Here is a 288,358-nt window from a genome sequence, read left to right as displayed (position 1 = left end):
GCCTGGTGTGCTGTGATTCATGGGATCACAAAGAGTCGGACACGACTGAACTGAACTGAATGAGACTGGATGCCATGATCTTCGTTTTCTGAATGTTGAGCTTTAAGCCAACTGTTTAACTCTCTTTCACTTTCATCAAGAGGCTCTTTAGTTCTTCTTCACTTTCTGCCATAAGGGTGGTGTCATCTGCATATCTGAGGTTATTGATATTTCTCCTGGCAATCTTGATTCTAGCTTGTGCTTCGTCCAGCCTAGCGTTTCTCATGATGTACTCTGCATATAAGTTAAATAAGTATGGTGACAATATACACCCTTGACGTACTCCTTTTCCTATTTGGAACCAGTCTGTTGTTTCATGTTCAGTTCTAACTGTTGTTTCCTGACCTGCATACAGGTTTCTCAAAAGGCAGGTCAGGTGGTCTGGTATTCTGATCTCTTTCAGGATTTTCCACAGTTTATTGTGATCCACACAGTCAGTCTTCGGCATAGTCAATAAAGCAGAAAAAGATGTTTTTCTGGAACTCTCTTTTTCGATGACAATATCTTGCTTTTTCTATGACAATATCTATGCACAAAAACAGTCTGTCATAGAGACAGTTCCTTCTTTGGGGATTTTCAGTTCGAGCCCTCATAAAGCTGTGGGTAGAACTGTAAACTGACTGTCTTTTCTTTCCTGAGTTAGCTTACAGGGGTGTCTTTTAATAATGTCATTAGCCTTTTCAACTTTTTTCTGAAGAAAAAAGTCTGTAGGAACAGTGGGGTCTCCAGGAACAGTGTCAGTGATATTCTATTTCTAGAGCTTTTGATATCCCTTGAGTTACAGCAGCTTTAAAGGTGGAGCATTGTTGTTCTGAACTTCAGAGTTTAAGGTCCCACTTATATCATGAGAAGTCAGTACAGTAAGATTTTGCCCATTCATTAACCTTGGGCTTTAGTGGATACTGCTTTTGATGTGAAAATAGATGAGTGTCTTGAGCTTGATAATGACAGGAACAGCATTTTGTGCTTGACCCACAGCTTTTCCATCAGCCCACACTTTAGGATTTACAGTTTGTTCCATTAAAAAGAGCTGGTTCCATATTCATGGAAACAGAGGCCTGGACCTTGTTTAGTATATCCCTCCCCAGAAGTGGTGAGGGAGACTCTGGTATGATTAGAAACTCGTGAGAAAAACAGCACAGAGTCCCAGTTGCCACTTAAAGGATGACTGACATAATAATGTTTGGCTCATCCAGACAGTCCCATTGCAGTACTGGATCGGGAGGACAGCAGACCAGGGGCTTCAGTGAGCACAGAGAAAGTTGCCCCAGTGTCCTAAAGAAGTCAACTGATTGGCCCTCCACAGTTATTAATACCTGGAGTTCCTCAGGTGTAATTAGAACAGGAGGTTATGTGGGGACCCCTGGGCACCTTCAGTCCAGATTGTCTTGAGAGTCTGACCCCTGGGGCCTAGATTTCAGAGGGCAGTCTCTTCTCCAGTGTGATCCTTTGCAGACTGGACTCAGAGCTGGGGGCAGCTTAGATGCCTCAGGGAAATCCCTTTTGTGATGCCCCTCCTTTCCACAGTAATAACAAGTCCATCTCTTTTCACCTGGGTCCCTCTGGGCATTTTTCTTAGGCTGTTTCTAACAGCAGGTCTAACAGCCATTGTTGGGGCTTCAGTCTTTTGCTTGCTGCTTTTTTGCCTTGATTTTTCCTCCTCATATTCTCTACCGTAATATGCCATCTGAGCCAGCTGCAACAGTTTTTCTAAAGACGGATTTGGTCCAAACGCTTGTTTTTGTAACTGACGGCAGATATCTGGAGGTGACTGAGTGAGAAGTCTATCTTTTAAGATCATTCCTCCTTCTGCAGTTTCAAGATCAACATCATTAAACCTGTGGAGAGCCTCCCATAGTCTGTCTAGGAATTTACCAGGAGTTTCCTTCTCTTCCTGTTTTATGTCAGCCAGCTTAGCGTAAAGTCTTAGCATGTGCTCACTTGAGTCCTACAAGAATACATTCGGCAGAGTGGTTCTGTTATTGGAACCACTTGGCTCCCAGTAGGAAGGAGGGCTATTTCATATTCCTTCTTTCCCCTTGTCTCACGCTGAAGCCATTCATCTCCAAAAGTAGTAGCTTCCCCCAAAGCTAGAGCTCTCGTGTCAGGAGGCAGTGTCTGTCCCAAGACATAAATTAAATCTCTCCAAGTAAGCTCATAAAGTAAAGTGAGTCCCGTAAAGGCTTCTGTGTACATTTTGGATCCTCTAAGTAGTCTCGACTGCAGTTGGGACTATTTGAAATTCTATCGAGACTGAGGCAACCCCTCCTAGACGGGTGCCTTGATTCTCAACCTGTTCAGTTGGGAGCCCCAGGTAAAGGGGCAAAGTAAGAGAACAGGAGGCAGCTGAAGGTTTCACACTCAAATCTGCACTCTTAGGACGTAAGTCTGGCATGTCTTTCAGAGAGATAAAGAGCAACACCTATGGCACTTCTATCCATTTCACTTATTTTCTACAGAATGGGTCTAGTTGTAACACAGTAATAATTGAGATCCTTCAACAGGTCAGCAGCATTCCCTGTCTTCCAAAGGATACTGTGCCCATTCAGTATCACAGAAGAAGATCAGGTGTGTCTTTAAATTCTGGGGATTGAACTTGTCCCAGTTTGTTTAAATACATTTTAAAGAAGTGGTTCTGAAACTGCTAGCTCCCATCTGTAAGAAAAAAGCAGTATCCACAGTCGTGGCTTTTTTCCACCGGAAGCGTCCTTCCCTGCTCTAGATGGGGGTGTAGACAGACTCTCCACTGAAACTTTCCTTCCCTGGTTGAACTTAGTCCCTCCGTTACCGACGCAGGCGTCTTACTCGTTCCTCCCGTTTCTACCACCGAGGCTGGGTGGAGATGCACCAGGGGTAGACCTGATGGCATCCCCGATTGATTTAGTTCCATGCCACCAAGACCTTTGTTTGATTTGCCCTTTGCTCTGATGCCACCCAGAGCGTAACAGAGTAGCTTTCCTGGAATGTTTCCCAAGCTGGTACTACTAGGGGAAGCATCCATCTTATGTGTGCATATGTGCGTTCCTGAGTACAGTCCTGACTGCAGTAGAGGTGGTGAGTCATAAAGGGACGAACAACAACCAGGATGTCCCTCCTGAGTGTCACCACACCAGTATATGTGGTAGCAAAAGAGATGGTGGAGGGTTAGCCAGTGAAGAAAAAGTGATTTTTGTTCTTGAGCTATTAGGGCCAACCCTTCCAGTTCATTTCCACCGATTCCACAAAAGGCATATCTAAGGAGTTGAGACAAAAGCCATCAGAGAGCCTCCTCTGGTCCATTAAGAGCTATTGCTACCAAAGGAAGAGGCCCATTGCATTTCCAATCTGACTGGATCCTTCAGTTCCCATTCTGTGTACTCAAAAACCTCATGGTCAACAGCAGGGCTTCTGTCCACATAGACAGGAGACACAGCCGTGACAAAGACTCATTTTCAGGTCGCTGGCCCCTGAGGCAGGCAGCCAAGAGAGTAACCTCTAGCCTAAGAGATGTTCCTGGAGCTAGAGCTCTGCCTCACTTTCAAACATGCTCCTGTAACTTTCTGCTCCTAGCAAGGCTAGGCGCTTCCATACATGGGAAAGTACTAAGTAAAAGTACCTAGTAACAGCATGGATCACAGTTCCCCTGAAAGTCTATGATCTGACAAATTAGGTTAGTTGTAATTCCCCATGCAATTACAAAATAGTCAGAGACCAGGAAATGATGACCGGGAAAGGAAAGTTCAGTCCACATGCTTTGGCCATTTCTGGTCACTCCCCTCGCAGGGACGTTGGGTTTCTCTTGGCATTGGCAGGTCAGTATAAACTCCCAACAAAGCTCCCCTTTTGGGGGTTGCCTTCAGTCATTACAAAGTCCTTATGAAGGCACTGCACAGGACGTGTCATTCATTCACACATACACCATAGAGTTAGTAAAGTAAATCAGAAAACTTGGATACTGAGAAAGCAGAGAGGCTAGAACTCTGAGTGTTCTTACCTTGTCCTGAAGGTCCCGGACGAGCCCGCAAGATGATAGCTTACGTTGAACAGTGTCAGATTCGTGATCTCTGAAGAAGATTTAGCTTTGGGACCAGGGACCAGGCACCAGGCTTGATCATTCAAGAGCTTTTGTATAGCAGAGTTTTATTAAAGTAAGAAAAGGGATAGAGAAAACTTCTGACATAGACATCAGAAGGGGGACAGAGAATGCCCCTTAAGTGTATTTCTCAATTTCCAAATGCAACAGAAAGTTTCTAGTTACGTTTTTGTTAGTAACATCTATCTTGTGGTTAGATAAATAGTTTTATAATTTTTGAAAATAATTGAGACTTTCTGTTAGTGTATGATCAGTTTTTATAAGTGTTCACATGTGCCTGAAAAGAACATGTTTTCTATGTTTTTTTTTTCCTACGTTTTGATTATGAGATAGCCTGCCTGCCTTTCCCTTTCTTCCTCCTTTCTGCCCCTCTCTTTCCTCTGGATATGAAATTTTATGATGACATTTGTTTTCTCAGTGAATTAAATGTACTATTCCATTCTGCCTTCTGTTGTTGCTGTTAAGAATCTGGCTATCAAGTGATCACTGTTTTGCAAATAATCTGTGTCCCTCAGTCTCTGCCTATTTTTTTGTATTGTATGTCTTATCCCTACAAGGCAACCAGGGGTGGGGCTTGCCAAGCTGCAGCTGGGTCAAGGGACCTTCCTCCCTCAATGGTGGGTCCACCCCACTTGGGGGCTGGTTTTCAGGCAGACCATCATGGGCACCGGTGGAAGGCTCCTGGGGCACAGGCGGCAGGCTTGGGTGAGGGCGTCACGCTTGTAGAGCTCTAGCGGTAACACGGCATGTTGTTCTCTATCGCCAGGGACTCTTCCATGGGACCATACCACTTCACCACACAGCTGTTCTTGTCAATGAGGAACTTGGTAAAGTTCCATTTGATGGTATTTCCCAGCATGCTTCTCTCCTTGGGCTGAATTTTCATGCACTTCCACAGAGGGTGGGCATCATCCCCATTCACACAGATCTTGCTGAACTTAACCAAATTTGATGCTATAGCCATGGTGAACTCTTTGATCTCAGCATTGCTCCCTGGCTCCTGCCTCCTGAACTGGTTGCAAGGGAAGGCCAAAATCTGTAGACTACACTCTGAGCATTGGCCGTTCATTGTCAACCAGCTGAGTGTAGTTTACATCTGTCTTGCCTCTTTGCGAGGTCACACTGGTGACTATGCATACTTAGCCTGGTGCTTGTCCAGGTTAACCACGCTCCTGTCAGTGTTCTTGACTGAGAATTCCTACATGGAGTGTGCCCAGTGCCAGTTGTCACAGGACGCATACATAGTGCTGACCAGGAGCAGGCAGGGCCCCACAGAGTAGTGCCAGCTTTAGTGGGTGGCACAGACGGCTCCCAACTGTCTACTTTTAAGGTTTTCTGTTTTTATGATATTTTTTACTTTCCCATGATGATTTATTTAGGTGTAGATTTAAAAAAAAATTCCTGCTTGGAGTTTGTTGAATTTATTCAATCTGAATTTGTGTCTTTCATCTGTTCTAGAACACTTATAGCTATTATAAGCTTGAAATATTGTCTCTGCCTGTTTATTTTTTCTATCTTTTTGAGATTCTAAAGAAACATATGTTAGACCTTCTTATCCAGTAGTCTCACGTTTCTTTACCTGTTTTCCATATTTCCCCTCTATGTGCCACTTCTGTTGAAATCTCAATAGTTTTGTGCAGCATGTCTTCTGGTTTACTTGTTTTCCCTTCTATTGTGTCTAATCTGCTATTGAATCTGTCCATTAAATACTCAGTTACGAATTTATAGTTTTAATTTTTAGAAGTTTTATTTGTATCTTGTCAAAGTTTGATTTATTCCTTTCTAAAATTTCCTATTTGCTGCAGAAATTTAAAAGGATGTCTTTTATTTAAAACTAGTATACGTATTTTAAAATACATACTTTTACAATTCCAGGTCTTTTTCTGCCAGTTTGCATGAATGGTACCTTGTTTCCTTATAAGGTGGTTGTTTTACTGTACTACTCATTATTATTAAAAATTATTTGTAGCAGATTTGACTTCTCTTCTGCCAGGTGCCTAGAGGTAATTAATGATATGAAACCATGGCAAATCAAGTTCACAACTTGAGGTTTCTTAGTCTGCCCAAGAGATGTGAATCTAAACTGAAAACCATATATATGGAAGCAGATTGTGACTTCAGTTTTTTGGGGTCAGCTTTTTCTTTTCCTTTTTCCTTTTTCTTCCACTGCCCTGTGCTCCCCACGTAGCTGTTGTACTGAGTATTGCCAGGGAAGTCTTTCTAATTCACCTTTAAGCTAGAAATTCAAAAGACTAAGCTCTCAGGAAAATGTGGGGAGAGTTCCCACTTTGGGTGGCTCTAGACTTTGACTTTATTCTCCTTTCCCCACAAGGCTGCCAAAACCAAAACCCAAGTTGAATGAATCAATGAATGCTGCAGGGTTGAGTGGCTTCAGTACTCTGGTTCTGTTTTGTCTTTTCCTTAGCTTTTGGTTTTGTAGTTCCTAAACATTTTGTTGCTTTTTTGATGCTTTTAGTGACATATTTTTATATTCAGGATTTTTGTTTTCAGAGTGATTTGATCTGAATAATCTAACTCACTATTACTGGAAATGAGTTGGCCATTGATTAAAAAAAAAAAAATTGCCGAGTACCTTACTAAACTATTTTATCGTTTATAAAAGATTTTCAGTTTATTCTTTAGTTTATACAGTCGAAATACCTGCAAAGAAAGATACATATTTTCTTTTATAGTGGTATAGTAGGTAATTTGTTTTTGACAGGAATCCTTTTGGTATTTCATGATTATACATGATGATGGCATTTGATGTGTATGTGTGTTTTATCTATTTTTATATGTGTTTATATTACATATGTTTATGTCAAGTAAATATGTTAGAGTAGCATTAAGTGTGTTTATATAAATTTCATTTTCACCAAGGGCATCTAAAAGAAATATATGGTGAATTGTATGCCTTTTTGCCATCTACCTAGATGACTGTGTGATAATCCTTCTACTGTGACCTCTCATTTGGCAAGTTATATTTGTATATTACCCAGTAGTGAATCATCTTTACATATCTGTAATGATTTTTTTGACCAGTGTATTAGTTATCTGTTGCTATTTGACAAGTTACCATTAACTTAACTGCTTAAAGCAATGCACATTTTCTATTTCAGTATCTATGGTTCAGGATTCCACACATGACTTAGTGGGTCCTCTGTATCACTGCAGTGCTGCTGCTGCTAAGTTGCTTCAGTCGTATCCGACTTTGTGCAACCCCATAGATGGCAGCCCACCAGACTTCTCCATTCCTGGGATTCTCCAGGCAAGAATACTGGAGTGGGTTGCCATTTCCTTTTCCAGTATTACTGCAATAGCTGACATCTAAGCTGAGGCTTGACTGGGGAAGGATATCTTTCTAATAAGCTCATGGGGGTCCAATGTTTTTTGCAGAATTCAGTCTTTTGCAGGTTGTCAGATTAGGGGCTTCATTTTCTTGCTGGCTGGAGCCTCCTCGCAGTTTCTTGCCATGTGTTCATCTCCATAAATAGCTCCCAACATGGCAGCTTGGTTTTTCAAAGCCAGTGAGAGAAAGAGAGAGCAAGTTCTCAGCAAAACAGACATTACGGTGTCAGGTAGTGCAATGACATGTACATATTCACATGCATCCTGTTACCTTTCCTGTGTTGGTTAGAAGTCATATCTCTTACTTAAGGGGATGTGTCTGATTTTGGTCTAGACATTATGAATTGTCTGCACATAACAGGAAATGATATACATAAGATAGATGTTTATTTCTCTTTCACCTAAACACGATCTTCAGGTCAGCAGGGCCGGTATGGCAGCCCTGCTTCAGGTAGACACGGAGGGGTCTTGAGTTCGTTCTAGTCACACGAAGATTCCTGCCCCAAGGAATAACCCTTTCTTCATCATTTTAAATGACCAGATCTGCATCCCAGGGAGCAGAGTGGAAGAAGGGACATAGAAGAGGAAGCCCGTGACACTTAAGTCTTTTAAGGAAGAAGACCTGAAATCTGGCAAATGATGTTTCTGCTTATATCTTGTTGGCCAAAATGTAGTCTTTTTTACTTCATTTGCCCAGCAAAAATTTGGCTGCCGTGGAAGAATGGGAGAGCAGATCATGAGGAACCACTAGCAATCTCTACCACAACTAGTTTTAAGCTAAACAAACAAACAACCAAAAACTCCTTGCTCTGGGATGTTGTTGTTTGGTTGCTAAGTCATGTCTGACTATTGGTGACCCCACAGACTTGTAGCCCGCCAGGCTCCTCTGTCCATGGGATTTCCCAGGCAAGAATACTGGAGTGGGTTGCCGTTTTCTTCTCCAGGGGATCTTCCCTTTCTTTCCTTCTCCAGGGATTGAACTCACGTCTTCTGCATTAGCAGGCAGATTGTTTACCACTGAGCCACCAGGGAAGCCCTACTCTGGGATTGTTGTTGTTGATCAGTCATCCAGTTGTGTCTGACTCTTTGCGACCCCATGGACTGCAGCACACCAGGCCTCCCAGTCTCTCACCATCTCCCAAAGTTTGTCCAAGTTCATGTCCATTGGATTGGTGATGCCATCCAGCCATCTCATCCTCTGACACTCTCTTCTCCTTCTGCCCTCAGTCTCTCCCAGCATCAGGGACTTTTCCAATGAGTCGGCTGTTCTCATCAGATAACCAAAATACTGGAGCTTCAGCATCAGTCCTTCCACCAAGTATTCAGGTTGATTTCCCTTAAGATTGACTGGTTTGATCTCATTGCAGTCCAAGGGACTCTCAGGAGTCTTCTCCAGCACCACAGTTTGAAGGCATCAATTCTTTGGCATTCTGCCTTCTTTACAGCTCTCACAACCACACGTGACCACTGAGAAGACCATAGCATTGATTATACAGACCTTTGTCAGCAGAGTTATGTCTCTTGCTTTTCAACACACTGTCTAGGTTTGTCATAGCTTTCCTGCCAAGAAGCAATCATCTTCTGATTTCATGACTGCGGTCACCATCCGCAGTGATTTTAGACCCCAAGAAGAGGAAATCTGTGACTAATTCCACCTTTTCTCCTTCTGGACCAGATGCCATAATCTTAGTTTTTTTAATACTTAGTTTTAGACCGGCTCTTTCACTCTCTTTCACCCTCATCAAGAGACTTTAGTTCCTCTTTGCTTTCTGCCATTAGAGTGGCATCATCCCACATATCTGAGGTTTTGATGTTTCTCCCACCTGTCTTGTTTTCAGCTTGTTACTCATCCAGCCCAGCATTTCTCATATGTGCTTGGTGTAATAGGTTAAACAAACAGGGTGACAACAGACAACCCTGTCATACTGCTTTCTCAGTCTTGAACCATCAGTTATTACACACAGGGTTCTAACCGTTGCTTCTTGACCTGCATACGGGTTTCTCAGGAGACAGATAAAATGGTCTGGTATTCCCATCTCTTTAAGAACTTTTCACAGTTTGTTATGATCCACACAGTCAAAGGCTTTAGTGTAGTTGATGAAACAGAGGTAGATGTTTTTCTGGAATTCCCTTGTTTTCTCTGTGATCCAGCAGATGCTGGATATCTGGTTCTTCTTCCTTTTTTAAACCCAGTTTGGACATCTGGAAGTTCTTGGTTCACATAATGCTGAAGCCTAGCATGCAAGGTTTTAAGCGTGACCTTACTCGCATGGGAGATGAGTGTAATTTGGGATTGGGATGAGAATTGACCTTTTCCAATCCTGTGGCCACTGCTGGGTCTTCCAGATTTGCTGACATATTGAATGTAACACCTTGATGGGATCATCCTTTAGGGTTTTGAATAGTTCTACAGGAATTCCATCACACCACTCACTTTATTAATAGCAGTGCATCCTTTAGGGTTTTGAATAGTTCTACTGGAATTCCATCGCACCACTCACTTTATTAATAGCAGGCCTTTATTAAGGCCCAGTTGATTACACTTTCCAAAATGTCTGGCTCTGGGTGGCTGACCACACCATCATAGTAATCCAGTTCATTAAGATCTTTTTTGTACAGTTCTTCTGTGTATTCTTTCCATCTCTTCTTGATCTCTTCAACATTTACTAGATCTCCACCATTTCTGTCCTTTATTGTGCCCATCTTTGGGCAAAATGTTCCCTTGATAGCTCCAAGTTTCCTCAAGAGATCTGTAGTCTTTGCCCCTCTGTTGTTTTCTTATAGTTTTATGCACTGTTCATTGAAGAAGACCTTCTTGTCTCTCCATTGCTGTTCTTTGGAACTCTGCATTTAGTTGGGTGTACCTTTCCCTTTGGGCTTCCCTGATAGCTCAGTTGGTAAAGAATCTGCCTGCAATGCAGGAGACCCCAGTTTGATACCCATCGGTGATATGGATCAGGTCGGGAAGATTCTCTGGAGAAGGGATAGGCAACCCACTCCAGTATTCTTGGGCTTTCCTTGTGGCTCAGCTGGTAAAAAAGTCCGCCTGCAATGTGGGAGACCTGGATTTGATCCCTAGGTTAGGAATATACCCTGGAGAAGGGAAAGGCTACCTACTCCAGTATTCTGGCCTGGAGAATTCCATGGGATTCCATGGGGTTGCAAAGAGTTGGACACCACAGAGTGACTTTCACTCACTTTTCCCTTTCTCCCTTGCTCTTTACTTCTCTTCTTTCTTCAGCTATTTGTAAAGCCTCCTCAGATAGCCATTTTGCCTTCTTGCTTTTCTTTTTCTTTGGGATGTTTTTTTTTTTTCACTGTCTCCTGTACTGTATTATGGACCTTCATTTCATAGTTCTTCAGGCACACTGTTAAGTAGATCTAATCCCTTGAGTCTATTTGTTACCTCCACCACATATTCATAGGGGATTTGATTTAAGTAGTACCTGACTGGCTTGCTGGTTTTCCCCCTTTATTTAGTTTAAGCCTGAATTTTGCTATGAGAAGCTGATGATCTGAGCTACAGTCAGCTCCAGGTCTTGTTTTTGTTGACTATATACAGTCTCTCCATCTTCAGCTACAAAAAATATAATCAATTTGATTTTGGTATTGACCATTCAGTGATGTCCATGTGTAAAATCATCTCTTGTGTTGTTGAAAAGGAGTATTTGCTATGACCAGTGCATTCTCTTGACAGAATTTGGTTAGCTTTTGCCCTGCTTCATTTTGTTCTCCAAGGCCAGACTTGCCTGTTACTCAAGGTATCTCTTGACTTTCTACTTTTGCATGCCAATCCCCAGTGAACATCTTTTTTGGTATTAGTTCTAGGAGGTCTTCTAGGTCTTCATAGAACTAATCAAGTTCAGCTTCTTCGGCATTGGTAGTTGGGACATAGACTTGAATTACTGTGATATTGAATGGCTTGCCTTGGAAGCAAACCGAGATTGTATCCAAGTACTGATTTTGGACTTTTTTGTTGCTTATGAGGGCTACTCCATTTCTTCCATGGGATTTTTGCCCACAGTAGTAGATATAATGGTCATCTAAATTAAATTCACCCATTGCCATCCATTTTAGTTCACTGATTCCTAAGATGTAGATGTTTGTTCTTGCCATCTCCTGCTTGACCATGTCCAATTTACCTTGATTCACGGACCTAACATTTCAGATTCCTGTGCAATATGTTTCCACTTTGCTATATTCTTTGAAGGCCCAGGTGCTTCATTCATTCTGGGGCTATTGGTAGTTGTCCTCCGCTCTTCCCCTCCAGCTTATTGTACACCTTCAGACTTGGGGGACTCATCTTTCGGTGTCATAGCTTTTTGTTCTTTTATACAGTTCATGAGCTTCTCATGCCAAGTATACTGGAGTGGTTTGCCATTCCCTCTTTCAGTGGATCATGTTTTGTCAGAACTCTCCACAGTGACCTCTCCGTCTTGGGTGCCCCTACACAGCATGGCTCATAGCTTCGTTGAATTATGAAAACCCCTTCACTGTGACAACCCAGTGATCTATGAATGGGGCCCTGGGATAGTTAAGTATAAAATTATTTTTTTTCCTTTGGAGATTTGAGAAATTATTAAAAATTCAGTTTCTTTTCTGTAGAATGGGGAGGACTTGAAGAGCACAGTATGCCAGAGAGAACTGAACTAGCTTGGACCAAGTACAGTGTGGATATGAGGAAGGCTGGTTGTGGAAAAAGAGCCTGCAAGGGGCAGGTTCTTAAAGTATGTTGTCTCTATTTTATCCTGTAATGACTCTTGCTGTCGGTTCAGTTCAGTTGCTCAGTCGTGTCCAACCCTTTGCAACTGCATGGACTGAGGCATGCCAGACTTCCCTGTTCATCACCAGCTCCCAGAGCTTGCTCAGACTCACGTGCATTGAGTCGGTGATACAATCCAACCATCTCTGTTGTCCCCCTCTCCTGCCCTCAATCTTTCCCAACATCAAGGTCTTTTCCAATGAGTCAGTTCTTCGCATCAGGTGGCCAAAGTGTTGGAGTTTCAGCTTCAGTCTTTCCAGTGAATATTCGGTACTGATTGCCTTTAGGATTGACTGGTTGGATCGCCAAGCAGTTCTAGGGACTCTAGAGTCTTCTTCAGCACCACAGTTTAAAAGCATCAATTCTTCGGCACCCTGCTTTCTTTATGGTCCAACTCTCACATCCATACATGACTATTGGAAAAGCCACAGCTTTGATTAGACAGACCTTGGTTGGCAAAGTAATGTCTCTGCTTTTTAATATGCCGTCTAGGTTTGTTATAGTTTTTCTTTCAAAGACCAAGCGTCTTTTAATTTCATAGTTGCAGTCACCATCTACAGTGATTTTGGGGCCCCCCAAAATAAAAGCTGTTTCCATTGTTTCCCCATCTATTTGCCATGAAATGATGGGACCAGATGCCATGATCTTCGTGTTTTGAATGTTGAGTTTTAAGCCAGCTCTTTCACTCTCCTCTTGCACTTCATCAAGAGGCTCTTTAGCTTTCTGCCATGAGTGTGGTGTCACCTGCACACCTGAGGTTATTGATATTTCTCCCAGCAATCTTGATTCCAGCTTGTACTTCACCCAGCCCAGCATTTCACATGATGTACTCTGCATGTGCTGGGGGTAATATTATTCTGGCTTTACAGAACAGGGTAATTGCTTAAGGACTTTGAAATGGTTTATAGGAGGACTCAGATTGAAGAAAGTAGGGAAAACCACTAGACCATTCAGGAATGACCTAAATCAAATCCCTTATGATTATACAGTGGAAGTGACAAACAGATTCAAGGGGTTAGATCTGATACACAGAGTGCCTGAAGAATTATGGACAGAGGTTCGTGACATTGTATAGGAGGCAGTGATCAAGACCATTCCCAAGAAAAAGAAATGCAGAAAGGCAAAATGGTTGTCTGAAGAGGCCTTATGAATAGCTGAGAAAAGAAGCTATAGGCAAAGGAGAAAAGGAAAGATATACCCATTTGAATGCAGAGTTCTGAAGAATAGCAAGGAGAGATAAGAAAGTCTTCCTCGGTGATCAATGCAAAGAAATAGAGTAAAACAGTAGAATGGGAAAGACTATAGATCTCTTCAAGAAACTTAGAGATATCAAGGGAACACTTCTTGCAAAGATGGGCCCAATAAAGGACAGAAGTGGCATGGACCTAACAGAAGCAGAAGATATTAAGAAGAGGTGGAAAGAATACACAGAAAAACAATGCAAAAAAAGATCTTCATGACCCAAATAACCATGATGGTGTGATCACTCACCTATAGCCAGACATCCTGGAATGCAAAGTCAAGTGGGCCTTAGGAAGCATCACTATGAATAAAGCTGGTGGAGATGATGGAGTTCCAGTTGAGCTTTTTCAGATCCCAAGATGATGCTGTGAAAGTGCTGCACTCAATATGCCATCACATTTGGAAAACTCAACAGTGGCCACAAGACTGGAAAAGGTCAGTTTTTATTAAAATCCCATAAAAGGGCAGTGCCAAAGAATTTTTAAACTACCGCACAATTGCACTCATCTCACACACTAGCAAAGTAATGCTCAAAATTCTCCAAGTCAGGTTTCAGCAGTACATGAACTGTGAACTTCCAGATGTTCAAGCTGGATTTAGAAAAGGCAGAAGAACCAGAGATCAAATGGCCAACATCCGTGGCATCATATAAAAAACAATAGAGTTCCAGAAAAAACATCTACTTCTGCTTTATTGACTGTACCAAAGCCTTTGACTGTGTGGATCACAACAAACTGTGGAAAATTCTGAAAGAGATGGAAATACTAGACCACCTTACCTGCCTCCTGAGAAATCTGTATTCAGGTCAAGAAGCAACAGTTAGAACTGAATGTGCTAGAACTTTCCCAAATCGGGAAAGGAGTATGTCAAGGCTGTATCTTGTCACCCTGCTTATTTAACTTATATGCAGAGTACATCATGAGAAACGCTGGGCTGGATGAAGCACAAGCTGGAATCAAGATTGCCGGGAGAAATATCAGTAACCTCAGATGTGCAGATGATACCACTCTTATGGCAGACAGTGAAGAACTAAAGAGCCTCTTGATGGAAGTGAAAGAGGAGAGTGAAAAAGTTGGCTTAAAGCTCAACAGAAAACTAAGAACATGGCATCTGGTCTTGTCACTACATGGCAAATAGATGGGGAAACAATGGAAATACTGAGATATTTTATTTTTGGGGGCTCCAAAATCACTGAAGATGGTGATTGCAGCCATGAAATTAAAAGATGCTTGCTCCTTGGAAGAAAAGCTATGACCAACCTAGACAGCATATTAAAAAGCAGAGATATTACCACTGTAGTCCATGGGGTGACAAAGAATTGGACATGACTGAGCAACTGAACTGAACACTTTACTCCCAGAACTTGATGTTAAAGCCCATGTTCATTCTTTAGTTTGAAGAGTTAACAGATTCCCATAAAGAGAGCCATGTTTCTAAGGGTCTTGAGTGTGATACTAGTCTTTTTATTCATTAGTTATGCAAGCTCTCAACTTCGATATTTTGAAGTTGCAGGCAGTGACATGAGGATGTAATTGTTTAGTTGCTAAGTGGTGTGCGACTCTTTGAGACCCCATGGACTGCAGCATGCCAGGCTTTCCTGTCCTTCACCATCTCACAGAGCTTGATCAAACTCATGTCCATTGAGTTGGCGTTGCCATCCAACCATCTATTTTTTTGGAGGCTAATTAGTTTACAGTATTGTATTGGTTTTGCCATACATCAACATGAATCTGCCACGGGTGTACACGTGTTCCCCATCCTGAACCCCCCTTCCACCTCCTTCCCCATAACATCCCTCTGGGTCATTTCAGTGCACCAGTCGTGAGCATCCTGTATCATGCCTCAAACCTGGACTGGCGATTCGTTTCGCATATGATATTATACATGTTTCCATGCCATTCTCCCAAATCATCCTACCCTCGCCCTCTCCCACAGAGTCCATAAGAGTGTTCTATACATCTGTGTCTCTTTAGCTGCCTCGCATACAGGGTTAATCGTTACCATCTTTCTAAATTCCATATATATATGCATTCAGTTCAGTTCAGTCGCTCAGTCGTGTCTGACTGTTTGCGACCCCATGAGTCGCAGCACGCCAGGCCTCCCTGTCCATCACCAACTCCCAGAGTTGACTCAGACTCACGTCCATCGAGTCAGTGATGCCATCCAGCCATCTCATCCTCGTTGTCCCCTTCTCCTCCTGCCCCCAATCCCTCCCAGGATCAGAGTCTTTTCCAATGAGTCAACTCTTCTCATGAGGTAGCCAAAGTACTGGAGTTTCAGCTTTAGCATCATTCCTTCCAAAGAAATCCCAGGGTTGATCTCCTTCAGAATGGACTGGTTGGATCTCCTTGCAGTCCAAGGGACTCTCAAGACTCTTGTCCAGCACCACAGTTCAAAAGCATCAATTCTTCGGCGCTCAGCCTTCTTCACAGTCCAACATTCACATCCATACATGACCACTGGAAAAACCATAGCCTTGACTAGACGGACCTTCGTCGGCAAAGTAATGTCTCTGTTTTTGAATATACTATCTAGGTTGATCATAACTTTTCTTCCAAGGAGTAAGCATCTTTTAATTTCATGTCTGCAGTCACCATCTGCAGTGATTTTGGAGCCCCCCAAAATAAAGTCTGACACGGTTTCCACTGTTTCCCCATCTATTTCCCATGAAGTGATGGGACGGGATGCCATGATCTTCATTTTCTGAATGTTGAGCTTTAAGCCAACTTTTTCACTCTCCACTTTCACTTTCATCAAGAGGCTTTTGAGTTCCTCTTCACTTTCTGCCATAAGGGTGGTGTCATCTGCATATCTGAGGTTATTGATATTTCTCCTGGCAATCTTGATTCCAGCTTGTGTTTCTTCCAGTCCAGAGTTTCTCATGATGTACTCTGCATAGAAGTTAAATAAGCAGGGTGACAATATACAGCCTTGACGTACTCCTTTTCCTATTTGGAACCAGTCTGTTGTTCCATGTCCAGTTTTAACTGTTGCTTCCCGACCTGCATACAGGTTTCTCAGGAGGCAGGTCAGGTGGTCTGGTATTCCCATCTCTTTCAGAATTGTCCACAGTTTATTGTGAACCACACAGTCAAAGGCTTTGGCATAGTCAATAAAGCAGAAATAGATGTTTTTCTGGAACTCTCTTGCTTTTTCCATGATGCAGCGGATGTTGGCAATTTGATCTCTGGTTCCTCTGCCTTTTCTAAAACCAGCTTGAACATCAGGGAGTTCACGGTTCACGTATTGCTGAAGCCTGGCTTGGAGAATTTTGAGCATTACTTTACTAGCATGTGAGATGAGTACAATTGTGCGGTATTTTGAGTTAGTATAGTGTATTGGTGTTTTTCTTTGTGGCTTACTTCACTCTATAATAGGCTCCAGTTTCATCCACCTCATTAGAACTGATTCAAATGTATTCTTTTTAATGGCCGAGTAATACTCCATTGTGTATATGTACCACAGCTTTCTGATCCATTCATCTGCTGGTGGACACCTAGGTTGCTTCCATGTCCTGACTGTTGTAAACAGTGCTGCAGTGAACATTGGGATACACGTGTCTCTTTCACTTCTGGTTAATGGTGTATATGCCCAGCAGTGGGATTGCTGGGTCTTATGGCAGTTCTATTTCCAGTTTTTTAAGGAATCTCCACACAGTTCTCCATAGTGGCTGTACTAGTTTGCCTTCCCACCAACAGTGTAGGAGGGTTCCGTTCTCTCCACACCCTTTCCAGCATTTATAGTTTGTAGACTTTTGGAATAGACTTCCAAAAGTAGACTTCAGAATAGCAACCATTCTGACTGGCGTGAAATGGTACCTCATTGTGGTTTTGATTGGCATTTTTCTGATAATGAGTGATGTTGAGCATCTTTTCATGTGTTTCTAGCCATCTGTATATCTTCTTTGGAGAAATACCTGTTTAGTTCTTTGGCCCATTTTTTGATTGGGTCGTTTATTTTTCTGGAATCGAGCTGCAGGAGTTGCTTGTATATTTTTGAGGTTAATTCTCTGTCAGTTGCTTCATTTACTATTATTTTCTCCCATTCTGAAGGCTGTCTTTTCACCTTGCTTATAGTTTCCTTTGTTGTGCAGAAGCTTTTAATTTTGATTAGGTCCCATTTGTTTATTTTTGCTTTTATTTCCAATATTCTGGGAGGTGGGTCATAGAGAATCCTGCTGTGATGTATGTCAGAGTGTGTTTTGCCTATGTTCTCCTCTAGGAGTTTTATAGTTTTGGTCTTACGGTTAGATCTTTAATCCGTTTTGAGTTTATTTTTGTGTATGGTATTAGAAAGTGTTCTAGCTTCATTCTTTTACAAGTGGTTGACCAGGTTTCCCAGCACCACTTGTTAAAGAGATTGTCTTTTCTCCATTGTATATTCTTGCCTCCTTTGTCAAAGATAAGGTGTCCATCGGTGCATAGATTTATCTCTGTGCTTTCTATTTTGTTCCATTGATCTATATTTCTGTCTTTGTGCCAGTACTATACTGTCTTGATGACTGTGGCTTTGTAGTAGAGCCTGAAGTCAGGCAGGTTGATTCCTCCAGTTCCATTCTTCTTTCTCAAGATTGCTTTGGCTATTCAAGGTTTTTTGTATTTCCATACAAATTGTGAAATTATTTGTTCTAGCCCTGTGAAAAAAACCGTTGGTAGCTTGATAAGGATTACATTGAATCTGTAGATTGCTTTGGGTAGTGTACTCATTTTCACTATATTGATTCTTCTGATCCATGAACATGATATATTTCTCCATCTATTAGTGTCCTCTTTGATTTCTTCACCAGTGTTTTATCGTTTTCTACATATAGGTCTTTTATTTCTTTAGGTAGATATATTCCTAAGTATTTTATTCTTTTTGTTGCAGTGGTGAATGGAATTGTTTCCTTAATTTCTCTTTCTATTTTCTCATTATTAGTGTATAGGAATGCAAGGGATTTCTGTGTTGATTTTTTTATCCTGCCACTTTACTATATTCATTGATTAGCTCTAGTAATTTTCTGGTGGAGTCTTTAGGGGTTTTTATGTAGAGGATCATGTCATCTGCAAACAGTGAGAGTTTTACTTCTTCTTTTCCAATTTGGATTCCTTCCATCCAACCATCTTATCCTCTGTCAGCCCCTTCTCCTGACCTTGATCTTTCCCAGCATCAGGGTCTTTCCTGGTGGACCAGCTCTTCCCATCAGGTGGCCAAAGTTTTGGAGCTTCACCTTCAGTATCAGTCCTTGCAGTGAATATTCAGGGTTGATTTCCTTTAGGATTGACTGGTATGATCTTCTTGCTGCCCAAGTCAAGAGTGTTCTGTAGCACCACAGTTCAAAAGTACCAGTTCTTCAGTGCTCAGCATTCTTTATGGTCCAACTCTCACATCTGTACATGACTAGTGGAAAAGACCATAGCTTTGTCTGTATAACCCTTTGTCAGCAAAGTGATGTCTATATTTTTTAATACACTGGTGTCATAGCTTTTCTTCCAAGGAGCAAGTGTCTTTTAATTCCATGGCTGCTGTTACCATCTGCAGTGATTTTGGAGCCCAAGAAAGTAAAGTCTCTTACTGTCCATTGTTTCCCCATCTATTTCCCATGAAGTGATGGGACTGGATGTCATGATCTTAGATTTTTGAATGTTGAGTTTTAAGCCAGCTTTTTCACTCTCCTCTTTCACCTTCATCAAGAGGTTCCTTATTTCCTCTTTACTTTCTGCTATTAAAGTGGTATCATCTGCATATCTGAAGTTGTTGATATTTCTTCTGGCAATCTTGGCTGGATGAATCACAAGCTGAAATCAGTATCACTGGGGAGGTAATAGATGGGATGTATGACTGTGCCAAAGCCTTTGACTGTGTGGATCACAATGAACTGTGGAAAATTCTGAAAGAGATGGGAATACCAGACCACCTGACCTGCCTCCTGAGAAATCTGTATTCAGGTCGGGAAGCAACAGTTAAAACTGGACATGGAACAACAGACTGGTTCCAAATAGGAAAAGGAGTACGTCAAGGCTGTATATTGTCACCCTGCTTATTTAACTTCTATTCAGAGTACACCATGAGAAACTCTGGACTGGAAGAAACACAAGCTGGAATCAAGATTGCCGGGAGAAATATCAATAACCTCAGATATGCAGATGACACCACCCTTATGGCAGAAAGTGAAGAGGAACTCAAAAGCCTCTTGATGAAAGTGAAAGTGGAGAGTGAAAAAGTTGGCTTAAAGCTCAACATTCAGAAAATGAAGATCATGGCATCCCGTCCCATCACTTCATGGGAAATAGATGGGGAAACAGTGGAAATAGTGTCAGACTTTATTTTGGGGGGCTCCAAAATCACTGCAGATGGTGACTGCAGCCATGAAATTAAAAGATGCTTACTCCTTGGAAGAAAAGTTATGAGCAACCTAGATAGTATATTCAAAAGCAGAGACATTACTTTGCCAACAAAGGTCCGTCTAGTCAAGGCTATGGTTTTTCCAGTGGTCATGTATGGATGTGAATGTTGGGCTGTGAAGAAGGCTGAGTGCCGAAGAATTGATGCTTTTGAACTGTGGTATTGGAGAAGACTCTTGAGAGTCCCTTGGACTTCAAGGAGATCAGCCCTGGCATTTCTTTGGAAGGAATGATGCTAAAGCTGAAACTCCTGTACTTTGGCCACCTCATGAGAAGAGTTGACTCATTGGAAAAGACTCTGATGCTGGGAGGGATTGGGGGCAGGAGGAGAAGGGAACGACCGAGGATGAGATGGCTGGATAGCATCACTGACTCGATGGACGTGAGTCTGAGTGAACTCTGGGAGTTGGTGATGGACAGGGAGGCCTGGCATGCTGCGACTTACGGGGTCGCAAAGAGTCGGACACGACTGAGCAACTGAGCTGTGCTGATGGAAAGGTCTCTTTATTCAGGCTAGCTGGGATATCCAGCAGTCTGAGTGTAGTCAGGATGTCTGTCTGTTCCTTCCTTGCTTTCCATGGCCTGCTTATGCTTTAGTATGGCAGTCCAGTGGGCATTGGCTAGCATGAGCCTCCTTAGGAAATTCACAGCCACTCTCTTTTGCCCGTTGAAGATAAACCCTGGAAACAGCTCTGACCTACCTTTCCAGGAAGGAAGGCTGCTCAGACTGGGCAAGCATGTTTGGAAGTTTGCTGCTCTGGTTCATTTTTCAAAATACTTGAGTCCCTTCTGTGGTTTCTCTGTGGGATTTAAGCTACATTGTCAGAGATGGGGAACTTTCTCTTGTCATACTTCCTCTCTTATTTACCTCCCTTGAAGCACTTCTGAGTGTTTTATTTATTTAGTTCTGATCAATTAGACGTTTTTTCTCCCAGCTGTTCATCTGCAGGTAACATTAGTCCGTTAGTTACAAAGGAGAACCCTGAAAGACAAGGGGGCAGGCAGTAATTGAAGAATGGCAGGAAATATCGACCCTGTCCCTGCTGATGACAGCCATGCTTCACAGCTTGCACTTCCTGAGTAAAAGACTTGGGAAAGGGGAGTCTCAGAGCTTTTTCAGAAAGTTGGCTGCATCCCATTATCTCCAAATGTGTGCAAAGTGTTTAATGAACAGCACTGGGTACAAAGCTGTCATGTGGCTGTGAAGCAGAAGGATTTGCTCGTATTGGACAATTCATAATCCCTTTGTTTCAGGGAAATCTCTAAGACTGACTTCTCATACTGCCTCCCAACCCCCATTGCATACACAGCCTTGAGGTTTAAAGCTAATTTATTTCTATCTCATTTTCTTTCAGTTTTATACTGCGTTTAATCAGTTGCTTTAGTCTCACTGCCCCCTCAGCCAGGCTTGCTGGGAAAGGATTATAGCTGGGCCCTCATGCCCCAGCTTCATCTGGAGCATCTGGTCAGCGTGCCAGAACACAGAATATCTCAGAGGCTTCCTCTGCTCTTTTACTGGTAAACACAGGGTAGTTTAAGCTGTCATGGTGCCTTCTGTTAACAAAACATCCAGAATATGAGAAGAATAAAGGGGAAGCTGAAGGCTGTTAAAAACTAGCTGGAAAGTGCATGAAAACTAAAATGGAGTCCATCTGCTCAGTTCCCAGGAGTCCTCCCCAAGTTCCTTTGTGTGCTTAGGTCATTTAGATTCTTACTGCAAGGACTTGAGGGAAAAGACCATTCTATTATGGTGTCTGTTTTGGTGAGAGTTCCTGAGGGGTATCCTGAGCGATTTTCCTTCATGATGGTCACTATGGTACTTCACTCTGAGGAACTATCTTTTGACAATCCTCATCATCTTTGTGGAAAACTCTTTTGGGTGTATGTCCACACTGGGGTGAATGTTAAGATTCGAAAAGAAGCAAAGGCTAAGCAGAAGGTGGGCCAAGGAGTAAACTTGCTGGGCAGTTTTCAGACAGGAAGAGAGGACAGAAATCAGCAAACCCTGGCGCATACCTTTGCCATCTAACATGAAATGCCTGTTGCATAGATGCTCTTGCCGAAGGACTGTGGAAAATAGCTGAGTGGAGGAGCCTCCAATCCCCCTTAGTGTCTCTGTTGAAACGATTTATTCAAGACCAGAGAGCCAGCTGGCAGACAAAATGAAAAGATGAGTCAGAAACTCTATAATTTCTTTCAAGCTAAGATGTGGCCTTCAGGTAGCATTTCCTGCACAGAGGACTCAGAATACAGAGTAGCGTGTTTCTGCAAGCTTCAGATAAAGCCCCTCTCTCCAGCCCTGTAACTCACAGTAAACTGTGTGTTAGATGAGCTGCAGTTTCTGCTTTTGCAAAAGTAAGAAATTGTTCAGGGCTTATCACGCTAGATAGTGCCTTGTGGGGTGTCTTACACAAAGCGTCTGGTTTGTCCTCCCTGTCCTTCCCTCCACTTGCTTTTCCCCTCTCTCCTTTGTTGGTGTAACCTTGTCTTCAGATAGTCATAGTGACCTCTTGGGTCCCTGCATCTTTCTAACTACAGCTAATCCTGGTCCTGCATTCTTTTTTGTTTGTTTTGTTTTCTAAGTAATTTGTATTTCTCTTTGACTGTTCTGGGTCTTCGTTGCTGGATGGGCTTTCTCTAATTTCAGTGAGTGGGGCTACTCTTCATTGTGGTGTATGGGCTTCTTATTGTCATGGCTTCTCTTGTTGCAGAACACAGGCTTCAGTAGTTCTGGCACATGGGCTCAGTGGTTGCCATTCCCAGGCTCTAGAGTGCAGGCTCAGTAGTTGTGGTACATGGCTTAATTGCTCCATGACATGTAGGATCTTTGAGGACCAGGGATTTAACCTATGTCTCCTGCATTGGCAGGGAGATTCTTTACCACTGAGCCACCAGGGAAGCCCTGGTCCTGCATTCTTAAAGTCTGCACGCAAAGTCTCACTAAAACTGCCCAGCTAAGAGACATAAAAAGTAGAGACATTACTTCGCCAACAAAGGTCCATCTAGTCAAGGCTATGGTTTTTCCAGTGGTCATGTATGGATGTGAGAGTTGGACTATAAAGAAAGCTGAGCACCGAAGAATTGATGCTTTTGAACTGTGGTGTTGGAGAAGACTCCTGAGAGTCCCTTGGACTGCGAGGAGATCCAGCCGGTCCATCCTAAAGGAGATCAGTCCTGGGTGTTCATTGGAAGGACTGATGTTGAAGCCAAAACTCCAGTACTTTGGCCACCTGATGTGAAGAGCTGACTCATTGGAAAAGACCCTGCTGCTGGGAAAGATTGAGTGCAGGAGAAGGGGACGACAGAGGATGAGATGGTTGGATGGTATCACCAAGTCAATGGACATGGGTTTGGGAAAACTCTGGGAGTTGGTGATGGACAGGGAGGCCTGACGTGCTGCAGTTCATGGGCTCGCAAAGAGTTGGATACAGCTGAGCGACTGAACTGAAGAGACGTGTAAGAGTCTTGTTTTCTCCATGAAATGTAGTTAGACCTCGCTATAGTCTTTTGGCAAATGTCCAGACTAGTGTCATGAGGTGACTTAATCAAATTTAAATTTTATGTCTTCAGCTCTGATTTGGTAATATATTCACATGGTTCAAAATTCAAAGGGCACTAAAGGCCGTGGTGAACTTCCTCACACCCCATCCCTGTGCCATCCAGGTTCCCTTCCTCAAAGCAACCAAGGGTTGCCAGTTTCTTCTAGAGATATTTATGTATAGTCTAAGCAAATATACCCATATAGTGTTTTTTCATATATTTACACAAAAGGTACTTCACTGTGTATACAACTTACTTGTTTCCATTTAACAATATATCATAGACATCATTCTTTATCAGTACATAAACAGCTTCTTAGGAGGTGACTTTCATTTTAATAAATGTAGAATGACTCATTTAGAAACCTTTAAGGAAATGTGTGCGTTGACCCATGTTTAAAAATGACAGTGCTCCAATTAGACTTATTACTTAGGCACAATTTATTGTTTAAATGAAGGATGTATTTGATTGTTGTGTCTAAGAAGTGATTACTGATGGCTTTTTAGAGCCAGTATGACTCACAAAGCATCTTTGATGATAAGTTTAGAATGACTGTGTCATTAGTTCTGATTGGAAGTTTGTGCAATTCAGAATTTTAGTTTAAAACCTGTTAAGGGAGGAAAGCAGCCATAAGCTTGGTCTCCTTGGCTGCAGTGCTTCCCCTCTTTGTGCTGGGACCATTTTTTAATAATCAGGGGGCTGCACTAGGTCTGCCATGGCCACTTGGCACTTTGGATCTGGAGATGCCCAGATCTTTCTTTGCAACTATGAAAAGTAAAAATAAAAAAGCTTAGCTATTTGCATTTTCCCTGCTGAAACCTGCTGACAGTTGGGAATGCTTCGAGACCCAGGTGGCTGACTAGCTAGGCTCTAGCCCTCTTGTGGTTATGTTCTTGGTAAAGAGATGATCCAAGAAAGGTCAGGGAATGAGTTGGGGTGAGTAGAACGGCTCCATCTTGAGTGTTTGCCAGGGCAGCCACTTTAATGCTTGTGGGAGAGCCAGCCTATTTGCAGAAGACAGAAGCCACATTTTTTGCTTTGGAGGAGTGTATTGGTTTAGAATTCTCAGGGCCAACATAAGACATCCAGAGGTTCTGAACACTGAAAAGAATATGGTACCCATCTCCCCCCACCCTTAAATCACCTTCTCCCCACAAATCAGTATCTCAAAATAGAAGTAATTCCAAATTTTAAATTAAATCTGCTAGCCCCAGGAAAGATGGCTAGTTATATTTTTTACAAAAATATATCAAATTTACTTTGGCCTTTTTACCTCACATTTTTTGGGTACCCATGCTTTGCTGATGCCCAAGGACAAATTAAGTGTCTCTGTTGCATGGTCTAGCATTGAGAGTTTGTAGTTCTGCTGAGGAGCTACCCTCTTCCTAGGATTTGGATGACAAGAAATATTTCACAGTATCGATAATTTTGAAGTTTTTAAAAAGAATGTTCTTTTGTTTATTTAATATTATCTTTACCTAGACTGAACATTAGAATAGCTCTGAAATTTTCCTCCAAGAAATGCATTTTCTTCTTGAGTGCTCCATGATGAAATCAGTCTTAATTTCAGTTCAACTAGTGTGTAAAAACACACAGTGAGTGATTATTAGTCCCTGAAGGAGGCAAGACAGATGGAGCCCAGAATGGAATTGGCTTTATGATTAATTGAATCCTTGAAGAACTGAATAGAGTTAGAGCTGATCCAGCCCAATCAGCGCCTTGAGACGGCTGGTGCTGTCCCGAGCCTGAGAGAGGAAAGGGTCACAGCAACCCAGATTTATCCTCTATTAAAATGGATTGGATGTATGTACCAGACAGTTCCCATTTTTAAGCCATTGATGCAGGATAATTGGAATGGAAACAAACAAGATTAGAACTAGATTACAGGTATTTGTGCAAGTTGCCTCCTAAATCAATCAGAGTCCATGATTTGTTCTGAGGGTGCGTTATCATTAGAGTGAATCATTGAAACTCAGCGACACATCTGGAGCCGGCCAGCCAGAAGGGAAGGAGGGAGGAGGGAGCAGAAAGCTGCTTAGGATAGGGAACTGGGCACAACTGTGGAGTGCTTTTCTGTCTTTTGGGGCAGAAGTCTTCCAGAGAGAATTTTAATTTGATTTTGCTTTTTTCTTTGCAGCAGAGATGCATGAGAGTATAACTTTGAAATGACTGCCTCCTTTCCATAGTGAATAGATGAGTGTGTTCTTTTTTAAATGTTTGGACCAAACAATCACCTAGGGCAGCTTCTGCCAGTGGAGACCCTGCCATCCAGGGAGAGAGAAGGACGAATGCCTTCTAAGGTGCTATGGAGGACTGCAGCCATGTGAATCACCAAGTCCATTAGAATTGGGTGCCCTGGTGCCTTGCTGGGGGTCCTGTTCCTACAGAACATCATGTGTGGAGCTAGAGAGCTCATGTTTGCTTTCATAGATGGGCTCTACTTTCTGGGCCAAGGGCTGAGGGAGGAAGTCCAGGTTCCCTCATAGCCCTCTGCCCCACTGACTTTAGCTGTGGGCATGGGCTGGGGTGTTGGGGATCCTCGGCCCGAGGGTGACTCTCATCTAGTCCTGTACTTACATCGGTCACAGTCTCAGATCTGGAGCCGGCTAACTAACATCTGAGTAATTGTTTTACATATAAAAACAAGAGGAATAGGTACATGAGGAGCTTTCTCACCAGAGACGTGTTGCCACCATCCCTTTACTTTCTGAGCTACCTTCCAGGCACTGGTGCTCTCATCTCAGATTCCTGGCAACGTGCCAGGCTTAGGCCCATAGAAGCCTCATCTGATAGGGTAGCCTTACTCTTACCTTCAAACTGAGCTTTTTTTTCTTTTTTCCATTTTGAGCTCTTGTGAGTCAGGCTGCAGGCAACTCATTTACATGGGAGACAGTCAGAAGGCCAGCATCTTGAAGTCTGCTTTCATTTTGCCGAGGGAGGTGTTTTCCTGTTGAATTGCTAACCTGACAGGTCAGAGGGAATCATAAAGGATCTCGCTCATCCCTGGATGGAACAGAGTACAGCAGAGCACCTCTGAAGGGGGTGAAGAAACCTTCCCTGATGACAGTTCTGGCATTCTCTAAGCCTAGAGTGTACTGTCCCCAAGGGAATGAGGTGCGGTTTCTTGGTCCTGCAGCAGAGAAGGTGAAGCCACAATCCATAGTGCACACGTGGGCTGCTGTAGAGCTAAGAACTGGGCTCGCTTCTCCCCTCCCCTTATTCCCTCCCTCGTGTCCTGCTGTTACATTGGCCCTGCTAGCTGCTCTGGCTGTGGTTTCCACTGCTACCATTGTGTCAGGCACAAAGGAGTTTAATTTGCTTGTTTTGTTGGAGTTCCCTTTGTGAAGAATGGTGTCTAATCCCTGAGCTGAGAGGCATCTAATCCCCCTGTGTCTGATGCAGCCTTTGTTCCTGTCTGAGTCGTCTGCTCCCTTTCCAGCTCAGCCTCAGCTGGACCTTCTGCCTCTTACTAGCCTGGACCCCAAGAGCCAGCAGTGCTCGGCAGACTCTCCTCCTCGCTTTTGTGTGGGGGTGTGGTGATAGGAGAGGGGATGGCGATGTGCAGGGGGCTTGGCCTGGTTTCCTGGACCTGAAAGGACTCAAGTGTGTATGGGAAAAGGAGGAATTAGTGGTGCAGTGCCAGTCTTGCCTGGGACCAAGTGGTCCTTGGCATCCAGGTCTCAGTACTCATTCCTCTTTTTGTGCTTGAGCCTAGATGTGAGCTCTCATCTGCTTAGAGCATTGCTGTTCCTGGAAGCTCAGCTGCTCTATTCAGTGACAAGAGGACAGGCTCGACATTTAACCTTGCTTGTTAAAACAGGTGGAAGAGGAACTTAGCAGTGCCATCTTTGGTTCTCCACACTTTGGTTGGAATCTGTCCTCTGGGGCAGGGGGCAGATATAGCCACCTTTGCTAACCCCCCAAGGAAGCCCAGTACGACAGGAAGCTCTTACTTTAGTCTCCAGGTTGTCACACACTGCTTGTGGCTATTGTGTCCCACCTGTCTGTCCAGTGTCCAGGACTGTGGACGGGGAGAGATGTGGTCAGAGAGATGGCTGAAAGAGGCCATTCCCTGCAGAGGAAACTCATAATATGTGGTTAGGATCTGTCTCTGGGAGGGGGGATGCCTCCTAGACTTGTGTCTCACAGACTGTCTCTTTCTGCTTGGGCTTTAGTGTTACTCATGTTCAGAGTTTCTGACAGGCCTTGTCGCTCTTCTCTGAGGCCACTGTTCTCTATTATGACTGGGTAGGTGGACAAACTCTGTGGGAAAGCCTGGAACATGGGAAACCTATAAGTGTGGGATAGGTGGTGGGAGGACAGACATCTGCTTGGACACATATCTCTGTATATCTCATGTGGTATGAGGGCCCTGTCCTTGCCCTGCTCCCCTCTCTGTGTGGCACCCCAGTCTCTGGACTGCTGTGCAAATGTGATTCTTGATGACAAGCTGGAAGGGGAGGACTAAGCCAGGTAGCAGTCAGGGCTAAGGGCTTCCCACCAAGGGGGACACTTTTTGGAATAATGCCAGCTGCTGCCTCCCACCAAGGGTGAGTTGTCAAGAGGTGACTTTATCTGCTTAGTGTCCTCAAAGAAACATGCTGGGGAAATCCTACAGGAAGCACAGATACCATCTGAGGATGCTGAGGGACCCACAAGCCAGGAGCACCAAGGCCCCACTGACTTGGACAGGGACCTTAGCCAAAGCCTTTGGCCTCTCTGCACTCTTACCTGGAACTGGGGAATAGTCTCTTATGCCTCCTGGGGCCATGGAGAGTGATGAGATTATTCCAATAAAATGGCTGTGATTGTCTTGGAAGAAGAATGCTGTATCTCTGCCAGTCGTGGTGGTTATAAATAGTGACACTTGAAAATCGATAGGGCACCACTCAGAGGAGCTGCAAGTACTGCCCATGCTTGTTTGTTTTCCAGTTTATTCTCACCTTTTCCTAACGGAGGGAGGGGCAGATGCTGCCCGCGCTGCACACCTCATGGAGGATTGGGAGGATTAGCTGCGAGGTAATGAGCACAGCAGAACTGTGAACTGGGCAGAAGCATTTGGCGGCCTTGCTTATTGCCCATGGCAAACAGGCGGAGAGAGGCCAGCTCATCTGACAAATGTTTACTGAAATTCAGCTCCTGTTACTTTCCAAAGAGATGGAAAGATGAATTTGGCATTTTTACTGCCCTCAAAATGTTTAGAGTCTACATCAAGGCGTGAAGAATGTTGAGAAATAACCAGAGTAACTGCAGTATTCCAGACACTGAGCTAAGAGGTTTACGTTCATTTTGTCATTGAATTTATCCAATAGGTTACTGTTATGAATATAACTATCATTTACATTTTACACATGAGGAAATGAGACCTATGTGACCTGTTTCCCTAGGGTCACATAGCTAGACTATGTTAGAGCTAAGATGTGAACCCAGGCAGTGTGACTCAAAAGCCAAGTTTTTCACCAATGTGCCATGCCAGAGTGATGACAGATGCTGAGAGACAGACAGAGACATTGAGAAGGACAGGTACATTGAGGGACGGAGAGAGACAGAGATGGGGGAAGGGAAAAGAGAGGAGAAAAGATGGATGGAAAAATGAGGGGTTGAGAGAGGACCAGCTAGATATGTGGTGGTTTTCTTTTGTTTTCTCAGCCTGTGAGTGATAATCAGCCTTATTCTTTGCCTTTATTTCCATGTGCTGTAGATCAGATCCAACCCTAGGAGGAAAATCAGGATGTATATCAGGAAAGGGCAGTAGATAAGAAACTTGATTTTGATGGCTCGCCAATCCCAGGAAATGACCCTCATCAAACACTCCTGTCACAAAGGACTCTGCTCCCTTTGGAGGGTAGTTTGGAGTTTCTTCCCTCCTTTTTGATAGATTGAGTAATGGTGCCTCTGTAGTTGAATTCTGCATTGGAGTCCTTCACTCACTTGCCCCCTCCTCACCACAAGCTCCCTTTGGATTCTTTGAGAGTGTGAGTGCCCATCTCAGCTTGTGATCCTGAGCCCAGAATGCTTCCCAGAAGAAATCATCTGCTTATTGCTGGAGATAAGCACCCAGGGTGAATCCCTAATGCAAATATGAGGCTTCCGTGGCAGTGTTGGACCCATACCTCTGGGAGGAGAGTTTGCCTGTTGTCACCGAGCAGGGAGACCCTGTCAGTGGGGAGAGGGTCAAGCACAGTATTTTTAGCAAGTAATCCTTTATTGTTTATTCAGCCGCTTTAAAAATAGACACCACCCTTTCTTTCTAATTGGCACCATTTGTCATTCTGTCCTTGATTTTCACACACTGAACTGTTCATGAATATTTATTTACCCTTCCAGGGCAACTCCATATGTGTGTTTCTGTGTGTGTGCGCACATGTGCACACACATGCTTGCATGCACCCCACAAGCTCATTCTGCCCCTTTCTTTCCTGTCATGAAAGATGACATAGTGGGAGGCAGGGACTCCTTGAATCCCTTTCTTTGATGCCGATGAGTTCCCACACATGTGTTTCACATTCCTGCTTGTGAAGCGACGTCTCTGCCTCCCGTGATTGTCCAAACCTTTGCCAGAACTCAGCCAACCTTGAACTCCACTACCATACCTCTACCCTCCTTGCCTAGCTGGTGAAATGCTCCCCCTCAGCAGTGAAGTCCAGGATTTTCAAAGTTCTTTGATGAGGTACCCTGGCTTGAACCTTAGGCTCTTCAGATTTGTTGTTTTTGTTCTTGGCAATAGCTAGACAAGGGGCTTCCCAGGTGGTGCTAGTGGTAAAGAACCTACCTGCAAATGCAAGAGACACAGGGGACATGGGTTTGATTCCTGGGTTGTAAAGATCCCCTGAAGGAGGGCATGGCAACCCACTCCAGTAATCTTGCCTGGAGAATCCCATGAACAGAGGAGCCTGGCAGGCTACAGTTCATAGAATTGCAAAGAGTCACACATGACTGAAGCAACTTAGCATGCATGCATGCAGATGAGGGGAGCAGGGACCAATTTTCACCTCTTTTTTCCCTCAGTAAACCCTCTGCTTGTCAGCCACAGTGACAGACAAGCCCTAGCAGTTCTGAACAACAGAGGAGCCTGGAGCCTGCCTCTGGGATTTTGTGCTGGGCTGAGGACTCTGGAGAGAACCTCCCCCTTGTGGGTGAGCCCGTCAGCCTGGGATGGCCCCATTCCTGAGCCATTGTTCTGTCTGTTGGCTCTCTAGAGTGGCTGAAAAGAAAGATGACTGCCTGAGCAGTTAAATGAGGGAGCTTATTATTGGTGATATGCACATCTCGGCTATGTTGCATTTAGCATCCCTCAGTGAGCTTTCCCTTTGCTCTGATGGAAGTCTGCATTCTCTCTGTCTTAATGTTTCTCTAAACCAGAAATGATTTCAGATGTCATCTTTTCACCCCTGTCTCCTAGCAAGGACGCCATTTTTTATAGCCCATTTCACATTTAACTGCTTCTGGTCTTAAAATTCATTTATTCATTAAAAATATTTGTATTGACTATTTACCATGTGCTAGGCTACCATAGTGGGGGAATAGTGGAGAACAAGACAGTTAGGTCTTGCTTTTTAAATAGTTTACCTTTAGTCAGAAATAAATTTTTAAAAAGTAGTTAATACAACATGGGTTTGAACTGCTCAGGTCCACTTACATGCAGATTTTTTTCAGTCAGTGTGCACTGCAGTACTACATGATTTGAACCTGGTTGACTCCAAGGCTGGGTAAGCCTCTGGATGTAGAACCATGAATAACTAGGGCTGACAGTAAAGTTACATGTGGATTTTCGACTGCATAGGGGTCAGCGTCCTCACCCCCTAGTTGTTCAAGAGTCAACTGTACCTCATCACAATCAACAGCTTCTTGATGTTGCCACAAAGGACAACATCAAGACAGCCCACAGAATGGAGAAAAATTTTGTAAATCTTATATCTGATAAGGGACTTATATATAGAATACGTAAAAAAAACTCTTACAATTCAATAGTAAAAAGGATAGATAGCCCAATTTAAAAATAGGCAAAGGATCTGAATAGACAGCTGTCCAAAGAAGATATACAATGGCCAGTAAGCACACAAAAATCTATTCAACATCATTAGCCTCAAGGGAAACACAAAACCTTAATGAGGTAATACATTATACCCTCTAGAATGGTTGTTATCAGAAAAACGGATGATAATAAGTGTTGGTGAGAATATGGAGAAATAGGAATCCTTATAAACTGGTCGTGGTGATGTAAAATGATCCAGCCATTGTGGAAAACGGTCATATCAAGTTTTTCAAATAATTAAACACAGAGTTATCGTATGACCTAGCAATTCCAATCCTAGATATAGACCCAAGACCACTGAAAATATATGTCCACACAAAAGCTGGTACTTAGATGTTCACAACAGCATTATTCATAATAGCCAAAAATGGAAACAACTCAAATGGTTATTGGCTGATAGTGGATCAGTACAATGTGGTTTATTCATACATCGGAATATTATTTGAGAATAGAAGGAAATGGTGTGCTGATACATGTAACACATGGATAAAACTTAAACTATGCTGAGTGAAAGGAGCCAGTCACAAGCTGCATATCCTAGGGGCCCATTTATATAAAATGGCCAGACTGGGCAAATTATATAGCCAGAAAGTAGGTGAGAAGTTGCCTAATTCTGAGAGGGTGGGGTTTGGAGAAAATGAGAAGTGACTGCTAATAGGTGTGAGTTTTAGGGGGAGGGTGGCTGATGAAAATGCTTTAAAATTGACTCTAGTGATGGTTGCACAGCTCTGTGAATATACTGAATGGGTAACTTGTATGGTATATGAATTATATCTTAATTAAGCTATTTTAAAAAGTCAGTGTTAAGTGTTATGAAGAAAACAGGATTATGTAGAGATTTTAGATAGGTTAGTTTGGGAGACCTTTTTGAAGAGATGTCCTTCTGGCCCCAACTGAAATGTTCAGGTAAAATCAGCCCGCACATGTTAGGCTGAGATTTTTTTTAGGCAAAGGAATGTACAGTGCAAGGACCCTGAGGCAGGAGCAAGCTTGGTCTATTGGTAAAGCAGCTGGGAGGTCACTGTTGCCTGAGTTGAATGGAAGACTAAGAAGTGAGGTTGGGAAGTTAGCAGTGCATCTAGAGACCAAGGTAAGGTGTGTTTGGGTTTTATTCTAAGAGTAATAGGAAGCTACTTTAAACAGGAGAGTAACAAGATCTCATTTGCATTTTTTGAGTGGTCCTTCTGGTTGCCTTGTGGGAAGGAACTCTTCATGTCTTCAGAATTGAGAGCCTCCTATCTTTAATCTTCCACCTCTCATGGTAGGAGATTCTTCCTGGTGTCTTGTTTAAGTCATCCCTTCTCATCAGGATTCTGGGTGGTGGATCTGGTGACCATGATAATCCTTCATAACGTGGAAGGTTATTGCTTTTCAGATTAGAAAGTGGAGTCAGAAAGTTTCTATAGTTTCTCCATGGATGTGTCTACTTTCATCATGTGGTTGTCAGTTTCCAGATTTGGGACCATGGTGTTTCCTTGGTTTTCCTAGCTGGGCTGGCTTTGGCTCTAGTTCCTTGGCTCCAAATTGAGTAGGGCAAACCTTCTGCCTCTGCCAGCTAGCAGCAGACCTGCTTTCTTCCCCTGAGGTTGAGGACAGTCAGGAGGGTAAGCAACAGAAGGTGCTGTGTTGAAGCCCCACAGCCCAGTTAGGTGGGCAGGGCTGGAAAGAACTATTTTACAGCTCCAGATAGCTCTTGAGAGGCTGGTGATGTGGTGAGTTGGAACATAAGACAGGAGCAAGGTGGTCTAGATTTGAATCTGGTCTCCACTGCTCATGACAACCCACTCTAGTGTTCTTGCCTTGAGAATCCTATGAACAGAGTCGTCCATGGGGTCACAGAGTTGGGACACAACCGAACAGCTAACGCACACACATACACACTCAACTACTCATTAGGTGTCAAATGTTAGGCAAGTTATGATTACCCTCAAGCAGTTTCTTTGTCTATAAAATGGGGATAAAAATTGCAGAGAATTAAATGTGGTATCCTTGTAAAGCATGTAGAAGACTGCCTAGCAGGTAGTGATCAGAGTGGTAACTGCTATTATTATCATCTTTGTTCACCCAAATGTTAACTCAGAGTCAGCTCAGGACACTTATGTGGGCAAGGCAGTAGATGGCACATAGTCATATTAGAGCTTTGCTTGCTCTGCAAATATTTTTTTTTAATTTCATATGTATTGTCTCCTCTGATCCAAAGAAATGCATGCTCAGTGTAAGCTTTCCAAACCTTAAAGTAATATAGAATATAGAAAGTTGAAATGACATCAAAAGGACATGGATCAGTTACAGAGAACTGCCTATTGGTAGTTTATTCACTCATGCAACAAATATATATTAAATGCCTGTTATGTACATCCTCTGAGTAGCATTGTGAAGAGTAAGGGAGGTAATGTAAAAAGAGTGCCTTGCACATGCTGGACAGCCAGTAAGCACTCAAGAATGATAGCTTTATTATTGTTACTGTTACTCTGACTGGAGGCAGGGGTTTGGGCATTGTTTTAAGCAAGCTTTTTTTTTTTCCCCAGTTGGAGAGCTGGGATATATGGGTCGTAAAGTTGATTATCCTCTCTTGTATAGTGTTCTGGATCTTAGGGGCTTAGTCAGAGCTTTTGCTGGCCTGTGGCCCTGACACTGGACCCAGTTCTTCCATTGATGTATCACTTGCAGGAAACAGAACACTGTGAAATGTCTCTCTTTTTTCCTTGTTGATTGTTAGTTTCTTTTATTGCTGTATAACAAATTACTTCCAAACTTAGTTCAACCAACAGTATTCATTGATTATTTCTCACAATTTCTGTGAGTCATGAATTTTGAAATGTAGTCAAGATGTTGGCTGGGCTGCATGATCTGCTTCCAGCTCTCATGTCTGACAAGTTGGTTAGAGGTCTTAGTTCCTTTCCATGTGAGCCTCTTCACAGGGCTGTTCATGTATCCCCCATGACTCCTTTCAGAGTGAATAACAGAAAAAAAGCAAGGCAGAAGTGTCATTTCCTTTCATGATGGAGCCTCAGAACTCAGCACCATCACCTCCTCTGTCTTCTTTCTGTTACACAGATAAGCCATGTTCAGTGGCGGGGGGAAATATACAAAGGAATCCATACCAGAAGGCAAGGATTGTTGGTGACCATTTTGGAGACTGGCTACCATACCTAGAACACCAAGAATGCTTTCCTAAAAAGACCCTGGGAGGGAATCCCAGGCATCAGTCCCTTTGTAGATGCTTGTCTGTGAGGTCAGTGGTACCCACAACCCTTCCCCACGCTCCACCTGCACAGTGCTGAGCTGCCTCTTAGCTGAAGTGTTGGCATGTCAGGGGGAGGACAGTGGTTCATTTTTCAGCCTTTGATCATGATAACAGCTAGAGTGAGTGACAGAAGGCTGCTTTCTTGCAACTCCATCAGTGACTTGTGCATTAGACTCTGGATTTCTTGAGGTGGACTAACCAGTTGACCAGCCTCCTCTTACAAGCTTTCAGAGGAGGGGGACCATTTTTGGTACATTGAAATCCAGTCATTTTAAGATGAGGGTAAATGGTATTGTACTAAAAAAGGGCTATTAACATTTTCATTCCTTATAGTTTCATGTGGTTAGGAAGACTCTCCCTTATGGATTGGGAGAGGTAAGAGTTGGGTGGCAAAAGAGCTTCTTGGTTAAGAACCTGGGCTCTGGATAGGCAGGCCTCTTGACACTCTGTATCCTGGACAAGTTACTTAACCTTTTAAGTTTCAGCTTCCTCAGCCGAGAAGTGGAGACAGTACCGCTTCACTGATTCACTGTGAAGATTAAATGAAATAATGTACATGTAGTATAAACGAAGCTCCTAGCACAGAGCAAGGCACATAACAAATACAAGAGCTGTCCATAATAATATTGTTGGCATCAGTCTCATCATCATTATTATTACCCTCTTTGACCCTAAGTTAGAGGAGAGGGGCAGTGACTTACGCAGCAGCACAGAGGGACTCTGGGCCTATGGACTCCATCCCTCCTCCAGCATGTATACTTTCCAGCTTGAATGTCCTTCCACGTGATGCCTGAACCACAAATAGAAGTTTGGGCAACTCCCAATTATCTAGTGTGAATAATTCGCTCTGAGATAATCTGTGTGCCTGGCCAGCTTCTCAGATAGCTGACTGGATTATTCTCCTCTTTCAATTATTCAACAGTACAAGTAATTGAGAGCTGGCATTAGAATGTGAAGGCTGTGAGGTCATCTGTTGTTCTCAGTTGCTCAGCCCTGCCAGTGGTGATGTTTCAGAGAGGCATGAAGGCTGTAGAGAGGAGCCCAAGGCGGGGAGGACAAAAGTGGGGTCGGGTTTGAGAACGAAGGATGAGAGTCCTGGAATGACATCCCAGGGAAAGCAAAGCTGCTGACCTCAGACTGGGAGAACCAGCGAGGAATGGTTTATAAGGTGCCTTTTCTCTCACCTGGGCCAGAGGGAGGACCCCTGTTGGAGTCAAGGGTCATGCTTCCCTGAGGAACTCTTTGAATTTAAATTTGACTCTGAAATGTTTTTTTGTTGTTTTGACTGAGCCATACGTCTTCCAGGATCTTAGTTCCCTGATCAGGGATCGAACTCAGGTTGCCTGCAGTGGAAGTGCAGAGTCCTAACCACTGGACTGCCAGGGAATTCCTGACTCTGAAATGTTAGATATTCCTGGAGTCCCTTAAAATATGGTTGGCCACCCTCTTCCCTTCTGTTGGCATCAGGGGACTGCCTTAGGAAACTCAAGGAGCCAAGCCTTTCTGTAAAGTAGGGGCTCTACATTGAAATGATCCCTTCGTATAAAAAGTAAACAAAGTTTATTTACAAATTTACAGTGCACATAAATACATAATATAAAAATCAGCTTTTATCTCTGAGGGTAAGAGGAATGAGGTTTTGAGACAGAGGAACTTTTCTATTTTGCATCTTCTATGCTGTTATGAATCTTTTTTTTTTAAATTTACCATGAGCTTATATCATTTTCTAATTAAAAGGTAGAATGAAATAAAAACATGTAAGAAGTTGCTATTGGGTTTTCTGGTATGAGTTCTTTGAATTGTTGTGGTTTGTAGCCTGTAGTTGGCTTGAGTTTTGGGGTTGGACACAACAATTTGTTCAGACCTCTTCAGCCAGGTTGCCAGTGAGGCATTATTCATGAACTCCGCGTCCCAGGCTCACTTAGAGTGAGGTCAGCGGGACTTAACCAGCGCTCCTCTGCTCGTCGTCACAGCGCCTCAGTCCCGAGGTTGCCATCCTCGCTCCTGCTCTTATTATCGCCACTGTCTCCTTCCCTAAGGACCCAGGAACCATTTCCCCATCCGCCAGACCCCGGGTTACCTTGAATTTATCCATCTAGACTCCTTTTTGCTTCTGAGATGGAGAATTAAACTCTTGATCCAGATACTATTTTGATATGTGGTTTGTCCAAGATCAGTACTTTTGAAGAGAGGAGAAAGGTTAGTTGGTATTTGAACTATTTCTCTTGAGTTAAAAAAACAAAAACTTTCATTTAGTTTGTGGCTTAGGAAAAGTTGTTTGAGCTCAGTTTGGTGTTCATAGTTACTGAGGTTCACGCCAGGTCTTGACTGGTGGTTGGTTCCAGCGTGTGTTTAGGAGGAGCAGGGGCAGAGTGGAGGCAGGAGCTTTTTTGTCTTTGGGGCTCTTAACAGCAGCAATAAATTGTGATGTGTGTGGAGCAGGAGCAGAGCCAGCTCAAAGAGCCCTGGGCCATAGGTCCCATCTGCGGGCAAGCTGCTTTTCAGCCTGGCTGGAGGTTCTTACATCTGAGCCCAGCATGGCTGCATTAGGCCAAACCTTCAAACGTGGCTCCAGAGTACCAGGCATAGCCAGAGCACTTAGCTGCTCCACGTGGAAGCTGAGCTCCATTTTCCTGCGTTTCCATTTCCTGAGAAGACCTTAGTGGCAGAAAGAACTTGGTAGACACGTGTTGGCCAGCATCACTGCTTAGGGCAGGCTCCAGGTCAGTAGTGAAGTTGTTGGAATGGCTCAAGAATGTGCAGAACTTGGGAGCTGAATGAAACCTAGAGATACCTCTGCTGGATCTGGCTCCTCAAGGTCCCTGTGATATCCTGTCCCCAGCTGGCCTTAGAGCAAAAAGGCCTCCTGAATTTGTCTTACCTCTCCCCAGGGACCCTGACATAGCCCTTCTGGGCTTTTGGAGGAAGGGTATGACTTGTTTAGGCTGAAGGAGATAGGAGTTCCCAGAGTCCCTTGAGAAGGGGATAATTAACTTTGATAATTAGCCTGAGAGATGACTTAGGCTGTTGGCTGGGGCCAGATGAGGGAGTTAGAGGAGTGTGTGTTGGTCTCGAGATGAGGAATACCAGGGACTCTATTCCTTCAAGCCAGATTAAGGGGAGAACCCCAATGCAAGCACTTTGTGCTAGATGCTGAGCAAGTGGTGGCTTTTGTGTCAATGAGGGTGTGGTGGGTTTTCCCTTTTTGTACCTAAAATACCTGCTTTCTTCTCTAGGAGGTAGAAATATCCTGGAATGGAAAGCCACTCTGTGGAGCCATTGGTATGATCGGCAGTGGTTCTGGAGGGAGCCGCATACCTATTCTTAGCTCCTTATCAAACATGCTGAGCTGAAGTGTCCAGGTTTTGGGGGTCATATTCTCCATGGTTGGTGGGTGCTATGGGGAGGTTTGAGTTAGTGGGTAAAGGAAACCTCCAAGGAGTTGGTTGTCTGAAGACTTTATGCTTTAACACTGTGTGAGTTTCCTAAGTATGAGGCTGCTTGGTGTCCACATGGTCTTGTGCTTGGGCCGTGGGGACAGATCTGTAAAGATGGAACACTGTTAAAGGGCTTCCCTGGCAGTCCAGTGGTTAAGGCTCTGCAGTTCCACTGCAGAGGGCAAGGGTTTGATCCCTGGTTAGGGAACTAAGACCCTACATGCCACAGGGTACAGCTGTGGAGAGGGTACCCCTCCCTCCCCAGCCCCCACCCACAAAAAGGGGACAAACAGCAAGCCATTTGGAGCATGTAACCTATGTAACCAGACTGTTACATACCTGGCCTGACTCCCAATCTAGCTCCAAACAGCCAATTACTATCCAATATTATGGCTTGAATCCCACAGACAGAGGAGCCCAGCAGGCTACAGTCCATTGGGTCGCAAAAGTCGGACATGACTTAGCAACTACGACACCAACCATTATGGCTTGAGGTGGTATGAAACAGTCTGGTGAGCTGTGAAGGCTCTTGATTTTTATTGTTTTTGGTCTCTCAAAACATTCTTCTATCTTCCTTCTTTGGAAACCACCTTCTTTCCTTTGGGAATAAGGCTGTTAGTCTTTGTGACCCACCTCTTCTGTTCCCAGTTAGGGCTTGTCATATAACCTGGACTGGACGTTTGTAGTGCCTCTTCCGTCTGTGCAGTGACTGGCCCGGGGTTGGCATGTGACACAGGCAGGACCAATCAAAGTCCTGCCCTGGAATTCTATCCCACTTGAGAGGGAGAATTCTTTATGCTGGGATTAATGCATTTGGGGGCAACCAGTGGCTGTCAGACTCATCTTTCCATGGAGAATGCAGCTTCATCTAGAGAGAAGGCAGAGCCCAGAGATGTAGCCTGAGGGAGGGCCTGGCATGCTCCTTGAGCCCCTGGACCCAGTTGTCCTTTTACTTTCTTCATCATTCTTCATGATGTGTCCCAACAAACTAAGTTTTTATCTTAGATGACTCTGAATTCAGTTTTGATCCCTCAAAAAGAGTCCTGACTAATAGAAAATAGCTTCCAACTGATCTCTGCTTCCAAATAGGCAATATCATGTCCAGGGAAGCTGCTTCATGGCTGGGACCCCATACAGAAAACTTGCTTCATACACTTTGGGTGCTCACTTCCTGTTTCTTCCCTGAGTAGCAGCACCCTCTCCATCTGCTGCCAACCTGTGGGAGAAGGGTGGAGACCTGAGCCTGGGTCTCCCAGCCTGCCTCTTGGTGTCAGTTAATCTTGTCATCCATGCGTGTACTTTTCATCTCCTTCCTCTGCTTCTGCAGAGATAAATACAAACTGTCAGTCTTGCTTTGCAGGGGCCTTGCCAAACATGCCAGTGATGGGGAGTTGATCAGTCTACCACAGGCTCCTGTCTTCCATATGTAGAGAGGGAACCATATTCCATGGCACAGTGCTGCTTGAGGCTGCAAATCTGATTATGTCCCTCTGAAATTGGGCTGTCCTCTGGTGCCCAGCTTGAGCTGGTGCTGAATTTATTGTCCCTAAAAACATAAGGGCAGTGTTAGAGGTTCCTTGCCCACTGCTTCTTTCCCAGGCTGCTTGTGCCAGCTGCGCGGCCCTCGTGAGGCTGTTAGGTGTCTCTCTGTGGCAGATTCATTGTTCCATATTTTTATTTAATTACTTACTTTTACAGCTCTTAGAATAAATCTAATTATCCATCTGTTATGCTACATTATGCCACTGCAGTTCACGCAATTCTTTCTCATTGTATGATATTTGTTAACTTGACCTTGCCCTCTTCCAGTGTTCATGCTCCCCTGTATGGCTCTGTGCCACCTTCTCAGTGGATCCCCAGCTCATCAGTCTGTTAGGGCCCCAGCAGAACTGACCTGTGGGTGGCTCTTAGGTGAAGCAGAGATTGGTGGAGTTTGGAGTAGTTCAGAGGGAGGAGCATGGCCAAGGAGCCACCTGCAAGGCCATGCTGACCTGACTCCGGTTTGGAAGGCTGGATTGACATTAGGGTGCCAAGAAAGAAAGAAGAAGTTGTAGCCTAAGTCCCTGATCTTTAGCCCTAGTGCTGTTGTCAAGGTCAGCCAGGTGAGGTTGACCAGGAAGGAGGTGATAGTGCCCACCTGTGGACATGTCTGTGACTGCCCCACCATGCCTGGCAAGTGGTGCCTGGCATTAAGAGTCAGCTGCCTTATGACCCAGCAATCCCACTGCTGGGCATACACACCAAGGAAACCAGAACTGAAAGAGACACGTGTACCCCAATGTTCATCGCAGCACTGTATATATATAATAGCCAGGACATGGAAGCAACCTAGATGTCCATCAGCAAATGAATGGATAAGAAAGCTGTGGTACATATACACAATGGAGTATTACTCAGCCATTAAAAAGAATACATTTGAATCAGTTCTAATGAGGTGGATGAAATTGGAGCCTATTATACAGAGTGAAGTAAGCCAGAAAGAAAAACACCAATACAGTATACTAACGCATATATATGGAATTTAGAAAGATGGTAATGATAACCCTGTATGTGAGACAGCAAAAGAGACATGGATGTATAGAACAGTCTTTTGGACTCTGTGGGAGAGGGAGAGAGTGGGATGATTTGGGAAAATGGCATTGAAACATGTGTAGTATCATATAAGAAATGAATCACCAGTCCAGGTTCGATGTAGGATACAGGATGCTTAGGGCTGGTGCACTGGGATGACCCAGAGGGATGGTACGGGGGGGGCGGAGGGAGGGGGGTTCAGGATGGGGAACATGTGTACACCCGTGATGGACTCACGTTGATGTATGGCAAAACCAATACAATATTGTGAAGTAATTAGCCTCCAATTAAAATAAATAAATTTATATTAAAAAAAAGGAGCGAGTCAGGACTGATCTCAGACACAGCAGAAGTGGAAGTTACCTACTGGAAACTGATTTCAGGAACCATGTGGAAGATCCTGGCCCCCAGATTGTTTCTTTTTGTTTTTTTTTATTCTTTTCCTGCTGCCTAAAAAATTTTAATACTGTTGGGAATTAATGTCTTGATTTTTTAAATACATCCATTACCTCTCTTTGGGGACAAATATGGATACTCCCAGAAGGGGTATGCCAGGGGTCATTGAACACCTCTGCTGTGTCCCTTTTCTCAAGCAGTTGGGAAAGCATGGTGATAGGGACACACAGGGAGTTGATTTAAGAGTCAAACTGGAGGAGGAAGGGAAGAGAAGTCAAAAATTGAGAATATTAACTGGGGTCTGCCTTGTGTGAGCCCTTGCCATGGGTAAGCTGCTCATAATGGGAAGGAGGTCGTGTGTCCAACCCATCTACATACCTAGTTATAGGGCCGGACCACCCAGGCCTCAGTATCCCAGCAGGGGAGTGACACCAAGCCAGCCTTATCCTTTTAGGCAGCTGCTGCTCATTGAGTCCCGGCCATTGGGCTAGACCATCTAGAGAGTGACGTTACAGGTGAACAGGCAGCAAGGCATAGTCCATGTCCTTGAGGGTGGTGACAATTTAGTAGGGAGGTAGACTTTGACCAAGTCTGTTGAGTGAAGGGGTCCCAGGAATGCATAGCAGGGGCCCTGTGTGGGAGGTGGTCACTGAGGGCTTCTCTGAGGAAACGGTTGGAGAGGGACCTGGAGGAATAAGGACTAGCCTGATGAAGCTGGGGGCAGGGATGAGCAGTGTTTGGGGGAGGACACTCCAGGCAGAGGCAGTGGTGACTGTCGCACATTTGAGTTGAGAAATTCATTGTGGGAGGAAGTCAGTTTTTGTTTTCACATGGGCTCGTTTTCAGCGGGTTCCTGAATGGAAACACTGAGGGTGTGTCACTAATTCCTTGGGGGCACATGTGTGTGGCCAGATAGGCTTTCTGTGTGGAGACACTTGGGTCAGAGGCTCTGCATTCTACTGCCTCATCCTCCAAGGAACCCACAGCCCAGGGCTGGGCCTGCTACAGTGGTTGAGGTCTCCCCACCCCCCGCCTCTGGCCCAAGCCCATATGAAAGGCCTTCTGGATGCAGGCCCGGTTTGGAGCTCATTATAGCCTCATGGCCAGGTCCTCCGTTTTCCCTTCCAGGTTAAGACTTGGCAGGCATCAAAGACTGCCAGGAACACCCCATAGGCCTTCTCCCTTAATGATCTTGCTACCGCCCCCAGTCTGCATGGCCTTCTTAGCTAAGCTTTTCTCACCAGAGCCTCTGCTTTTCTTCATTCCAGCAAGCAAGATTCAGTGACTAATTGCTGCTATTTTTTTTCTTCAAGACTGTTGATATGGACTGTCATGTTGGGGGTGGGGAAGAGCAGGCTGCATCTGGGGGACTGGGGCCTCCTGCTCTGCCGTCATTAGACGAGGCCCATGTGGTATTGATGTCCGCACTTTGTCTTTGTTCTCGTATTTTTTGTCGTTTCGACATTTGGTTCTTTGAACATCTAACATGCCTTTTATGCTTCTCATCTCCCACGGAAGATTGTTGTATTTTGTCCCCCACCGAAGCTGTGTTTTCCTTTTGTCAGATTTCTCACTTTCTTCTTTATTGTATTTTGATCAGTGTGGCCATGTAGGTCTGGGTTTTATTGGGAGCTTTTCATCTTCTTGGCAGTGGCCCTTGGGGCCTGGGTCTTCTTGCAGAAGCTGGGCTCTGCCGCAGGCCCCTGAAGCAAGCTTCCCCTGGCCAGGGCTAGATAGAGCCCAGCCTGTCATCTCTCCAGGGACATTCCAGCGTAGTTGTTCTGAGATGTAATCAGGCATTAGCACTAGGAAGACTTGTTAAAATACAGATTTCCAGCCCCCATCCCCAAAGTTTCTGATTCACAAAGTTGGGTTGGGGCCTGAGAATTTTTACCTTACCCTTGTTCCCAGGTGATGCTGATACTGCTGGTCCAGAGACCACACTTTAAAAATCATGGTATTAGTATAATTCCTGCTTTACTTTGAGCCAGAGTGTCCAGGGTCCTATGGACGGGAGAATAGTGAGGGGCCAGATTCCTTCTCCAAACTGGTCCAGCTCTCCAGAGCTAAATGATAGCAGATGTTGGCAGTGGCAGCATAATGTCTTAAACACTTTTACAGTGCTTTCAGTCACCCTGTATTGTTTGATCCTGAAAAACAGACCCCTTGGTTAAGTAACTCAGCTTCTTGACAAATAATAGAAGTAAAGTTCATATAAGTTCAGGACTTTTTGATAGTGTGTGGTGTAGCCCCAGTGGAATCCATGTCTCTTGGCTCCTGTTCTTGAACTTTCAGGCCTCAGCCACTTATTAGCTATGTGACCTTGAGAAAAAAGCTACTTAACTTTCCCTGACTCAGCTTATTAATTTGTAAAATGGGGGTAATAATAATGTTTGCCCCATAGAGTTGTAGTGACAATTATGTGACTTAATATTTGAAAAGCATTTAATTGTTGTTAAGTGTTAGAACTCCAGAATCTATTCTCCTAATGACTCTGAGGGGCTGCCCTTATCTTTTGCATTTCTGCTGTCGCAGAGGCCTAGGAGAATGCACCACTACTCAGTAGATGGCATTATCTCAGGCAGTCAGGACGGAGCCCACTTAGTTTGGAAAGGGCCTCCTCTCTGTGGTCTGCTCTGAGGGAACGGTGGATGGCGTGTGCCTCTTGGAGTTGGGGTGGAGCGATAGCTGTGTGTGAAGTCTGAGACCAGGAACACAAAGTCATCAGTACTCTTCAGGAGCTGCTGCAGTTGAAGCTCAGCCCTGGAGTGTTAGTTTATAAGGAGGAAAGCCCAGTCTGCCCTTGCAGTGTTTTCTGTCTTCCTGACTCCTCTCTCCACCTTCTGACTGGGGCAGTCTTTAAGTAGAGGGCTGGTCCTGATGATGCTAATAGTATTCAACCTGTCGAATAGTATGTGCCAGGCACTGTTACGTTGGATACCTTGTTTAATCCTTCCAATGAAACAATCCTTACTTTACAGATGAAGAAGTTTGGGCAAAGGTAGTTTAATTACAGTTAAGCAGAAAGGAGGTCCTTGCCTGGAGAATCCCATGGATGGAGGAGCCTGGTAGGCTGCGGTCCATGGGGTCGCTAAGAGTCAGACATGACTGAGCGACTTCCCTTTCACTTTTCACTTTCATGCATTGGAGAAGGAAATGGCAACCCACTCCAGTGTTCTTGCCTGGAGAATCCCAGGGACAGGGGAGCCTGGTGGACTGCCGTCTATGGGGCCGCACAGAGTCGGACACAACTGAAGCGACTTAGCAGCAGCAGCAGCAGAAAGGAGGTCCAAGGTTCTAGTTCAGGTCATGGGCTCCAGAGCCCATGGTTTTTATAAAGTTTCGTGAAGTTACCTGCTTATATTCTACCATGATGTTTCCCTCTGGGTTGTCAGTGTCGCTCTCCTGTAGGTACCTAGCCTTGTTCTGTTCTCGGTATTCTTTGCTCCTCAGCTTAGTGTCCAGGACAATGGAAGGTTGTTTTTTTTAATTCACCTTTGTATACTCATAGAATTTAACACAAAACCTTATACAGAGGGTGACCATATGTTCTGTTTATGCCTCTTTTCCCAGTGCAGTAATTGCTAGTGCTTCTTTTCACTCTTAAAAATGTCCCAGTTTGGACAATAAATTACGTGGTCACCCTACTTGCACGTGATTGGGACAGTGGCATTTTAATAGAGGACCTTTAAGACTCAAAGAAACAAACCCCAGATGGTAAGATTTTAAGCACTTTTATTGCCCAGTGAGCAGGAGAATTTAGACGAAGGTTCTGCTCAGCACCCCACAAACATACCAAAAAGAACTATTTCTAAGACCAGAGTTGAGGCCAGTAAGGGTCACAAAGTCAATTAGATTTATTGAGACAGGAGTCCCACTGCGGCTGACATGACAGGCCAGGAAGAGAGGAAAAACTTAGGCTTTCCCACTTCTCCCAAGCAAAAATGATCCCCAGCCTAGCACTTGGCTGTCCTTAAGCCCCTTAGCCTTCCTGCAGGAAAGAGCTAACTGGGCTTGAGCTTCTCCACCATGGTGAATGAACTCAAGCCCAGTGGGAGTCTGGGCTCTTGTCCCAGTGCTTTTTTTCTGGGGTTCTGCTCATCTCTGACTCTACCCCTGTACCCTGGACGTGGGATCATACTCACCCACACCCTTGGTGTGTAAAAGTCACACTCCAGATTGTGTCCTTGCCCCATTTGCAGGCAGCTGAAGACTGCTGTGCATATGTCAGTTCACACTTGAACTGGTTTAATGTTTTTTTCCTTTAAGTTGCAATCTAAAATTCAGCCAGACAGGCTTTAATGAGCACTAAATTGTCAAGCCTTTTGTTTCCCTTGCTATTTCCCAAGCCATAGAGATTCTGTGTTTGATTCAGCAACAATTGCTGAATCTTAAACAAACCATTTACATTTTGACATTAACTATTTTATGAGTGTAACTTTTTTGTTGTCATTAGAATGCTTCTAACAGAAGGCCTTTTTAATGACTTATTAGTAAAAGAGTTTAAAGGGTCTGTGGAAGGTGATTCTTAACATTTTCTTTGAAGGAAACAAAAAAAGTAGATTTTTATCTGAATTCATTGGGTAATAAATACATGCAGACTTTTAGCCTTTCTCCTCCGAGCTGAGGCTTTTGCTCTTGCTGAGGTCATTCTAGGGTATCTTCCTGGTCAAGCCCTCCATTTTTCAGATTACAGTACACCTAATATTGAAGCCCCCTCTTGCACAGTTACTTGTCTAATAGAGTCCCTCTCTGCATGTTTCTGTCGGCTGTTAATTTTGTCTAATTAGGGGCAGGAACTATTTTCATTCTTCCTTTGGCCCCAAGATGCTTAGCTGAGGACCCTGTGCACTCTGGGCCCAGTCAAGATTTGTCGACCAGCTGACTGGACAAAGAGCCTCAGACAAATAGCATGCTCACAAACGAAACCATCCATCATTCTGTCTCTGGAAGCTCTGAGTAATTGGGGCTGTTCTCCAGTGTTTAAAGATCTCCACAGAATGGGAAGTCTTTACTTTCCTTTTAGGTCCCCATTTCAGTATCTGGTCAAACAGGCACAAAGGCTTTGGGCAAGACTAGTCCTCCCAGCTTTGTTCCTGCATCAGGGAAGCTCTGTGTCTTTCTTAATCTGGAGGAGCCCTGGTGAGCCTTGAGCCTGGCCAGGGAGTCTGCAGACCCACTCCATCCGGTTTCTTCCTCTGTTACAGAGGAGAAAGTGGATAGAAGTGGCTGGGGCACATGGTCCCACAGTCGCTCGAGCCATGAGATTGGCTGTATGAGATAGAGCTGGACCAGGAGGCCATGTTGATCCACCTCCATGGAAAGCCAGGAGGAGCCTTGCCTCTCTTGAGGCTGTTCTTGCCTCTTGGAGCTGGAACTAATTGTTCACAAAGATCTTTCCAAATACCAATAATGCAAAATACTTGGGTGGTTCACCATATTGTTCACCATATTTAAACTGTCAGAAACCTTAAATATCTAAGCAGAACCTCAGCAAACAAAGGATATTTTGGGGACTTGTTATGTATGTTGCACAGCAGAGAGATTTGTAGTCTATACGACTTCCAAATCCTGGAAATGAAGCATTTCAGTGTTGTCATTTTCTGCTATAGACCATCCCACGATCGTTGCCTTTCCTTTTACTATCGAGAGATGGCTCATTCATAAACATTTCTGCAGTTGTGTGGCAAAAGCAAGATAGGCTTTGCTTAATTCCATTGGCTCTGATTGAGGAGATGAGGCGGTTGGGAGGGAAGGTGAGTGATTTCCCAGCACATGTCTCAGAACTCTTGAGAGCGGAATTTAAGTGAGTAAGAAAGTTCTTCCTGAGCCACTAAAGGCCTGTTGAGAAGGTGTATTGCCTGCACCTTGGAACAAGGATGGCCAGTGGTCTTTCTGGGGTGCTCATACCATGCCAGACCAACTTGTCAGCTCTTGTCAGCCTTTAGCACTTAGGGGAGCTGGTATAGACCCATCTCACACCCACTCTGGGTTCTCTGATAGACTTGATAAATCTCACTGTGAAAACTTCCCATATGATTAAGCCTAAATTTCATTCTGTTTAACTTTGTTGATCCCACCTTGCTTCCCTCAGACTGAGACAGTTATGGGAGACATTTGTTGAATATTTATAAGGCCACAGATAATTTCCCTTTAGCTCTCTCTCTTTCATGTTCCCTACTCTGTGGCCTCCCTTTCGGTTCAGTTCAGTCACTCAGTTGTGTTCAACTCTTTGCAACACCATGAACCACAACATGCCAGGCCTCCCTGTCCATCACCAACTCCCAAAGTCCACCCAAACCCATGTCCATTGAGTCGGTGATGCCATCCAGCCATCTCATCCTCTGTCGTCCCCTTCTCCTCCTGCAATCAATCTTTCCCAGCATCAGGGCCTTTTCAAATGAGTCAGCTCTTCACATCAGGTGGCCAAAGTATTGGAGTTTCAGCTTCAACATCAGTCCTTCCAGTGAACACCCAGGACTGATTTCCTTTAGAATGGACTGGTTGGATCTCTGTGCAGTCTAAGGGATTCTCAAGAGTCTTCTCCAACACCACAGTTCAAAAGCATCAATTCTTCGGTGCTCAGCTTTTTTTTATAGTCCAGCTCTCACATCCATACACGACTATTGGAAAAACCATAGCCTTGACTAGACAGACCTTTGTTGACAAAGTAATGTCTCTGCTTTTTAATATGCTGTCTAGGCTGGTCATAACTTTCCTTCCAAGGAGTAAGCATCTTTTAATTTCATGGCTGCAATCACCATCTTCAGTGATTTTGGAGCCCAAAAAATAAAGTCAGCGACTGTTTTCCCCATCTATTTGCCATGAAGTGATGGGACTGGATGCCATGATCTTAGTTTTCTGAATGTTGAGTTTTAAGCCAAGTTTTTCACTCTCCTCTTTCACTTTCATCAAGAGGCTCTTTAGTTCTTCTTCACTTTCTGCCATAAGGGTGGTGTCATCTGCATATCTGAGGTCGTTGATATTTCTCCCGGCAATCTTGATTCCAGCTTGTGCTTCTTCCAGTCCAGCGTTTCTCATGATGTACTCTGCATATAAGTTAAATAAGCAGGGCCTCCCTTTAGCCAGTTCTAATTAGCTTCTTTGATCCTTCCTCCCTGTCTCTCCCTCTAGCTTGTTAATTACACTTCTCCCCAATGAATTCTTCCTGTACTGGCCTTGTCTGTCTAGCCAGAGGAGCTGGGAATGAGAATCCAAGGCTCCTCAGTGGAGGTATTACCTTCTTCTTTGTCCTGTACCACAGGTAGCCCCTCCACTTCTGAGAAGCCTGAAAACCCAGGCACTTTGCCTTTCTTAGAAGAAAGGTAAGAACAGTAATTTTCATTAAAGTACAATATATTATGATTAAAACTGTTAACTTGAATGCTTGGTATTTGCCAGGAAGTGTGCTAATCTCTTTATATATTATCACACTTCATACCCACAGCAATCTCATGAGATAAATATTATTAATTCCTATTTTATAGATGAAGAAACTGAGGTCTGAAGAGGTTTATTAACATGTTGCAGCCACACAGCTTGAAAATGCTGGAACTAGAACTTGCACTTGGGTCTCTCTGACTCCAGAGCAGCTTTCACTCAGTATTTGCTTTTTGAGTTTGGGCTTTTTGATAAGACGAAAGTCCCAATCGCTGGCTCCTAGATCACCAAAACCATGCTGGGATGTCAGCTATTCAACCCTTAGTGTGGGAGAGGGTTTTTGCATTGAGATAATAAAACTTGGTGCAGAAGCAAGTTGGTGTGGTGCTATGGGTCTTTATATATCTGGACCCTTGGGAAAACCTCCTTCTGCAAAAAAACATGAATCTCATCAATTTTTAATTGCTTTATTTCTTAACTCACTTTTCTAATAGTTTTATCCCTCAGAAGGTTAAGGAAAAGGGCTTCATTGAAATGGTTTTCTGAGTGTCACGAATGATTTATTTGGTGAAGTGAAGGTGTTGGAAACTTTAGTAGAAAGTGGCCATGTTCAGAGAAACCAAGGGAAATACAGAACTCTGAGTTTGAGGGAAAGCAGATTTTAGAAGGTCCAGGGAAAAGCAGATATGTTTGGGCAAGGGCTTTGAAGGGAAGGATGACTCATAGTCTGAACAATGAAATGTGCTTAGTACAGTCACAAGTGATTACTGCAAGAAACAGAGAGGAGACACCTTATTCAGACCAATAAGGCCACTTGGGGAGTTGTTAGTGTTGAGCTTTGTCTAAAAGATGATAAAGGGGCCTGTAACCAAGAACAAACAGAACAAAAGGTGTAGCTCTCCGAGAGCACTGTCATGACTGAGGTGCTGAGAGCCCAGGCCTGCCTGAGCAGTTGGGGTTCGGAGTAAGAAATGACAGGGAGCACGTTGGGCCGCCTGCCCAGCCAGGCTCATTGCCATCCTGTTTTATGTCTTCACTTCTCTTTTAAGGAGAATGGCCCTCCTGTCAGAAAGAGTAAAGCAAACATGGTTAAGAGAACTTGAGGAAGGAGGGAGAAGAGCCACTGGCTTCTTAAAATTAATTAAGGTCTGAAAAATCAAATGAAAGCTCATGGATATCATCATGAGACTGTGCACATATGGATGTTTAAGCATCACTGAGAGAGGAGTAAGCAGACATGGTAACTGTTTTGCTTTTCAGAATAACAAGGCAAGTTTTGAGACCTCATTTATGAGCATTTCTAAAGAGAGATGATCTCTTGGAGTTAGTGTGGGTTCCATGAAAATAGACTGATATAAAGCTTCATATCCCTTCCTTCCTCCTTCTCTTCCTTCTAAGATAGTACATTCATCTTACGTGTATCACTTGATGACTTTTTAAAAGTGAATATACCCATGTAACTACCACCTGAGTCAAGAAATGGAACTTTATCAGCACCCCAGAAGACTCCCATGCTGCCTCCTAACTCTGATGTCTTTTTTAGAAAAATTTACCAGCCTAGAAGTTAAGACTCAATGTTGTAGACAAAGAGGGAACCTGCATTTCAGAAGTGTTTGTCCAAACACATAGCAAAGTGACATTTTAAATTTGGCTGTTACTAAATTTTTAATTTTATAAATAACCCACATTCATTGTTTTGTGTTTTTTTTAATCTTACCATGAAGGAACAAATATATGGTGTCAGTCCACCCATACCATTTATAACTGGCTTTTTACCTGCTCTGCTTGTATTCAGGGCCATGTTGGGGAAGCCTTGCCTCATCAGAGGGTGATAGGAACAGCCTTCAGGGATTCGACCTCGGCAGGCCCAGTGTGAGTCAGTTTTGTGATACTACTACCAAAAGCTTGGATATGGCCTCAGATATTAGGAACAGATGGCCTTGGGGCAGAGGATTAATTATTTTAAATAAAAATCATTAGTGAACTCCAGAACTAACGGATGAAAGTTTGATGAGGAACAGGTTGTCTTCATATCTCAAGGAATCTCCCTGCAAAATACATGTCAGTTTCGAAGGGACAAGTAGTATCTTTACAGTGGAGAAAGCCTGCAGGTACCACCATGATCAAGTAATCAAAGTGAACCCAGCCACTCTTGAGCCTGAATGATGTCACGTCCTGCCTTATATGAGGCACTGAGAAAGATAAGACGTTGCTTTCGTGTCACTCCTGCCAACATGCACTACCTCAGTCTAACCAGGAAAACATATCAGCTTCAGGCTGAGGGACATTCTACAACTGGCCTGTGCACTTCCAAACTGTTACCGTCAGGAAAGAAGACAAAGACCAAGGAAGGCTGCCTCACAGTTAAAGGAGATGTGGAGACATGCTTCTCAATTCATAGTGTACGGGCTGGGTTGGACCTTGAACTAAAATTATTTTCCTAATAAAGGATATTTTGGAGACAGTTGGCAAAATCTGAATATGTGTAGATCATGCACCATGTTAATTTCCTCATTTTGATTACTGTGGTTATGTTCTTAGGAAATGCACACTTGATACGTTTGGGGTAAAGGGGCTTCAGATCTCAGGAAAAATGTGTAAATATATGTAGAGAAAATGTAGTAAAATAGTACCAATTTGTGACTCTTGATGGAAGTCTTTTTTCGTTGTGCCACTTTTCTGTACAGTTTTCGATGGTATTTGAAAAATTTTATTTATTTATTGGGCTGCACCAGGTTTTAGCTGAGGCAGATGGGCTCTTTAGATGCGGCCTGTGGAATCTAGCTTCCTGACCAGGGATTGAACCCAGGCCCTCTGCACTGGGAACACGGACTCTTAACCACTGGACCACCAGAGAAATCCCTCTATAGTAGTTTTTTCGTGCCCAGTCTGAAATGATTTAGACTTCCCAGGTGGCACTAGTGGTAAAAAAAAAAAAAAGCCCAGCAGCCAGTGCAGGAGACAAGAGGTGCAGGTTTGATCCCTGGGTGGGGGAGAGCCCCTGGAGGAGCACATGGCAACCCACTCCCATATTCTTGCCTGGGGAATCCCATGGACAGAGGAGCCTGGTGGGCTACAGTCCATGGGGTCTCAAAGAGTCAGACACAACTGACCAACTTAGCATGCACATACTGCAGTGATTTAAGGCTGGGGCAGGGAATGCCCCAGGTGACTGTGAGGCAGGGCTGTGGGCTCCCAGATGTCAAGAAGATTCTTCAGTGCCCTTTCCTCTGAGCCCCCTTTTCCTCTCCCAGGGTGGGCAGGTTATCATTCTGAGTGTTTGTGTCTGGAAAGATGTTCTGGAGATGCTCCTGTGAGCTGTGTCATTGTGGTGGACTGCGGGCACCCTACACTGGCTTCTGAGACTGGCATCTGTTTGGGGACTGTATTTGAATGGGTCTTGTGACACTCCCTTCTCTTCTTCAATGTCCAGATGGAACTTCTAAGAGGCCCAGCGTGGTTCCCACCACAGTTACATGGTTTGAAGCTCATTACAGGCTTCAGTGTCTTTATTTCTCCTGGCAGCTTCATTTTCATGTGGAAGAGTTGTATGTGGTTTTTGGGTTTTTTCTAAGCTGATAACTGTCCATGTCTTGATTGATTAATGACTGCTTAACCGCATTAATCCCTAGGTGGTAGGCTAGTGTAGATCCTTAATAAGCCTGTTTTGGGAGTACACATCCTGCAAGTTCTTGTGTTCACAGGGGACCCAGGGCTACTCACTGGGGCTCAGACAGGCTGAGGCCGTCAGAGAAGGGACCTTTCTCTGAGCATACACAGCGTCATCAGGCAGGATCACAAACGATTGAACCTGAGGTTTCCCCCTCCCCACTGCACAGCATCTTCTCAGAGAGCTTTCAGAACAGTGGCAGCTTTGTCTTCTGTTATTAAGACGGAGTAATGATTGTCCTACCTAGAAATACTGCAGGGACTCGTGAGAGAGAACATACCCTCTGTTTCCCCAGCATGCTGTGAACAGGCCCCACATCTCGGTTTGGGCTGTGACTCTGGACCACACAGGCTCTACGCCAGGGGTCTCAGCTTAGTATTTCCTCAGCCACCACTGAAGCCATCAACCCAGTCCGTATTTCCTGTCCTCTCCCTTTCTGTTTTTCTCCTTTTCCACTGATTCAGACTCCCTTTTTAGCCCTTACTGTTCTGATTCACCCATGAGCATGCTGGGTGAGCAGATTCTGTGCATTTCCTGTTTCTGGGCACACGCCCCCGCTGGGAGCAGTGCCTGCTCCACCGCCCCCGTGCATCGCAGAGGACCCCCCAAGGTAGAGGGCCTGTACTTGACTTACTGCTCTGCCCTCACCATCTTGAAAGCCCTCAGTTTTGGAACAAGGGTGCCATATTCCCTTGAACATTATATAGCCGCATCCTGAGTGCCTGGGAGGGAGGAGGCACTCCCTGCCTCTAAAGCAGGCAGCGTTGTCCTGAGCCCCCATGGCCAGGCCTGGCTGCCCACCCTGAGATCAGCTCCACCACCCCCTCAACACCCCCTGACACTTGCTCAGCCTGGTTAGCTAAAACATGACCTCTGACCCTTGGCAGGTTCCCACATTGGTCACCCCAACCCAAATTGTTTGGTTTCTGCAAATGCAGTCTCTTCCGCTTCTGCAATGCCCCCTCCCCCCCCCTCGCCAAGATTTACTGAGAAGCAGCTGCTGCTGTCCCTCTGCACTCAGACAGCTGACTCGCCTGCTGATTGTGAACATCCCAGTAATCCAAGTGCTAATGGTGTTTATTCAGCCCAGCCGGCTTAGCCCTGAACAAGGTTTATTCTCATTTATCTCATGGGAGATGAGCTACGTCCTTAATATCCTTCTGTTGACTTTGAGCACACCAGCGCCACTGATGTCGCTGAGAGACATGCCAGGCCCCTGCCCTTTAACTCACTCAATGCCTCAGTTGTCAGGACACCCATCGTCCGGCGGCAAGACACCCTCACCCCCACGCCCGCCTCCAGGCTCTGTGGCTGCGGCTCAGATCCTAAGTCTGGACTGGGAGGGGCTGAGACCAGCATACATGTGCCTGGGGCCTCTGGGCCGAGGAGAAGCTGTGTTCTGGTCTGGCCGCAAAATGCGCACAGCAAGCGTGCTGTGATTGCAGTCTTCCAGTCACAGTGTATTGGCTAGCATTTTGGTGCTCACTGGCTTTTCTGTCTTTAACTCAAGGTAGTTTTAGCTCTGCCTCAGGTGAAGACTCTGAAGCAAAGGGACTCACCTAAGGCCATCAGCCATTGTTTACAGGGTTCTCGCTGAATGTTCTCTGGGCCCTGCCCCTTGCACATCCTATGGACCTCACTCTGCGCTGTTTGGGGCACTTCTTCCCCCAAAACATAGCAGAGAGCATTCAGAGTCCAGGGCTGAGCTCTCGAGAGAGATTCTCTGAGAGCAGGTTTGTGTCTGCCCTTCCAGGGCTGACTGCTCAAGAGAAGCCCTTCTCCACTGTCCCTGATGGATGGACTGAGTGACATCTAGAAATGTGAGACTGGTCTTTTCCACCCTCTGGCTGTGTTTCCTCAGCCCCTTGACTGGAAAGCACTAGAAGGCTGTTTTCAGAAGGGTTTTGTATGGAGTCTCTGGCATGTCCATGAAACCACTGAAGCCCTGAGCCCTGGGGTAGGGCCTAGAGTTACGTGGGTTCTCTCATTCAGGCTGGTCAAGGTGTAGGCCCAGGGCTGCCAAGGCCACACTCGGCTACAGGCCCACATTTGGCCGCTGGTCCTACTCTACTCACGCAGGTCTTCAGGACTCGGCTGCAGGTGGGAAAGAGTAGATTGATTGCCTCATGAAAGTGAGTCTGTCGAGGGGCAGTAGGCACGAGGCTTTCCCTTTTTCTCACTGGTGTACTTCTGTGTTTGAGCTCTGTTCTTTCCTACTCTGGATGGGCTCCCCTCCATTTAGAGGGCTTGGGACGAACCTGGCTGCTCTTGGCTGTAGGTACCCTGGCTTGCAGCACACTGTCTGCCTTGTGGAGAAGAAACTTCTGTGTCCTGACTCCAGGGTCAAAGACTGAAGGGCTCTGATGGCCCGTCCTCAGCAGCCCACTGAGGGCCTGGTGAAGGGGCAACATGATGAACCAGTGCTGGGCCACAGGCCCCTTACCCATCAGGACCACAGGGAGTGGGAGAGTCAGTCAAAGGAGGAAGGGAAGGAAGGATGTCAGAGCCTGGTGAGGAGAAAGGACGCTGGGCAGGGAGAGACACACACCGCACCACAGCGCCGGCCTGACCTGCGACTGGTGGGCTGGCCTGCCTCAGAGTGTCCCTCCAAGTCCTCTCCCACCCCTGGGTCACTGTCCTGACACAGGCCCTTCTCCTGGGCCCTCTCTTGTGTCTGTGTGCCCTGCAGGCACGTTTCCAGCTCCCCACTTTGCCTTGCAAGTGTCGAGGAAAGAGAAGCAGGAGCAAGTTCCACTTACTGGGCAGGTTATGGGTCCTGCATCTCCCCTGCTCAGTCACAGCCTGACCTGCCTTTGTGTCAGGGGTCAGCTGCACCTCTCAGCCCTGTTCTCAATGATTCTTCAGGGCAGCCTCCACTGAACGGTCTCCTAGCCTCTCTAGACGTGCTCATGTTGTTCCCTGAGCACATGCTGGTCTTCTGGTCCACAGACTGTCTTCCTCACCTGACCTCCCAGTCTCCTGCAGTCTCGCTTCTTTTGGGCAGCCCTGCTGGCTCTTCCAGACCAGACTTTCCTGTTCTTTCTCTGAAGCCCCACCGACTGTAGGTTCAGAGCCACCTGGCAGGGCCTAAAGTTACATAGCCATTCACTTATTCGCTCTGGAGCCTGTAAGTGGAATATGGTGGTGTGGTGTCTCTTGTATGTGTGGAGCCTGGCTTGCCAGTGTTGAGCAGCAGAAAAGAAGCTGAGTGTCCACGAGGATCTGTTCTGCACGTGGGGCATCTCTGAGCAATTAACTGCCTGGCCTGTGCCTTCCTCCAGATCTTCCCTGGCACAGTGCTGTGCGGCCCTTTCTACCCCACATCAGGCGTCTGTGGACAGAAATACTGGGAAGCCATGTCTCTTCTTAGCTTTGGGCATTTTTTGTTTACTCCCACTGGCTTATTCTTCCTCTGGAGGTTCCTAGGGATTTGCCCACAGAGTACGTGCCCTCCCCTTGGCCCCTGGTAGTCTGTTTTTTCACTGTTTGTGCTTTGGTTCCCTCTGGGGTTTGGGTCTTCTCTCCCCTTCTACCAGCTGAGACCTGGTGGGGGGCAGAGACCAGTCTTCTTCGTGTCTCTCCCCTCCCCTAGTACTGCCCAGGCTGGTGATAGGGAGGCATTCCAGGGCCGCTCAGGCTGGGCCTCCCTGGGGGCCCCTCTGCTCCTGAGCTGTGTTGCCTCTCTGGGTCTTGTTCTCAGCAGATCTGTAGACGAGAACGAGGCTTCGCACGCCGTCTTTGAAGGAGCTTGTCTGTGCCGCTCTGGGGGCCCACTGGGGGCGGGGCTCCTCGGTGCTGTTCCCTGAAGCTGATGCGATGTTGGGCCTCCTAGCCATCTCTTCCTTGGGAGACTGCATCTGACGTTTGTATGAATTTTCTCAGCGTGGTTGACTTCTTTTCCTAGACCCTGCCTATTGCGGGTGAGCGTTCCTCAGACACACGATGGCAGAGACAGCCCTAATTAGCTCACCCTTTGATGAAGCAGCTGCCTGTCTCAAGTTGCAGGAGCAAGGGCTAGGGGAGAGGCTCAGTGCCCACCTGCCTGTCTGGAGAGGCGCTGTCAGCCTTCCTCCCCAGCGACTCCAGCCCTCTTCTGCAGACGGCTCTTCAGACATGCGTGAAGTTGCAGTGGGAGAGGCCGGCACCCACCCTCGTGTCCTTTCTGCAGAGGAGATGCGGAGGGGTGCGGGCTCCTCCCATCTTACAGCGGGAAGACCAGCCCTGTGTGCTTGGGCTGCACTGCGCTTTGAGGCTGCCGCCTGGCAGGAGTAGAGGGTGGGCCGTCAGGCACTCACTGGGCCCTGTGACTGTACGGTCCGGCCAGGGCCTCTCCTCCGAGCCGCCTGCGCTCTCTTCTTGTCCGCCTCCCCTTTCTCTGGGTTTTGGACCAGGAGTCGTCTCTGTGATTTGTCTGTATCTTGAGCATCCTGCCTCATTCTCCCCATGCTGTGAGGGCCCCCTGCTGAGGTGGGGTTTTGGAGAAACGTGCTTTTTGGGTCTCCAGGGTACTTTTTGGCGGCCAGAGCCCGGAAGAGAGTTGGGGCCCTCTGTGTGCTTGCGTCTCACCTCGGGCCCAGCCCCTACCCCAGCCCCTTGCTGCTGGTCTCAGGCTTTCACTTGCCTGCCACCTTTCCCAAGACCTTATAAGCTGCTGGTAAGGGCATCTCAGTCTTCCTCGAGGGCCTGACTACACAGGTCCCTGCACTTGGCTCTCAATCCCTAATTCATCACCAGTTTAGTCTTAGAAAGCAAATGGTTCCCAGTGTGTCCCTGTCTGGCACACTGCCCCAGGGGAGGTCTCACCCTTCAGGCCCCCTGTCCTTTCATCCAGGAGGGCTTTGCCTGAAATGTTTGTTTGAAGCTCATCATTACTCTTTTCTCCAGCCCAGAATGGGCACTGGAGTTCCAGGGGCAGCCCTGGGTTTTGAGTGTTTCATTGCTGCCCGTTTGCTGGTTGATGCAGTTATGGTTGTCCACGTGTCAGCTCACTCCCTCCCTGTTGCCCGGGGCTTGCACCACAGCAGACCCTGTGCTGGGATGCAGGGACAGGCACAGAGTGGAGAGCACGGCAGGAGGCAGCTTGGTTGTTCCTGTGTCAGGATCTCCCCAGGACCAGAGGCTCCCTGGATCCTTTCTTTTTGACTGCCTTCCTCCCCACGCTCTGTCTGTGTGCGCCACCCAGGAGGGGAGGGGGCGGAAGAGGCCTTGCAGCTCCACACCCCGTTAGTTTCCCCAGAGCGTGATGCTTCTGGATTCCTGGAGGCAGCAGGGGAGCAGGTATGGCTGCCTCGAGGAGCGTGGAGGAAGGCTTTCCATTGGAGGGACCCTGAAGGAGCACATTTAGCGTAGTGGAATCTGAAAATGAGATTTCCGTCCCCAGATCACGCCAGCCTGTTGGCTGATGCAGAGTGGACGCTGGCCTGGGGCCCTGGGCCCTGTCGCCTGTGCCGTAGGCCACTGTACCCAGGTGGACCCACATCATTTTGTTTTGTTTGCCCAGCTAGGTCCTAGCCTGTCCAGAGGGGAAGCCCCCTTTGTTCTTCACCAGGGATGGCTGCTGTGGCAGCAGCCCCCTTACCGGGCTGGGCATGCCCCCAGGTTGATGAGTAGGTGCAAAATCATGGTTTCTTGTTCTTCCCCACAGCAACCCAAAGGTCCAGGTGGAGGCCATTGAGGGGGGAGCCCTGCAGAAACTGCTGGTGATTCTGGCCACGGAGCAGCCTCTCACTACGAAGAAGAAGGTGTGTTTCTGCCCTTTTTTCTTGTTCAGACCTCAGCACACCTGTGAAACCTAGAAGGCGAGGAGGGTCCTTCTCCAGACTGCACTCGTAACCCTTGGGGGCCTGAGTGGTCATCCCTGGGTGGTGTGGCGGGAAGGGCCTCTCTCTGAAGCAGCCAGGCAGCCTGCGAGGTGTCTGAGGCCTGGGTTCAGCTCCCAGCTTCAGCACCCCAGCTCCTGCCCTGGGCCTCCATTTGTCCACTGGGTGATGTTGAAGGTGTCTGATGTCTCTCCTCTCTCAGCCTTGGGTCCTGGGGTGCAGCTAATGCCGAGGGTGGTGGGTGGAGCCAGAGAGAAGGGGGCTGGGCTGGGACTCTTGGGGCCCCTCTGGGTGCCCGCCGCAGGGCCTGGTCGCTGTGGCCCCTCACCCATCAGGGTCTCTTTCTCCCCAGGCCCTGTTCGCCCTGTGCTCATTGTTACGACACTTCCCCTACGCCCAGCAGCAGTTCCTGAAGCTGGGGGGGCTGCAGGTGCTGAGGAGTCTGGTCCAGGAGAAGGGCATGGAGGTGCTGGCCGTGCGTGTGGTCACCCTGCTCTATGACCTGGTCACCGAGAAGGTGAGTTCCTGGGGCCCGGCCACCCCGCCCTCTGCTTTGTGTGTGCTTCTGGTTATTTGACCTCTCCCTCCCCCAGGATTTTCCCTCCGTCCCTCCATCCTCATAGCGGAGTGACCTGAGCACGTGTGCCAGCCTGGAGTTGGGCAGGGATGTGATGGAGCCCAGGACTTCTGAGATGTCAGGGTGGATGTTCTGTGGGAGGTGACTGCTGAGCTCATGCCTGAGAGCTGCACGGAGTGGGAGGGAGGAGGGCATGCTGGCAGTGGTCAGGGCCAAGAGTGCAGGCATCGGGGTCAGTATGACCGAAGGCCTGAACAGCCAAGATCAGCCCTCCATGAAACGAAAGTTCCTGTGTGGTGAAGCGTAGGGTGGGGGCGACCAGGAGCAGGTGGGGTGGAGCAGCTTGTGTCTGGAGCCACCACAGCAGCCAGGAGACCAAGGAGCCGGGCTAGAATAACGCTGAACCTGAAGATTCTGGCAACCTGAAGGTGCCTCCTCTGGTTTGGGAGCTTTGGCTCTGGGCCAGACTCAGACTAGCTGCCATCGAGGGCCCCAGGGGCTTGCTGCCTGCACGGAGACTTGGTGCCCAGCCCACTTTGGTCTTTGTGAGCTTGGAAAGTGTCTTAATTAAGGAGAGGGTAAAACCAGGCAGGCCTGATTTCTTAGTTCAGCTGCTGCAGAGAGCTCTGGCAGGGTTTTCTCTGTTGCCTCTCAGGGGCCACACTCTCCCCACAGTCCACTCGGCTCAGTGGAGCAGGGCTGGGCAGCCGCAGGGACCATGCTGGAGACAGAGGGCCCACCCCTTCCTTGCTGCGCCTCTCGGCTCTGTGCACCCCTCCCCCAGGCCTCAGGCTGGATCAGGTTGTCCCTTGCTGGTTTTCTCTCCACCTATTGGCTTTTGTTTGTGTGCACTCGGTCTCTCTGCCTCTCTTGTCCTCTCTCGTCTCTCAGGCTGTCCCTCTTCCTCTCTCTCCCCTCCTCCTCTCTCTTCCTTCACCCCTCTAAGCTGCAGAAACCTGATTTCTCAGAACAGCAGGCAGCCATGTGGTGCTCACATCCAGTTAATAAGGCCTGGGCACAGTTGACGTCCTGGGAACAGGGCAGCAAGCCTGGGGAAGGATGTGTGCATTGGTTGGCATTTCCCGGGAGAACGCTGTCACTTTCCCCTGGTGTCTTGGGTGTCTTTGCTGCCCCCGGCCCTGGCACAGGGCACTGTGACTGCGTCATCCCCGGGGAGCCGCCGCTGGCAGTCTGACCAAGGCTCTCTGAGTCAACTGGCCCAGGAGCCGGACTGGAGGCTTTGGGTGCCATGAGGATCAGGGAGGGCCTGGCATCTCTCTGCAGACAGCATGAAGTTAGCCGTCTGTCTGCAGGAGGAAGATGGTGGAGGGGTTTCAGCCGGAGCGATAGAACAGATGGCAGGCGTGCTCTACGCTTAAGGCCGTCAGGACGTCTTGTTCTGTGGTTTCTCAGAGAGCATACATGGGGGATGGGTACAGGGCTCCCAAAGGAAGAGGTGTGACAGGGTGGAGGGGTGCCAGGCTCCTTGAGGGCATCGCTTGTGTGCAGAGGTAGTGGCTGGATTTCAGAATTCCCAGGAAAGTGCGGGCCCACCTCTCAGATTGTCAGACTCCTTGGTCCTTGCCCCTTCGATCGTCTGCCAAACCCCAGGCATTTCTTCTTCTGTCCGTTGGCTCTGGGCAGACCCTCTACTAAGAAACTGTGTCCTGATATCCGGGCTCCTGCAGAGCTGGGACGCCTACCTGTGGTCATGAACCCATGTCTTCTCATGCCTCCATGGAGCTGAAGGGCCCTTCCACAAGTGTTGCCTGGGTGTCTGCCTGCCCGGTGCTGTGCCTGGCCCATAGTCCCTGCTCTCCTGGTGCTTCCAGGCAGACATTTACCAGAGACCCTCCTAGAGTGTGTGGGCCCTGGAGGCTTACGATCAGTGCCCTGACTCTTTGGGGCAGTCAGGGGAGTTGCTGAGTGAGATCTAAGGGTTGAGTCAGGTTGACTGTGGAGTTGGTGCTGGGTGAGAGGGTGCCTGGAAGTGCGAGCTGCCCCTGCACAGGCCCTCGGGGAGGGTTAGTGTGACACGTGCCAGAGTGAAGGCACCAGTGAGGAGGCGTCCAAGCGCCCGGGGGGGCAGGGCCTGCAGCGCCTGCACGTCCCAGGGAGGGGAGTCCATCTTTATTGTCAGAAATGCCCAGTGTGGAGGGTTTGGGGTGGGGCCTGGAGGGGGCAGGCTGGGCCTGGGAGGCAGGAGACTGAGAGGCACAGCGCAGAGTAGGGCCCTGGGGCAGAGAGCTGGCAGGACTGGGGCGTGTTTCACGGGTGGAGCTGGCGGGATGGGAGTAGGTTAGGAAATGACAGCCACGTCCCTCTTAGCCTTTTCTGTGTCAGAAAACTGACCCTCTCTTCTTTCCTGCTTCCCCTGCCAGCTCTGAGGAGCCCCAGAGCCATCAGGTGGTCTGCTGTGGGCCCTGAGCTTTTTCTGGGCTTTCTTCTTGCCTGCCCTGTCGCGCACGCCCCATTCTCCCCTGGAGTTAGGGCAGCGAGTCCTTCTTTCTTCCTGAGGGTGCATTTAGTGTGCCCACTGCTGCTCCTCCGTCTCCGCATACCTTCCTCTGACGAGTGAAGTGACTGGTAGACTCCTGGTGGCGTGCTGTGATCGTGCAGTGGTTAGTACTCTATGTAATGAAGTGAGGTGGTACTCTGTCAGGTCTAAGGTGTTCCCTTCCTGCCTCTGAATGCCTGCCAGGATTGGTTCCCACCACATTCTATTGGAGCTGGGTTTCTGCACATCACCAACACAGGCCATGTGTGTAACTTCCTGCCCAGACTTCCCTCGGCGTAGAGGCCAGGGATGCCCAGGGCTCTGTATGTTCTGTGCCTAGCCTGGCCCTCGTGCCCATCCACCATTAACAGCCTGCCGGGCTGCAAACATGAGACGGGCCCCAGCCTCTTGTCACAGGCCTCCCACGTGTGTGAACCCTCCACCCTCGTCCCCTCGGACAACTCCACAAGCCTCTCAAGACTCAGGGAAACACCGGCTTCCTCTCCCCGCCATGCCCGACTCCTCTGAGGGAGTGGGTCTGTGGTGGTGGTGGTGATGCTGCCGCTGGCACAGCTGCCGTTTGATGATGGTAAAACTCACTTCGTTGGTGGGCTCTGTGTGCCAGGCACTGGCTGTGTGTTCACTGTCCCATTGAGTCCTCCCAACCGTCCTGAAGGGGCTTCGGCATCTCGTCCGCATGAGGGGTGGTGACATTGAGTCCTAGGGAGGCTCAGTGCCAGCCCAAGGCCGTTTGGTCATTCAGCTGTCAGTGGTGGAGCAGGGTTTGAGCCCAGACTGTCTGCCTCCACCCCACCCTGCTACACGAAATGCATCGTGACATTGAGGACTTGCTCCGCCAGATTCCGAACTGCTTGGGGGCAGGGATCCTGTCTCCGTCTTGGTTTCTCCAGCACCTGGCACACTGCAGGGTTTTTTTTTTTGGATGAGTGGATGGATGGACAGATGGGTGGACATGTGGACGGGCTGGAGAGCATGTGTAGAGCTGTGAATCCAGCTGACCTTGCCTCCAAAGGGCCTTTGAGGCCCAAGGGTGTGGACAGAGAGGGGACAGACTCACGGGTCAGCCAAGTGCCTTCAGGCCTGAAGGGCGGAGCTGACAGCCCTCTGTCTGTTCTCTGTCCCGTGTGCCCCCACCCCCGCCCCGGCCGTGCGGACGGCAGATGTTTGCGGAGGAGGATGCCGAGCTGATGCGGGACATGTCCCCCGAGAAGCTGCAGCAGTATCGCCAGGTGCGCCTCCTGCCCAGCCTGCAGGAGCAGGGCTGGTGCGAGATCACCGCCCACCTCCTGGCACTGCCAGAGCACGACGCCCGCGAGAAGGTACTGCAGACGCTGGGCGCCCTCCTGGCCACCTGCCGGGACCGCTTCCATCGGGACACGCAGCTCCGCGGGACACTGGGCACCCTGCAGGCTGAGTACCAGGCACTGGCCGCCCTGGAGCTCCAGGAGGGTGAGGACGAGGGTTACTTCCGGGAGCTCCTGGACTCCATCAACAGCTTGCTGACGGAGCTGAGATGAGGCTGCCCCTGAAACCGGGACGCTACTTGTGAGACTGAGGGGCACCAGCTTGGGTGGGCTTCTCAGGGGGTACCAGGCAGGACGGGGGGCTTCCCCACTGGGGCCTGGGCATCATCTGGGCAGTGCTGGCTTGGCCATTAAATGGAGGTATGACGGCCAATGTCTGCTTGTGTCTGTGTGGTCTGGGCACAGCGCTTTGGTGGTCACTGGGTGACAGGCTGCTGAGGTTCCCTGGTGACGTGCTGGGTGGTCGCCTGGTAACGGGCCCTGTGGGAAGGATCCAGGCCCAGCTGGACCCAGCTCTCTCCCACCAGTGGTTCTGTGACTTTGGGGTGACACTTAGCTTCCCTGAGACTGTTTTCTCCTCTGTCAAAGGGGAATGCCATTAAACACGAGAAGACACACAGAAAGCACCGCACCAGTGTCCAGCACTCGCGCTCACCCCTCCTCACCCAGCTGTGGAGGGCACTCTGCCCCCTCTGTCCCGTGCCTGCATGTTAGTTTCAAGGCTGGTGGCAGAAGCTTGAGGGCATCTCCACACACAGGGGTGCTGTGTCAGCCCAGGCAGCTGATGGGTGAGGCTGGGTCCTGGGTGGTGGGACTGGGGGCGCTTGGTGCACTCTGTTGGCCTTTGGGTTGAGGTGTCACTCTGGAAGAGGAATAATCTCTCCACACCTGGTAGTGGGAGCCCAGGCTGGGCCCACCTGACGGAGCAAAGGGGCCTCTCCGTACCCTTGCCTCTCTTCTGTGTCCATGTGCTCTGCACTGAGCCGGAGGTGGCAGCCTTGGAGGCAGGGGCAGCTGAGCCTGACAAGCCGCAGCCCCCACCCCAGAGAGGCTTAGCGTCAGTCTGGGAGCCTGCTGCAGGTTGCCACAGCAACCCCTGCTCTGGGCTTTCCTGATTTGGATTCTGGTGCGTTTGTTTTTCAGCTTTTCCCAATGCACCAGAGGCTCACTCCTGCTGCTTAGGCCGCCCCTCCCAGCCTCTGTGTAGAACTCTCCCCACCCTGGCCTTGCGTGTAGAAATCTCAGTTTCGCTGAGCTGAGGGCAAACCGAGGCCCAGAGGAACCCGGGGCAGGTCAGTGGCCTCAGCCCTGCTCCTGCCCACGGAGAGCCTGGGAAGGCTGCTGCAGCAGAGCGTTCTCCAGGGGGGCAGGAGGGGGCCAGGGTCTGTGGAGTTGGAGTAGGATGCCTCGGGGCCCAGGCGTCACGGGAATCGGTCCACCGAGTTGGATACCTGCTGGCTTAGGCGTCATGGGGCACAGAGCAGAGTCCTCCGAGTTGGATGCCTGCTGGCTCGCAGCCTCTAAACCTGTCAGTAGCCTGTACATTTCACAGATGAGGAAATCCTGGCTAGGGAGGCTGAATGAGCTGCCTGAGGTCAGAGAGGCAGTGAGGGGCAGAGCTGGAGTTTGCTGGGTGGAACACGCTTTGAAAAGTTTGAATGTTTGTCTTAGAAGAAGATCATTTTAATCTGACAGGCAGTGGTGGGAGGGCCAGGAGAGACGGCCGAGCAGGCCAGGTCCAGAAAGGTGCTGGGACTCGAGAGTGAGTGAGGGGAGGCAGACAGTGCCAGGTGACTGAGGCCACAGCCGGGTGATGGCACTGCATCTGCCGTCTGCTTCACATACACAACACAAGGCATCAGCAGGCGTGAAGCTTGCCCTGCAGGCTGCCTTCTCAGTGGCCTCATCTGGGTCGTCTGGGACCTCTGCCTTCTTGGTCCTTAGTCTCGGGTGGATTCTGGTTCCACCATCCAGTTCATCGGTGACTGTTGTCTGCAGGTCTAGGAAGAGGCTCTGGGACTTAGCCAAGGAGCACAACCTGGGCTGTGTAACATGATGTCTGGCAGTGAATGCTGAAAACTGTAAAGAAAAACAAAGCCCAGAATGGGGGATGAGGAGTGTCAGGGAAGGCCTCTCTGAGGAGGTGCAGTGTGAAGAGAAGGAAGTGAGGCGGTGAGCCCTGTGGGATCTGGGGAAGTGCTTGGTATATTAAGGAAATAGCAGAGGCAGGAACATGGCCGGGGTTGGAAGAAAAGCAAGATTCAGTGGAAGAGGGGATAGTAAGCACCATGAGGAGGGCGGACCCTGGCAGCTCTGGTGAGGACTGGGGCTGCTTCTTTGTGATGGGGGCCATTCGAGACTCGTGAGTGGAGAACAGACCTGACGTGGCTGACATTTTAACAGGACCATGCCCGTTGGTGTGGTGAGAACAGATGACACGGGAGCAAGGGTGGGAGCAGGTAGCCGGCGCAGGGTCTGGTGTAGAATCCAGGTGAGAGCTGATGTGGTGTGAACCAGGGTGATGATGGAGAAGGTGAGGTGACGTGGTCAGACTCCACATGTGTTTTAAAGGTCGCTGTGAGAGGACTTGCTGGCTGACTGCATGTGGTGTGTGAGGGAAAAGAGTCAAGGATGAAGCCTCACCTCAGGACTTCAGTAAAGTTGAAGCTGCAGCAGCAACTGGACAGCCATGTTTTAGAAAAGGAACCTTGACCTATAACTGTTGTCTTACCCAAAATTTAACTCAAAACCAAATATAGACCTAAATGAAAAATTGTAAAACTTTTAGAAGAAAATATTTATGACTTTAGTTTTTAGCTATACCACCAGAAGCACAATTCATAATGTTAAAAACTGATAGATTGAACTATATCAAAATTAGAAACTTGTTCTATGAAATAAAAATAAAGACAAGCCAAAAACAGGGAGAAAATATATACTTGGCAAAAAGGATTTGTATCCAGAATCAATGTCAAAAAAAAAAATACTTAACAGAGGATTTTGCATCCAGAATATATGAAGAATTTCCAAAGCAAGAAAACAGTCAACCCAATTTCAAAAATAAAGATTTGCAAAGACATCACCAAAGTGGATATAGAAATGACAAACAGGTGACAAAAATGCCAGTGAGACAGCATCCCATTCTTTTTCCTAGGTATTTACCCAAGATAAAAATCTTTGTTTATACAAAAATTTGTACTTGAACATTTATATCAACTTTTTTGTAAAAACAAAACTGGAATAAGGTAAAATGTCCCTTACCTGGGGGTGGATGGACCAACATGGTAATAATCCACGTTGTGCTCTGCTCCGCGTGGAAGGACAGACAACTATGCCCACAGCACACGCGTGCGTCTCAGATGCATGCTGCTGACTCAAAAGAAGCCAGGCTCAGAAGGCTGTATACTGTTGCTTTATTTATGGGACATTCTGGAAAAGGCAGAACTACAGGGAAAGCGTTTGTTCAGGACTTAGGGGACATATCAACAACAGTGGGGTGACAGAGTGGAATCTTGGGGAGCATGTTGGAAATGTTCTGTGTCTCAGTTGTGGTTACACAACCACTACGTGTGTCAAAATTCAGAAACACCCCAGAAAGTGAATTTTACTCTGTGTAAATTACAGCGAAAAAATTGTAATAAATACTTCCCTGGTGGCTCAGATGGGAAAGAATCTGCCTGCAATGCAGGAGACCTGGGTTCAATCCCTGGGTTGGGAAGATCCCCTGGAGGAGGAAATGGTAACCCAGTCCAGTATTCTTGCCGGAATAATCCCTTGAACAGAGGAGCCTGGTGGACACATGGGATCACAAAGAGTTGGACACAGCTGAGCAACTAACACTTTCAAATACTCAAACGTTTCCTTTCCTAGCATTTGGCTGTTATCTGTGCTTCTGAGATTACTTAACGTCTCCCGCATCTGATGGTGGGCACACTAACTGTGTACTCGAACTTCTTTTCCTAGCACCACCAGCAGCACACCTCGTGGGTGGCCGGAAATCTGATGTGGTGGGAGTATTTGCACCAGGGAAGTCGGGAAATGTTACAAATCAAGGCTTAATTTATTGTTTTGTTGATTGTCTAGACTTAAAGAGGGTGATGAAGAAGACATTAATGCCGATTAAGCTTTGTTTGTCATCTATATTTAGCACACAAAAAATGAGGATTGTCTTACAGTATTTGACAGATGTTTTCTGATTCAGCAAAGTCATCATTCACTGACAAGTGAAATTCCCACACTTATTTTTGTTCTTTCACTTCCTTACTCCTTAAGGTAAACAAAAATATCAACCAACATTCATGTCAGAACTAGACTCATTTGTCAGTTTCAACCATAGGTTGGCTATGGATGCAAGATTTGAGCAAAAATCAAAGAAGGCCTCAGTGGAATTTAAGCTGTGTGGAATCGAGTAAAGAATGTCGCATATTTCGTTAATTGTGAGTTGTGTACTGTAATTCCTTCATAGGAGTAAAATGTGTAACAAAATACATGGATATATATGCAACCTCTCCCCATCCCACCCTGAAAACCTGGTCGCTACACATGATTCATCAAGCAGAAGAGAAGCAAGGTCAGTGGCCTGGACCAGCTGAGTGTTAGAGACCAAGATGGGGAGCATGTTAAGGGGACTCAAGCAAGGTGAGTGAGGGTGTGATGGTGGACATCTGGAGCAAGTGTGCAAGGAGGGGGCGTGGCCGCCAGCACGGAGAGGAGGAGAGGAGGAGGGCTGGACCGAGCAGGGAGAGTGACGGTGGGCACTGGAGACAGTCCCAACGTTCCCTTGAGGAGCTCTGGCTCAAGGGAGGGAGAGGTGGACCCAGAAAAGGTTTTTGTCTCCTTGTTTTAAACTCTGGGGTCTATGACGTGTTTTTGTGTGCTGATGAGAACCACTGAGGGAAGGCAGACTTGGTCAGGCAGGAAATGAGGGTGTGAGAATTGAGGGCTAGAATGCTTTGGACTGGGATCCAGTGATCAGTCATGGGGTGGCCTCACCCAGGAGCCTGGAGAATCCCCACACACTGACATGCAGTCCTGAGGACCTATGCAGGAACGGGCAGGTGCGGTGGGAGTCTGAGGGCGTCTCTGGGGAGAAGAGCCTGCCCTCTGGGGCACCTGGGGATGTTAGAGGGACTGACTGAGTGGCTGGAAGGAGGGGCTGGGCAACTCGTGAGCTGTGTGACTTGGGTGAGGGAGTTGGTCCCCACTCCTGTGGTTTGAGGGGCAGTAATAGCGACACGTCACGGGCGGCAAACGAACAACAGGGGGATGTGGGTGAAGGCCTACACGGGCCCTGGGTGTGCCCAACATGCGGCAGCTCCTGCTCTTTCTTCAGTGGGGGGGCAGTCCTTGCCTGGGTGGAGACTGGACGCTGTGAGCATTAAGGCTGCAGAGGTGAGGGGCCTAGCGGTCATGGGAGGCACTGCCCTATGGTTAGCAGGGCAGTGGGGAGAGCAGTGGGGCTCTGCCCAGCCTGTGTGAGGTGGCCAGAGCAGGGTTGCAGGGCAGCTGGGCCCAGAATGCCAGGCTGAGGCACCGAGGGGAGAAGCTGGCCTGAGGTGTCACCCAGGGAGGTGACACTGAGGGTCACGGCTGCCCTGGCTGAGAAGCAAGAAGCCTCGGGATGTGAGGGGAGACAGCCCTTAGCGGTGGCCAAGGGGCAGGAACAGCCCACTCACTGACACGGTGAGGCTGGTCTCCCCCAAGCTCAGCCCATGGTCTGTGAGGAGGGTGGAGCACTCAGGACCGCTGGGCAAGACCTCTGGTGCCGCCTCTGTGATCTGCTTTCTGCCTCCCAGTATCTTCTGATGGACTGGTTTAAATAAGCAGTGAATCATTCTAACAGTTGAACTATTTCTCAAGCACATGCCAGGGCCTTTGAGAGGTTATGGAGTCACCAAGACCACTGCCTTTTCCCCAAAGAATGCCAGACAGCCCTGTGTGAGCTGGCACTGTGACGCCATGTGCTGGGGGCAACAGGGCCAAGGCCTGGTGAGAAGGGGGTGGTCATGGGTGACTTGCCCGTCGTGGCCAAGGGGAGATTTTAGGTGCTATAGCAATGAACACTTTACTAAAGTTAATTTTAATGTGTATTAGAAAAACTGTAGCACATCAAACATTTCATAGCTATTGCTTGAGGAGGCGAAGCTCAGTAGAACTTTCATCTTTTGGTAACGTGTGTGCTATTAATGTTGGGATGGCGAGGGTGATGCCTGGGACATGCACGTAATGGGCTCATGGGGGCAGCATGTGGGCATCCTAGGAATCGCCTCCAGCAGACAGTGTGGGTGCAGAGAGCATGGTCAGTCCAGATACTCCCAGGGCAGGCATGGGGTCCCTGAGGGCTGTGTGCAGAGGACTGACTCTTGAGAAATATTTTTGGAAGTTTCTTTTACCACTTGGTGGAGAGTGGGTAATGGATGCTGGGGGCTGAGGGAGGGGGCCGTCCAGACCAGGGTGGGCTCAGCCTCTGAGAGAAGTGGATGGGCTGAGCAGACAGGTGGACTGGATGGTCTAGCTGGCGCTTGGGTGCGGGGCTGTAGGTCAAGGCAACAAAAGCCACGAGTGTCCCGAGTCAGCATGGATTCTGAGTCAGCCAGGAGGAGGGGCCAAGTGAAGGCAGGTCAGCGTCTGTGGGCCCGGTCCCATGAGTGGTCCCCAGGGTACCTGTTCACTGTGTCCTGGGCCTTGGCGAGTGGACTCCTATCCCTGTGAAGCAGGGAGGCAGAGAATCAGGGGAGGTCTTTCTGATAGACTTTTGACAAGACACCTGAAGGAGATCTTGAGAAGGAATGGGGGGGTGGTCTCTGGGAAGAGCAGAACCGGAAGTGGGAAAGGGCAGGTGCAAAGAATGGGGAGAGGAAAGACCAGAGACACAAGCGGCCACACTCGTCAATTAGGACTCCGGCTTCTAGGGCATGGAAGCCACTGAAGGTTGAGCTAGGAAAATGAGATGCTCTGGCTTGTCTCTGAGGGGTTACTGTGAGCCGTGGAAACAGGGTGATTGGGGACACCTGGTGGGGGTTGGGGGGGCAGTGCGGGGAAGGAGGCTACTGCAGTGGTCCACATGCAGACGCCCGTGGGAGCCACCTCCTGGCCTGTGCCCCTGTGTTGTCCCCTCCCACCGTGGACCAAGGGTGGTTCGTGTCACCAACATAACACTGAAGGCATCGCATATTGCTTTGGGGATCAGGTTTTTAAAACATGCCGTAGCTTCCATCTGGTTGCCATCCTCTCAGCTTGCTCACTCTGGTGGGGGCGTGAGCCCCTCTGCGGGAAAGAAGGCCCACCTGGCACAGACCGCAGCCTCCCACCCCTGCCCTGTGAAGGAGCCTGGAAGTGGGTCCTCTGCTCACAAGCCTCCAGAGACACAGCCTCACAAGAGACCCAAGCGTCAGAACCTTCCACTCGGCTGCTCCTGGATTCCTGATCTTCAGAAGCTGTGAGTGATGCTTGCTGTCTTGGCTGCTGAGTTTTCGGGGCAGTTTGTTACATGCTAAGAAGCTAATGCAGTGATGAGATCTTAGACCAGGTGACGGCAAACAGAACTGGTGAGAAGTAGCTGGCCCCAGCATACATTTCAAAGGGAAGAATCTGTGTGAAATATGCATAAAGACATCCAAGTGGAGAGTTTAGGAGACCGCCAGTTATAGAAGTCTAGTTCTAGGTAAAGTTGGCATTTGGATGGTATTTAAAGCCAGAAATCTGGCTAAGATCAGGAGTAAGCAGAACCAGAGAGAAGAGGCTGAGGACTGAGCCCTGGGACAGACAGTGCAACTTGGACCAGCTAGGAAAAGGAGGAGGGGCACCCCGTGAGGAACAGGAAACCAGAGTGAGGTGCTTCGGAGGCCAAGGGAGGGGCTGTGGGCGGGGAGGGCCTGTGCACCTTGGCCACTGACGGTGCGGAGAGGAAGATGGGCGTGCAGAGCTGACTGGAATGGCGGGAATTGAGGAGGGGGAGGTAGGACAACACACTAGGGAATGGGGACATAGGCTGGGAAAGGACAGCAGGTTTAGGAGGTCTGTAAGGCAGCCATCATCATGGTACAGTTACAAACCAGGGGGATGATTCAGGAGGGGAGGGGTGACATCCAGGGAGATGTCAAGGATGCCTCTGAGGTTCTGAGCTGCACCCTGAAGTGCAGACGTGTGAATTCCCATGGTGGGTGTGGCCCTGAGCCCAGTCTGCTCCCTCCCTGGGCCAGTACCATCCAGGAAAGAGGGCCAACGGGAGGCCAGAGCATGGCAGATGCTGGGGGCAAATCCAGGAGATGTCTGATGTAAAACTCCACTCTATGGGAAGGCAAAGAAAAGGACTCTGGCCCCTTAGACTTGGTTTCATAGTGGTCTTTATTGGGAAAAGTTAGTGTAAAAAACATTCCAATTCATAAAATTTAAATAAAGTAAAATTATACCTTGTAGTTATAGTAATCACAAATAAGGTAGTCTAAATTATTGCCTAAGCAAACACTATTTTGTCAGGCTTCTCTCCTAAGCCCAAGGCAGGAAGCACTGCAGTTATTAGAAGTGAACCCAATGATGAATTTGCATTTGAAGCTGAAGGAAGTTAAAAGAACATGTTCTGATTATGGCATCACAACATTCTAGCCTGAAAAAAAGCAACTTTATTAATGTCCCACAGCAGAGTACATTAGTAATTGTAACCATGCATTAAAATCCTTTCATGTTATAAAGAGACTAATCTGTTTTCTTCGTGATAATTAGTTTTGTGTGGTCTGTCCCTTTAAAGACCTGTCTGGGAATGTTCCTTTCTCCAAGGTCTCCTAAGACGCCCGGGATGCTTGCTCCGGGTCGTCTTTGGTCATTTACTACCAGCCAAGTGGCCAGAACCGGGGGAAGCCCCTCCCTGAACCAAGGTGCAGGCAGATCCCCTCTCCCAAACCTACTGCTGCCACCACTAGGAGGACAGGCCTCTCAACTTGGTCAACAGTGTCACTAACATGTTCATGTAGGAGTCTCTTTGGTTATGGAATTTTTACTTTTAATTATTTAGGAGTATAAAAAATATAGCTAGATATATGCCCCTGAATTCTATGACTTAAACACAAGTACGTCCTTGCAAAATTCACTAGGTTGGCCAGGTCTCAAGAATCTATTTCCCTATGGGATCTAGCATCAGTGTTCTATTTAGCAAATATATGTGAGTGAAGAACGGTGAGGGATCTTTAGGAGGGTCTGGGCAGCCTTAGATGCTGTCCATAGCTTTGAACTCACTGAGGGCCTGCACGGGGTTCACGTGCTTCTTCTGAGACGCTCTTTTAATCTTGGTCTGCGTCTCATCCTGCTTCTCTCTCTTCACCAAGGGCTTTTTCTCAGGTGCCTTCATCTTCCACGACACAGCAGGGAGGTTGAGGGATGCCATCCCCTGGGACTTCTGGTATTTGGTGGAGGCCACGTACGACGCCTTCACTGTCTGCACCACCGCATTCATCAGGTTCTTTGCGGCTTGGATCAGGGACATGGCGCTGTCCACCTGTGAGGCACAGACAGGAGGTGAGGAGCACGGGCCAGGGTCTGGGGTGGGAGGTCCAGCCAGCCTGTCAGTCCCCGACAGGGAGTCCCCACTCTCCCCGGGCCGGAAGCAGCCCTTGTTCCTGATCAGCTCTCCCAGCAGCTAGGTGCTCTCATCCAAACACCCTGAAAATGCCTGTATTTCAGATCTTCTGAAGGGAGGAGTAATAAAAACATAAGGTACCATTACCTTACCTGCCCTACCCCTCAACAGTTTTCACTCAAACAAGGCGGGGGACGATCTGCAGAACAAGCACTGTGAACAGCCACAGGCATGGGGTGGGAGGCTTAAGTCAGCCACCTCGACAGAGAGCCCCATGCTTTCAGTAATGACCCAGGGGGCTCCCCTCACATTTAAAGAAGATGGATAACTGTCCCCAGAGACAGGGGCATTTGATGTTGGAGCAGGTAAGCAAATGTATACGTATGTCCAACATTCAAAGTTCTTTGAAAGGAAATCGTGTGGGGTTTAGCAGACGCCACAGGGCTTCCACGGGGGGAGGTGTCCTTGTTTCCCTAGGGTGACAGGTCCAGAACTGTGTGATGTGACCTGGGAAACAGCAAGGGGACAGAGCATACTAGGGCTCCTTGAGGGTGGAGGGGGGTTTGAGAAAGGCTGTACGTCTCTGCAATCTCTGAACAGGCTCACTTTCTCTCTAGAGGAAAGAAAGGAGGATAAAAATACTCTTTCCCACAGAAGCAAAAGGGAAGAGGCCAGCACAGTAAGGGCTCCTAGCTGTCACCAACCGTGTAGCCCTCAGCCTCCGAGAGGGAACTTGGGGCCCTCCCCCAGCATGTCCTCCCCGCTGACAGGCAAGACTCACCCCGGAGACGACCAGCTCCCCACCGAGGTTCTGCACCTCGGCCTTGACTTTGCTGCAGATGTTGAGCTGGTGGCAGTAGAGGGCGATGCGCTGAAGGTAGGCCAGCAGGTCCTGTTTGCAGGCTGAGTCTGGGCACTGGCGAGAGAGCAGACTTGGCACCAAGCACTCTGAGCCCAAACACACCCACTCCTGGGGCTATTCCGACAGGCCCAGTCAGTGCCCCAACTTCCACACTCGGTGCTGCAGCGAGGGTGAGAGAGGGTTATCCAAGTACCCGGGCTGTCACCACCCTCAGCGACTCTGCTGGGGTCCCTGCCTCTGGAGAAAAGTGACAGTGCCATGAGCTAGAGCAAAGGGCTGTCTGCTCAGAGGGACCAGATCTGCTCAGTTGTGAGCACACTGTAAACACCTGATTAAAGGAGAGTCATTTTAGGCAAAGATGGAGAACAAGTGAATCAGCCAAAGCAAGCAGAGCACCTCTCAGGTGTTGACGCAAACACCTCCCCCTTCTGTGAGGCTAGGGTTTTCTGTTCTCAGCAGCTCCTGAAGCATGGCAGAGCCAGACCTCATTTGCATTTTAAGATGGTTGTGTAAGAAGACTGTGTTAGGAGCTGTGTGGAGGGCGGAGCAGGGAGTCAGTGAGGAAAGGCCACAGTCTTGTGGGCACAGGCTGTGCACGATGGGCTGAGTGGGGCCTGCTAGAGGAAGAGGCCAGACGGCACTCACATTCGTGTGGCCAGCAGATGCACTGGGGCTGAGTGCCAGGTTATACGTGAAAGAGGGGCATCAAGGAGGGCTTCCCAGTCTTTGGCTTTGGCACTGTCACTCTCCTGCAGCCCTGATGCAGGCTGAGCATGTGGACACTTGAGGGAAAGCAGTGGGAAGGCTTTGTGACTATAGCTGAAAATAACTTGTAAACTTTCCTGGAGGTTTACACATTTTTTTTCAACACATCAGTAGAGAAAAGGGATGAAGGCTGGGTGGCTGGGAACATAGACGTCTGTCCCCACTTGGGCACATCATGCTTCCAAAGCACCAGACAAAAGAGCTCCTGATTCTTACATGAAATACACCCACAAAAGGCTCTTACACACTTAGTTTCAGTATATTATTGGGGCTTGCAGAATTAGCTCCTACCCAGAGCTATCCTAAAGAGATCCGAAGAGCTAAGAGTAAAGGCTGGTTTTAGCTGTCAATCAAGGCAAGATTTTAGGACATACACACCTGCTCCAGAGATGTGCTGTAATGCAAACTGGGCCTGTCTTACAAAACTTGTCAAAGAAACAGGAATTCAGAAATCCTTAAAACTCTATGCTGATGTTAATCAAGAGTTTGAGACTGGGAAAGTGCTGTAGCTCATGAAAAAACCCTGTAAACACCCGTGGGCTGCCCAAGCCCAGCATGAACTTTAAGGCCCGTGGGGCAGGTCTGTTACTTACATGGTCTGCGATGGTGCGGCCGAGCTTATCCATCCTGGAGCCTGCCTCAGCAATTTTCTTGGCGGCACTGATCACATCGGATGTGTTTTTGAGTGGTCCTTTACCTCTGAAAAAAGGGAACAAGGATGAGTGTAACGAAAGCCCTCGTAGGTGGAGGTTCACCGCAAAGTATGCACGGAGCAGCACATCCGGCCCGCGTGAGGTGGCCTGCGGGGCGCTGCTCACCGGGTGAAGTCCGTCATCTCCATCATGATCATGCACATCTGCTTGGCCAGCACGATGATGTCGTTGCCACTGTCGTCCCACTTGGACACCTCAGCATCCAGCTTGCTCTTTTCTTCCTGAAAACTGGCCACCTGTTCCGCAATCTTTGCTTTCTGCTCCTGGGGAAGCTGAGCCATGATCGCCTGAAATCAGAAGCACAGAAAGCTCTTACATAAAGAGAATATGAAGTTCTCACGGTACATTCACCAAGAATATTTCCACCAAGCAGTCTATGACATAGGTAGGATAATGCTTTAATAGGCCTCATTTTGCCTGAAGAGCCATTTATTCTCATTTTGTGAAGTTTATAGCTTCCCGACCCACTTTCAAGAATAACAGGGTATGAGGGGTTGAAGGCTAATGTACAAGCTTCGTGATCACACCTGCACAGGGACAAAACCTGCTTAATTCTTTAAAAGTTTCATCCTCTAAAGTCAGAAAAATAAATCACATTATATTAGAGGTGGAATCTGATTTTTTAAAAAAAGATACAAATGAACTTATTTACAAAACAGAAACAGACTTACAGATTTTGAAAACTTAGGGTTGATTACCAAAGGGGAAACGTGATGGGGGTGTGGCTGAATCAGGAGCTTGGCATGAACGCACAGTATTTTATACATAAAACCAAGGGTCTGCTGTATAGCACAGCGAATGCTACTCAATATTCTGTGATAACCTATGAAAGAATCTAAAAAAATGCATATGTGTATAACTGAATCACTTTACTGTACACCTGAAGTTAACATAACATTGTAAATCAACTATACTCCGATAAAATTATTTTGAAGAAAAATAAACTTCCTTTAACCTTAAAAAAAAAAAAAAAGTCATCCTCTGCCTCCTGTCATGGGGATGAGGGAGGGGCTAATGCATGCAGGCCTTTCCCTGGTGGCAGTATATACATCGCCAGCTTTCCAAGATGACCCAGAAGTAGTCTTAAAATGCAAGTTTTAAAGAAAGCAGAAGAGAACCTGCTGCAGAGCACACTTCTTCTCAGGCACTCAAGACGGCACTCACACCTGAACCTGCGGCACCTGGAGGCCCGCTGCCCTCCTCAAGCCCCAGACTCGGGCCTAGGGCTCCTCTCCACTCAGCTCCCCAAGTGCTAGGACCCAGTGGGGCTTAAAGCAGAGATGAACCCGCTGTTCAAAACGACTTCTAAGGGGTGAAAAAAGACTCCTTAGTAATATTTCTTGGCATCCTCCCAAAAACATAAATGCAATTGATTGAAGATTTAACGATTCAAATGAATGCAATGGCTCTGATTTTCTTGAATGTACCACTGTTATTTTTTTTCCCCATGAATAATTAAATAGTTCATGCCCATGGTATCATTGAGATAGGCAAAGACAGCAATCTTTTTTGAGTTTCACTGTCCTATTAACAAACATTGCATTGACTGGAGCATAGCGCTTTCCTGACTCGGGGCTCTTCACAAGCCAAAGCCTCGGTGCAGCTGAGGGGCCCATGTCCCTGCCCTGCTCTAGCTGAGGAGACATTCTGGATGGACCTACAATGGACTGGCAGGTGCCACACTTAGGGTAAGGTTCCACTGCCAGAGAAAACGAGAAGGAAAATGGGGTTCTCAATAATGAGAGAGTTTTTCTGGAAAAGAAAAAGCTAAGAACAGGGAGAGACAGGGAGGTCTGCAGGACAAGTTAAACCTGGTCCTTACCCGGGCACTCTGGCCAGCTATTAGCTGGTCGTCTTCTGTCTGGACACTTGTCCTGCTTCTGACATCAAAGTCTTCCGTCTCAAAGTCAGAGTCATCCAGCTCCTCAGGGGTCTGCCACCAAGACAGAAATGACAAGTCAAACACAACCCTGGGCCGCCAGCAGCCCCGAGCCCCTGGGCCCATAGCCCCAGGGTCTGATGTAAAGACATCCAGAATTTTCTGTAGTATTCCAAACAGCCATGAGAAATCAAGTTAAAATTGCTCAATATTTGAACCCTGCTTCACTGATGCATGTGCCAAGCAGTCCGTTCAACAAACAGCGAGCAAAGGCACCACACCAGCATTCCCAAAGGACCTAGAGGGTTTCAGTTTCTACCGAAGAGTCAAGACTCTGCTTGACAAAAGGTTTTCACTTCATATACTTCTCCAACACCTGCATCTTAAGACAAATGTGAGAGTTGTTCTGGGTGGAAAACGTACTGTAGTAAAAATAGCAGTTTCATACATTAAACAGATTCTTATAACTTTGCCATTTTTTTATGGAAAGAAGAAAATTAACTGAATTAATACTGGGATTTCTCTTAGGTTAGCAAAGGTTGATCTGAGGAGTAAAAACAGGCAGTGTATTTTTATGTACTTTTATTAAAGGAAGAGAGAAGATGGCAGATAAAGTCTGAGTAAATACCAAAGGAACTGATAATTTTTTTGCTTTAATTATGAAATAAAAATTCTTATTTTGTACACCCTCCAGCCTCTCGTGATTAGCTGCTGACTTAAAACATAATGTAATCTTCTGGAAATTATCAGCAACAGGGCAGCAGGCAGAACAGCTGGGGTTGGCTCTTGGCCCAGCCGGCCAGCCTGTGACAAGAGGGCAGTGAGGCAAGTCCCTCATCTGCACCAGGACCTAATCCAACCACAGCCTGAGGGCTTCCTGTGAGGAAGCATCCGGACTGCCCAGAGTATGTTGGGTTTGTACACGTGTGAAGGCGGGGCCTGCCCTCCGTGTGGAGGTGAGGACAGTGAGGGGTCACTTGAGGCACCAGTGAGTTACATGTCAGTGCAACACCTGGAGTCCAGCTGCTTGTTGGCCATTGTGATTCTGGAGTCTCAGACACTTGAGCCTTGTAGTGAGAGGTGCCTCTTAACAGCATCTCTACTTGCCCACCTTCCTCCATAGCCCATCACAGACCCAAGAACTGTTCTTACCAGGGAAACCAAATTATCTTCTATCTGTTCATTCACTTGTTGAATCTCTGTGTGCCAAGCAAGCAGTTCTGAGCCCTTAAGGTACAGAATGACAGAGACAAACATCCCTAATCTCACAGATACAAGACTGCAGGCACCCAAGGATGTGAACAGCGAGACTGGGAAGCAGCTGCATGAGTCCAGGTGAGAGGTGCTGGTGCCCTAGACCAGGGCAGGAACCATGTTCAGAATCCCTATTTATTACGAAGGTAGGGCAACAGGATCTGCGGATAAATCAGATTCAGTGTATAAGGCAAAAAGTGGAATCAAAGGTGAATCTGAAGTTTGGGCCTAAGCAAGTGAAGACAGACGTCGAGTGCAGAGATGCGGAGCTCACTTTGGGGATGACAAGCTTGAGGCAGACAAGCGAGGGGCAGCAAGCAGGGTGGCTAGAGGAGTGGACCACGGGAGTCAGCCTCTCACTGGTTTCCTCTCATCTTTATGCTCCAAGCGAATGAACACAGTCAGAAAAGAGACAGGTGAGAAACTATGCTACAGGGTGTACCCGTGGTCCCGGGCTGTGAAGATGGAGGAGGAGGGACCAGCGAGTTTTCTTCCGATGGGAGAAATTAAGGCATGTTTGTCTGCTGGGGGAAAAGTGCTGGAGGAACAGGGAACGAGACCCAGTGCAGGGAACAGGCTCAGCCAGGAGCAGATGTTCAAACCACCTCAGGATCCTCGGGAACGATGGATCCCTGGTGGCTCAGAGGGTGAAGCGTCTGCCTGAAATGTGAGAGACCCGGGTTTGATCCCTGGGTCGGGCAGATCCCCTGGAGAAGAAAATTGCAACCCACTCCAGTATTCTTGCCTGGAAAATCCCATGGATGGAGAAGGAGCCTGGCGGGCTACAGCCCATAGGGTTGCAGAGTCGGACGTGACTGAGTGACTTCACTTTCACTTTTTTAGGATCCTCAGTGAAACGGTTACCAGGGCCAGACAGGTAGGATGGGGCACAGGTGGGGAAAGGGGAGGCAAGCAGGAAGGTAGGAAGTGTTCCCAGACTGTGTAGCACCGGCAGTCCCCTGACATCCTGGGTCCAGTGACCCCAGTCAGATGACTGTACTTTTATGCACCATGTTCAGCAGAAGACAGAATTTCACTAGGGCTGTATTTTGAAAGGCAAATAAGGGGAGTAAAAGGGTGCAGAAGAGATTGTACTGATGAAACAGAAGCTGGAATAGGAGTGAGGCAAGGACCCGAGAGGCTGAGGGAGGGTTGCAAGTGGGGAGGACCAACCTGATGAGATCCTGATGGACTCAAAGCATTGCTGGGAGTCACAGAACCAAAGGGAGCAGCTGACCGAAGGGATGATGGGGATGCTGGTTATGACAAGGACCAGGCAAAAGTAGGCAAAAGAGGCTAAGTACAAGGCATCAAGAAACCAAGAGGCCCTGGATTGGAAGGATGGTTCCTGAATTAAATCAAGACAAAAAGGAGGAACTAAACCAAGGCTGCTGCAGACCTACCCGTCCTTGCTCCCTGAGCCCTCCCAGGTGACCACACCCAGGTTCCATCTCACCACACCTTCCAGGGCCTCTCCTACTTACGATCCCACACAGCAGTAAGCACACAAGAAACAGCTACTACATGCCAGGCCCTGACCTGAGCACGTTATCTCCAGTTCATCCCATCAAGCTATCAACACCATCATCTGCATCTTAGAGAGATGCAGGAACTTGCTGAGAGTCTCAGATGTGAGGAGGAATCCTGCTTCCACAGAACAGGCCCTAGATGTGCAGGTATCCTGGGGTGTGTGCAGTGCCAGCTCATTTAAAACCCCAAAGGCATTAACCTCAGACACTCAGCAACTCATGATTATTAATGTATCTTCTATTCTCTGTCCGCATGCAAAGAACTTTGGAAAAACAGGGCTGCGTTTTGCCACCACTGGTGCGCTTGACCCAGGGACCCCTTCGCACCTCTGGGGGCCAGGCCTCCCTGAGCATGGGCTGCTCTCCAGCACAGCAGCAGGGGTGAACAAAGCAACAGGCTCCCCTAGATCCCCTCCCAACCCCCAGTATGTGCAGGTGACCCGGGCCTGCAGGAACAGCCAGCAGCCAGCCATACAGTCCTTGAGCCATTCTTGTTGCTCCTTACCCCTGAGAGAAGTGCAGTAATGCCCAAGTGTTTCTACGTTGCATACAGAATGTATCCAGCCTGATGCAACTACCTTAGGAATGGCTTCTGTTTCCAGCTGAGGGGATAAAAAGGGGGACAGAACCCTGTCCGCCTTGGGCGGTCGGACTAGCAAACCATGAAGGTGTAACGGAAGCTCCCCGACAAGACTAGATTGTCAGCAGAGGCCAGCAGCCGTCTACTCAGCAGGCCTGCCTTCCAAATGCTGGCTCTGTGGCTATGGCAAGGCTGGCCCGAGCCTGGGGGTGACCCCGGGAGAGCTTGGCACAGGTCCTGCTCTCTGCTTCCAGAGCAACACATTCATGTTCAAAACAGCGTGTGAGGCATCAGCTGCTATGTGAGTCCCAGCCTAAGACACGGGATGATCACAGAGGAGGTGGTGGTTTCTCAAAACCCTACTATTCATGCCCAGGGGACCCCAGACACTGCCTCAGATGGTGAGAACTGCCGCTGGCTCAGAGAGGACGGGTCAAATGGGGCCCAGAGCAGGTGGCACTTCCCTTCAGCCACAGTGAGAGGGCTCGACACTTGGCCCTAGAGATCAGGAGCATCACCAAGGGCTGCACAGCCCCTCATCCTTCCCCTCAACACCCTGGGGCTCTAGTACCCTGCCTGCCTGCCACCCCTCTGGGGTGAGGAGTGCTCCATGTAAAGAACAGTTTCAACCTGAATAAAGGAAATATTCCCTTCTCTGAAATTCACTGAGGAGCCTTTATTTTCTGTCACTGCCCTTTAACTCAAGAGGAAGCCTCAATTCATACTAGGTCCCCTTTTCTCAGCCCAAGTTTGGGCTCTAACTTACAACTAAAAGTCATTTTAAACAACGTAATTAAACGTATCTCTTCCTAACAGCCCTTAGATTCATGGTTTTAATATACTGCCAACACATCTGTTGAGTTCCAGAATGATGCATTGCTCAAGTTTAGCAAATGATAAGAAGGAAGCTGTTAAAACATCTGAAATGCAGTTACTCACCCTTATCATCAACACCGCTTTCCTGATGTCCCGGATGCCATCGTACACCAGGCGGGAGGCATCGATAAACTCGTTTTCATCCATGGGCTGGGCAGGGTCTGAGCTAAGGGCTTCCACAGCCGCTTCCACTTGCTCAGTAAAACGTGGCATGACTGCGGAGAAGAGAGATGATAACATCACCACCAGCCCTCCTAAATCCCTCAGTCAGATGCAGAGAGGCAGAGTGTATGATGAAGAGCCTCTGCTTCTACCTATGTGAGAGGTATTTATGGTTCAAATAAATTAAATGCCATATTTTACAAAGACTTGAATCCTCTTCTTTGTCTCTGGCCAGATTCTGCAACACAGGATTTAGATGGCTGAGAATTTGAATTGGGATTAACTAGAAGCCTTACTAGAATGGGACTCTCCTTAATTTAGTATGTTCACTAACTAGAGATATAACTCAGAAGTTCAGAGTTCAGAACGACTCCCATTACTACCTGTGGGACACAAGTAAGGGAAACGTGTTTGTGTGGTCTTACTGTGGCTGACCAATGACTCATAAATCCGATGTACCTTCCAGAACTCTTGTCCGAAAACCAAACTGAGCCCCAGTGTCCTACTTCCTAACCACAGGGCCATCTGTGTGTGAGGAGCACAGGTGAGGGAGGGGTCCCGCACCTGTGTTGGAGAGCAGCTTGGTTGCTTCCAGCACCTTCTCTGTGTAGACTCCTGGTTCATAGTTGTCCATCTCTGAGGTGACGACATGAATGACCCGGGCAGCCCGGCCTCGAATTGCACCAGCTGTGCGGTCCAGCCCATCCACATCTTTCTCTTGGAGAGCAATGACACATTTGTTCACGTCTTCCAAAATGTGATTCTCTGAGGAACGAACAAAAACAGCTGAATGAGGGAGGAGGCCTCCCACCAGAAGTGGACGATTTTAAGCTGGCATCTGTCACTCATCCAGTGCTCACTGCGTGCCAGCTACAGTGCCAAAAGCTTTGCACATCATGCACTCAAGAGACCAGACTACCCAGGGATCAACTGCTTGGAAACTGGACCCGCAATCACCCCAAGAATAACCATCTTTATTCCAGGTTTAGAAGAGACAGGCAAAGAAGCCCATCTTTCAGAATCCTTGATAATTTCTCTTTCCCTTAAACAATTTCACTGATTTTATATCCCAGAGTCTAAATTAGAAGACAGGGCTCACTATTCCCAGTCCCTTGCCCCTTGCTCCAGGAGATGCCAGTGGTATTCAGACAAACGACCAAGACATCAGGACAACTCTGGAACATGAGAAGGGCCTGGAAGGCAGGCAAAAGCCTCGTGGAGTTGGATTTGGAAGATCTACCAGAACTGTTTTTCCTCAAAGACAAAGCTTGACCCTGGGTATTGGGAACCCCAGAATGAGGAGTTCACGTTAACCTCATCTATAATAGCGAAGTAGGAGCAACCAAAATGTCCCAGAACAGAGTAATAAATTATGGGCACTGGGCAGCCACTGAAATGGATGAAGATCTGCAGGGGCTGACCCAGAATGGGAAAGGGAATGTTCTCACCACCAGGAACTGTGCAGTCCACCAGCAGAAAGCCCTCATGATAGGGCTGCCCACAACACCTGGGGCCGGTGGGTAAGCAACACAGTCTCCAGGTCATTGTCTGGCTATTTTCTTCCTGCTCAGAAAGCAGCTTTCCTTAAGACACACAAGAAATCTGAGAAGCAGTGTCTGTTAAAGACATGCTCCCTTTCTTAAACCAAGACAGTTCATGCACTGGTTTTTCTGGAAGAGTCAGGACAATTAGAGCAAATGTAATCTGTTTAAGAAACACATCTGGGGACTCCCCTGGTGGCTCAGTGGTAAAGAATCTGCCTGCCAATGCAGAAGACACAGGATCAGCCCCTGATCTGGAGGACCCCACATGCCACGGAGCAAGTAGGCCCATGTGCCTCAGCTACTGAAGGCTGAGAGCCCACATGCCACAACAGAAGCCCCCCGCTTTCTGCAACTAGAGAAAAGCAGGTGCAGCAATGAAGACCCAGCAGAGCCATACATAAATAAAATTATAACTAATAAAGACCGAGAAACACAGTTGACCATTTCTTTCCCATCCTGGTTACCTTATGCTTTTGACTTGTCATTATCTAGGACTGGTTCTGATTTAATTCCCTTCTAAAAGTTATTACCCTTCCCTCATAGCCTCTGCTGACACAGTCATGTTACATAACACAATGTCTAGAAGAGTGATTACAATAGCTTTACCTCCTAAGATACCTCAAACAAGCAAGTGGACATGATGCTGTTTCCTCTTATCTCAAGGGGAGCCAGAGGCACGTGCAAGTACTTAGTAGCTCCAGTAAACAACAGAGCCACCACAATGCCCTGCCTGTGGGCTTCCAAATACCCAGCAGGCTCCAGGAACAGGGCCCTCCATTCTGAAGTTCCCTGGAGATGGCAGGCATGGCTTACACCTACAAAATTAAACCTACTCTTACCATGTGATACAGCAATTTCATTCCGTGGAATTTTTGCAATGGAGCTAAAGACATAAGTCCACACAAAGACCTGCACACAGATATCTACAGCAGCTTTACTCATAACTGCCAGAACTAGGACACAATCGAGGTGTTCCTCAGTAGGCGACCTGAAATACTGTGGTACATCCAGACTGTGAAATATTATTCTGCACTTAAAAAAAAATGTGCTATCAAGTTATGAAAAGACATGAAGGAACCTCAGGAGTTGCCAGGTTTTGGAGCAGGAAAGAGTGAATACGTAGAGGACAGAAGATTTTTAGGGCAATGAAAACACTCTGTATGATGCTATAATGATGGCTACATTTGTACACTACCAAGAGTGAACAGTGTTACTGTAGGTTCATCAATTGTAACGAATGTGCTACTATGATGGGGGATGTAGGTAACAAGGAGGCTGTGCATGTGTGGGGACAAAAAGATAGAAAAATCTTTGTACCTTCTTAATTTGGCTTCCTCTCAAATTGCTCTAAAAGTCTTTTTAAAAACTTTTTAAAAAATCATCCATTAAAATAAATATCTTCCCAAGGAGCCAAAATATAGCACTGAGAAAAGGGGGGGGAGGGGAGAACTAATTACCACAAGACAGCTAACAAGACCATAATTCAGCATCTTGCTCCTTGGAAGGAAAGCTATGACAAACCTAGACAGCATATTAAAATGCAGAGACATCACTCTGCTAACAAAGTAGTCAAAACTTTGGTTTTTCCAGTAGTCACATATGGATGTGAGAGTTGGACTAGAAAGAAGGCTTAGCACCAAAGAATTGATGCTTTTGAACCGTGGTGCTGGAAAAGACTAATGAGTCCCTTGGACTGAAATGAAATCAAATAATCAATCCTAAAGGAAATCAACCCTCAATATTCATTGGAAAGAATAATGCTGAAGCTGAAGTTCCAATACTTTCACCACCTGGTGCGAAGACCTGACTCACTGGAAAAGACCCTGATGCTAGGAAAGGCTGAAGGCAAAAGGAGAAGAAGGGGGCAGCAGAGGATGACATGGCTGGACAGCATCACTGACCAAATGGATATGAATTTCAGCAACTTCAGGAGACAATGAAGGCCAGGGAAGCCTAGTGCACGGCAGTCCATGGGGTCAAAAAGATTCAGACATGACTTACTGACTGAAAAATAACAACAAATTCAAACATTAAGAGACTTGTTTGAGTTTATACCACTGTACTATTAAAAGATATAATGTACTGAACTTTTCACATAAACCAATTTCAGGGGTAATAAATGAACACACTGGTCACAGCAAACATCTCCTTCCAGCAATACAACAGATGACTCTACACATGGAAATCACCAGTCTGTCGTTACTGAAATCAGACGGATTACATTCCCTGCAGTTGAAGATGGAGAAGCTCTATACAGTCAGCAAAAATACGACAGGGAGCGGACTGTGCCTCAGATCATGAACTCCTTATTGTCAAGTTCAGACTTAAATTGAAGAACACAGGAAAAACCACGAGTCCATTCAGGTATGACCTAAATCAAATCCCTTATGATTATACAATGGAGGTGACAAATAAATTCAATGGATTAGATCAACAGACTGCCAGAAGAACTATGGACGGAGGTTCATAACATTGTACAGGAGATGGTGATCAAAACCAGCCCCAAGAAAAACAAACGCAAAAAGGCAAAATGGTTGTCTGAGGAGGCCTTAGAAACAGCTGAGAAAAGAAGAGAAGCAAAAGGCAAAGGAGAAAAGGAAAGGTATACCCATTCGAATGCAGAGTTCCAAGGAATAGCAAGGAGAGCTAAGAAAGCCTTCCTAAGGGAACAATGCAAAGAAATAGAGGAAAACAATAGAATGGGAAAGACTAGAGATCTCTTCAAGAAAATTACAGACGCCAAGGGAACATTTCATGCAAAGATGGGCTCGTTAAAGGACAGAAATGGTATGGACCTAACATAAGCAGAAGAGATTAAAAAAAGGGGCAAGAATACACAGAAGAACTGTACAAAAAAGATCTTAATGACCCAGATAAGCACAATGGTGTGATCACTCACCTAGAGCCAGATATCTTGGAGTGCAAAGTCAAGTGGGCCTTAGGAAGCATCATTACAAACAAAGCTAGTGGAGGTGATGGAATTCCAGTTGAGCTGTTTCAAATCTTAAAAGATGATGCTGTGAAAGTGCTGCACTCAATATGCCAGCAAATTTGGAAAACTCAACAGTGGCCACAGGACTGGAAAAGGTCAGTTTTTGTTCCAATCCCAAAGAAAGGCAATGCCAAAGAATGCTCAAACTACTGCACAGTTACGCTCATGTCACATGCTAGTAAAGTAATGCTCAATATTCTCCAAGCCAGGTTTCAACAGTACGTGAACCAAGAACCTCCAGATGTATAAGCTGGATTTATAAAAGGCAGACGAACCAGAGATCAAATGGCCAACATCTGTTGGATCATAGAAAAAACATCTACTTCTGCTTTATTGACTATGCTAAAGCCTTGGACTGTGCGGATTACAACAAACCATAGAAAATTCTGGCTGGACATGAAACAACAGACTAGTTCCAAATTGGGAAGAGAGTACATCAAGGCTGTATATTGTCACCCTGCTTCAGTTCAGTTCAGTTCAATCACTCAGTCGTGTCCGACTCTTTGCGACCCCATGAATTGCAGCACGCCAGGCCTCCCTGTCCATCACCCAACTCCCGGAGTTTACCCAAACTCATGTCCTTCGAGTCGGTGATGCCATCCAGCCATCTCATCCTCTGTTGTCCCCTTTTCCTCCTGCCCCCAACGCGTCAACTCTTCGCATGAGGTGGCCAAAAGTATTGGAGTTTCAGCTTTAGCATCATTCCTTCCAAAGAACACCCAGGGCTGATCTCCTTTAGAATGGACTGGTTGGATCTCCTTGCAGTCCAAGGGACTCTCAAGAGTCTTCTCCAACACCACAGTTCAAAAGCATCAATTCTTCAGCACTCAGCTTTCTTCACAGTCCAACTCTCACATCCATACATGACCACTGGAAAAACCATAGCCTTGACTAGACGTACCTTTGTTGGCAAAGTAATGTCTCTGCTTTTGAATATGCTATCTAGGTTGGTCATAACTTTTCTTCCAAGGAGTAAGCGTCTTTTAATTTCATGGCTGCAATCACCATCTGCAGTGATTTTGGAGCCCCCCCAAAATAAAGTCTGACACTGTTTCCCCATCTATTTGCCATGAAGTGATGGGACCAGATGCCATGATCTTCGTTTTCTGAATGTTGAGCTTTAAGCCAATTTTTTCACTCTCCTCTTTCACTTTCATCAAGAGGCTTTTTAGTTCCTCTTCACTTTCTGCCATAAGAGTGGTGTCATCTGCCTATCTGAGGTTATTGATATTTCTCCTGGCAATCTTGATTCCAGCTTGTGCTTCTTCCAGCCCAGCTTACTTATGTACAGAGTACATCATGAGAAATGTCTGGCTGGATGAAGTACAAATTGGAATGAAGATTGCTGGGAGGAATATCAATAACCTTGGATATGCAGATGACACCACCCCTATGGCAGAAAGGAAAAAAGAACTAAAGAGCCTCTTGATGAAGGTAAATGCAGAGAGTGAAAAAGCTGGCTTAAAGCTCAACATTCAAAAAAACGAAGATCATGGCATCTAGTCCTATCACTTCATGGCAAATAGATAAGGAAACAATGCAGTGAGAGACTTTATTTTCTTGGGCTCCAAAATCACTGCAGATGGTGACTGCAGCCACGAAATTAAAAGATGCTTGCTCCTTGGAAGAAAAGCTATGACCAACCTAGACAAAACATTAAAAAGCAGAGACATTACTTCGCTGACAAAGGTCCATACAGTCAATGCTACCGTTTTTCCAGTAGTCCTGGACGGTATGAGAGTTGGACCATAAAGAAGGCTGAGTGCTGAAGAACTGATGCTTTTGACTGTGGTGTGGAGAAGACTTGAGAGTCCCTTGGACTGCAAAGAGATCCAACCAGTCAATCCTAAAGGAAATCAGTCCTGAATATTCATAGGAAGAACTGATGGTGAAGCTCCAATAATTTGGCTGCCTGACTCACTGAAAAAGACCCAGATACTGAGAAAGATTGAAGGCAGGTGGAGAAGGGGACAACAGAGGATGAGATGGCTGGATAACATAACTGACTCAATGAACATGAGTTCAATGTACATGAATTTGAGCAAGGTCCAGGAGATCATGAAGGACAGGAAAGCCTGGCATGCTGCAGTCCGTGGGTCACAAAGAGTCAAACATGACTGAGCAACAACAATGAACCAATCATAAGAATAAAGGGATTTAGAGCTCATGTTTAGATCATAAAAATCTTTTACATACTTATTACATCAATATGTATATAAATAATATCTACATATTACTTAAACTAAGCAGACTGGTACTGAGCCTGCCTACCATACTAGGCCCTAGGTTAAAAATTTCTACTTTTACTGAATCTAACCCAACATCTGGAGAAGGGGAAGAGAAGGAATAAAAAAGAAATGATGTTGCTAATTAAACTATGAACCAAAGTTTTCCTATATCACTCACTTTCAAGACTCATCCCAGTTTCAGGATTATTATTACTCGGGGTGGGAAAGCACCTTTTGGAATCACTAAAGCACAGCATTTTTTTTTATTCATTAAACACAGTGGCCCAGACTTCACCAAGGATTTATTAACCTTCATCTTGGCAAGTAGTTTTTAAAAATCAATTTATATTTTCTTGAATTTATACAGGTTTTCTTCCAGACAAACCCAAACCAGGGAAGGGCGTGCCATTCTTCAGCCACTCAAGGAAGGCTTCTATTTCAGGAAGCTGACTAAAGTAACATTTTCTACCCTCAATGAGAAAGCCCCAGCCAGCTGAGTCCACTATGTACCCAGGACACAACCAACCTGCTCTCTATACTTGAGCCCTAAGGGAGAAGTGAGTTCCCACTGGACATACATGCAAACATAGGAGGGTTGGAGGTAGCCACACTAACTTAAGCCATAAGTTACTTTAACAGAATTTCTAAGGAAACTTCATTTTGAGCAGACACACCAATCTGGATCCCATTAAAAACTCTGATGGTTCAATATAGTCTTTATCTGTAGATGCTTCAAACAGGGAAACACACACACAAACATAACACTCTTATCTCCAAGGGATCATATTATGGACATTAATATATCTGGTTTTCATTTGAAAATCTTTCTAGGACTGCCTCTGCATATCTACCGCAGCCATGTCAATGGCTGTGCTGTGCCCTACTGAACAGACGGAAGGGCCATCATTTGCTTATCTAGTCTTCTCTTAGGCGTTTTGGTTGAAGTGAACATACCTGCACAGGTATTCTGGCAAACATCTGTGTAACCATCCTCAGGAAAATTTCTAGCAATGGGATTACTAAGTCAAAAAGCAAATGTATATAAAGTAGATTTATGATGCCTAATTGCCCTCTGGGAATCAAGCCAAATGGTATTCTCCAAAAAGCCTGTATGAACTTACACTCAGTCCACAATGTCTAACAGGGCCCATTCTGCCCTCCCCTTGCTCTGGATATCTTTATCAGTGCAGCCTTATGCATACACAAGAAATGATAATATTAATACTCTATATAGAGAAAGTACTCCAGTATGATGAGAAGAGCCTGAGTGCCTGACATTTAACTCACTCTGTAGTAACCAATTTTTTTTTAATCACTATTAATTATTGTGGAAACCAGGCACAGAAGTATTGAGTGACTTATTCAATCTAGGATGCATGGGAGTCCGAGATCAAATGTCACCACCACTTCCCTACCTTATCTTCAGTCCTGCAGTTTTGCAAATAAACAAACAACAACAACAAGAAAAACTAGGTACAAAAATCCTTTTATTTAGACCAATCAAACCAAATTACTTTGGCATAGTGACAATGAAGCAGAGTACAAATTACTACTCTTATTTGTTGCCCCAAAGTATCTAATGCATTATATTGTTTCCAAGAGCACTTGGTTAAGAAAAAACAATAAACCCAATTATAACCACTCTAACCAACCACTTGCAACCTAAAAAAAGAGAAGGGAGGGGGTAGGGTACAGAAATCAAAACTTGCAGATGAAAGCAGAGTAAACAAATGAGAAAGTAAATTGCATTTCCACGGAAAACATTTATCAAATACAATTCAAATGAAATTCAAACAGTCTTTATCGCTTTGATAAATTTCAAACCACTGTCCTTAAGGAATCAGCCCATATAAATATATTCATGGTTTACTGAATGTGGTGTAGCATCCTAAATCACCTCCAATATTTACAAGGCAACATTCTGAATAGAACAGCTTAGGGAAAATGAGTGCCCCTCCCTCTTCCCCAGAAGTGGCCTGCATGTCCCTCTCTATTTGCAAGAGCCACTGGCTCACATCTGATACACAGTGACTCAAGTTCCCCCTGCCCTGCAGCCTCATGAAACACTGGCATCAGGGTCCTGGTGGCTTTACCAAGTTATACACAATATGACCATTATTTTTTAAGCTGCAAAACTTGGGATATAACTTATAATAAGCACAAGGGAACTTCTGGAACCAATGGGACAGAATATGCAGAAATAATGGAGCTAAAACAGCAGAGGGTCCTTTCAGTCCTATCCCCTAAGTAACTTATGCTTGGAAGGGCTCTCATGAGTAGACAGGGCTGCAGCAAACACACAGGCCCCATAGATTCCAAGAGGGACTGATGGAAAAGTCATTACTGGAAATATTTCTCCAAACCTATCCCACTGCCAAAGGGCCACAAAACCCCAGGACATGGGAAAGCACTAACACACCAAGGAGTCAAGTCGCATTCTTACTTTTCATTAGGTCAAATTTCATGAAGTGCACCAACCTTAAGCCAGAGCCTGTGCCGGGCAGTTATGCCCACTTTACTGAGGAACTACTGAGCACCACTGTGCCTCTGGGCAATGTGAAATGGCAGAGAGGGCAGACCTTGGCTTCTGCTAGAAAGACTGCTAAAAAGCACACAGCTGCTACAGATGGCACCTGCTGTCCAACCTCTCAAGGGGGGGCACCTCTCAAAAGGCTGTGAGCTGGGGACCACTGGGTGCTTGCCCACTAGAAAATGGGATTCCTCTCAACAAAAGCCAGTCTGATGGGTGAGATGGGGGGATATCTCTAATCTGCCACATAAATAGTGCTAAAGCTGCAATGGATGAGGTTAGTGTATAAGGGTATAAAGGAATCTAAATGCCAAAACTTAACTGATCAATCCAGTAGCACTCTACACAGGCATCTGCCTGTCTCTTCCTTTCAAACCAAGCCCCTGAAAAGCACACCATGACAACCAGAGGAATTTTGAGTAATAGCCTTACCCTGTTAATTAATTAATTACCTGGCACTACTAAGCAAGACTGTGACAAAACCTTAGAGAAACACACTAATGAGGGTCTCTGAAATTCAGATGCTCTGAAAGCACCACCACCTCCTGACTGAGACGACTATTCTGTGTGTTTATCTGCTAAATGGAAACAGTCTGAACTCCTTTCCATCAAGTCAACCCTTCTATTTTCCCATATTTGCATAATAATTAAACATACTCACCAGACAAAAGTTACGTTAGAAAATCTGATTCCTCTTTACTGTTCTTCTGTTTTATGTCATATACCCTAAAAATAATGCCTGGATCCCACTAAATGCCACTGCAAAATCCCTTTTGTTTTCTGATCTGAAGAATGCTGCATGAGGGACATCTGATTCTATTATATTTTATTCTGCTGTAAGAGGACTAGAAATCCCTTGAGACCAAGCCTTACTTGGTAAGTAAGTTTAGGAATGTAATATCTATCTCCAGAGGGGGGCTTTGCATTTAGATTCCAGAATTTGTTGTTTGCTTAAAAGTGTGCTGTGAAGGTGAAATGTTTTTCTCTAAACCTATGAAAAAGAATAATTCAGTATTTCATTGGGAAAACAACAGAAGGCCAAGATTTCCCAAAAAAGCAATTGCTGCATTTTTGGCACCTGCAAAAATGTGCTTGCAAATAGGTTTTTTGTTTTAAAGTACCAGCACCTGCGATTTGGCAATCCTGCAGCAGCATGGTTCACCCCCTTGTTTTGCAGTTTACAGACTCCCTGCCCCCCACTCTTTCAAGCAGAGCCAATGCTCCAGTCCCAAGGAGAGTGAGCAGAGACGGGGGAACATTGGTATGCAGAACACAGTGTCACCTTATATAGGTCACTGCTGGAGGACTGCGCTGTGCATGTACTTAAGTACCGCTTCTGTTTCAAGCCCCATTGCCGCTCACATCTCCCACGTTCCAGACTGTGGTTCCCTGGGGTGACAGGTAGTTTCAGCCCTACAAGGACCAGCCGCTGATTGCCCACAGCCACTGGCCTCACGAAGCCTGGCACCTCCAGAGAGCAAGCAGCATGGCCAAGGGCAGCAGAGGCCTGTTAAATGGAGAATGCATTTATACTTGCTCAACTCTAAGGAGATGGATTGAAATTTATCTCTGTGTGATAAACAGGGAATTGCAGTTGACAGACATTTTCTATATGAATGCAATTTACTATGTCATTACCAGTTTATGTTTATATAATGAAATCAACTGTTTTTGTGAGGTGAATTACCCAGATTTATTTTTTGCAAGTTCATAATTAAATGGTACTTAAATATTTCCTCTCTGTTTTCTGTCTGTGCATCATGCAGACAGAGTCTTTCGAAAGTAGGCAGTTAAACTACGCTCATTTCTGAGGAAGAGAGAGAGATGCTTTCCAAGAGGAACAATTTTTACAAAAGAAATTGAAGCTGATGATGCTGGGAATCCTGTCTCCTAAGTCTCACAGGCTCCTAACAAACCACCACAGTCCAGTAGGTCAGTGCTTTATCTACACACAACAGCAGCAAGAGGGGTGGATGCTATGGAGTTGTATAGGTCACAGCTGCAAAATCTTACTCCACACAGAGAACAACTTCCTCCAGGCAGTTTCCTGATTCACACCTCTGAGATTGAGACCAGCCCACCACAAGCAGAACAACTCCAACCCCATGTCCCACTGCTTTGGAGTCATTGGTAGCTGTTTTTTTTTATTAAAATGAAAACCAGCATAGTATTATTGCTAGAATAATTTACCTGCCCAGACTTGGGGGTGTTTGGATTGTCCATTATTGTAACATAGGGGAAAGTAATTATGCACATCCTCACATACTTCTCTGGGGAATCAGCTCATTACCTGAGACAGCCAAGAAGTCATCAATGGAAGTAATGTCATCGACAGCATCTGTGAGAACTCGGACTTGTTTCTCCCACTGTTCTTTAAAAAGATCCATGTTCTCTTGGGCCAGTTTACTCTGTGGTTTTGCTGCTAATGCCAATGCAGCATTGATAACCTGTGAAGACATTAAAGTTCACTGTATACTCTTTCAGAGTCAAGAAAATAAAATAAGCCAGACACTTTGGTTGTTGGAGTGGCTACGGTTTTGTCTCCTGTGCATTTCATGAGGACACAGGATACCACATGCCCCACTTAAACAGTTACAAAGATGGAAACAGAGAAGTATTAAACAAAAGGCTTTACATATGAATGGAGAAGCAATTCATCAGAAATACAGTACTGGAAATACTGGAACTATGGGCAGTAACAAACACAAATTATCTCTAATCTCCCCACTCTGTGACAGCAACTCTTCACAATTTCTGACATTTATATTCCAGGCTTTTTCTCCTCACATACACATGTACACGTGCCAAGTCAAAAATTCACAATTAGAATTATATGCTAATAAGACTGACTACACTGCTTCCGTATCATTAAATGTATGGTAAAACACTGGCTGTTTACAGATGCCTCTGATAGGTGCACATCACTGCTCCAACTGTAGGGTGCCTGTGTCTGTTCCAGCCACCCATCACTCTTAGTCTTGAGATGAACTTTGGCATTTTAGGCTCTTGGTACGTTCTCAAACTACGTATGTGAAAAATGTTTTTCTGAGGCATACTGTACTTGACATACAACTTCAAAGAAAGTATAATATTTATTAGGTTTTAAAGTTATTTCTTCTAAATAATAAAGTCATTTCTTTTTTAAAAACACACACACACAACAAAAAACAGCTTTACTGAGATATAGTTTATATGCCAAACAATTCACCCATTTAAACTGTAATATGCAGAGATTTTTGGTATATTCAGTTTTGTAATCATTACCACAATCATTTTTAGAACACTTCTATCACTCCAACAAGAAACCCCATATCCACTAGCAGTCCCTCCCTATTTCCCCTAATCCTATCTTCCAGCAACCACTAACTTAACTTAGTGATTTTTAAAAATTTATCTATTTTGGTAAATTTTTATGAATTACCTATTCTGACTTTTCCTATAAATGGAATCGTATTAATATGTACATTTTTGGAACTAGCTTCTTTCACTTAACATGTTTCCAAGATTCATACATACTAAAAAATTTATCAGTACTTCACCCTTTTTATTGACAAATAATATGCCATTATATGAATTTATCACATTTTCTTTATTCAATTATCAGCTGACAGACATCTGAATTCTACTTTTTGGTCATTATGAATAATACTATGAATATTTACATATGTGTTTCATTTATTTTCACTGGTTTTTTATATATAACTAGGAATGGAATTGCTGGGTCATATGGTTAACTTTATGAGGAACTGCCTATCTTCCAAAGCAGTTGAACCATTTTACATTTCCACCAGCATATATGTGAGTTTCAATTTCCTCATATCTTTAACACTTGTTTTCCCTTTCTCCCTATTCCATTTTTCAAATAACAGCTGTCCAGTGGGTGTGAAGTGATCTCTCACTGTGGTTTTGATCTCCATTTCCCTGATGGCTCATGATATTGTCTGTTAACGTACTTATTGACCCCTAGTGTCTTTGGAGAAATACCTTTTAGATCCTTTGATATATTCACTGAGTGAATAAATAATGAAAGTAGTTTGAAAAAGAGCTGAGAGAGTCATTAGGAAGATCTCTAGGTACAGGTGCTTATAGGTTATTGGAAATAAATGTATTCATAGTAATGCAACTTTGAAGGCAAGCAAGGACAGGGGAAACTGGTGGTGATGGAGCTGAGATCTGCGAGATAGGACAGTAGCTATCACAGAGTCATTTGGGCATCGTACCTGAGAGCAGGAGTTTAGGATCGTGTTTTTTTCAGTGCTACAGAAACCACATGTCTTCAGGTCATGTCTGTAATTCCCAATATACTGGAGGGGTATCCAAGAGTGAGGTTATCAAAGTGCCCCTCAAAGATTGTAATCAAAAAACTAAAGAAGAATCAGACCCATTTGACTGGTGTAACTAATTCCTCTTCCCTCCCAGCTAACTGGAAGGGATAAATTACAGAAACTATCAATTATAGACTGTAGGTTTTGAGGACTAGGCCAACCCAGTTACTATTAATAGCCCACTAGTTTCGAAAGTGAATGGGTCTGAACAATAAATTATTTGTCAAAAGTATCCTAGCTTTCCCATGTGTTATACCATGGTCTTCCCTATTTTCATCATTTCCAGGCTTGTTCTTTGACCACTTTTCCTTCTTCCCTTTGTTTCCTACTGGGTGATTCAAGATTGTGGACTACTCTTCATTAATTAACTCATTAATTCACTAATGTTATCAATGAATCAGAGTGGAGCTAGACCTTGTAAGAATACCTGGTTGAAGAAAATGTTTCTTAAGAGGGCCAAGTAAACACCAGCAGGGAATTAACTATATGTTTTAAATACTAAGATAATTTTCCCTTCAGTTCAGTCGCTCAGTCGTGTTCGACTCTTTGCGACCCCATGAATGGCAGCACGCCAGGCCTCTCTGCCCATCACCGGCTCCCGGAGTTCACTCAGACTAAATTGCTCCCTTTGTTCTGTAATCTTTCCTCATACAGTGTAATGGAGGAAAAGCACCTTGTCTAAGGTGAACTTTCTTGTTTTGATTAAAAAACTGTGGGACACAATAAATTAAATACTATTTTCTGATGCATTGGGACTAGAAAGATACTTAAAATAATACTCTGAATAATCATCCAACATGGCACTTAGTAGGGAAAACTCTAGAATCATTTACTTTAAAAATCGAGATGTTACTTCCCAATACCTATTGTCATCATTAGTTAATTAATAATGGTCTTTCTAGCTAATGAAATAAAGTGGGAAATGGAAATAAGAAAAGGCTGTTTAGAAAATAGACAATAAAATTACTTTTCAATGTAGAACATCTCTGTTTATCTAGAAAACTGAAGTAAGCCAACTGAAAAACCTCTTAGAATTAATAAGAGTTCATTAAGGTAGCTAGAGACAATGTAAATATATAAAAATGAGTAACATTTCTATATACCAGAAAACAGGACATAAAATGAAGGGAGTATTAGCTCTTCATGAAAACAATTAATAGGAAATATGTGGAATTAAATCTGTAAAGAAACCTAAAGGACAGAGATATCAAAAGTAACTTTTTCTGAGTACATTATAAAAAAAAACTTGAATAAACAGAAACACAGTCCATGTTTAGGAGTCACAGGACTGACCTATTTATTCACCAATTAATCTGGAATAGTTAATGGCTGAGAGCAGGAATATATACATGGGATAGAGATCAAGAGTAATGAAGAGTTAAAATGTAATACAAAGCTAAAGTAATTGAAAAGAAAAATCTAAAAACACAGCCTATCATAAAGCAGAAGTCAATATATGACAAAAGAGACATCACAAATCAGTGATGGGGGATGGTCCATTTTTACATTTGATGGGCTATTTGGAAAAAAATAGTCAAAGTCTGAACTTCATACTTATATTTATATGCAAAATAAGATCATTCCCAAACAGATAATGAGTTAAATTAAAAATGATATGGCTAAAAGAATGTGTTTAATTATGTACTTACTGAACAAATAAATATTTCTTATGTTTTAGAATAGTTAAGTTTCCATGCTTCCACTGCAGAGGGCACAGATTTAATCCCTGGTCAGGGAACTTAGATCTCACATGCTGTGTACCAACCCTGGCCCCACCAAAAAAAAAGAAACTTCTCTGCTTACATTTGTATTTAAGTACACATGACAGATGAAGTATATACTGTCTGACAAATCAGTAAGGAGAACATTAAAATACTGGTATAAAATGGAGGTGAGACATGAACAGCCTACCTAAAGTGACCTATTAAGAAACAAATAGAGGGAAATAATTACTCTCACTTCTAAATTAATGTGAGTCACTATCTTTGCTCATTAAATTTGCAAAGAGCCACAAACTAGGCACTACCACCATATATCAATGGCAACTTTTTAAATGCTACTGTAGGCTAAGACCTCCAGTACAACACTGAACAGGACATTCTTGTCTGGTTCTGATCCTAGGGGGCTTAAGTACTTAAGAGTTTCATGATTGAATACGATGCTATCATGCTGAGGAAATTTCCTTCTAATCCTAGTTTACAAAGTGTCTTTAATCAGGTCTGGATGTTAGATTCTGTCAAATAGTTTTCCTGTTTCATTCCCACAATTCTGGCTACTTCTTCTGCGTCTTTTGCTGTTATCTTCCACTAACACTGGAGTTCCAAGGCTTGATCCTATGCTGTTCTATACCTTCTCCCACCTGTGAGCAAAATCTAGTTTCATGATTTTACATACCACCCATCTGCCAAATACTCCCACATCTCCATCCCAGACCACTCATTCTAGCCCCCAACTCACTTCCTAACTACATACCCAATGCTCTACTCAGATGTCTCAGGTATTTCAAAATAAACATGTCCAAAATAAAACTCATGATTTCCTGCTCCCAACCATGGTGAATGCATCTCACTTTAAAATACCTATCACTCAACTTCAAGAGGACTCACAGTGTTGGGGACAGCAAGAGAACTAGATTTCCTTAGTCCAATCAGTATCTTCCTCTCCTCCAGTCTGGACTCTAAAAGAGTAATCATTCCATATCTTCTCCTCAAACCTGTCACACTTCTGAGAGCATCATCACTCTCAGCTTATAGCTCTGCTTCCTATTTAAATGAAAAGATGAATACGATCAAAAGAGAATGTCTGTGAATCTTATCACTGCATCTACCCATTTACCTGCATTTATGGCACATGCTCTGTCTCACCTCTTTTTAACTGTGAATGTTCCTATCTATGCTCTTATCTCAGAACAATCTTGCCACTTATCCACAGGATCTCACTTCCTCTCCTCTACTGCCGGACAATATCCTAGTAATTCTCTCCGCTCTAGTCTTTATTATCGATATTTCCCTTCTACTGGATTATTTCCATCAGCTGAAGGTTAAAAAAAGCTCCCAACTAAAAATAAAAAGCAAAAGTCCCTCTCAACTCCACATGTACGACATGCTACCACACCATGTCTCCATTATCCTTACATTTAATTTGAAAGAGCTATCAATTTGCTGTATCAATCCATCTCTCTTCTCTTGAATCCACTTTGGTGGATCTCCTAAATTCCACCGAAGCTTCTTTGTCCAAGATCATCTGTGATCTCTGTATGTGCTCAATCCAAGGATCAATTCTCAGGCCACATTCTATAGCCATCTGACCTGAACAATGACTCTTTCCTAGGAACACTTTCCCCGCTTGTCTTCCCAGACAGAGTGAGCTTCTGGTGCTCTTCTGATCAATAATACTTCCTGAATCTCCTTTGCTGGATACTGCTCACCTCCCCAAACTCTAAATATCAGGGAACCCCAGTTTTATTTCCCAGACCTTTTTATTCTGGGGTTACGCATTCCACTAGTGAACTTATCAAGGCTCATGACTTTAAGCACCACATATGTGTTAAAGAATCCCACATTTATACATTTTATCCAGACCTCTTCCCTAAACTTGACTTTATTGCTTGCATGTCTAACAGGCACCACAAAATTAACATGAACGATAGCTCCATCTTTCTGGTTACTAGGATCAAAACCTGGAATTTTTCCTGACTCTTCTCTTTCCTCACTTCACTAATCCTTCAGTAAATTCCACCTTCAAAATATATTTGGACTCTATAATCAGTGCTTACCACCTCCACTGTACTCTTGCCTCTGTTTCGGTCTCCTATGCTGCTGTAACATATTATCACTAAACTAGTTGTCCTTAAAAACAACACAAATGTGTTATCTTACAGCTCTGAAAGGCAGAAGTCTACAGTGGGTCTTATAGAGCTAAAATCAAAAGTGTTAGCAGAGTGTTCATTCCAGAGGCTCGAGGGGAACATCCAGTCCTTGTCTTTCCTAGTCTTTAGAGGTTACCCACTTGCCTTGGCTTGTGGCTACTTCACTCCAACTCCTGCTTCCATGATCACATCTCCTTCTCTGATGCCACCACCACTGCTTTCCTCATATAAGGACCCTTGAGATTATATTAGGGACCTTCTGGATAATCTAGGTTAATCTAACCATTTTAAGATCCTTAGTTTATTTACCTCTGCCAAGTCCCTTCTGCCATACAAGGCAATATATTCACAGGTTTTAGTAATTAGGATATTGGGGGTGGGGACAGCACATTATTCTGCTTACCACAGCTTTCTAGGGGGTCTCTCTAACTTTCCTCAAAGAAGTTAGAGAGACCTTGGTAAAATCAAAGTTATATCACATCAGTTCTCTACTCAAAATCCATCAATGGCTTCCCATGTGACTCAAAGTAAAAGAACCAAATGCTTTACCGTGGCCATGTAAAGGCTCTACACTGTTCACACTCCTGTTAGATACTTCACCCTTCTTCCTCAAAGTCTCTCTATTTGCTGTTCCCTCTTCCTGGACTGCGCTCCCCTCAGACACTGTCCCTGGCTTGTTCTATCATCTCCTTTCTGGGCTTTGCTTCTACATCACTCTCTCAGTGAGGTCTTTATTGATCATCCCAATCACGCGATTTAACATACACACCAACATTGTGTATGTGTGTCTATGCTCAGTCCTGTCCGAGTCTCTGTGACCCCATGGACTGTAGCTCCTGCCAGGCTCCTCTGTCCATGGGATTTCCCAAGCAAGAATATTGGAGTAGGCTGTCATTTCCTACTCCAGGGGATCTTCTCCACGCTGGGATTGAACCCAATCCTTGTGTCTCCTGCACTGGCAGGCAGATTCTTTACCACTGAGCAATCTGAGAAGCTACACACCAACATTACAATGATTTAAAAGCTTCAAATTTAAGAAACTAGAAAAAGGGGAAAATAAACCCAAAGCAAGTAGAAGGAAAAAAAAATAGAGTAGCAATTGATAAAATACAAATTACCAAAAGTCAGTCAAGAATAAACAGCTAAACGTTTAAACAAGTAATCTGAATATCATTATATCTATTAAAGAAATAATGTCTTATTGTTTAAATAATAGTTTAAACAATTTAGTTTAAAATCTTCCCATATAGAAAATTCCAGGTCAGTCAGCTTCATTGATAAATTCTCCCCAAACATTTAAAGAACTAACACCAATTACACAGGCTTTTCAAGAAAATGGGAGAGGGAAACCTCTTACAGTATGGAAAACAGACTTTACAACAAAACAAAACAACAGACCAGTATCAATATATAAGGCTTACAAGGAGACTAGAGAGTTTCTGGGGCCCTGTTACCTGCAGACCTCCATGGGAGGGGTTAAGGGAGGAAACAGACACAGAAAATGCTGTGAGAAAACTTTAGTCAGAAGCATCTCCTTTGAGCTCTTCTGTGCAACTGCTGTGTAAAAATGTTAGAGAAAATCAGAAGCGGAATAACACATGAATGAGAGCTTGATGCCACAGGTTTCCCTGGCTGGTTTCCTTTAGCTCATCTAAGAGCTATATATTTTCATTAACTATACAGACCAGGCCTGTCTGAGTTTATGCTTATTTGATAGGGACTGAACAACAAAAAATGCTTATCAAGCCTGTTAGCCACAAAAATGATCAGAATTCCCACAGCACAATGGGAGAAGTAATAGTATGAAAGATAAATCTAAGGAGGCAGAAGAAAAAAAAACATAAGAACATTCCTTCTTTCTCAATTCAGTTAGCGAGAAATCCACCCCTTCCCACAAAAAAGGAAAAAAAAAATGTAGATAAAGCAGCTGCTTCAAAGACTTGATTCTCCCTTGCTTAAATTTCCAAGAAAGGCCATGCATTAAACCCAGCCATATGAAATATTAAACTGCCAGATTTGTATTAACTGAAATGTACAATGCTCATTCTTACATAATGAACTATGAAAAATAAAATATTAAGTGAGATCATCTCCAAAATGCCATTCTCGGATTTTAAAGACTCAACTGTCAGAAACCTGCTGTTGCCAGGGTTTTTCCACTTTGTTTTGACCAGCATTGGATGAACTGAAAAATGAAAATCTTTTAAGCAGCTACTACGGAATAAGACTTGAAGACAATCATGAGTGAGATGATGTGGGGAATCAGGTCCTTTTCCAGAAGTTTGATTTTTTTTTTCCTGATAAGAGCATGTGAGACTGGTGCTATCTGCTCAGATGGAGGTAGGACCCTGTTCTGGAGAACAGAGTGAAATACTGCAGACACAAAGCAGAAGGCAATGCAGAGAGTGCTGACCTACTTTCCTCCCTACTCATGACAACAGAAAATCACCAAAAAATGTGGGTGCTTTTCTCCCCCAAGCAACAAAATAATTCCACCTTCAGGTTACTTCGTCTGAACTCAACTTTAATACCACAAACATTTGGAGTTAAAATCGCTTAACTCCTAAAAAGTTAGTACTTTAGAACAGAATTTCCCATTTCCAAAAGTTAATCTGCTATTGGGTGAACGGAAAGATGGGGAAGAAAACTGCTCTACAGATTCCATCTGGGATCTCTCCCCTCCAGAAAGGAACAATAAGATCTAGAAGCCAACCCATACTACAGGTGGGGGTCACAGAAAAGCCCCCAACAGAGGGGCCAGGACTGGCTGAATGCAGCAGTGTGAGTATGAAACATAAAGAGAGACTGGAAAAACCCAACACATATTCTATACTGTGGATGGATGCTGACAGAAACATACACTTTAATATTGTCTACATGCTACAGCATATTAAACACCGTGTTAAAATACTGGTGAATTAACTAACTAGTTTATTCAAGTTGATTAGCTTGCCTCAGTTCAGTTCAGTTCAGTCGCTCAGTCGTGTCCAACTCTTTGCGACCCCATGAATCGCAGCACGCCAGGCCTCCCTGTCCATCACCAACTCCTGGAGTTCACGCAAACTAACGTCCATCAAGTTGGTGATGCCATCCAGCCATCTCATCCTCTGTCATCCCCTTTTCCTCCTGCCCCCAATCCTTCCAAGCATCAGAGTCTTTTCCAGTGAGTCAGCTCTTTGTATGAGGTGGCCAAAGTATTGGAGTTTCAGCTTTAGCATCATTCCTTCCAAAGAACACCCAGGGCTGATCTCCTTTAGAATGGACTGGTTGGGTCTCCTTGCAGTCCAAGGGACTCTCAAGAGTCTTCTCCAACACCACACTTCAAAGGCATCAATTCTTCAGTGCCCAGCTTTCTTCACAGTCCAACTCTCACATCCATACATGACCACTAGAAAAACCACAGCCTTGACTAGACGGACCTTTGTTGGCAAAGTAATGTCTCTGCTTTTGAATATACTATCTAGGTTGGTCATAACTTTTCTTCCAATGAGTGTCTTTTAATTTCATGGCTGTAGTCACCATCTGCAGTGATTTTGGAGCCCCCCAAAATAAAGTCTGACACTGTTTCCACTGTTTCCCCATCTATTTCCCATGAAGTGATGGGACCAGATGCCATGATCTTTGTTTTCTGAATGTTGAGCTTTAAGCCAACTTTTTCACTCTCCTCTTTCACTTTCATCAAGAGGCCTTTTAGTTCCTCTTCACTTTCTGCCGTAAGGTTGGTGTCATCTGCATATCGGAGGTTACTGATATTTCTCCCGGCAATCTTGATTCCAGCTTGTGCTTCTTCAGTGTTTCTCATGATGTACTCTGCATAGAAGTTAAATAAGCAAGGTGACAATATACAGCCTTGACGTACTCCTTTTCCTATTTGGAACCAGTCTGTTGGTTCCATGTCCAGTTGTAACTGTTGCTTCCTGACCTGCATATAGGTTTCTCAAGAGACAGGTCACGTGGTCTGGTATTCCCTTCTCTTTCAGAATTTTCCACAGTTTATTGTGATCCACACAGTCAAACGCTTTGGCATAGTCAAGAAAGCAGAAATAGATGTTTTACTGGAACTCTCTTGCTTTTTCCATGATCCAGCGCATGTTGGCAATTTGATCTCTGGTTCCTCTGCCTTTTCTAAAACCAGCTTGAATATCTGGAAGTTCATGATTCATGTATTGCTGAAGCCTGACTTGGAGAATTTTGAGCATTACTTTACTAGCATGTGAGATGAGTGCAATTATGTGGTAGTTTGAGCATTCTTTGGCATTGCCTTTCTTTGGAATTGGAATGAAAACTGACCTTTTCCAGTCCTGTGGCCACTGCTGAGTTTTCCAAACTTGCTGGCATATTGAGTGCAGCACTTTCACAGCATCATCTTTCAGAATTTGAAATAGCTCAACTTTGATTCCATCACCTCACTAGCTTTGTTCGTAGTGATGCTTTCTAAGGCCCACTTGACTTCACATTCGAGGATGTCTGGCTCTAGGTGAGTGATCACACCATCGTGATTATCTTGATCGTGAAGATCTTTTTTCTACAGTTCTTCTGTGTATTCTTGCCACCTCTTCTTGATATCTTCTGCTTCTGTTAGGTCCATACCATTTCTGTCCTTTATCGAGCCCATCTTTGCATGAAATGTTCCCTTGGTATCTCTACTTTTCTTGAAGAGATCTCTAGTCCTTCCCATTCTGTTGTTTGCCTCTATTTCCTTGCACTGATCGCTGAGGAAGGCTTTCTTATCTCTTCTTGCTATTCTTTGGAACTCTGCATTCAGATGCTCCTATCTTTCCTTTTCTCCTTTGCTTTCCACTTCTCTTCTTTTCACAGCTATTTATAAGGCCTCCCCAGACAGCCATTTTGCTTTTTTACACATGGACATCACCAGATGGTCAACACTGAAATCAGACTGATTATATTCTTTGCAGCCAAAGATGGAGAAGCTCTATACAGTCAGCAAAAACAAGACCGGGAGCTGACTGTGGCTCAGATCATGAGCTCCTTATTGCCAAATGCAGACTTAAATTGAAGAAAAGTAGGGAAAACCACTAGACCACTCAGGTACGACCTAAATCAAATCCCTTATGATTTTACAGTGGAAGTGAGAAATAGAATTAAGGGACTAGATCTGATAGATAGAGTGCCTGATGAACTGTGGACTGAGGTTCGTGACATTGTACAGGAGATTAGCTTGCCTGGGGTTTATCAAACAAGCCAGTGATGCCTGACATCACTGCCCATACCAGGCTGAAGAGAGGAACAGCCATTAGCCACCTTAAAGGAGAGGTCCTTCAAGTATGAAACACATAGGCCATGGTAGGTGAGATGCAGCTCCTAGAAATTTGTTTTATCCTCCTCAAAGAATTTCAAAATTTTAGTTACCAATCCTTTAGAATTGGGAATTATCAAAAACTTGAATTGCTGACTTCTCTTTACAAATAATGAAAGAATCTAGCAATAATGGGCTGGAATGGAGTCACAGTTACCTCATTTAGAAATGGCACCTGCTATCCAGTTTGTCATTACCATGCCTGCAATGTCTGCTGTATTTGTTGTCACTGAATTTGCCCAGCCCTGTTTGCGAGCCAGGATAGGAAGCAGCCTAGGAAGGAATCTGGGAGGATAATCACATCAAATTAACACCTTTTTATCGAGGAAATATACCTAATGGCAACTAATGGCACTCCAGTACTCTTGCCTGAAAAATTCCATGGATGGAGGAACCTGGTAGGCTACAGTCCATGGGGTTGCAAAGAGTCAGACATGACTGAGTGAATTCACTTTCTTTTCTTTCTATACCTAATACCAGGAATCATCTGGATATTATCCTGAGGTCTGTTCTAGTAGGAGAAATGAACTACAAAAAAGAGGGAGAAAAGGTGCTTTCTGATTCAACATAAAGCCTGGGCAACAAGTCCTAGCCAAACGTGACTTATGCACACCATCACTCTCATTAGAATCTACTAGACTCTCTTTTTCAAGGCTTTAAGTTCATTTATATAAATACTCTTAGTAGGTGTGATCAGCGTATGTTACCATCTGTTTCAGCCGATATGAGAAAGCACTGTCGCTGTTCAAGCATTTCAAAATCAAATGAAGAACCAAAGGCATTAAAAATAAAGCACTGATAGGGTAATATGGCAAGCCTGAGAAAAGAATGCCAAATCTTTAAAATCTGCTCTAAATTTATTTCATACAACTTGATCATCCATGAGCTTTCTGGACGTGATTAAATTCAATGTGCTTATTATCTGTACAGCTACTGACTGGCCAGTAGCAGACTTAATGACTGGGTTAAAGCTGAAGAAACGTTGATCAGATCATGTGGATCCATAGCTGACGCAACACACTAACACCCAGAGGAAGCAACTTTCATTTGCAAACTAACCCACATGGTTGAGAATGAGAAAAAATGCTCTAATTAACCTGCGTACCAGTCAGGATCCCAGATTAATCATCAGTCTTCACTTATTTTGTTCAGGAATCATGCATATGAAAGAGCCAAAGTAATGGTTACAGTGTATCTTAAAGCTGGTGGAGGCATAACAGAAACTTCATTCCTATGATCTCTTATACTCCAGATCCCTTGGTTTATTCCTCTTTATTTGTGGTCAATGTCATTTGGCAGGACATTTAGAAAGAGGTTTAATATAAATCTTCAGAGTATGCCCATGACCATTCTCTGCCTCAGAAACTGGAGAAGCAACCTCTTCACCAAAACAGCGCTGACACTACTCAGAAAGCCCTCTGAGGGGCACGGAGTAGCAAGCCACACAAACAGGATCAGCACACCTCACGGGAGAGAGCCGCTCATCTAACATTTAACAAAACAAGCATTCTTCTGCGTGCTTCAGATTCTTTCTAAAGCCCCAGATGCTTAACCTAGCCTAATCACCAGCCTTACAATATGCCATTAGAAATGGAGAAAAGTTCTCAAGTTTTACCAGTAGCTGGCTGAAATACATTATTAATATCTGTATCATAAGGGCACTTCAGGACAAAGCAGATTAAGGCTTCTAGTTCTTGAATCTCATGCCCTCAAACAAGATCCAAACACTGGGCATAAAGATGGAGTGTGGGTGGGCAGCAGTTATCCTTTCAGGCTCATGGGGTTAACAATCCTGATGCCAGGACTAACACATGTTGCAGGTGGCCCTCTCTTAGAAAGGCTCTCAGGAATGGCCACTGCCTGCCCTCCATTTGCCAGCAGTGAAAAAGGCTATACATTTCAAATGAAGGGCAAGGAGACAGTAACACATGACGCCTTAAGGAAATATCACTGGAAGTTAAACATACATTTCTCTACATGGACTGTGGATCAGTATTTTGTCCTCAAGGCTTCTATCTGAGATCCTAAAAATGAAACTAATAAAATAAAATTCATTTCCACTTTAATAACCCAAATCCAATTTGGTGATAGCTTAAACACTGCTGGTTGTACTTTACCTGAGGACAGAGGGCTTCTAGCTGGCTTGCAGACATTCGAACAAGCTTTACACCTTCTTCATTGTTTGAGATGGAACAAGCCAAGTTGGCCACCTAGAAGAAAAGATAAAAAAGATCTTTGAAGATTCTTCTCTTTTGACTGCAGAGGAAAACAAATGTACATCTACCCCATCCCTGACCTTTAGAGAACAAATGAAAAGAGCACCAAAGGTGTTTTATTTCTCACAGACTGATTACCTGCTTATGAGGACAAATTTTTCAGCTCTGTGCTAAGGAAATTAAACAGACTCCTAACACATGTCACACTGTAAGTTGGTGGCAGAACCCTGAAAGATCCTAGGGCTCGTAACTCACCAGTTTTCCATGGGCTCTAACCTGCCTGACCAGTAACCTCAGAACAAGGATCTGCTGGTGTGGGCAGTGATGTGAGGAAAGCTAAGGAACCGAGGCACTAGAGAGTCACTGGTACCCTCAACTACAATAAAAATGTATTCTGCAGCTATTCCTGAAGGAAGGAAATTGAAATTCTAAGTTGCTGTTCTCATTTGACAGGTGAATGGATACTTAAAAGTCAAGATGAGTTTTATCTGAACGCAAGGCTACTTTTCAAATAAAAAAAGAATAGCATTAACACATTGAGATGGACGTAAGGCCATCCTCATAAGAAATGGAAAAAGAAAGAGAGATGATATCCCATAGTTAATAACAAAACTGTCCTTCAACTGGTTTCTTAAAAGCACTGACAGCTGGACTCTCCTGAATGATGCTACTTCATTTGAACTAAAATCTTTACCTTCCCATCCAACTGCCTCAATGACACTACTCGTGTAGCCAGAGACAATCTTTCCAAGTTGTGTCATATTTCTTCTGCTGAAGCTCTGGCTGTGCTGAGAATGTTGCTCTGTAGTGGCTGCTAGGGCCATAATCACTTATCCACGTTTCTAAATAAACCGGTTTGCCAGTTCTGTTAGCAATACCAAGGACCAACTGAATACATGGTGCTAAGAGATACCTTCTCCCTAGTTGCAAACTGAGTTATGAATGATAGATGCATAGGCAATTGAGTATCAGAAGCATAGTCTGAGAACTTAAAATGCCAGAGTAAACAAGGGCAATTGCAATAACCCTTGATTTTCACTGCCCCACCCAAGTTAAACACATAAAGGCACAAGAAAAATTATATACCATTACTGTTGTTTGCAGTGTTACAGTTCGGGATTATCAGCTTTCTGTAAGACTGCTAACTATCATAACTAGAATCCTGCAATGCTTAATCGTAAGGAGACACAAAAGAACATGCAATTTAAACACAAAAATGTATGGAAAAAGAAAATTAACTCAGATTTTAATGTGTAGGGGCCTTCAAAATCACATAAAGTAGTAACATTTACACTCCCTGAAGGTTCCAATTCCACTTTCCAGTGTCAACTGGACCTGAGGAAAGAGGCACTTCTATTCATGACGACAACCTACAGAGCTGATTGTTGATTTCTATTTGTTTGGTTTAAAGTGCTGCAAAATATGACATGAAACTTTTACAAACATTATTCCTCAAATATACATTTTATGGTACTCTACTGAAGGAGGAAGCTTTAATTAGAAGTGTTTGTGAAACCATAGCTTCTATTGCTTCACTGCCTTAAGAAGGCATTTTGAAACCAAATATAAAATTGGAGGCTGACGACTGAATTAGCAATTTGGGACTAACAAAGACGCCTGGTCCCGCCCCATGCCCAACATTTTAGGAGGCCAGTCAAATGTTAGATTCAGGAAGGTCTGTCACTGTTTCTGCCTTCAGCTCTCTGGCCACCACACAATTTCATATTCTCCCAATTTTATAAATCTGTAAAACTCAGAAAAAAATATGTAAGTTAAGAAACAAAAAGAGTACAATAAGTATTATCTAAAGCTGAAATGGCTGAATTCTGTATACCATCATTCCTGTTTTCCGACACAAATCCTAACAAAACAAAAGTTATGGAAGACTTATTCTTTATTCTTTATTTTAAAAACATTAAAGTGTTTCTGATGTACCGTTGAAGCAATGTTCTACAAGAGTACACTGCCTGTTTCAGGAGGCCACCCCGCCTGCCCTGGGAGGAGGAAGCAGGCGCCTGTCACTGACAGTCTTCTCCAGACGAATGAGCTTCAATTCACCCTCCAGGGACAGAGCTACTCACTTCTAACCATGACAAATGTGCAAATGCAACAGCTCAACCACAGCTCTCTTCGAAGCTAAATTCATATACTAGCGCCAGGCTTGACTGCCATGAAAGCTGGGTATAATGGAAGGGGCTTCCTAAATAATTTCTTTGTGGGGCTCTAGAAATTTGGATAGCAGCTAACTAGACTGAAGAAGTTTCTAAAGTTTGAATTAAAAACACTCAAAGCAGCTGACTTCCATAGAGAACCCAACAGAGCTGAGACTTTGGAGAGTGATGAGTCTCTAATTTGCTCTGGGAATAAACGGTCTTATATCTTTGCAACCACAGTAACTTCATGTATTAATAATTTAAATGTCTTTGATTCCCGCTAATCTAAGAGGTAGGCTAAGATTGACACTATGACTCCCACCTTTGAAATTGTGACGCTGCTTCTGCACTACCTCTGCCTATTCCATTCAAGTGTGGACCTTGTAGACAAGCACATTTCAGAAAACTTTCAACTACCCAAAAAAACAGCCCTGGGCTTTTGCTGGTTTTAGTAATAATCTGTGCTGTATGGAAAAAAGTATCACAGCCAGGCTGTGTAAAATCAACAAATATGACATCTGTACGTGACAGAAAAGACAACTTTTAGACACTGAAGAAAGCTCCAGAACTTTATTCAAATAAAAGTTATTAAGCAAAGTTATAAGGCAGAAAAACTATATCATTATGACAGATTTTCCTGTTATACATGTGTTGATGACTTTAAATAAATTTAAAATTTAAGTCAAACACAAGTTGCTTCCCACTGCCCCTTAAAACTGGAACCTTCACGGGAAGAAAAGAAGAGATTTCTTTTTGTTCTTAGTAATAAATTAATGACCTACTCTCATAGTAGTCTATACCTGTTGTGGAGGTGAAACAAGTGAGAAGAACTGTGAAACAGGAAGCTTTTAAGTCTAAGTAATGACCCCACAACCTGAGTAGCAGGTCATAAAGTTGAAGCTCAAAACCTCCATCACTTGCTACATGGTTTTAGGTCTAGCTACCACCTGAGATTTCTTCTTTTAAAATGGTTAAGCTATCTGTACTCTCAAAAAAAATCCAAAGTAATAATAAAATCAACTTTTCTAAACTTGTCATATAGGAAGAGAGAAGTCCCAATTGCACATCACATAAATATCAGAACCACACAAGAAGTTTTTAACAATCATTTCCAAACCCACAGAAGTAATGATGATGGAACAGAGGTTAAGCTTCTAACTTTCCAATTTCCAGGAAAGGGTCTTTTGACAGTCTTATTAGGAGGAATAAGATAGCTTACCCAAAAGTGAAGCACACATGGGTGACAGAAAAGTTCCAAACTGGACTATGATGATGACTGCACAGTTACGTAAAATTAGTAAAAACAACTGAATTGTACACTTTAAATGGGTAAATTTTATGGTCTATAAATTATACCTCAATCATGTATTAGTATCTATAAGCAACTGCCAGAAGTAAATATAAATGGAAATTTTTGGTGATAGAAGGTAATCTAAACCCAGGCCTCAAAGAACTCCCACATGTGAATACCAGAAATGTGAACCCACCAAATTCAGCTGGTAAAGAATCCGCCTGCAATGAGGGAGACCTGGGTTCAATCCCTGGGTTGGGAAGATCTCCTGAAGAAGGGAAATGCGACCCACTGCAGTATTCTTGTCTGCAGAATTCCACAGAATGTATAGTCTACCGAGTGGGAAGAGTCAGACATGACTGAACAACTTTTACTTTCACTTTCATACAAGGAAATAGGGATCTTGGGCAAAAGTAAGCAAAAGAACGGTGTAATCAGATCCATGACTGCAAATAATCAAATGATCAAAAGTGGAGTATTAAAAAATGTTTTTTTACATTAACAAATAACAAAGTATACAAAATATAGAAAAGGAAAAACACACTCAAAAATAACTAGGCAGATTTGAGAAGAAAAAGAAAATAGAAAATAATGACTACCATTTCTAGAAATTTAAAATAATACTGACAAGACACTGCTGAAAAGAGAATTATTAATCTGGAACGTCAAACTGAAGAAATCATTCAGGAAAGCCAAGACATTTTCATGACACAGAATTCATAAATTAAGAGACATGCAAGATAAATTCAGACTGTCTACTATTTAACTGTGAGGATTTCAGGAGGGAATACAGGGAGAATGGGGAAGAGGCCATACTCAAAGAGGTAGGTGATGATGAAACAATTTTCAGATTTGGGAAGACAGATTCTAAGCAGAGTAAATAAAGAAGAAATCTACACTCTGATACACTGAAGTAAAGCTTTAGAACAAAGCCAAGATGATTTTAAAAACAGCCAGAAAGTAAAAACAAATTATCTACAAAGAAAGCTCAGTGAGACTGCCTGTTGCTTTCTGAACAGCAACAATGGAAGCCAGAGACAGGGTAATAATATCTTCAAATCCCTGAAGAGGCCAGTGGAGCAGAAATCCTCCTAGGATTATACGTCCAATAAACTACTGTACTTTTTCAAGAATTAAGGCAAAATAAAAAATTAAGACAAAATGAAACCAAAAACAATCTCAGAGCACTTATTCCAGACAGATCTTTCCTGCCTCAACTAAAGGCGTTTCATACAAAGATGCTTCAGGGAAAAGGAAACAATCCCGTAAGGTTTAATGTCCAAGAAGAAATGAAAAGCAATGAAAATAGGGTATCGAGTAAAATTTATGCAAAGTTGAAATAAGTTATTAAAGAAACACCAATGGTGTCTAACTCATGGGGTTAAAAATTAGAGAAATGAAATACTGTACAAGAATATTTAAGTCAGAGAATAACTACAGTTAAAGCATTCTAAGATTCTCATATTGTTTCAGAAGGAGAAAAAGATACTGACTAACCTCAACCTCTGAGTTAAACATACATGCTTAAAAATATCTAGAGTTGCTACTAGTAAAACACAGTGTATGATTTCCAAACAAGAAGAGGGGGTGAAAAAATAGGAAGAAGTGGGAGGACTCAACCAATCCAAAAGAGAAAAATAAGAGTCAGAAATAGAGGAGGGATGAAAGCAGTGGGTTAAAAGGAAAGAGAATAAAAATGCAGTGATAAGAATGAATCCACATGTCATGCCACACTTCAGTGAACAAAACTCCGTAATGAACAACAGCAACAACAAAAAACCCTGCGAACCTGAGTAACAATAACTAAACTTATGCTATTTACAGGACACATTTAAAGCACAAAGAAACAGAAGGGTTGAACATTATTTTTAAAAAGAAAGCAAGCTACACTGGGGTGATCAGGAGAAAGCACTGAACTCACAGTTCCTTAGTTACCCTAATATTTTCATAGGGAGGCTGAAGGACAAGTGCTGGGTTAGCCCCTCAACAAAGAACAGATGGCTGGACTCAACTTGGCGTCAATTGAATGTTATGACCTTGCCTTTTTAGAGGGAATGTACAAGGAGGGGGAAAAATGCATGGTACCTGCCACTACATTTATTACTAAAATATTGAGGGCCCTATCTATTAACTCATTCACTGTCCCTTATGTGAAAGTGCCACATTAGGATTTTTTTTTTTTTGCATTTTTCCAATAGACTTATTTCCCATGAAAGTGGGTATACTTCCTCCATTCTAAAGACAAAAACTAGACAACCAATTGTGTTTCTTCCTTTCCTCCATGCTACCAGGAAGTGCAATGCCACAACGAAACACAAGCATGGCAATTATACACTTCTCATCTGCATCATGATTTTCAACATCTGCCTTATATTATGTTTTTGTTCAAAATGAGCCATACCAAATCAAATTTTAAGTAGAGGCAGGATATAAATATAAGGATCTCCAGTAACAGGATTAGAAACTGTGAATTTACTAAAACATCATAAACTATTTTAGACAGTTTTGTTATTTGATACTTTTAAAAAGCTTTTCATGTATAGATAACCACTCAGATGAAACTGTCATCATTTCCATTTACGTGTTACTATATGGACCACTTGAACAAGTTCCCTATTTCTGTCTAATCTCCTGAATAATCAGTCAGTAAAGCTAGGAATGGTGCTTGTCTAAACACTAGTCCATCAACAGGATTACACTCTTTTCTGAAGCAGAGCGCTTCCTTAATCGTTCCTACAAAGGCTCTAAGAGAAAAGATTCTCAATGCTTCTTAAGAACAAAATGCATCCATCACCTTCACCTGACCGTCCCAAAATTTGAGTAGGTGGTTAAATTGAGCCAAAAAAGCTTGTTTCGGGTTAAGGTGTTAAAATAGTACATGCAAGACACTTTTGTCTTACACACCCCATTATCTGAAATTGCACACCCTTGAAAATGTGAGAAAATCAAGTTCAATATGCTTAGGAAGTTCTTCCTAATTTCAAGGTCAGCATTCTCCCCCAAGAATACTTCACTGCTTTCATGCAAACATCTTACAGTACTAGAAAATTGAAGCTTCATTTGATTTGCCATTTGCAAGAATTTCAGCCTACAGTATTGTACAGAGATACTGAGAAAATATCCAAGATATCACAGGTAGATTGTATAAGATCATTGTTTAATTCAAATGCTCCTTACAGAGGCTTCGTCAAGGTTACTTTCCTGCGTATTTTCAGTACACCTTAGAAAAAAAGTTACAATGCAGATCACTCAATTTGCAGTTAAAATACACATTTCAAGCCAATAAACCCATACCCTATGAAGTCCCAGAAAATGGGAAATACTTGGACCTGGGGTGGGGGGTGGGGTGCACTGGGGGAGTGGCATAGCAAATAATGATAATCCAGTTCAAAATTGTACCAATTATACTTACTTTTTGGCTCTTAATTCACAAGACAATGAATGAAATACTATCTTATTATAGCAAGTTCATTATAATAAGAAGCCTGTTTTAATACAATGTCTGGGACTGAGGGGAAAGGGATACTAAATGATAAGTTTTTATAGGCAAGATTTCATGAACTGTATTTTTCCTATTTCACTCTCAATTTGTGAAACTGAAAAAGGACCCACAAGACAGCAAAATTAAAAAAGGAAAACTGATTCCTCTTTAGTTATTATGCTGCTCACAGCAAAGGACGTAGGCAAAGAATGAGGCAATTAAAAATGATACATGGATGTTGCACTAATGACAAAAAGGTTAATATTTCTGACAGAAAACAAAATTTTCACCTCAATACACTAAACTGACAAGCAACATAAAGAAATCATTAACTTGATATGGGAGAAAATCAGGTAGAAAAGGTGTTACTGTTATTATGAAACATAGCTATGCCCTTTCATAAACAGATGAAAGGCAAGCCCTCAGTGCTATGTTCCAGAACAGAAGAAAACAGTGGCGAGAAGGGTCACCAGCTCATTAATACTGACCCTTAGCTCCTGCTCCCCTACTCACTGGCCTTGAGACACACAACCTCTATGTACCCTTCACCATGTGTGGAGCTAACAGATCCCACTGACAACTGTAGTGAGGCGTCAGAGGTCTTAGTCAGACCCTGAGAAAATAAGAGCAGTCACACAGCAAACACTGTTATTAGCTTTTTCCAGTAAAATCACAGTCATTTAATAAAGATCTGGTAGGCAGCAGGCACCACACAACCTTCCAACACTATGCCCACACAGAGGGGCTGGAGAAATTCACTTCTGCTCCTAAAATCTTAACAGTCAGTATATGATTTTTATTCTTCAAACTAATCTCACACTGGATCATTGAAAAAGCAAGAGAGTTCCAGAAAAACATCTATTTCTGCTTTACTTACTATGCCAAAGCCTTTGACTGTGTGGATCACAATAAACTGGAAAATTCTGAAAGAGATGGAAATACCAGACTACCTGACCTGCCTCTTGAGAAACCTGTATGCAGGTCAGGAAGCAACAGTTAGAACTGGACATAGAACAACAGACTGGTTCCAAATAGGAAAAGGAGTACGTCAAGGCTGTATATTGTCACCCTGCTTATTTAACTTCTATGCAGAGTACATCATGAGAAACGCTGGGCTGGAAGAAGCACAAGCTGGAATCAAGATTGCTGGGAGAAATATCAATAACCTCCAATGTGCATGCAGATGACACCACCCTTATGGCAGAAAGTGAAGAGGAGCTAAAAAGCCTCTTGATGAAAGTGAAAGAGGACAGTGGAAAAGTTGGCTTAAAGCTCAACATTCAGAAAACGAAGATCATGGCATCTGGTCCCATCACTTCATGGGAAATAGACGGGGAAACAGTGGAAACAGTGTCAGACTTTATTTTGGGGGGGCTCCAGAATCACTGCAGATGGTGATTGCAGCCATGAAATTAAAAGACACTTATTTCTTGGAAGAAAAGTTATGACCAACGTGGATAGCATATTCAAAAGCAGAGACATTACTTTGCCTACAAAGGTCCATCTAATCAAGGCTGTGGTTTTTCTAGTGGTCATGTATGGATGTGAGAGTTGGACTGTGAAGAAAGCTGGGCGCCAAAGAATGGATGCTTTTGAACTGTGGTGTTGGAGAAGACTCTTGAGAGTCCCTTGGACTGCAAGGAGATCCAACCAATCCATTCTGAAGGAGATCAGCCCTGGGTGTTCTTTGGAAGGAATGATGCTAAAGCTGAAACTCCAGTACTTTGGCCATATCATGCAAAGAGTTGATTCACTGGAAAAGACTCTGATGCTGGGAGGGATTGGGGGCAGGAGGAGAAGGGGATGACAGAGGATGAGATGGCTGGATGACATCACCGACTCGATGACGTGAGTCTGAGTGAACTCTGGGAGTTGGTGATGGACAGGGAGGCCTGGCGTGCTGCAATTCATGGGGTCGCAAAGAGTCGGACAGGACTGAGCGACTGAACTGAACTGAATCTCATATTTTCAAAATGTGGTGTACAGAGAAGGTACCATAAAAGGTTCCCATTTCTCAGTGAATGCTATCCCTAATACTACTCAGAAACCATGAATACACATTCATAGCAACTTTACATGACATCCCAAATTAAGGCATAACCTTTTTACATTATTTTATTGGGGGGACAAAAATTAAGGAATCTGTAACTGACTGAGCAGTAAACTATATACAAAGAATTGTACAATCAACACAATGATTTCTAGTGGCAATCTGAAAGGTTCTATCCTATGCCTTGTCTCAGACAGTATTTTATAACCATCAGATTAGATAAAAGGAGAAAAGATATGCTTATTTTTAAAAAAAGAAACGACAAGTTTGGAAGGTGTTGTCAATAATACTAACAGTAAAGCCAGCATCAGTCCTGACAGATAGAACACTAGAGTGAATCTAAGAAGTTTATTCTGGATGACTGTCAAAACAGAGAGTCAAAAAAAACTCAACTGCCCCCACAATGACCAGAACTGAGAAGATGGACCTGAGCAGCAGCACCTCTGAAGGCAAACCCTGGAGCTGGCTAACTGTGAGGTCACTGCCCAATGGCAGCTTTGGCAGTCTGACTCCATCCATCCACCCACCTGTGGAGCAAGTGTTTGACAAGGGCTGGCACTTTAGTAGAGAGCATTCAGAGAAGAGGCAGAATGAAGAGAGCCTCTCAAAGGCCTGAGGAAATCATCCAGACTAGTGCTGTCCAACAGAAATACAATGTGAGCCACATTAAGAGGTGAGATTAGAAAAAATAATATTTAAACTCAAAATAATACATTTTAACATGTAATCAATTAAAAAGTTAATGATATCTTTTAAGTACATTCTTTTTCCATGTCATATCTTTGAAATCAGGTATATATTTTACACTTATAGCTCCTTTCAATTCACTTGTGCGCAACAATAAAAAGATGGACAGTGTAGTTCCAGAGAAGACGACTGCGGCCCCCCATTCCTACAACCAGAGAGTCCACCAGTGGAATGTGATGCCTCTGGAAAAAGGGAGTCTCCCACTGCTGAAGGAGTCTAAGAAAGGTTAAGTGTCAATGCATGGGTATTAAACAGAAAGGGATTTACACACCAGAGGGACCATCAATACTTCTATGAGAAAGGACCTCTTACTTCACAGAGAAGAGATGAACTCAAGCAGAAAACTAGGCTCCATAAGGGCAAACATCCAGCGAAAAGTAAAACAATGCAAGGAACACCAGGTAAGACAACTGGTAAATCACCAGGTAATTGGCCACAAACAGGATCAGCATAAAGCTGCAGCACACAAATCTGCCCTGTCTCACTTATTCTATGTGGTGTTTATGGCTGGGTAGCAAGCTAGCTGAAAACCATATACTCCATGTACCTTCAAGATGGGGGGGGGTGTTGTGTGTGTACAAACACACACGGTGTGGTCTTTGCACTGGATTACTTCTGAATTCTTAGGAGATTTTAGGACTGTCTTTGCTACTCATCACTTATGCTAATGAGACAACTCGAGGTGAGCCACTACATATGTTAGACTAATGAGACAACTCAGGAAGAGGAGGCCAATGTCAACCATGCGATTAGAGGACTGAGGCTTGCAGGAAAAACCTAGATATAGGGGAGGAAGGGATTCTATCAATCACACCTACAAAATAAAATCTCAATAAAATGTTTGGACACTGAAACTCAGTGGAGCTTCCCGGCTGAACCATCGATGTGCCAGGAGGGTGATCCATTGAGAGAAAACAGGAAACACTGTCTCTGAGGCTTTCCCATCCTTCACCCTCTGTGTCTCTCCATCTGGACGGTCCTGATTTGCATCCTTTACGTTAAAATGGGAGTCATAAGGACAACACTCTCCTGGGTTTTATGAGCTGTTCTATCAAATTATTGAACCTGAAGTGGGCCAAAGGAATCCTCCAAATTTGTAGCTGGCTGATCCGAAGATTGGGTGGACAGGGGACCCCCAAACTTGCAACTGGCATTTGTAATGAGGGCAGTCTTGTGAACAGAGAGTGAGTTGGGGGTCCGAAGTACAGGTGGGATAGGGACCCCCTAATTTGCAGCTGGTATCTACAATGAGCGCAATCTTACTGGGCTTTATGCCCTTTACCTGTGGAGTCTATCCTAATTCCAAGTAGTCAGTGGCAGAACTGTATTATTTTAGAACAAAAGAATCTGGCAGAATTCTCAGTGGCTGCAGAATCTGAGCTCTTCCTTTCCTGCCAGAGGCCTATCAACACCAGCCCTTCCCAACTTTCATTTAGCACTCTCACTTCCTCCAAACCCTCAGGAAAAAACAGCAAATGGCCCTATAACCAAAGCTGGCTGCAGACATTTATTCCACTCAAGATGGGAAATTAATAGAAAGAAAGGAAGATGGCAGGAGATTAACAAAACAATCACAATGAAGTATTTTACCTTTGCTTAAAACAAGTCTCTCACTAATTCAATGTTTCATTATAATACAAAAATACTAGTGTGGGGAGGAGAAGGCCTGTCATTGAAGAATCAAGTTACTCTTTGAATCAGGAATATGAGGCTTCTATAAGAAACACTTTAAAAATTCATTTTGTTTTTATGCATAATGCAATTATTTATCTTAGTACCTCTATTACCATAAGGTAATTTAAATGTTTGCAGAATGGTACTATAAGGCCTTTGGTTACGCCTCAAGCAATGAAAAGCCATGTGTCTTTTAATATACATATATTATTATGTGTGGGGGATGATGGGAGTGGAGGTCACTGAGAGGGGAGAGAGGTGAGAAAAAAGTCAGAAGTGAGCTGTGACAGGGAATATCAAACTCTGAACACTATTGGGCGCCTGGTTAGTACAGAATGAAATAAAAAGTATGAGCAAGGACAAAGTTCCTAGAGTAAGGTCTGCAAAACCACCAGGTCCACCTAGTACTTCTTCCTGGGCATGAGGCTGTACACTACACCAGAGAGCCCGAGTGGCACAGCCTTCATTGTAAGAGGGATGTAAGTTACTTAACCTCCCTAAGTCTCAGTTTCCTTACCTGAAAAATGAGGAATGTACACTGTATTTGCATATACTGCATCCATACATGGTACACAGTAGGTGCTCAGCAAGTGTCAGTTCTGCTGGATGGAGAGGATGAGGATTGTACAGCAAGTCCTTAAAAAGTGACCTTCCTCCAGGTGAAGAACAGACCAGGACTGCCCTGAAGGTTCAGCCTGCCACACCCTTTCAGATGCCCTTTCCCATGCCACTACAGTAGCCTTTTACCCTAGGCTGTGGGCTGGCAACATCCTTACTTCCTATCTCACGGGCACACTTTCTGAGATGCAGGCTACTTACGGGAGGTTGGCTTCCTGAAGACAATCTTTGTATATTTGGAGGTTATATCTCATGCAGTCATACAACTATGTGAAAAGATTATGCTTAATGGAGACACAAACTGCAAGCCTTTGGACCAAATGCCAGAATCATTAACTTGAATAGAAGACTGACCTACATATTTTGTAGATAATTAATTCAGTTAAGATAATGATCAATGTTCAAAGAAAACTAGATGTAAAATTAGTAACATGTTTAATGTAATAACTGATGCTTTCCTTAGACTATTTCACAGTATTAACCTGGCCTAATATCACTATAAATCCAAGTGTACAAGAAACACATTTTACATAAAAGGCTCATTTTCTGTTGTTACATAATGACCAACTTACCAAATGGTCTTTAGAGTATCTCTTCCAAATATTAGGTATTTTACATTCGGGTTACAAAATTAAATAACTTGCCATATACTTACTATGTGTCAAATTTTTGAAATATAGTAATAACTAATCAATTAAACAGTAATATAATTTCAGTAATCAAAAGGTAGGAGCAAGCCTAACTTATCTGGAAACTAAATAGGAACTTACTCTTTCTTCTTGTCACCTTAACAAACCAATACTAACATACAGATTTCTACTATTCAAACATATCTAATTAGCGGCATGTTAGGACTGTTTCTTTCTTTAGGGCCAGGAGGTGGCGGCTGCGTCGCATGGCTTGTGGGGCCTTAGTTCCCAACCAGGGATTGAACCTGTGCCGTTGGCAGTGAAGTGTAAAGTGTTAACCACTGAAAGGCCAGGGAGTTCCCAATTTCTTTAGATTTAAAAAAGGGTGATGGAGTGGAGGCTGTTCTCAGGCAAAGGGTTAAGCACTTGACACACATCATCTCTTAAATCTCAAAATAATATCTAGATAGGCATCATTAGTATATTCTCATTTTATGGATAAGAAATGGAATTCATAGGGATTCAGTAACTTGCCAAGATGCAAGCCCAGGCGATATGACTTCTAAACTCCAGCTTCTAGCCACTCTTTTCTACAGTGTCTTCTGAGATTAAGCATGTCATGATCTATCTGTATCTGCATTAACACTAAGTGGAAATGTTAAGATTCCAGGAATAGGGACTATTTTTATTTAATCAGGTACATAATTAACATAAACTTAGCAAAATGGTAGTTTGGGATAGATGTTTAAGTAATTATGAAAAAGACTTTTGTCTTACACATATTATAAATAGCATGAGTCCCTAAATTCTTCAGCTGATTCAATAATATGGTTAAAAATCACCACACTCCACCAAGTTACCCATAGTTAATAAAACGCCTAACACTTACCTCAATTAATTTGTTGGCATGTTCACGGAAAACTTGGGCATATTCTTTAACTTCTTTCTCATTTCCATTCTTCGCAGCCTCAATCAATACTAAAAGTGGAACGTTGGTTTCCAGAAATGAATCTGAAACATGGTCCATGACAGCTTTGCGGAGCTAATAATTAAATTGTAAAAATTTGATTTTGTTTCTACCAAAAAGCTAGATTGCTTTCTTCTCTTGCACTTTTAAATCTAATGGAAATTCATGACAGTTTGGCTGCACTTATATGAGAACCCCTCATGTAAGCCATGCAGTTATATAATCTGCAACACAGGAAACACAACTGCAGAGATAATAGCTTATGCTACAGTTAAAGCATTTCAGCAACAAAAGCTCAGTTTTCAAAATAAAACCCCTTTTTGTTGGGAATTACAAAACTAAAGCTTCTATCTTAAAGGAGTAATAAAAAACAAAACTAAACAGATACGAGTTCTAGGTTGAATTAACACATAGCCTCGGAATATAATTGGCCTAATTGGCTAAATAAAAATGAGAAGGGAGAGGGTGTTAGCACTTTCTGAACAAGGTTAGCACACTATGAACCTTAAAACTGAAAAGTTACCTTTATAACCATGTGTGATATTACTTTACCAAAAGGATGATGGGTAGCTGCATTCTATCTTTAATTCTGCTTTATATCAGACATGAACAATAAAATATTTCTCCACTAAGTCTGGAAATTGTTTGTATTACAATTACAACTTCTTTTTAAGTCTTAATGTTGCTTTACAAATTCAATCCTATTTTTTTTTAAAGACTAATACTCAATTTTCTCCCAAATGTTAATGAGATTCTTTAACATCAAATGAAGAGAAAGATGTCTGTACTTACAAACTCCGAAAACTCAGAGCCCCAAATAACTCTATACTCAGCATATCTGTACTAGAAACACATCTTCGCCAAGAGTCAAAATCAGAAAGGGGCAAGTCAAATACGTAATTTCAATTTCTATCTCTACTGTTTGTAAGTTAATATCACAAGTTCCTTCAAGGTATTTTCTGAGTCCCCAAGTCATTTTAAGTTAATTTTCTCACCTGAGTATCATTTTTATAGCATAATTTATTCAGTCCATTCCAGTGGGACTGTATTACTCCAGGTCCCCAAGAGATTTTAGTAGCCATTTAATAGAAGCTTATTAGCAACAAAACAGTCAAATTTCCTGTGAAAAGTCATCCTTTAATTCAAGAAAGCATATGGGTCCAGTATTTATTGGAATTTTAACCAAAATAACAAATCCAAGAACTTGGGAAAGCAATCAGCACTTCTCTCAGCTTACCTGCCTACGCAGGTCCCTGGTCTTCTTGGTCATTTTATCTATTGCAGAATTGAGTGCATCACTTCTTTCTTTACGTCCAGCCTGGAAACCAAGGAAAGAGATGCACATTGCAGTAATTTATAAGAAAATTTAATGGCAGTCAATAACTAAGTTCAAATCAATTGAAAAATCAATTTTTTAAGCCCAAGTTGGGATATACATTGGGGTGAGGAGAGCACCATGTGGCTTTGTTCATAAAACCCTAATTTTACAACTCTTAGGCTCCATATTATTTCATGATGGAAACTGAGGGAGTTTTGCCAAAACAAGAGAAGCCAAAAGGCAAGACTTTCGCTTAAAGTTCTGCTAGAAAAATTAAATGTATATTTTAATTCAAGGTTCAGCATACAACAATTTCATTAATGAACCAGTTCTCCTTGAACTGAAGGCAAGAAAAGGTAATATCTGATTTTGATGAACTCTTAAGATATGAGCAATGTCAAAATGTGAAAGACAGCATCTGGCACAAAATGTGAAACAATAAGTTTTAAAACGGAGATGTATCATGATGGATAGGAGTTAATAATGTATTTTATGCAGCTCAAATAGAAGAGTGCTTTGTAAGACTACTTCAGTTAATACTATATATCATATAGGCCAAATAAGAATGCTTTGTAAGATTACCTAATAAGTCTAGGCTAAGCTTAATGCAACTGTATTGCATAGAAAAGAACATACTGGCCACTCTGAGAGAGTATAATGCTATATAAATCAGCATTTCTTAAGAGGGCAGGGGGCTGAGTGGACATCTGCTTGGGGAACATTCTAAGCAAAACTGATGGTAGTTGAAAGAAAAGGGACAAAGGTAGTCATCCCAGGTAGAGCTGGCTAGCCATGTGCTTAGAAATACCTTCTAAGACATCAGGTTAAACTATGAAATATATTAAAAGCTTTTCCTTACAAAATGCCCAGTCAACAAATGTGGCTCATTCTGTAAAGCATGTAGTAATTACAGAAGAGATACAAATGGACAAAGGAACTTAACCCAGTGTTCCTCTAGCGATAGGTGCCCTCAAGGCATTCTGATATAGATATACCATCTACCTAAGTCAGTATAGCAGATGAAGAGCCAAGATGTAGTTATACACTTTCTGAGTGCCTTTTAACATTTGTTACTCAATTTCTCTCTTATCCCCCATCTGTTGAATGTGGACAATGATACTTGTCCCTCTGTCTCCATCTCTGGACTATTAGGAAAAAAGAGAAGGAATATTTAAGGATATAGGTTATGTAGCAAAAGAGAGGAGGAGACAAAACATTAAAAGTTGAAATACAACCAATACATTGATATGGTCCCTATCAAATCTAGTCAGGGTCACATTCCAAATCTTTTCTCTACCTGTACTGTCAATAAAATTAAGTAATTCACTGGTATTAATGGGTTTAAGAAAAAAATCTCAACAAAAACTGAGAAGGTATGAGAATTTCTTCTACCTTTAGGAATGAACTGTGATTTATTCATGGGGATCAGTCAGAAAAGAACTTGACAAGCATAATTAGTTACTGACAACCTCAAAGATCAAAATATAAGGATCTAAGGCAAAGGTGGCTAAAATTAAAAACACACACACACACACACAAAAACTCATAATTAATGCTTAAATCAGGAAAATCTCAGCACATTTCTTAGAAACTCAAGCACTCACTTAGAAGTAAACCTAGTACAATCTGTCATTATACCTAGCTATGTTTTGGGTGGGGGGGTGTTTCTAACAGATCATTTATTTCAGAAAACATGTTATCTGAAACTCAAAGGTTGAGTTCAATGACCTCATGAGCACCTAATTACTTGCAACCATTGAATGTCAGAAATGTCCTCAATTTGGGTAGAAGGATTTACTTAGAAAGTTATATAAAAGCAAATTGTTAAACTTGACTTTTGAGGGAATTACATTCACACAGCAAAATTCACTTTAAGATGCAACACACAACACGAATCTGTTAATCCTTTGTCATACTATCCTAAAAATTAATTTGTCTTTCTTGTTACTTTAGGAAATAGAGACTTATGCCTCATTCATTGGGGTGGAGCGCGCCGCAGTTCAGAAGCAGTTATTTACTGACGTTTTTAGGTTATGCTAGATAGATCATCTTTTAAATCAAAGCATCCTTTTAAAAAGAAAAAAAAAAAACAAAGAACCAGTCCAAACAGCAAGTTTATAGTTACAATCATTTAAAATATAATAGAGGTGAGTACACACATTTACAAACTTAAGCCTGATGAACCTGTAAAATAACATCTTCTCTTTGAGATTAAAGCTGTTATGATCTTTTGTTTCTAGTTTTGGCTAGACCAAAGTAAAGTTGCCCAGTGAATTTAAGTAAATTCTTGGCTCCCACCTAACTGAGAGACTATCCCAGTAAGTAGAGAGACCACCTAGGCTCACTCAGTTTTGGTATGTATGCCCCTGCTAAGCAGTGACAAAGGCATTCTAAGAAAAAGATAAGCCATGTTTGGGTTTCAACATAAATCTCCTCAACAAGTAAATATCAGATGAAAGGCAAAGGTTATTAGCTGTGACTGCCTCTAAGCAACTCGGTTTTGGTTGAGACTGTAAAAGGGCTTTCAAAACCCATTTTCAAGAGAAGCATGAGGAAGCCACATCACCTTCCTCCTGCTTCTATTTATTTCAGTTCAGTTCAGTTCAGTTCAGTTGCTCAATCGTGTCCAACTCTTTGCGACCCCATGAATCGCAGCACACCAGGCCTCCCTGTTCACCACCAACTCACAGAGTTCACTCAGACTCATGTCCATTGAGTCAGTGATGCCATCCAGCCATCTCATCCTCGGTCGTCCCCTTCTCCTCCTGCCCCCAATCCCTCCCAGCATCAGAATCTTTCCCAATGAGTCAACTCTTCGCATGAGGTGGCCAAAGTACTAGAGTTTCAGCTTTAGCATCATTCCTTCCAAAGAAATCCCAGGGTTGATCTCCTTCAGAATGGACTGATTGGATCTCCTTGCAGTCCAAGGGACTCTCAAGAGTCTTCTCCAACACCACAGTTCAAAAGCATCCATTCTTCAAGCTCAGCCTTCTTCACAGTCCTACTCTCACATCCGTACATGACCACTGGAAAAACCACAGCCTTGACTAGATGGACCTTAGTCGGCAAAGTAATGTCTCTGCTTTTGAATATGCTATCCACGTTGGTCATAACTTTTCTTCCAAGGAGTCAGCGTCTTTTAATTTCATGGCTGCAATCACCATCTGCAGTGATTTTGGAGCCCCCAAAAATAAAGTCTGACACTGTTTCCACTGTTTCCCCATCTATTTCCCATGAAGTGATGGGACCGGATGCCATGATCTTCGTTTTCTGAATGTTGAGCTTTAAGTCAACTTTTTCACTCTCCTCTTTCACTTTCATCAAGAGGCTTTTTAGCTCCTCTTCACTTTCTGCCATAAGGGTGGTGTCATCTGCATATCTGAGGTGATTGATATTTTCTCCTAGCAATCTTGATTCCAGCTTGTGTTTCTTCCAGTCCAGCGTTTCTCATGATGTACTCTGCATATAAGTTAAATAAGCAGGGTGACAATATACAGCCTTGAAGTACTCCTTTTCCTATTTGGAACCAGTCTGTTGTTCCGTGTCCAGTTCTAACTGCTGCTTCCTGACCTGCATACAGGTTTTTCAAGAGGCAAGTCAGGTGGTCTGGTATTCCCATCTCTTTCAGAATTTTCCACAGTTCATTGTGATCCACACAGTCAAAGGCTTTGGCATAGCCAATAAAGCAGAAATTATTTAGTGAGTACTTTGCATCCACGGGAGCAGGCAGGACTAGTGGTAATTCTTTCTCAGAAGGTTTCTAATCTGAGATAAAATAATTCAGAGCAACTCCTAATTCAGCAAGACCCTGTATTGTGCTAGGTCTGACAGGAATTCTGAATGACATTAACAGTGGGTCAGAGCAGTACGTAAAAGTCATACAGGAAGTTACATTTAAGTTTGGCACTGATTTTTTTTTTAAGTATTAAGAACTAGAATTTCCTGGTGGATTTTTCCCATTTTGGTGGTGACTTCTGAGTGAACAAACTTTTTTTCTTCCAAAGAACTGTCTCCTGCCTCAGAAACAATAAGCATTCTCTTCAAACAAATCTACAACTCTCAACCATTCAAGATGATACTGAAATAGGAAACAGAACAGGCTCTATCTTGAAAGCAGGACTCCATCTTGGGCTGGACTATGGACTTTGAGCTATATGCCCAGTATCTATCAAAAGACTAACCAACTGGAAAACCAGGCCCCAGGAAGGAAGATCCCCAGGGCTCTCCATCACCTAAAAGAATACCCTAATTATATGTGTAACCGAATAGAATCATACATTCTATTATGCTTATTGGGGTATAACCACAAGCCTATCGATAATTGTCCACTGTTAACTACCTAGGCTTAAGGCATGAATCATGGCTTAACTTTGATTGTATCTTTCTTTTTCCTTTGTTCAGACTAGTTTCAGGGAACCGTATACACTTGGGGTATATAGTGAGTGTTAGTCGCTCAGTTGTGCCCGACTCTTTGCGACCCCATGGACTGCAGCCACCAGGCTCCTCTGTCCATGAGATTTTTCAGGCAAGGATACTGGAGTGGGTTGCCATTTCCTTCTCCAGGGGATCTTCCCAACCCAGAGATCGAACCCAGGTCTCCCGAATTGCAGGCAGATTCTTTACCAACTGAGCTACAAGGGGTAAAGTTTTCAAAAAGACTAGTCAGGGTCCTTGGCTAAGAGGAGACTCTGCCTTGGGCCCACTGGTGTAATAAACTGCACTCCACTATCTGCACTGTCCTGAGTGAGTTTGTTTCCCGGAACGCGTGGCTACAACAATACCAGGTGTCAGCACTGTGTCTGGCACATAGGTCCACCAATTCCTTGCCCATACCCTACCATCTCTTCATTCCCTAACTTCCTTCTAACTCTTCCCAGTTGGAAAGGGATGAAATAGTCCCTCGCACTGCAGGTGGCATCTCAAAGCACATTATTCCCTAGCCGCGATGTGACAAAAGTTCCCAGGTAAACGCCAAAAAAACAACAGCACAAAATAAACACAGTGCTTCCAGGGAAAAACACAAAGTGAAGACTTCCACAATACTTCCAGGGTGAAAAGTACACTAATTTGAAGATTCTGCATGGTCCATTCGGGGCTCTTCTGTGAGAGGCTTCCTTCTCCTAATTCTGCACCCTGAACCTGCCAGAGCCGAGCCACTCCCATCACTTCACTGCCTCTGGTCACTCAAGATATGATCCCTCCACACACAGTTAAATTCTTCAGATATGCCAAGCTCTCTATCACCTACCTGGAATACTCTTCCCATCCGTCTTCTAACTCTTACCCATCCTTTAGATGAGGTATCACATTTCCTTGTAGAAGTTCCCTGTGGCCACCTCCAACCCTAAGTTTCATTTACGTATCCCTCTGGGGTGCTTCCATGGCACCTCATGTTTCCCCTCATAGCCATTCTCAAATCATACCCTGGGACACCTGTTAACATGAACAAGATGAGAAACCAGTGACCACAGACGTGCTTAAAAGTCATAGGACTTAGTGTGTCATCTACATGGCAAATTATCAGTCCCTGCTTTCCTGTTATCAGTGAAAATATAAGGCTTTTCAAATAACCTCAAATACTGTCTACCAAATACTTTCTATATTTAATCTAGAGTAAGGCTGGACGAGAATAGCAGCGGAGGATAAAATCCAATTTAAGGACTATTTAAAAGGGAACGTTTAAGAACTATTTAAAAGGAAATAGGATGTTCTGATTAATTTAATAGGAAGGTCTAGTTCAATACAATGCCTCCATCAGCCATTAGAAAATTAAAATTTAAACACAAGAACCATGACATTTCACAAGATTCAAGTCAGAATGGGCATCTGAAGCCTCTTTCCCCCAATGACAATGAGAGAGAGAAAAGAACAGAGCAGCACTGTTACCTGCAGGTACAAAAGGGGGAAATGAGGTCTGCCATCCACTATACTGCCATCAGGTAAAGCCAGGGATAAGGAATTTTAGAAAGGAAGTGTTACCAAGATGCTGCTGGAAGACTTCAGAGAAGAACAGGGGATCTGATATTAAAGAAATTCTCAAGAAAAATATTTTGAAAACCCAGGGAGACTTGAGTTCAGTCAGTATCCTCACACGTACTAAGTCGCTTCAGTCATTCCAACTCTCTGTAACCCTATGGACCATAGCCTGCCAGGCTCCTTTGTCCATGGGACTCTCCAGGCAAGAATACTGGAATGGGTTGCCATGCCCTCCTCCAGGGAATCTTCCTCACCCAGGGACAGAGCCTGAGTCTCTCATGTCTCCTGCACTGGCAGGCAGGTTCTTTACCACTAGCGCCATCTGGGAAGCCCTATACCTTCATAAGTAGGACTAAGAGGTTTGCTGTGGGATGGGCAACACATTATCATACAATATACATTTGGTGGATAACAGAAGAAGCAATTTGACCCTTCTTGTTTTACCTCACCTACACATGGCTGACAGGCTTTGTATCAACTGAATGTGTGACAAGAGTTGAGGCAAAGATTAAGTAACTTAATATTAGAATATAATGGTCAAATACATACTATAACCTTGCTTTCTTTCTCTCGCCCCTCAAAGAAGGCATGAGCTTAGAAATGAGACTTACTGATTCATCTGAGTATTGGTGTTGGAGAAGACTCTTGAGAGTCCCTTGGACTGCAAGGAGATCCAACCAGTCCATACTGAGTGCAGCACTTTCATAGCATCATCTTTCAGGATTTGAAACAGCTCAACTGGAATTCCATCACCTCCACTAGCTTTGTTCATAGTGATGCTTTCTAAGGCCCACTTGACTTCACATTCCAAGATGTCTGGCTCTAGATTAGTGAGCACATCATCATGATTATCTGGGTCGTGAAGATCTTTTTCGTACAGTTCTTCCGTGTATTCTTGCCACCTCTTATTAATATCTTCTGCTTCTGTTAGGTCCATACCATTTCCGTCCTTTATCAAGCCCATCTTTGCATGAAATGTTCCCTTGGTATCTCTAATTTTCTTGAAGAGATCTCTAGTCTTTCCCATTCTGTTCTTTTCCTCTATTTCTTTGCACTGATCGCAAATAGGTATACAAATTAAATATACAAAGGTCATTTAAAAAGGCCTTAATTTTTGAAGCTACTAATAATCCAAGAAAAAATAAAATGACTCAAATGTAAAGATATTTCAGAAGGATTTTCCCTTTAAAAACTGTAGGATCTTTTTTAAAATTTATTTTTAATTGAAGGATAACTGTTTTACAATATTGTGCTGGTCTCTGCCATACCATCAACATGAATCAGCCAGAGGCATACATATGTCCCATCCTTCTTGAAGCTCCTTCCCACCTCCTACTCCATCCCACCCCTCTAGGTTGTCACAGAGCACCAGTTTGAGATCCTTGAGCCACAGAGCAAATCCCACTGGCTCTCTATTTTACATATTGTAGTGTATATGTTTTCCTGCTCCCCTCTCCATTCATCCCACCCTGTCCTGCCCGTGTCCACAAGCCTGTTCTCTATGTCTGTGTCTCCACTGCGGCCCTGTACAGAAGGATTTTTAAAAGCTCAGTTAATTGGTAAAATCAGGTTAAGATTTGTGATAAATCAGGAAACATTTTTGGTTTCTGCATTGATTTAAAAATAAATAACCTTCTGAAGGATCTGATCTTTTTCTCTGCTAAAGGTTAATAGGGAATCTCTGTTTACTGAAGATACAACAAATTTCATGTTCACCAACTTGTACTGGACCGTTATCGTAATATGGCAAGTGTGTGCTTTAATATTAAGAAAGATTATCACCTGTTTCACCATTCATTAAAATTAAGCATATATGGCAACTATCATAAAACCTTTAAAAGACAAATGACTAACTGGAGGAGATATTTGTAAAACATGTCAGAAACAAAATTAGCTTCTTTAAATAAGCAAATAATCCCTGCAAATCTTTAAAGAAATGACCAACTGTAGGAGTGGGAAATGGAATGACCAAATGAAATACACAATCCACAGAAAAGAACAAAAACAACAGCATGCCGACATCCAAAATGATGCTCAGTCTCACTCATAACACATCAAAGAGAGCATTTTTCACCTAACAGATCCACAATTTTAAAGTCTGCTTTATGGTGTTAAGGTGAGGGGAGGGTTAGTATACATTTACAGATTACTGGGGGAAGTATAAATGGTTTAAAATTCTTTGGAAGGTAATGTGGCAATGTCTATCAATTTTAAATATATACCCCCTACAACCCAACAATTTTTTGTTAGGAACTTACCTTATATATAAACTTGCCTAAGTATCCAAAGATATTAAAAGAATATTTATTTTACACTGTGTCAAAAGCCTCAAAAAAACTACATGTCCACTATAGTATAGCCATACAAGGGTAAAGCTATGAAGCTATTAGGTACACGTGTATGCTCACACACAGGGAAAAATTATGAAGCCATTAGATAGACACCCCCCCTCACTTTCAAAAGCGCAAAAAAAAAAAAAACAGGAAAAGAATCAGCTCCCATGGGAGCTAAAGCCTTAGCAACATGGGGTCAATATATCAACAGCAGCTATAATGTTGACACGCTGCTATAAGCCATTCCTAATAAGAAGTGATCTTGTTCTCTTTGGGCCGAATTTTTGTTATTGGATTTCTCTGCATTGACAATATCGCATGTTCAAATACTTTGCTTGCCTTTAAGCACGTTGCCATCTCTCTATCCCAGAGCACACTAAGAGGGAGGAACGGCATTTCCAAGCTTCAACAACCAAGACTGCATATAGCTGATATACTGCAAATTTACCCTCTTAAATCTAGCCAATTGGGTCAAAGAGCCCACTAAAATTGAAAGAGATTCTTCTAAATATGAATGGGCATCTCAACTCTTAATCCTATCCTGTGCAAATGGTTTCGTATAGCCTGTGGCCATCTATGTAGGCAGGAGGAAACATATCTAAATAGAAAGTTACTCTAAATGCAGCAAGGGAGAAGCAGCAGGAAAGACAAATCCAAACTTGGCTCTATTTCAGAATAAAAAATGAAGCCTACCACATACAGAGGATGGGAGAAACATGAACACAATGAAGCCACGGGCAGGCGAGAGTAAGAAATGTGTGTGTGTTCAGTCGCTCAGTTGGGTCCGTCTCTCTGTGATCCGATCGACAGTAGCCCACCAGGCTCCCTTGTTCATGGGATTTCCCAGGCAAGAATACTGGAGTAGGTCGCCATTTCCCCCTCCAGAGGATCTTCGAGATCCAGGGATCAAACCTTCAAGTCTTCTGTATTGGCAGGCACATTCTTTACCACTGAGCCACCTGGGAATCTCCAAGGGCTTGGTAATATAAATTTCAATCAGTCTATGTACTTATCAAGACTTCAGGACAGCTCTGTTTGGTTTGGGTTGGTCTGATGTCTGCAATAGGTAAAATAAAAGATCTTTGTGGTTTAAAAGCACCTCAGCTCAAACTTCTATGGAAGATTTTCCCTTAGCTAAGATTTATCACCCCAAGATTTACTACTGGATTTTCTAGCTCTGGGCACAGAACACAATGTTAGCACACGACACTAGTTCTGCCATCCCGCCAACAGCAACAATTGCCCAAAAACACATGCCTCCAAAACTAGGAGAAATCCCACATTTTGAAAGTCACAGCATCAAAAGGAACACAGCTCATCATCATTAGTGTAACCATCATTCCTTCCTACTGCTTTCTCAGTCATGTTTAATGAAAGTAACAAAAGAACTTTTAAAATATCACAATCAATGAAAGGCAAGGACGGGGTCAAACTGTGGATTCTGCAGGCCTAATGTAGACAGTCTACTTCTTAAAAGGCTTTTGGAAGGAAAGATTCTCAGCAACAGAGATACTTATTAACACTCAACAGTGGTCCTCTGTGTTTTCACCAAAAATCTAAGAGCCTAGAATTTTCAATGTTCTCAGATTCTCTGGCTCTAGATAATCAATTAACTACTCTTTAGCCCATGTCTAACATGACAGATTGGTAAGGCCATCAATCCTTACATATTCTATCTGCCTCTGTCAGACAGATTCTGTTTGTAGGGAAGATAACAAGCTGATGTTTAGTGCCAAACCCCAGTAATTTCTTAAACAGCAAATCACGGACTTTCCCTGAGGCCCAGTCGTTAAGAATCTCCCTTTCAATGTATGGAATGCAGGTTTGAAGGAGAAACCAAGATCCCAAATGCCACGGGGCAACTAAGCCTACACAGCACCAACTACTAAGCCTGTGCACTCTAGAGGCTGTGCTCCACAAGAGAAGGCTATGCACTGGAACAAAGACCTAGCACAGCCAAAAATAAAGAGTAAATAAAAAACTTAATAGTCAATCTTTGCCTCTAAATACATGTTTAAAAACAGTGAACTCTAGGATTTATCATAATTTTCTCTCATCCTCGTTCCCCCCCATCTCTCAAAAAAGGCTAGTATTGAACTCACTGAAATAAAGATACTGATACCAGCATCATTAGGCCCAACTGTGGTTGCCAACTAAGAATCCTAAAAGGTTCTTGGGAAAGGATATACTCAGACCCACAAATCTTATATCTTTTTGCAACTTTTTGATAATTGCGAAGAGACCTCCAAAGAACCATGACCGAGACTGGTAGCCAGAAGATTTTCTTTAACCGAGCTCCTCTGGGATATGAAAATTTTGGGAGTCAGGCATGATTGGTTAAGAAACACCTGATTTGAAAATTTCACGTCATACATCTGCTTTTCCAAAGAGGTAAATATTTATTCCTGATTAGCAATATATGTTAAAAGCAAACTTTCATGAAGAGTAATGCAGATAAATATTAACACCTGAACCCTGCCACATGACTCATTTAATTTGCTTAAAACCATTCACACAGAGGACAGACAGGCTAGATTTTACTCGTCCTTTGCCTTGTCACGAACAACAATAACAGTGAATATTGAAACAGATGATATCAAGAGTACTTTCCAGAGGTTGTACTGCCACTTTAATTAAGTCAAAGGCATATGTATGCAGAATAAAGCCGTTGTGAAATGAAACCAAGAAAAGGTTTAATTCAGAAAGAACATGGGTTTCTTTTTAGTTCCTTTAGCTAACGAGAGATAAAGATCAAAAAATGATACAAATCTCCATCAATAGGAACAGTGTACTCCAACCCATTTTAAGACAAACTTCACGTCTTCTTTGATTCCAAAGCCTAAACTTTTTGAACACAAAGAGAAGTCAAGTGGGCAAGACGGCTAGTGACCTAGACAGATCGTGCTCTCTGGGTACTGTGGTATAGCAGGCATTACTGCCCACTTCTTCAGGTGTATCAAAAAATACTCTCGATTGCACTGGTGCTTTTCTGAACAATTTTCCTTGCCTACAAATCTGTTATAATAGTATTAGGATAATGTAATTTAAGGGTTTTTCATCTGTTAGTGTACTGTAAGTAGGCCAAGTAGACTACAAGGGCAGAAAGGAACCAAGAGTTCAAGGGGAAGGAAATGCTTTTCCCTCTAAATTTTCACATATAACTCATTCCTAATCATGGTTGCTCTAATCCAATTGATTTTAACACTTTTCTCCACATGGAACTAAAGTGGTTACTTTAGGGGAGAAATTAATCCAGCTCCTCCTGCCTTGCAAAGGCTTTTTTTCATCAGAGGGTGACTAACTTCAGTAAGAGCATTTACAGTATCCCCAGGGCTTCTTTTCCTTAAAAAAAGAAAAAAAAAAAAATTGAGAGACCACCCTTATCAGACACCCCTCATTGGAAGCTCTGCAAACAAGTTCTGTTCCTTTATAGAATGGTCACTCTGAAACCTAGGGTCACAGACCCTCTAAGAATTTGATTAAACTTTATTGACAGAAAAATGCACAAGCAACAAAACTCTACGGGCCAATTATGGACTCGGGTTAAGAGCTTCCAGCCTACAGAGAGACAGACTGTGGAAAGGATCCAGGTCAGTGGAGGAATGGCATCCTGAATTCTAAACGAGGACCTCTCCCTCTCTTCCTTAACCAGGAAACAGGAAAACTGGGAACAATAGTTCCTGAGTATAAGGGGTTCCACTAGTGGGCAACGCTGGCCTGGGGACTTCTCTCTGGCCTGCAGAAACTGAGAACTGCCCTGCTGGTAGGGTCTTTCTTTCCCCTCTCCTTTCAGAGGTGTCAGACATGCCCCATGGGTTTTTAGACTCTATCAAACCTAAGGAGTACTTCTGTCATCTTCTCTCTCCCTTTACACATCCCAGGCATTTTCCTCAATAAAATTCTTATACCTCTAATCCTATCCTGGGGTCTGTTAGAAGGAGGAGCCAAACTACACACCTGCAATTGCTGCTGTCTCCACAGAGACCGGAGGAAAGCACCCTGGAGTCTTCAGTCCTCATTCTGGCACTGCATTCCAACACAGACACAACACCCCTTGAGAAAATAACTTCTTACACACACCCAGTGTGATAAAGCCCCTGGAAGCCAACAGAGTGATGGTGTTCTGGTTTCACAGATTTCATCGGGTAGTTTTCAGATTTCTGCCTTCAAGTCTGAGACAAGACCTACTGAGGATAAGTATGAGAGAAATGGTATGGGAGAAATGGCCAAGAAGGCCAAATCAGTAATGTCAGGTGTACAAGAGGCCTTACCTTCATCAGGCCTGAAACTATGACCCTAACTCACACTAGAAATAACTTTCATGTTTATACAGTAGTAAACATGGAGCTGTATGTTCATAACCAAATTCTGAAAAGTGATACTATTCCGGCAGGAGAAGGTAGTGTTAGGTCAAGTAGAAACAGCCAAAGCAAAAATCCTATTCCAAAGTATGTGACCTTTTGTATTCCCTAGAGAGAGTCTAACAACAGTTAGTTATGAGACTCAGTTCTTAAGTGTGCCAACAGGCGCTGTTGAGCATGCAAATGCTCTATTGTTTGAGGGCCACAATACCCCAACCCAGATCAGTAGATGCTTTTAGCTTTAGGAGTTAAGTGAAATTCTGAGGTATATACAAGCGACCATGTCAGAATATAGCCATACTGTACCACTTGTCCTAAATTATTTCTGTTCCACTGTTAACACTTAGAGCATGCAATATTAAATTATATCAACCTATCCTTTTCTCCTACCAAGACATCCAAAGATTTCTGGATTATTATTTTTCAGTTAGTATTGTGATGAAACACTATTATATAAAATAAGACAGAGAAAGAGAAATCATTTTAATTAGCTTTCTCTTAAAATTCTCAAAGAGCAAAATAACCAAATTCTTTGTTTTCCAACTTTTTCCCCCCTTTATTCTTGGTTTATAACGCTAAACTCTTAATGGCAAAGAAGCAAAGCCCACTGAACTAGTTTACCAACACATCTGAAGCAAATCATAGTCGTAACTTCTATTTTAACCAAGCATGACAACCAGGTGATTAAGTAGCTTTCCAAACTACCAGAGCAGCAGACACTCGCATAGAATGCTGTTAAATCAGCACTTCATAAATCGTGCAGGCTCCTGCCCATTTAGATGCTCTCTCTATGCAGAATAGGCAGTCTAATGCTGGCTCTTCCAAGCATTATAAAATAGTCACTCTGCTAACCCAACTCACTGTTCAGATGGATCTTCTTGAATACAGCCTTTATTACAACCTCACTGCTGCTTCCTACACTGAAGGAATACCATGTTTTCAGGTCAGGAGTTCTTCTTTCTCGCTTTATTATAATCGGGGGTCTTACAACGACCCCGATATTGTTACAAAGCACGCTGCTTTATAGCAGTAAAGCTTCTGGAAAACCCAAACAAAAGACACGTCACCCGGTGACGTCAGCCTATATACAGTTCTGTGTGGTCGCAGCACATAAGCAAATCCATTCTTGTGCCGTTTCTCGGAAAAGCTTTTCAGTAAATGCACTCATGCTGCTCCAGGAGCTCTTCTCTGCAACAAGCCGCCCATCTGCCATCAACAAGTTAAGACCGAGAGAACTAACGGCTGCGGAAAGGAGAGGCTGAAGCTTTGATTAACCAGCTGAGCAGTTACAGGAGGGCGAAATTAATAACATATTCAAAACTGATTTAGGGGATCAGAGTGGTCAAAGAAAATGAAACCAATGCTTTCGAATGGAATATCCTAAGGAAAAACAACTCGCCCTGGTGGATTTCAATTTTACTCGGAAAGCCTGGGACACAGAAAACAGGAAACTGGTCAAAGGCTCCTGCATGTTAGAGCCTTTTACAGACTCACTGCGTTGAGTCTGACAACCGAGACTGAATGCAGCCTCCAATGTGCTCAGAAGAATGGGTAAGTCCATGTATTTAATGTGTCTTGTACAGTCAGCAAGGAGTCACGCTTTTAAAATAAGCCATTGAATTCACATTTTATGAGAGAAATTACTTGTCACATTTTTGGATTTTGAGGTTTAGGTAAAATATATACTGCTGATGACAGGATGTGTTGTATCTCCTTTCTTAATGGTTTAAGTTTTGTTCTAGTCATACTAACAAGGCTAGTTTTCCTACAGCAAATGAAAAAATAAGTTATATGTAGTGAAATCTTTTGCCATAATGTTGTTGTTGTTGTTTTTTAAAAGCCCGTATGCTCTGCTGAAAAATATTCTATCTTCTTGTTTTCCTTAAATTATATTCTGCAGGCTTACATTTCAAGTGGCCATTAGGGGCCCCTATGCTAGCAGCAATATATGCAATGAGTATGGTTTTAAAAATGCTGCCTGCGCTGGGTATGGCGTGTCCACCCAAATGCCGCTGTGAGAAGCTGCTCTTCTACTGCGACTCTCAGGGCTTTCACTCAGTGCCAAACACCACAGACAAGGGCTCTCTGGGCCTGTCCCTGAGGCACAATCACATCACAGAGCTCGAAAGGGATCAATTTGCCAGCTTCAGTCAACTCACCTGGCTCCACTTAGACCACAATCAAATATCAACAGTAAAAGAAGATGCTTTTCAAGGACTATATAAACTTAAGGAATTAATCTTGAGCTCCAACAAAATATTTTATTTGCCAAACACAACTTTTACCCAACTGATTAACCTGCAAAATTTGGACCTGTCTTTTAATCAGCTGTCATCTCTGCACCCAGAGCTCTTCTATGGCCTCCGGAAGCTGCAGACCTTGCATTTACGGTCCAACTCCCTGCGGACTATCCCAGTACGCCTGTTCTGGGACTGTCGTAGTCTGGAGTTTCTGGATTTGAGCACAAACCGTTTGCGAAGTTTGGCTCGCAATGGATTTGCGGGATTAATCAAACTGAGAGAGCTTCATCTAGAGCACAACCAGCTGACGAAGATTAATTTTGCTCATTTCCTACGGCTAAGCAGTCTGCACACGCTCTTCTTACAATGGAACAAAATTAGCAACTTGACATGTGGGATGGAGTGGACCTGGGGCACTTTAGAAAAACTAGACTTGACTGGAAATGAAATAAAAGCCATCGATCTGACAGTATTTGAAACGATGCCTAATCTTAAAATACTCCTCATGGATAACAACAAGTTAAACAGCCTTGATTCCAAGATCTTAAACTCCCTTAGGTCCCTCACAACCGTTGGCCTCTCTGGCAATCTGTGGGAATGCAGCCCTCGAATATGTGCTTTGGCCTCCTGGCTGGGCAGTTTCCAAGGTCGGTGGGAGCATTCCATCCTATGCCACAGCCCTGACCACACCCAGGGAGAGGATATACTAGACGCAGTCCATGGATTTCAGCTCTGCTGGAATTTATCAACCACCGTCACTGCCATGGCTACAACTTATAAAGATCCAACCACTGAATATACAAAAAGAATAAGCTCATCAAGTTACCATGTGGGAGACAAAGAAATCCCAACTACTGCAGGCATAGCAGTTACTACTGAGGAACACTTCCCAGAACCAGACAATGCCATCTTCACTCAGCGGGTAATTACAGGAACAATGGCTTTATTGTTTTCTTTCTTTTTTATTATTTTTATAGTGTTCATCTCCAGGAAGTGCTGCCCTCCCACTTTAAGAAGAATTAGGCAGTGCTCAATGATTCAGAACCACAGGCAGCTCCGATCCCAAACACGACTCCATATGTCAAACATGTCAGACCAAGGACCATATAATGAATATGAACCTACCCATGAAGGACCCTTCATCATCATTAATGGTTATGGACAGTGCAAGTGTCAGCAGCTGCCATACAAAGAATGTGAAGTATAATATCTACCCATCATCAAAAATTACATCAGATAAGTAACCTATTTTACATAGTAGGGGCTAAATACATATCTAATTTTTACCAATGGTGACATTAAGCCTAATTTTTCCAAACCAAGTGGAGACAGGTTTCTGACGTGTTGAAGTATTTTTAATTTTTTTTAATGAAACCATATTTTAAGTGTTAAATGAAGCAATGCTCACATTAATTTGCACTCTTGTGGGAAAGTCTAAAAATGCTTACTTCAAAATAAGACATTTCATGTATGTAATTATAAACTATTGTGTGTAAACATTTACACTAAGGTCTCCATATGCTATTTTTTTCTACTGAAAACAGTTTGGAAAGACGCTACTGAGCAGAAAGAGATATGGATCAATACTTGTTTGATCATTGCTCTCCACCCCAAGTACCACAACTGGCTTGCTGCTTAAAAGGAGACTTAGCAAAGTTCTCTTGTATGATAATTTGGTATTTACTTAAACCTACAGTTTAATGCCAGTGTGGGGAGTAGAATTTTATGTATGCTGAAGACTGGTCAATATTAAACACTCTTCTTCCAGAGTTTTTGCCTGGGTTAGTAGGTATTATCAAAGTCCATATCATGAAATTAGAACCCTTTATGTAATTCTAATAAGCTGAGTGACTCTTTAATATATATAAACAATGAATCCAAGTGATTGTGAAAAGGTCTCATTACAATGAAATCAATTCTAAATAATGACACTGACTTCGTATCATATCTCTAGTTTGACTTATAATGGACATGTTGATTTTTGTGGCATTAGATAATTATTTTAAACTAGTGTTAAATTATCACTTTACTAATTGGTTTACTAAATCCTATACTTACATTTATATGTGAAAAAAGATTTAGAAATTATTTTGGAGAGAAAAAGAGATAAACTGAGTCAATTCAACAATCTTATGACCAGCTTCTCACTCTAGTCTGAAAGCACACACACAAATACACCCTCACTCCCTGTCTCTCTCTCCCCCTCCTCTCCCCTCCCGGTCCCTCTCCCCTCCCGGTCCCCCTCCCCTCAACTGTCATGATCAAAGATGCCTTGACAAAGGGGTTTAAACCTCTCTCCTCTGCCTTTCCTTGATCTTCAAGCCTCAAAAATTCAAATTAAAAACAACTGGCTAGCAACATGCATAACACTGATTCTTGTTAGAATATATTTTAAAAGAACTATTTTTAAAAAGTACTTTCTAAGTATTACATGCTAAATTTTGACCTTTTAATGGATATCAATTCTTACTGTTTAAGAGCAGGTCCTTCTAAGTAAAGGGAACACAGATTTGAAGCAAACCTTCTCACGGCAGAACACTCCACATGCCTATGCAGCCACACAGTGGTAACTCGAAGGAGGTGAGGGGATGAGGGAAAGGCAGCATTCTGAAATCTGACTCTCCCTGAAACAGGTTAGCAAAGTTAAAAGGAAGCAAAGCAAATGGGCAACTATACATGATCTGAATCAAATAGGGCAAAGGCCCAGGGACCTGCAGCTGGAAAGGGGTGAGGGGGGAGATTCTGTTATTAATATAAATGTTCAGCAATTTAAAAATGATAATGATATCACATTTCTCGTGTAGAAAAGAGCCACAAGTATTTTGTTTATTCAATTATGATTTCCCCAGAGAGACTATGACGTATTTATGATTTAGATATGTTACCAATTCATACAGAATTTTTCCATAAATGAGGTTCCACGTATGTACTAGCAAAAACCATGAAATTAGACAACTGACTTGATTTTTAGAAGATGAAAACTGACATTTGCTGATGAAGGAAAAAAAGGCATAAATTCTTAGAGAAATCATTACCATAAAAAAAAGTTATCCTTTACTTCATTCAAGGCGTATTTCTTCCCAGGATGGAACTGAAACATGTTAAGACTATAGTTTAACCCATGAGATTTAATACTGAAAGATGTCTATCTACATTTCAAAGAAAATGTGTCTCAGTAAAAAGCAGACAAGATCACAAATTATAGTAAAAATGTGCTCTCTACAATTTCTAAGGTGGGCAGATTCGTTTGGTAAAGTCTCAGTCCACCTCAGCAGATCTTGAGCAGTGAGCATTTCATCTCTTAATAAAACTAGACCCTAGGCCTGCCTGGGCAAGGACAGAAGCCGATTTCCCGGCAGAGAGCACAGCTCACACTTAAAGCCCCTGTAACAAATGAGAGCTCCACAAGCTAAAATTTACCAACCCATTTATCAGGATAATCATGGCCATTTGTAAGGGAACAGCTTTGTCACAATACAATTGTGTCTTAGACATACAAGATTCCACTAACTCTGGCGGATAGCAGAGTAGTTTCCAGCATTTCAACCACAACCCAAAATTAATTGAAACTGTGAGCAGAAGGGTGAGAAATATTGGCTGGGAATCCCCACATTAATTCTAAAGATTACACTAGTAAAATGGACCATCAGTCGGCAAAATCTTTAATGTACACAGGAAAGTAAATTGGAAAATCATGCCATTCAGTAATTCAGGGGAACAGCATAGCCAAGGCCACCAAGGCATACTTTTCAGTTGAAAAATAACAGATTTTTTTGGCCCTTCATCTTTTGGGCAATGCTCTCTGAGAAAAGTGAATAACAGTGCCAAACAGCGCTTTCCTTTTCCATTTAAAGAGCAAACTTCCCTTTTCAAATGCCTATAGAAGGCAAGATTCCTTTTAATTTTGGTCTATTTGTGTTTCTGTATCAGCAGAGGTTTGAAGATGAGACTGTTAGTTATATGTGCTCTCTTTACCAACTGGTTCGGGTGGAAGAGCATCACAACTACACTGCAGATGCTGGCAATATAATGTTAGGCCTTTTGTTTTTTACTGTCTTATTCTCTTCAACTCCCCCATCCCCCCTTTTTCATTTTCAAGATTTGAAGAAAATGACCACTTGAAAACCAGAAAAATAAATCTCTGGGAAAAGGAAGCTAACAAAGGGTCTGATACTGTACCCACCTAGTAACCAATAGCTAATTTGGAATTATTTATATTCATTTCTGTAGCTTGCCAGGATTTCAATCACCTTTCTGAAATTAGCGTGAGTTGATAAATTTACAAATGCATACAACTCAGAGAATACCCACTGCCAACAACAAACAGCAAAAATACTAATTTTTAAGCCAAAAATCTGCACTAACACATGTAATTTCTTAATGTGGCTAAGTTAATTTCCGTACCAATTCAATGAATGGAACTGACTAAACTTCCCAACTCTACTAATTATTAAAATCCATCTGCTTATTCTAATGCTAGTCACCAAGATCTAGACTCTTTCCAATAAAAATGAGCCCTACCTATGTAGCACTAGGTCTTAATTCTAAATTCAAAACAAGCATACCATTTTCTTTAGGCATACCTCCTCTACACAACGGTGGGGGGTTGGAGACTATAAATGCCCTGTTCTCTCTAGAGTATGGATATCAATATGAAATTTTGAAATATTATTTTTACATGATCATTTTCCTAATAAAGCAATACAGTGACAGATCTGACTCAAAAATCTGTTTGGGGACATGCTTTTCATACCTTACAGGGTTAAACTGCTTCAACTAGAAAAAGATAAGAGATGAAGATAGATAATTAAATATTTCTGTTTCTAACCTAGGGCAAACACATAGTACTTAATTTAAGGTCAAAATAAACAGTAAAAGCTATTTAAGCTTTCATATCGCTATTGCAAACATTTTGGAAATGTCTGCTACTCCTGCAATTAACCTGTTCCTCCTTGGTAATTTTTAAAAGCCTAATCTATGGAATGTTTGATGAACCTTCCGACCAACACTGAAACTGGAAACTAAAAGTACAGTCCACACATATTGTGTTCAGTCACCCTAAGAGCCATTGTTTGTGGGAGTGGTAGGGGGATGGGGTAGGGTGGGAGGTGGTCAAGTGGGTTGGGGGGGAAGGGAGAAGAAAATACTATTATACTGGGGAAGGGGGTAACCAAGTGCAGTGTACAGGGAAGTTTTGTTATTAAAATTGTGTATACTGTAAAAAGTGAATGTCTATTTTTTCCTGAAGCTTTTCCTTGGGAACCTATCAATTTTGACATGTGAAACTTGAAAAATCATTTATGACAGATACAGAAACCTTAAATGAACAGTTGTTTTGTACCATGTTCTCTATAATGCCAAATGTGCCAGTTGGAAATAGGGCAGCTAATCATCACCTGTCTTCATTCAAAGACAGAAAAAAAACTAGGCTAAGAAGTAAAGCGGGGGAGGGGGGCTGGCAAAAAACCACCCAGCTGATAAACAGCAGTCATACAATAAGAAGGTGCTCTATCACAAGCCTTTGCTACTGGACAAACAGCTGTCTATGGGGCTCACCGGGCCCAAGGCTGGCCACCATCTCCCACCCCTCTAACATTTGTGTTCTGCCACAGCCTTGGGAACCTCAAAAATGTACTCAATTGCCTATACCCAGCAAACAGCAATTTGGCCTCTACCTCAGGGATCTGTTAGTACACATCCTAGCAGTACCTTGCACACCACTCCTGGAAGGGAAGTCCACAGGTGCTGACCATGCTGAGGTCTCTAGGATCCCTACATGATCCACCCTGTCCCAGACAGCAGGTCAGTAAGTATGGATAGGGGAAAGGAAGGGAATATTTTTAACCAAACTCTCCTTGCTTGGCATAAACATCCTGAGGACAGGGCACTTTGCCTGGGCATCACTGGGGGCAGAAGCTAAGCTGGCCTTGAGAACTGACTGCCACAGGTCGCCATACCTGCCAGAATGACCTTAACAGCTCTCCAGACCAGCAGTACAGCAAGACCAGAGAGGCAGGAACAAACATCCAGGGATGAGGAGATCAGAGGGGCTAAGAGAGTTCTTACACCAAGAACCTCAGCAGTAATTAGAGCAGAGGCAGGAAGCACAATACAAAATTTGACTGTCAAACTAACTCACTAGAGGGCACAGGTGATTGTGGTTTAAAGTTACACAAAAGAAATGATATCCTATCCTTTCTGGAGTTAAAAGCAGAGGTTATTAACATGATTCTCGTACATTTTAATCTTGAAAATCCCATGTAAAGCTACATCTGATTTCTTTATCAGTTATTTTAATTAGTTTTGCCTGTATGCCACAGCATTCTCAGGTTCCCACTCAGATTTATAATAGAATTCTTCAAGGTCTGTTTAAAGAGATTTTTTCCTTTCTTTAAATATATCTAACCAGCTGGGTACTCTGGTCTCCCTTAGAGAGACAAAATCTACTACAAATTGTCTTTTACAAAGAAAGAAAAGGAAAAAGAGGTGAAAATCACAGCTATTCCCAGCATCTCCCCGTAGCATGAGTTCCTCATCACTAGACAATGTTTTGGGAACAGTCTTAGAGACAGATGCTGAACCTCCCTGAAGCCCTATCTGAAGGAGACATTAAAGAGCAAGATATCTCCAAAGGCAAGTACAATGAAACATGCTATCCTGTACAGCCCACAAACTGAATATACCATCCTTTTATACACAGAGGACCAAGAGCAAAAGTAGCCCAGGCCTCCTGGCTAGAAACCCCACATGACGGAGCACCTATGAACCACCACCACCAACTATGAAGGCTGGGGCCAATGGCTACACCACCACAAAAGAGAAAAGGCTCTTTCCTCATTCGGGAACCAGATTTTAAAACTGCAGCCCCAGGGACAATTTCCAAAGACTTTTCACAGCTTCCATGAAGAGACTTCACCAAGAAACACAGTGAAGAGAAGCAAAAATGTCATAACTTGACTGAATATCGATTCACAATTGTGCTCAGTGCACAAAAACTCCACCTTTATGCCCTAGTATTTCTACCAAACACACATACATACACACACAATCTCCAGTTTGCATTTTCTGGAAAACCCTAAGATAAAAACTCTATAGCCATTTATATATGTCATTATCATGAGAACCAAAAATGTTCCCCTGGCCTTGCTGCCAAATATTACACATAGAAGGCAACTGCTCAGCACCTCAAAATCTCTGAAAGCAATGTGTTTATTATTTACACAGGGCACACATACAGAATGGTTGAAATACCGATGTAAAAAGATCAAAGGCAGGGGTCGAGGATGTTTCATAGGATGCCAAGAATTTCTTGAAACTATATTGTGAATATTGTGTATGAATCTAGAAATTTTACCAGATCCTAAACTGTTTTGGTTAACTCACCCAAAAAGCCCTAACAGAGTATTCTAGTATACACTAGTTTGGCTTTGATCTTCCTGGTAGCCAGGGGAAAGAACAAAATCAACAGCTTTCATCTGATAAAGGAAGCACATCAGTTTATTTGGGGAGAATGATACAAATGCAAAAGTCTGAATTGCCTTTAAAAATGAGCCAGCTGTAGGAACAATAAGGAAACATGTCAGTACCTCCAAGGAGCTTTTACAGAATAGGTAAAAAGTTGATGTTTTTCACATCAACTCTTGAAAAAACTATGGAAAAGCAGGCTACGCACGCATGATGCATGCTCTGTGGTATGATCTAGCCTTTGTGGTGACCCAAGGCAAGAGCCTATAAAGTCAGCAAGAATGATATGTATCCAACCTGGAAGTACAGTTTGCATTTCCTCCTTATAATATCCCTGGAACCCAAGCTAGAGTGTTCATCACACAGGGACATCCAGTAACTTCCTAACCTACCATTACATTATAAATCTTCCAGGCTAGGAGTACAATTTAAAAATCTTTCACTACATCATGAATGAAGAGAAGCACATTTCATGCATCTCTAGTTATGTTGATGATAACCATAAAGAATGATTTGGATAAGAATCTATAAGATGATTACCAATTTCCTAAGAAAGAACACACTTAAAAAGATAAAGCATTCAGTAGTGTGAATAGCTGTCAGAAATTTAACTGTCTTTAAAATTTAAAACTCATTCTATCATTAGCAAAACCTTCTACCTTCAACAAGAGCAAACAGACACCTGTGATTAGAGACCTGCTCCACACTTGGGCCTGTCACGCTGGACAAGTTCATCAACTTTACTGTGCCTTGGGTCTCTAACTCCTAAGATGGAATTAATAGCAGTAACAAGCAAAAGGGAATTTAACACATGCAAAGTCCTGAGAAGAGGCTGGCACACAGTAAATATTTAACAAATATTTGCTATTTTTAATAACAATATGTGAGAACTAGATGTAACAGATCCATCTTTAATCCCATTAAAGACATATTAGGCTCCGGAGTTGCTCCCAGAAACTCTCTCCTTTCCAGTATTACTTTCTACACTGTTAACATATGGTATCCAAAATGAAGACTGATAATTAGCAATAGCTTTTAATAAGCCAACAACCTGGATACACTTCTTATACCTAATACTAATATAAAACTGACCACATTATCTCAGTCAAATAATCTGCTTTATATAAATGTACTATTAGACAAAGCATTACTCTGATTTGGCTTTATGAATCAAGGCTAAATTTAAAGATTTAGAATTCCTAATTCCTAAAGTCCTTCTGAGTAAGGCACTTAAAAATCAAGTAATTATATAGGCCAACACATATTATCCATTATCATAAACAGATACTATTTTTCAAAAGAAATATACAATAATCTCATTGATAGCCTCTGACAATTTTATTTTAGGACAAAATACATAACTGAGGATTAAGGATCACTATTATGTTGGGGTTTTTCTGCTTAGGAAAAAACATACTTCAAGTCTACGTTTAATTTAGGAACCAGCCCATCCAATTGTGGAGGATTTGGGTCCTAGGCAGATCTGCCAGAACTACTGAGATCTGATCAAGTGAAGTATGAGAATTTTAAGACAAAGATAACCTATCAGTCAAAGAGAATACGTTTCATGATTGCTGGACGGTGATCCTCCATATTACCAAAATCTCTATTAAATATAAAACTTGCATGGAATTAACCTCTCAGAATGAAGACCTACATTTGGTCATATCAAAGCCTATAGATCATGTGGCCCAGATTTTTCAATTCAAGAACTTCTTTCTTGATATTCTCTTTTCAAGATCATTATCTGGTTTATCCAACAAGGCAAACTGCTATATCTGCTCCTTTATCCATAACTTTTATGCACTTTCCCACATCTCTTGACCCTAATTGCTCTCTTTCCTCTTTTACAACCACATTCCACTTCTCTTCATGCTTTCCAAAACTTGAAAGGTAAGCTACTCTATTAACAGGAAAAAGTTCGACTGTTATATACCCATTGCTAAGCAACCTCTTTTAAGGAAATGGCCATAATTTCAAAGATACTCCTTGACTCCACAAAACCAAATGCCTATCAGCTGCAAATGAATCTATACAGCTTGGGAAATACTATTAGAAACACAAGTACACATCTTGAGTTGTCTTCTTAGTCTACCCCTCCCTTTGTACAGATTCAAGTATCAAATAATATTATTCACCATTCTTATACTGTCAAAAGAGAAGAAATATGAGCCATTTAAGAATAGTGACTTTTTTGCTCTTAATAAATAGCACTCACTCCAGGTCTATGACCAAATAAAATCCCTAACACTCCTCACATATTTAATGTTAATAGTTATTTTGCTGGGTTTATGTAGGGGGTGGGAAATGCACCCTAGGGGATAAAGGACACAGGTATAGAGAACATGGTTCTAAAAATTTCAGAAGTATAGAGTTCTCAAGATCATAGGTGGTAGTCTTTACTTCCTTCATCTGTGCTCTAAATTTTCATATACATTTTGTCAGAATTTCATTGAATTGACAACAAAAACACTGACCTTTCACGTGAACGTATTTTCTGCCATAGCTTTTGCTCCAAATAGAAAGACAAGAGCATTAAGCGCTTCATGCTAGGAATGTCACCCATGGCACACACTAAGAAACTGGGTCCAGAAATAACCCTGCCAATGCTACCTTCTCTCTGATTAATCTCCCTAACTCCCCCCTGAAATTCAAAAGGGAAAATGGCAGTAAGAAATAAGGAAAAAGAATATACCACCTTTAGCACACTTCTACAGGCATTCTGGGACAGTGCCAGGTCATCACATCTTCCTCGTGTCTCCTGACAATCCCTTCAGGCCAGTAGGTGCAAAACTGCTCTCTGACATTTACCATCAACTTCCAACAAATACAGCCCATTTTGTTATTGTGGTAAAACTGCTAGTCTAAGATTTATCTACTCTTCTACATGAAAACCTAATAGCAGATGGTCAGGAATTTTCTTGCTTTTGATGCAGCATTCCTAAAGTGTGAAAAGACATTATAGTGCATAAGCAACACCATCATCTATTCATCCAGTTTGTGCTCACTTAGAATTACACATGAGATGAATTACAGGTAGAAGTCGAAGAGTCAACTTGTAAAAGGGTTTATCTAAAGTGGGCTTGACCTTCCCAGCAAAGACATCACCCTAAGTTATTACAAAAACAATTAAGCAAATATAGTTGTTAAAAATACAAACCTTCTGGCTTCCCAAAATAATAATCAGTATTTTTAAGATCATGCCTTATAAACCTTTTACATCAATTTTCAAACACACATACACACTCCTCAATTTAAATTGAAGAGAGGATGGGGGAGGGGCCTAGGGATTAGATAAAACCTATGAAAGGCTATATTCTTTAGTCTAATTTATGAATTAGCATTTAAACTAATTGAATTCCAAGACCTAATATCAACTGGGAGTAAGAACACTATAGATGGCATACATTGAGAAGGGGAGGAGTGAAAAAGATTAAGATTCTGTTTTCCACATGTTAAAAGCTGAAATTCAAGTAGTGGATGATAAATTTAGAATAAAGATCAAGGCTGGCTGGAAACATAAATTTTGAAATCATCCATGAATAGAGGAATTTTTAAGTCATAAGACTGAATGACTTCAAGGGACTGAGAGATGGAGATGGGATTCATAAAACCACACTCTTCTCCTACATCAACCTGAGAAAACTTTAAACAGTTATCTATCAAATAACAGTCAACCAAAAAAGAACGGGATGCAAGTGCAGCACCCTCCTCTCAACATCAAAATCACATGAGCAAATCACATTCTATTGGAAAACTAACAGGAATAAGGCCAACTTAATTCATGAAAATGAGCTGAAACACTGCATATCAAAGGAATTGGTACTATTAAGGATCCACATTACCTTAGGAAGGGAGAATGGTTACTACAACAGTAAATCCACCATTAGTCACACCTCTAAGTATGTTCTGAAACAGATGATCCTGCCCTCAATGAGGTCTGTGTAATAAACCAAAGATACAGTAAGAGAACATGGAACAATCAGAAAAGCAGGTTTCAATATGGGGGGAAATGTATGACTCATTTACTTGAAATACAAGGCAAGTATTCAATAAAATGATAATCATATAATGTTCTCTTATCTTCATAGAGGACTGGGTTACAAAGTGTGTGCATTTATCAAAACCTATCGAATATTTAAAATTTGTACATTTTACTATATAAAATTCATCATAAAAAATTAAACTGAGATGCATGCTGTAACATTTATAGATGAAATATGCCAAGTATCTGCAACTGACTTTGAAATGAATCAAAACAATAATAAGATGGACTTTCCTGGTGGTCCAGTTGTTAAGAATCTGGCAATGCAAGGGACACAGGTTCAATGCTTGCTCCGGGAAGATTTCACATACCTGTGGACAACTAAGCTCATGCGCGGAAACTACTGAGTCCACGCACCACAACTACTGAAGCCCTCGTAGCCTAGAACCTATGCTCTGCAGCAAGGTAAGCCACTGCAATGAGAACCAAGTGCACTGCAACTAGAGAAAGCCTGAGTGCAAAAATGCAGACCCAGCACAGTCCCCCACCCAAAAACACTCAAAAGTAAATAAAACACTAAGATGATGGACACAGGAATTGGTAAATGTGATGAAGCAAATATCAAAAAATCAATCACAGAATCTACAAAATAGGTGTGTGTAAATATGCATGTTCAATTGAAAAATTCTTTCCAGTTCTATATATGTATGAAATTTTTCATAATAAAACTTGGGGAGGAAAGGGAATATATAATCACAAGTCTAATTTATGGTATAGGCCATCCAACACTATTCTTCTCAACTGGAATTATAGTGTTGCATGGTGGCTAAGAGTTTGAAGCCTAAAGCCAGGCTAAGTTCGAAGTGTGGTTGTGAACTTACTACCCGTGAGATCTTAAATAAGTCATTTAATCTCTCTGTCTTAACAGTATGAAGCTCATGTTTAGAAGATTAAATGGGAATGTGTGTAAAATACTCAGAACAATTCCTGGGGCACAGTGACCTGTATTACTAATACTACTTCGTAATATATTTAAATAATTCAACAAGTACTTCAACTTTCACTATATGAGATGCTCAGGTGATATAGGCACTTGCCCTCAGGAGTTTATAGTTTAGTCAGAGGTTAATTTCAAAAGAGACAATGAGTAACTAATAAAAGAAGCCCCCAAAATGTGAATTGGATGGTGCCACCTAGATCGCTGATGGATTTAGAAAGGTGGGGGGTGGGGGTGGGGGTGGGGTGAGGGTGGGGAGTGGTCACTGAAGAATGCAGTGGAGAAAACAGTCTTAAGCTAGGTACAAAAGTACAAGTAGGATTTAAATATGACTGGCTGTGGGGGGTGGCCAAAGCCTTTGATCTGACAAACTGATACCAGTAAGTGAGCAAAGGTAAGTCCAAACGCCAAGGGGCTTCAGGGACCAGGAAAGGTGCTCAGATTTAACATGCTCAACAAGAACAGCCACTCCAGATTTGTGGAGATGACTAGAATTATGATGGTCAAAGTGGTGATTTAGAAAAATGTATTTTAGCAATTTTTCTTGTTTTGCTGAGAAAAACAAAACCTATAATTTTAACTATCAGAGAAGGGCTGCAGGGGAAGACGGATAGAAGATTTATACGAAGGACAGACAAAGGGTAAGAACCAAAGGCCAGTTGGGAAAAAAACAAATGACTCTCTCAGAGCTTTGCTCAAGAGAAATGAGGGCAGCACAAGGGGCAAAAATGTAAGAAATCATTCCTTCACTGCTGCTGGTGCTTCTAAGTCGCTTCAGTTGTGTCCGACTCTGTGCGACCCCACAGATGGCAGCCCACCAGGCTCCTCCGTCCCTGGGATTCTCCAGGCAAGAGTAATGGAATGGGCAGCATGTACTAAATAGAGCGTCCAAGTTGCCATGTCAGTTTCAAGTTTTCATTATTAATCTCCAATCTGAAACTATTTTCTGAGAAGATACATGGTTTCTTCATGTTTTAATATTTACAACTTTCTTATCAAGTGTAAATAAGGACTCCCTCTGAGACACAGAAAAGGCAGAACCAGTTTCTACTTTTTGAAGTATGGAGCAAATCCCTTGCTTGGGTCTCCTTCACTCTAATAAAATCTATTATGCACTCTTAAATTCTCTGCAAGCTAAAATTTTAAACTTTGAGAACAATAATTTCTGATTCCCTTGTATGGTACAAATATTAAACAGAAATGCAGGAGCACAGTGTAGTGACAACCTGCTAATTTAACTCTCTCACACACTACAAAAGAATCTTATTATAAGGTTTAATTTGTTACTTTCATATATAAGAGGTTCATTAGTGGCTTCACTGTTAAATACCTCAGTGAAATTGCTACTTTTTTAAAAACTGTGGAACAGCTGCCAATATAATTTTAATAAAGCCCCAAATGTTATCTACATACTATCTTCATAACAGAAACTGAAGAGGAAAAATGACATATTTCACAACAGCAACAAGTTTCAGAATTTCAGAATCCTTTCATCTCCTATCCGAATTTAATACCATCATGTTTTTGGTTCCCTGTCTATAATCAAATACTTTCTCTTTTTTTTTTCCTCTTTCTTTACAAAGACTCAGAAACCATCATACTTTTAAGATTTCTCCAGTGTGTCAAATAAGAAAATACATTTTTATTTTTTCAGATTTTCATTACAATCAAGACTAACTGAAAAAAAAAAAAAAGAAGGAAAAATTGAAAACATATAGGGCAATTTGAGGAATCTTTTAAACACATCTGTACAAAAGAAATGGGAAAACTGCATAAGAAACTTATGTATTTTTTAGAAAGGAGAAAAAGGAGTAAAAAAAGGAGAAAAAAGAATAAATCAGTTTTTTCCTCTTTAAAAAAAGACTAGCTGATAAATTTCTCTACTTAGGCAAACCATGAAAATTATCAGATATGCAGATTTTTTTTTGTACAGACTTAAGAATTCTACAGTTAGAACCAGACAGAGAACCACAGGCTGGTTCAAAACTGCGAAAGTAGTACATCAAGGTTATATATTGTCACCTTGCTTATTTAATTTATATGCAGAGTAAGTACATCATGGGAAATTGTCAGGCTGGATGAAGCACAAGCTGGAATCAAGACTGCCAGGAGAAATATCAATCACCTCTGATATGTAGATAACACCACCCTTATGGCAGAAAGTGAAGAGGAACTAAAGAGTCTCTTGATGAAGGTGAAAGAGAAGAGTGAAAAAGCTGGCTTAAAACCCAACATTCAGAAAACTACAATCAAGGCATCCAGTCCCATCACTTCATGGCAAATAAATGGGGAAAACATGGAAACACTGACAGACTTTATTTTCTTGGGCTCCAAAATCACTGCAGCCACAAAATTAAAAGAAGCTTTCTCCTTGGAAGAAAAACTATGACAAACCTAGTTTGTCATAGTATAGTAAAAAGGAGAGACATCACTTTGCCAACAAAGGTCCATCTAGTCAAAGTTTTTCTCAGTTGTCATGTAATGAAAGTTGGACCACAAAGAAGGCTGAATGTCAAAGAATTGATGCTTTCAAACTGTGGTGCTGGAGAAGACTCCTGAGAGCTCCTTGGACAGCAAGGAGATCAAACCAGTCAATCCTAAAGGAAATCAACCCTAAATATTCATTGTAAGGACTGATGCTAAAACTCCAAGCTCCAATTCTTTGGCCACCTGATGCAAAGAGCCAACTCACTGGAAAAGACCTCGATCCTGGCAAAGATTGACGGCAAGAGGAGAAGGGGACGACAGAGGACAAGATGGTTGGATGGCATCACCAAGTCAATGGATATGAGTTTGAACAAAGTCCAGGAGACTGTGAAGGACAGGGAAGTCTGGTGTGCTGCAGTTCATGGGGTCACAAAGAGTCGGACACAACTGAATGAATGAACAACAAAGAATTCTACGTAATTTTTGACTTAAGGGACTTCGTCGGCAGTCCAGTGGTTAAGACTCCATGCTCCCACTGCAGGCAACACACAGGGATCACAAGTTTGATCTCTTATGGGGGAACTAAGATCCCAAGTGCCATGCAGCCAAATTATGTGTGTATGTGTATATAGATTATTTTCTATATATATATATATATAATTATATAATTTATATTCAGTTCAGTTCACTTGCTCAGTCGTGTCTGACTCTCTGCGACCCCATGAACCGCAGCGTGCCAGGCCTCCCTGTCCATTACCAACTCCCAGAGTCCACCCAAACCCATGTCCATCGAGTCGGTGACGCCATCCAACCATCTCATCCTCTGTCGTCCCCTTCTCCTGCCCTCAATCTTTCCCAGCATCAGGGTCTTTTCAAATGAGTCAGCCCTTTGCATCAGGTGGCCAAAGAACTGGAGTTTCAGCTTCAACATCAGTGAACACCCAGGACTGATCTCCTTTAGAATGGACTAGCTGGATCTCCTTGCAGTCCAAGGGACTCTCAAGAGTCTTCTCCAGCACCACAGTTCAAAAGCATCAATTCTTCAGCGCTCAGCTTTTATAGTCCAACTCTCACATCCATACATGACTACTGGAAAAACCACAGCCTTGACTAGACAGACCTTTGTTGACAAAGTAATGTCTCTGCTTTTTAATATGCTATCTAGGTCGGTCATGACTTTCCTTCCAAAGAGTAAGCGTCTTTTAATTTCATGGCTGCAGTCACCATCTGCAGTGATTTTGAAGCCCAGAAAAATCAACTCAGCCACTATTTCCACTGTTACCCGTCTATTTGTCATGAAGTGATGGGACCGGGTACCATGATCTTGTTTTCTGAATGCTGAGCTTTAAAGCCAACTTTTTCACTCTCCTTGCAGGTATTTTTAAATTTAACCAAAGTAGGGGAAACTGTAAATGGGGAGATCCTACCAGATATCAACTTCTGTTGCTTTCTGCAGCTCTTTTTACAAGAAAAAAAAAGGGGACATGCTTTCCCCTTCTGCTAGAGACGGAAAAAACGGAGACTGTCTCACTGTCTCACCCACCAAACACTGAACGTGTGGGACACTGAAACACCTTCAGGTGAGGGTCTGCAACTAGAACCATTGGTAAAATACAGTTCTCAACAAAGTACAAATTTTTAGGAGACAGGTGGGGGAAAATGTTTTACCCAGTATGTATTAGATTTTCTTTTTCTGGAGGATAACGCTTTACAATGTTGAGTTGGTTTCTGCCATATAACTCAAATCAGTCTTAATTATATATATAAACTATATAGAGGCTCCCTCTTGAGCCTGTATTATATTTTCTGTATTGGTATTACAGGGTTTCTACTGGAGAACCTACAATTTCCTGCATCTACAATAACTTTTATATATACAACTGGCTGGTTAGTTTGCTTGGTTAAAAGGCCAGTCATGGGTTTTGGTCATTGTAGAGATCAGATTTGCTCTTCACGCTCTGAACTCAAAACTTTTTGTCTGTGAAATTGAAAACATCTGTCAGTGGTTACAACTGGTACTCAAAACTATGGGGATATCAGTGAAAAGCATTTTCACTGAAAAGCTAAGGAGAAATCAGAGTATATGTCCCATAAAGTAAGAAATATCTCTAGATACAATATAATATATAAGCCATCCTTATCCCTTTTAAATGAATAGTATCCACACGAGACAAGAAAGAATAAGATGACATCATAACAAATTAGTCCGGGGGGGGGGGGGGGGGGGGCGGGCGGGGAGGGAAGGAACTAAGAAATGTCTATAGAAAGGCTTAGGGGGATTTTTTTTTTTTTCCCCCTAACAGGAGGACACAGTAGGTCAAATGAATCCCATCCTAAAATTCTTTACTGTCACTGTATCACAAAATGCCTATATTTTACACTACTGCAGCCAGAGAAGTTTGTCAAATTGTGCTTTCTTCCTCTTCTTCTCTCACTTAAGTTTCTCTCCAGTGATGCTTGGCAGCCTACTCATTCAGCCTTTCCTTACTTGAGAGCTTTCAAGCATTTACAGTTTTCACTTAAGTCTATGGAAGAGAGTATTTCAATAGGCACAAGTCCTCTGTGTTCAGTTGGGGAAAAACAGAAGTAAAAAGACCTATGTCAAGACAAAATAAAACAGCCTCTATTTGTCTCAAAGAGAATGCCATTATTTAGCTCATTTCTTGTCTAAGATTTTTTTTTTTTTAACTTTGGCACCTCTCTCTGATTTCAAGTCTTGTACCAACATTTTTACTTGATTAAAGAAAGAACTTCTTGCTTGAATATGTGTTAGTTACATTCAATGCTTGCATTTAAGAACTTGTATATCCGTAAGTAAACTACAGATACCCAAATTCTGCAGACGTAGGTAAAAATAAAAACAAATATTCTTAAAATTATTTACAAGTATAGAAATCCTGCAGATGTGATGTCAATGAGAATTGTGAAAGACAAGTTTACCATAGAATGTTATATAGAGGGAAATGTTCTGAAAACCTACACTAAACCAGCTCTATGATTGGGCTTCTTTCCTTTCCTGCCAAGACAAATGACTTCTAATCCCAAACAACTAAAATAGCCTGTGTGGGGGAAAAAATCTTTTTGGAAAATTATATAGAAGCTCAAAGTTAGGTAATTAACTTTGTATTCAACCATGAAATTTTTACAAAGGAATTTGTACTTGGATTATGTCTATTTATATGATACTCTCATTTAAAAATTCTTTTCCTAGAACCAGAATAAAACAATCTTTTCTCTTTTGGGGGTACTACTTCTGCATATACACACACAGCAATAGCTTATTTAATGAACAGTTATAAACGTAAGTCCAACCGGAAGAAACACTGGAGCATTTACTTCACATCAGGCAAATGAAAGATTGTGATGGATTTGTGTTGGGTCAGTTTAGCCAATTCAGAACTACACTTTCCAGAATTCCCTTCCCTGCACAGTTCCAGTTTCGCCTGTGTAGAAAGCTATGTGCATGTGTACGGGTGTATATAAATTTAAAAAAAATTATCTTTGCCTTTATAATTTCTGTATGGTACAGTTGCACCTGTTAGAAGTGACTCCTAATTTCTTATATTTTAAAAGGCAATATAGAGTCTAAAAAGCAGCTATAATTAAACTGTAGTAATCACCAGAGTCACTGGATCCTGGGAAGGAAAGTACAACGCTGTAAAAAGGAGGGGGTGCGACAGAAAATAGAAGAATGAAGACAGTGAAAAGAGGATGTACAGTGGAAAAGAGGCTGGAATCACTGCCCTGGAAAATTGCCAAGAAAGAGATGAAAGTAGCTCCCTGAACTGAGCCTGGAAGCAGGAAATGTTGATGGAGGCAGGGGTCAGGGGTGGCTATTAGCCCACAGCCCCACAGCAAGGCCCATACTCATGAGAACGCACTAAGGCACTGTGAAAAGTGTTGCAATATCTCACACACACACACTCACACCAGTACTTAAAAGGTTAATGCCAGGCCTGATAGAGGCTTCCAGAATCCTGCCCCAGTACAACAGCACGCTGACTGGGCACCACCCACATTAACCAGTTGTACCTATAATGAATATCTCCCCGACTTAAAGACAGAAACCATCCATTCCCATCATAGTTCACCTTTACCCACAAGCACTACAGCATAACTTCCCAAGATGACCAGTTGCCTTGATCAACTGGAAAACCAACTGAAGATGTGAAGTTTAGGGACCTAGAAGCCCAGGTGTCAGAGATCAAGCACAATAGTGCCCAGCAATATAAGAAGACAGGCTCAGTGAGATAGGAGCCCAGTGAAGGCAACATGGGTTCCCTTCTCCTGATTACCTATGATATACTCAACACGGAATATTTTGTGAAAGTATCCCTAAAACTGCACTCCCCAGGCATCTATCACTGGTTACATTATTGCATGTTTTCCACTGGCACAAGGCAAAGAGTACTTTTTGTTTATTAATAGTCTTTCTTCCTATAGCACAGTGTGGCAGTATTTTTACCATGGCTATAGGCAATGCACAATATCACCTAAATTGAATCTAAAAACTCCTCCTGTTATGGCTGAAGTTAAAGGTCCAATATTAGAAAGCAGAAACTACTATCAGTCACAAAAAGACTTATTAGACAGGGTTCCCCAACCCCAAGTAGTGGTTAATAGGGAAAAAAAGTCAGAGGTATTATCTTTGGAGCTCTAAAACCAGAAAGCATCATTCAATGTTTTTTCTGGACAAGAGCCAGAGTTAGGATTTAAAGATCACAGGAATTCTCAGATATGCAAAACTGAAAGAGACTATAGTGAAATGATAAAACCTTGAAAATTATTATAGTGAATGAAGACTACTATAAACCATCTGTGATGATAAAAGGTTAATAAATTATGAAGTGTAAAGTGATCTGACACTCCGAAATAAACATTTCAAAGAGAACAGTAAATGCCTATTGGCTGTACAGATAATACACTAAGATGTGCTGTCATAATAGTAATTATTTGTTAAAGAGAAGTAACCTCAATATTACACAGAACAGTCAATAATCGAGCAGCTAGCCTAAGGCTACTCAATCTGACTTGGTTGAAAAACAATTCAGACGAGAAACATGACACAATGACTACATTCCAAGCATGTGAGGTTTACAGACTTCATTACAATAAGGGACCGGAAGCTGATGCCCCAGAAGAGAAAATAAAACAGAGGCCTCAGATTAAATATCTAAGAAAGTAGCAGGAAAGCAATGACAAACAGGGGAACAGCTTTCTTAGGAGTGAAAAAAGATAGCAGAAACTTCTGACCAAAAAAGGGGGCTATGGAATGCAATTCAGTGGTCATAAGAGCAAAGAATATACTTAAGAAAACACTTCTTGGGGTGGGGTGGGGGGGAAACCCAAGCAGAAGTCAGGAGATTATATTAAAGTCTCTTTTACAATTAAGTAACGTAACTCTCAAAACAGATATCTTTAATGGTGTGTGTGTGTGTGTGTGTGTGTGTGTGTGTGTGTACTTTACTGCATCTACAGAAAACATTTCTGGAAGGAAACAAAATATAAGAAGAAAAAAATGGATGGCTAGAGAAAACAGCAATGAAAGGGGACTTCATATATACTCACTATACACTCTTTTATACTTTCAATTTTGCACTATATAAATATATTACCTATTTTAAGAATTAAAAAAACCTTTTAGTAGGTAGAAAGCAATACCGTAGTCATAAGGATCTCAGCTTAACAATAAAGACCTACATTTTTCAAAACAAACCTATGAGAGTCAGCAAATGAAACACTTTCCCACTTTCCCATATCATTTCTGAAGCAACTAACCATTAATCCGATGAGTAAGTTCACAGATAACATCTGAAGGCAACTGTTCATATCTCCTAAGTGAAGACTGATGATGTCAGCCAGCCCACATGCCTCACTTCTAAGTCAGCCCAGCTTAACTACAAAGATTTTTCCCTTCAGCCATTTTAGAACTCTAAAAAGAAATAAAGATTATAAGCATCAAAGGGTAAAGAAACCTTCTAGACTTCACATTACCTGTTCCAGTGTCTTTTTAATACTACATATGCAATACCTAAACATTGTTTTCAGTTAATTATTTAACCAGCTCTAAGGTGTGTAAGGGGGCTTCTCTGGTGGCTCAGAGGTTAAAGTACCTCCCTGCAATGCGGGAGACCTGGGTTCGATCCCTGGGTTGGGAAGATCTCCTGGAGAATGAAATGGCAACCCACTCCAGTATTCTCGCCTGGAGAATCCCATGGAGGGAGGAGTCTGGTGGGCTGCAGTCCACAGGGTTGCAAAGAGTCAGACACGACTGAAGGTGTGTAAGGAGAAGCCAATGGCACCCCACTCCAGCACTCTTGCCTGGAAAATCGCATGGACGGAGGAGCCTGGTGGGCTGCAGTCCACGGGGTCACCAAGAGTCGGACATTTACTGAGCGACTTCACTTTCACTTTTCACTTTCATGCATTGGAGAAGGAAATGGCAACCCACTCCAGTGTTCTTGCCTGGAGAATCCCAGGGACGGGGGAGCCTGGTGGGCTGCCGTCTATAGGGTCACAGAGTCGGACACGACTGAAGCGACTTAGCAGCAGCAGGGTGTGTAAATTCTCTTAAACAGTGAGCTAGTGAGTTTATTAATAAGACTAGAAAAAGTTTTATTCATAACATCATCTTCTGGTGCTAGAAAGAAGTTTCAATAAACTACAGAAAGCAAAACATGACTTGTAGAAAAACAAATGAAAGGACCTCCTGGTGGGCCAGTGATTTAAGACTCTGCGCTTCCAACTCAGACTGGACCCCTGGTCAGAGAACTAAATTCCCACATGCCGCAAGGCACAGCCAAACAAAAAGCAATAAAGAAAAGAAAAAAAAAGAGAGCAAGAAAAGAAATTATATGGATAGTCATAGTATTCAAATTTTTAGAAATCTACTTCAAATGCAGTCACCAAATAAATTCAAAATGAGCAGGAAAGAATAATCAAGAGATTTTATACAGAGATGCCTATACAAAACTCAATTCAGAGAATGAACACTGACAGTCAAGAGCCTCGCTTCTCCATGCCAGGAAACTCAGAATTATCTATAAAGAAGTGTGCCAGACCCAAGCAAAGTATACGTTTTAACAGTAAAGAGAATATATTATGAATCTGGGAATAAGGCCACCAACTTCAGGCAAGATAGTTAAAACAAATGGGAAGAAATAACCTCTGCAACAGTCAGTAGGGGTGTATTTCCTAAAAATTAATACAATCTTCAGATATTATTACCAGAATGCACATAAGAAAGAAAAGATTCTCCAAATGAATTTGACCACTGCAAAGAGAGAGGAGAGGAGAAGGTAAAGGGAGGAAGGGTAGAATTAAGCTCTTTGACTCAACAGGAGAAATGCAACTACTCTAAGAAATCACTGGAAAGCAGGAGAGGTAAAAATAAAAAGCAGAAGCCTTAAAGTATTAACCAATTAAAATTCTAAGCTTTATTAGAATAGCAGTGGTAGTCGTGGCAGTAGTAAGAATAGCAGGGGCTGTTTCACAAGCTCCCAACCAAGCTGTGTGCATAGGCACAACCATCATCCTGAACTCAGTGTTGAGACGATTGAGACTGGGGAGTGACTCTTCCTGTTCAGTGAAGCTGTCAAGAAACAGAACAACATCACTCCACTGACAATCCTTTCAATAAGAAATTTACCTTAATGCCAACAACCTATACATATCAGTAAACAGAGTTCAAAGATCTATGGATAGAAAACAAAGCTTCCAATTAGGTAGATTTCACCACCCCAGAGCAGGCCTCTAAATCCCAACAAAGCAAAAAGAATTTTAAACACACAGAGGAGACACCTGATTTCTCTGCAGAAACATAAGTAACATTAGGTGGAGCCATGGTAAAGAATGAGCCTGCCAATGCAGGAGACTCAAGAGATGCAAGTTCAATCTATGGGTGGAGAAGATCCCCTGGAGTTGGAAATGGCAACCCACTCCAGTGTTCTTGCCTGGAAAATTCCATGGCAGAGGAGCCTAGTAGATACAGTCCATGGGGTTTCAAAGAGTCAGACACAAACTGACTGAGCATGTTACACAAGCATTCCTGACAACTTCACAACTAATGAGAAATCCACTAGCCTATACAATCTTTGTCATTTTTAGCTTCTATTCAATTCCTCAGCCCCAGATAAAGAAATATCAACATCATCAGAACTAAACTCCAAGCAGCAACAACAAAACTAAGCTGCTGCTGCTGCTGCTGCTAAGTCGCTTCAGTCGTGTCCGACTCTGTGTGACCCCATACACGGCAGCCCACCAGGCTCCGCCGTCCCTGGGATTCTCCAGGCAAGAACACTGGAGTGGGTTGCCATTTCCTTCTCCAATGCATGAAAGTGAAAAGTGAAAGGGAAGTCGCTCAGTTTTGTCTGACTCTTAGCAATCCCATGGACTGCAGCCCACCAGGCTCCTCCATCCATGGGATTTTCTAGGCAAGAAAATGGACTGGGATGCCATTGCCTTCTCCGGAATTAAGAGCTAGAGCTACTCAAATAGTCCCTTTCTATAATCCATTGAAAATTTACTTGGGGCAGCAAACATATGCTCTGTCTCCCAGGACATCAGCTTAAGAGAGAGATTCCCTACTCAAAATAGTACCTATCCACACTGATCCGAGGGTGACTGTATCTACCAAAAACACATCTTTTCTTACTTTCTGCCACTGTGCCTGAAAGTCTATCATCTAGCATTCTCTCTGGGAGTCTTCTTTAAGGGGAGGAAAAAAAAAGGGAGGAGGTACAAATATCCCCAAACAAAGTGCCAATAAAAACTGGGGAAAAGAGATTATATTTGTCTATTTCAACTGACATTTTAAGTAAGAAATTATGACAGCTAAAAATGAATGTTTACAGTTTTCCCCCTTGTTTCAGAAAAAGCTTAAGAACTTCTGAAAATTCCTTCCCTCATATGAATGTTTTTGGAGCCTCTAACAGTTTGGTCTGGTAGAAAACATTGGGAAATAAAATGTACTAACTACCTAGCAGGTAAACATAAATGGAAAAACGCTGAAAAGAAGTCATTATGGTTAATTTGAACCCTTGTTAGTAACTGTAATTTTATATATATTTTATACATGAGTTATTTTAAGCTTGTATAGTTGTTGTTATTTCTATGATGGAACTGAACATACTTCTGAAGTCTAAGAATCACTGAAAGCTGGAAGAAGGCTGATAACTTCTGCCTACATGTCACCATACATAAGCCCCTTGGGTTCACCAAAGTTGACAGATTTGCAATTTAACTCCACAAGCAAACCCTACAGCAGCAACCATGCTGTTTCGTTAGGTGTAGCACAAAGATCAGAAAAAGCCAGTATGACACAAACTGAAGAGCCATATTGTTGATCTACAAGTAATAACCCACAAAGGAAAAAAAAAGTCTGTTATAGGCTAACAAAGTAATATTGCTTTAAACAAGCCACTTCACTTACAACCTCTGCTACATCTTTTTTGGGTCAAGTGGGCCAAGAACATAGCTATGAGATATATATATTTATAATTTAATGAGAACCATTATTTCTATCAAAATTCCTCCTTCAAATCCTTTATATTCCTGTGATCAAAAAAAGTTTTTACTCTAAAAAGACTATGTAATTAATACAAAAGCTGATTCCTTTTCATAGTTCTTAGAGTTCTAAGCTAATCAAATTCTAGTGATTATATGCAGAATCATCACATTAAAAAGTCCATAGTATTTAAAATGTGATAGCTTAAGGGCCATCAATATGCATATTGTACAGATCCACCACTTTTTCAGAGACAAAATAAAAAGTCACTCTGAAATGATACACGTTCAATCTGATTTCTCCGTTTTTAAAATTATTTTTGATTCAACAATTCTTTACTTGACATATTCATAATTTAGATGAAATAGCCACAGAAAATTACAGGCCATTAGTTTGTTCAACAGAAAGCCAGAAGATTAAAGAGGCCAACTTAAATACACAATGTAGGCTTTTAATGTGGTCAAAGTCATTCTGATGGCAATAATAGACACAGGCCCCACCTCAAAATGGGGAAAACAGTCTTCGCTTCACACAGGATAAACAAGTTGCATGAATCTATAGAAAATATAATTAAAAATACTCATCACATCATTAGGATACATACATGTGAAAAAGCATGTGACTATTTTAAATAGCTTTATTAAGATACGTATTTATGTATTAAGATATATGTATTTATTATAATGTATATATTAAGACATAATTTATATATAACTCACCCAGGTAAAGTATACCACTTGATGTTTTATAAAGTATATTCACAGATATATATAACCATTATCATTAGAACATTTTTACCACCTAAAAAGGAGCCCTTTAGCTATCACTCTTCCAATCGTTAGATGTGAATATTTAAGTAGCAACATTAAAGTTTCAATATCCAGGACATGGTGAGCATACTTGGTTTTAAGTTTTAATGCCCTAAATTTGTTGTCCTTTTTTTAAACGTAATTTTTAGTATTCAGTCTAAATTTGCTCCTTAAACCTCCATAATCACAATTTTATCCACTCTTCAGGTAATTCCTGTTTGTGAAAAAGGGTTTCAAGGCAATCAACTCTTTAAGTACATTCCCTCATACACATTAATGCACTACCTTTTAGCCCCCAAAACAAACAAAAATACATAAAAACAAAGCCATCAAACACATTTTAAAATGTGTCTATCCAATACTATCTACATAATAAGTAATCATCCTTATTCTATGGCACGTGCCTTTCTTGGGTTTAGAAAAGTAGAAATGGGCTCCAAATCCAACTGTGCCAAAATTAACAGGGCCTTAAAGAATGTTAGACACTCTTTTCCTCCACCCACATTAAATATACACCCCAAAAACTTGATTCACCGGATTTTCGGCTGCCAAAGAAAGTAGACTAGCTCAGTGGCTGACATTTCCTTTTGGCAGTCATTAGTCCTTAATGTGTCGCTGTCTAGAGGCTAAATGCAATGGTTTCATTCCTTTCTGCTTTAGTAGATCATTTTTGGGGGCCTGAGGAAATGTATCAAAGGCTAAAACCACTTTACAAGAATGCTGTTAATCAAAGATGTTATAATATAAAAGTAATATGATTAAAACTCCTCTCTCCATAAGCCGCTTATCACTAGAATCGGAATAGGAACTTTCTACATTGGTGCAAATTAAAGGGGAAAAGCAAACATTTCCCAACACCTCTGTCAGCGAGCCACCCACTAACAGGAGAAAAGAGGACTGCTTCTAGCAAATAAATCTTCCTTGTGAAATGGTACCTTAAGGGTTCTTCGTTCCCATCAAGCCAGGTTTGCCATCCCCTGTACAATAATTAATTGCTGATTCTATATCTATTGTTGTTTCTTCCTTCACCCACTCTTGAATGCCAATCAAGTCTTTCTGTCTTTGAATACCCTATTTGGTATAGTCTTAGACTTGCTCCAGTGTTTTATAATAAAATAATTTCATTTGTGCTTTTTCAAAAAACTTTATTGCACCAGCATTATCTCTTCTAAGTCAGATTGCCCCATTCTGGCTTTTGCCCACAAAAAGAGTGGTTAAAGGGCGGGGGTGGGGGGTGGTGGTGGATGCAACAATACAAAGAATGTTTATATTCAAACACCGTTTTTCCTAGCTGGAGGCCATGTATTTTCATAATCAACACTGAAAGCAAGGAATCTGAAACCATTATGGCCAACAAAATACTGTTAAAGCCACCTAAAATTGTGCTGAGGCAACTTCTTAATCAGTAGGAAGTCTATAGGAGGTAAGTCATGTGACGGGGGCGGGGGGGGGGGCGGAGGCAGGCCTGGCTAATTACTATCATTTATTATATTCCATTCAAAGTTTTGAACAACAAAGGCAACATCACTATTAAATTATACAATAATCAAGTATAGATAAGAAACAAAAATTTCTTACTACACATGATAGAGCTTTAAAACTATGATTCAAGGGAGGGCAATGGCTGTGATAATGCTTGAGGCAGTAGACTACGGAATGCCTAGATGATTAAGTAACAACCACTTCTGACCTTCTAAAAAAAGTTCTTGCTAACAATTTAGCTTAGAATACCGCATCATTCAATGACACTAGTTACACTCCTTTTGGAGAATCAAGGAACTCAAATCAAATACAGTGACAAAGGGTTTACTTCAAGGACAAATGCACAAGAAACCAAGCACAGCTGGGCAAACTGCCTCAGAAGCCATACAGGAAGCCTAGGATCCTCCTCCTAACTGGCTGCACCACTCTCCAGTCTCAAACGCCTGACCCAACGTTACCCTCCATGGGGCCTAACTAATTCACAGCTGCTGCCCACCCACAAATTCATTTTGCCATGACCCCTCATGACCTTGACTTTACCTAAAGGCATAAGCTCTTACTTCAGTTTTCATTTACTAACTGCATCGTTTTCTCATTATTTTTCCATACAAATTCCCAAGAGAATTAATTAGCCTAAGAACTGGGGACTGAGAAGGGGGGTAGATAGAATAAAGCAAACTCTTTTAGAGTCTGCAAGACCGACAAATGCCTTCAGAAAGGCTGTAAGACATGGCAAAGACTGTTCCCTTAAATATCTAATGTGCTGGCATCTACTCAAATAACCATAATAACAAGATATGTCTTTTAACTTTTTATTACGGTATTTTTCCAAACACCCAAAAAGATTAAGACTAGTAAAAAGAACTTCCTTATGCAGTATTACCAGCCATCAACTTTCTGCTTTCTTGTTTCATTTGTAATAGTTATGTTAGTTTTGGGGTAGGGTATTTTAAAACAAATCTACAACATCATGTCATTTCATAAGGCATTCATCATAAACCTATGTTCATCTCCGGATGGTCAAATCTTGAGGGTTAAAAGAATTGTCATTCGTCCAAATCCTCAAACTGCAAATATACAGTTACTGGCCTTTATCATCAAAACCCTAAAACTAATAAAACTTTTTTCTTTTTTTGGCTATACCTCATGGGTGGGGAAAGAAGGCAATGGCAACCCACTCCAGTACTCTTGCCTGAAAAATCCCATGGACAGAGGAGCCTGGTGCACTGAAGTCCACGGGGTCGCGAAGAGTTGGACATGACTGAGCGACTTCACTTTCACTTTTCACTTTCATGCACTGGAGAAGGAAATAGCAACCCACTCCAGTGTTCTTGCCTGGAGAATCCCAGGGACAGGGGAGCCTGGTGAATCCCAGGGACAGGGGAGCCTGGTGAATCCCAGGGACAGGGGAGCCTGGTGGACTGCCGTCTATGGGGTCGCAAAGAGTCAGACACGACTGAAGTGATTTAGCAGGAGCAGCAGCATGGGTGGGATCTTAGTTCCCTGACCAGGGATCGTGGTAGGGCAGAGTCCTAACCACTGGACACCAGAGAATTCCCAAACTACTGTAATTCTTGATTCAGAGTGGTTTTAAGAAAATAATTAATTTTGCACTGGCAGGGAAAACTAAGTCAAAAAAAAAAGTTTGATTCGTGCTCTGGAGTTTGCCAAAATGAAAGATCTACAGATAGCAAATAAGAGCTAGTCAATGGAATCCGTTTTAACAAATACTGTGATTAGAATTCCACTTTTAAATGGAAGTTTTTGGTAAATGCTACAAAGTTCAATATTGCTTTGAAACAGAATAATTCAACAAATGTCTTACTAATGATTTGAAGTCCACTTCCTAAATTAAGAAATTTTGGTAGCCTAAGATAAACCAAGTTTGAAAAGGTTTAAGGGTACAAGGGATTCCTTTATCACCAAAAAAATGACTCAGTCAAAGTATATATAAATGACCAACTTTAAAAAACTAAACAATTTTCCAGTATTTTCACCAATACAGAATCTTAAAGGCAACATAAACACATACATCTATTTCCCAGCAACAAGTGCATTTATTGTTAGGAGCTTTAAAGATTATAGTTGGGTACACTGATCAAACATCCAGAATTTTTCTTATAAAATATTTCAGGCTATGCAATGTCCATATAGAAACAAGGGCAAGTCAAAACACAGATCTTTTTATTCCTAGAAAATGAGTTTATGTGAATCTACAAAACCAATAATTCTCCTTCAAAGCAGGGAGAAATAATTCAGGATAAGTAAGTTCTGGAGTTAAATTTAAAGAACTGTTAGCAAGGAAGCCTTGAAGTAAAATGCCACACTGCATCTATAGGTACAAACCGCAATTAAAAATCCGAAGTTAGAATATCTACAACTGAAGTAAACCAGGAGGTCAATCACTTCAACCCGTCTGAAAATAATACTTGTAAGACAATTTACTGACTAGTTATTATTTTACCATAAAGCAACTCAAGTGAAATATCTTCTTTATGGTACATTTCCAAATTACACCATTACAAAAAGGTCTTATGCTGTTTTCAGAGACTGGCCAAACAAAATCTGTTCTTAGCAGTCTCTGGTTCTAAATTCTGAATATTCCACTTTAAAATAAGTAAATTATCACCTTGGAAGTATTATTTAGCAGTCATCTGATGTGAACACAGATTCAACATTAAAAAAAGAAAAGGGACATCCACTCAGAGAAGAAAAACATCACATTCCACTGATTTTTGTGATGAAGAAATACAAAAACCAAAGTAACTTTCAAGAGAGCAGGCATGAAATCACAGAAAGAAATTTCCTGGCAGCCAGGGCCACATCTGTCTCTGGCAAGGAGAGTCTGGAAACTCAATGAGTTCTTTTTAACTACCTTAGGTCCTCCAAAACAACCAATTTAAATTTAAAAAAAATTTTAAGATCATTGGACAGAAAATATTAGGGTAGAAAGTTATGATTGATAAGCTTTTAATTTAAAATTTTTGTCCTATATGGGTATTCTAGACAGACAGGCTTATTTTATTAAAAAAAAATAAAATGCCTAATTTGCTACATTTAAACAATGACACTATTTTCAATGAATCGATTTATTCTCAACATGACAACTTTGCCAAAAGTAAAAAGAATAGATGAGGAAGGAGGAACTGTATTATTAATTTTCCAAAACAATACCAATTTGCACATGTACACAGCATTTTCTAGTTTTGTGCTCACGTCAAACATGGCATCCCTTTTCCTTTCCACACTAAAATGAGGTGGGGTGGGAATAAGATCTGTCAGCTAAGATTAGATGCTTGAACTACAAGATGATGCAGACTGAGGGTGGAGACTGCTGCTTTGGCTCTCTGCTACAGACAGAGCAAGAAACCAAGGTATCACACAGAGCCAAGAAGACAGGACAGCAGCTTCAGTCACTGACTACCCAGATCCCTGTTCACCTCGTTCCAGGCTACAGTTAATTTAATGCTCTTTTCTCTCAAGGCGTTTTCGTATTTTTGCATTGCCACCATCAGTTTTCCAATCTTCTTCATTTTGCTTGGTCTTGAGTGGTTCTCTGTGCCTTCTAACAAAGTCAGGCAGAAGGGCAGCTATTAATGACTGTCTCAAAGCTGAGAAAACAGCTATGGGGGAGGCCATTGGATCAAGCTTTACCTATTCGATGTAAGTATTATTACCTACCATCCTTGGCATCACATATGAAAGGGACCACCAAAAATAGCTCTGGACTAAAAATCAGAACTCTCAATTCTAATCTTAACTATTCTTACCTGGGTATGATCAGAGCCAAGTTACCTCCAGGTTTTAGGCTGTTTTGAAAATAGGTGATTGGTTTTAGTTCTGATTAAGATGGAGTAAACACATTTCACCCCGTCTATCCCAATGAATGCAACTAAAAACCCTGGAGAGAATACACAGAGTAGCAATCTTGAGAACTGAAATGAAAAAGGGCCAAAGTCACAATTACAGTTGGCAGACAGGGCTGTATCCCTCTCAGTAACTATCAGAACAAGCAGACTCTAAATAAACAAATAAACAATCAAGGTACAGAAGCACTAAACCAACTGAATCGGTCAATGTCATCAACCTGAATCTAATTAGCATATATATTAAAGGAACACTCCAACCAACAATAGCAAAAAACAACAACCCACAGTCAAGTACAGATAGAATATCACAAAGGTAGCACTACTGGGTCATAAAACAAATCTCAATAAATAATTTAAAAAACTAAAGTCCTGCAAAATATGTTCTCTGACCATACTGAATTTGAATTAAGCTAGGAATCAGTAAAGGCTTCCTAAGTGGCACAGAGATAAAGAGTCCGCCTGTCAATGCAGGAGATAAGGATTCGATCCCTGGGTTGGGAAGATCCCCTAGAGTAGGAAATGGCAACCCACTCCAGTATTCTTGCCTGGATAATTCCATGAACAGAGGAGAATAGCGGGCTCCAGTCCACGGTGTCACAAAAAGTCAGACACAACTGTGCACACACATACACAAGAAATCAGTAACAGAAATTTGACAAGAAAATACTTGGAAACTAAACATACTGTACTTACAAACGATCCACTGGTCAAAGAGGAAAACTCAAGGAAAATTTTTAAACATTTTAAACTAAACAAAAATGAAATATGAAGACAAAGCAGGGCTTATATGGAAATGTGCCCTAAATCTTAATACTAAAAAAGAGAAAAGGTCTCAAGTCAATAACCTAATTTCCTACCTCAAGGAACTAGAAAAAGAACAAAATAAACCTAAAGGAAACAGAAGAAACAATGAAGAACAGAAATCAGTGAAATTGAAAATAACAGAGGAAGAACACACACACAATGAAACCATAAAGAGCTGGTTGTTTCAAAAGATAAACAGAATTGATAAACCTACAGCAAGACTGGCAAAGAAAATAGAGAGACTGGACACAAATTACCTACACTAGAAATGAATTAGAGAATATGGCTATAGACTCCCCACAAACACTGAAGGGATAATAAGAGACTGCTACAAACAATTTTCTCATATAAAACTTGACTAAATGGATAAAATGGACCAATTCCTTAAAAGCAACTAACTTTAAGAATTTATCTAAGAAGAAATATATAACCTAAATGATATCATATCCAATAAGAAAAACTGAGTTTGTATTTTAAAACCTTCAAAAAAATTAGTTGGCTGGACCAGATTAAAGCCTGGCAAACTTCTGTAAAGGGCCAGATAGCAAATACTGTGGGCTTTCAGGGCCATTCCATCTCTGTCACAACAACGTGACTGTGTCACTGCAGTGGGAAAGCAGCCACGGACTGCACATAAGCGAACGAGCGTGGCTACGTTCCCATTAAGTTTACAAAAACAGACGGCAGGCAAGACTTTACCTAGTAAGTTTAATTTTTCACTATGATAACTAATGTTACTTTCAAATTCTAAAATTTATAATTCTATACTTTGAAGGTCAAATATCACTGATAAATAGTTGAAGAAAAAGGATAATGCAAACACTATCACAGAGATAACTGGCCTTCCTCACCCCCCAAAATGTGATGGGTTTATTTTACTCTGATGCAAAACCAAAGATTTCTACTACCGTACAGAGATCAATATATTACCAGATCATGAAAAAGTGGTGTGGGACATGCAGGACATGATGGTCAACTCCTTTGTAACATGACACTACACCATCACTGAAGAACACACTAAAAAGAACAGTGAGGAACTGAACTGAAATGTGGACGAACGAGACAACCTCCAGGCATGCCTTTAAGCACCTCCCTTAAGATGGACTCGGTACCTGAACTTCAGTGAGGGCTGGATTACAAGAGGATTACAATTCTTTGGAAGAATAAAAAGTTCACACCTTCGAAATTTAAGGTCAAAACATAGTGGGTTCATTTCTCTTCACCTCCAGGAACAAAGCTGATGCTTTATTCAAAACCACATTAAGCTTCTAGTTCAAATCCCAGTGTGACCTTGTGCCCTCCTGCACTGAAGTTCTTTCCATCGATTAGAGCTGACAGGGTCAGTTTCACTCCTGGTCAAAGGGTCTGAGTGTAACCCAGTCCCATCAGGCTGGCATTGTTTACTTTAGCAGAGAGAGAAGTTCTACAATCCGGCTTGTACTTAGCAACAATGCCAAGGCAGGTGTTGTTACTGCCAGTTGTCTATGCGAGGTTTATTGACATTTCAGTCTTCTCATTCACCTTCTGGTAGATTGACCCTCCAAACTCAGTCCCATCATTCACAAGAGTGCAGCTGGAAGTCTGTGACCTTGTAACCCAGGGCACAATTACTCTGTGACAGTTTGGATTTGGCTGGGTCAAAACTCATCTGATAGCCAGCAAGCCAACCTTCAAAGGCCAACACAGTCCAGCCACAGATGGCTGGTCAGAAAAATCTACATCAACATTACTGCCAAAATGGAAACAATCCCATTAATACGAGGCCTTCAATTTCCCACTCTTCTTTCCTGTGTTCGGTACAAATATGGGATCAAGATCAGTTTCAACCCTTCAGCCAACTTATTCTCCCAAGTGATTTCTGTCTGTTCCACTTCTGGGTGAAGGTCAGTCCACAGATCCTGTATTTGGTCTCTAGGTTGCCTGATGCTTTCCTTTTATCAGCGCAAGCATGACCAGAAGTAGAAAATTTCACTCCACTACATGACTTGGTTCTCAGATCTATTTTGACCATGACATATCCATATCCTTTGTTGAAGACATCTTTGGCAGCCTTTCCTAGGTCACAGTAAGTTGGTGTGTTACATGTATCTCCAACCAGAGTGCCTGTTCCCACCGCCAGGGCATCACTAAAGGTCTTCTTCGGACCAACACTGTTCCTAACTGACTGTTTTGATCAAGACTTGCTACAAGTATATACTGTAGTAAACAAAGTACCCTCCTCCCTCCAACAACTCACTCTCTCAGTCAAACTAGTCCTAAATGAATCATTACCTCAAAAAAAAGAATCACATTATTAAGGTAAAGGCTAAAACTCAATCCATCTGCAGCCTGACACTGGACAGGCTTCTGGCCCTGCTCCATCATCCTAATTTCAAGAGATTGCTCCACTACTGCTCCATTAAGCCAGTGCCATCTTATCTAACATATGAACATGCATCTTTCTGTGTACAAAAGGTTAGATCTTGCCTGTTATATACTACAATTCATAATGCCAGAGTGGCATAGCTAGAAGTATCTCACACCTCTTAGAAAGCAACATAAAATACAACTAGAGACATCTTCCTCAGACTTAAGGTCTTTTAAACTTCTCATCTCACACCACAAGAAAATCATACAATTTTTGACAAATATGCTTTCCAAATTACATAAATGTCAAGAGGAAGAAGTCCTACACATGTGTGAATTTTGCATTCAATGCAACATCTATTTGTACCTAAATTCTCCAAATATGTTAGGCAGATCACAGAAAAGCTTACACTGCTGCTGCTGCTGCTGCTGCTAAGTTGCTTCAGTCGTGTCCGACTCTGTGCGACCCCATAGACGGCATCCCACCAGGCTCCCCCGTCCCTGGGATTCTCCAGGCAAGAAAACTGGAGTGGGTTGCCATTTCCTTCTCCAGTGCATGAGAAAGTGAAGTCACTCAGTCGTGTCTGACTCTTAGCGACCCCATGGACTCTAGCCCACCAGGCTCCTCCATCCATGGGATTTTCCAGCCAAGAGTACTGGAGTGGGATGCCATTGCCTTCTCCGAAGCTTAGAGTAACAAATCAATAAAATCATATAGCTACAGAACTAGGGACTAGCAATACAGGGAAAAGTCTACTGCAGGAAACCCAAGGGTTCACACAAAGATGGAAATTGTAGCGTATTTTATAACGAAACTCAGGCCCTATAGCTGCATATCACAGAACCAACTGAAACATCTATGACATCAAGCAACACCAGAGAGTCTAGCTTTGCAGGATACTCTAAAAGAGCTTTCTTTTCTTGTTTAGCTCACTTCAAGCAGCTATACAAGACCTGGGTTTACCTTATTTACTGTAAAGTATTTCGGTAATAAGTTTCATTTATAGAGCTATACAGTGAAAAATTCCATGATTATTAAAGATGATGGTATAAAATCTTATTTTCTGACTTACAAAGATGCATTATAATAAAAGTAGTAAGTGTTCAGATTTTTCGGATCACAGGGATATGAGTTCAAATCGCAGCTATATGATTACATTTCTGAGCAAGTCACAATTCAATAAGGGTTATTATGGTAGTCAAACTGTCTCTCAGCACAATGACCAGTATATAGTAAGCACTATAATAGTACAATAATCCTTAGTTCTGCTATCAAAAAAAGAAACAATAAGAACAGATAAATGTGTACATACACATACAGTCCAAATGAAGTCTGGCATGCTATATACCAAAAATGGTGATATATAATGAACAGAGCATTTTATAATCAGAAATAAAATAACCTATTCTAATTCTGAAAATTAGGAAATGTAGCCACAAAATAACGCAGTAACAAGCTCTTCGAAGAGTCCTTCCAAAGCTTGGAAGCTCTGGCTCTGCTAAAGTGGTTCCAGGAAAGCATTTGCAAAACTGAGAAGAGATCAGCATCTTAATAGATTAAGTGCTTCCCTTCACTGCAATAACAATATATCTTTGAGAGCGAACATTAACTGCACCCTTATTCATACATTCCATATCTATTATCTTAATCAGATAAAAATTTTATACCTGATATGTTAACATAATCAAACCCCTCAAATACAGGCCCAGTCCAATACAAAAAATGTCTAGTTACTTCATTACTCTTTAAAGGTCCTAAAATCACTGCCTCCAATGTTTCAGGGCAAGAACAAAGACAAATTTAACCTTAAGCAATATCATCCTCACCAGGTCTTAAGCTGTACCAATTTTATTCTGCCTAAAACTAGTTTAAAGTATAAAAAAATACAAGCCATAATAGCTACTATGTAAATTACCATCCAGACACTGAAGGAAGAAATTGATGGCTTAACTCTTTAGCTACTCCTCTTAACTGGTTGGCTATCCAGTAGTTGTAACTATCCAAGAGAAATATAAGGCAAGCAAGAAATAAAAACTACATATATAATCTAAAATTTTCAAGTAGCCATAGGTAGAAAGAAACAGGTAAAAAAATACGTTTAAGAACAAATTTTAACCCAATATATCCAAAACATTATCAATGAGATAGAGGTATTTACACCTTTTTCATTGAAGTATGTCTTGGAAATTTGGTGTATAGTCTACACTCACAGCACATCTCAATTTGGATCTGTCACATTTTAAGTGCTCAATAGCCACATATGCCTACTGGTTACCACACTGGATGGAACCAAGCTAAAGCTACTCAAGCCCAAGACATGTACTTCTTCTCACCTATTACAAATTCTAAATCTAGTAACTCAGCACATGACTGAACTGCTAGACAAGATTGCTAAGGTCCCAACCAAGTGGAATTCTGGGAATTCCCTAGTGGTGTGATTGTTAGGGCTCTGCCCTTTCATTGCAGAGGTACTAGGTTTGCTCCCTAGTGAGGGAACTAAAATCCCATAAGCTGTGCATGTGGCAAAAAAAACAAACAAAACACACCCAAATGGAATTCACTTCAAAGACTGAGGTATTTTATGTTTCAGACACTGTGTTAAGAATTTTCAGACTGGGGGGGGGGGGGGGGAAGAGTTGTTCACTTGTTTATTGAGGGGAATATGAGTATGGTAATAGAAACAAATAAGTTTGGTCCTAATAAATTCTACTACTGGGAAAAACTCAAAGCACATGACCTAACAAAGGAAGAAAGGACCACATTAAGGATTAGCATATCCCTTAGCAGAAGGAAGAGTGTGAAATAAAGAATTCAGCTGTACCAAGTATAGAGCTCTTCAGAAGGAGGTGTTTCACTGGCACTGAAATATCTTCAGAGAATATTATAACACAGAATTGGGCTCCAAAGTCAAGTACACATTTAAGAAACAAATTTGAACACATTAACTAGTAGCCGGTTTTAACCTGTTAACCAGGTTAAACCCTGGTTTAACATTTAACATTGTTAAATTTAAAATTGTTAACATTTAACAATTAACATTCAGGTTGTTTGTTTTTTCATTTTGTTCATTATTATTTTTATTATGTTAACTGCATAACATAACATTTACCATCTTAGTCAATTTTAAGCATATAGGTCACAAGTCTTAAGAACATTTATATTACTGTGTAGCCATCACCACATCCATTTCCAGAACTTTTCATTTTCCCAAACTGAAACTCTGTTCCCATTAAACAGTAACTCAACATTCCCATCTCCCCCACTGCCTGGCACTCCCACTCTCCTTTCTGTCTCTATGAATTTAACAACTCTTAGGAACCTCATGGAAGTGGGATCATAGAGGATTTGTCCTTTGTGTCTGGCTTATTTCACTCAGCAATATCCTCCAGGTCCACCCATACTGATGTCCCATTAACTTAACAGTCTGAACATTCTATGAATATCTTATGACTATGTAGAGAATATTAAGGGGGTTAAAACATTATTTTAAAATTTAGAAAACAATGCATACAAGAAAATGGACAAACTGGAAATACATATACCTAAATGTTATTAGCAATGGTGGTTCAATAATTTAATGCACATGTGTGACTTTCAATTAGGAAAAATAAACAAAGTGGCAATAACTTTTTTCAAATTCAATTACATTTCACTTTCAATCCATTCACTTTTAAACCCATCCAAGCTGTTTTTCTTTCCCTAGAATCCTCACAGGCAGAATAATCTTAGGTTGATAAACCAAGAACCAATTAAACTTAACCACAATAACCACATTTCATATCAGGGAAACCTGGGAAGTCATTTGTGAAACTACAGAGATCCACTGAACAGTCAAAAGCCCTCCACTGTCAGGCATCTGAAGTATTTCCATAATGTTAAGAAAGCAGGAGTCAAATGAATTATTTTTAACATCAATGTTTCTTAAAGCTTCAGAGTAAGTCAGCAACAGATCTAATATCACCTGTTAACTCTCCAAACTACAATGCAAGAAGCAGCATCAAGGCTGCTGACCTTCTGGCCCTTGGAGCCTTTAAAAGAGAGTTGGGCCTCCACCTTATAATCATTTACCCTCACTGCTTATTTCAGAGTATCTGATTTAATTTTTTCCAAAAATGTCATCTGTATACTGAAAAACTGAAAAATCTACCAGAAGCAAGGGTAAACCACCCATGGCCTCCTCTTCCATAACGCTCCAGAATGTGACCAATAAGAACAAGAATCTTTATTTTTTTCACTAATGTATTCCTAGCACCAAGAATATCCCAAACTGTTCACTTTATCCATTTTTCCCAAGTCAGCATGAGTTCTTACGAAGCAAGCACCTATCGAGTATCTCTTCTAGCATTACATTGGACCCTTAAAGAATATTTTTAAAACAGGCCCATCTTTAAAGAGTTTAAAACCAAGCTGCAGAAACTGCACGGATAAAGGAAATACAATTAAGCAACAATTCAAGGAACAATTGAGTGCTACTTGCTTCAAGTAGCAAGAAATAATATAGAATGGTGTAGTTTGAAATGGCCTTCAGCAAAGAGATGGGGGCGGGGGCAGGGGGGACACAAGGTGAGCCTTGAACGAAGAGCAGGTTAGATTTAATCAAGTAGGAAGGGAATTTCAAAAACATAATGAACAATGTCCTACTGAACGCGTAAGCTCAGACTGACCTGAGCAGGTAGAACAAACTGGAAATGTAGAAAGTGAATGAATAGAGCCTGGAATAAGACAATGGCAATGGAGACAAAAAAGGACAAATGTAATAAACCATTCTAGCAGTCTCTCCACCTTACCTGTTCATTGATATCTCTTGGGGAACTTTTAAAAATACTGATGCCTGGAACTGAATCTGGTAATTTTGACTTAGTTTGGGTACAATCTAGACATCATGATTTCTAAAAATTGCCCAGGGATTCTAATTTCCATCCAAAGTTAAGAATCACTGCCCTATCTTATCAACTGTACATTTTGAAAATAAAACTTTATTAAATTAAAAAAAAAAAAAAAGAATCACTGCCTCAGAGGAAACACCAGTGTAACTTAAGTGGCAACACAGGATGAAGAAGGAAGGCTCAAGAAATTACAACAAAATTTTTGAAGCATGTATCTATAAAAATTATGACATGACTGGGAGAATTCAAGAAGAGGAAAAAGTAAAAATACATGAGCCTTTCTGGATTTTTACCACTCCATCAACAAGTTCTATGTACTGAACCAGTTTTAATTAATCCAAACTGTTCCAATTCTCCATATACCATAATTGCTCATCTAATATTTTTCAAAAGAAATAATCAAAACAGTGAACCATCTTTTAAAAATCAAGGTAAAGCTCAATGCAAAGACTCACCCTCCTTGCAATTCCCACGGTATTTTAGTAAAATCTATGATGGCACTCCCAAAAAATGTACTGTAGACATGCTGTACATTTCTGAAGGGAAGGACCATTCCTCCTCTTACACAGTGTCCAGCACACTACTCTGCAGATGACACACAGTATGAACTGAGTGACAAGAAGATACTGCCAGGTAAGTTCTGACTGTCACTGGAGGTTTTTGAATGCTTCATGAATAAGGAAACCCTATCCCCAGTTGATTCTGCTTCTTGCAGATCCTTTTACCCTAAGGTTTCTTCAAATGTGCTTCACTGCCCTCCCACTTTATCCTCACTTCAATACTTCTGGACAAGACACAGCCTGATCACTGTTATGTGAGTCAATTCAAGTGAACTATTAAATATTTTTATCTTTAGGAGAAACATGCTCAGAAACTTTTTCCTAAAACGTATTTCTGAATCTTGACATAATTCCCTTCAAAAGCCCCATCATAATCCTTTAAATTCTACCCAACATCAATCACTGTTCTAGCTTTCACTTACAGAGTAAGATGTTATGTAAGATGGCTATTATGGTCCCCATATCTTCAGCATAAATGAATATTTCCCACTTTTACTTACATCCATGGCACAAAATAGAAAGTACTATTTAAAGAATCCAAGAGGTGACTAGCCCAAGACCTGACCAAACCTAAGACTGAAGGAATATTTTTTTAGACTGATTAGGAAGCTCTGGTATGGAGCAACGAGAACAGATTTACCACATACTCTCCCCTAAAAAGGCTGTTTTTAAAGTGGTTTCCCAATCATAACTATTAGACACTTTCGCATCACTTCAGCACTGCACATGATAGCAGGGAACTGATGCACATACATGCCATGAGGCCTTTGTTTCCCTCTTTAAGACTCCAATATCGTTGAGTTAGTCTTCAAATTATTCATTTTTTATATTTTCTGATTTCCAGGCTTACGTATGGGTTTTTAAATGCATCCCACATTTTCACTGTTGACTTATCAACTGCTTTTTCCATCTGATTTAACTAAGCCTCTAATCTCATTTTTCTGAGGTAGACTACATAGGATCAAAACATGGCAATGGCTTAAAAAAATTCAAAATGCTTGACTAATTTCGCAATATGGTAGAAACAAGATAAACACAGGAAGCCATTCATCTTCACCCCAGGAATTCCATCATGACCCACCATTATATGTTCACTTGTGTAAGAATATAAATGAACAAACAAGATGTATGGCAAATGAACATATGAGAAAGTACCAAAGATCTTTTCCTGAAAACTATTAAGTAGACAAAAATCACTAGTTAGAAATAATTTGCATTGTCCTTCTTCCCTTTAAAATGATTCACTATAATTTTTAATTTATTCCTTCTTTACCACAGTAAAATATTGGATATAAGATCTAAACTATAGTAACCCTAAACCAGCATTAAATAATTGAAATGGAACAGTATTAAGGAAGTAAAAAAGACATTACTGATAGAGAAAACAAGTACAGTATTTTCCACAGCCAAAAAAAAAAAGGTGTTAAATTTCACAGTATTGGTTTTTAAACACAAATCTTAAGAGTTCAAAAACACTACTCACTTCACCTAACACAACAGTTCAGTTCAGTTGCTCAGTCATGTCCGACTTTGCTCTACTTGGCAAAAACCTAGTCTTATCACACTGTATACAGTTCATTCAAGAAACTTCATCTTTTGTAAATATTTTCAATATTCCCTTTTGCTCAAAATTATATGGTCACCTAGATGTGGTAAAAGAATTTCAGGGGTGTTGAAGGTTACTATCCATGTAGACACACGCTGAAATATGTAGACAGAGGTGAAGAATACAATTTCTACAAGTTACTTTCAAATGTTTCATAGAAAAAAGGGGTGTATATATGCACACACACACATATATTTATACACACAAACATATTTATCTGTTACTTGGTGAATCTAGATAAAGGGTTTACTGTATTTCTATAAGCTTAAAATTTTTCACACTAAAAAGTTGAGGAGAAAGGGGACACACAGTAAGCTATCTATCCATTCCTTGAAAAATTTTACTCCACCCAAAAGTCAATAAGCTAAAAACACATTTGACAGTTACAGTTAAAATACCTGAGACCAAACAATTATTACAGAAAACTCTTGTTACTTCAAAGAAAGTTTTGAAAAACACCTCAGAACCAACACCTGTCAGAGAAAATTCCTCTTACTCACATTGCCCATGTACTCTGAGAGCAGGTCCTGCAAGGCCTGGCGGACAGCATTACACTCTGCCACGATTCTCTCACGCCGGTCATCACGTGTGCAGGATGAATCAGCCATCAAGGCAGCCCCACTAATGATGCTTTCCAAGCGCTCCTCCAGGGAAGGCCTAAAGCGCTCCTCACTGAAGCTCAAGGGGTCCACAATGATTTGTTTCTGTAAAGGAAGCGTTAGTGACTATTAGTGTCATCTCTATTTCCTTCAATATTCAAGAAGGTGAGGAAAATGCTGTTTAGAAACACCAATATATAACACCAAAAATTTTAATGCCTGAAACAAAGTTATACTTGGCAGATGAGGGGCATCCCACACAAGTTGGCTGATGGTGGATTACTTCTTAAAGAAGGCACTGGAAGCAATACTATCAAGCTGAAGTGGTCTGAATACGGTATGATATCTCAAATGCAAACAGAAATATGTCAGCACAAAAATCATGTTCATGCTACTTAATCTGAATATCTAAAGGTCAACATATATCGTAATAGTAAGTTACCAAATGAGAATTACAAGAAAAATAAACATCAGCACTCTTTTTCTATGTACAGAGTGTAAAACTGTCACATGATAGTAACAGACCTGTTTCACCACACACACACAAAAAAAAGCACTGACTTTTGTTGTCAAGGTTTCAGAAAAGTCATTTATAATCAGTTTCAACTGTCCTCACCTTATACATTTCAAAGTTTATAAATGATTCAGTCTCAAGTTTATTCTGCTAATTCCAAATTAAGAGACTTTATTACCTCAAAGACCTTCAGGTATTCTGTAAGAGATGACAGCAATCTGTCCCAAAAAAGCCACTCTCTAAGATACAACTGCCCCCCAAAAAATAAATTCTTCCTCTGTCTCCCCTTACTCCCCCAACTCCACTCAAATTAAGATTTACCACTGATGAATAAAGTCAGGTCACAAGTAAGCTATAGGTACAAGGTCTAACATCAACTGTCGCAGGACAGGATCTACTGGCCTTCCATAGACTTTCCACTTGATCCAATTCATCCTCACACCAATAAGTGTCTGTACAAATATTCTGCCTTTATTTTTCTTTATAGGGACTATGTTCTTATGGATTTCAATTTAAATGCTAAGTTTTTTTCCCCCTTAAAAAAGCCTGCCCTTTTCCAATAAATACACATTTCTTCTTTCTTTTTCAAAAAATCATCCGTTTCAAAACTGAACATGATTCCTTCAGTTTAATATTAACCTACATTACAGCTGACAGTTTTTCTTACCAGACTAAGTTACTGCAGTTATTTCTCTGGTCAAAACTGAATACACAATGCCTTCTTCACAATGACCAATAGGAAGGAGGAAGGAATGGTCACAGGATTTTAACAGTCACAGAACTTCAACAGACCTATAAGCATTTAGTCCAATCCCCTCCTTTTATGAATGAAGTTTCACTGTACCCTAAAGAGGTTAAGTGACCTCTAATAGATACTACTCAACTTAGGGCAAAATGTAACCCTTATTGCCTTGAATGAGGCCAGTAGCTAATACTGTCAAATTTGAAGGGGAAAAACAACAGTGCCAGTTAATTGTAAGATATATCTTAAGAATTTGCTATAAGTTCATTTAATGTTTAAGGCTCCGGGGTAAAAATTCAGTTCTAACATCATAGACTTTTGACTTAACACTGTCTTTACCCAAGCCAAAGTAAAGAGGTGAGACAAAGGAAAGAAAAATCAAGAAAAACTGTTAAAATGCACTCTATTATATTCATTCTGTACTTCAAAGCATTCCTACTTATGAAAGGATGCTTGTCACCTGAAAGGTAATTTTCTCTTATGATAATTTTTTTTTTTTAATTAACAGTTGATTCAAAAAAAAAAAAAAACTTAAAGATATCTTGAACTGCTGCCATCTACTGGAAGCCATGAGGCATTGTGGGTAGGAATTTAAAACCATAAAATGCATCCCCAAAAATTACGACTAGAGTTGACACAGGATAGTATGTGCACAGAATATATACACAGAACATATCTGGGCATCATTTATAAAAAGTGATTATATGGCATTATGCTAACAAAGTATTTTAATTCTAAATTTGCTCCCACTTGATTCAATTTTGTCTTTATTACAATTTAGTTATTGAGAAGTGTGTCTAGGCAAATAAGATTAAGATGACAGCACTTTTGCTGTAGTCATTTATGATGTGTCTATAACTCTCACTAGACTGTGAGTATCTGGAGCACACAGCCTAAGTGCACTTTGCTTCTATATCTTCCATAGGTTTACATCTCCCAGAAGGTTAAAATCTTGGTTGAAATGAATTGAATTCATATCTAAAGAATGACCTATAAGGAAACACAAGTTGCATTACAAAAATTCAGAAGTTTAACTAAAACTAAAAAAGAAAAGAGAAGGGATGGTGAAAAGGGACAGGCGGGGAGGGGGAAGAAAAGATAAATGCTTTAGGCCAAGATCAAGTTGACTGATGGTTCATAAAATTTCTTTCAATTTACACTACGAATCTAAGTCGAAATCAAGCAATCATGAAAAATCTTAATCACATTTCCCCACAAATCTGTTAACTTTGAGGGATCATCAAGAGCCTGAAGTCTCATCCCAAGTATAACTTACATCAAAGTTATTGAGGGCATATGCCAGTTCTCCTCCTCCTCCACCCGGGTGCTGAGAGGCATCATCTGATGCAGTGGCCTGGGCTGCATTAGAAATTCCTGTGACTGCCTGTTGCAGCTGCTTGTATATCAGGTCTCTGTTGGCCTTGTAGGCTGCAACGTCAGGGTGCTGTAGGCATGCCTGGGATGCAGTATAGAGGATTGGAACATTTTTCTGCAGGATTCCTCTGGCTGCAGCCATCTGATCACGATGGCCCACATCTTTCAGTTCCTACAAAAGTAACACAAGAATATGGGTTCTATTCATACAAATTTGACAGTGAATTCTACAAAGTTAGAATTTCTGCTAATTAGATGTTATTTCCATTAACAGTTTGGCTTGAAAGTTCATCACAAAGGTCACAGTATGACTTAGTAGCTGAGAGTTTAAACTTTCCCAAAACACAAAGACCTGATTTTCAATCTCCAGCTCTAGTTTTTACTATTATGATCCTATTTAAACTCTCCATACTCACTTTCTCCTTCTGTAAAATAGGAGCAGTATTTTGTTCTCTTACAAATTCCTTGAGGATTAAATGGAACAATGCATGTAAGGCATCTAGAAGAGCACTAATAAAAAACAAAACCATGAAAATGAGCATCTTGATTACAACCTTATTAAGATGGATATACCTATTTCAACTAAAATACAAAAAATAAAGAGACATTTAAATACAGCAAAATTTATTAAGAGGACTTCTTTTTTATTAAGTTATAAAAGTTCACTGAGAGAGTTTTGTGAAATTTGGGATGAGATACCACAGATATCTCAAAACCACAAACTACTCAAACCAGCCAGGTGAGGATATGGAAGGCTGTTCTCCCAAGTACAGAACATCTTGTTTCCCCTTTCCCATCCCAAAGACCACCTTAGGACCCAGATTATTAGGGCATAAATCTGAAGTCCATGGACTCCATGACTTTAACCCAAAAGGTTTGTATTAATATTTCACTATAATACTCTATAGACATGCAGTCTTAGGTGAACTATTCTTTCTCAATTTCCTCTATCCCATAATTATAATCCACAGTTAAAATGATTTGAGGTTCCTAACATGGTTTCAACTACCAGCATTTGCTTGGTAAACTGGGTGAATATGCTAAGTGATACCAACAATAAATTAGATGGGAAGGGAGTACTTCTGGTATTCCTGTATTACTGCAATTACTCAGAGAAAACTAAGTCTTCAGTAAATGTGGATTTGCCACCACAGAAGAAAAATGTAAGTGATAACCATAACTGACCACCAACTGTTTCAACTATTTTATGTGTGATCCTAGAATTTCAATATTAATGTCATCAACTGAGACCTAGAGTATAATTTAAATGTTTTTAAATTAAGTACAACACGTGTAAACAGTAAGAGAAAACCGACTTAGAAAGGGCAAAGTCAATTACTCAATTTAAAGTCTGACTTAACTGTTTATGGGTCATCTTTCTAAATGAGTTCCTAATTAAGCATTAGAGACACCAAACTGGCTTTTTTCTGAAACTTCATCTCACTATGTTTTAGGTTTGCATCTTTATTGAAACTTTGTACAATATGACAGCTTACTTTTCCTGCTAGAATTCTTTTCTCATTTGGAATATGAATTTGCAAGTAATAGCTCATGGCACTTCAAATGCCCTGTAGCATAATACATTAGGCTAAATATTCAGAAACAGGACCCTGTGGATTTTGATTACCAGTGATCATTTCAAGACTCAAGCTATGACAGGGGGTTGAGGCTCATCATTATGCTTAAACAGCTGGTGCACATGTTCTGTGTGGCATTTCCTAAGTGTCTTCCCTCACCACAACCTCAGGGACTTTTACGCTTTCTAAGAAGGCATTTGCCTTTATAATATCCTCTATTTTATAGAAACAGTTTGCAATTAACTTTGTGGATACTTCTTAAGTATCCACAGCCTAAATCACCATAGTCTTTTACAAAGGTTAGCAAAGACACTTGTGGTCACCCAAAGTTATACAATAGGTGCCACAATTCCTGTTCAACACGTTAAGTTTCCTAGAGCTACTTCCCAGCCTGGTATGATAAATTCCTACCTTCCCAAAGACTACATGAAGTTCAATACTCAAAAAGGACACCATGGACTTAGAGGGTGATCATTTTAAGACTCAAGCTACGACAAAGGGCTAGGCTTACACGTGCTGTGTGGCATTTTCTGAATATCTTGCCCTCACCACAACGTATCTTTGACAGACTTCTTTTTACAAGCAAGGAGGATGCATTCTAATCTATGATGAAAATGACAGCTACCATCATTTGTCCTAACTGCTAAACTGTTCTAGCTTCTCTCTTTTTGAAGTGCTTCTGCCATAGCATAAAGAACTAGATTTTAAGTAAAGATAGGAAAACAGACACTATCACAAGGCAGCACTAGTTACTGTAATAAGAAAAATGATCAATCATAAGAATACTTTTCAAAACAGTGCTAGGACTTCCCTGGTGGTCCAGTGGCTGAGACTCCATGCTCCCAATTCAGGTCTGATCCCTGGTCAGGAAACTAGATCCCACATCCTGCAACTAAAATCCAATGCAGCCAAAAATAAGATACAGGGGGCTGGTAAGTAATCCAGATTAATGGGGGGGGGGGACAAACTATTAAGCAATTTAATAGATTACATACAAAATTAGAGTTCCTTGGTCTACTTTAGGCTTAATTCCCCAGTGTGACCAAACAAACTCAGGAACAAACAAAACAAAGTGGAAATGACTCCTTCCAAAGTAATTTGAACTAACCATCACACAAGTAACCAAGAAACAGAAGCTAAGTTCTAAGCAATCCAGAACACTTTCTAACCAAGATCCAAAAATTCAAATGACAATTTCCTCTCATGTCCCTCTTAACAATATAAAATTGCAGCCATAATTACTTTTGATCAGATGTCTTCTCTTGGATTCAAATGACAACACTTAAAAAATTGTCCATGGTCAAACCCATCCAGTCCACATGATTTACACATAAAACAGACAGTGGCAATATTATCCGTTACCAATTTGTTCACACTTTCAGAAAAATAATCACGAAAATCAGAGTTGACAGACTAGGTAAGAAGCACTATGTTTTTAACAAACCTATCTCAACAAGCTCGTGTACCTGGGTGGGTGGAACGTAAACATCAAAGTAGTCCATCTTTAGCATTTTAGGGAGGCAGAGCTGACAATGTAAGGCAGAAGTAGTCCTCCTCAGAAAAACCAGCGTCGGTGCTATGGCAGATCCTTACCCCTAGCATCTATTTCACCCTGACAGTCAAAGAAGAGTCTGCAGCCAGTCTAATAGAAATTCAAAACTTCTACTCAGCAAATGATGTTCTAGCCCAAGAAAGTAACAGATTACAGACACACACAGAATCCCATTCCAGATGGATCTGCAGTACAGCAAAATGAGGTTTTTCTCTCATTTGTTAAACATGTATTTATTGAACACTATTGTATCTAGGCAGTGTTCTAGGCACTAGGAATTACAGTAGCAGATTAAACAATATGCCTGTCTTCTGGAGCCATACAGCCTAGGTTCAAAAGTGGCTCTACCACTTCTAGATGAATGTCCGTGCCAAATTAATTAACCTCGCTACACTACAGTTCCTCCATCTATAAAATTAACATCTGATCAATTATAGGATCTACTTTACACTACTTTTGTGAGGATTAAACAAATTTGTCCTTACAAAGTGCTTATAACAGTGTTTAGTGCATAGTAAACACCTTTTGAAAGTTATTCACTATTATTTTCAACACCATCCTCAGCCCTACACCATGTTCCAAAAAACCCTTAATGACAAACTGGTAAATTCCAGAGCTCCTGTACACCTTATAAGGTTCAGCATTTCCTCACTGGGTGGCTGTTGCTAAAATGGTACAGGGGAGCTAAAGCAGCCAAGTATGCATATCATATCCAAATACTGCTCATGAGGAAATCCCTTTTCTGGACTAGGGTTACCTCTAAAGATAAAAGGCTTGATGAGGAAGTGAACTATTACATACCACACCTGGGGAGAGAAAGAAAGGTCAAAGGTGAAAACAGACTAGGATACTAAGCACACAGCAGTAGAAGAATTCTGCCAGAAAACACAAAGTGTGGAAAACTGTGACCAGTAACTAAAGGAGGCCAGTGGAAAGTACCTAAAACAGAGAGTGAAGATTCCACCAGGCTGGCACATTAGGATAAAATGAATTGCTATTTAATTCCCAAGAAAAGCATTCAGTTCAGTTCAGTCACTCAGTCGTGTCCAACTCTTTGCAACCCCATGAGTCGCAGCATGCCAGGCCTCCCTGTCCATCACCAACTCCCAGAGTTCACTCAAACTCATGTCCATCGAGTCGGTGATGCCATCCAGCCATCTCATCTTCTGTTGTCCCCTTCTCCTCCTGCCCTCAATCTTTCCCAGCATCAGAGTCTTTTCCAATGAGTCAATTCTTCGCATGAGGTGGCCAACGTATTGGGAGTTTCAGCTTCGGCATCAGTCCTTCCAATGAACACCCAGGACTGATCTCCTTTAGAATGGACTGGTTGGATCTCCTTGCAGTCCAAGGGATTCTCAAGAGTCTTCTCCAACACCACAGTTCAAAAGCATCAATTCTTCAGCACTCAGCTTTCTTCACAGTCCAACTCTCATATCCATACATGACCACTGGAAAAACCATACCCTTGACTAGATGGACCTTTGCTGGCAAAGTAATATCTCGGCTTTTCAATATGCTATCTAGGTTGGTCATAACTTTCCTTCCAAGGAGTAAGCATCTTTTAATTTAATGGCTGCTATCAGTGTCTGCAGTGATTTTGGAGCCCAAAAAAATAAAGTCAGCCACTGTTTCCCCATCTATTTCCCATGAAGTGATGGAACCAGATGCCATGATCTTTGTTTTCTGAATGTTGAGCTTTAAGCCAACTTTTTCACTCTCCACTTTCACTTTCATCAAGAGGCTTTTTAGTTCCTCTTCACTTTCTGCCAAAAGAGTGGTATCATCTGCATATCTGAGGTGATTGATATTTCTCCAGGCAATCTTGATTCCAGCTTGTGCTTCTTCCAGCCCAGCGTTTCTCATGATGTACTCCCATCTCTTTCAGAATTTTCCACAATTTATTGTGATCCACACAGTCAAAGGCTTTGGCATAGTCAATAAAGCAGAAACAGATGTTTTACTGGAACTCTCTTGCTTTTTCCATGATCCAGCGGATGTTGGCAATTTGATTGCTGGTTCCTCTGCCTTTTCTAAAACCAGCTTGAACATCTGGAAGTTCATGGCTCACATACTGCTGAAGCCTGGCTTCGAGAATTTTAAGCATTACTTTACTAGCGTGTGAGATGAGTGCAATTGTGCGGTAGTTTGAGCATTCTTTGGCATTGCCTTTTTTTGGGATTGGAATGAAAACTGACCTTTTCCATTAGTTTCAAGAAATACACACCAAACCCCAGGCCCTATAATAGGTTGTATTATGATCAGGGGCACACAGGCACCCATAGCCAACCTATTCAACACATTCTACTGTAGGAGGATAAAGGTTAAATAATCAGGCCCAAGGAAAACTGTAAGTGACCAGGAAATACTACAAACCCAAGACAAACTTTAGAATCTATCACTCAAGATACCAGCAGAAAACATATGGTAAGATCAAACTAGGTAATTCAAAGATGTTGAGAGACTATGTTACAAAATTATGGAGATAAAGTACAGAAAAACCACAGGCTATTAGGTCACTTGGGCCCAAAGAGACGAAATGAGACAGCAGTTACCAGAAACCTGGGAATCAGGCAGCGGGAGAACACAACCCAAAAGAGGCTATGACATTTAGCCACCAAGGACAACCAGGAGGTAGGGATAAACCCCAGTTCACTGCCCTCTGATCTCCTAATGGTGCTCCCACTAGCCAACCCAACCAGAAGCCAGAGGGGAAAGAAGCCACTGGATGCAGTCCTGTAGACAGGTTAGGCTCCTGGGGCAGAGAGTAGGGTAATCAAGGGCAGAAAACAGATATGGAGGGGCTTATAGAAGATCTTCTGGCACATTAACGAGTAACTTCAAGATTTCTATGACATCTTATTTGGGAAGTGTTTTTTTTTTTTTTTAAAACATCAGGGACTTATAATTAAGGAACTTTTCATGGACTCAAAGCACACAGAATTAAAACTCAGGTAACATTTTTCTCCAGTACATTTCTCCAGTAGCATACAAAATTCTGGACTATTACTGTGTTTATCTCAAGAACATCATTAATTTACTTATTCCACCATTTTGAAAGATATGCAATAGTGTCAGTCTAAATATTCTCACTTTCCTCAAATAATAGTAAGTCTTCATAAATCAAGATCAGACTAGGTTTTAAGAGAGTAGGACTATTCATCAAACTATTTTTAAAATATAACATTTATTTCACATATTCAAAAGAGAACTTATATCAAGAACATCCAGTAAAATCAATTGTGAACATAATTTTGGCAGCTTGCCATATTTATAGAATAACCACACTATCATACAACAAGTTCTTCTTAGGATTAAACAGGTCCAGCAAAAAGAAAAAAATAATTGTGATTTATGTGATAGAGACATAAGCTAATTCAAGGACAAATGATAAAAGTGCACTGAGCCTACATTAACTAAATTACTCAGGCAATACAACAAATCCAGCTATATTATCATGTATAATACTAAGTACTGGAAATGTAAAATCAGGATCCCGTATGTGCAGATTCAGTCTGATCACATCTTATAGCTTGAAATATGAGCAGTAACTACTATTCACCAACTGCCCACTGCTGAGGGCCTACTAAGAATCTGGTGCTATATTAAATACTTCACATACATTATTTAATTCAATCTTCTCAATTTTTATTCTAATGTTAATGTAACCAAATCAAAGTCTAAGTCTCCAAAGCTGAAGCTGTAATATACTGAACATTTACATTATGGACCCCATTTTCCTCATGCCTGTCAGAGCGCTCTTGTTGAATGTTCCTGTTCTCAGGAAGGTCTACCCTGTCACAGCAGAAAGGAGATTTTCATTACCCCGAGTCAGATATAGTTAACTGCTTTCCTCTTTCCAATGATCAGTAAGGAATGGGCACATTATACAATCCATTATTTAGGGCAAATCTGTTAAAGGCTTCTAGATCATTTGCTTATTCAGAGAGACATATGGAAGAAACAACGTTTTCTTTTCTCACTGGACATACCGACTGTGTGCAAATGCCATGCCTACAGCCTCTTCAGTGACGCACACTGAAGATGGCACTGCTGGAAAATGTAAAGACATGGAAACCTTGATGATACTTGTAAAACCTTTAAATTTAACAACCCTAAAGTCACTTAACCTATCCTGGGGCTTCTCATCAGTGAGAAAATAAACCCCCCAATGTTCATGCAATTTAGGAGCTCGGTTTTCTGTAAACTGCAGTGCAAAATTATCCTAACCAATATAGGTATCAGCTAACAATAATAAGAATTCATCTTTTCAGGACTTTTAAGAAATAAGAATAGCACAAGCTTAATCAGGGCTGTGCAAGTTATTAGAGTCAGAAGGTGACACATGTATCCCCTCTAGAGAACATGCATCTAACACACAGCATCCAATAGAAAGGGCACAGGAAGACTTCAAGCATCCCAAGAGCGAAACACCAAAGGGTGAGCAAAAGCTGGAAAAATAGGAACACTGATCCACATGTCACACAACATAAATTCCTAATACTATAAAATCTAGTAATAACAAATGATAAGAAATACTTAAAAGTTACAAAATATGGAGGGCAAGGTACTTTCTGATATAGAATTCCAATATATTTTTGACCGGATTTTTAGAAGTCTGAATTAAATTTCACCATCAACTCAAGTTCATCCTTGAACACAGAGAAGAAAGGCGTATCACTTCTCCGAATGCTACTGCAAACTGCTAAGGTACCTGAAGTAAAATTTTCACAAGAATCAAAACAGGAGCATAATATGGATACAACCTAATTCTAACTTTAGTTACTGAAGGACACATCATAAACTAAATGTCTTAATGGAACTATATTAGAAGAAGGAGATATTGGCACCTTTTGAAGACTTAGGTTAAATGGATTTTTCCCACTAGGTAATAATACAAACAACTTAAATATATCCCCAAATCATGACCGTACCTGTTGTCTTTTGGCTGCCATAATGTTCAGTTTATCCACTTCAGGTTTCAGGGCTTTATACTGTATTCCCAAGTCCTGTTCAGTGCCAGCATTCCTCAGTTTCAAGATACCATCTTCTACCTATAAAACAAAACCCCACAAAAGAAAAATTCTCAACAATACAAGTCTGTACATAAAGAAGATCTAGAACTTTTTATTCCTTTCAACAGCTACTCAGATAATAATCCAAACTTCCTCTTTAAATTTACATTTGGGCAGGTACCACATGGGAGTTTTACGGGAGGTAGGAAAAGACTGTATTGTTTTGGCTTTCATGTAAAAGGATGTAATTTACCATATCTTGATTTCTCAACTCTGGAACTCTACTGGTACAAAGAAATGCTTAATCACTACCACAAAAAGTGAAGAAGTCAAAAACAATACCTTTTCTACAAAGACAACATAGGCCCACAGCACAGCCAGTATGATGTCCACGTGGAATAGAGGAGCAAGTGGAAATTAAAAACATTCCTGGTCCACTTAGGTAAACCAAGTTCATAACCAAACCAAATCCTAAGGAATGCTGAACTAAGTGTGGCCAGCAGCAGCCTCACTGTAATAGAACAAATTACAGACATCAGCCTGTACTTACAAGTTTCAGCTGAACAAGTAATTTGTAGACATCTGCCATGTCAGCCAAAATAAGCAGCCGGGTAACAGCAGAGAGCAAAGCCCGAGCTGCCCGAACCATGTTGCCACGCTTCACAGAAGAGCAGGGATCATCTGCAAACTCTCCTGCAGCACTCTTCATCAAATCACCTGTTTTGCAGATGGAAAATAAACTCAGCAGGAATGAACCAAATAACTGGTCTACATTTTAAAAAACGATAATTCAAACTTTGTATATTCATACACAGAATTTAAGGATTTTCATTTCTGCTATTTTCCTCTTGCATTTGTCTTCTAGCTGTCACTAAGACAAGCAACCGCATATATTCCTGGTAAAAGCACAGTATCTGCAAAGTGATTTAGCACTACATATCAAAAGCCTGAAAAATACTTCTTTCCAATAAGAAAAAAATACTTCTTTCCATTGATCTAGTAATACTCCTTTCCAAAAAGGACCACTGTATGTATCCTATAGGGAAAAAAATTCAAGATTTGAATGGGAAGAAAAAAATGGATCTAACACAATCTACCCGCACATCCAAAGAATGATACAGAAACATAGCAACCATTATGAAGGAACACCACACCTCATTAGGCATTTCAACTATCTAATACATAGAGTTCAAACAGAAACTCACTGGTATGTGAAAAGACAAGAGCTGGTCACGGACTCATTCATCTTCCTCATAGCAAAACAATTCCAACAGTTCAAATGCCCAAGCAAGTATCTAGTTAAGTAAATTATGGTAAAGCCTACAATTGACTAGTATGCAAATATTAACATATATATGAAAAATGTTAAAGTTTATGAAATCTTCAACAGAAAAAAGATGAAATGATAAATGCATATAATCTGTGCTTTTAAAAAAAGGGAAAAGATTGGAGTAAAAACACAAATAATTATATAAGATACAATCTAATTCTACATTATTCTGTATTTATAAAAACATTTTCTGTAACAGATATCATATTCATAACTTTAAAAATTAACCTAAAAATATATACATTTTACTAGTTATGAGGAATATCCAGCTTATACAATCCCACCTTCAACAATGCTAAGAAGTTCTAACATTTCCTAGAAACTTGTAAAGTAACTTATACTTTTTTGTTATGTGTTTCTAATAATAATCATTTAAGCTGCTTATCGTTTTCTCTTTTCTTATAGTTGGAAGTAGCAGAAGAGCCAGGGCCTGTTCCTCTCTATGGTGACTATCTTTGGATTCCTGGAAAAGCAATTACTCCCTCCATCAACTGAACGTGTCCACTTCAGATTAAAGCCTAAAGGCTAGTCACTCTCTTATCTCTTCCATAAATGTAAAAAAGCACACTCTCATGAAGCCACGCTAATTCTGAGGAGACCTACAAAACTTCTCTTAACTATCAAAATTTTAGTTGTAGAATACGAGCTTTAGCGGGGGAGTTAAATTCACCCTCAGTTCAGTCGCTCAGTCATGTCCGACTCTCTGCGACCTCATCGACTGCAGTACACCAGGCTTCCCTGTCCGTCACTAACTCCCAGAGGTTGCACAAACTCATGTCCATCAAGTCAGTGATGCCATCCAACCGTCTGATCCTCTTTCGTCCCCTTCTTCTGCCTTCAATCTTTCCCAGCACTAGAGTCTTTTCCAATGAGTCAGTTCTTCAAATCAGGTGGCCAAAGTATTGGAGCTTCAAGCTTCAGCAACAGTCCTTCCAATGTATGTTCAGGGCTGATTTCCTTTAGAATTGACTGGTTTGATCTCCTTGCTGTCCTAGAGACTCACAAGGGTCTTCTCCAACACCATAGTTAAAAAGCATCAATTATTAGGCACTCAGCTTTCTTTATGGTCCAACTCTCACATCCATACATGACTACTGGAAAAACCGTAGCTTTGATTAGATGGACCTTTGTCTGCAAAGTATATGTCTCTGCTTTTTAATAAGCTGTCTAGGTTGGTCACAGCTTTTCTTCCAAGGAGCAAGCGTCTTTTAATTTCATGGCTCCAGTCACCATCTGTGGTGACTTTGGAACCCAAGAAAATAAGTCTCTCACTGTTTCCATTGTTTCCCACCTATGTGCCATGAAGTGATGGGACCGGATATCATGATCTTCATTTTTGAATGCTGAGTTTTAAGCCAGCTTTTTCACTCTCCTCTTTCACTTTCATCAAGAGGCTCTTTAGTTCCTCTTCACTTTCTGCCGTAAGGGTGGTGTCATCTGAGGTTTTTGGTATTTCTCCTGGTAATCTGAATTCCAGCTTGTGCTTTATCCAGCCCAGCATTGCACATGATGTACTCTGCATATAAGTTAAATAAACAGGGTAACAAGATACAGCCTTGATGTACTCCTTTCCCAATCTGGAACCACTCCGTTGTTCCATGTTTGGGTCTAACTGTTGCTTCTTGACCTGCAAACAGATTTCTCAGGAGGCAGGTGGTCTGGTATTCCCATCTCCCATCCAAGTACTAACCAGGCCCGACCCTGCTTAGCTTCCAAGATCAGACAAGATCGGGCACATTCAGGATGGTATGCCCATAGAGTGGTATTCCCATCTCTTTAAGAATTTTCCACAGTTTGTTGTGATCCACACAGTCAGAGGCTTTGACGTAGTCAATAAAGCAGAGTAGATGTTTCTCTGGAACTCTCTTGTTTTTCAGTGATCCAACAGATGTTGGCAATTTGATCTCTGGTTCCTCTGCATTTTCTAAATCCAGCTTGATCATCTGGAAGTTCTTGGTTCATGTACTACTGAAGCCGGGCTTGGAGAATTGTGAGCACTGCTTTGCTAGCATGGTGAGATGAGGGAAATTGTGTGGTAGTTTGAGCATTCTTTGGCATTGCCTGTCTTTGGGAGTGGAATGAAAACTGAACTTTTCCAGTCCTGTTGCCACTACTGAGTTTTCCAAATTTGCTGGCATATTAGTGCAGGACTTTCACAGCATCATCTTTCAGGATGTGAAATAGCTCTACTGGAATTCCATCACCTCCACTAGCTTTGTTCACAGTGATGCTTCCTAAGGCCCACCTGTCTTCCCACTCCAGGATGTCTGGCTCTAGGTGAGTGATCACACCACTGTGGTTATCCATCTCATTAAGATCTTTTTTTGTATATTTCTTCTGTGTATTCTTGCCACCTCTTCTTAATCTCTTCTGCTTCTGTAAGGTCCATACCATTACTGTCCTTTATTGGGCCCATTTTTGCATGAAATGTATCTAATTTTCTTGAAGAGATCTCTAGTCTTTCCCATTATATTGTTTTCCTCTATTTCTCTGCATTGATCACTGAGGAAGGCTTTCTTAGCTCTCCTTGCTATTCTTTGGAACTCTGCATTCATATGGGTGTATCTTTTCTTTTCCTCTTTGCCTTCAGCTTCTCTTTTCTCAGCTATTTGTGAGGCCTCCTCAGACAACCAATTTGCATTTTTGCATTTCTTCTTCTTGGAGATGGTCTTGATCCCTGCCTCCTGTACAATGTCACGAATCTCCATCCATAGTTCTTCAGGCACTCTGTCTATCAGATCTAATCCCTGAAATCTATTTCTCACTTCTGCTGTATAATCATAAGGGATTTTATTTAGGTCATACCTCAACGGTCTAGTGGTTTTCCCTACTTTCTTCAATTTAAGTCTGAATTTTGCAATAAAGAGCTCATGATCTGAGCCTCATCAGCCTCTGGTCTTGTTTTTGCTGACTCTATAATGCTTCTCCATCTGTGGCTGCAAAGAATATAATCAATTTGATTTCGGTTTTGATCATCTGGTGATAACCATGTGTAGAGTCTTCTCGTGTTTTTGGAAGAGGGTATTTGCTATGACCAGTGCCTTCTCTTGGCAAAATGCTGTTAACCTTTGCCCTGCTTCATTTTTTACTCCAAGACTAAACCTGTCTGTTACTCCAGGTATCTCCTGACTTCCCACTTTTGCATTCCAGTCCTCTATGATGAAAAGGACATCATTTTTTGGTGTTAGTTCTAGAAGGTCTTGTAGGTCTTCACAGAACCTTTCAACTTCAGCTTCTTCAACATTTGCGGTTGAGGCATAGACTTGGATTACTGTGACATTGAATGGTTTGCCTTGGAAACAAACAGAGATCACTCTGTCGTTTTTGAGATTTGGAACCCAAGCACTGCATTTCAGACTCATGTTTTCTATGAGGGTACTCCATTTCTTCTAAGGGATTTTTGACCACAGTCATCTGAATTAAATTCGCCCATTCCCGTCCATTTTAGTTCACTAATTCCTAAAATGTCGATGTTCACTCTTTCCAGCTCCTGTCTGATCATCTCCAATTTACCTTAATTCATGGACCTAACACTCCAGGTTCCTATGTAATACTGTTCTTTACAGCATCAGACTTGACTTCCATCACCAGTCACATCCACAACTGGATACTGTTTTCACTTTGGCTCCATCTCTTCATTCTTTCTGGAGTTATTTCTCCACTCTTCTCCAGTAGCTTATGGGGCACCTACCGACCTGGGGAGTTCATCTTTCAGATTCCTATCTTTGTCTTGTCATACTGTTCATGGGGTTCTCAAGGCAAGAATACTGAAGTGGTTTGCCATTCCCTTCTTCAGTGGACCACGTTTTGTCAGAACTCTCCACTCTGACCCATCTGTCTTGGGTACCCCTACGTAGCACAGCTCATAGTTTCATTGAGTTAGACAAGGTTGTGGTCCATGTGATCAGTTTGGTTAGTTTTGTGTGATTGTGGTTTTCATTCTGTCTGCCCTCTGATGGATACGGAGAATAGGTTTATGGAAGCTTCCTGATGAGAGAGACTGGCTATAGGGGAAACTGACTCTTGTTCTAATGCTTGGTAAATCTTTAATCCAGTTTTCTGTTGATGAGTGGGGCTATGTTCCCTCCCTGTTGTTTGGCCTGAGGCCAAACTATGGTAGGGGTAATGAAGGTAATGGCGGCCTCCTTCAAAGCATGCACTGTTGTATTCATTGCCCCTGACCCTGCAGCAGGACACTGTAGACCCAGGCCTCCACCAGAGACTCCTGGACACTCACAGCAAGTCTGGCTCAGTCTTATAACAACATGGTAAGTTAAGCAAGTCTTACTAACAAGATGATGGAATAGAAGGACATGCACTCACCTTCTCCTGGGAGAACTCCCAAACTGCAACTCACTGCTGAAAAAACCATCTATCAGAGAATGCTGGGTCCCACCAAAAAAAAAAAAAAACCCACGTGCAAGGGCAAAGGAGAACCCCCAACAAGACGGCAAGAGGGGCGAAATCATGTTTAGAATCAAACCCCATACCCACCAGAGATGCTCAGAGAACTCAAACAAAACTTTGTGCACACCAGAACCCAGAGACCCCACAGAGACTAACTAAGCCAGACCTGCCTTTGAGGGTTTTAGTGTCTCCTGTGGAGGCACGGATCAGCAGCGGCCTGCTGCAGGGACAGGGCTCTGGCTGCAGCAGACCTGGATCACACAGCGTGTGGCATAAGCCCTCTTGGAGGAGGTTACCATTAGCCCCACCGAGCTGCTGAGCATATGACCCACAAACTGCAGAACAATTATACCAAAGAAATTCTCTCATACTGGTAAGAAAGTTCTAGAACCCACAACAGATTTCCCAACCTAGGGACTGGCAAAGGGGCTGAGAACTACCAGGGAATTTGACTTTGGAGGCCAGTGGATTTGATTACAGAACTTCCACAGGACTGGGAAAACAGACTCTTGGAGGGCAGAAACAAATTCACCCTCAGATCCATATATTAATTAGGCTAAGAAAAACCATACAGTATTAAGAGTAAAGACAAGCTCTGTGTATATGTCTATGTGTATTGTGAGAAATAATTCACAATGAAGAATTTGATAGTTAAAAGTTTCCCTGGATCTAAGATACAGACACATGACAATTACGTGGATGTTTAACAAAAATGTTATTTTACGGTACTTAAAATGAGTGCTCAATCATTCATTTATTTATTTATTCAACAAATATTTGAGCACTTCAAAAACTATATTAGGTGCCAGTGATACAGTGCTCAAGAAACAGCCCATGTCCTCCTTGAGCTCTATGGAGGGGGAAGACAGACAAGCAAACAATTAAAAGCTGATTAACAAGGCATCTGTACTCAAGGGCCCACAAACAGGGAATATTACAATGCAACCAGAATTAAAATAGCCCTGTGGACAAGGTGCTATGGGAATACATTAGGAAAAGCTATTTACTCACATACGAAGTTATCTCTAGTCTTGCAAAAAAGATATTTGCCTTAATATTAAGCAATAGAGTTTCATCTATTTATTGAGAGCTTATTACACACTAAAACAAATCCAATGCCAGGGATATATGAAGCTGAGCAAGACTTACTTTTAAATAGTTTATAAATCAGAAAAGAAATGATCATACAGAAATTATGTGTCATTTTTAACATACAAGCTTTAAGAAAGGCATAAAATAGCATAGGGCCAAAAAAGGAAGCACTAATGACCAGGTTGGGATATAAGTGAAATGCCAGCAACAGTTTTATGGAAGACACAGTACTCTGAAATAGAATCTACCGTCAAAGGACAGGAAGAATTTGGGGCAGCAGAGTTAAGGGAGTTAGTACCTCAAGCAAAAGGAACAGCAACATACCAATATCTAACATTTATTCAATGTCCACTCCATGACACTACGCATATTTTATTTAATCCTATCCACCACCGAAAAGTAAGTGGTATTAGCCCTTCTATACAGAAGAGACAACTCAAGTTTAGACAAGTTAACTAACTTAACCAAGTCACCTAATAGTAAATGACAGAGTCAGGCTTTGTAATGCTTAATGCTTATGGTCTTAGGACCACGAAACAGGTTGTATATACAATAAAAAGGTGTATTTGAGGGCTGAGTAGTCTAAATTGGAAATGAGGGATGTGTATAAAAGCAAGCATCACATGATGGAGGGTGGAAGGCCATAGACAGAGTACAAAGAAGAATCCCTGAGCCAAAGAAGGAAATCCAAGTCAACCTAACATATAATAAACCTGGCCAGAGATACGGATCACAAAGCCAGAATAAGAGCCCAGGAAAGGGGACTTCCCTGCTGGTCCAGATGGCTGAGACGCCAAGCTCGTAATGCAGGGGGCCTAGGTTTGATCCCTGGTCAGGGAACTAGATCCCACATACTACAGATCCTGTTTGCTATAATTGAGACCTGGAGCAGCCAAATAAAAATAAATAAACTGGGGCAGGCAGGGAAAGAGCCCAGGAAAGAGCAATAGTAAACTATAAAGGCTGGGGTAAAATGATATGATAACCCTTGATTATTAAGAGTGAGGGAGGGAATTCCCTGGCAATCCAATGGTGACAACTCTACATTTTCACTGCCGAAGATCTGGTTCAATCCCTGACAAGGAACTAAAATTCCACAAGCTCATTGGCATGGCACTCCCACCAAAAAAAAGGAGTGAAGGAAAAGAAAGCATGGAAGATCACTTAAAGAATTCAAGGTACACCTGTCCTGAGATGGAGAAGAGAGCCAGAGCATACTAAATGTGTGCACGTGAACCGGGGAAGATTTTTTTAAAAAAACTGGAGTCCTTACGACTGTGGATTTAGGAGAAAGGGAAGGAAGACTCTATGACAAGAGAAGCAAGGAGACCCAAGATGATGAACTGTCAAAATCAAGAAGTATTTGCATACGAAAGTGGTCAACAAAGTCAAATATATATATGTAGATCATCAGAAGAGAATTGAGAATCCAGAAATATAATAAATTAATTTTCAACAAGGCTGCCAAGACAATTCAATAAAGGGGAAAAAATATTTTTAACAAATAGTGCTGGGACAACTGAATATTCACATACAACAAAATGATGCCTGACCCCCAAACTCATATCATATACTTTCAAAATAGATCAAAACCAAATTTAAGAGCTACATTTTAAAACACTTAGAAGAAAACATTGATATGTTTTCAAGACCTCCAATTAGGCAATAGTTTCTTAGATATAACACATTTAAGTACAAACAACGAAGAAAAAAGAAACAAACTGAACATCATCAAAATGTAAATGTTTGTGCTTTTAAGGACAGGCTCAAAAAACTAAAAAGACCCATAGAATGGGAGAAAATTTGGGGTACTGATAAGGATCAAAGTACCAATAAGACATAAAGAAGTCTTGGGTTTCCCACAGGTTCAATCCCTGATCCAGGAAGAGCCCACATGCCACAGAGCAACTAAGCCCATGTGCCACAACTATTGAGCTTGTGCTCTAGAGCCCAGGAGCCACAGCTCCTAAAGCCCACAGGCCTTAGAGCCTATGCTCTTTAACGAAAGGCCAAAGCAATGCGAAGCCCTCGCACTGCAACTAGGGAGTAGCCCCAGTTCACCACAACTACAGAAAAGCCCACACAGCAACAAAGACCCAGCACAGCAAAAAATCATTTAAAAAAAGGAAAATGAGTACCACAAAAGGTGCTCTTAAAATCAACAATAAAAATACGAAAAATCCTATTTAAAATAAGCAAAGGGGGACTTCCCTGGTGGTCCAGTAGTTAAGATTCCGAGTTTCCAATGCAAGAGGTATGGATTCAATCACTGGTGGAGGAACTAAGATCCTACATGCCGTGTGGTGTCGCCAAAAATAAATTAACTAATTAAAATAGGCAAAGGAATTATACCACATCTCTACAAAGAAGATATGTAAATGGCTAATAAGCACATGAAAAGATGCTCAATCTCATTTGCTCTAAGGGCAAAGCATGTCAAAATCATGAAATATCACTTCATATCTACTAGGATTGTTGTTGTTGCTGTTTAGTTGCTAAGTTCTGTCCATCTTTAAAAAAGACAACAACAAATGTTCATGAGGATACAGGGAAACTTGAACTCTCATAGCCCATTGGTGGGAATATAAAATAGTACAGCCACTTTGGAAAACAGACTAGCAGTTCCTCAAAAGGTTAAATATAGAGTTACCATAGTTGTTCAGTCTCTAAGTCATGTCCAACTCTTTGCCAGCCCACGGACTGCAGCATGCCAGCCTTCCCTGTCCTTCGCTATCTCTCAGAGTTTACTCAAATTCATGTCCGCTGAGTCAGTGATGCTATCTATGTATTACCATGTGATCCATCAATTCTACTCCTAGGTATATACCCAAGAGAACTGAAAACAAATGCCTACACAAAAACAAATGTATGAATGTTTACAGAAGCACTATTCTTAACGGTTGACATATGGAAACAATCCAAACACTCATCAACTAATAGATAAAGAAAATGTGGTGCATCTCCACAATCAAATATTTAGCCATAAAAAGGAATAAAATACTGATACATGCTACAACACAGACGACCCCTCAAAGCCTTATGCAAAGTGAAAGAGGCCTGTCACAAAAAGCCATATATTGTAGTACTCCCCTTATATGAAATGTTCACAATAGGTAAATCCAGAGAGACAGAAACTATCACTGGTTGCCAGGGGCTGGGGCAGAAAGGAAGACTGAGGATTACTAGCTGCTAATATGTTTGAAGTTTCTTTCTAGGGTAATGAAAATGTTCTGGAATCACATAGTGGCGATGGCCTGTATAACCTTGTAAATACACTTAAAAACCACTGAATTTGTATCCCTGACAAGAGGGAATTTTGTGGTATGTGAATTATGACTCAATAAACAAAGACAAAGAAGAGTATCAAATGCAGTGACCTGAAAGTGTACACACTGTGGAGTTAGAGGTTAGCTTAAGGTCTGACTCTGCCACTTACCAGCTGTGTGACTGAACTCCATAGCTTGTTTCCTCCTTTGAAATATGTAGAGAATTCCTTGCTGTGAGGGTCAACCAATAACACATATAAAAGGCCCATTTTATTACCTTGCACTGGGAGATAATACACGGTTGGTAGGAATTATTACCATTAGGCAAAACACAATGAGAAGACAGAGAAAAGATCTTCATTGCACTTCCTGAGTATTCAAATCTGTTCAACAATGTTCCTCAAGGGCATTCTTGCATTCTCTGAGCAAGTGTTTACTGAGTGCCTGCTATGAGCCAGGCACTTGGTATAGAAATTAACCAGACAAAAATTTCTGGCTCTAGGGAGCCTACAATTTAATGAGAGGGAATGATAACAAACATAATAAATAAATCAATTATGGAGGGGCAGCAACAGAAAGGACAGAGAGTGGGGTGTAAGATTCAATTTAAAACGGGGATCCAGGAAGGTCTCAATGAAAAGGTACACTGGGGGAGTCTTGAAAAATGCAGCACAGGAGGGATGTGGCTGTCTCAAGGCAACGTTCCAGGCAGAGGAAACATCAAGTAAAGACCCTAGGGTAGATGAACTCTAAAATGATCTTGGAAGGCCAAGAAAGCCAGTGGAGGTAATAAGGAAGAGGGACTGGGGGAGGTACAAAAGCCAGATCTAACGGGTAATAGAACCAGTTAGAAATAAAACTGCTCTTTGAAGAATCTGATCTGCTCCTAGGAAGAAAAATCAACGGCCTATTAACAAAAAAATTTATTTTGTGCAGGATTAGCAGTAGAATGGAAGAGAGTATGACCACAGATTTGCAAGTCAGAGAGAAACTGTAGCTTCACCAGATCAGTTTCCACAGTTGTGTAACAAATAATACAGGTGACCCTCACTTTGCACAGTAGTGCTGGTCTATAAAAATGATCACACAAACTGAAACAATGCAATATGATCTTAATCACCAATGGGAAAAATCACAACTGTCTTGTGATCTTCAAATTTTTCTCTCAAACAGTTAAAAGCTTACTATTCCTTATACACACACACACATACATACAGGGGAAGTTAAACTAAAATAGTACAACTAATATTTATTCAATATGTAGCTTAAAACATTATGAACACTGAGAACTAAAATGTTACCTTGTATGAAAACTACTCAAAAGTAGTTTTTGAAAAATGATCATCTTTTTCAACATGATACAGAGTGAACATTTTTTTCTCACTTCACAAACTATCCTATTTCTTTCTAGTCTGGATCAGTTTCAAACATTTTATCCTTTGCACTTTCACAGTCATGAACTATCTCCAAGAGTCCTTTTAATGTGAAGGTTTTGATGACATCACTTCCTCTTGGACATCATTATCCTTTTCATCATAACTACTTATCTCACTTAAGAGTTAGCCTTCACAAAGTTACTCTGAGTATCTAAACTTTCTTAAACAGCAACACTGTCAACATTTCCTCAGGCTGCAAATTCCTTCTGTAACTTGGATTTATTACTTTTCCTTTCTTTGCTGCACTTTCATCTTTGCAAATTCCCTCTTTCAAGGCTCTCTTATAAAATGGCTCACGTGGACTTATCACCGAGATACAAGGAGACAATGCAACTACACATTGCATGAACTGAATAGCTGCAGTGATCAATCACTAACAGATCATGAAAGAAGGAACATGATTCGTCAGTGATCTCGATGCACACCTTTTATTTATGTAATGATTTGTACACTTCACAGTTAGCAGCAAAGTCTATACTTTATGCAATCACTCAGCTAATACACTAATATCTGAACCATGTTATTGGAGGACTGGTAATACTAAACTGTGGTAACAAACCTGTGCATACTGGATATATGCAAAGTGAGAACTGCCTCTATCAACTTCCCAGGCTTATGAAACCCAGCGTTTAGCAGAGGGGTTAGAACAGTGCCTGCACTCGCATACTATCCTTTTTATCACTATTGGAATTAGTTACAGTCAGATTGAGCAGGGAAAGGATGCAAAATGACACTAAAGACACATATTAAAGAATGAAGATTCTAGATCAGGGAACATACATAATCAGGACCACAGGAGGAAGTGAGAGCCATGGAGTTCTTGTACCCTTGGATGAGAAGTGAAAGCAGAGGCTCCCTGGCAGTATGAAGTTTAGCACTGCTAGAGAATCTGTTTTCTCAGAGGCAGTAAATGAAGCTCTCCTAAAAAACTGAAGATGGAAATGGAAATGAGGGTCTGAGGAGAGTGGAAGAAACTCTGAAGCAGCTGCTACAGAAAATGAAAAAGGGAATTAACCTGAGGTAAATGAAAGAACTGTGGGAAGAACTAAAGGCCCAGACTAAGTCAAACAGGATGAACTGAAAGTAGATTCTTAAAGTTACAGACCGTCTAAATGAATCAAAACTATTATTAGCTTACATTCAAATGGACAAGTGTAAAGTCTTAAAATTTAACTTTAATTACTTAATCTCACTGTAATAATCCCCCAATTTATTCCCAGCTCTAATCTCTTTTTGCACTGTAACCCCCTCTTTCCAAATTCTCATTCCAACCCAAGTTCCTCTTAAACAATTTCATTCCCTAGCATGATATCATTCCAAAATAGTATCAAGTCAAGTAACACGTTAAGTGGAACTGAAAGGAAGAAGCAAAGTAAATACATTCATATCCACCCTCATCTCTCTTAGCTCACAACCATAATGGCAAATCTTTAACTTCATAGCTAAATATACGTTATTAGGAATGAAAATATACATGGGAAACAAACTGTATGATAGATTAAAACATACAAATTTTTTCTACTCACAAAACAAGGAACAAATATGAAAATATGCCTTTAGCTTTACAACAGCGGGCTCAAATTCCTGCTAAATGGTCATCTCTATAAAAGGAACATGAGAATAAGTTAAAAACAATAAAATGTAACTGTCAATTAGTTTACAATGCAGACACGTAAAAGTTACCAAATGCACTCTCCATACACAAAAAAAGCAAACTAGGAAAACTGAGACAGACTGCTCACATAGTCAGCAGTAAAGGTTGAGAATATCGATGGGTCTTCTAGCCGTGACTCAACTGTCTATAGAGCCTACTACTTGGCATCTCGTATTAGCCAAGATTTAATGGACATGGAACTTAAGAGAACGCACTACTACTGTTCCATCAACCATAAAAACAGATCTGTCAATAAGTCCATCCCCTGGCATTTTCCCCTAACTAAACTGGGGATAAAAGTTAAGCTCCTCTGGAGTTCAAAACAAGAACAAAGGGCAACTGTAAATAAAGTAAACTAAAAACCACAGTTCAACATTAGAACAGGACAAGATAAAGGCCTTCTGAGGCAAATAAATACCTTGAGTAAATTCCTTCCAAAGCAATCTTAACTTATAAAAAATTATGGGGAAAGGACAGGCTAGAAAAGTGTGGGTGTATGAGAAACAGACACACACACACATACAAACAGACAGGAAAAGAAAAAAACAGAGAGCCGGCTTATTTTCTCTAACTTAAGCCTAGGAAACATGAGATATCATGAGAGATTATATTGCTCCTTTAAAACAAAGGATGTAGCTATGTTAGTGAATATACACTTCTCCCAGAACACTGTCTGGTATAGAGCAAACAAGGTATTTGTACTGGGTCTGAATCCCAACTTGGCTATTTGGTGTGATCTCAGGTTGTTTTCCTGGTGGCTTAGAGGATAAAACATCTCCCCACAATGCAGGAGACCCGGGTTTGATCCCTGGGTAGGGAAGATCCCCTGGAGAAGGCAATGGCACCCCACTTCAGTACTCTTGCCTGGAAAATCCCATGGACGGAGGAGCCTGACAGGCTATAGTCCATGGGGTCACAAAGAATCAGACACGACTGGGTGACCACTTCACTTCAGGTTGCTTCAGCTCTGTTTTCTCTTCTGTAAAATCAGAATACTATCTCCCACCCACACTGGGCTGTTTTGAAAATTAAATGATGTAATAAATACAAAGCTCAACAATTATTTCCATGCCCCCTCCACTTTCCCACCTACCTTCTCCAATTCTTAAAACTATTCAGAACGTTGTCATTGCTCTCCCATCAATCATTTCTTAATTTTCAGAAATAAGGTCATGTTAGCAAGGTTCCTAAATGATGAAGGAAAAATTGACTTTTAATTTGTAGTGATGAAGCAGTAAAAGACGTGCCTCCTTCACTCCAATCTCCACAGCGCACAAAGTGGTAAAAACTGATCCTTTTGTGATAACTACAAGCAAAGGTATAGTTCCCCTTGCTGGGGGCTTCCCAGGTGATGCTAGTGGTAAAAACCCACCTGCCAAAGCAGCAGATGTAAGAGATGCAGATTCAATCCCTGGGTTGGGAAGATACCCCTGGAGAAGGGGATGGCCACCCACTCCAGTATTCTTTGCCTGGAGAACCCCATGGACAGAGGAGCCTGGTGGGCTACAGTCCATGGGGTTGCACAGAGTCGGACATGACTGAACTGACTTAACATGCATGCACAGCTGGATATTTTAGCTTTTCCATCTGATTTTTAGAATTAAGAGAGGGAGAGACCCCAGGGGAGGGGTAAGGCAGGAATTAAGCCAATCTGAAGTTCCTCCAAGTTTGTAAAAATCTGTCATCTTCCTCATATATCCTATTTACAACTTCTCATCCCCAAAAGCCCATGCCATACCATAAGAATGGCTTCCAATCACAATGCCATAGCAGAGGATATTAAGTCCTCAGAAATTTAGCTATGGAAACATCTCAAGGAGACTCAAAAGATTAAGTTATATTTCTCTTGGATAAACATCCAAGGGGCTCCCTGGTGGCACAGAGGTTAAAGCGTCTCCCTGGAATGCAGGAGATCCCGGTTCAATCCCTGGGTCAGGGAAGATCCCCTGGAGAAGGAAATGGCAACCCATTCCAGTACCCTTGCCTGGAGAAACCCATGGAGGGAGGAGCCTGGTAGGCTACAGTCCATGGGGTCGCAAAGAGTCAGACACGACTGAGCGACTTCACTTCACTAAACATCTGAGGAGACTCAAAAGATAAAGTTATACTTCTCCGAAAAGCAATACTAAGATTTGGGTATACTCTGGGAGTCGGTGCTGGACAGGGAGGCCTGGCATGCTGCAGTCCATGGGATCCCAAAGAGTCGGACACAACCGAGAAACTGAACTGAACTAAACTGAAGGATACTTCTAATATGTTCCTTGGCCAGAACTTTTACTACCTTTAGGTCCAGAAAGAAAAGAACTCTGCCAGCCCAGCAAAGGAACATGGTTTATCTTCTGTAAATTACATAATCCACCCACTTCAGGTATCTTTATTAATGAAAAAAATGAATTTTTAAAAATTTCTATCTTAAATGGCAGATATACAAGAATCTGTATGTACAATAAGAACAAAAATCACAATGTGTTTACATTGTTAGGGTGGGATGGGGGAGGTGTTTCAACATACATGAAAATACTAACACAGGTGGTTTATCATCAGGTTGTGTAGCACGATGGGTGATCATTTTCTACTCTGTGTGGGTTTTCTTTTTGAACTTTCTAAAATGAATGTATTTTTAAAGAAAAAAGTCTTCAAATGATTTTAAAATGTAAAATATCCTTAATTCATGTTTGTGACACATAAAACTCAAGTTTTCCTAAAAAAGAGTAACTTAAAACACTCCAAAAAAGCCTATATGCAAAATTTCTTTTTTTAGAAGTATAAAAAAAATCCCATGGCTACTAGTGTCAGTGCAAAAAAGGAAAATTAGCATACATTATGAAATAAAAGCTTTGTAAAATCAGCTATCTTGAGAAGCTTATCCAAAATATGGAAAGGCAGGGAGTAAAATGAAGGGGCCCATTTGCAGCCCCAATCTCACTGTCATTATTTTTTGTTGAGTTGCTGCAGGACAAGTTCAATTATTACACAGACCTTAACAGACATTTCTTAAACAGAACATTTTATAAAAGCATATTTTATCAACGGCCAGATTCAAAAAAAAAAAAGGTATTTTAAAATATCCACCCAAATATGCTTTTGAAGCCCAACAAATACAGTTCAGTGTTAAAACAACAGAGGTGTCCAGGAGAAGAGTTTAAAGCCATTTATCATCTTAAAGATGTTCCAATTATTTATTCATTTCATGATCAATTTCATGACCATATGTGGAATTCTGATTCCCCCTCTCCCACTAATTTCCTGGAGGACTTGCTCAAGTCACTTTGATCTCTTTATTTCAAAATGATTTTAACTGGCTAAAATTTTTCATCCTCTCAGATATTTCATACTATCCTTGTTAACAATGGCAGGTTCAGTCTTTAAAACTGTGCTATTTATCACACTCCTTTTAGATTTCTGAAAAGTGACTAAAACTCTGGTCCAAACAATATTTAAAGAGGAGTCTTCAGTTTTCCAGTTCAAAATAACCTCCTTAAATCATATTACTCCATAGAGGGTATTATTCAGCCATTAAAACTTATCTTATAGTACAATACTTAAAGATACTGAAAGTTGTTCAGGACCCATTAAGCGAAAAAAGTAAAATTGAGCAAAACATAATTCTACCCATGTCAGTACATTCATCAAAGACTCGGGTGTAGCTATGGCTGATTCTTGTAGATATTTGGCAGAAAACCACAAAATTCTATAAAGTAATTATCCTTCAATTAAAAAACTAAATAATTTAAGTGGCAAAAAAAACGCAGACTTCCCTGGTGGTCTGGTGGCTAAGACTCTGCACTCCCAACGCATGGGGCCCGGGTTCAATCCCTGGTCAGGGAACTGGATCTCACATACCACAACTAAGGCCAAATAATTTTTTTTTTTTAAAACTGGAAGGGTCTAGATCAAAATATTAACCATTGACTTCATCTATGGGTAACAACAAAACTATAACTGATTTTTACTTCTTTTTTTGCTTTATCAAAAACATGTTAACTGCAAAAATTAACTTTTGCTAAAGGAATTTTTTAGTTCTACCCAGAGTATCCAGAGGAAGAAGAGGAAAAAAAAAAGCAAGCAACCAACATCACAGTTAAGTTTGTTACAAACTGCCCTGTACTTAACAGATGAGCATTTTAACACAGTAGAAAGCAAAAAAAAAAAAAAGACCCAACCCTAAATTTGAATACCTAGAACTTCCCTATCACAGGATTCCTAATTCTTAAAAGTTATTTTATCACTTTAGTTCCACTGATAAACTTACTTTATACCAAATTTTCTAAATTTATCTGATTAAAGGATCTCACCAAAAACTGATAACTGTTTTTATTTCTTTGTTATCATGCCACCAGCTTTCTTCTTATAAAATAATAAATTGATAGGACCAAGTCTTCATAAAATTATTTGCCAACTTCAAGATAATCAAGGATTAGCACGCATTTTCTAACCTGTCCCAATCCCTTCCCCCAAGTCCTCAAAATTTTTAAATTCATTTTCTATGATTTGGTAATAGAGTAAGGCATCTTCCATGCTCATCAATGAAGACAAACTGGCAGTATACTTGCAAAGAAAAACAGATTTTATAACATAGTACTTATGGGGAGGAACCAAATGGTGGAATATATCTGGCATAATTCACACGCCCTATGACACTCAGATGAGCATGAATGAAACAGTTAATCCTCTTCGCCTTCACCTTTACATTCATCAATGAGGGATATTTGGCTAAAACCACAGACCCCTGGATGACACCTCCATAGTTATAGAAAAACTGACCATGATTCGAAGAGTTTCTGAGAGATGACATTTTTAATTTTCCTGGGATGCCGTTTTTAATCCACAAAACTGTTTATCTTTAGAAAATCAACCCAGAATATTTAATATCATGTTATTTAAACACTATAACTCCATCTGAATCAGTTCAGGGAACACCTAGAAAAACTCTGAAACTACATCCTTCTCCATCCACTGTGGGTAAGAAAAGGAGTTTTGAATTTCTACTTTTTCTAGTAGACAGAATGGATTTTTAAAAAAAATTAAAATAGAGTACCACACATATTCATGTTCTCATTTTTCCTTACTAATTCAAGTGTGCCCTGCTGCTATTCAAAAACACCCCAAAGAGAGGCACTTACTTCCTGATTACACATTCAAATAAATGCATAACATGCATTTCAACTTGGAATCACTTTCTTAAGAAATTAACTAGTAGAAACCACGTTTCTACATCATGGTTGAAGTCAGGCCAAAGTCAAAAATTCAGTATCTAACTTCCTCAGCTACAATGTACAAATACATTAAGGCAGGAATATTATCCACTGTATCTTAAAAGTATTATCCTGGTTAGTACTATTATTTTTGTGAGTTTAACAAGACTTTGAAAAAAAGGGAGGAGCAATTTCAAAATGACAGGAAACATTAGGATTTAAAAACTTCATTCTCCTTTCCTCAATCTCAAGATGGCTACATTGGAACCCAAGTCTCTGCAAAGTAGCACATGCTCACACAAGGACAGTGATCCAGAAGTGGACAGCATCCCTGACACATCCCAAATGAAAGAAAATACAGCCTTCACCCTAAAGACTTACCGTTTAAGTCAAACAGACAACTTTAAGACGTAAAACACCTGGATGACAACCAGTTAATGATTTTTTGGAATTTATATTTTGCTTTTCCTGTTCAAGTTAAATGAAGAGCAACAGAAAATGGATTAAATAGAGTGGAGGAACAGGGGTCAATGATGAACAAGTTTTAAATTAATCACAGTCCTCAGGAACATATGAAGGGTAGGAATTGGTAGCCCTTTAAACAACAAATACAGCCATCACAGGATCACACAAAGAGGGACATCCAGAAAAATAAGCAGTGAACAGGATAAAAAAATCTACTGAGACAGCAAGGGGAAAAGACAGGATAACAAGTGAGAAGGCAGAACTTAAAGCAAGAGTATGAGAAAAATCAGCTGATTTCTTGTTAAGTTTAATGAAGAATGTGATTACACTAATCTGGAAACCTAATTAACTTAAATTTAATCTTTTTCAAAATGTTAAATGTTTCTCTGCTATTGCTCTTCCATAGCATCATTAACGCTTTCTGAAGCCCGTACTCAATATTCCAGGGTAGGAATACTTGTCATTTTTCTCCTGTGAAAAACTGAACAGTCCATGTATAAGATCCAGCTCATGATTCTAACCTGAATAAAACCACACTAACAGCACCAGACAAATTAAAATGCAGTCTCTCTCACACACCCACACAAAGCTTCTCGAAGCTATGTTTCAAGTCTTCACATCATGAACTTAGCAAGCCCAGACTTCACTCTGTCTCCTGTCTACCTCTCAAATCCTACTTAAAACAGTCATTGACAGCTGCTTTGTCCTGATCACATCTGCCTTTTAACATGTATCTTGCAGGCTGCCTATATTAGATGTGGATACATCAGTCTAAAGCTGTCAACATCTGCACTGGACAGGAGACCAATTTTCACCTCCTTCAATCTGACTCTAGTCAGTTGCCAGGGAGAAAATTATGCCTCAAGAGCCTGACAGCTTGTGCTCAATATTCTTTTGTCGGGGATAAAATACATGATTATTTTCCCTAAAACTGCCTTGCCAAGATTTACAATAAAATAAATACACACACACACACACACACACACACACACACGTACAATCACACACATATACCTGTGGATGCACACACATTTCTCCATATGTATATACCATTTTCTCCCTTTATACAAATCATTCACACACATAACAAGGAAGAAGGCCTCTCTGTCCTCAATTTCACTATATAATTACTATGATAAATAAAAGAATGTCTCAATATCAATTTAAAACCCTCACTGCCTATCCCTTCTTTATGACAATGTCCTTAAAAGCCAGTTTTATCAAGTAATTCTGTACTTTCAAGATTTAAAAAAGCTAAGAAGACATTTGTGCAACAAGTCCAAGTCACCAATGAACTATAACTGCTAAGATCACAAGAAGCTGGTAAACTCAACAGCTTTAACTATTGTTTTAGAAGACCAATAAACATTGCTTTCTTGCTCTAAGTGACAAGACACTTCCTACAGAAAAGACAGTTCCTGTAACAACTTCAATTAAGTACTGAACAACACTGACTGTTCTCATAAGCTAAAGTCCTTCTCCTATTCAAGGATAATGGGCTTGTATTATAATCAAAGTTTACCTCAAAAGGAATTATGATCCCAAAACCAGAACTGGAAAAGTCTCCAAAAAAATCTTAACACAAATACTGCCTGACATAAACAGACATGAAAGGTGGAAAACTATAAGCCAAACATTAAAATGTTTGCTTTCTGTTTACTGAACAAGGACATTTAGTAAAAAAAAATTTACTTATTTTCACCTTCTATCCACTTAGAGAGAAGGGGTATGTAGGTGTTACTATTAAATGTTTTTCCAATATTAGAGAAAATTTCAAATATTGGAGAGGATTATTACAGTGAATTATCTAGATATTTTCATGTTGTTCACCATGTGAATGAGAGGTGACTAGGTGTAGTTAGTAGCAAGGCAGTCATGGAACAAAAAGTCTGTGAGGCAGTAAGAGGCATGGATTTAGCTGCAGTCTTTGCTCTATTCAGCAGAACTCAACCACCTTTTCAAGGACTACCATAAATCAGGTCCCACCATTAAAATCACTACAGACAGACACAATCATGTCTTGATTCTCAACGCCAAGTTAATGCTACCTCTGCATACCAATAGACTAGCGATGAGAAACTAGAAGATTAGCATCTCCGGGCCAATAAACCAAGTCTCAGTTTTTGAAAACCTGGCAGAATTCAAATCAATAAGAAAAATAACAAGGATTCAACAAATCTGCAAAGGAGCACTACTATTTATAAATACTTATCACTGCCCTAGAGACTCTCACAAGCACCATGTTTCAGATATATTCATAAACACAAAGAAATGGTCAACCTCAGTTACTGCCAACAATGCAAATTTTTAAAAAGAAAGTAGCATTTTACACCTCTGAAGACAGCAAAAAATATTAATGGACTATCCATTAATTTTCAAGAAGGATAATTTGCTTTCATTAAACATCATATTATTATTATTATATTCTCTGTTCCTTTGAAGAACGGGGAGCACCCACATTCCTTGTGTCCTGGGGTGACACTCCTTTGGCAGTAGGAAGTGTTTCAGTGCTGAGAAAGACCAAAGCTAAAGCTAACCAATCCCCTCCATGACTAAGATATAAACACTAAGAAAACTTTTATCTGCTGGGATGAAAAAACTAGGCAGTAGGAAGTGTTTCAGTGCTGAGAATGACCAAAGCAAACCTAACCAATCCCCTCCGTGACTAAGATATAAACACTAAGAAAACTTTAATCTGCTGGGATGAAAAAACTAGTATGACCACTTTCAACTAGAGGTGGGCATCTTATCCAATATGTATATATGGAAATAGAAGTAAACACAAGGAGACAAATGATGAAGAAAGTCATGCATCCTTTCAGTCAGTCACATCTGGCTATGCTTGAACTCTGGATCTACTCCTGGAATTGCCAAACTAAAACTCGTAAGAATTTCCCAGGTGGCTCAGTGGTAAAGAATCCACCTGCCAAGCAGGAGACACAGGTTCAATCCCTGGGTCAGAAGATCCCCTGGAGAAGGAAATGGCAACCCACTCCAGTATTCTTGCCTGGGAAACTGTATGGACAGAGGAGCCTGGAGGGCTACAGTCCATGGTGTCACAGAGTCAGACACAACTTAGCAACTCAACAACAACAAAGACCCCAAAAGTCTCTTTTTGTTTAAACAAGTTTGAGTTGAGTTTCTGTATCTTGTAATGGGTGAGGTTATATGAATATTAAGCAAGATAGACAGATACAACCCTATATGTGCTGTGCTGTGCTAAGTCGATTCAGTTGAGTCTGACTCTTTGTGACCCTATGAACTGTAGCCCACCAGGCTCCTCTTGTCTATGGGATTCAAGAATACTGGAGTGGGTTGCCATGGCCTTCTCCAGGGGATCTTTCCAACCCAGGGATCAAACCCGTGTCTCTTACGTCTCCTGCATTGGTAGGTGTGTTCTTTATCACTAGTACCACCTGGAAGCCCTACTAGAGAACAATTTAGAACGTTTTGAAGTCCTAAAATCTAAGTCCCTGAGGAAACTTTCTGAATGGTAGTTAGATGAGAACACATATATTGGAAACTCCTCCAAACTGTACACCAATATGTATACTTTGCTATATATATACTGTAAATACATATTCTTCAGTTCAGTTGCTCAGTCACGTCCAACTCTTTGCAGTCTGACTCCATGGACTGCAGCATGCCAGGTTTCCCTGTCCATCACCAACTCCCAGAACCTACTCAAACTAATGTCCATCATGTCAGTGATGCCATACAGCCATCTCACCCTCTATCGTCCCCTTATCCTCCCACCTTCAATCTTTCCCAGCATCAGGGTCTTTTCAAATGAGTCAGCTCTTTGCATCAGGTGGCCAAAGTATTGGAGCTTCAGCATCAGTCCTTACAATGAATATTCAGGACTGATTTCCTTTAGGATGGACTGGTTGGATCTCCTTGCTGTCAAAGGGACTCTCAAGAGTCTCCAACACCACAGTTCAAAAGCATCAATTCTTCAACGCTCAGCTTTCTTCACAGTCTTTCTTTCTTTATATACTCTTAATGTTTTTTTTAAAAGATCTGTGCTCCTGTATTCCTACTCCAGGAAATGTATTTAAAGATATAAATTTTTTAAAGGGAAAACATTATATGTATAGTGTTCACTTATAACAGCATTTTTATATCAAAAACATAAAAATAACTAAGTCCAATAACAGGGAAATGATACAATAGAAAGTATATAGTTTTAAAGATTATAAATACCAAGGTTATAGTAAATCATAAAAATAATGCCTGTAATTACTTTAAAATTTTTAAAAGAAAACACTAAAATGGTATAAACTAGAAATAAAATGCATATATGTAGCCAAGGAATTAAAAAGAAACAGAAAACTAAATAAAGATTATAATAACCCCCAAAAATGTAAATCTAATAAAATATAGAGGATATATGTATTGTATATATATAGACAGCAATGAAAGAAATTTTTAAAAGATCTAAATAGATGAAAATGTATTTTGTTCCTAAAAAACTCAACAGAGTAAAAATGTTGACTCTCCCCAAAGTTTAATGTAATCCCTATCAAAATCCCAGATTTTCTATAGACAAGATTATCTAAGATTTACGTGGAAAAGCAAAAAAAAAAAAAACAGCTAAAACAATTTAGAAAAAGAATAAAGAAGGAGAAATCACTCAACCCAATTTTGAGACTCATAACTACAGCAATAAAGACTGTGAGCATTGGCTGAGTGATAGACACATAGATAATAGAACAAAATAGAGAACCCAGAAATAATCCCACACAAGTACAGCTTGACTTTTTTTCCCCAGCTGACTGATTTCTAACAGGGTGCAAAAACAACTCAATGAAATAGTCTTTTCAACAAATGATACTTGAACAACTAGATGTTCACAAAGGAAAAAAGAACTCAATCTAAACCTCACATGCTGAACAGAAATAATCCAAAATGACCCCAAGAGTTAAAAGTTAAACATAGAATTTCTAAAAGAAAATAGGAGAAAATCTTCATGAGCTAAATAAAGCTTGTTAAAGAATTCTTAGACATGACACCGAAAGCATATTCCATACATTGGGAGAGGGGAATCAATAAATTGGACTTCACCAAAATTAAAAACTTAGTATGCTATTTAAAACTTAGATCTGTTAAGAGGGTGAAAAGACAGGTTACATTCACATCACAGAGTACTCACAGTATACCTGCCTGTAATTAGAAAGCTACAAACTATTGATACACCAATTGGAGGGCTCTCAAGGGCAGCATGTTGAGGTGTGTGTGTGTGTGTGTGCTGGGGGGGGGGCGGGGGAGTAGGGAAAGCCAATCTCAAAAGATCATACATTGTATGATTCCATTTATACAATATTCTTGAAATGACAGAACTAGAGATGGAGACAGATTAGATGCCAAGGGTGAGAGATGATGGGGAATGTAAGCAACATGGGTATGACTATAACAGGTATCAAGAGGGAGAGCTTTGTGGTGATGGAATAGTTGTGTATCTTGTTTGCAGAGGTGGTTGTACAAATCTTCACAGGTTAAAACCGGAGAAATGCTGTGCCAATGTCAATTTCCTGCTGCTGATATAGTACTATAGTTCCATAAAATGTAACCATTGAGGGAAACCGGGTAAATGGTATACTGGACTACTCTATACTATATGTGCAACTCCTTGTTAATCAAAATTAAAAGTTAAAAAAAATGTTACTTTTTATTATATACCCTAAGTGATTAATGTCTGAGGAAGGTTATTTTAATTTTTCACATACCAGGTCCCTCAGCTCTGTCTATAAAGAAAGAGCAGCCATTCATACTGGCCAAGCTGGCAGTAAACCTGCATGCATGTGTGCGTGTGTGCTTGGTTGCTAAGTCGTGTCCAACTCTTGGCAACCGCGTGACTGCATGACAACTGGCCAATTCTCCCTCTCCATGATCTGTCGCAGCAGTCCCTTCCTTAACAGCACCATCTCACCTCCCCGACCCCAGTGGTTTCCTGACTGCTAGTCCAGCCTCCAGGCTCTCCCCCAACCCCTTTAAGGCTTCCTGTACACACCTGAGAAACTAGTCTTCCCTAAACACCACTTCTTTTCATATTCCATGTTATCCAGATGGTAGAACTTCTTAAAACAGGAACAAAGTTAAGGAAACATATTTCAGTTTAATTTAAGACGAAAAAGGTGTTAAAAATAAACACAAAGCCATTTGGAAAAAGCTGCTTCCAGAGGTGCAAGTCCTGTGTCACTAGATATATTTAAGTATATGGGTACCTGAACCTGGGAGACCTATTCCAGCCACAGAACTCTAACTTGTTATCATTTCCCTGATAGTGCTCCCTTCTTCACTTGGCATTCCAAGCCACCCTCTAAAATCTAGCTCCAAGCTCTTTCATATCCAACCTCTCCTCCTAGCACTCCTCTCCACTCAGAGCCTTCACTGCTCCCCGTGCACATCTTGCTTTGTCTGCTGCTTTCCTTACTTGAATGACTTTTTCTCCCTCCCTTCTTTTACCTTTCAAGATCCAGTACACCTTCAGGAAGCTTTTCTAATCCCACATGGACCTTCTAATTTCGTTCTTTGCATGCTACTCATGCTATTTATGTCCGTATGTCCTGATTATAAGCTCCGAGACCAAAAAACAGTAAAAACAGCCTCCTGTCTGCTAGAAGACAGTCTCTCTCTCCCTTTTTAATATTACTTTGGCCACTCTGCACTACATGCTCAATCCTAGTTTCTTGACCAGGAATCAAACCCAGGCCCCCTACAGTGGAAGCACAGAGTCCTAAACAATGAACCTCCAGGGAATTCCCCAAAACAGTCTCTCTTCACGAGAGACTGCACATGGTCACCCAGCCCTTTCCCTACTCTGGCCTAACACAAGTTTCTCCCCAGGAAATCCACTGTTGTGAACCTGCAGCTCACCAATCATCTAGCCCTTTGCTGAGAAGAGTATCTTTAGAAGCCGTGTGAGAATATGAGAATACATAAAGGTGCACCTGAAACTCTTGGGACCTTCTCCCTCGTTCACCCAGAAATGCCCATGGGCTGTAGGGAAGAAGTTACTGATGCAGCAACAAGTCTCTGTTCTTGGCCTTTGAGATCTACTGTAAATTGTAGCTAATGGATTAAAAAACACTTTTCGAGAAGAAACCATTCCTCATCACTTAACTTCCTATTTATTACTATCATCACTGGTCCTCCTTTTTAAATGTCTCCCCTCTTTTCAAACAAATGTCAATTAGGCTTTCCCATCTCTGCCTCTTGGATGCCCCCTAACCTTCTCATCAGAGCCCTATTCCAGTATTCATGAAATACTTTTAGATACTCTTTGCAACACACAGGTACTGTTAAAGTATGTATGTATAAGTAAAGGCTGCTAATGGGTATGAGATTTATTTTGGGAGTGGCGAATATGTTCTGGAATTAAATAATGGTGAAGCTGCACAACTCTGCTAAAAACCACTGAATTATATACATTTTAAAATGGTGAATTTTATGTTAAGTGAATTCTCTTTTTTTTTTTTTTTAAAGGTAAGATTCTCCACCAGTATCCCAGTACTTACATTTGGCACTGGGGCAAAAACATCTTAATTTTTAAGAAACATCTTTTCTCACATACTTCTTGGAGAACATAGTCAATTACGTTCCTCAAACATTTAAGTGCCTATCATAGACAGGCACCATGATAGCTGCCACGGAAAACAGTTGTCAGACCATCACAGAACCTATGCTGCTGGAGTCTAAGAGGGGAAGATAACTAGCTATTTAACTATCACTGTGCCAAGATCTAGGAAGAAAAAGTATAAAGGTAAGAATGACCTAATCAGAGTGGGAAATGTGAGGGTGGGCAGGGTCCCCAAAAAACACATCCTAAGAGACACCTGTAAGCTTCAGTCTGTATCAGGTAGTTAGCAACTAATTTGGGCTGACAAGCAGTACAACAAAACCCCTGTTTCACAGGGGTTTGGAGGCCATGCGATTGGTAACTGGCTCCCGTCCACCACAGGAGACTCACCTGGTCTTGAGGTAAAGCAACCCTGCATTTATGTACGTGTATGTTTTACCCACTGACAGTGTTATGATAAGGTTTTAGTGCCCTCACAAATGTTTGTGTTTATTATTTATGTAATCAGGGGCAAATACAAAAAGAAAGTTATGCTGAAAAACTGCATACAATCAAGTCTCTGATTATTAATGATTGCACAGAAGAACACAGACAGGGCTTAAACAAGCTCAAAAGATATAGAAGGTTCAATTTTTGGCTCAAAAGCATTTTAAATAAGAACCTAATCAACTATTTATTCGAAGACAGTAAGCTCACATCTTTAACCCTAGATCAGAGGTCAGCTAACTATGGCCTGTGGGTCAAACCTAGCCAATCCACCGTTTTCATAAACAAGTTTTACTGGAATATAGCCATGCCCATTTGTTTTTACACTGAATAGCTGCTTTCCCAACACAACTGCTGAACTCAATAGTGTTAAGAGAAACCTTATCGCCAATAAGGTCTAAAATCCTTACTGCTTGGCCAACTTGTACTAGATGAAAGTAGCCCACACTGATTCAGAACAAAAGCATCTTTTTATACATCCTTTAGCAATTAAAGGATGTTCCAATGGATAAGCAACAGACTTGAAATGCGAAGAACTCTACTTCATTAGTCAATCCACTATGGAGTTCTTGATAAATCGTAATTACTCTACATTTTATATACCAGTAAAATTCAAAGCAGTTAGGTCAGAGTTTTCCATAAGTGCTCAGGACTGCTGAAAGCAAGCCTGGGAAAGGTTTCTGTATTAATTATATATTTCTGCCCAATAAATTACCCCCAAGTAAGTATCTTAAACATTTATTATCTCCCCAAGTTTTCTGTGGGTCAGGAATTCAGGGTTGGCTGGGGCTGCCATCATCTGAAACTTAACTGTAGTTGGATGATCTTCCAAGATGGCCTGGTTACATGCTTGGTAAACTGGTACAAGAAACATCAGTTCCTCTCCACAAGACCTCCTGAGTGTCCTCATAACCTAGCCAGCTTCCCCCGAGACAATAATCCATGAGAAAGTGATAGGAAAACACAATTCTCCTTATGACTTTGCTTAAGATAGTGTAACTTCCACACCACATTCTATTTTTTACAGAACTAAGTAAGAGTCTCTAAGTACAACACATATTCAAGAAAATCAAAGTTAGGCCTCATTTTTAAAAGAAAAGGTGTTAAAGAATCTTCATATATTAACATCACTGCAGGGTTTCAAATGATGAGTAAATAGCTTCAACAACATAACCTACAAGGTTTGGTTGACTCAGGAATCTGTGCTTAACCACTATCATACATTTTGTTCTATTTGTCATAGGAGAGAGACTGTATCACTATTTGTTAACATTCACCAAAGAAAAAAGTAAGTCAACAGAAGAAAGGCAAAGCACTCCAGTTTTTCACATCTGACACAGTAACAGTGATGGGAGGCAGTTATACGTTTGCTTTAGTTTTAGTTGTTTTGTTTTCCTGCAAGAAGGAAAATTATGGAGACTAGATCATGAACAGATCAAAAATAATTGCAAAGCTGTACCAGAACAGATAAGCATTTATGATTCATAAAAAATTGTCTCAGATACAAACAAAAATAACAGAAACTGAAATTTAGATGTGCATTCACAATTGGGAGGGGCGGGGCTGTGCTTGGGAGCGTGTATTATATCACAATTGCTACAGATGTGTATCAGAGTAACTTCTGGAACAAGGAACATATATAGTAGGGGAAAAAAGTTATTTGTTACAATTCAACTTATTTTGAAAATAAATGTCTCTGTAGACCCATAAACACTTGACCAAATTCACCTGTTAATACTGTGAGTTTCATTAGGAGAAGCAAGAAGACCAAGGAAGCAAAACTTTCTCACAGAGGGCAGAGAAGTAACAGTCATCCTGATTTCCTCAACAAAAAGCTCAAAAATGGTCCTGAATCAGACAATTAAATCACTTTAAATTCATTCAAAATTCACTCTGCCAGGTTGAACAGTATCCCTCCAAAATTTAGATCCTCCCAGAATCTGTGTGGCCTTATTCAGATACAGGGTCCTTGTAGATATAACCAAATTAAGATGAGGTTATCCTAGATTAGAGTGGACCCCAATTCAATGACTAACATCCTCATAAGAGAGAACTTGGCAACACAGATACATGTGACAAAAAAAGCCAGATATTGGAGGGACCTGTCTACCTGTCAAGGAACACCAAGGATTGCCAGCAACAAGCAGAAGCTAGGAAAGAATATGGAACCGTTTTCATCTAAGGCCCCAAGAAAGAATGAATCCTGCTGACACCTTGATTTCAGATATCTAGCCTCCAGAATGCCAAAAAAATGAATTTCTGTTGTTCTAAGTTACCAAGTTAGTAGTCATTTACTATGGCAGCCAGAGAAAACTAACACATCCACTCAGCTACAATTATGGAACTTAAGTAATCTCACCATTTTCAGTATTAGAAATATCTATTCACGAACTCAGAACATTAGGAGATAGCATCTCCATTTAATGCCTTGCCCTTTTTGGGTACTGTCACAGGGATGGATTTGACTTAAGACTCCAGTGGACTATGTATACTGCTGTCAGCCAGAGGGCCACTGAGGCTCTCCCAAAGACCAGTAGAGCTCATGCACAGAGCACAGGAGTCAGCTCCCCTGCGCTGATAGCCAACAGCCCTAAAAAAAGAAAAAAAAAAAACAAAAAACACACCACCTATGTTTTTGTTGAAGTTCTCTTGCTGGACCAGAAGTTTAACAAAAAACTACAGGTCAAGAAGTTATTCTTTCAGATTTAAAGTCCTCTTATCTAGATAAGCAAAAAGAACCTACTATATAGCACAGGGAGCTCTGTTCAATATTCTGTAACAACCTAAATGGAAAAAGAATATGAAAGAGAATAAAAAAAGATAGATACACGTATAACTGAATCACTTTGCTGTACACATGAAACTAACATTGTTAATCAACTATACTCCAATATAAAATAAATTTTTTAAGAAAATAAGGTCCTCTTATCATGATTATTACATCATAATGATGGCAGTTTTTCTAACAGTAACCATTGGTAAGCTGTGGGTTACCATTTCACTTCTTATTAATTCTGAGTTTCCCAAAACATGTTTCCTTTAAGCTCACATTTAAATTATTTTAAACTCAAGCCAATGCAAATATGCATGGCTGATTTAACCTATCAGTCTGACAGAAAGAGACACTGTCTAGGTTATTTTCAGAATTGCTAAACATTTTTCTATTTTATCACCCCTGTATCTTTAGCACAAATTAACATATTACACAGGATAAAAGATAAACTTCTGCCCCATATATTTCCCATCAAATTGTGTTACATTATTACTTAGAACATTGAAGAGAACTGGATTCAGATGCTCCAAAAAAGATGTTCGTTAATCACTCCTAATTAAAGTTTAAACCAGTACAACTTAATACATTTCCAACAAGTGAATGTTTGTAGTTACTTGAGCAACTGGCAATATATAAGAATGAAAATATTGACCACAAAGTCACCTTCAAGGATTATTTTTCTAGAAAAGCCTGGCTCTCTCCATACAAAAAGTGGTATTGACCTACCTTGTTTTCGAACATCTTCTACAGCAGCCACAAGCTCCTCCTTGAGAAACTGACTCTCCTTTGCAATTTTATCCCCCTTCTCCAAGAAATTCTCAGTTGCTTGTTCAACAGATGCAGCCAAAACATGGGCCTTCTTAGAACGACCTCTCTTCTTATTAGAGGGCCCCTTGCTATTGGTGTTTACCAAGGTTGTAACCTAAAAGTTTCAATTTTGAAAATTAAACTGTAGCCAACTAAAATTAAAAGAATAAAAAAAAAACACTAAGAGTAACATCTTTACAGATAGCAAGAATAAATTACTCATAGTAAAATGAAACATTCCATTTATGAGACTCTAATAAGTATTAACAAATAAGATAAAATTCTCTCCATATTTTAAAATATTCAGCAATGATATATCATATTTAGTTTCCAAAATAATTTAGCTATCTCAATATGTAAGTTAAGAAATAGAATGAATATTTTAATTTCTCAAACATGATCATTAGGCTTTTAAGCTTCATTTTACAGATTAAAAACTAACAACAAACAAATTACATGTCTCTATTATGGTCATCAAGAAGTTTAGAAAGAGGTTAACAATGAATTTTGGAGTCCAAGAAAATAATTTATTTATAATTTAAAAATATTTATTTTATATTTATATTTAAAATATTTATTTTCTTGAGCTCCAAAATCACAGCAGATGGCGACTGCAACCATGCCACTACCTCTCGTTTTCGTGCTCGAGTACAAGGTCTGTCTCCCTCACTCACATACAGACACATACACGTGCCACAATGCTACATGTGCACAGCAAGCTGCTAACAGTTTAATGAAATGTCATCACACTGTGATATTTGTATTTGTAACAGAGCATACCAAAGCTACACTCTCAAATTAAATGACCTTCTAATTGATCCTGGACAACAAAAGGTGTATTAAGCAGGGTGAACAGACTTAATATTAATAGTCAAGGTTCCATATCCTATTTTTCTTAGAAATACTTTTAAGTATTAAGTGGTAATGCACTGCATACTACTAGCCCCTATTACTGCCAATCAAGACTGAAGACAATGGCATCAAATATATTTCTAAAAGGCTAAATGAATCCACACATAAATATTTAATTATTAGTGGAGCCAAACTGTCTCATTACTATCAGCCTAAACTCAACCACTCAAATTAAGCTTTGAACTAAACAACTTTGCCCTGTGTTTATTACCCAGGCCTACAATTATGGAACCATATTATAACAACTATGTATTTGTTTGCAGATTCTTACCTGGGTAACAAGAGGCTCTAACAGTCTTTCAACTGCCAGAGTCCTGATCTCTAGACTTTTGGGGTCCCATTTGAAGTTTATGTTGCCTGTGTGGACAGCAGTCATTTCTGAAAGAGAAACAGCGAGTCAGGCAAATATCAAACACACATATGAAACATAAAAAATCTTCTCCTACTCAAGGACTTTTTTACACCAGAAAGTTACAATCACCACAAGATGAAAGAAATTCTTACCAGCCTGCACATGAGGGCCCAGTAACTCTTACATATAAGATTTTGCGTTTACAAACATTATGGGTACTACAAGAGGGCATTGCCAATCATGAGCTTTTCCCCTTGGGCTTCTTTGGCACCAAGGCACTTCTACCTCCAGTTTTTTCATGCTAACCTAGAATCACGATGAAAAGCTCAAGGAAAAGAAGGCTAATACAGAAGATGCTGATTTGTCTTATTCTGCAATGGTTATAATACACTTATTAGCTAAAAGGTAAACCTCACTTCATTTTCTGATGGATTCTTAGAGAATATCTTATCTTACTGTATTAAAACCTAACACTTCAATCTACTGTCTTCTGCACCGACCGCTATTATCACTCACAGCCCGAAGAAATTTCAAGTCACACCTAGTCAAGTATCACTGTATCACTGTCAAGGTAAACTTCCATTAGACAGAGGCTTTAAGACTAAGGGAAAAGACTTCAGCCATAATACCAAGCAGTTGGTGTTTGCTTCTAAAAGTAGTGCCTCGAAGATTAAACAGAAAAACAGGTGAGGTATGTAGATGAGGTAAACACTAATATAAACAAACTGTTCATAGAAATACAAATCTTAAAAGGCTGCATTCTTATGAATTTTTACCTCTTGATTTTCACTCTAAAGGGAAAATGAAGGTCCATGGAAAAACCTGGGTACAATGATGTTTACAAAAGCACTATATATAGTCATTAAAAACTGGAAACTACCCATTTTCAAAAAATAGACCACTAAATAAACAAATCACAGAACCAATCACAAAATGGGATACTGTGCTGCTCTTAAAAAACTACATTAACAAAATTTAGGAAGAAATAATAGTATTCTCACTGCCCAGGTCTTTATTTCTATTAAATATTAATTGCTTAAAAAAAATTTTTTTAAGGTATATTCCAGGTCTGATATATCCTATTGTGCAGAAAGCAAGGAAAGACACAATGACTAACAAGAGCATATTAAAAAGATACAAGAACCAAGGGCTCCACTGGCTAAATTCACAAGTTGAATATCAAGAAGATGACTGTAACTGCCTATTAGCCATCCTATGACCATGCATGGTCAGTCGCTTCAATTGTGTCCAACTCTGCAACCCTATGGACCATAGGCCACCAGGCTCCTCTGGTTTGGGCTGCCATGCCTTCCTCCAGGGGATCTTCCTGACCCAACCCATGTTCTCTTGCACTGCAGGTGGATTTTTTACCTCTGAGCCACAGGGGAAGCTCTAATGATTCTCAAAAGGAAAGAAATGGGTGAGAAGAAAATTTCTGTACAATAAATGTTCAACAGAATTAGAAAATGACCATTTGTAAACCCCAATGTAATAACTGATTCAAACTAGGACTATCAATGGATGTTAACACCATTAGGTGATGGACTAGTGGGGAACAGACTATTTATAAGGTGCCAAAGTATCACCTGACAGGTTTTACTTAACTAATTACAAATGGGGCAAGACATACCTTTACAACATTGAGATCTAATGGCCATCTCCTTAAGTAACAAAATTTAGCACTGCTAATAATGCAACTCTGATATTACATGCCTCACATGCCATGCCTTGCCATGTGAAGTGCCCTATATTCCCTAAAAAGTATTCTTAATGAAAAAAAAAAAGTTTTAGATGTTTTTCAAGAGCCCCAGTATTACTATAAACTGAGCAAAGTTAATTGTCCAAGAGCAAAATGAAAATTAAATATTTAACCTGAGTCTAATGAAGCCTCTGCATAGGGATTCTAAGCCTTTTTCAATGCATGGATCCCTTAAGCAGTCTTGTGAATCTTACAGACTAATGTTGTCTGGCAGAAATACAATACAAGCCACCTATGCAATTTAAATTTTTCTAGTAGCCACATTAAAAAGTAGAAAGAAACTAATGAATTAATTTCAATAATATATTTATTTAACACAGTATATCCAGAATATTATCATTTCATTACATAACTGATTTTTCTAAGTTACTGATTACATAAGATGGTTTACAAAGTACTGCTGCTGCTGCTGCTAAGTTGCTTCAGTTGTGTCCGACCATGTGCGACCCCAGAGACGGCAGTCCATCTGTCCCTGGGACAGCTCCCCTGTCCCTGGGATTCTCCAAGCAAGAACACTGGAGTGGATTGCCATTTCCTCCTCCAATGCATCAAAGTGAAAAGTGAAAGTGAAGTCGCTCAGTCGTGTCCGACTCATAGCAACCCCGTGGACTGCGGTCCACCAGGCTCCTCCATCCATGGGATTTTCCAGGCAAGAGTACTGGAGTGGGGTGCCACTGCCTTCTCCGTACAAAGTACTAAGTGTTGGAAATCGAGGATGTGTTTTACACTTAAGGCATATTTACATTCAGACAAGTCACCTTTCCAGTGCTCAGTAGCCATGTGTGGATAGAGGCTTCAGTACTGCACAATGCAGCTACAGACCCTTTCTCAGAATTTTTTTCTTAATGCATGAAATACAATTCAAAAGATTACAAAGGAAACATATATATTGAGATTTAGCTATCAAAAGCAATATATATGCTCTTTATTAACATACTAAATAAGATGTCAAGAATTCTGATAACTACTTCAAAGTAAAATGAACACACACTTTTTCAAGATAGATTACAATTACTTCATGTATGAAAAGCACTGAGATTCCTACTGTTGGGACAAAGTTATAGGTTCAACTGAAGTTGGAGTTTGTTTTCTATTGTTAATAATAAATTCCTATTAATAATAATGAAGACAAAACTTTTCCAACCCACATTCAGTGCAGGTTAAAAAATCCTAACCTGAACTGAATTTCACAGAAGTATATAAGGGATACAGATGCATGTTAAACACCACATGGGAACAGACAATTGGAATATAAGGCATTCTTATAAAACAATGGGGCCTTAACTCTTCAAAAAGTCAGTATGGGGGTGTGGGACATAATTTACACTAAAAGACTCAGGAGACAAAAGAATCTAATGCAAGACACATATCTCATTCGGATCCTGGTTTGAAACAAAACGCTATTAAGAAGACATTTGTAGGAAAACTGGTAAATTTTTATATTAAATATTATATTCACTGGAGGAGGAAATGGCAACCAGCTCCAGTATTCTTGCCTGGAGAACCCCAAGGACAGTATGAAATGCATGCTTGGGGTCGCAAAGAGTTGGACACGACTTGGCGACTGAACAACAACAAATTAGATTATATTATGGAATTAATGCTCAGTTTCATAGCTGGCTTCCCTGGTGGCTCAGAGGTTAAAGCGTCTGCCTGCAATGCGGGAGACCTGGGTTCGATCCCTGGGTTGGGAAGATCCCCTGGAGAAGGAAATGGCAACCCACTCCAGTATTCTTGCCTGGAGAATCCCGTGGACAGAGAAGCCTAGTGGGCTCCAGTCCAAGGGGTCGCAAAGAGCACGACTGAGCAACTTAACTTTCACTTTTTTTCTTTCTTTCATAGGTGTGATAATGAACTGCAGCTGTATAGAAAAAGGACTATTTTTAGGAGATGCGTACTGAAATCTTTAGAAATCAAATGTCAGGATGACTGCAATTTTCAAATTCAGCAAAAGTAAACATACACAGAGAGATCACAAATTATTTAAAAATATTCATAACTATTAAATCCAGATGGAGATCATGTGACGTGACTGGGTACACCTGAAATTTCTCATCTTAAAAATAAAGAAAATGTTGTAGAGGTTTATGAGAAAATGTTCAAAATACAGACTACTGAAGACAGAAAGTAGATTTCAAAAACAATATGAAGTACAACTGCAGTGGGATATATAAGCCAAAATATTAACAACGTTTACATCTTAAGATTGGGGGATTAAGAGTGGTGTTAACTTTCTTTTTTCACAATTGTCTTCTCTGATTTTATAAAATTACAGCTATTTAGAAAGTTGCTTTTGTAATGAAAGAAGTAGAATCTTTATTTTACAAGCTGCAAGGAGGACAATATAATCAAAAGGCATGCTTGATCATCACTCAACCACTTTGAACTTGTTTCTTCATTTATAAAATAAGGCTATCATTTACTTAAAAAAAAAAGATTATCACTATCTTTAGAGGGCTTGTGTGAAAATTAAACAGACGATGATCCACTGAGTTAAATGAATCCATGATAACACCAACAAAGAAGGAAAAGTTCTTCCATAATAGGAAATCAGCTAACATATGGAGAAGGAGTAACACATACAGAAAAATCACCATTTAAGAAACCTCACAATATATTCAGGCAAGAATTAGCAAAGAATGCTAAAGCAAACAGGTGAAAAGATTACCAAGAAACTGAGTATTAACCCAGTGCTCTGTGGCAACCTAGAGGGGTGGGATGGGGGAGGTAAAGTTCAAGCACAAAGGGATATATGTATACTAATGACTGATTCACATTGTTGTTGTACAGCAGAAACCAATACAACACTGTAAAGCAATTATCTTCCAATTAAAAATAAATTTAAATAAAAAGGAAACTGAGTATTTACATAGTCTCATAGTAACTCCCAAGAGATTACCAACTGATTACCAAGAGGGGAAATAAAAGTATTTAACTCTGCAGAGCAGAAACTTGGCAGACACCACCTTAGCCAAGTGACAAAAATATCCCTAATAATGGGATAAATGGACATCATGTACTTCCTAATACAATGCAATAAGAAGGATACACCATTGCCTTCTGTGGTATTTCAAAGTTACATAACCCCAATCCTGTCAAAAGGAAACATCAGACAAACTCAAAGTAATGGATATTCTATAAAGTAACTAGCTACAGTCTTCAAAAATGTCAAGGTAGGAAAAACAAAGAGGCTGAGAAATACTTCCAAATTAAAAGAGGCTAAAAAAAGACATGAAAACTAAATGCAGTCATTCTGGACTGAAAATTGCACTAGGAATAAGAAACAATTGAGACAACTGATATAATTTGATCAGGGATTCTGAAATAGATAATAAGTAGTAATATATCAATGTTAAATTTTGAAAATTCTCGTCATTGTATTGTAGCTATGTCCTTATTGCACATAATGGGAATGATATCTACAACTTACTCTCCTATGGTTTAGAAAAAAAATAATTTCTTAAATATAACATATACTCAAAGAAGAATGAAAAAGGGAGACAGAAGGAGATAAGGAACAGAGGGAAACTGAATGGAAGAATGTGGGATAGGGAGAAGGGATGGAGAGAGGGAGCAGGAGAGAGGAAGGGGAAGCAGAGGGGAGAAGGGGGAAAAGGGCAAGGAAGGAGAGAGATGTCCTGAAATGGCTAATGTAGCTGAGAACTTTTTTTTTATTATTTTTATTTCATTTTAATGTTAAATAGCCACTAACGACTACCTTATCAGACAGCACAGTTCTAGACCCTCTACAGAAAAGCAACAGACGTCTACATCTCATATTTGAATGGACAAAGCAGAACTGCACATGTCTGTGACTAGTCCACTCCTAACAACTTTAATATATAAACATCAGTCTGTATCCGCTCCCCTAAATGAATGCCTGAGGCACAAACAGGTAAGACTCCTTTAGATATTGCTGAAAATATTACTGCAAGCATCATCTAACATTTCACAAAGACTTATGTAAGCATCAAAAATTCTAGAACCTAGGCTTCCCTGTTGGCTCAGTGATAAAGAATCCACCTGCCAATGCAGGAGACATCGGATCAATCCCTGGTTCAGGGAGATCCCACATGCCACAGAGCAACTAAGCCCCTTGCACCATCACTACTGACCCAGCACTCTAGAACCCATGAGCCACAACTATTGAGCCCACATGCCACAATTACTGAAGCCCCAAAACTCTATAAAGCCTGTGCTTCGCAGTAAGACAAGCTGCCACAATGAAAAGCCCATGTGAGACAACTGGAGAACAGCGACCCACCCCCCTCCACTCAGCACAACTAGAGAAAAGCCCATGCAGCAATGAATACCCAGCACAGCCAAATAAATGAATAAAATTAAACAAATTATAAAATCCCTGAAAACAGGATGCCAAAAGGAATGTAGGTTTGCTTAATCTGGTAACAAAGAATGCCAGTTTCCACGGAATTTGTCTCATTTCAAGTGGGCAAATTTGCTCTCTCTACACCCATACTGTGTAAAGCCTATACTCTGGTTTTTAAAGATTATTTGTCCACTAAACTGATCAATCCAAGTCAGTAAACCTAGGAGATGGGACCAGTCTATATCGCTACAGGGCTGACAACTGTAGCTCAAGCAAATGTCATGAAATGTCAAAGATAAGACATTTCAGAAGGAATTATTTTCCCCATGCATCCCACATTTCTGTATCCTAGCATTCCAGCCACCGTATCAACACAAAACAGAAAATATTTCAAAGGTTGTAGAGGGAATGAGCCCAAAGACAACTTAAGTGAAGCTACTTGCAAGTAGATGTGTAGTCACATTTTCACATTTGGATTTTAATTATTAAACAAGCACGACACAATTCACTTTCCCAAGAAATATGCTCATTTTCTCTTGAAATAAAAAGTCTTCATGAAAGGAGCCCAGAGAAAAACATTAGGTTAATCCTTGCCTGGGGAAAGGCACTGAGCCTGAGGACTTGATCACTTTTGAAAACCCGCAAATCATAATCTAAACACCGTACACATGCATTCTTATTGCTTCAGAATTCACAGCTCAAGCCCAGTGAGCAAAACTGAAGACCAGGATGAGAATTCTTAGCTAAAAGACAGGGTTCAGGCCACAGAAAAGCTGCCAAGGAAAAGTACAGCTATTCACAGATAACTCAAAGAGGGAACAAGCTGCCCAAGGTGAGCCTGGGCAAACTGGACCAGTCCAGTCATGGGGTAAAAAGGCTTCAGACACTTGGAGAAAAATTAGAATTGCCTTAGAGAAAGAACAAGAGTCACCTGATTATCATACACATGTTGAAAAAAAAGGATAAAAACATTCTCAAAAAATGTCTTTTTGTCTTTTGTTTCCCTAATTTTGATACTCTGGGGTATAAAATAATTTCACTTTCTTGTTAACTGGAAAAAAAGGCAGAGTGTAAAGACAATAACAAAATTCAAACAACCCTCATCTCTCTGGGTCTGGGAACTGGTAAATGGGAAATGCCTGTGCCCAGCTTCCCATGAGCCCCAGCAGTCTTTATTACACACATCTAAGGCCGGCAGATCATTCAATTTTTAAAGAGATCCGAAGATGCAGATTTTTATCTTAAATTTTCCAAATTTAATGTTAGAAACTTGTTCCAAAAAAGTTTACCACTGTATGGAACAATCATGTCTGAGTACTATGTTTGCCCTTTCAGTCACCACTTTGCAGTCACTAAAGATTTTCCCATGAAGTCCTTTCTGATTATACATTCCAGAACTTCACATCCTCTTAAGTAATGTCTCTGAGGAGGTCTTCAGCATCTCCCCTAAGATACACTAGATTCAGGCTCCCACTAAAGATGTTAAGGCAAAGGATTCCCTCCCTCACTCACTTCCATTGAGAAACTTGAAATACACTGACACTTGAAAACTGAGAGCCCATTCAGTGTGTTTTCCAGTCCCTTAACAACCATGAAGGAGGCAGACTGCTTTGTGATGCATCTTTAATCAAAGGTCCTGCCATGAGTGACACCAAATGTGATTAAACTATACTACAAAATCAAGTTATGCTTTTGTGACTACAACCCTAAAAGGATTTCAAAAAGTAGAGGTAGAAACATTTAAAATCTAATGAAAACACATTCTCTGGAAAGAACATGGCTCCTGGAACCAGCTTCATTATTTATTTTTTCTCTGACATCAGGCAAGTTACCTCAGCTTTCTGAATCCTGTTTTCTCATCTACAAAATGAAAGGGGTTGAATTCTAAGCTCCAAGTCTTTTCAGTTCTGAAATTCTAGTATTCCCTTCACTGAAATGATCTCTCAATAGCCTCTGAATTGTTTCATTAAATGTAATTTAATTTTTCCCAGGTTTAGACTGTGGTAACCCTAGCTGTATTGTAAGTTTAAAGATGACAACTATGCTTATGTGTCTTTACAAGCCTTAAGTTGCTGGCAAGGTGCTTTAAGCAAAGACGCTTTATGCAGAGCAGACACAGTATTAGCTGAATTATTTTTATGCAATATGATTTTAAAATATTTACAAGCCTACCAAGACAAAGCTCCTACCTCAATCCTAGTCATATCTTCTGCTTCTCTACAATTAATGACATCATTTAAAGTAGCTAAACAAATAACTTTTAAACTCTAGGCAATTTCTAGTTTTCCAATTAACTTACAGAGTACTCCTTCACAAGATCTATTACAAAACCTACTAGAGCTAGCCAACCTTAATGAATTACAGCAACCTGAGGTTTTTCCAGGAGGGGATCATGCTTGGTGAAATTAAATAAAATGTTAAACTGTAGTTAGTCAGTCTTCAATACCTTATAAATAGCAATCCTAGCTATAAAGCAAAAGCTCACTATAAATTCAGAAAGGGGCAGACAGTGGGCAGTTGACTAGCAATCTTCATGAGAGAGAGAAATGGAGAAGCAATAAGCAGAAAGGAAAAGCACAGCTCCTCCAGAACCAGGGAGGCTGACTGTTGGCAAATGGCCTCATTCATGCAAAGAGCTACATACCTTCTCCAAAGACATTAAATGTTCATTTACAATGGAATGGCCACATCATTCTTAAAATGTGTCTGCTCCAAAGCTTTAGACTATCCCTACCTAGCTACTCAATGCCAATTTTTTTTTCATATAAACAGTAAGGTTAAGTTAATGCAATGGTTGGATGGTTCATTTAAATGCAAATCAAGAAATTTAGAAATTAAAAGTACCCACAGTAATGCTAACTGTCACAGTGCACAAGATACAGGATTGTGGATTAGTCAGTGCAGTCCTAGTGATGCTAGGCTACATCTGTATTAAACAGAATTAACAAAGCTGTCAGGATCTTAACCTTCAAATCTCCAGGTTACTGTAAAAAAAAAAGAGAGAAAGAGAGAAGAAGAAAAAAAAAAAACACCTTATGATTAAGACTGACTGACATCTGTTTATTTGACTAAATCCATCCCCAAGCCTGGGTTTCCCCAGTGGTCCTATGATGATCTTGGATCGCAAAGATACCCTGGAGCAGGAAATGGTAACCCACTCCAGTATTCTCCCCTGGAGAATCCCATGGACTGAGGAGCCTGGCAGGCTACAGCCCATGGAGTCGCCATGAGTTGGATGTGACTGAGCAAACATGGGTGCACCCACAGGTCCCCAAGCTCGTCACTTTCTCCTAAAATGTAAACTAGTTGGGAATAGGGGGAAGAGAGACAAGGAGGGGTAAGACAATAAGATGTATAAAACCACAGGTTCATGTAAACAAAAAGAAAACTTGTTCCCTTCTCCCCACTCCAAAAACAATGCAGTCTCTTTCTAATTACAAGTAAAGTATCATCATCCGCCCATTCCAAAAAAAATACTTCGCCTTGGTCAAACCTGAGAGCCAAAACATAATGAGAGTAAAAAGTTTCCATCTACAGCAGAGTACTGGATTACATAAACCATCATCTTATGTGATCCACTCATATACAAATACATTTTATACCTCCATCCATGGGATTCTCCAGGCAAGAATACTGGAGTGGGTTGCCATTTCCTTCTCCAGGATTTATATGGCACACAGTACAAATTGTCACTCAGGTATACAGACCTAGAAGAAAAATGACACGGCTAGGTCTTTGTTTTATTTCAACACTGTAATATTATGATAATTTTATTACTGCTAAAGGTTATAATTATTTTTAATCATAATAAAACATACCATCACTCTCATTTTCTTATCTTCTCTAGAGTATCGAAGGTAATAGGGAAACACAGGAAACACAATGATTACCAAAAGCACTAAGCAAAGGACAAAAGGTAAACCTAAAAAAACAATGGTTGGTCCACTAGCCACTCAAATATTTTACTGCCTTCTCTGTACAGACACTATTCAAGACCAAAAAAAAAAAGTCTGCCTTCATGAAACTACACTGTAGTAACAGCATAAATAAGTAAACAAAACAATTATCTGTGCTAGAAAGAAACTTAAGCAGGGCAATGGTAATGAAATGAGGTAGGATCCTTCCAGGACCTTTCTATCTGGATAACACTTGAGCTGAAAGTCAATAAAGAGCCAATCAAGTGAATTATTTGGGGGAGGAGCATTGCACACAGAGGTAACAGAGATAAGGCAGAATCTCCCAGGACTTAGAGAAAGAAGTGACCAGTGTGCCTGGAGCATAGAGAAGTGAGAGATCAAATGAAGAGAACAGCAGAAACAAGCTCCAGAGCTGCTGAAATAACTGCACTGTGGGCTGGATATCTATGTCCACTTACTCAGCTTCCATTCCACACAGTTGAGACCATTAACAATGCAAGTGTTTAAGAGAAAACTGCACCAAGCCCTCACAACAGATAACTGATTATGGATACACAGGAAGTCCCTGTTTCCGTAAGAAATTGGATGGTCTGAAAAACAAAGATAAAGCCAGCATCTGGACTGGAAGCTCAAGAAAACAGAGAGACAAAAGGGAAAACAGGGTTTTGTTTTACAACAATGGGACTAAAAGGCAGAGAAACTTCTCACCCAGCTTAGAAGCTACACAGGAATAAGAGGACTATACTTTTCTTAGAGAGCTAGGACAAAAGATGCCCAAACTTGACTAGAGGAAGTTATCCAGACTGAGTGAGAAAGAACTGAGGAAAAAAAAAAAAGAAATGTCTCTAAAACTTGTAGCATATACCTTTGATGACTTGGTTATCATTCGTCAATGACTGACCAATTACCACATCCTGAGGAGTCCCTTGGACTGCAAGGAGATCCAACCAGTCCATTCTGAAGGAGATCAGCCTTGGGATTTCTTTGGAAGGAATGATGCTAAAGCTGAAACTCCAGTACTTTGGCCACCTCATTCGAATAGTTGACTCATTGAAAAAGACTCTGATGCTGGGAGGGATTGGGGGCAGAAGAAGGGGACGAGAGAGGATGAGATGGCTGGGTGAGTTTGAGTGAACTCCGGGAGTTGGTGATGGACAGGGAGGCCTGGCGTGCTACAATTCATGGGGTCACAAAGAGTCGGACACGACTGAGCGACTGCACTGAACTGAACTGAGGATCCTGCTAGGTGCCAGGGACACAAAGACTAATTCGAAACCACTACCAGATCATAGCAATCACAGCAGTCAATTATTAAGTACAAAAGGAAAAATGTGTCTTTACAATGGCGCTATCTGGCAGATGCCACTTAATCACAATTGTTTAAACTTATTAGCATCACCACAAGTGGAACAACCTGACAATCATTTCAATGCTGAGAAAGGTACATCATCACATATGTACTGTTCTTGCCACAAGTGGAAACAATGAGACAAATCCAAACTGTAGACATTCTCTACAACTGGCTTAAACTCTCCAAAAGTGTCAATGTCACAGAAAAAATAAAAAGACGGACAAAACCAAAGAAACACAACAACTAAATTCCATACAGGATCTTTTATTGATTCTTGGATTTTTAAAAAAACACACTATGAAGGACATCACTGGGACAACTGGTGGGATTTAATATGAATATGGCTTGTACAGGAAATCAGTACAGGAATCTTGTTAAAAGGCAAATTCTGCATCAGTACGTCTACGGTAATATTTAAGAGTCTCCATTTCTCACAAGTTCCCAAGGACGGCAGACATTGGCTCTTGGACTACTCTTTAAAAGGAATCATGTTACTATATCAAAGCAAAATTTCTTATATATTATAGTTAGTTAAGTAAGGCAATGTCCTTACTCTTACAGGAGTCACATGCTAAAAAGCATAAGGGTGAAATACTTGGTATCTGCAGTTTATTTTCAAATGTCTCAGATAAAAAACTTATGTACAGTAATAGAGGAAATCTGAAAAATGTTAGCAATTGATGAAACTAGATGAACTGAAGAATCAAGTACTCATTGTATTACTTTTGACTTTTCTGTACATTTGAAGAATTTCAAAAAAAAGAAAGTTGAGGGAAATGCTCACAGTCTAGAAAGAAAAACAGTTTATAATGTAACAGAAAATAAAAAGTTGTAACACGATCCATTAGTGCAAAGAGGAGCACCCAGGAGGGAATCCCCAATGGGGAGAGTCATTACTGAGGATCTGACGTCCTAGGAGGGAGGGCAGTTGTTTCAGGTTGTGCAAAGGGACCAAAGACCTTTGGCACCTTCCAAGAACCACAGTGTGAAGGAAAAATATTAGATAGTGAAATGGCAGAAGATAAAGCTGAAAGATAAGCAAAGCAATTAAGAAGGCATCAGAGATTATCTTAAAAATACAATTTTATTCTTACTATTTATAATACTTGAGAAATCCTGAAATGCAACCCCCCACCAAAGAAACACAAAGATAAAAGGCAAACCGCCCCCCCCTCCCTACAATAACCATATTAAAAACCAAAAGCCAGTACCATCCTGGCCAGCAGCACTTCCCCAGTCCAAAGGCCTTCACACACACACTGCAGAGTTCAATTCCTCAAAACCCACAAGGCCAGAGCCAGGCATTTTCCTCATCTATTCCCCCTCTGGTTTTCCCTATTTCCACTGACCAAAGCTCTACCAAACTAGGCCCCTTTCCTCCTCTTCCTTCCCTTCCTTGCACCTTACTTTACTTACCCCTCCCTGTTTTCAGGAATCAGATAGCCCCAGACTGTTATCATCACCATGGAATCAACTTCCCTCTGAAAAAAAACATAGGACTGCTTCCCCAACCAAAGACAGTATGAAGCTGGAACTCCAACAAACCAACCTTACTCACACTGGTCTGTCAACCTCATCACCTGCCTGCACTCCAAACTCTTCTCCAGGGAGTACATGTCTCCAGACCTTTGTGCAACCCCAACCCTCTGCTCAGGGCAGACCTTCAAATTTTTCCGCCTTCCTTCAAGGCTCACACAGAAGTCCTCTGCTTCTAAGAGCTGTTCCTCTTTTCTGGTTCCCCTATCATTTTACAAGCATCTCTATGACAGCACTTGCTGCAGAGCATGATAGCAGTGTGTCCATCTCCCATAAAGCTGACAGCTCCATTGAGCACAGGGAGCTGTCAGCCTTTTTTGAGCACGGTAACTTTCATCTAACAACATTCTATAAATGATTAACTGAACTGGCTTAACTGTTTTAAGATTTCACCTAGTAACACTGACATGTGGAAAGAACTAAGAACTCTCTTTCCTGTAATACTTTAGCAAAACAGATACAGATTGCTAATTCTTACCGATCAGTGGTATTACCAAAGTTAATGTCATTAGTTTGTAAACTTCTTGAGTTCAGCAATGATGACTTACACTTTTTTTCTTTTGGGCACACCACACAGCCTGTAGGATCTTAGTTCCCCTAAGAAGGATCAAACCTGTGCCCCCTGCAGCGGAAGTACAGAGTCTGGACAGCCAAGGAAGTACCATTTACACATCCTTAACATCCTCCCTAGCACCTGCTTTTAAAGTCAGGCTTAATAAATGGACTGTATTTAACTGATCCCTTCCTTGAAACTGAGATACAGCAAATATAGCCTTAGACCCTAACTCAATAAAGATACCTCGAAAATACCACCTTTTCCACTGGTCTTAGTGACTCCAAATAAGTTTAAATTTCTCTCAAGGGTTGCCATATTCTATTTCCTTGAATTTTTTCCTTTCCTCCCAAGGGATCAAGCTCACATTTCACTTTCCCACTTCTGTGCAAAATGACAGGTTTCTAAAGATACACTTCAAAGTCAGTCCAGAGCTTTTCTGAGAACATGATGACCCCAGGTCCAAGGAAGCAAGAAAATGGTAACAGATGATTATAAGAAACCTTTGCCAATTTAGAGAACCTCAGGAACAGAAAATCCCCATGAACACTGACTCATCAGTAATAGTAACTTACCCTTACAGCTCTGCCTTACTCAGTGCACTATCATTTTTCATAAACCATGATTAACAGTCTAGATTAATGTTGAAATATTTAACATAATGAAATATTCAACATATCACGAGGGATTAGTTAACAATGCATCTTTGCTTGGAAACAAAGCATGTATCGGTGCTACACAGGGCAAATGGACTATTAGCAAAGGTTCCTATCCTTCATGTAACTTGAAATGGGCCACTGTGAATGCATTTTTTGAGTTAGGACCACACTTTCAGTTTCAAGAACAGCCTGCACTCTACCCTGGCTAATAAACCAGTACAAGAGTATGTAATCTGGTAATTAACCAGGCTTCCAATTTACTCAACTTATAATGTCTAATACTAACAAAATAAACCAGAGCAATAAAACATTTTCAAAATACAATTGATGTTCCACTTGTTTATGACAGTATTTAACAATGAAATCTCAGAACATGAGAAAGAAAGAAATCCACAGCTCAATATAATGAAGTAGAAGAGCCAAAATGAAGTAATCCAAAAAAGAACTACTCTTTAAATTAGCAATTAAGGAATAACATCAGTTATTTAACACTAAGATTAAATTGGATTAAATTATTTCATCACAAAAATTTAACACAAAAGAGAACCAAAAGAGAAAAAAATGTAACAGAAATGAAGAAACAGAAGAATTTTTTCTTCAGTAAAGCTCTTGAAATCTTTTTTCAAAAACTCTTACAGATGAAAATAACTTCCACAATATAAGTCCCCCTCTTCTTTTACTACAATGGCAACACTGAATAGACAAGAAATTTTAAAATCTAATCACACTACTCATACAGTACTTGTTCCAAACGATCAAATCTTTGCTACAAATATTCAGAAAAACACTCAAAGTTGCCTTTCTTACTGTATTTGCCTTAAATGCACTGCTCCAAACTTGCAGCCAATGAAAAATCACAAATTAAATCCCAATCAAAAGGGGGCTTGATAGATGACAGTCCAACAACAAGTAAACAGAAATGCATGCTCATTTCAAGCTTCATTAGAAATGGGGTAGGGGGTTTGCTTGCACATGGAGAAAGTTTGTTATTAGAAAGAAAAAAAAAAACTAAAGGGGAAAATAATGAACATTTGGAAGCTTCAACAGAGAAAGGGCAATGCTGAAGTTTTATTTTGAAGCACAGTTATTTCTGCACACTCTGAACTTTCAATAATGGACAAATTTAGTACAGTGCTCTTGTAAGTGAGCAAAGACAGCATGAAACAGGGTAAATCAAGCCAGATTGTTCACCTCACTACCCTGTTCAGCCCATTCAGCCCAGGCCCACAACACAGGGGCTGAGTCAATCATCACAATGCACAAGAAACAAACAACATTCTCACCGTCTCAAAGCAAGCACACTGGCACCTGGGCAAATTTCAGTAACTGATGCTTTGTAAGACTCTACAATGCCTGGTGTATTTGACTTTTTCTTCTTAAGAGAAAACAGAAGGTACTAATAAGACTGAAATCCTCCAACACATAAAGTATAACCAAAATTACTTCAAGATTTCTAAGGGTGTGGCTTTCACAGTCACTCAAGAGAAAAAAACTTAATTGGGCTGGGAAAGCATAAAGGATAATTGATTTCATGTTTTTCACTATTTTTTTATATAGAAAGGTCAAACTTGCAAAATACAGATTTTTAATGAGTTTATTTTTACCTGTTTTTCTTTTTTATATGCAGTAAAATTCACTTTAGTTTCCTATTCTACAACTTTTGAAAAATTCACAGTTGTGTAATCACCTCCAAAATCAAGAGACAGAACAGTTAAAAGAATTTATTTTATTTTCACATCAGCACACACATTCAACTAAACCACACAAGATAAATGTACAAAAAATTATTTACTTCAAGATCAAATTTGGCATCAACTTACTGCAAAATTACAGTAAACAACGATGTGGTGCTAGCATAAAGTACCACATAAAGACTAAGAGATCAACAGAACAAAATGAAGAGCCCAGAAACAAACCCTCTGAGAGTCAAACGATTTTCAACAAGGATGTCAAGACCATTCAAAGAGGAAAGGACGGGCTTTTCAATAAGTAGGGCTGAGAAAACTGGATATCCACATGTAAAACAATCAAGTTAGACTCTTACCTTCTATAGTATTCAATAATTAACTCAAAATGGATCAAACACCTAACTGTAAAAGCTAAAACTATAAAACTTTAGAAAAGAATCACAGGGCAAAAGTTTTATGACACTGGATTTCGTAATGCTTTCTTGGATATGACATCAAACACACAAGTAACAATAGAAAAACAAAAAAAACTGCACTTAATCAAAATAAAAACTGGTATATCACCAAGAGTGAAAAGGCATTCCAGACTAAAAAAGAAAATAACTGCAAAACATGTGTGATAAGAGATTAATATCCAGAATATACAGAGAACTAAAACTCAACCAAAAAAAAACTCAATGATGTGCAAAAGACTAGACATTTCTCCAGAGATGATATACAAATGGCCAATAAACCCATGAAAAGATACTCAGTATCACTAATCATTTGGGGAATGCACATCAAAACTATGAGATAACCATCTCACCTTCATTAGGATGGCTAGTATCAAAACAAAAGAAAACAGGAGAAAAGAAAGAGTGTTGCTAAAGATATGGAGAAAAATTAGAACTTCTGTGCCCTGCTGGTTGGAATGCGAAATGGTACAGCCACTGTGGAAAACAGTATGGCAGTACCTCAGAGTTAGAAATAAACTTACCATATAATCCAGCAATTCTGCTCCTGGGTATATACCCAAAAGAACTGGAAGCAATGTCTCAGAGATATCTTAACACATGTTCACAGCTGTATACTATTCACAGCAGAACTATCCAAATGTTCATTAAGAATTGAATGGATAAGCTAACTGGAATATATATAAAATAATGTTGCTGTTGTCCTCAATAAGGCAAATATATGATTCCATTTATATGAGGTACCGAGAATAGGCAAACTGATAAATAAAGTAGAAAAGAAGTTACCAGGAACTGGGAAGAGAGCAGGATGGGGAATTGCTGCTAAGTAAGTAAAGATCCTGTTCAGAATGATGGAAAAGTTCTGAAAACGGATGCGGATGATGTAAATGCACTTAATGCTCAAAAACAGTGAAATGGTAAACTTTATGTTATATATACTTAATAACTTCAGTTTTTTTTTTAAAAAAAATTCTTTTAAGAGTAGCAAATCTTTCCCTGGGGAATTCCTCTCCTAAGAAGTCCCCCCACCCCCCCAAAAAAAAAACAAAGTTTCCCTTAAGATGTCAGGACAGGCAGAAGATTCAGCTGCAAATTAAAGCAACTCTGGAAGCAAACTAAATGTCCAACAGAGGACTGATTAAAGAAGCTACGCTGGAACAGTAGGGGATCATTAACATGCTATGTTAACACTGTGAGATTAACATATTTCATCAATTCTAAAGCATACATATTTCACATCTTTAAGTCTCTAAACTTTGGATGTGTTCTAAACTTGATGGTAGTTCCTAGTGTATTTAGTAGTGTTTATTTCTTATGTGTGGGCTCAGTCATGTCCAAGTCCCTTCGACCCTACTGGCTGTAGCCTGTCAGGCTCTTCTGTCCATGGGATTTTCAGGCAAGAATACTGGAGTGGGTTGCCATTCCCTCCTCCAGGGGAATCTTCCCAACCCAGGGATAGAAGCCACATCTCCTGCATGGGCAGGCGGATTCTTTACCACTGAGCCACCTGGGAAGCCCTTATTTTTCCTCAGTGGTACATAAAATAAAAGGTTAATCTTAATGCTATTAATAGGGGAAATGTTTGAGTATGATAAATGGACAAGAGCAAATAAAGTAAAAATCTAGTTTTTATAAAAGTTATAGACAATACACTCTTAGAAAAAGTATCAGAGAATGTACAACCAAATGTTAATAGTGTTTACCTCTAGGTGATAAAAATGAGGGGTGGTTTTATTTTAAAAAAAAAAAAAAAACCTGGATGTAGAGATTTCCTTGGCGGTCCAGTGGCTAAGACTCTATGCTTCCAATGCAGGGAGCTGGGTTTGATCCCTGGTCAGGGAATGTGCCATATGCCACAACTAAAGATCCCATGTGCAGCAACTAACAGTCAAATAAATAAAAATAAAACGTTTAAAAAAAAAAACTGGATGTAAAGCCAAGCTGCCTCCACCCCCATATCAATCTGGCAAATCCTATATATAGCCTATCTACTCATATTAGACATGAGTCAGGTATCACAAAAGACTGAAAAATGCAAAAGAATGTAATGGCCTTGAAGGAACTCATCATGTAGCAAAAGAATTTATGGTCCACAAGAGCCTTTAGGAAGGTAAATCAGCAACTCAGTGCTATGTAAATAACAGCACTCCATAAGTAAAACAATAAATTAGCATTTTATCACATCAAACATTAAAAATAAATATCTTTTATGAAAGTGAAAGTCGCTCAGTCCTGTCCAACTCTTTGTGAACTCACGGACTGTAGCCTGCCCAGGTTCCTTTGTCCACAGAATTCTCCAGGCTAGAATACTGGAGTGGGTAGTCATTCCCTTCTCCAGAGGATCTTCCAACCCAGGGATGGAACCCAGGTCTCCTGCATTGCAGACAGATTCTTTACCATCTAAGCCACTAAGGAAGCCCAAACATCCTTTGTAAGTTCATCACATTCGTTACATAGATGACAAAGTTCAAATTCTCCAGCTGAGATTCATTAAGATTAAAAACCCCTAAAAGCAGTTGACTTCCCTGGTGGCTCAGACAGTAAAGTGTCTGCCTACAATGCAGAGACCCAGGTTCGATCCCTGGGTTGGGAAGATCCCCTGGAGAAGGAAATGGCAACCCACTCCAGTATTCTTGCCTGGAAAATTCCGTGGACTGAGGAACCTGGTAGGTTACAGTCCATGGGGTTGCAAAGAGTCGGACACGACTGAGTGACTTTCACTAAAAGCAGGTTATCATCATAAATCAGGTAACAGACACATAATCAATGACAAATTAACAACAGTAGAAAATACCCTGTCATACAATTACTGTTTGTTATGACATTTTTAGAATTACATTAAAAAAAATTCTCTTCGGAAGTTTTCCTTCCTCATTATGTGCTTACTGTACTGTAAAGAGGTCACAATAAAAAACTTTATCTCCTGTCCTCAAAGAAGTCACAGCTCAGCTGAAGAAGGGGTGCGGGGGGAGACACAAAGAAAAGCTCTATGACAATGGAGCTGGCAATGATTTCTTAGAAGACACCAAAAGCACGAGGAGGAACAACAACAAACAGATAAACTGGACTTGATCCAAATTTTAAACTTTTGAACATTAAAAGGACATACCAACAGGGTAAAACTGAGAGAAAATATTTCAAGTCCTATGTCTAACAAGGGATTAACAGCCAGAAGATACTAAGAAATCCTGTACCTTAAAAACAAAAAACCCAAACAATTAAAATGGGCAAAGGACTTGAACAGATATTTCTTCCAAGAAAATACACAAATAGACAATAACCACATGAAAAACACTCAATATCACTAACATTAGAGAAATACAAATCAAAACCACAATGAAACACCAACTCACATCTATTACGATAACTTATTAAAAAGTAAATAAATCTTTTTTAAAATTAAAAATAGAAATTAACAAGTGTTGATGAAAATGTGGAGAACATGAACACTCACACATTACTGTTATGAATATAAAATAACACACCTACTGTGGAAAACGGTATGGCAGATCCTCAAAAATTTAAGCACAGAATTACCATACCAAATGAACTAGAAATTTCATTCCTGGGTATATATCCAGAAGAGCTGAAAGCAGGAACACAAACACGTGTTTGCACACCTGTGTTCACAGGAGCATAATCCACAGTGGCCAAAATGTCGAGGTAACCCAAGTGTTCATCAACAAGATGACTGGATAATGGAGTATTACTCAACCCTTAAAAAGAAGGATATACTGACAACATGGGTAAAACTTGAAAGCATTATGCTAAGTTAAACAAGCCAGGCATTAATACAGTCAAATTCAGAGAGACAGAAAATACAATGGAGATTGCCAGTGGGCCAGCGGGGAGAAGAAATGCAAAGTTATTGTTTAACGGTTATGAAGCTTCAGTTTAAGACAATGAAATTTTTTTCTGGATAGGGACACTGACAGTGGTTACACAACAAAGTGAATGTACTTAATGCCACTGAAGTGTACACATAATTTAAACGGTACATCTTGTTATGTATATTTTTAAAAGATAATGAGAATGTCATAATCAGGTGCAAATTTCAAAATTTCCAGTAAGTTAAAGATCACTTTCAGCAACAATGATCAATGTCTCAGCAGAAGAGGCATATCGATCAGATGGATAGCATTTGTGTCAGAGAACGACTGAGCGTTCCAGAACAAATGCCTGGCAGATGCAGAGACATACAGCAACAATTCACAATAGAAGATAAGGCTGAAAAATAAGTTAGCGCCAGGACTTAGAAGATGTTGAATGCCAATCTAAAATTCTGACTAGTTCAGCAACAAGACAGCAGTGTATCTCCCCAAAAGAATAACTATCGCTTATATGTAAAAGACTGAATGGTGGAGGGGAAGACAGTAAGAAATTCAATTAACTTTAGCAGACATTTATAGAGCAACAATAATGTTCCAAATTCTCAGATTATAAAAACTGAAGGGAGAGGAGGAGTGGGTAGTGACTGCAAAGGGATTTCTAGAGTACTAGTAATTTTCTGTTTCTTGATCTGGATGGTGGATATGGTGGTGTTCACTCAGTTCATTAAGCTGCTGCTAAGTCACACCAGTCGTGTCTGACTCTGTCTGACCCCACAGACCGCAGCCCGCCAGGCTCCCCGCCAGGCTCCCCGCCAGGCTCCCCGGTCCCTGGGATTCTCCAGGCAAGAACACTGGAGTGGGTTGCCATTTCCTTCTCCAATGCGTGAAAGTGAAGCCTCTCAATCGTGTCCAACTCTTAGCGACCCCATGGACTGCAGCATACCAGGCTCCCCCAAAAAAGTCTCTCACTGTTTCCATTGTTTCCCCATCTATTTGCCATGAAGTGATGGGACCGAATGCCATGATCTTAGTCTTCTGAATGTTGAGCTTTAAGCCAACTTTTTCACTCTACTCTTTCACTTTCATCAAGAGGCCCTTTAGAAAAATGTATATATAGAAATTATATAAATTTCTAAATATAAATTATATAAAATGTAATTTTGTTTTATATAAATATATTAAAATATACATAAATTATAAAACAATTTATCCAGAGAACTACAAGCAGTTTTGATAGTTCAAAAATTAATCTAGGGTAGAAGCAGAGAGAAGGAAAAACAAGAACTTATAAGAGGAAGACAAGATGGAAAGGATTTCATCTGATTACAGCTGGGTGGAAAGGAGTAACAATGAAATGAACAGAGTTATCATTCACCCAAAATATCAACTTGGTAATCAAGGCCCTCCATAATCTGACTGTTGCTCATCTGTCATAGTTCCACCCACAAGCCAGATTCCATAAAGAAAAGACTCCTTCCTCTTTCATTCAATGGGCATCTAATGTTTTCTTTACTCTCCAGGCCAGGTACCATGCCAAAGACCAAGACTCACTTTCTAACAGAAAAGACAAACAAGGATATCAATAACAAGGTATAGTGTAATGGAGTACACCACCTGGTGGAAGAGATCTGCTACCAAAAAGCAAAGTGCTAGCTTGAAGTCTTGTAATAGGACTAAGAGCTCATCATAAAAATGATGGAATACAAAGGGGGAGTGGGTTCATCACTGAGCAAGCAATACAACAGTAACATAATCCTAGACCCCACGTCCAATTCATATTTCATATGTTAAGCCTATCTCATTTCCCCAAAATACAGCTCCCTTTATCTCACCACTCTCAGTCCCACCATCTTCCTAGCTCAACTCCCTACTTCCATTTGTACACAATACAAGCCCTGTAAGCACTAGCAGAAGTGATCTTAAAAAGGAAATCAGACCATGAAACTCACTACAACGGTTTCTTACAACTCTTAGAAGAAAATCCAAACATGTGATCTGGAGTTTCCTGGCAATTTCATGTGAGGCCTTCCCCCTACTCTAAAAGAACTTAAAGCTACACAAGTCTTCTCTTAGGTCTCTAAACACATGGAGTTCTTTCCTGTCTCAGGACCTCCAGGCAAGCAGAGATCCCTGTTGCCTCTGTCCAGATCTTCATCAGCAAACAAACCACAACAACCAACTCTATCCTGTCTCACACTGTCCCTTTTTCAAAGAAATCTCAGGACTCTGCCAGTTACTGCCCATCTCCAAAGCTGGTTTAGGTCTAAAAAAGAAAAAGGTATCTCATTTTGGTCCTCAAGTTTGAGGTCTCTTGGGACCCCCAAGCAGTTCTCTAGTGCACAAGGGACCCTATGGATCAAGTGAGACTTTCTAATTCAAAAGAGAACCTTCCACTTTAGCATGAGTGTTGGATTTTTAACCTAAGTTGGACGACGGAAGACTATGCAGAGAAGTGACTCTCAACTTAGAGGAAGAGGGCACCCCTGATCTCTAAGTCACTGTATGGAATGAGATGTTGCTAATGAAAGGAGGGTGACACCCCATCAATGATGTAAGGCTTTCGATACACATTGGATAGAATCCTCAATAAGAGTGTATAGAACAACAAGTAAAACAAAACAAACAAACAAAAAAAACCCAGACTGAGAAACAAGAACCAAGAGTAAAAGGAAAACCAGGAGAGACTTAGATCACAATTCCATAAACTCCTCTGCCCTTTTATGCTTCCTCCTAACCAAGCCCTACTCCTGTTTCATCCAGTTCAAAAGCTGTCGTCTTCTGGAAGCATTCTGGTCTTATCCAAACAAAACTTCAGTTCAGTTCAGTTGCTCAGTCGTGTCCGACTCTTTGCGACCCCATGAATCACAGCATGCCAGGCCTCCCTGTCCATCACCAACTCCCGGAGTTCACTCAGACTCACGTGCATCGAGTCAGTGATGCCATCCAGCCATCTCATCCTCTGTCGTCCCCTTCTCCTGCCCCCAATCCCTCCCAGCATCAGAGTCTTTTCCAATGAGTCTACTCTTCGCATGAGGTGGCCAAAGTACGGGAGTTTCAGCTTTAGCATCATTCCTTCCAAAGAAATCCCAGGGCTGATCTCCTTGCAGCCCAAGGGACTCTCAAGAGTCTTCTCAAACACCACAGTTCAAAAGCATCAATTCTTCAGTGCTCAGCCTTCTTCACAGTCCAACTCTCACATCCATACATGACCACAGGAAAACCCATAGCCTTGACTAGACGGACCTTTGTTGGCAAAGTAATGTCTCTGCTTTTGAATATACTATCTAGGTTGGTCATAACTTTTCTTCCAAGGAGTAGGCGTCTTTTAATTTCATGGCTGCAATCACCATCTGCAGTGATTCTGGAGACCAAAAAAATAAAGTCTGACACTGTTTCGACTGTTTCCCCATCTATTTCCCATGAAGTGATAGGACCGGATGCCATGATCTTCGTTTTCTGAATGTTGAGCTTTAAGCCAACTTTTTCACTCTCCTTTTTTACTTTCATCAAGAGGCTCTTCATTTTCTGCCATAAGGGTGGTGTCATCTGCATATCTGAGGTTATTGATATTTCTCTCGGCAATCTTGATTCCAGCTTGTGCTTCATCCAGCCCAGCGTTTCTCATGATGTACTCTGCATATAAGTTAAATAAGCAGGGTGACAATATACAGCCTTGACGTACTCCTTTTCCTATTTGGAACCAGTCTGTTGTTCCATGTCCAGTTCTACCTGTTGCTTCCTAACCTGCATACAGATTTCTCAAGAGGCAGGTCAGGTGGTCTGGTATTCCCATCTCTTTCAGAATTTTCCACAGTTTATTGTGATCCACACAGTCAAAGGCTTTGGCATAGTCAATAAAGCAGAAATAGATGTTTTTCTGGAACTCTCTTGCTTTTTCCATGATCCAGCGGATGTTGGCAATTTGATCTCTGGTTCCTCTGCCTTTTCTAAAACCAGCTTGAACATCAGGAATTTCACGGTTCACATATCGCTGAAGCCTGGCTTGGAGAATTTTGAGCATTACTTTACTAGCCCCCTTTCCATGTCTCCACCAGTTTTTATCATTATTATTATGTAAGACTGACCATTCACAAGCTTCTTATCAATACTATTATGGTAGTAAATGTCATCATTCTTATACTACACCTGGGGTCTGTATCTCCTTCCTATTACAGTGTGATGTCTTGGGGTTAGAGATCATTTCTTATTCAACTGTGGGTCCTCAAAGTGGATAAAAAAATATTTCACTTAGTAAAAATCAAAAAGAGTAAATAACTGGGCAGAGGCTCTGGATAACTTCTCAACCCGTTCCTCTTGTAAAACAAAATAACATCCTAATTAACTTGATTTATAAATTCATCCTTTCCTAAAGTAACATACACCTGTAGTGTCTTTAAAAATCACGGCTAAAGAAAATACCCTCTCATCGAAATGCCTATCCTGTTACAACAATACAATGATGTAATCATTTCCTTCACCATAAACAAGAAAAGTCCTTAACTTGGTTGGAGACTTAACACATCTTACTCTTTTAACATATCTTACTCTGTTCTAAATTACTGTAAGTTTTGTCCAGAACACACACACAAAAAAAACATTACGAAGACGCAGGGGTACATTAAGAGGGTGTGAGTCCTGGATCTGAGCCAACTGCCGCCCGCATTATTAGGAAGCCATTCCTGCCAAGCCAAGGTTAGGCATTCAGTCAACATTTTTTCCAACAAGTGTTTCACACACGCACTTTAAAAGTTAACAAAAAGAGATTCCAACGCCACTCGTGAAAACTAGGACTAATCAGAATTAAGTACTTTCAACTAACCCGCACAGTAAGTCAGAGTAATTTCAAAACAAAGGTTAACTCGGTGCACGCCGAAAGTCCACACACGGGTGTGGCGCCCATTCCCAGCCAGGCTGTGTCAGGGAAAGGGCCACAGACTTTCCCATCCGCCCGGGCCGGCAGTGCGGGGCTGCAGGCTCAGCCTACGTCGCGTCCACCTGACCTGGAAGTTTCGGTGGTGGGGGAGGGGTGCGACCACAGATACCACAATCCACACGTACTTAAGAGGAAAACTCAACTCCCGGAACCACCCGCACCTCGAGCAACGCGCACTCTTCCCCGCAAGCAGGGCGGCCGCGGGGGCCCAGCGCGGGTCTGGCGCGCGCACCGAGCCCACTTGAACAAAGTTTAGACACAGGGAGAAACTTTCCAGAGAGGAAGCGCCGCGGTAGCGCGGGGTCCGCCAGTCGCTCCGCTACAGCGGCCGCGGCCCCTCAACTTCCCGAAGGCCAGGAAGCGCCGGCCCCGCCCGCCGGGCCAGGGCCCAGGCCCGGGACCCCGCCGGGGAAGCGGGCCGAAGGCCGCACAGGCGGCGGCCTGAAGCCCGATTCCTGGGGAGGTCGCTGAGGTGACCGCGCCAGGCCCGCCCACTCGAGGAGCCCCTTGGACGGCTGGGGAGCCCGCACCCGCACGAAGACAATTACCTGCGGCGAGCTGGGCGAGCGCTAGAAGATTCCAGAGGCCAGAAGCCGACGGGCCGCTGCTTTGTCTCCCCCAGTCTAGCTCCGAGGAGGAAATGGGCCGCCCGGCGCCCCCGCCCCCGGCCCGCCCCCCGCCCGCGGCCCCCGCCCCGCTGCCCGAGCCCCGCCCGCCCTTCCCAGCACCTCCCTCCGGCGCGCTCTTCCCAGCGCCTCCCGCTGCCTCCCAGCTTTCCCAGTTCTCCCTTTGGGGGCGAGTCCTAGACCAAAGAGGCTGGCAATGCCAGACCCGGACCCCTAAAAGGACCTCTTGCTCTCCGCCCTTCACCTCTGAGTTGCTTCATCCCAGGCTACTAGTAACCAAAGATGGGAGTGACACCCCTCCCACCCCCGAGAGGAAGGAGGAACGCTCACTCCTGGAACAGCCCGCGAGCGGGGGAGAGCAGGTGAGTCACCGCTCTGCGCACAGGTGAGTCTCCGGGCGCGGCCGGCTCAGGCCCCACCCCCTCGCTGGTGCCCCAGGGACCGGGCGAGGCAACGCAGAGTCCCGGGCACACTCCTCTGAGGAGTGCCACAGGTGTTCCTCAATGACCCGCTTCCGGAAAAAAAAGTGCTCTAGCCCCCGCTCCTAGTTTCACCGCAAGAGAAACTGAGGCCTCGTAGCTTGAGGCGAGGTGGAACTAGAATCCGACTCTGGGGACCTCATAATGTGCGATGGAAGCCCTCCGAGAAATCACCTAATCCATCTGTCACTTGACAGATGGGGTAACCGAGAGCTATCCTGATGGAGGACAAGAGTCTTGTCACAGCGGCGTCCCCTCCTGAGATTGCCCCCAACGCATTCGCGCGCACGCACACGCATACACACACACACACACATTTGAAGGACCTGGCATCTGTCCCTATCCCTCTGGCCATTTAGGAAATTTTATTCCCTGTCTTCCTTTTCTAACTTCCTGGTGAATGTTCCCCCAAAAAAAACTACAAATAAACAAAATACATATTCACTATCAGCCTGGTATAGAAAACACTAACGACGTTTTTTTCTTCATCATGGGATGATGAACACGATTGATTTCAGTCAGTTCAGTCGCTCAGTCGTGTCTGCCTCTTTGCGACCCCATGAACCGCAGCATGCCAGCCCTCCCTGTCCATCACCAACTCCCGGAGTCCACCCAAACCCATGTCCATCGAGTCGGTGACGCCATCCAACCATCTCATCCTCTGTCATCCCCTTCTCCTCCTGCCCTCAGTCTTTCCCAGGATCAGGGTCTTTTCGAATGAATCAGCTCTTCGCATCAGGTGGCCAAAATACTGGAGTTTCAGCTTCAGCATCAGTCCTTCCAATGAACACCCAGGACTGATCTCCTTAAGGATGGACCGGTTGGATCTCCTTGCAGTCCAAGGGACTCTCAAGAGTCTTCTCCAACACCACAGTTCAAAAGCATCAATTCTTCGGCGCTCAGCTTTCTTTATAGTCCAACTCTCACATCCATACATGACCACTGGAAAAACCATAGCCTTGACTAAACAGACCTTTGTTGGCAAAGTAATGTCTCTGCTTTTTAATATGCTGTCTGTGTTGGTCATAACTTTCCTTCCAAGGAGTAGGCGTCTTTTAATTTCATGGCTGCAGTCACCATCTGCAGTGATTTTGGAGCCCAGAAAAATAAAGTCAGCCACTGTTTCCACTGTTTCCCCATCTATTTCCCATGAAGTGATGGGACCAGATGCCATGATCTTAGTTTTCTGAATGTTGAGCTTTAAGCCAACTTTTTCACTCTCCTCTTTCACTTCAGTATTGGTCTATAAATCCAAAATAATGCAAGATAACAATACCCACAGAGCACTGAACAAGGTGCTAGGGAGACCTGCCTTCAACATGTTTACCCTTTACTACTTATATCTCCCTTTCCCAGGAAATGCAAACTCCTGGAAGACAGCAGCTGTGTTCCCTACAGCACCCAGCACAATGCTCATCCCCTAGGCAGTTAATGTCTGTGGGTGAATGTGCCTGTTGTAATTCAAAGCACTACGGATTTGTGCTAGTTGGGAGTTGCTGACAAAAGGCAGTAGGACCCTGAAGGGAGAGAACAATCTTCAGGAGACAGACTTTAACAAGGCAATTTTTGTCCAGCCACATCTCATTCTATGTCTAGCTTCAGAATCTTTGCTCCTATGGCCTCCTCTGCCTGGAGTGGCTATGGCTTCCCTCCCCATCCCCCACTATACTTAGCTACCTTAGAACATAGTATTCAATCAATAAATATTTGAACTAACAAGAGATAAAGGATTATGTTCCATAACTTTGTATATTCACCACTTCACTGAAGTACCAGTTACTTCATTTCCAAGGTCCCATGTTCAAAAATTGTTAACAATTATAAGATCCCAACATTGGAGCATTAAACCAAGCATGGGGCTTCCCAGGTGGCACAGTGGTAAAGAATTTGCCTGCCAATTCAGGAGACACAAGAAATGCAGGTTTGATCCCTGAGTTGGGAAGATCTACTTGATCAGGATATGGCAACCCACTCCAGGATTCTTGCCTGGAAAATTCCATGGACAGAGGAGCCTGGTGGGTTACAGTCCATGGGGTTGAAAAGAGTTGGACACAAATGAGCACATGCACACACACACACAAACACACACACACACGAGAAGCCTTCCTAAGCATACGGGCCTGGTATAGATTGAATGTTTACCCTCTCCCCAAAATTTATGTTGAAAATCTAATGCCCTTGGTGACAGTATTAGGAGATGGGGCCTCTAGTACATGATTAGGTCATGAGGGATTTGTACCCTTATAGAAGAGGCCCCAGAGATCTCCCTTGCCCCTTCTGCCATGGGAGAACAGAGCTTTGACTATGAATCAGGAAGAGAGCTCTCCCTACAACATGATGATGCTAATGTCTTGATCTTGGACTTTCCAGTCTCTGGAACTGAGAAGTAAATTTCTGTTATTTAGGGCATTATGTTATAGCAGCCCCAAAAGACTAAGACAGGTCCTAAAGATGAAAGTTTGGATTTGTCTGAGGAAAAGAAGGATCAGGTGACAGAAAAAGAATATGATAAGAGACTTGCAGTGTTCCCTGTAAGCTATGGTGAGTCACTTCCTGACCCCTGAGAAACCATGACAAGCTTACTAGGGGCAACTTGAGCATTCATTAAGTTCAAGGCACCTGCTATGTGATGGAACAGCAGCAATGAATAAAACTGACTTTAAAACAGAGATAAAATTGAGATCGGTGTTCTCATAAAATTTGAAATGAAATAGAAGAGACAGGTATTAAAACAAGTAAACTACAAAAAAAAAAAAAAATCAAGTGTGAAAATAGGGTATAGCAACAAGTCAATTTACCAGAAAATTAACCTGATCTGGGGCTTCCAGGTGGTGCTAGCAGTAAAGAACCCGCCTGCCAATGCAAGAAATGTAAGAGATGCAGGTTCAATCCAACCTGCATCCCTTGGAAATGAGTCCAAGATGGCAGAGTAGAAGGACATGCACTCAACATCTCCTGCAAGAACTCCAAAATTACAACTTGCTGCTGAACAACCATCAACAGGAGAATGGTGGATCCCACCAAAAAAAGACACCCCCTGTCCAAGGGCAGAGGAGGAGCCCCAGCAAGACCGTAAGGGGGATGAAATCGCGTTTAGAATCAAAACGAATACCCACCAGAGATGCTCGAAGGGCGCAAACAAAACCTTGTGTGCACCAGGAGACCCCACAGAGACTGAGCCAGACCTACCTTTGAGTCTTTGAGTGTCTCCTGAGGAAGTATGGGTCTGCACTGCCCTGCCACAGGGGCAGGGACTCTGGATGCAATAGACCTGGGTGTGGCATAAGCCCTCTTGGAAGAGGTCGCCGTTAACCCCACCATAGAGCTACCGGAATTTACACAGGACTGCGGAAACAGAATCTTGGAGGCCACAAACAAAACCTTGGGCACACCAGGACCTGGGAGAAAGGAGCAGAGACCCCACAAGAGACTGACCCAGACTTGCCTGTGAGTGTCCAGGAGTCTCCAGTGGAGGTGGGGGTCAGCGGTGGCCTGCTGCAGGGTCTGGGGCACTGAGTGCAACTATGGGTGCACAGACCTTTTTAAGTAAGTTGCCATTATCTTCATTACAGGTCAAACAACAGAGAGGGAACACAGCCCCGCCCATCAACAGAAAACTGGATTAAAGATTTACTGAGCATGGCCCCGCCCCTCAGAATAAGACCCCGTTCAGTTCAGTTCAGTCGCTCAGTCGAGTCCGACTCTTTGCGACCCCATGAATCGCAGTACACCAGGCCTCCCTGTCCATCACAAACTCCTGGAGTTCACTCAGTCTCACGTCCATGAGTCAGTGATGCCATCCAGCCATCTTATCCTGGGTCATCCCCTTCTCCTCCTGCCCCTAGTCCCTCCCAGCATCAAAGTCTTTTCCAATGAGTCAACTCTTCGCATGAGGTGGCCAAAGTACTGGAGTTTCAGTTTTAGCATCATTCCTTCCAAAGAAATCCCAGGGCTGATCTCCTTCAGAATGGACTGGTTGGATCTCCTTGCAGTCCAAGGGACTCTCAAGAGTCCTCTCCAACACAGTTCAAAAGCATCAATTCTTCGGTGCTCAGCCTTCTTCACAGTCCAACTCTCACATCCATACATGACTACTGGAAAAACCATAGCCTTGACTAGACGGACCTTTGTTGGCAAAGTAATGTCTCTGCTTTTGAATATGCTGTCTAGGTTGGTCATAACTTTTCTTCCAAGGAGTAGGCGTCTTTTAATTTCATGGCTGCAATCACCATCTGCAGTGATTTTAGAGCCCCAAAAAATAAAGTCTGACAGTTTCCCCCATAGTCAGTCTATCCCATCAGGAAGATTCCATAAGCCTCCTATCCTTATCCATCAGAGGGCAGACAGAATGAAAACCACAATCACACAAAATTAACCAAACTGATCACATGGACCACAGCCTTATCTAACTCAATGAAACTATGAGCCATGCCTTTTAGGGCCACCTAAGACGGACAGGCCATGGTGGAGAGTTCTGGCAAAATGTAGTCCACTGGAGAAAGGAATAGCAAACCACTTCAGTATTCTTGCCTTGAGAACCCCATGAACAGTATGAAAAGGGAAAAAGATAGGACACTGAAAGATGAATTCCCCCGGTCGGTAGGTGCCCAATATGCTACTGTAGAAGAGTAGAGAAATAACTCCAGAAAGAATGAAGAAACAGCCACAGAGAAAACAACGCCCAGTTGTGGATGTGACTGATGATGGAAGTGAAGTCCAATGCTGTAAAGAACAATATTGCATAAGAACCTGGAATGTTAGGTCCCTGAATCAAGGTAAATTGGAAGTGGTCAAACAGAAGATGGCAAGAGTGAACATCCACATTTTAGGAATCAGTGAACTAAAATGGACTGGAATGGGCAAATTTAATTCAGATAACCATTATATCTACTACTGTGGGCAAGAATCCCTTAGAAGAAATGGAGTAGCCCTCTTAGTCAACAAAAGAGTCCGAAACGCAGTACTTGGATTTAGTCTCAAAAATGACAGAATGATCCTGCTGTTCATTTCCAAGGCAAACCATTCAGTATCACAGTAATCCAAGCCTATGCCCCAACCACAAATGCCAAAGAAGCTCAGGTTGAATGGTTCTATGAAGACCTACAAGAACTTCTAGAACTAACACCCAAAAAAGATGTCCTTTTCATCATAGGGGACTGGAATGCAAAAGTAGGAAGTCAAGAGATACCTGGAGTAACAGGCAAGTTTGGTCTTGGAGTAAAAACTGAAGCAGGGCAAAGGCTAACAGTTTTGCCAAGAGAAGGCACTGGTCATAGCAAACACCCTCTTCCAACAACACGAGAGAAGACTCTATACATGGTCATCAGCAGATGGTCAAAACCGAAATCAGGTTGATTATATTCTTTGCAGCCAAAGATGGAGAAGCACTATAGAGTCAGCAAAAACAAGACTGGAGGCTGACAAGGCTCAGATCATGAGCTCTTTATTGCAAAATTCAGACTTAAATTGAAGAAAGTAGGGAAAACCACTAGACCATTCAGGTATGATGTAAATCAATTCCCATAGGAATATATAGTGGAGGTGATGAATATAGATCCAAGGGATTAAATCTGATAGAGTGCCTGAAGAACTGTGGATGGAGATTCATGACATTGTATAGGAGGCAGGGATGAAGACCATCTCAAAGAAAAAGAAATGCAAAAAGGCAAAATGGTTGTTTGAGGAGGCCTTACAAATAGCTGAGAAAAGAAGTGAAGCTAAAGGCAAAAGAGAAAAGGAAAGATACACCCATTTGAATGCAGAGTTCCAAAGAATAGCAAGGAGAGAAACGAAAGCCGTCCTCAGTGATCAATGCAAAGAAATAGAGGAAAACAATGGAATGAGAAAGACTAGGGATCTCTTCAAGAAAATTAGGTACTAAAGGAACATTTCATGCAAAGATGGGCACAATAAAGGACAGAAATGGTATAAGCCTAATAGAAGCAAAAGAGATTAAGAAGAGGTGGCAAGAATACACATAACTAAGATCTTTATGACTCAGATAACCACAATGCTGTGATCAACCACCTAGAGCCAGACATCCTGGAATGGGAAGTCAAGTGGGACTTAGGAAGCATCACTACGAACAAAGCTACTGGAGGTGATGGAATTCCAGCTGAGCTATTTCAAATCCTAAAAGATGATGCTGTGAAAGTGCTGCACTCAATATGCCAGCAAATTTGGGAAACTCAGCAGTGGCCACAGGACTGGAAAAGGTCAGTTTTCATTCCAATCACAAAGAGAGGCAATGCCAAAGAATGTTCAAACTACTGCACAATTGCACTCATCTCACATGCTAGCAAAGTAATGCTCAAAATTCTCCAAGTGAGGCTTCAACAGTACATGAACCGTGAACTTCCAGATGTTCAAGCTGGATTTAGAAAAGGCAGAGGAACCAGAGATCAAATTGCCAACATTCGTTGGATCATCGAAAAAGCAAGAGAGTTTCAGAGAAACGTGTATTTCTGTTTTGACTATACCAAAGCCTTTGACTATGTGGATCACAACAAACTGTGGAAAGTTCTTAAAGAGATGGGAATACCAGACCACCTCACCTGCATCCTGAGAAACCTGTATGCAGGTCAAGAAGCAACAGTTAGCACTGGACATGGAACAACAGACTGGTTCCAAGTTGGGAAAGGAGTACGTCAAGGCTGTATATTGTCACCCTGCTTATTTAACTTATATACAGAGTATACACCATGTGAAATGCTGGACTGGATGAATCACAAGCGGGAATCAAGACTGTTGGGAGAAATATCAGTGACCTCAGATACACAAATGATACCACCCTTATGGCAGAAAGCAAAGAAGAACTAAAGAGCCTCTTGATGAAAGTAAAAGAGGAGTGTGAAAAAGTTGGCTTAAAACAACACTCAGAAAACAAAAATCATGGCATCTGGTCCCATCACTTCATGGCAAATAGATAGGGAAACAATGGAAACAATTTTACACTTTCTTTTCTTGGGCTCCAAAATCACTGCAGATGGTGACTGGAGCCATGATATTAAAAGACACTTGCTCCTTGGAAGAAAAGCTATGACCAACCTAGACAGCATATTAAAAAGCAGAGACATTACTTTGCCAACAAAGGTCCATCTAGTCAAACTACGCTTTTTCCAGTAGTCATGTATGGATGTGAGAGTTGGACTATAAAGAAAGCTGAGGGGAGGGAGGTGGGAGGGGAGTTCAGGATGGGGAACATGTATACACCCGTGGCGGATTCATGTTGATGTATGGCAAAACCAATACAATATTGTAAAAAAATAAAATGCAGATTATCAAACCTAAAATAAATAAATAAAAATATCAAAGCACACACACACAAAAGAAAGCTGAGCACCAAAGAATTGATGCTTTTGAACTGTGGTGTTGGAGAAGACACTTGAGACTCCCTTGAACTGCAAGGAGATCAAACCAGTCAAACCTAAAGGAAATCAGTCCTGAATATTCATTGGGAGGACTAATTATGAAGCTGAAACTCCAATAGTTGGGCCACCTGATTCGAACTGAAACTCCAGTACTTACTTTGTCCACCTGATGCAAAGAACTAACTGATTAGAAAAGACCCTGATGCTAGGAAAGATTGAAGGCACAAGAAGGGATGACAGAGAATAAGATGGTTGGATGGCATCATCAACTCAATGGACATGAGTTTGAGCAAGCTCCGGGAACTGGTGATGGACAGGGAAGCCTGGTGTGCTCCAGTCCATGGTGTCGCAAAGAATCGGACACGACTGAGTGAACTGAACTGAATCTAATCTGGGGTTCAGTGACCAAAGAAAGTCACCTTTATGCTGTGACCCACTCTTTTTGTGTGTGTGTGTGACCCACTCTTGCCAGACTTTTTGACTCACCTCTCCACCGAAACTCCACCCTTTATCAAGGTCAGTAAAGACCTCGATGATGCCAAATCCAGTGATCAGTTTCTGCCACAGTTGACTTGTACCATCAGCAGTGTTTAGTCACTCTCCCCCTTAAAATACCATCTCCATTGGATCTACAAGCACTAGGCTCTTCTGATTTTCCTTCAGCCTCCCTGAATACAACTTCTGAGTCTTCTGTATTAATTTTCTCTACATCTTCCCAACCTCTAAACAGTTTCCAGAGTTCTCAAAGTTCAGTCTAAGAACTCCTGACACCTTTCCAAGGGATTGTAAGATAAAATCTATTTTAACAGTGATACTAAAATAGCATTTGCTTTTTTCATTCACAATCTCTTATGGAGTAGAGTGTTCTACAGGTTGCATGCATGCTCAATTGCTAATTAGGGTCCGACTCTGTGGGGCCCTAAATGGGAAACCTTAAAAAAGATGGGTTAGCTTTGCGGTGGGAAACTAAGATGGCACCTGGCGGAAGAGATAGGGGCGTGGTCTATGTTACAGTTTTTGATTGGCTCTCTTGATTTCTGTGCACGTGGACAGCCCGTGATCACCATAGACTCCTGTTACAATGAAGGCACATGACGATTTGACCTTTAACGTGATTGGTGCAACTATGGCACATGATGATTTGACCTTTAACATGATTGGTGCAACTATAGAAAGTCCCTCACAAACCCCCCTGCTTGCCTATATAAACCAAGAGTTTGTGGCAATAAAGAGGAACTGCTTAGACGGAACTCCTGTCGCGTCTGATTGTCTTTCGCTCGCCCAGGGGCTGGGTTGGCGGACAGCAGGCTCACCTCTCCTCGGGACTCCTCGGCTTTGCTGAGGGAAGTTCCACTGCCTCTCTCTTTCTGCGGAGCGCCCCCCGCACGACTCTTTGTGACCCCATGGACTATAGCCCACCAGGCTCCTCTGTCCATGGGATTTATCAGGCAAGAACACTGGAGTGGGTTGTTATTTCCTACTTCAGGGAATCTTCCTGACCCAGGGATGGAACCTGCATCTCCTGCATTGGCAGGCAAATTCTTTACCACTGAGCCAGCTGGGAAGCATTCTATGGGTTACATGATGTATAATATGGTATCACTCAGAATGCAGAAGCAGATACAAGAATCCAGCTACCTTTCATTAAGCCAGACATTTTAAAAATTTGCAAAAATGCAAAACAATTACATTTCTCCCCTTGAATTTTCTTTTACTTTAGAAAACAGTTTTTTTCTTTTTAAAAATACTGTTTAATGCCTATAAAAGCAGATCGGCTAAAATAAACTAAGACTTTCTATATTTTTTAAAAAAGCTATTTATGATAACATGTAATACTACAGTCAATATTGATAGATAAAACTCTCATAAAGAAAAGCTCTTCAAGATCCTCAAAAAATTTTGAGTGTAAAAGGATCTTGAGACTTAAAAGTTAACTGCTGTTAGAGTGTCCCAGGACTCCATCCTTCAACTTCTTTTTCTGTCTACCATCAACCCACTGGTGATCTCATCCAATCTTTTTGCTTTAAATATGCTGGCAACTGTAGGTTTGTATTTCAACCTGAACCTTTCCCTCTGAATTCTAAACTTGCAGATCCAGCTTGATACCATCATAAGGATATCCAGAAGGCACTTAGGCATCTCACACTGTATGTCTGTGTGTCCAAAGCTGATTTCCTGAAACCTCTGTCCAAACCTACCAATGTAATAATTTTCATTCCATAAATGGCAATCCCATTCTTTAGTTGTTTAAGCCAAAACTTTGGAGTCATCTTTGACTATTTTATTTCATGCACACATTTCATATTTGATTCCTCAGCAAATCCTGTGTCTCTTTCTTTAACATATATTTGGAATCTACCAACTTTTTGCCATCTCCACTGTTACCATCATCATTACTTAGCTTGAATTTCATGTGCGTGCAACCTCAGTCACATCCAACTCTTTGCAGTCCCGTGAACTGTAGCCCTCCAGGCTCCTCCATGGGATTATCCCAGCAAGAATACTGGAGCAGGTTGCCATTTCCTCCTCCAGGGGATCTTCCTGACCCAGGGATTGAACCTGTGGCTCCTGCATTGGCAAGCAGATTCTTTACCACCTGGGAATTTAACAGGAAACTCCTAACTAGTCTTCCTGCTTCAGACTTTGCCTCCCTCAGTCTGTTCTCAATTCAGTAGCTGGAGTGATTCTATTAAAAAATTTAATAAGTCCAAATATGTCACTGCTGCTGCTGCTGCTGCTGCTGCTAAGTCGCTTCAGTTGTGTCCGACTCTGTGCGACCCCATAGACGGCATCCCACCAGGCTCCCCCGTCCCTGGGATTTTCCAGGCAAGAACACTGGAGTGGGTTGCAATTTCCTTCTCCAATGCATGAAAGTGAAAAGTGAAAGTGAAGTTGCTCAGTCGTGTTCGACTCTTCGAGACCCCATGGACTGCAGCCTACCAGGCTCCTCTGCCCATGGGATTTTCCAGGCAAGAGTACTGGAGTGGGACTGTGCCCTAAACCCTCCAGTGGCTCCTGCCTTCAGACTAAAAGGCAAGTTCCATATAAGGGCCTCCAGAGCTCACCTGCCCCCACACACCCCTCTGACACACTGGCCTCTTTACTAATCCTGGAACACTTGGAGGCAGGCTCTTGCCTTAGGGCCTTTGCTTTCTGCCTGGAATGTTCTCCTCCAAATAGCTGCCTGATTCACTCCTTCACCTCCCCCAGGTCTTTTGCTCAGCTTTCACTTTCTTGGTGAGGCTTCTTCTTGGCCACAGTATCTAAAATCTCATTCCCTCCCCACAGCATCCCATCCCTCCTTCATTGCTTTATTTTCCTCCTTAGGATGTATCACCATCTTACATACAAAGTCATATAGTATATATTTATATGTATATTTTCATAATTATTGTTTTCTGTCTAACTCTCACTAGAATTTAAGCCCCATGAGGGTTAGACTTTTTGTCTATTTTCTTCAGTGCTATATCCCTGGTACCTGGAATATACTTCTAGCAGAGGACCTGAAGGACATGGTGGTGGTGGTTTAGTTGCTAAGTCATATTCAAGTCTTGCGACCCCATGGACTGTAGCCCTCCAGGCTCCTCTGTCCATGGGATTCTCCAGGCAAGAATACTGGAGTGGGTTGCCATTTCCTTCTCCAACATAGCAGGTCCCTCAATATACATTTGTTAAATGAATGAAAGAAAGAATACATGAGATGTATAGAAAAGTCATTGACTGCATGGATGCGGAAGGAAGGAAAGAGTTATTCTGGACAAGGGACAAGCAAGTTTGACAGCCCCAAATCCCACTACTGGAAAAGAAGTTCTGTGATTTGGGATCAGTAAAGCAGGCAGAGGCTAAACTGGAGAAGGCTTTGTCAGGCTTCAGACTTGATTGTGAGGGAATGGGGACCACAGAGGATTTCATACAAAGAGGTAAGTTGATCACATTTTGTTTTTTTTAAAATTCATTTTGCAAAAATGCAGATTGTAAAGCAATGCACATAATAGCCCATTTATGTTTGAACACTGTATACACATTTGTTTTAATGCTCTTTTCTCACATCATCTGAGCCATTTAAATCCCACCATCTGTTCAAAACCTCCAGGTCTTCCCATCTCACTCTAAAGAGTGGTCTTGCTCATCAACCTCAAACCCATCTTTGGCTTTTCCCTTCTATCTTTCCACTCCAACCTGCACTGGAGTCCTAGACATTCCTGTAACACAAGAAGCACTTTCCTTCCTTAGGGCCTTTTCATTTCCCATTTCTTCTGCTTGGAATGGTCTTCCAAATAACTCCTTAGCTCACTCCATGGCTTCACCAAGATCTGTGTTCAAATATCATGTTAAAAAAACAAACAAACAAATATCATGTTGTCTAAGAGGCTTTCCCTAGTAAAATATCACTAGCACCCTTTCTTCCCCTCTCCATTTTATTTCTTAGCACTTGTCACCACCTAACATATTAGGGGTTTCAATATCTCCTGGTCACAGAGACCTTCCCTGACCACATCCCCTACACCCCAGTCCCTCTCCACCCACATTACTACATTCTCTTGCTTACAGCACTTATCCCTTCTCTAGAATTGTCTTGTCTAATGACTTCTTTTTTTTATTAATAATTTCATGTATTTATTTTTGCTGTGCTTATTCATCCTTGCTGCACAGGCTTTCTCTAATTGTAGTGAGCAGGGGCTACTCTTTGTTGTAGCGCATGGACTTCTCATTGCAGTGGCGTCTCTTGCTGTGGAGCACAGGCTCTAGTGCACACAGGCGTCAGTAGTTGTGGCACATGGGCTCTAGAGAACAGGCTCAATGGTTGTGGTGCACGGGCTTAGTTGCTCCAGGGCATGTGGGATCTTCCCAGACCAGGGATTGAACCCATGTCTCCTGCATGCCAGCAGGCAGATTCTTTACTACTGAGCCACGAGGGAAACCCCTGATTTATTTTCTGTCTCCTCTATTATATTATAAACTGCATGAGGACAGGAATCTTGTCTGACATTTTTACTTCTCCACTCAAATAATTTAGCACAGTGCCTGGAAGATAAACTACACTTTAAAAATATTCAGAGAAAGAATGAGTGGCCATAGATATAGGAGGAAAGCCAACTGTCATTGAAGTCAAGGACTTGTTCACTAATGTCAGTTGATGATATCTGGATTGAAACGTCACCTTTCAACTTCAGGTTGATTAATGTGCATCAAAGATGTTAAGGAGGACTTCTATAGTGGTTGAGTGGATAAGAATCAACCTGCCAATGCAGGAGAAACGGATTCCTGGTCCCAGAAGATTCTATGTACTTGGTCCAGGAAGATTCCACATGCCTTGGAGCAACTAAGCTTGTGCCCTACAACTACTGAGCCTGCGCAGCTAGAGCCTGTGCTCTACAACAAGAGGAGCCATCGCAATGAGAATCCTGCACACTGCAATGAATAGTAGCACCCACTTGCCACAACTAGAGAAAAGCCCATGCAATACTGGAGTGGGTTGCCATTTCCTTCTCCAGGAGATCTTCCCAACTCAGGGATTGAACCCGGGTCTCCTGCATTGCAGGCAGACACTTTACTGTCTAAGCCACCAGGGAAGTCCAATAGTTCTAAACAAAACTCCCAAAAAAAGGATGTTAAGGAAAAAATAGTCAAAAGTCAATCAGAAAGACTTCAGGGAGTATTCTGAAAAGTAACATAAAATAAAGTCAAAATGTCAATAAAGATGAACCATCAGAGATCATTTTAAAGATTTTCTACATTACATTGTGTTGTCGTTTAGTTGCTAAGTCATGTCCAACTCTTTGCGATCCCATAGACTGCAATACGCCAGCCTTCCCTGTCCAACACTATCTTCCAGAGTTTGCTCAAATTCATGTCCATTGGCCAGTGATGCTATCCAACCATCTCATCCTCTGTCACCCCCTTCTCCTTATGCCCTCAATCTTTCCCAGCATCACAGTCTTTTCCAATGAGTTGCCTCTTCACATCTGGTAGCCAAAGTATTGGAGCTTCAACTTCAGCATCAGACCTTCTAATGAATATTCAGGATTGATTTCCTTTAGGATTGACTGGTTTGCTCTCCTTGCTATCCAAGGGACTCTCAAGAGTCTCCTCCAGCACCACAGTTCAAAAGCATCGATTCTTTGGCCCTCAGCCTTCTTATGGTACAACTCTCACATCTGTACATGACTATTGGAAAAACCATAGCTTTGAGTACCCAGACTTTGATTGGCAAAGTGATGTCTCTGCTTTTTAATATGCTGTCTAGGTTTGTCATAGCTTTCCTTCCAAGGAGCAAGCATCTTTTAATTTTGTGACTGCAGTCACCATCACCATCTGCAGTGATTTTGGAGCCCCCCCAAAATTATAATCTGTCACTGCTTCCACTTTTCCCCCCATCTCTTTGCCATGAAGTGATGGGACCAGATGCCATGATCTAAGGTGTGTTTTTTTTTTTAATCTTAGTTTTTTGAATGTTGAGTTTTAAGTCAGCTTTTTCACTCTTCTCTTTCACCCTCATCAAGAGCCTTTCTGGTTGCTCTTCACTTTCTACTGTTAGAGTGGTATCATCTGCATACCTGAGGTTGTTGATATTTCTCTTAGAAATCTGATTCCAGCTTGTGATTCATCCAGCCCAGCATTTCACATGATGTACTCTGCATATATAAGTTAAATAAGCAGGGTGACAGTATACAGCCTTATCATACTCCTTTCCCAATTTTGAACCACTCCGTTGTTCCATGACCAGTTCTAATTGTTGCTTCTTGACTTGCACACAAGTTTCTCAGAAGACAGGTAAAGTGGTCTGGTATTCCCGTCTCTTGAAGATTTTCCACAGTTTGTGGTGATCCATAGTAAAAGGCTTTAGCATACTCAATAAAGCAGAAGTAGATGTTTCTCTGAAATTCCCTTGCTTTTTCTATGGTCTAAAAGGTGTTAGCAATTTAATCTCTAGTTCCTCTGTCTTTTCTGAATCCAGATTGTACATCTGGAAGTTCTCAGTTCAGTTCAGTCACTCAGTCATGTCCGACTCTTTGTGACCCCATGAATCGCAGCACGCCAGGCCTCCCTGTCCATCACCAACTCCCGGAGTTCACTCAGACTCACGTCCATCGAGTCAGTGATGCCATCCAGCCATCTCATCCTCTGTCGTCCCCTTCTCCTCCTGCCCCCAATCCCTCCCAGCATCAGAATCTTTTCCAATGAGTCAACTCTTCGCATGAGGTGGCCAAAGTACTGGAGTTTCAGCTTCAGCATCATTCCCTCCAAAGAAATCCCAGGACTGATCTCCTTCAGAATGGACTGGTTGGATCTCCTTGTAGTCCAAGGGACTCTCAAGAGTCTTCTCCAACACCACAGTTCAAAAACATCAATTCTCCAGCGCTCAGCTTTCTTCACAGTCCAACTCTCACATCCGTACATGACCACAGGAAAAACCATAGCCTTGACTAGACAGACCTTTGTTGGCAAAGTAATGTCTCTGCTTTTGAATATGCTATCTAGGTTGGTCATAACTTTTCTTCCAAGGAGTAGGCGTCTTTTAATTTCATGGCTGCAGTCACCATCTGCAGTGATTTTGGAGCCCAAAAAAATAAAGTCTGACACTGTTTCGACTGTTTCCCCATCTATTTCCCATGAAGTGATGGGACCAGATGCCATGATCTTAGTTTTCTGAATGTTGAGCTTTAAGCCAACTTTTTCACTCTCCACTGTCATCAAGAGGCTTTTTAGTTCCTCTTCACTTTCTGCCATAAGAGTGGTGTCATCTGCATATCTGAGGTTATTGATATTTCTTCCGGCAATCTTGATTCCAGCTTGTGTGTGTTTCTTCCAGCCCAGCGTTTCTCATGATGTACTCTGCATATAAATTAAATAAGCAGGGTGACAATATACAGCCTTGACGTACTCCTTTTCCTATTTGGAACCAGTCTGTTGTTCCATGTCCAGTTCTAACTGTTGCTTCCTGACCTGCACATAGGTTTCTCAAGAGGCAGGTCAGATGGTCTGGTATTCCCATCTCTGGAAGAATTTTCCACAGTTTATTGTGATCCACACAGTCGAAGGCTTTGGCATAGTCAAGAAAGCAGAAATAGATGTTTTACTGGAACTCTCTTGCTTTTTCCATGATCCAGCAGATGTTGAAGCCTAGCTTGAAGGATTTTGAGCATTACTTTGCTACCGTGTGAAATGAGCACAATTGTATGGTAGTTTGAGCATTCTTTGGTATTGCTTTTCTTTGGGATTAGAATGAAAACTGACATTTTCCAGTCCTGTGGCCACTGCTGAATTTTCCAAATTTGCTGGCATATTGAGTGCAGCACTTTCACAGCATCATCTTTTAGGATTTGAAATAGCTCAGGTGGAATTCCATCACCTCCACTAGGTATGTTTATAGTAATGCCTCACACTATAGGATGTCTGGGTCTAGGTGAGTGACCACACCATCCTGATTATCGAGGTCATTAAGTCCTTTTTTATATCATTCTTTTGTGTATTCTTGCCACCTCTTCTTAATCTCTTCTGATTTCTGCCCTTTATCATGCTCATACTTGCTTAAAATGCTCCCTTGATATCTCCAATTTTCTTCTTCAGGAAAAAGATCTCTAGTCTTTCCTATTCTATTGTTTTCGCTGTTTGTATTGTTCATTTAAGAAGGCTTCTTATCTCTCGTTGCTATTCTCTGTATCTCTGCATTCACTTGGATATATCTTTTCCTTTCTCCTTGCCTTTGGCTTCTCTTCTTTATTCAGCTATTTGTAAAGCCTACTCAGACAGCCACTTTGCCTTCTTGCATTTCTTTTTCTTTGGGATGGTTTTGGTCACTGCTTCCTGTACCATGTTATAAACTTATGTCCTTAGTTCTTCAGGCACTCTATCAGATCTAATCCCTTGAATCTATATTCATCACCTCTATTGTATATACATAAGGGATTTGATTTACATCATACCTGAATGACCTAGTGCTTTTCCCTACTTTCTTCAACTTAAGTCTGAATTTTGCAATAAAGAGTTCATGATCTGAGCCTTGTCAGCTCCCGGTATTGTTTTTGCTGACTGTATAGAGCCTCTCCATCTTTGGCTGCAAAGAATATAATCAATCTGTTCTCGGTATTGACCATCTGGTGATGTCCATGTGTAGAGTTGTCTCTTGTGTTTTTGGAAGAGGGTGTTTGCTACGACCAGTGTGTTCACTTGACAAAACTCTGTTAGCCTTTGCTCTGCTTCATTTTGTACTCCAAGGCCAAACTTACCTGTTTTCCAGGTTTTTCTTGACTTCCTACTTCTGCATTCCAGTCTCCTATGATGAAAATGACATCTTAAGCAGAAGGTCTTGTAGGTCGTCATGGAAACTTTCCACTTCAGCTTCTTTGGCATTATTGGTTGGGTCATACACTTGGATTACTGTGATGTTGAAAGGTTTGGCTTGAAAACAGATCATTCTGTCATTTTTGAGACTGCATACAAAGACTGCATCTTGGACTCTTTTGTTAACTATAAGGGTTACTCCATTTCTTCTAAGGGATTCTTGTCCACAATAGCAGATATAATGGTCATCTGAATTAAATTCTCCCACTCCCATCCATTTTAGTTTACTGATTCCTAAGATGCCGATGTTCACTCTTGCCATCTCCTGCTTGACCACATCCAATTTACCTTGATTCATGGACCTAATATTCCATGTGCCTATGCAATATTTTTCTTTACAGCATCAGACTTTACTTTTACCACCAGACAACTGAGAGTCATTTCCCAGCCTCTTCATTCTTTCTGGACCTACTTCTCCACTCTTCCCCAGTAACACACTGGATACCTTCTGACTGGGGGGGCTCATCTTCCAGTGTCATCTTTTTGCCTTTTCATACTGTTCATGGGGTTCTCAAGGCAAAAATACTGGAGTGCTTTGCCATTCCCTCCTCCAGTGGACTACATTTTGTCAGAACTCTCCACTATGACCATCGGTCTTGGGTGGCCCTGCATGGCATGGCTTATAGCTTCATTGAGTCAAGCCCCTTCACCACAACAAGGCTGTGATCCATGAAGGGCTATATTGTGAGGATTTCATTATTATTTATCTACATGTGCTGCTAAATAGCTTACCAGTTTACAAAGCACATTCCTGAATGTTATCTCATTTGAGCAGGGAAGAACCAGAATGAGTAAAGATCTAAAAACAATGAAGATGAGAACTGACTGGGCAGCTTTGCAGTCAGAGTTTGGAAAGATTTTACCACTTGTTTGTTGCCATGAAATGATGGGCACCCCCTCCCCCAATAAAGCTCATGTACATGGTACTAAGTTGCTTCAGTTGTGTTCGACTCTTTGCGGCTCTGTGGACTGTAGCCCGCCAGGCTCCTCTGTCTGTGGGATTCTCCAGGCAAGAATACTGGAGTGGGTTGCCATGCCCTCCTCCAACAGATCTTCCTGACCCAGGGATCAAACCTGCATCTTCTGTGACTCCTGCGTCGCAGAAGGATTCTTTTACCACAGAGCCGCTGGGGAAGCCCAATAAAGCCCATAGAAAAGATCAAAAGGACTCTTGGATTAGCCTGAAGAAAGCCAACAAACAAAGTCAGATTCAGACAGGAGAGAAAAAAACTAAAGGTAAAACCTAAGGGTGGGACCATATCAGGGTCAAAGGCAGTTGGATGCCTGGGGCCCTGCTTGCGTTTCCATTCCCTTTCAGATGAGTAGGGAAAGCCATAAAGCCCTGCCATCCTGGCAGTGTTATCTATTAACTTAGCTAACACCAGAGATTTTCCTCATTTCTGTGTAGCTCAGTTTACAATGTTGTCTGTACCTTAGAATCAGCTGGAAAAGTTTTTTAAAAATATGATACCCAGGTACTACCTCAAAGACTCAGATTCAGTTGTTCTTAGGTAGGGACTAAGCATTTAAAAAATCTCCCTGGGTGGACTTCCTTGGTGATCCGTTGGTTAAGAATCTGCGTGCCAGTGCAGGAGACACAGGTTTGATCCCTGCTCTGGGAAGATTCCACTTGTCAAGGGGCAGCTAGGCCCATGTACCACAACTACTGAAGCCCACATGCATAGAGCCCACACTTCACAAGAAAAACCACTGCAATGAGAAGCCCATGCACAGCAACTAGAGAGTAGCCTACAATCACCACAACTCGAGAAAGCCCACAAGCAGCAACAAAGACCCAGCACAGCTAAATATATACATGAGTGAAGTCACTCAGTTGTGTCTGACTCTTTACGACCCCACGGACTGTAGCCCACCAGGCTCCTCCCCCATGGGATTCTCCAAGCAAGAGTACTGGAGTGGGCTGCCATTTCCTTCTCCAGGGGATCTTCCCAACTCAGGGATCGAACCTGGGTCTCCTGCGTTCCAGGCAGACGCTTTAACCTCTGAGCCACCAGGGAATATATATATATATATATATACACACACATATAAACAACAACAATAAAAAATATCTCTGGGTGATTCTCCTGGGCAGCCAGAATTGAGAATCACTGATAACTTATCTAAGGCTGGACAGAAAACAAAATCAAATCACACATACCTAAAACTCATTCATTAATTCATTTCTTCACACAATCATAATTATTTTAATACTCAATAACTGAAAATAATAACAGTTTATATTTACTAAGTCTTAGATACATGTTAAGAACTTTGGTTCCATGTTAAGAGCTTCACATGTCATCAAAACTTCTTAACAATCCTAAAGTAGTTACTATTGTATTCCTCATTCTGTAAATGAGAAACAGAACTTTGGATCACACTGGGAATATGGCAGTGCTGGGACCCAGATCAACCAGGATCCAGAACCAGACTCTTAACCTTGTCCCACTTAGCCTCTGAAATGTCAATGGCTTTTAAAAACTCTTTGTTGACCTGCTACATTCAGAATAGTCTTCATTTTAAGATTATATTATGATGGAGGTAATTTCAATCCCTAGTTGTTATCCTATTACAACAATGTGATAAGTGGAGCTGGTTGGGGGTTTTTTAGGGGGTGGGGTGCCAGGACAGGTGCTCACTTGTATCCTTTACAGGCCTCTTCTAATAAGAATGCTACTGGCTTTAATCAGTGAGTTAAGTTTTAAATAAAAACAACCAAACTTAGGCCCTTGACACTTATGAAACATGCGTAATGTTTTCTTTATTTGTGTTATTCATCTTCCCTGTAGAAACTAAAATCAAGATTTAGTTTTTAAAATCAGTAAGCAGTAGGTGTTCATGATTCTTTCTCCTCTGATATGATCAAAGACGTTTACACAAAAACAAACATTCCCCTTGCCCTTTCATGCTCATATTTTTATTGACAACAATGGAGAAAGAGAATCTGAAAAGGGAAAAGTTAAAGACAACCAAATACAGTCATCTCTAAAAGAAGTCTTTTATTTTTTTATTTTTTTTTTATTAAATTTTAAAATCTTTAATTCTTACATGTGTTCCCAAACATGAAACCCCCTCCCACCTCCCTCCCCATAACATCTCTGTGGGTGATCCAAGGGAAGGAGATGGAGATGGGTGTGGTGCTTTAATTCTTCTTTTTAAAGTATCAGTAGGCTTTATTATAGAAAGCTTGTTCTTTGTATTCACCATTCTAAAAATTCTTTGACATTTTTAGATTTTTATAAGGGTATGAAATGTTCTATCAAGATAAGAATTGTTGTAATATAAACTGTAATATAAACTCAATTAATATACTTTAGATTTCAGATGTATTAGTGAATGAGTCATTCTCCACTCATTGTTTTCATAGCTTAACAACAATTTTTCTAAATTCCAAGAAATTCTGAGAAAAAGAAAACCTGTTTGAACAGAGCAGAGATATACATCTGCCAAGAATCTTTAATGCCCACGTGTGTCCCCAGATGGACACTGAATACAGAACTTAAAGTAGAAGCCGGGAAGCCTTTGTCTTTGGTTTGCCCATGATTCTGGGTTGACTAGGTGGTCTAGTAGGCCCTAGGATTCCTAGACTCCATGAGCTCACAGTAGAGTCTGGCCAACCAACATACATTCCCTCTTGTCTGTCTTCCGCCATCAGTTCTTACCAGTCCAGCTTCTTTATTTCCTTAGTCACAGGAACTCACTCTTCTATTTGCCCTTGAGTTTGGCAGGACCTGCCCCTCTATCACAGATGACAATTACCATATTCATTCATTTATCCATTTGTTTGCTCAGTCAACAAATATTTTAGAGCACCTACTATGAGATGTGCGTTGTACTAGATCCTAGAAATACAGTAGTGGGCAGTCCTCATGAAATTTACATTCCAGAGACAGAGAAAGACAATAAGTAGGTAACAATTAAATAAACAATGTGATTTTAGATAGGGGTAAGTGCTAAGAGTGACTAGGAGGAAGCATGCTTATTTGGATAGAGAGGTCAGGAAGGGCCTCACTGAAAAGGTGATCTTTGAGCTGAGACCTGAATGACCAGAAAGAGTCCTGTGATGGGGCAGAATATCTCATGGGAGGAAACAGCAAGTGTAAAGGCCTGAGGGTGGAGAAAAGCCTGGCATATTCAAGGAACATGAAAAAAGCAAGTGTCTGAGGAGTGAAAAATAAGGAAAAGATAGAAAAGATAGTACTGCATAAGGTCAGAGGTGCAGGCAGGGGCCAAATCATGTAGGACCTTGTAGGTAATGGTAAAAAGTTTGGGTTGTCCTTTAAAAGCAATGCAAACCCCCTCAGACTATTAAGAAGTGAAGTGACCATGATCTGATTTGCATTTTTAAAAGGTCACTGGACTGCTATATTGAGAATGAAGTGTGGTTGCACAGCAAAGAAAACTGTAAAACAAAAAGACAACCCTCAGAATGGGAGAAAATATTTGCAAAGGAAGCAACCAATAAAGGAGTAATCTCCAAAATATACAAGCAGCTCATGCAGCTCAATATCAAAAAACAAACAACCCAAACAAAAAATGGGCAGAAGACCTAAACAGACATTTCTCCAAAGAAGACATACAGATGGCCAGCAAACACATGAGAAATGCTCAACATCACTAATTATTAGAGAAATCCAAAGTGAAACTACAGTGAGGTCTCACTTTACACTAGTCAGAATGGCCATCATCAAAAAACCTACGAACAATAAATTCCAGAGAGTGTGTAGGAAAAAGGGAACCCTCTTGCACTGTTGCTGGGAATGTAAATTGATACAGCCACTCTGGAAGACAGTATGGAGATTCCTTAAAAAACTAGGAATAAAACTACCATATGACCCAACAATCCCACTACTGGGCATATACCCTGAGAAAACCATAATTGAAAAAGATACATGTACCCCAATGTCACTGCAGCATTTACAACAGCTAGGACATGGAAGTAACCTAAGTGTCCATTGACAGATGTATAGATAAAGCAGCTGTAGTACATATATACAATGGAATATTACTCAGCCATAAAAAGGAACACATTTGAGTCAGCTCTAATGAGATGAATGAACCTAGAGCCTATTATACAGGGTGAAGTAAGTCAGAGAAAAACGAACATCGTATATTAACGCATATATATGGAATCTAGGAAGATGGTACTGATGAACATATTTGTAGGGCAGCAAAGGAGATGCAGACATAGAGAACAGACTTGTAGACACGGTGGGGAAGGAAAGAGTGAGGTGAATAGAATAGCATGAAAACATATACATTACCATATGTAAAATAGCCAGTGAGAATTTGCTGTATGGCTCAGGGAGCTCAAACAGGTGCTCTGTGACAACACAGAAGGGTGGGTGGGGTGGGAGGTGGGAAGGAGGTTCAAGAGGGAGAGGACATATGTATACCTATGATTGATTCATTTTAATGTATGGTAGAAACCAACAATGTTGTAAAGCAATTAATTAAAAAACAAAACAAAACTCTGTGCTTATACTGCAGGGGGCAGGAGTTCAGTTCCTGGTTAGGTAACTGAGATCCCCCATACCTTGCTGCAGGGTGTGGCCAAAAAAAATGAAGTATAAGAGAACATGAGTGAATGCTTGTCATCATACTTTAACTTATTCACATATTCAAAAATATTTTTTGAGCAGCTAATTGCCAGACAGTATGCCAAGCACTGGGAAATCATGGTAAGCCGAACAACATTCCTCCCCTCAGGGAGCTTACAAGATAACTGGAGAGACAGAGAAGTATAGAAACTGTTATAAAGAGCTAAGTGCTGTGCTGGGAGTAATCTCCATTTGTTAAGGATACCCAGGGAATTCATTCATTCATTCGTTTAGTAAATATTTATGTGCCAAGCTCTTGGAATACAATGATGAACAAAACAGACAACATATATACCTCCATGGTGTTTACAGATTAATGTCAGAAGCAGACATTAATTAAACACTCCCACAGATATATCATTACCCTCTGTGATATGAGCTATGAAAGAAAAGTAATGTGAGAATGTATAAGAGAGGAGCTTGGATTAGTCTGGGAGGATGCGGGAGACCAAAGGATGAGCTGCAAGTAAAAAGGTAGGTAAAAAAGGAAAGGAAGATTGTCAATTGTGTCTCAATAAAATGGGGGGAAAAAAAAGGGTGACTTCCCTGGTGGTCCAGCAGCTAACACTCTGCACTCACCAAGCAGGGGACTCAGTTTCAATCTCTAGTCAGGGAACTGGATCCCACATGCCACAATTAACGGTTTGTATACCTCAACAAAGACGGTGCCTCAACTAAGACCTGGCACAGACAGATAACTAAGTTAAATAAATAAACATTTAAAAATAAAAGAAAAAAGAAAGGAAACAATGCTGGGCTGTTGGTGGTGAAGGGAGGGCATTCCAGAGCAAAGGAATAGTGTGTGCAAAGGCACAAAGGCTACAGAACATAGTAGATTCTGGAGGAAAGCAAGATGTTCAGTATGGCTGGGCTATAGATAAGAAGGGCACAGCAAGGTTAAAGAGAATAGAGAGGCAAGCAGGTTAGAGTCATGCCATGCTAATAAATTCTTTTGACTGGTAAAGGATTTTAAGCAGGAGAATGATGAGGTCAGATGGATTATTAGAAACGTCTCTGGACACAGAGAAGAAAGTGAACTCTGCCCCCCATAACATGCCACACTTTCTAGAGCAGCAGATCCTACTGAATGTGGGCATTATGCCCTCAGTGAAATCCTCTTTGGGGTTTCCTGGCTTAAGTGAGGTCCAATTTAGCAAATGAAATTGGCCACCTTATTACTACTTCTCCCCAGCATCTATAGCCTAGCTCAGGACCAATAGCAGTCATGAATGCAGAAGACATCTGCCTGTTGTGCTGAGAAACAACCCATCAGTGCCTCCAAGACTGGGCACACGAGTTTCCTCTGCCTCATGAGCCATAATGGAGTACACAGGGCAAGGTCCCCTTAGATCTCAATGCCTTATTCTTTTCATTAATTTGCTTAAGGTGAGGAATGTGACCCCCTGACTGCTATAATTTGCCCGCAGCATTTTGCTCTTACCTGGAGCTTTCAGCCAAACATCTGGCTCTCTGGACCTTTTACTTGGTGGTGAGCAATACCTTCTGACTACCCTGTCCATCAAGGGGTGTTTCAGTTTAGGGGGTAGGGAGAAGTTGTCCTATGTCTTCACTGAGGCTGAGGCTCAGGAGACTAGGGTAAGATTTCCAAAATGTGGCCTGGGCAGGTACTCCCTGCCTCAGGTGGCTTACCACTGTTATAGGACCAACAACTTAGCCTGCCTCCATGGCCTCTAGGGATCTGCCTCATCTACCAGCTGTTCCCTGCCTGGTGGGCTCTTTTCCCAAATCTCTCTATGGCAGTGCCTTCTTATCATTCAGGTCTCAGCTCAAAAGTCACTGCCTCAACTCAGCCTCCCTGATTACTCACTCTAAGGTAACTGGATAGTCACTCTCTATCCCATCACCCTGCTGTATTTTCTTCATAGTACATGTCACCATCCAAAATTATTCATATTTGTCTACCTACTTATTATTTGTCTTCTCCCACGAGGATGTAGCCTGACATCTTGGACCTTGTCTGTCTTGTTCACTGGTTTATCCCCAGTACCTAGAGAAATGTCTGGCACATAGTAGGTGCTGAACGAATCAATGGTGTTATCTTTCCAACCTTATACCACTCAATTCCTACATTCATTCCCTGAGCTTTGGAAGGATGGAGGGTTATGGAGATCCTTAGACCTGCTTCACTAATCAAAGCCTCTAATTCCTTCATCCTGGAATAAGTTTCCTCTTCTCCCCACCACCTACCTTCCTACCCCCACAACTATTCTCTCTTTTCTTACACATTCTGAAATCCTCCCAGATGTTCAAGCCTGGTACACACCTCTGTCAAGGTTTATCTTCCTGTATTGCAATGAGACGTTTACCTGTCATCTACCCCACTTGCCCACATCTGTAAGCTCCTCAAGGAAGGCATCCATTCACCTCCTTATCCCTAGCACACAACACAATAATCAGCACATGATAGGTACTTCACTAATGTTTGCTGACTGATTAAGAAAAATGTGGTTCAGAGAAATATGGATTAGGAAACTGTGGTCATTTTTATGGCAGGAGTAGGATGGGTTGTTATAAAGCTAGACCCAACGCAGAGCGGCAGCCCCTTCCTATGGACCAAACCAGAAAATAACACCATATTAAATCCTGAAAACTAAGAACAAAAGGCTGAAGGTGTGGCCAGAAAGATGCTACTTCTAATTATCCATGTACTCCCGAAGTGAGAAAGAGCAGTGACTTTACAGGTGAGACGTACAGGAGCAGTCTCACTATCAACTCTGGCAAGATCAAGCAAAGAGGCCTGGGAGAAGTGCTAGCTGAGCTAAAGTGCTTCCCACTCCGCCAAGCATGTCCTCAAGCCTTATCTCACTAGGGTCTAGGGTGAAGAAAAGTAGGTTTTATCCTATCAAAGAGGCTCAGAGAGCTGCCTGCCCAAGGAGACATCGCCAAGAGTGAGTTGCTCTATAGCTGTGCTTTTATCCTGCTATTTGGGAACTCTTAACATGCTCATCCAAGGTTTAGCTGCTAAGCTTCTAGAAGTCCATATAATTACTGCTTAAAATACAGAACAGTAAAATGTGTAATTAGATGCTTTTAATAAAAGCCTTTTGGGTGATGCTGATGCTGCTGAAGATGATGGCAGGTTTGAGAATGATAATGTTGCAGAGGCTATCCTTGAGGACAAGGGCCAAGAGGGAACCCTTGTCTTATAATGGAGAAACAGCCAATACCTCAGGCAAAGGGCTGATCGTGATACAGCCCAGTAATTGTCTGAACTGAAGCTGGCGCAACAGTGACCACCTCAGGGCTTTACTTCTGATCTGTTGGGTAACCCCACCAAGCCTCAATTTCTCCATCTCTAAATGGAGAGAGATTACCTCTTAGGTTGTTGGGAGGCTCTTTGGAAGTAACCAAATAAGTCGTTTATCAGCCTATACCACAGTAATTGCTTCGTGATAATACCAGTAAATACAAACAGCATTACTTTATGACTGGCAATGGTCTAATCACTTTACATATATTAGCTCATTTATATAATACCCTATAAGGTATGAACTAATATCATCACCCCTTTTATAGATAAACTAAGGTGCACGAAGATAAGCTGAGTAATTTGCCCATGGTCACAGAGCGAGAAAGTGCCAGAGCTAGGGGTTGAACCCAGGCAGTGAAGTCCAGAGGCATTACACAGTTGTGGTGGCTATGGTGGTCATGTGGTGTGCTGTTCAGATTTCCCTTTGTGAAAACTCCTATAGTGAGCAGAGCTGACTGACTTCAAGATCTATCGCAGCATCCACACCAAGGCCATGCATCCTCTGGGCCACTCTCAACCTACGACTGAACCTAGCAGGGGTACTGGAGTTCGGTCATTTTTGCCCTATATGGGATTGCTATTTTTGTGTGTATGGTAAAATATACACAACATAAAGTTTATCATTTTAACCATTTTAAAGTGTACAGTTCAGTGGCATTAACTGTATTCATATGGTTGTGCAACCATTACCTCCATTCTTCTTCAGAACTTTTTCATCTTTCTATCCATACCGATTAAACATTAACTCCTCATTCCCCGCCCCCACACCCCAAATGAAGCCCTTGGCAACCACCATTCTACTTTCTATCTGTATGAATTTGACTACTCTAGGTCTCTCATGTATGTGGAATCCTACAGTGTTTTTCCTTTTGTGACTAGCTTATTTTGCTTAGCATAATGCCATCAGGATTCATGCATGTTGTCATGTGTTAGAATTCCTTTCCTTTAAGACTGAATAACATTCTGTTTTGTATATATGACATTTTATTATTTTTTTAATTAATTAAAAAGTTTTATTTGACCATGCAAATTTGTTTCCTTTTTTTTTTTTTTCCATTTTGTTTATTCTCTGATCGGATGGCCAACCTTTGCTCAGGACTGTCAGTGAGCCTGGCTGAGACTTTTTCAGAAGTGCACTTCAGTCTGAAGCTCTTTCTACCCAAGTCTCCCTTATTGCCTATCTTCTTTTCCAGGTTGTTTAATCTGCATTGTAGTCAAAAGACTCTCATCATCTCCCCTAGCTCCCTCTCCGTTTATCCTTCACAGATGCTCCCCCATTAATCTCTTGCATGCCTAATCTCATCTTGATGTCTATTTCTCAGAGGACCATACTGTCACAACAGCTTCTTAATAAACATTATTTATCATTATCATTATTTCTTGGGAAGGTGAAGAGGCATATAAAGCAAATTTATAAAAATAATTTAGGACCATTATATAGCATAACTGTGCATAGTAACTTCTTTTGGTATGTATATCTCATTGTAGAAAAGTTAGAAAACACACAAGTAAAAAGAAGAAAATTAAATTCACCCATTATTTATTTATTTATTTTTTAATTTTTATTTTTACTTTATTTTACTTTACAATACTGTATTGGTTTTGCCATACATTGACATGAATTAAAAAGCAGAAGGAAAAAAAAATTCACCCATTATTGTACTATCTCATATTGTTTTCAACCATTAATGTCATTACTGTTTCATTTTGGGGTAGCTCTCTCTAGATGTTTATCTCTACATATGCAATATCAGTTTCTTTTTAAGCAAACTGGTTTCTTTCATAGAATGCATTGAGTGGAAATGACTATGGAATTTGGATTGTATAAAATAATTTGGAATGCATTCATTTGTTCACTCATTTAACACATATTTATTGAACAGCTACCAAATATCAGGCCCTGCTCTAGGCACAAGGGATGTTAAGACAGACAGCTCTTGTCTGAAAAAAGCCTACAGTTTAGCATAACCAAAGACGCTCTGTAGGTATTTACAATATGCTGCTGTATAGACACAGAGCAGGGCCACCCAGCCCAACTTCCCAACTTGTTTTCTTAGAGAGAACGTGGTATCTCATTCAAGACTTGAGGGATGGCAAAGAATTAACCAGCCAGAAGACAGGAAATTTTAAGAGGCACTGTAGGGCTAGAACCCAGGTAAAAGGGATCATGCATAGTAGATCTGGTTGCTTAAGGAGCAGCTGACTCTGTAAACAACTAACTCTGTGTGTGTGTGTGTGTGTCTGTGTGTCTGTGTGTCTGTGTGTGTCTGTGTGTGTTTCTGTGTGTGTGTGATTAGCAGCTACTCAGATTCAGCAAGGGATAAGGCCTCAACCAGTTGAAGAATCTTGGGCAGACATTCTCAATGGAGGTGGCAGAGACCCAGGAACCCACTAGAGGAGAGTAGCTAACTGATCCCCAACTTATTGGAAATACTGGCCAAGCATTCAGCTCTCCAAGGGCAAGGATGGCAGCTACTCCCCCTCTGTGGAGTCTTTAGGCCCAGGACAAAGACAAGTAACAGGATTCTTAATTGTAACTAGTGCCCAGGGATCATTGTTTCTCAGCCTATAGAGGTCTCAGGCTAAAGAATCACACTCCGGACAATTCTGGCATCAGCATGAAGTAGAGACTCCAGGGTCTTGGAAGTAATGCAGAAAAAATACGAAAGCCTAGCCTTTCTCTGAGAAGATCTGAATTATTTATCAACAGCAGTAGCAACACTGCCCCTCACAGAATTTCCAAGAGATGTTAACGATCAGCAGAAAGTGAGTCTTGTTTCAAGAATTATTTTGCTATAAACTTTTTTGTTTTTGGTTGGCAGAAGCTGACATCTTATTTTCTGCATCCTATGTTATTGTCGGCCAAGTTCTATTTTAGCATATGACCATAAATGAAATTATTCAATGAGATAATATAAAAAAGTCTCAATGTGTACTGAAAGGCACCATCATCCCATTAAATATGAATATAACTTGGGTTTTTGAGGAAGAAAGTGGTAGACAACCATGCTTTGGTATTTTTAGGTACGTAGGTAAGGTAGGCACCCACACATGTCACCACATCCCTCTGAACGATAGAGACAGCTCCTCACTTCTCCTGGACCAGGAAGGGATGGGCTGAGGTGACCTGGCAGTGCTTCCTCAGTGTCACCTTCCTTGAACATCAGCAAGCTCCCCATTCCACTTGTAAATTCCATGCTTAGCAAAGCAGCTGCCTGCAAGTGGCCTAGGGAACGAACGCCCATCTCTGTGGTCAGGGAGGCCTTGGCATTTAGATGGACAGGAACATGCCCAGACCTGGCAGCTGGACCCTCTAAGACAGGCAACCACAAAGATCAGTACTGGTCAGGGGTCTGATGTCTTTCTGATACAAGAAATGTCATCACCTCCCTCAGGGACAGGCCTGGGTAGGGGTTGTCACTGGGTGGGTGAACACCCACTGGTCTCAGCCAATTTGGCAGCCAGGGTAAAAATAACACCAGGAGCATCATTTTCCAAAATTAAGGGTGATGCTATAGCAAATGTATGCAGATGTATACAGACACAGATGGGAACAAGTGTATTTAATTGTAAATGAGTCAGAACGGAGCAAATGAGATTTCCCTTATATTTGGGTTCCAAAAATTACAGAGAAAATGTGCCTGAGGCAGAAACAAACCAAAAAAACCACCAGAATAAAGCGGCGGGGAGAGGAGGGTAGATTATTGATTCAGAAGCCACATGGGAGGGAACCTTTGGCATCCAGAAGGGGTGGCTTTGGTTTTCTCTGGGGTTTATGGAAGCGTCCTGGCTCCCAGAGACCCTAAAGTGACAAAGTTGGCTGGACTCATGGTGCTCCGGTCTCATCTGGCGCATAGATGCCAAAGAAAGTGGGGAAAGGAAGGGAGGGCTGTAATGGGCTGTCCTCAGGAAGGGAGCCAAAGGTCAGCTTTTGTGACCTCAGGAAAACAAGCTTAAGTGGAGAAAAGAGACAGGGAGAAAAAACATCTCTGCCTAGCTCCACGTGGCTAAAGAAAGAGGAATGACTACAGAATACTTCTTGTTTGGAAAGTACCATTTCACTCCAATAGCTTTAAGGAAGGCGCCGAGTAGAGTGCCTGGCTCTTGGCAGATGTTCAGTAAATACTAGAAGAAGGAAAGGAAAGGGAAAACGTGGAAAGAAGGAAGAATATATCATCTTGCAAGTCCCTCCCATTCAGCGGATGGAGGCAGTGCTGGAGTGACGAACTGAGGAAGCAAAAAGGCAGACTTCCCAAGTGAAGGAGACATGCTGCTCTGGGGGAGAATGGATACATGTACATGTATGGCTGAGTCCCTTCCCCATGCACCTGAAACTACCGCAACATTGTTAACTGGCCATACCCCAGTACAAAATTAAAAGTTTTAAAAGTGAATAAATAAAGGAACATGCTGCAACAGACACAGCTGTGTCCTCTTTTGGGGTTCAGGGGGATGTAGGAGATGGGCTGGAAAGTGAGGCACACTGATCCTGGCAGGCCTCCTACCCCTGAAAGCTCATGCCCTCCACAGGCAGTAGTCTGGAATTCACATCTACCCCTGTGCCTGAACTATGGTAACCTGTACCTCAGAGGACAGAAAAGACTGGTTGCAGCATAGCCAGAGAGCTGTCCTTAAGGGCAGCAGCCTGACACACAAGTTGAAAGCTCTGTGCATCTGGGCCACCTCTGAGTGCAGCACCTCTGGTTGTGAGTAGATGAATGTGTGAATGGAAGCATAAGTGAATGAATGAACACAACAAAGACTCTTCCCACCCCAAAATGGTCTCATTCCGTGGCTTGAACTCTTTACCACTCCCTTCCCAGCCTTGTTTCCTGTGTCCTAATGAGTCTCTACAAACCCAGCCTTTTCAGTGTGGGCCAGGCCCCTGCCTGCTGCAGAATTCCAGGAAAGCACGAAGCACAAAGGCTCCTCTCCAGGGAAAGGGCAAAGGGAGCTTTCATCCCCAGTCACCCTGCATTCTTTGTCAGTTTTGCAGTCTTTGCATTCTCTCCCTAGAACACCCAGAGGGCTAGGTTGGCCTTCTAGACATTTGACCTAAGTCGCCACCCCCCCCACCCCCCCCACTCCCCTAACCCCTCTCTTGCCTCTGCTCCACCCCCAGGATTTTAGCCTTGAAGAAAGCCAATACTGTGTATCTAGTGATCTGCAGTTAGCTCCAGGGAGGGTTCTGAGTGTTACAATCCAGAACAGTATATGGCTCAGCTCTGCAGGTCCTTTGAGCCACCCCTCCCAGTTACCAGCAGACACAGAAGCAAAAGAGGAAACTGAAGAAATGCCACACAGTGTCACACAGTACAGCTGTGAGCAGCCCAGCACAGTCACTGCAGCTTCAGTCTGCCACATGCCAGCCTGGCAGAAAGGTTCCTTAAAATGAAGTCAAGGAGCGTTGAAGAACCGCTTTAAGCGGAGGCCCGTGTCTGCTATTCACAGGCTGTTTCAACGCTGGCTTCCTACAAAAGTTCAGTGCCCAAACTCTGGTTCCTTTCTGTAACCTGCCTCCCCTTGCCCTGCCCTTTCCTTTTATGCCAGACTCGGCATCAGGTGTCCTACTTTATAGACTTTCCACCTCCCTCTGTCTTCCTCTTCCTCCTTCTTCTCCCCCTCTTCCTCCCTTCTTCCATTTGCTCAATACTACCATTTATGATGCTCTTTTAGGTAAGATGAGTTCAGTGGCATATGTGACAGAGCAGGGACTGTGGCACATACCAAATTAGGGAATTAGAAGGCAGGTTTTAAAAAGATGGAGAAAGAGAGATTGCTGGAGAAAAGATACATTATTAGTATAATAACTACCAGAGCTAGACCATAAGAGGGAAAAGCATCTTGTAGATGCTTCAACCTGACTTTGAACTTTGGAAAAGCAGACCCTGTCTTGCATCTCCTCCAAGCAAGACCTAAAGACTTAACATCTCTGCCTGTGTTTTCTGAAACATCTTGTTTTAGATTCCCACAAAACTCACCCTGAAACAGGGATTCAGGTGCAAACTGTTTATTTGGGAGGTGGTTCCAAGAAACACTGGTTGGGAAGTGAGGAAGTGAGACAAAGAAGGAAAGGAAACCACTAAAGGGTGTGTTATAAAGTTACATGGACCACTGGAACTCAGATGTGCTGAAGATAACGTGAAGGTGCCGCAGGGCTACCCGCTGAGGGATGAGGAAGCCGGGCTACATGCACACTCCCATTACTGGCTGACAGAAGTGCTCAGAGCTGAGCCGTTAACTCCCTGAGCTCCCTGCTTTCCCTGTGCCTAAGCCAAGTGTGCTCCTTTGGCCAGAACAAAGCCTTCAGGCAAAGTCCCCTGTGTTTGCAACAAGCAGCCTCTGGTGTGTAGAGGTGAGTACTGAGAGGATTTGAGCAGGGCCAGCAACATTCCACTCCAGTACTATTGCCTGGAAAATCCCATGGACAGAGGAGCTTGGTAGGCTACAGTCCACGGGGTCGCAAAGAGTCGGACACGACTGAGCAACTTCACTTCACAGCAACATTTGCTTCCCTGGTGGCTCAGTGGTAGAGAATCCACCAGCCAATGCAGGTGACACGGGTTCAGTCCCTGGGTCAAGAAGATCCCCTGGAGAAGGAAATGGCAGCCCACTCCAGCAATCCTGCCTGGAAAATCCCATGGATAGAAGAGTCTGGCAGGCTACAGTCCATGGGGTCTCAAGAGTCGAACACAACTGAAGCGGCTAAACAACAACAGCGACGTTTGATACAAACTGCTGTAGCCTTCCAATCAACACCCTTTAACTTGAGCCACTTTGAGTTGGCTTCTATCCCTTGAAACTAAACAGCCCCTCACTAAGCTATCCCCCCTCTCCCTTATCATCCCTAGTAGCTAGCTATGGCAGCACGAAACCCCTCACTCTTCCTCTTTTCTCTTGTCTCTATGGCCTTAAAATGTCCCTCTTCTCTACCTCAAAATATTTTTGAACCTCAACCCATGTTTATTTTCTATGCTCTTTTCTTTGAATATTTCCCTTCCACCTGAGCTTCTGCATGCATGCACGTATGTGCCTATGAGCGTGCACACAGACATACACAGACACACACATACACACCTCTTGCTTCCTCCAAGACTTTGTTCTATTATCAGTTACCCTCCTTAACAGAGGAGCAGGAATACTAAAGAGAGTATTCCAGGCAGCAGAAGCCATAAGAGTCTGTTCATAAATCAGGCCTAAGGGTGCCCCTCCCAGTGGCTTCCCATCACCCAGGATACAAAATTCCTGAGCCTGGATTTCAATGCTTTAATCCAATTTACCATTCTTTACCTAATCTACTTCTGTATTTTCCTATGCATCTCATTAATCAACAAACATCAAGGGACTTCCCTGGTGGTCCAATGGCTAAGACACTGACCTCCCAATATAGAGGGCCCAAGTTCAATCCCTGATCAGGGAGCCAGATTCACATGCTGCAACTAAGAGTTTCATGCTGCAACTAAATACTCTGCATGCTGCAAGGAAGATCAAAGATCAAGTATACCAAGATTCTAAGTCCTGGTACAGACAAATAATTTTTTTTTTTTTAATCAAGGGCTTTCTACATAACAAGCATGGGCCAAGCACCAGAGAAGAGCCAAGACAGACACAGTTCCGCAGTTTCTTTCCTCACAGAGTTTACAGCCTTTTAAGGGTGCAGAAGGGAGAGACAGAATGGAGATCATAGGAAGACTTCCCTTCTTTGATCCAAAAAACATTCTGGGAGGAGCCCAGATCCAACCGCCTTCCTGGTCTCTGTGCCTCTCCCATCTGTATTCAGCCTCCAATAAATGCTGTCTTCTGGTATTCACACCTGGTGTGGCTCCTTTCCACACTGTGCCAGAGTCAGTCTATGTGACCAGTAGAATATGACAGAAGTAATGTGAGAGTTGGACTGTGAAGAAAGCTGAGCACCGAAGGATTGGTGCTTTTGAACTGTGGTGTTGGAGAAGACTCTTGAGAGTCCCTTGGACTGCAAGGAGATCCAACTAGTTCATCCTAAAGGAGATCAGTCCTGGGTGTTTATTGGAAGGACTGATGCTGAAGCTGAAACTCCAATACTTTGGGCACCTCATGTGAAGAGTTGACTCATTGGAAAAGACCCTGATGCAGGGAGGGATTGGGGGCAGGAGGAGAAGGGGACGACAGGATGAGATGGCTGGATGGCATCACCGACTCGATGGACATGAGTTTAGGTAAACTCTGGGAGTTGGTGATGGACAGGGAGGCCTGGCGTGCTGTGATTCATGGGGTCGCAAAGAGTCGGGCACAACTGAACGACTAAACTGAACTGAATGGTACATCACTACTGAGATTAGGTTATAAAAGACACTGCAGCTTCTGTCTTGGGCTTTTCTCTCTCACATCATTTTCTCTCAGATTCCACTGCCATTTCATAAGCATCTCTGGAGACAATGAGACCCAGCAAACAGCCATAACAGTGACTCATCTTAGAAATAAGATCCTCCAGCCTCAGTCAAGCCTTCAGATGACTGCAGTCCTAGGCTATGCAATCTCCTGAGAGACCCTGAGCTAGAACCATTTTGCTAAACTGTTCCCCAATTTCCATCCCTCAGAAACTATGGGAAATAATAAATGTTTAAAGCTACTACATTGCGGGGAGCGGGTACTTTGTTACACAGCAATAGGTTAATATACTGCCTTAATATACCACCTTCCCTTGATATCCAAGGCCTTTCTGCTTGTCCCACATCGTTCTCATTGTCCGTCTGCTCACCAGCATCTCTTGCTGGGCCTGGTAGAAGGCATCACAACATGATTCCCAAGATGCTTTCAAAGCTTCAGAGTTGGCTGAAACTCTGCCCACTTTACTTTCCCTTAGCAGTTTTTCCCCTTAATTTATGTTCCCTTATATACAATTCAAAGGAAAAAAAGAAGCAGTAAGTTCCTGACTCGTGTATACTTAACTTTTTCCCCATAGCCTTGAGAAAGGGCTTTCGGTGTGAGAGAGGTCTATCTTTGAGCCCCTTAGAGCTTCTACTCTTAAATAATGTTTGTTTGCTGGTGGGATGGATGAGAGTATGTGAGTGGGTAAGAAGGTATGTGGATGGATAGATCACTGGCTGTATTAAAAAAAAAAGTTTCTACTCTTTCTGTAAACAAAAGAAGTGAGCTTACCAAGAGAAAACAAAACTGGGACCTCAAAACGTTGGAGCTGGATTTTGAATCTGGAATTTGTGTTCTCTAAGTGGACTCCAAATCTGGCTGCATCCTTGTCCTCCTCTGACTCAGTCCCTCTGCCTCACTGGACGGCTCTTTCCATCAGAGATATGCAAACACTCCCAGGGTACTTTCCTCACAGAGCACAAAGGAAATACACAAATACAGACTTATTTTAAAGCTATAGTGCAGGATTTAGACATACTGAGAACTGACTTATAGGGCTGCATTCTCTATCAGCAGAGGATTCAAGCTCTTAACTCGGTTTTCCCCTTTTTGTTTTAATTTTCTATCCTGAGAAGTAACTCTGAAAATTCCCAAGGGACATTAAGTCACCTACCTGCCCCAGGTCACCATCATAAGATTTGGCATTGAGGGACCATTTTGCTAGGTTTGAGATCATCCAGAGTTGGACATAAGGCAGAAAAGAGAGACGCAGTCTTGGTTATTTTGGCAGCTTTGGTTGTGCTCCTCTCCTTTGGAGTGAGTGCAAATGGTTCTACAAGGTCCAAAGGAGATAAAGAGAATACAGAATACTGTTTATTGAGCTCCTACTATATACTTTATTGTTATATCATTCCTCTCAGGAACCAATGAGGGAGGAATTCATGGCAGTTTGAAAGCATGGCTTTAGATTTTTATTTAAAAATAAAATAAAACTTTCCAGCAAAAGGTGATATCTATCCTGTGTTTTCTCCCCTTGAATCTGGGCAGGTTGGTGACTTCTTTGACTACAGAGTAGGGTACAAATGATGCTATGTGAGCCCCATGGCTAGATCATCAAAGGCCATGAAGTTACTGCCTTGCTGGCTGGGACATTCACTCTTGGAACCTGGAATCATCATGTAAGAAGGCTAAGAGGCCACCAAGCTATGAGGAAGCCCAAGCCATGTGGAGAGGCCATGGTCAACAGTCCAAGCTGAGCCCAGTTTCAAGTCAGCCCAGTGAAACCCTAGACGTCATGAAGCAGAAACAATTCATCTCCACTGTGCCTTGTCCAAATTACTAACCTGCAGAATCTGTGAGCATGACAAATTGTTTTTTTGTTTTTTAAGACAAACGTGTGTGTGTGTGTGTGTGTGTGTGTGTGTGTAGGATATTAAAAAAGCAGAGACATCACTTTACTGACAAAGGTCCGTATAGTCAAAGCTATGATTTTTCCAGTAGTCATGTACAGATGTGAGAGTTAGACCATAAAGAAGGCTAAGTGCCAAAGAACCGATGCTTTAGAACTGTGGTGCTGGAGAAGACTCTTGAGAGTCCCTTGAACAGTACAGAGATCAAACCAGTCAACCCTAAAGGAAATCAACCCTGGATATTCATTAGAAGGACTGAGGCTGAAGCTGAAGCTCCAATACTTTGGCCACTTGATCCAAAGAGCCGACTCATTGGAAAAGACTCTGATGCTGAGAAAAGATTGAGGGCAAGAGGAGAAGGGGACGACAGAGGATGAAGTGGTTGGATAGCATCACCGACTCAATGGACATGAGTTTGAGCACACTCCATGAGATAGTGAAGGACAGAGGAGCCTCGCATGCTGCAGTTCATGGTGTCAGAGTTGGACATGACTATGTGACTAAACAACAAAGTGGCAGAAGGTTTCTGACTATAAAGCCCATTATTCTTCCATGAGGGACCCAATCAGGGATGAGATATCAGGACAGCTGGGTTGTAGGACTGGGAGAATCATATGGTTGTACTTTTCCTTGGTTGAACCCCAAATCCTGGATTCACCTTTCCATCTCAGGGCAAATATGCCCATATAGTTCAAGCCCTAGGGACATTTGGCAAAGATGAATCCAGGTTCTTTGTTACTGTCTGATGCTCAGCATGAAAAGCTGGAACAGGGTTCCTGGGTCTGGAAGACTCATCTCCATACACATCAGAGCTATATGCTGGTGCCTGATTCACTCATTTTTCAAGCAGATCCTGACCTCCAAGAGATGCTGTGAGCTAGGATCTCTTTGAGAACCAATCAAAAGCCCTTTGAAGATGGGCTCAAAAAAAAATATGGATTTACCTGTAGGGTGAAGGTGAGGCAGGTTTGGTCCTTTGTCTCCTTTGGTGAGAGGAGATGGGGTCTGATTTCTCCATTCTCTTCCCTGTTTACAATGGTGCTGAGGGTTTCATTTCATTAGTTTTATAAAGTCTCTGAAGGGTTTCAGGTGTCAGGTGCTGTAATAAGTGTGAAATATAATTTCTCTTTTATCAAGATAAAAAATCCAACCCCAGAGATTCAACTACTGGGAATCTGCTCATAAAAGGCAGGAACCCTAGTGAAGACTTTAAATGAATTGCAACTGAAGCATAATTGAGCTTCAAATTATCACTGCAAATCCTCTCAGGAATTCTCTATCAATGGATAGACAATAAGACCTCATCCCATCTAGGAAGGGGGCCAGATGGAAGCCTAGTACTGCTACCTCTCATGTCTATGGGCTTCCCTGGCCCATCTCTTTTTTCCCTCAGAATGTACAATTCTACCTGTACAGGTTCCCAATTCCACTCCACAGACCTTCCTTAGCACCCTCCCCACATCCTTTCAAACTCAATTTCCTGCACAGCAATTTCTGGTGAGTGCTGTAGGCTGAGTTTTCCAAAGGTACAGCCCTGGCCATTAACCTTTAAAGAGCAAAATGCCAACAGTGCTGCGTCACAGGGGCACACCTTCTATTTACAGCTCCTTTTTCAGATCACAAGGTATGAGGCAAAGAGAGAATTTTGCTTGACAAACAGGAAGTGCTTAGCATTAATGCAGGGGGGAAAAAGCCATGATATGACCTGAGTAAGTCATGGACAACCCAGGTCAAATAGGAGATTCTAGGCAGCATGTTAGAGGGTTCTGGGACCAAAGCTACAATGAGCAACTCTGGGCAATTCTATAGGAAGGGAAAATTAGCATTTACTGAACTCTTACTATGTGTCAGGTGCCATGCGAGATATTGTACATATATTATTTATTCCTCATTTCAGGCCTGGGAGGTTCCATTTTATGAATGAGTAAACTGAGACTCAGAAAAAAGTGATTAATTAACTGAGGTTAATTGCCCCAAATCACACAACTAGTGTGGGAAGGACCTGGGATTCAGATTTGTTAACTCTGCATTCTTCATTTTACCTGATTGTGAGACGTATATCCTTGCCTTGGCACAGACATCCTAGCATGTGACTCCCACCCTCCTCAAAATGAAAACAGGAAAGATTGAAAGTTATTTCCAATATGTTTATTAATGACTTGAATGAAAGGATCTTTTACAACTCTTGAGAAGTTTCTAGAAGAAACTAAATGTTAACTGTGGGACTCAGAATCTAGAGACTATGCAGCAGAAGCACCTAACTCCGCCTCTGAATCTCCCAGTTCCCCCGCCACAGCCGTCCACAGTGCCTCAGGCCATATACAAGGCTTCTCAAGTACCTACACTTCCTTCTCTACTCTAAATGCATGTGAAGTTCTGTGCTCAGTCATTAAGTCACCTCTGATTCTGTGCAACCCCATGGGCTATAGCCCGCCAGGCTCCTCTGTCCATGGGATTCTCCAGGCAAGAACACTTGAGGGAGTTGCCATTTCCTCCTCTGGGGGATCTTCCCAACCCAGGGATCAAATCCGTGTCTCTTGGGTCTGCTGCATTGGCAGGCAGATACTTTAACAACTGTACTACCTGGGAAGCCCAAAGATGACTCCAAATAACCATCTCTTGAGGCTGGTAGAACACTGATGTCTAATCATTTACCCACCCTCACAAAGCTCAACGTCTCAGGCAGGGTCATATAGATTCTTCCACATGTCAGCCACCCAAGCCACCTCTGACACACCCTCAGTCCCAGCCCCCTGGTGCCTTTGGATCAGGAAGCTCTGTTACTTTGGGGTAGGTTCTTGGGGTGTCACCCTCTCTACTGCACTCTCTCAGAGGTTTTGCCAGGAGTAGGATTTAGGTCTGCACAGTTTAGGATATTCCTGACTTTAGATTTCTTCCCAACCTGGTTGCCTGCCAGGGCAGCTTCCTCTCTCTACCCACTCTAGGAACCTAGTACAGCCTCATCAATGAGCTTAGGTTGGGAGAAAAAACAAAACAACAAAAAATGGAAACTTTCTGCTCATTCCCCATTATTTTCCACAGTAGGAAATGAAACCACTGTTTCATTCAACCTCAAGCCAAAAACTTAAGCATCATTTTCAATTCCTTTCTTTCTTTTATACTATATACTATTTAATCCATCAGTCTCTATCTTCTATATATATCTATATTTTGAAGCCTCTATCTTCAAAATATAACCAGAATAAAAACAAAACCACTTCTTTGCCACCTCCAGTGCTACCACCTCAGTCCACATGCTTATCCCCTCTTATTTGGGCTACTGCGTTCATAACTAGTCCTTCTGCTTCAATTCTCAATCCCCTTTAGTCTGCTTGATGCTCAACATCTAGACTGCACCGTTGACAACTAGCCACACGTGGAGGACTTCCCAGGTGGTGCAGTGGTAAAGAATCCACCTGCCAGTCCAGGAGACACAGGAGATACAGGTTTGATCCCTAGGTTGGGAAGATCCCTCAGAGGAGGAAATGGCAACCCACTCCAGTATTCTTGCCTAGAAAATTCCACGGACAGAGGAGCCTGGTGGGCTACAGTCCATGGGGTTGCAGAGTCAGACACGACTGAGCACACACACACACGTGGCTATTCAAGTATAAATTTAAGTAAATTGAAATTTTATTTCTTCAATCATATTTACCACACTTTGCATGCTCAATAGCCACATGTGGTCAACAGCTATCATACTGGGCAAAGAAGACAAAACATTTTCATCACTGAAGAAAGATTTTTTGGACAGCATCGATCTACAGTGAGCCTTTTAACACTTCAGTCAGATGTCTGGCACCTGCTTGATGTGCTCCAGTGACTTCCTATCACACTTAACCACCTTCTCCTGAAAAAATCTACAGACCTGACCATGACCTACAACATTATGTGACCAGGTTCCCTTTTTGTGTGTGTGACCAGGTTCCTGCTGTGCCTATCTAGTTTCCTTATTGCCCTCTCCATCTCTCACTCCGTCCAGGCCTCAGCCTCTTTGATATTCCTCAAAGGTACCAAGCATGGTTCTTCCTCAGCGCCTTTGCGCCTGCTATTCCCTTTGCCTTGAACACGCCTACCTTAAATAAGCATATGGCCTACTCCCTCACTTCACTTAGATCTCTCCTCAAAGGGCCCCTTTCCCACCACTATTTCGTCTGATTTTAAAGGAGTTATGTCCTCTGTCTCCACCCCTAGTCACACTCAAACCACTTATTCTGCTCTATATTTCTTTACAGCACTTCTCACTGCCTGACATGCTATGATACCTGTATTTGTTTTTCTTCTCTCTCTCCCACTAGAAACCTTATTCCATGAAAACAAAGGCTGTGTGGTTTGTTCACTGCTCTATCCTCTTGTGCACAGAACCCTGCCTGGTGCATAGGAGAGACTCATGAATGTTTATTTATTGATTGAATGACTGCATGTTTCCTATTCTGCAAACATCATGGAAGCAAAGAACTACAAAGAACTTAGCCATCTGCTTGGAATGGAGAAGAGGGAAAAATTGTAGAGGGGACTAATGAATTATTATTTAATAAATTATCCAATTATCAACCTATGTTATAGAATTTGGTGTATGTATAGTCTTATGTCTCTATAAGGCTTATTTTGAAAACATGAATTTGTTCCAAACTGATTAATGTATTAGGAAACAATTTGAACAAAAATGCAAAGTTTGCTTTTGTGCAACTTCATCCATAAGAAACACAAGGTAAGTGCAGAAAAATGCACCCAGCTGAATCAACCCACATAGAAATACACAAAATACAACACACACAAACACCACGTGTGTATTACGATCCATACCCATCCACATCTAGTGTGACAACTTCCCAACAAATTCAGATAGCCCACCTTCTTCCACTTCACAACTCATAAGATGCAACTTTGCCAACACCAAATTCCACAAACGGCAGTTGTTGGCTTTTTTCAAATCAGAGTGCTATATTTACTATAATATTTATGTTTTTCTTAACTGTTTAACATCTATAAAGCTATGCTATCATTTTTATCAGGTTCCTGTCTTTTTTAAACGTGTCACTGGTGAAGTTTTCACTGTTGTGCTCCTAATCCCATTTTGCTATAAGCCCTGAGGGATTTTGCAAAGCTCTGTGATGTTTACGAGTACACATGTCACTGTTACATGTACCTCAATGGCATTTTGCTTATTTTAAATTAAAATTAATTAAACTGCCACCTCAATAGGGACAGTGTGACTCTCCTTTCTGTCTCCCTGAAGGCAGGAAATCAATCTCTTATGTGCAAGATGGATGCCCTGCATCTGGAGGTAAAAGGACACCCTTATGGCCACAGACAGGGAATTCAGGCCAAGAGATGTATATGAACCATGTTACTTCTTTAATTTGCTACCCCAAGCACAAACACTGTTTAGCCATACTTTAGCCATGTCTTAAGTGCCACTTCTATGGAACCTCCATGTATATGAATTAAAATTTGTTTCTTTTTTTCCTGTTAATCTGTCTGATGTCCATTTTATTATCAGTTCACAAGAACTCCAGAGAAGTAGAGGGGGAAATTTCTTCCTCCTCAGCATCCCCTTCTAACAGATCTGACCCTATTTGGGTACATCTACCCTCTGCCCCCCCACCTTGAACTATAGGAAAAGCACCTGAAGGGCAGCGTGATTTTTATTTCTTTTCTAATCCCCAAAGCTCTGCCTGCAAGACTGCACATATAATGTAAGGAAATGTACGTTGCTCAATTATTCCACCCTAGCCTCCTCTCAGGAGAGCTCCCATTAGCATTCTATCAAATTGTGTGTGTGGAAGGGGGTGGGGGGGCGGTGGCCAGAAGGAATTACCCAGGGAAGATCTTTATTGGCAACATTCTCTCCCAGAGCTTCCAGGAATCCCACTTAAGGGAACCATTAACTTTCATCTGAGCAGGCGGGAGCCCTCAACCAACATCCTCAAGCAGTGGAGGAAGGGCATGCTCAGGGCCCAGGAGGTCGAGCCAGCAGGCGCCCCCCCACCCCGTGCAGGCCCTGCAGCTCCCAACCGAAGCAGCAGCTAGTGCGGTAAGGAGGCCTGAGTAAGATATATTAACATCACAAAAGTTAATGGACCAGAAAGGGAAAAAATTAACATAAATTACCTTCGCCTGAAATCCTGCCTGCTCTGGCAGCTAGAGAAAAAGTTCAATGCGGAGCCAGAAGAAAATCAGGCCTAGGGAAGCAGAGGACTTAATGGGCTAAAATATCACCTCCAACCCTCCCTGGAAAACAATAACTCCCTGATCATCTGGGCCTAGTAACAAATTATGCAAGGCAAGTGGCACAAAGAAGCTAGTTTTACTCTGCTGCTCTCTGGCTAGTCCTTTGTGCAGTGGGTGCTTTATGCAGCTTTTGCTGGGTGTGAAATGCATTCTTTGGGAAGATGGTAACTTCTCTCCATCCGGGGAACCTTGGGGGTATCCCTGGCTTCTTCTGGGCCTCCTTGAGTCCTGGGAGTGAGAGCCCTCTGTAACAGGAAACCAGCTTCCAGGCCTCTCTGGATGCCGGATATTCTCCCTGCTTTGCCCTATGCTCCCCTGCACCCCTCATGCAAGGTTTAGATGACTACTGTGAGGCTTACTGAGAGAACAGAATTCCACTATGAAATTTCAAGTTCCTAGGATAAGGGGCTGACTGGGGAAAGGGAAGAGATGAGAGAAGGTGTTGATGGAAACTGGGTGTACAGAGCAAAGCAGCAACCTGGATGGCGGTTGTGAGATCCCTGGTGGCAAGAATGATCAGGGGACTTTGAAGAACAATGAGGCCCAAGACAAAATTTTAAGTTGTTGATGAGCTGTGTGGTATGGGGCCCCTTCTGCTTTTCCTCAAGCTTTCAGTAAAAGGCTGTCACATATTGACTTGAAATAGAGATGCTTTGAAGAGTGAAGAATATTGGTGGCCAGAGAAAAGAAAGGGATGAGAGGCACAGCAGGTCAAGAATTCAGCAGAAACAGGTGATAAGAGTAAATATTTTTATAACCCTAATGGAGTGGCAGATAGTTCTAAGTGGCTTATGTTCATATATTACTCGTAACTCATTTAATGCTATGAAGGAGGAGCTTTGACTATTCCTATTTTATATACAAGGAAACTGAGGCACAGAGAAGTTAAATAACTTGTCTAAGGTCACAGCACCA

General features: G+C 41.9%; 3 protein-coding genes, 1 non-coding gene and 2 pseudogenes across 8 annotated transcripts in view; 2 read left to right on the top strand and 4 right to left on the bottom strand.

Annotated features, from left to right (window-relative positions):
* SIL1 (SIL1 nucleotide exchange factor) overlaps positions 1–62,696 on the top strand; it is a 248,182-nt gene extending 185,486 nt beyond the window's left edge. For all 5 annotated transcript variants that reach the window (XM_068980447.1, XM_068980444.1, XM_068980449.1 and 2 more), the window contains exons 8-10: positions 57,767–57,863; positions 58,294–58,458; positions 62,197–62,696. In XM_068980447.1, the coding sequence (XP_068836548.1) occupies positions 57,767–57,863; positions 58,294–58,458; positions 62,197–62,553 (619 nt within the window). In that variant the 3' untranslated portion in view covers positions 62,554–62,696. The remainder of the gene's footprint in view (positions 1–57,766; positions 57,864–58,293; positions 58,459–62,196) is intronic.
* Positions 4,842–5,412, bottom strand: LOC138085514 (phospholipid hydroperoxide glutathione peroxidase pseudogene; annotated as a pseudogene).
* Positions 62,697–70,686: 7,990 nt separating the features above from the next.
* CTNNA1 (catenin alpha 1) lies at positions 70,687–244,905 on the bottom strand. Its single transcript, XM_068980319.1, has 18 exons — positions 244,808–244,905; positions 219,174–219,280; positions 217,910–218,105; positions 188,051–188,217; positions 187,420–187,539; positions 179,262–179,531; positions 176,631–176,834; positions 120,399–120,479; positions 119,084–119,236; positions 105,453–105,545; positions 92,116–92,272; positions 81,096–81,296; positions 80,433–80,584; positions 76,074–76,184; positions 74,357–74,538; positions 74,132–74,237; positions 72,693–72,827; positions 70,687–71,830 (listed from the first exon to the last, which is right to left on the bottom strand). The coding sequence occupies exons 2-18, from the start codon at positions 219,276–219,278 to the stop codon at positions 71,543–71,545; spliced, it is 2,721 nt and encodes a 906-aa protein (XP_068836420.1). The 5' UTR covers positions 219,279–219,280; positions 244,808–244,905; the 3' UTR covers positions 70,687–71,542.
* Positions 133,130–136,596, top strand: LRRTM2 (leucine rich repeat transmembrane neuronal 2). The gene is made up of 2 exons (XM_068979958.1): positions 133,130–133,187; positions 135,050–136,596. The coding sequence occupies exons 1-2, from the start codon at positions 133,130–133,132 to the stop codon at positions 136,594–136,596; spliced, it is 1,605 nt and encodes a 534-aa protein (XP_068836059.1).
* LOC138085707 (voltage-dependent anion-selective channel protein 3 pseudogene) lies at positions 167,992–168,771 on the bottom strand (annotated as a pseudogene).
* Positions 244,906–264,024: 19,119 nt separating the features above from the next.
* On the bottom strand, positions 264,025–264,097 carry TRNAS-GGA (transfer RNA serine (anticodon GGA)). Its single transcript has one exon. It is a non-coding gene; the product is annotated as a tRNA-Ser (tRNA).
* Between the last annotated feature and the right edge of the window lie 24,261 nt (positions 264,098–288,358).

Source organism: Capricornis sumatraensis, chromosome 9, assembly GCF_032405125.1.
Source record: "Capricornis sumatraensis isolate serow.1 chromosome 9, serow.2, whole genome shotgun sequence".
Taxonomy (NCBI): domain Eukaryota; kingdom Metazoa; phylum Chordata; class Mammalia; order Artiodactyla; family Bovidae; genus Capricornis; species Capricornis sumatraensis.
Note: the sequence above shows the minus strand (reverse complement) of the source record. Positions and strands in the feature narration are given on the sequence as shown.

What these genes read in the sequence shown, in the direction of transcription:
- LRRTM2 (XM_068979958.1), top strand. Translation starts at nt 133,130, where the DNA reads ATGGAGCTGTATGTTCATAACCAAATTCTGAAAAGTGATACTATTCCG. An exon ending in TACTATTCCGGCAGGAGAAG is followed by an intron (nt 133,188 to 135,049) that starts GTAGTGTTAGGT and finishes TATATTCTGCAG; the next exon opens with GCTTACATTTCAAGTGGCCA.
- CTNNA1 (XM_068980319.1), bottom strand. Translation starts at nt 219,278, where the DNA reads ATGACTGCTGTCCACACAGGCAACATAAACTTCAAATGGGACCCCAAA. An exon ending in TACTTGTTCAGCTGAAACTT is followed by an intron (nt 187,540 to 188,050) that starts GTAAGTACAGGC and finishes TTTGTTTTATAG; the next exon opens with GTAGAAGATGGTATCTTGAA. An exon ending in TGACTTCTTGGCTGTCTCAG is followed by an intron (nt 81,297 to 92,115) that starts GTAATGAGCTGA and finishes TTCGTTCCTCAG; the next exon opens with AGAATCACATTTTGGAAGAC.